Source organism: Apteryx mantelli, chromosome 9 (genome assembly GCF_036417845.1).
Source record: "Apteryx mantelli isolate bAptMan1 chromosome 9, bAptMan1.hap1, whole genome shotgun sequence".
Taxonomy (NCBI): domain Eukaryota; kingdom Metazoa; phylum Chordata; class Aves; order Apterygiformes; family Apterygidae; genus Apteryx; species Apteryx mantelli.
The window spans coordinates 26,724,739-27,013,096 of record NC_089986.1 but is presented as its reverse complement, the minus strand read 5'-3'; the positions used below and the strand labels follow the sequence as shown (position 1 = coordinate 27,013,096).

Here is a 288,358-nt window from a genome sequence, read left to right as displayed (position 1 = left end):
CGAATAAAATCATACATTTGGTCTGGTTTAGAGTGTGTGCCTCACACTTCATAAATATCAATACAAACACACCCAAGCAAATCCTCTTGCTGATTGTGAATTCTGGCTGACCATATATCTGGAAATAAAGGTTTTCAACATAAAGCAGTGATGAATATAGCTTTCTGACTTGTCAGTGGGAACAGTTTTGGCAGTTGCATATCTATTTGCCTGGGTTAGGGACAGCACTTTGGGTGAGAAAGGGCATCTACGAAGGTGGCAGGGAGATACCTGGACTATACTGAAGCACGTACTAGATTTTTGTCATCGTGTGTGTGTGAAAGGCTACATAGGAGCGTAGGCCCAAAAATCCACGGAGGTATTGATGCTGTTGACTAAGTGTGTGCTTGTGTCCGTACATAAACCACTTATAGGTCACCTTCATCAGAAAGGAAACCCCGAAAACTTTACATATGATATGTATATATATATATAAAAGCTGAAGGTTATGACTCAAAACTTAGGAAATGTGCTAAGTGCTGTGTAAGTCTTTGTGTAAGTAGCAGACCTGACCTCTTGACTTGCCTCTCCTGCCTGGTTGATGCTTGTGCGCTGGGCAGCGCGAGCGCTGGCTGAAGCGTCCCCGCCGCTGAGGCGTTTTGCATGACGTTTCACGTACTCTAAGCGCAGGCTGCAGCCTCTGCATCTGCCCGACCTGTTGGTTGTGTGACTGCACGCGAGTCGGATCAGCTTGCTCATCTGGCAGAAACTGTAGTTTTGATCCCGATGAGTTACTTTTCCGTGTGCTCAGTGAGCTGGATCCACGCACTGCGCGGTTGCGCAGCCTGGTGCAAGGGAGGCTGCCAAGGCATGTGGCAGGGCTGGGAGAGAAGGGAGCCTGGGATGACTCTTTTCAGCAAGAGCCCACAGCTAGATTAGATTTAATGTGATTTGAAGCTGGAGCCTCAAAAGGGAATATTGCTCAGGCGTCTAATTAAGCGTGAAGTCATGTGGCAGCCCTTTCCCTCATTAACAAGGCCTCTCTATCCGATTCCCCATTCTCAAATTACAGAAACAACATTGTATTGAGATCTTTACTCGTCTGTGAAATGTGGTCGTTGGCCAGTGGTTCATAATGTATTATTTCATGTGCAGGTGCATGTGCAGACACAGAGGCCATTGCACTGGAAAGCAGGCTATCAAACCGGGGTTGTTTTGTTTGCTTCTTTCTCCTTGCAAGCAAGATACTAAATATAATTGCTGGATGAGATGGAGAAGTAGGTCAGAAAAGATAATAGAAATAATAGGAAAGGTGCATCCACTTTAGGACGGAGGAGTAAACATTTGGACTTCTGGTGTTTGCTTGTATCAGAGAAAACTGTTAAAAGGCTTGAGGTTTATCCAGCATAAGAACAAGTGCATTGGTCTATAATATGCACTAGCAAGTTCCTGTAACTTCAAGCACAGGAGTAATCACCGCTGAAGTTAATGACGCTGCTTTTAAAGTTACGCACTTGAGTTTAGGTACCTTGCTGAATCAGAGCCCATTGCATCAACTTCTCTTAACAACTCTTGCCTGGATATGGCCACAGAAGGTTTTTACAGGGCTCCAAGCTAATCTAATAAAACCTTTCTTTTCTCCCATCCCCAAAGTGCCTTAATAACTTCAAGCTTCCCTTGTACATCGTTGTATGCTTTTGTCAGCTCTATTGGCCCTTAAGCTTGAAAATGTTTTCCATCCCTATAAAGCATGAGGGAAGATGGGAAGGGAATTGGGTCCAGAGGATAATTTCCCTCTTTTGTAGTTTTTGGTGCATCTCAAATTGCAGTATCACCTACAAGTGAACTAAAATGGCAGGCCTATAAAAATATCAAAAATGGTAAAATATAGATATATCCATAAATCTGTTTAAGCAGAATCAGTGATGGATGAGTGTGTTTAAATTTTAGAATCGTATTTCTACTAACTCTTAGGAAGGGGAATCCCATAATTTACTGGAGAAACTCATTTGTGTGAATTATTGTCTTCTTTATCATTTAAGGAATATTTCATCTTCTGAAGATGATCTCCAGCCACTGTAACCTGTATTTGGCTTTTGGCTATATTTCTTTTTATCTTCCATAATGTGTATGATCTTGTGCGGTTCAGTCCTGCAAGTTGGAGTTGCGGTTTCTACATTTTGGATTTGTTTGTCCAGGTTCACTATATAAGTAAATACATGCAGCAGTATGACCAGCTTCAGTTTTCTCCCTCCTTCCTTGGGATCATCACTGATTTGCTGTGCTAGCATTATCTGTGGCTCCTGAGCAACCGTGTGTGCGTCCTACTGGCAAAGGAGACGAGCCGGCAGTGCCTCAGGCACACGTAACGTGCTGAAACGGAAGCCGTTCCGTGCGCCTAGGTGTCCAGCACGGCTTGGTCTGGTGGGCAACCGTTGGGCCAGGAGACAGGGTGACCGCTGAAGCCCAGCCCGGGCACACGCGGTCGTCTTGGGCGTGCTGCTGTACTCTGCTGTGACTTATAACCGCAGGCTCGCTTACTGTTTGAATACTGCTTTGGTCCTGTGCAGTGCTGAGGATTACTGTGCTGCATAATCCCTGTAATTCTGTTATTCTGTGAGTGAATCGATGCGGATAAAATTGGAAGCATCTTTTATCCAGACCCAGAGCCAAAGGAGAACTAAAATTGTGTATCTGTAGGTAGTGAAAGAAACTGAAGTGAATCACAGAAAACTTTATTTTTTTGATGAATGATCCAAAATATATCAAAGCCTATGGGAGTCTTTCTTATTTCGTGCCATGGGCTTTGAACTGGAGCAGTAGACACAGGTAAAGCTGCCAAAATGAAATAAGAATCACTATGATAGTTCTTCCACTTCTCAAACATGGTGTTCAGTAAGTGCCAGAGCTCTTTAAATCTTCTTGCTATTTTTAAGTGTGACAGTCTCCGTGACTTGTTTTACCCTGCTGACAGCGGGGGTGGACACATGAAAGGAAAAATGTGGTTCTCACGCAACGAGTAATGCCGTCCTCTGAGCTAGGCTTAACCTGCAGGTCTGACTCGGCTAACGTTTCACCTCCATCGTACAACATTGACCCATCGATAGGTTTCAGCTCCACTGAAATCTGAGGGGCAAGAAGATCTGTCCAGAAAGTTCTCGCTTTGGTTCTTCCCCGGCCCTCCGTTCCCCCCAAAACACACCTCTTCGAAGCTTCTCGGGAACATTTGTGTCTGATGAGGAGCGGAGCCATTGGAGAGGGGTTAGTGGGCAGAGCAAGGATATTTAAAATGGATGATAGATGAACATCATTATAGGACTATTATCATCACACAATGTGTAGCTTAAATATCCTAAGGATAGGCATGGTTTCACTCATAAAGAAATGACTATGCAAATAAAGGGCATTAGTAAGGGAGCGATTATGGTAATGTCCCGGTGCCGAGCCTGGGAGCCAGGCACAGGTGGAGCTGAGGTCCCTGGAAACCTGAGCATGCTGCGACCAAGTCTCGCGTTTTGTCCTTGATATGAACGGTACTGGGTCTTCTTGCAGGTCTGATTTCTAATTGCTCGTTAAGTACTGTGGCTGAGATTTTCTTATTGCTTAAAAGAGTGCCACAGGGTCATTTAAAAATCTCATCATCAAATGTATACCTTTGTGTGGAGAGCATATACTGGTGATTTTCTGGGTGCTTAGATCAGTGTCCTGGCTGTCCTGGTGGGAAATGGTGCAAAGCGGGGGTGTGAGGCAGCAAGTGAAATGCACTCCCTCTTTGCTCATGTCTGACTGAAGTCTACAGGATACTTTTTAGAAAGGATGAGCAACTCCTTGGGATACATCTGTGGGAAGCTTCAAGAGACAACAAGTGTAAGTGCAGGGCCACATCTGAATAGTAAATATGTGATTTCTAATGTAGTTGCATGGCTTCTAGCTTAGCAACAGCCCTCGATGCCCCTGACTAGCAACGCAATATTTTGCTTCTTAGTAAATACCTTTTGAACTGATGAATTCAAAAAACACTCCAGACGACATTTAAAATTTAGATCCAAGTGACTGAGCAGTGAATAATGAATCTTGCCCTGTAGATGGATGACATGTTACTTTGCAATTCTCGCTCTCTCAGTCATTGTCAGCTACAGCATTTCTCTCTTCCACTTGATTTCCCTCCTCCCTTCCCTCCCTCACCCCCAGTATAAGCAAGGTCTCTTCAGAAGTGCTTTATTTTGAAGAGCATGTGCAGAGGGAAACTTTCAAACCAATCAGACTTAACCACAGATCCATTTATTTTCCCCCTTCTGTTCAATCCTTACCTTAAGGTTGGTTATTTATAATGCCCATCTTTAAACCGGGACTTTCTCCACATATCCACCCATCTTCATCTGCACGTCTGCCAGCAGGGGCCGTGGGGCTGGCCATCTCCTGACCCAGTGCTTGTGTCTGCCCGCTCTCATTCAGACCACAAAGCCCCTCATTTCAACAAAATCCAGGGACGTTCTCTGGCTTCACCAGCTCTTTACGCAGTGGCTGGTCCCCGTAGGCTGCGGAGATGTCCCCCTGCCCTTGCAGGGGCCACTGCTTTAACCCTCCGCCTCAGTGCAGTGGGAAGCAGTGGGGGGAAGCAGTAGCAATGGATGGATATTTTGTTCTGTACTGTACTGAGAAAGGTAAATGTATGCTGTCAGCTTTGCTATTTGCAAACCCTTCCGTCATGCAAGAGGTCAAGGTAAAAAGGGGATTGCTTTTAATATATGTTAATTGAGGTGCTGAAAGTTGCTCCTCCCTAACTCCTGTGCATGTAGAACAGCAGCGCAGTGCTACGCTAGAAGATGGAAATTGTCTTTCCAGTTATGGGAAGCAGCAGCAGCAAAGTAGCACTGACCTCACCGAACCTCACCCCATCCTCCCCCTGCAAACCTCTGCAAAGAAGTGGTCTATGCAGAATGACCTGGAAAGCAATAAGGCTTCTCCTTGTGAGCAGGGAGAATTGGATGGGTTAGACCTTGCTTCCCATGTCCAGGGACTCAGCATGATCACACCTAGGAGCTGGGCTTTGAGCACAGGCAGGGAAGGGAGCAATTTCCCCTGGGTATCATATAGCTGACCCAACATAGGATAGGAAGGGGCAGCCGGAGCAGGACCTGCACTGGACGGGAAAAGTCTCAGTGGAGATGGGGAGGGGGAAGCGTTGGGAGTTGCCATGTGATTGTCCCCCCCCCCCCCCCGAAACTGTTTTTTCAAAGAGGAAAACTTGCAGAACTTACCTGAGAATTATAAGTCAGCAAATGGCTTAGTGGTAGGCACTGGATCTCTAATGAGCTGTGGATTTGACTCAGCCTAATGTATTGATTAAGGTAATATTTTCTGAATCTTGTTCTTAACACTTATATACCCTTGATTAAATTAAACAAACAAAAAAAAAACTGCTGAAGTTGTGTGTTTAGGGCTTCAGATAACTACAGGTTTGTCCTAGTCAACTTGCTTTACAATCAAAGCAGGTAAAAATATGTAGCAGGGTGCATTTTGCAGTTAGCTCTATGAGACAAGCCAACCTGGTGAGCTGGAAGTGGGCAGGATGCCAGGGACTTGAACTGTACTCAGGTTACATTCAAATAAATCAATATGCTGTGCACACACCACCGAGCATTGTATCACATTATTGAAAAGAGGTTTATGAACATGGCATGCAGAACAGGTAGCTCTTCTATGGCATGAACGTCACAGGCTGCAATGTTCACGTGTAAAAGGGGTGGCTGCGTAGTGCCGATGCCTCTCAAGCCGCTGGGGCATGGTGTGGGGATCGCTGCGGCGGGTTCCTTTCTTAGATTCTTTGCAGAAATATCGCTCTTCAGTGTTAACCTCAAGTAAGTTGGACCTGGCCTACTAGAAAGACTTTATGAAGTCTGAAAACAGACACTGTAGCTGGTATGCAGATATCTCTGAGAAGATCTGCATTGCCAGGGAGAAAATAGAGTGAAAAAGCTAAAAATCTTGGGGAACAAAGGCATTGAGGATGTCTTAAAGAGCATCCCTTCTTGAGAAGAGGCCAAATGCAAGAGACAGTTGTATTCAACAGCTATTGGCCAAGGCCTCAGAAGCAGAAATAAATAAATGGGCAGCGAAGGGTGCACAGGCTGTGCTGCAGAGCGTGGTCGTGCCGGCAGCGTAGGCAGAGCCCACAGCCCAGCGTGCCTGTGCCTGGGTCGCTACTCAAGCCGCTCCGCACCATCACGCTTTCCTCTGTAGGTCTCTTTCTGATTCTAGGCAGGCTGAAAATGCTCCAAGAAACACTCGCCTAGGGGTAGGATAGTATTTTTACTTCTGATTCTCTCTAAAATACAGAAAAGGCAAAGGAGGAAAGGCAGACATTAACCAAAGATCATTTTCAGGATAAGGATTTAGCTCTTACGACTACGGTTCTTTTCAATGAATTGGCTCTTTCTATTTGCAGCTCTCTCTTCTTCCCTCAAAGATGTTTCTTCTCTGGCTCCAAAGCCACCCCTAACTCCTTACCTTACATCTCAAAGGAAAAAAAATAAATAAATCAGTGTCTGGATATGCTCAAAACAGGTGATGTCCTGTAAAAGACATTGTATGTCATTGGAATAAAAGCTAAGAATTGACCTTTTTATTTGAGAGAGTGATTAGAGAGCATGACCCTTAGTTCAGCGTGGCACTTCAGAGTTTACTTAATATAAGCAATTCTCTAACAGCTTTGGTGGCTTACTCACAGTCTGTGCTAAGTCAGGACCTAAAATTCAGAACTGTATAAGGTTTTGAAATATTAGATAATTTATTTTACAAAACTTCTTTTCTTTTCACTTGGAAAGTGTTCCCAAAAAAGTACATATTTTATTGCAATATCAAATGTCCTGGAAATGTGATTAATAAAGAGCTTGCAGGAATTCAATTAGGAGGCAAGAAATTACCTGTATTGATTTACTTTATGTATATGCAAAAATTTTTATAGTGACACGAGCTACTTCCAAAAAAAAAAAACCCTCTTCTCCCTTCTCCTTTCCCCACAATTCCTGGCCACAGGTGAAACGTGAATTCCCACCAGATGCTATGGAGGCCATCCGAACTTTGCGTTGCGTGCACGGTAACGGGGTGTGGGGCTGTAGGAAGACAGAAGGGCTCCCTGATAAAAGCCAGCGTATTGCAAACCATGGCTAGGAGCCAGGAATTCTCTATTCATTGAGCTATCAGTGACACTGGAGTTATTAAAACTGGTTTTGATGCATATTCTGTTGCTGGCAGGTGTATAACGGAGTAGTACAGCTTTTAATCCATGTGAATAGTGGACACTGCCATCTTTCCTGAAATCCTTTAAAAGAAAAACTGTGACTGTAAGAGGAGGTTTGCTGTTATGACTTCCCTTCCCCTGGAGTGTACATGCATTTTGGGTTATGCTGTGAATAACATAGTGCGAATGGTTGAAAAGGTGCTGAGCAGTTTGGATCTATACCTTGGCAGACCCATGTTGGACAAACTCGCAAACTTCTCCTCTTCTCAGGAAATGCAGTTGACACTGCTGATCCCAGCCCAGCGCCAGGGACTGCTGCAAGCAAAGGAAAATGCTTGCTGGGCTTTTTTGCTTAACTGATCCTGCGGATGATTTTCTACTTCACTTATTTCATAGCAGAGCTTGGAGTGTCTGAGCTTGGACAAAATACACAGGACTGGTTTGGACATGCCTGAATTTCTGCTGAGTACATGTCTGCATGCAAACCTGGGTGCCGATTTAGACTTAATGTGGCAAATGTAATGGAGGGTGTAAATCTTCATCTTGCTTCTCATCCAAACCATAGCAACTAGATAATCTGGTTCATCCTATAGCTCATGCTAAAATGAGCCATACATATATAGGGGCCATTACTGAATTTTCTGACAAGGGAAGTAAGCCAAATAGCTTTGCTCTCTCATCATTCCCACAAAGGCAGCCACTGGGTCCCAGCAGGGATGTTAGCATCAACCAATCTGTGTTTTGAGTGAGACACCAGGAAGCGGAGTTTTCTAGGCCAGTATTTCAGGAAAACATATGGCAGCGTCTGCTGCGGATCAGAAAGGCAATGGTGTAATCAAACACTGTGTCAAGACTTTCCCATCGCACAGACTTGGAGGCATCCAGTTTTCCCCGCACCAGTGGATTGTAGTGCAAAGTTATTTTGCATTTTCTGCTTAGCCTTAACAGAAACATTCTGCAGCTAACCCAAGCAGGATTTGAACTCCCTATCTTCAGCATTCAAATCTTGGGACTAACAAAACCCAAGTCCATTAGCCAGCCTCAGAATCAGATACTGGAGCTTCTTATACAAGGAAACCGCTAGAGGCAGTCTTCTGCTGTAAGCTTATTTTAATTTCAATGTTGTAAAAACATGTATCATGATAGATAAAGGAATGATGATGGGATAAATACTGTTGTTTCTGACATCGTGTTTGAATGATGAATGGGCTGACACTTCAGAGCAAATCGGGGGGAAAGGAGCACTTACCGCTGGTGTAGCCGTACTGTCTGAACTTACACAGCAACTGATTTTGGTCGGCCTCTCTGAACTTTGACATTTCTGCCTTGTTGCTACTGAACCGTCCACGCTGAGCTTCTTTGTAATTATGAGTGTAAGTGGGCCTTTAGACTTGTGGAATAAGTCAAAAATATGTTAATTGCCTTATTCTGTAATATAGTTGTGTTCTGCCAGAAATTCAGACCTCTTTTTAACAGGATAACTATCTTATGAGCATCTCTTGATTACACTCTTTTGCTAAAAAAAGCACTTTTGCAACTAGTGTCAATTGCTAGCTTTCTAGACAGAGAGTTTTCTGACTTCTTGGAGATCCGTAGTGATTTGGGCACCAGGTGCTCCGCAGAGTTTCAGGACGGTCTGACATTAAACTGGGTGGAGAAGGAAATCGGCTCTCGCAGCAGTAATCCTGCACGCGCTCTGCCTGCCACACACCCTGCACTTGATTTGCACATAGGGCCTGGCTTACAGTCCAGCAGTCTAGGGAAGTGTCCTAATTTACTCAGGCAGATTTATGGTAAGACTCTAAAACTGGTGAAGTATCTGAGAGCTAAGTTCAGGAAAGCATTTCAGCATGTGCTTAAGCTGATTCCTACTCATGACTGCAGGGCAGCAGGAACTCTGCTTTTAAGCGTCTACTGCAGTGTTATCTACCGTAGCAATTCTGTCAGCCAGGGCCAGGAATAGAGCCTCTTTCCCTTCATTGTGGAATGGTGGTTTCACACTGACTTTGTTACCCAAGGAAATTATTTTCTTCCTTAAATTTCAGATGTTGTTCGGGTTTTTTTTCCACTCTGTAACCAAAGCACCAGTGCTAAATTCCCAGCGCTGTGTCAGCTGTAGGTGGGATTCTAAGCAAGGGTTGCCAAGGCCTATAAATATTAAGTACAGATATTCAGACAGTCAGATGTTGCATGGGGGTTGTCTTCATTAAAATACTGTATTAGCGGCTTCCATTATGTTGCTCTCCCGCGGGGAAAGCATTCTGGATCAGAAGAGACCTGCCATTTCACACATGCTCCAGCTGTTCCCTTCACCCACCACAGTCAAGCCTAGTATTTTCTTATTTTTAATGAGTTGCGTGTGTGGAAAGTTAAAAAAAAATAAAAGAAAGAAAGGAAAAAAGAAATGCAGAGGGAGATTGTTAGATTGTTTCCAGCACTGAGAAGCTGGATGAGTTCACAGAATGGCCCAAGAAAGTTTTTCATGGCCTTGTGAAATGAGTAGCTGGAAGGCTGCTGGCTCCTTCCCCGGCTGCTCACTGTGAAGGACGGACAACAGGGCAGTCACTTCTGTCCGTGATGCCTTCATTTCTGAGAACACGGACAATTTCTGCCCCATTTTCTAGCTGTCTTTTCTTCTGCTGCTTTCTGGACTCGTTAGTCTTTGGTTTGGGGTTTGGGTATACCATCCTTAAGGGATGTTTCCCGTCTCCTTCCATCTCATCTTAAAATTCCTTGTGGGTGAAGGTGCCGACTGATGGCCCCAGGTTGCCTGGTCGTGGCCTTGATACACATCGCAGTTGAGCAAGCCAGAATCTCATCACACAAACCTGACACTGCGGTATATTCATTATCCAGGGAGGAAAAGCCGCGCGTAGTAGGGCCAAAGCAGCAGCGCAAACAGTGTCTCTTCTTAAGGCCTGCTAGAAAGCGAGTACACTCCTCATGGCAGTATAGACGCTGCGTGCGTGCGCCGTACCTGCCTTTGGCCACGCTGACGCTCTGCTATCCGCGCTCCCTGGCACACTGGTGCCGGAAGCTCTGTGATTTCCCACCGTACATCTTCCACCAACATTATGCCCCCTTCAGCCAGCAGAGCCCTCCCACGATAGGTGTAGATCGATGAGAGGCTGTCCTGGCAGGGGGGCTAATTTGTGTGTGTCGTACTGATGTCCAAAAGCTCCTGTCTGGTGGTGTTTGGGTCCCCTTGGCCCATGCCACAGCTGAGGTAGGGGCTTAGAGATACAGACTCCTGCTCTGTTTTGAACGCCTACTCCATCTTACAAAGACCTTACGTAAAGGTGTCTGCAAACCTGAATACCGAGCTGTTCCTTATTCTTCCCATCCCTTGCAACTGCGGCGAGTTGCACAGCAGTTTGCAGAAAGCTTGTTGACAAAACACAACCCCTCGCTGACCTGTGCACAGGGATATGCCAATGCTGGGCACGCAACCAGCAGAGCGTGTAAGCTTCTGTTTCTCTCTTTCTTTGAACCATCCTTCTGCTTCAAACGATCTTCAGAGAAAATGATTCAACAACTCCATATCAAAGTCCTACAACCAGTGGTCATGAATAACTGCAGAATAAACAAGTCCTGTCTTGTAGCAGAGCTCGGGGAGGGAGCAGTGCGGTTGCTCTCACGTTGCCTGCCACACTCTTAAAATGGAGTAAAGCCTGGGAAAGCAGCACTGAGCTGATACAGCTCAAGCAGTGTAGCATTTTAAGGTCCTTACCCTCTTGCTATGCCGGACCAGCCATTACAACACCAGTCGCTGCTGCACTGCTTCAACCTTGCTGCGAGAGAGTAGTCCAGCCCCTGCAGTATCATTTGGAAAGAAGGATGGGTTAAAGCCCTGGAGGTTTGATAGCTGACCACCGGTGCTTAAAATCTGAGAACTGTGTACAGTCTGGAGGCCTTTATAGCTGTGCTGAATTACCACTGGCCTCGCGCGTTGCCAGAAAGCTTTATGTGTCTCTGGAACCCATTTGTTTTCATTTACTGCACAAAGCAAAACAGACCCTGGCTTACAGGCAGCTCCTCCGTGCCGGGGCTGTAATTCTGTTGCACTGATAAATGTCATCGTTACTGACACAACACCAGCAGCCTGGGCAACTTCTCCTCCGTGGTGGCAGAGCGTAGGTGCTTGGGTCATACGGAAAGGGATATTTAGATCTGGCTTGGAAGAGGGCTTAGTGGTGGTACGCACAGGGAGGGTGCTTGTGGCAGGCCTTGGAGGACATAGGTAAGAGGTGGCAGAGAGGCCTCCTGTGACTTGCAGCCAGCTTTCAGGGCAGCGTCTGTCTTTGTGTTTGAATATTCAGTTTGAAGGACAATTCTGTAACCTGAAGAAAGAAACTTTGTGATTGGTGTCTATACAACCAGGCACAGAGAGAAAGGTGAGCAAACGAGCACTTAACAGAACTCTAAAGTAGATATTCATAGGGACCACTTCCCTTTAGCAGCCCAGTGCTATCCTGGCATAATATTCAGGTGTTACAGCTAGCAATTTGCTGTGATGCTCAGCATCACTGGTACCCCTAGCTAAGAAGCTCAGTCTTACATGTCAAACTGCACTGTAAAGCTAAGATAGAGGGATATTATGCCCATTTTACAGACAGGAAGACTTAAACTAAGGAGAGCTTATATAACCGTCCTCATGGAAGCTTAAAAAGAAAAAAAATGTAAGCAGAGGGATTGTTAACCTGTCCCAGTGTGCACTGGATGAGTACAACCTCTTAATGAGGATGGTCTGTATTTAAATTTTGTCCATTAGAGAAGATCATTCCCAACAACCAGAATGGTCCCTAATGTGCTGAAAAGAGCTTCTGGAGCAAGGGAGACCTACTGGCAATGGAGGAGGATCAGGATCCATGGGACTTGATGGGATACACCCACAAGTGCTGGGGGAACTGGTTGATGTCATTGCAAGGCCACTCAATTATCTTTGAAAGATCATGGTGATCAGGAGAGGTGCCTAAGGGCTGGAATAAAGCAGATGTCAACCCTATCTTCAAAAAGGGCAAGAAGGAGGATCTGGGGGGCTACAGGCTGGTCAACCTCACCTTGATCCCTGAGAAAGTGATAGAGCAAATAGTCCTACTGCTACTACTTCCAGACATATGAAGAACATTTTTATGGTAAGGGTGGTTGAACAGTGGAATAGGTTGCCCAGGGAAGCTGTGGAGTCTTCATCCTTGGAGCAATTCAAAACCCAACTGTACATGGTCCTGAGCAACTTGCTCTGGTTGACTCTGCTTTGGGCAGGGGGTTGGACTAGATGATCTCCAGGCCCCTGACAACTTCATCCATCCTGTGATTCTGTGCAAAGGCAGTGATTCAGTGGAGACACAGTAGTTAGAGCACTATCTTTAACATAACAACATGACTCAGTGCTCTGCTGTTATTCCAAGAAAGCCTGTCAACTATGTAACTTCCAAATCTGCAGTTCCTGACTTGTGAGATCAGCCATGGAAGTAGGCTCTCATTTCCTGAAATGATAGAGCTCAACAGATAAGGGCAGGGCAAGAGCTTGCTCAATCTGTTAGTTATATAACCACATAAATATAACAGTCACTTTTCTTAGCATCAGGTACTTACTCTGTAATTGGTATCACTCAATGTAAAGCACTGTTCTCCATTTCCCTTCTCAGTTCTAATGGTTGATGTAATTGCAGTTTTGGAAACCTTGGTAGCATGCTAATGCAGTCACTTCTGTACTGAGTTAAGTACTTATCACTATTCACGATATAATACTGTAAGACTTGCATGATCGCAAAAATGAGACCAAACTGTGGAAACAGGCAAGTTGTTTGGTGGTATCATGAAAGGAACAAGTGCTAAGACAGTCCCTAAGAAAGAAACCCACAGGGTCAAAACCTTTTTGTACATGAATTCATATTCTATTTAAGGTACAGAAATTGCTTCAGTAATAACCCAACTACATGAATTTTCATATGGGAGGGGTAATGAAATATCCCACTATAAACTGAAACACTGCAGGTATGAGAGGCAGAAAAGTTATTAAATGTATTCTATAACTTGGAAATTCACAACCACTGTAAGGTGCATGCATTAGCTTTTGGAGCCAGCACTTCAGCTACCGTTGCAGAGGTTGTGAGGATTTCCCTGAACATGTTTGCCTGTGTAATAACTGCCTCAGACACAAACCCCACCAAGATATGGGGCTGCTCCTGCCTCTGCTGCGTTCAGGGTGGAGAATGAGCTACTTCATATTAATAGTGACCTGATTAATACTGACCCTGCCAGAGAATTAAAATTGCGCCCTCCACTGTAGTCCTGGCTGAAGTGCCTGTCTGGTTGCTTTCTTCATCCACTTCAACAAGATATTGCCACTTGCAGTGTTTCCCATATGTGCCAGCCACATCCTATATATTTAGTCTTGGCAGGGCACTCACTGTGTAGCTTTGAATATAAATGAAATGATCACAAACTCAGTCTGAAGCTGTGTTCAGATAGCTTGCACCTGACACACTGAGGACAAATACTTAATTAAAGGAACATGATAGAAAAAAGATTGGATGTAGGATGGGATGGGATGTAGGAATGAAGGTTTTCATTCAAACTTGCCTCAGGAGTTGATCAGACTCAAATGTTTTTATCCTTTTTTCCACCTGTTTTTTATTTTGTATCCTGTGAGAAGCCCTGCCATGGGCCTGGCTTCCCACTGCACAGAAGTGATCAGGATTGATGATGAGGTGGAGGCAGGAGGCAGGACAGCAGGCACTGAACTGATACCCAGTGGTTCAGCACTTGATGCTGAAGTTACCCCCTTAAGCTGCAAGGCAAAAAGATTGCGGGATAATGAGGAAGTCAGCTTAGCTAGTAGGAGTGAGGGGTCATCTCTGAAACACCGGTGTGTCTGAGTAACACTTTCAGAAGAGCACGTCAGAAAAATAGGAGAAATACCCATAAAAGCTCATCTTTGTCCATTTTGTACAGCAAACTGACGTTTCTGTTCCTGGTGTGGGGAAAGAGGAGAGAAAGTGCTGTACTTTTGCTGTAAATGGTCAGCAGAAAAGTGAAAACTTCCACTTGGAAATGAAGGATAGGTCCCCATGAGAGCTGTCCTTGGAATCTTTTCCACAGAAAAGAATGGGGATTAGCTTTGGCATGAATACTGACTCAGTTTTAGTAAGCAGAGTATATTTGCATCTGCAGTGAGATCTCAACTAAAATGCACTTGCATCTGCTTATACCAGTGGTGTAGTTAGCCCAACAAATGTCAGCGCTTCCCCTTCAGTTAAGTGAAGGATTAGGATGTCTCCATTCCCTGGAATTGCCCCGCTACGTCTCATTAACTCAGGGTTACTGGGATTTGAACCAAGCCATAAGCTCACCTCCCAGCCCACAGCGCCATACTGCCTTGAACAGAAACAATCAGACCCTGCTCTGTGAGCTTCTCCTTTTCCCCATGCGGCACTAAAATATAGTACAGTGTGCTGCAACATCTGTAGGTGATTCCATGCACGAAGGAGTATATTGATGCCTGTGCACAACACGAGATTGGGGTCACTTCTGCAGCATTTGGTAATACTTCTGCTGAAAGGAGAAGCAGACTGTTTTGTTTATGGCGCAGGCGTTTCCTCTACTTGCACTGGAACTCTGAGCGCCCTCACCGGCTGCAAACCCAGGGTGTGAGCTGCCACGTGAATTCATTAGGGTTCTGCTCATTTCCACCCGTTCAGAATTGGGCCCATTTTCTTGCACCATGTACAGACAAATCCAGCACGTTTGGAGGTCCCCTCCCAAGAAATGAGTGATATGTTCCTGGGAGCTTTGTGTTCTTACAGAAACGCTGGCCTGTCTGAAGACATAAGCACTTAAAGATGCCTGTGTGTGCATACCATTCAAGTCAGTGGCGTTATTTCCATGCCTGAAGTGAAAGAACAGTTATTCTGCACCAAAAATGTTTGTTCTACTAAACTGACATATGTCTATCCAAGGAAGCAGTTGTGGTTTGCATGGTTGAATTTATCCGAGGCTTTTCCGTGCCACTTCCCTAAGAAAAACACATCCTAGCCTGACTGATCATAGGGGCAACAACAGCAATTAGTTCCACTGATAGCTTATCCGAATAGCTGCCAGAGGTATTGATCAGGGAAAAAGCTGTTTGGAATAGTGACATCTGAAACTATTGGTTTTAAAACAGCCAGAAATATAGCTATTGATTGACTGAAGGGGATTTTTCTGGCCTTTAAGAGTACAATTTTGCTTTCTTAACTCAGCAGGAGACTCTGCTGTGGACCTTGAGAACAATTTTTAAAGAAAGTTTTAAGAAACAAAAAATTGCAGCAGGGGTGATGGGAACCTTTGGAGAAAATTATGGACAAGTATAGGAAGCCAGAGTTATTTTCCTGATTATTTCTCAACCATCCCAATCTGAGACCTGAAAACATTACCCAGACTTGTTGGGAAAGATATAAAAGGCAGAATCTGTTGTTCAGAATCTGTCTGGGAAGTCTGTATGTGCGTCTCTTCCCTGGGAATAGGAAAGCAAGATACTTTTCTGGGACTGAGAGACAGCTAGTCAAATTTGCAAACTGAGGAACACGGAAATTAAAAATGGTTTGTGGGGTTGAGCACACCATTGAGAAGCAGAGCTTGGATTTGTTCCAGGATTAGGCAGACAGTCCTCTGCCAGCTGGAGGACTTTTACTATATTTTTCTCCAGACCTCAGATTATCTGCCTTAATTCATGCCCAAATCCTTCCCTGCACAGAGGGATGGCACATGGCATTGTGCTGAACCTCCACATCAGGAGAAATTTCAGACAGCGAAATGGTTCACCTTAAGCTTTCCAGAGTAGTTAAAGAACAAATGTCTCTCTTTTTCGCCCTTCTTTGTCAGGCAGTCATTGCAAAAACAAATTTCAAGTACAGTCTGTAAAGACTTGTGATCCAGGCATTGAATGCATGTATTGAGAGTCCGTCTGCCATCGTGCATGGTCTGATATGCATGACACAGTTGCGTCTCCATCTGCTGAACTAGGCATTTGTTTCAAAGACGGCAACAAAACCTACATGTTGATGATGCTCATATTGGTGTGAATTGAAGATAGACAGCTCCTAAATTGATCCATCCCGTCTTTATAGCTAGAATGAACTTGAAACATGGAAATTGAAATTTAGCATTTCCTGTAAAGATCTTTGTCCGCAAGGAATGGTGTTTCTTTCCCCCTCCCTTGCCTATGTTGGAGGGACGCCCAGCCTGTCTGACGCCCCGTTTGCCTCTTTGCAGGTCAGGAGGTGGCTGTGTGCCGCGGTCCTTCCTATCGCGCCCACGTCCGGGGGGCTGGATTTGGGAGCGTGGGCAAGGCAGCAGAGCTGATCCTGCCTTGTGTGAGGGAAGGATGAAATCCTGCCAGCCCTCACGTCCCATAATAGGTGTGTAAAGAAACATGATGCTGTTCTTGAACCAGCAGCCCTTACACGCTGTATTCTAGGCTGTTTCTTATTTAAACCCTGTTATTGTTCTTTATGAACGTGTCAAAGGCCTCTGAAAGCTTCAGCGGAGCCTGATATCGCAGTATGCTCTGCACATACACTGCGTGGAGCAGTTACTGCTTTTCGTGAACTCATCTGTTTCTTTGGTGGTAGCATCTCTGTTTTGGGAATGAGAGGAGTGAGACGTGACGATACGAAGCAGCTCTTCCAACATTGCACAAATTGTCTGTGACAGAACTGGGAAAACTGACCCCGAACTGTGGCGTCCCAGCCCAGCCGCCCTCCTTGGAGAGCAGGCCGGGAAAACCCAGATCCCAGCCAAGCGCGTTGCCAGCTGTCGTTCGCCTTGCGGTCGCGGCCGGCGGCAGCTGTCAGGCTGTGGAGCCAGTCCCTTTGCCACGCGCCCCAGCACTCCTGCTCGGGGGCTGAGGGTTTTGTGGCAGCTGCCCAAGGGCTGGACGCGTTGGTTAGAGCCAAACCGAGTTCAGGTGTTAACCAAAATACCTCCTCTGCTCCCAGCAAAGGAAAAATCTTGCAACTTTATCATAAACAGCTCTTTGGCTGGAGCAGCTAGGAATCTGAGCGTGGAAGTTTGGCATGGAAACAGCCTGTCATTAGAATCGTGTCCCCGAGCGCTCCCAGCAAAGCTGGCTGCGATCAGCAGCAGCCTTGGAAAGTACCGCTTGCAGCGTTGCGGCCCCCGTTCCCGCAGATTTTTCCCTGCCCGTGAGGACCAACGTGACCGCTGTCCCCGACGATCCCACAGTGCGTCGGAGCCGCTGCGAGGGCTGCGGCCCCACCGGGATGCTCAGAGGCCGGGAAGGAATCGCCGTTGCTTCCCCGCAGGCCCGGGCAGCCAGCGAGGGGAGCAGCGGGCGGCGGAAGGGTCGCCGAGGGCAGGGGCACGGCCGCGTTTTGATACTCCGGGCTTCAAACGGGCCGAGGTGCTCCGCAGGGAGCGGCGCGGGGCCGCGGGCGGGCCGCCCGGCGGGGGCTGCCCTGCGCGCCCGGGGCCGCCGAGGAGCCGCGGCGGGGAGCGGCCGCGCCGCCGCCGCCGCCGTGGCCGGTGCCGCGCCGCCATCTAGCGGGCGGCGGCGGCGGCGCGGGCTGCCCGCCGCGGGGGGGGGGCGGCCGTTGGGTTCAAACGGGGCGTGCGCGCGGGCCGTTACCGCCGCGCGGGGGGGCGGCCGTTGGGTTCAAACGGGCGTGCGCGCGGGCCGTTACCGCCGCGCGGGGGGGGCGGCCGTTGGGTTCAAACGGGGCGTGCGCGCGGGCCGTTACCGCCGCGCGGGGGGGCGGCCGTTCGGTTCAAACGGGCGTGCGCGCGGGCCGTTACCGCCGCGCGCTCCGGGGATGCCCGCGTCGTCCCCACGCAGGGCACGGTCCTGCGGGCCGTTAAACGCCCTCCGCCACCGACTCCAGCGGGAACCAGAGGTGGTTTGGTGTGTCCCAGTGACACGGGGCAGCTGGGGAGGAGTGTGGCGCCTGCGAGCCTCCAGCTGCGGCTGTGAGGCAAAGGGGAGCATGAGGAGGCCTGGACTTGCAGGGCAGGCGTGTGAAAAGTCACTGCTTAGTATGCACAGAGCTGAGGTAGATGGGGAAGAAAAAAGAGAGTTTGATTACAGCCAGTGCTGTTGCCTGTCAGGAAAACTGGAATTTGCCATCACGGCTGTGAGTGCCCTGAAGATGCTGGTTTATTTAGCGCAAGAGGCAGGTCACTGGCGGGTTGCATGGCCCTGTGCTCAGGGGAGCATCGCAAACTGGGTAAGTTTGTCTTGGCCCCTGCCAACTCCTGCTAGCTGAAAGCTTCAGGTGCTTATCTGTGATAATTTGGTCAGGCTCTGTTCTTAACCTTTCTTTATCTGTCACATCTAAAACCTAATTTCTTATTTTCCAAAATACGTATTTAACTTTGGTACCTAACGTATCTGGAGTATAAGGCAGTATCAATGTTATGACCATCATATTCACTCAGATTAAGCCCAGTATTTTCAGCCTCAGATTTTCATGACCTGTGCCTCAAAATCTTCATCAGAGCATAAGCTTTAAATTATTAATAGAGAGATGCTTTGGAGATTTTATTTGCCCCGTAAGTCTGGAGCCTTTTAGAAATGCCTTAAAAACTCTGAAAGCTAGTGACATAACCTGTGGTAATCACATGACTCCCCAGACTAGCGCACTAATGCAAGTCCGTTGTTACAAGCTCTGATTTATAATTAGTCAATGCTCACAACATAGTGGGGGAAACTATTTACAAAAACAGAAGGAAGAGTGAATGCTCCACACTCATTTCAATACACTGTACTGGAACTGCAACATGAGAGAGGGACAAGTAAAGGTACTTTCAGGAATACAACCCAAGTTAATTACTGTGGCTGCATTTAATGAGTGCAAACAGGACAGGGGATGCAGTAGGAGAGGCAAAGCCTGACCCAATGTTAATGCCAGTCCAGGACCTTGGCACTGCCAGGAGGTTTGGAGCTGTTAAGCCTTGCACAGCGAATGTACTTCTGTAACCCGTTCTGGTACAGAAGTTTTAGTAAAGCTGGGCTCTCTGTGGCAGTGTTAAGCATAATGTTCTGCTCAGCCTAGTAAATATATCATATAGAACCTATGACTGGCAAAATAAGCATAGCCATCATGGCGTGCTGGGATAGAAAAGCGAAGTGTATTCCTATGTTAACTGACTGGTTGAAATTGCATTTTTGTTTTCATTCCTCCCCCAGATTAGTGACCAAGAAACCCATTGCCTCTCGGGCGGTAAAAGCAAAATGTGCATAAAGCAAGGCTAGTGTTTCACAAAACACTCTGTGGTCCTTTGACAAATGGTTTAATTCCCAGCAAATTCTCAGTAAACATTTAAGATAGTCTGCCCTTAGAAGGTGGAGCTAGTTGTGGTCATTTAGTGCCTTTGTCTAAACAAACTTATTGATTTTAGCTGACTGCACTGAAGCAGTTCATAAACAGAAAATACCAATACAGCAACCAGTAACATTTTGCCCAGAGCAACATCTGTGCTCCAAGCTGCTTATTTTAATACTAGACAGTACAAATCTGATGATTTAATAATACAGTGTCAAATGGTAAATCTGGATCAGCATTACATGTATTCAAGATTAAGCATTTCTGAGTCTAAACCTTCAACGCCATTAAAAAAAGAAATAGGCCTTAACTCTAATCTTGGATGTAGCAGTGTTAAGTTCAGAGTTACTTTACTGATTTTATGGAAGTTACTTCACCTTTTCCAAATAGTAACTGAGATGATTGATTTATGTCAGCCTGAGCTCTAACCCCAACAGCTTGCAGTTTTACTTTACTTTTACTTTAGTTCATTTTGCTATCAAATAGTCACTCTTGTAATTGCTTAGGAAAGACTGGAGGTGCACAGAATTCATCATTGCACTGTTTACCAACCACTCTGCAAAGGAAACATTTTTCTTGTAAGCTGACTAAATGTTTAAAAACATACACCCATCTACAGACTACCTAAATGAGAAATATTGAAAAAAGACTAGGAAACATTTCAAGACAGAACATTTGCACTTAAATATGAATTTTATTGCTAAAGATATTTTGCTATAAATTAATAATAAGAACATATAGCAAAAGCAGCAGTTTGGATAGGGAGTGCATGAGAAGTACCCAGAACATGAAGTATCTAGAAACAAAAGCATTTATTGCATGCTACCCTCCATGATTTATGCATTGTATCTAATGTCTACTTAGGCATATCATGAGGAGGAAGAGACACAGGCAGACATTTGAGGAACATAGCTGTGAATTCTTTCTCCTTTGTTCAACTTGCTTTGCTGGTTCAATCAACTATTGAGTCTCCACTCAAGAAAAAAAAATGAAGCCTGTTTTGCATGATATTGAGGGCAGTTCCATCTAGGCACAGCTCAGAACGTGCTTCAGCACTAGAAAAGGAAGCATCTTTGCCAGAAGTCAGTGCAGTTGCTCTGTCCACAAACACTTCCCACCCCCAGCTCCCGAGTTCATAAGCCTCTACCCACTCACTGGAATAGGCTCGCTCCCCAGCCCTTCCCCCTCCACCCCACCTTTAAGCAGCAGAAGTTAGCAGCTATGTTTTCAAATGTAACTAAGAATTTGGGAGGAGGCCCTGGTTGACCCCTTTAGCATAGTCTGGCTTACTAGAAGGTGAAGCATTTCCACCCTACTCTCTGGAAGCCTAGCTTTGTCCAGCTGTCCATAAGAGAGAACCCAGAAGTAACTAGTCACATGTGAATGCATAGACTCATGAACTCTGCAAGCGCTGCCATTTAACAATGAATGGACTGTAGCTGCTATGGAACAGATTTTGTCATCCTTAACTGATAGCGTACACTGCAAAAAGCAGTGTAATAGTTGTGGAGTTCCAGTAGCTTTAGGGAGCTCAAGTATTGGACCTGAGGTTATAAAATCACGTGTTTTGGGTGCTGTATAAGTGTAACTGGAATCCCAGCACCATGAATAGCACCATTTGGAAGCAAACATCTGTTTAGGACTATACATTCAATCAGCTTTGAAATGATCTTGCCAAACCTGCTATCAGTCTCTTTAAGCAGTATCAAGAACTCTGCCTCTTCCCATCACTAGGACATCAACTATCTGTAAGTCAGGCAAGCCCTGACATCCACTCTGGCCCTGCTCCTTCAGCTGACACCAGCATCCACAAAACTGCAGATACAACAAGTGCTGGTCTGGACAGACAAGGGCTATTGAGTCATTACTATGTATCCAGGTGGACATTATTATTAGATATGGCCAAATCACCACTCTTCCTGAGGAACAAGAAGCAGGACAGTGTCTTCAGGAAGTACGTCTCTAAGCTTTAGCTACCAGTGAGTTCGAGCGGTTATCCTCATGCTGCTGCTTTCTGCAGCAAGACATCTCCACTTTTATTTCTGCACTGAGATCAGGAAGGCGAGGAGCACCTGCAATATGAAAACTACCATTTTGATTTTGTGCAGTTTTGTACATGTACTCTGGCTGCTAAATGGCTATGCTACTAGGATAAAAAAGTAGCTGATGATTTTTGTAAAAAGCAGCCTATTGTATCAAGAACAAATTGGAATCTTCAGCTTCACTTTATTTTTTTCCCCTGAGAAATATACTACTTGGTAAGGTTATCTTTTTAAATGGGGACTTACTCCAATTTGAACTTTCAGAAAGGATCATTTCTTGCTTTGAATTAATCCTAGGATTAATGTTCTGTGATCAACAGTCTTTATCTTTTATACTTTCCTTTCATAAATTCAGGATCCAGATGTACTTATTTCCTGAAAGCACAAGACACATGCTCCCCTGCTGTGATCAACAGCTCTTGTAAACTCTGAACTTATGATAAATTATTAGCTGAGTCATTTTGTGCTATTCTTTCACCATCATTACGAAATTCAATGGAAGTTAGAATGATGTTCAATTGTTTTTTCCCCCCACCCTTACAAGCTAAGTATCACATAAGGAGAAGAGATGGAGGCATTCTGCATAACTAGTTAAGAGTGCAAAGCTCAAACTACTCTAAACAGCAGTGTAGACCTATAATCAGCTTTCAAGGTTATCTCAAGGCTTGAAAAGATTAGAAGTGTTCGTTCACTTAAGTTCCAGTCACCAACTCTTCTGACCTCAAGGGTACCAAGCCTCTTAAGAGAACTTTGGTAGTGCATGCCAATTCCTTTTCACTGGACTCTCAATAGGAGACTTTATGTCCTCTTTTGAACCTCCAACAAACAGAGTAAGTCCTTTTAGTACATATCATTAGCAGAACATGTGCAGCTTCTATTCATCTGTGGAAGGACCTACATGCACATAGGTAAACAGCTCCAATCCAAAGTTTCTTGAAAGAAGCTCGCATTCCCTGGATTAGGCCCACAGTTAGTAATGCAGCCAAGATAACATCTGTCTGTTTCCTTTTGATGGTTTCAGTTTGTTCAAGTTGGTCCTAAGAGTCATGAAAACTTAGCACTTCCCCTGGTTGCTATCCAGACTGTTGTCAGAGACCTGTATTGCTTAAATACGTAGGGCCTAGCCAAGGCAGCTTTAGGATGAAATGAAAAAGCTTGCTGGAGGTTTGGTCTAAATTTACATGGGTGCCAGCTCTCACCTATTTTCATCTTTTCTGACATACTGTAAACCCTCCAAACCTTGAAGAAATTAATCTTCTAAATGAAACTTAAAAAGAAGAAGGCCTTAAATTAAAACACTATGATTACAGGAAGCTGAAAGTGGAAGTATAAAAATAAGTCCTCTTACTATAAAGAACACAACTTAGGCACCCTGTCTCTTCTACCTAATTATGAAAGCACGTGCATTTCTTTCCTCTGCCAAGCACAGCTCAGCGTGGATTATAACAGGACAATGTAACAGGCCACAGAACAGTACCACTCCAGCTTAGAATCTGTAGCGCAGCAGCCACTGTGTAAGGAACCAGACACAGGAGCAAAGCCAGCCAGGTTCCTCGGAGTGTTTTTCTTAACAAATCATGAGAGGAAGAGAGACCTGTTGAAAGTGAGGGGGAAGTGCGCAGTAACAAAGCACAGTCTCAGCTGTGCTCAAATCTACTTGCAGACATGAACCTGGTGTAGGAAACCTTGCAGGCTGAGAAGTAGACAATATCCCAGCCGTGGCAAGGCAGCTGATCTTAAAGTGCCTGTGTGCAAGGTCTGCTCATGCTGTTTCTCTCTCTCCCCTCTTACTATTACTGCCTGCAAAGGGGCTCTGCCAGGCCCAGCAGGGCAAAGGTTGTTCAAGTTAGTTCTCCCCGCAGACTCTGCAGAGTGACAGCAATAATAAGCAGACACACTAGACAACGACCTCTTCCTCAGCAGAGCAGCTGGTACAGTGTCTGTGGAGACAGCGTCTTCTCTACAGACATGGAAGACAACTTATGAAGCTAAAGTTTCTTTACTTCTGCCTGACCAGAGAAGAGTGATACAGGATAAAGAGGGAGCAAGCATTTGTCTTCCTTGCCACTGGTCATTCACATTATCTGGGAGAATGAAAGAACTGAGGAGGAGTGCTGTCTCTTCTTAGCAGTTGGCTTATACATTCTCAAAGTCTAATCTGCCTAGATGGTGTGAGAGATACGTAATGGACTCCATCTAAAAAAGTACACTACCATCTGCAGGCAAGTTTAAAAACAAAAAATTCTCAAGTGTGGCAGTCCACCTAATGTCAAGGAGTTTCTGTTGAGGCTATGTGTCTGTCTGAGGAATGCTCAGAAGGCAATAGTACATATATTCTAATGCAAGGCTCCTATAAACCTTATATTTGGACAAAAAAAAAAAAATCTTTCTGAAGTGTTTATAAACATAAAGCTGTTCATAAACCTAGTGACTCCTACCATATTATGTTGGTGCTAATATTGATCCTTATTGGTACAAATCCTTAAAACTCCAAACATCAGAACAGAGTTCAAGAGCAGCACATGCCATCTTTAACAACTTCAACTAAATGGTGCCTTTAAACTCTCCTTAGGACAGTTAAGAATCAGTTATTAAGATGTCACTACTGAAAAATAACTATTGCATTTCTTAAATTTTAACAGTAAACAACATTGCCAATATATTATTGCACACAGAATTAAATAAAGATTTTTGGAACTACAACGATAAGAAACTGAGGAATCTAGAAAACCCAGAATAATGAGCCCAGGGCCATTCCAGTTGCTGCTCCAGCAAGCATGCCCAGTGCAAGATCTCCATCGCTGTCACGGTAACGTTCTCGAATGATGACATGGTTTGCAGGGGGCTGGCCATAAGGTCCTAGGTAATAAGAGATTGTTGAGAGGAGGAGAAGAAAAATGTAGATTTTAATACCATGCATTGGGATTTCAAAACATGCCCATTCCTTCACCCTCTTCCTTCCCTTGAGCACTAAGATGATGTCTGCTGCAAAGGCAGAATACATCTCTGCTTTGGATCCAGCCTCCACATTTTTAGAATAATTCCAGAGCCCAGGCAACACTTCTAGCCTCATAAGAGGTTAATATCTCGGAGTAAAGCTCATTGCAAATGTAAACCTGAACACTGCTTTGCACTTATAGCAGCAAAGAACCTATGAATTTCTTGTATCATTCCATCAAACACTTGGTGGATTTAATGAAAGAGGCGGGTCTAAAAATTGATTCAACCTTGAAGTTAAGGCAAATAGTGTAGTTCCAAAAAAACATCTTCGGCAGCTCTTAAGCCAGCAGTTTGGCAGAAATTGTGTATCAGTTACACACACTACACTTCCTCCTTACTACCTCAGTTCAGCCTTCACATCCTGGCCTGATCTGCTGTGTGGTGACAGCTGCCAAATTTCTTTTCAGATAAAGAATGGCCCAGTAGTAAGGAGTTAACCTAAGACTTAGGAAACCACCAAATTGACCCCTGCTGTGCAACAGAGTTGTACAGGCTCTGCATGTCACTTTTTGTGACTTTGCCCCTATCTGCAAAGCAGACATAATCACACTGCTTTCCCTTCCAGACATTTCAGGAAGATTAACTATTTTGGAAGATACTGCTGTGCTTTTTGTAATAGATACTGAAGTAAGGGGATGGCAAAGCTTCTCACTCTCAAAGCTGCAGGACTAGGCATTCAGAAACTGCAGCTGATAGCACTGGGAACCTCATCAGAAAGATTATGTAAAATTCAAAGAACGAGCAAGGAGGCTAAAAATACAAGGGTTATGTTAGTTGCTAGAGATGAACTTGACTCTGTAAGGTTTAGCTGCAGTAACCCTAGTGAAGGGAAACACTGAAGCTTGGTTGCTATCACCAACCCATAACTAGTATCTTAACACACTGAACTTGCAAACACTTTTCAGAAGAGTTACTGTTTCATGCTGCATTTGTTATCATACAGGTTTCAGAGACTTGGTTTCCAAGGCCTGCATGTAGTTTTCAAAACCAGCTCCTGGGTCTTCCAACAAGCCACTGCTTTTCAGCTGCTGAGAACCAACAGAACTCACCTTCCTCTGTGCTCGTTCATTTGTACGTGATCCATATCTTAGGACCTCACTACCTTAGTCGAGGAAAGCTTTAAAAGCTTTAGGTTGATGCCCCTCCCCTTTCACAAAAAAACTGGAAAAGGCTAATAAAATGATATGACAAATCTCAAATGAAAAAAAAGAACACCCCCCCCCCGCCCTGTGAAAGAAACAGGGATTCTTGTTTGCAGAGCCAGGTCATAAACACTTAACTAGTAAGTTAAATCCTCTGATGTGTATTACCTTTACTACTCTAAAGCCCTGATTCTATAGGACTGGGGCTCTTTACGCAAAGCTAATCCTAAATTAGGATGACTAAGCTAAAAGCACACCCTAAAATTTTAGTCTCCTTCCTCTTTCATTGGGATTTAGAGTTACACTGCTCTAAACAAAGCAACAGGAGATTTCAGAGAGATGAATGTACTGCCTCATAGCAATCCCAAGATCCAGAAGAGGAACTAGTTTCAACCATGCTTTGGGAGTGGATTTACCTTTGGAACTCTTGCCTTCATTTTTAGGGTCATAGCTGAACATCACTGTTGAAATAATTAAGGTAAATGTATAGAGAGACAGAGGAACCAAAAGCTCCACCAATGCTTGATTTGGAGTACTGAGCCAATCTTGCTGTAGCTCTCCTATCTTTCCTTAGAAAGCATGCTGACTATTGAATTAAAGAGTTCCATGTGCTTCAGAAAGAGTTATAAAGTAAAGCAATTTAAATAAGTTGGGATCATGCTGGGAACGTTAGATCATTTAATACAAATTTCATTGCACTGCCTGTGTTGTGAAAGGGTGATGGGACTTTGGTTCCAGTTACAAGTCAGGCTTCTTTCTATCGCACTGTCATGCAGGCATGGTGGGTGATAAAGGAACTTGAAAGTGGATGTCTTAGTCTATATGCTACATCTGAACCAAGCCTCAAGCGTCAATGACTAGGCCTTCTCTAACATGAAAAGGATGATGATTAACAGAATTAAAGCCAGAAAGACTGACTCAAATACATTCTACATGCAGGTGGAGGATATGGTTGATACTAATTACCTGGGTAGGGATATTGATGGGGAACAGCATAGGCTTGTCCATTGGAGGCATAGAAGACTTGAGGACCAGTGGGGGGATACCCACCATTGTACTGATCATAGCTGTAGCCATAAACCTGGTGAATTAAAATAGTCCATTACAGAAGGTTTCTTTGCCATGTATCTGATTATGCATTTTGTTTAATTCTCCCTCATTTATACTGCAGTTAAAAGTTCACTAAAATATGTAGTCTGTACTGATCCAGTCCACCCTCTGGAAAGGATTTGGAATGGCTGCTTGAGAAAAAAGTACTCCTGAGCATCATCTGCTCTCCACCCTCCAGCAATATATACTCGTTCAGCCCACATCCCAACCCCACTGCTGCTTCTTTTTTCTCCGTTGCAGAACAACTGCACATCTGGGAACTAGAGTTACTGGGTTGCAAAATCCTTATGCATGTTAAAAATGACAGCTCCAGTCATTAAATCCTATTTTTAAAACTCCAGATTTTGTATCCTTCTGGTGGTCACACAATGTGAAAGCATGGTCACACCTCCCTATGTCAAAGGCTGTACGGCCAAGATTTTTCAAGATTAATCAAATGAGTTTTCCTTCCCTGCCTCTAAGAGGCTCTATTTTCCAAGTTCACTGAGCAGCCATCCTCTGTCTTCATACACCTCTCAGCCAAATCTGCCCCATCCTTTTCAAAGGAAATGCATCTCAAATGGTAGTGACCGATTGCTAGTGCCTTATTCCCAACCTCCTTTTGTACAAACCTTAAAGCGAGGCGTAACCATGAAACACAACACTTCAGAGTACAGTTTGGGTGCTGGATGCCATTAAGAATGGCTGCTTCTGCTACGTCACTTATTTTAATGCTTGCTGACTGCAGCTCTTACCTCAGGTGACGGTGTAGCATATGCTGTATAGGGAGGAGGGGCTGAGGAAATGGCTGTCTCATCGTACATCACTTCAGATCCCACGTAGCCCTAAACATCATGGAGAGAGAGCAGTTATTACCTTCTACAAACAGCCAGTTAGCATAGTACAAAGATTAAAACTTAATGACCCAATGAAAGAGTAATATGTAGGGATGCCACATGTCCAGAAAGTAGCGAGTACCTTATACAGTGCTGCAACAAGACACTGTCTGGAGAGTAGGCCCACAAGAATGCAAATGCCTGATCAGCCGCAGGAAGGAGCCATCCAATTTCTTGTGTGTATGCGTGTGCATGTGTGCATATGCATGCACGCACACAGACTCCTCCCCCATTTCATGTTCCCAGTTTTAGAAGTTACCCTCTTGTTCATCCTCAGTTTTCAAATAAAGAAGTCTTCACAACTAAGCTCAACTACTTCCTGGCACCCTAGAGTGGTGTCATGAAGTTCTGCAACCCTATGAGCAGACTTCCACATCAAGCAAGCAAATGTGATAGCCTGCAGTGGCACCTGAACATTTTAGCAGGGCGGTGTTGCACTTAGCCACTTCTCACTTTCTGTCTATAAAGAAACAGGAAGAAAAAAAAAAAGCAATATGAGAGGTTTAAATCTAGGAGGGTTGGGGAGTTTGGGGGGATGGGGAGAGGGTTACGGAATTACTTTGCAAATGCCACCTATAATTCTGGCCCTTTCTGAAGGCAGCCATGAGGCAAAGGTGATAACTTACTTAAATCCATCTACAAGCAGCTCTCAAAAGATGATTAAGATTTGCTACAGTAGCCTTGTATCCCTGCCCCTAATATCAGAAATCAACAGTAGTGCTGTTATTCAGTGCCATATCCCAAGAAAGAAACAACTTCCTTTGTTGAATTTACAACTGAACTTTTTGATAGCTCGATAGAGGATGTTCCTCTAAGCTCTAATAACTGGGCAGCAGAAAGACTTCTGAGGTCATACTTTGGCTACATCTCAGGTCACACTTGTGGTGGAGACTGTAAGGATAGTTTGAAATACACTGTTGAAAGCACTATATGAAGAGGCAGGTATTTTCACTACATGACAGAAAGTCCTACAAATGCTCACATGTCAGCAGCAGTAAATGCAGTCGGTTCTGCTGCAGGGAAATCCACAGGCATATGACAAAAGCCTGCAAACGCCTGTAACTGGTACAGTTCTCAAAGCCAGGGTGATCACCCTGCTATTCCAGGAAAGTTACAAGGCACAGCAGGATGCTCAGTATTTCTGAAAGCTGTATCAGACACCTACAGATGGACTCAAAACCAGTTACCTAGGAACTTAGCCTGGGTCTTATTGGGGAGCTTTAATAGCATTGGAAAGTGCTAATTCAAGATACTTACTGTGCAGATAGCTACTTGCCCTACTTTCAGTAGTAGGGGTCTGCCGTGGCTGTCAAAGGTAGTGCACTGGCAAGTTTTGAATGGCATCTAGTAGGGCTGGCAGCTGAGAGCCACAGGCATGAAAAACAGCAGCTCCTGACTCCTGAAACCAGGAGTCACCATCTTACACATAAGCAAGATACAGCCCCTAAAACTAGAGCAGATAGACCACGAGTGTTGTGTCCTTCTCTTCTCATTTAACAATTCCTTCTCTTCTTATTTAACATCATGAAACAGCATAGAAGTGCTGCACTCAGAGGCAATTGTATCCAGACAAGAATAGTTTTGCTGTGGCAAGTATTTGCTTTGGGCATCTACAGATATAAGTTACATCATTGACAAGTGCATCGGTACAGTGGCATTGTTAGTGTGACCCATCAAAAACTGAAATAAGATTCTAAAAAAACCAGCATTTCCCAGTGAAGCTGAAACATCTCAGGCTGGTTCTTTCTAGCCATTGAAGGAAATCTAGTGCTGAAAAGCACTCTGGAAGGCAGCCTGGAGGAAAAACAAATTTAACAGTACCCCAACAGTAAGTGAATGGATGGAGCTTCCCGAAGATTCAGTTCTCTTGTGAACTTCCAGGCTCAGAGCAAGCGAGCACAGATTTTTTACCATTCCTGACCTCTTCACTAATCCCAGTTAGCATGCTCATGCAGAAGTAATATAGTCCTTCTTGGCATGCCTGCTCTCCCCTCCAAGCACCTCTTTCTCCTCTCCTAGTCCCTGCCAAGAGGCAAGCCACAGTGTAATGGATCTACAGTAACAAACAGCCTCCTGTTTAGGCCAAAAGAATCACGTACTTGTACTGAGCTTCCTTTAGCTTTGCCCTCGGTAGGCAATAAATACTAGAAGGAGTGGAGAGTGCATTTCAACTGGTTGCATAGGATTTTCTTTTTCCCGCAGCCTCAGTGCTCACTTCCCCTACAATCAGTTTCCCAGTCATTCACTGGACCTGACTGCAGGGATGACGTGCTTGTAATCCAGAGGATCATTCTTCTCCCCACATACAGGCTGCTGCCACAAAATCCTCCTTTTATTGTCATGCTTATGGCCCTGTTTTATTCCAGCAGAGAAGGATGGAACATGACCTGAAAGGTAAACTGCTGGGCCACAGATAACACTGACAGGCTGTTTTCCTATCAGTATGAAGTCTGGATAGTACACTTACCGTGTTTGTTCTGGCATCCTGGAGAGCCATTTTCCATGCCCTGCAAGAAACATTGTTTAGTGGAGAAGTCATAAAAATTAATGCCACTTTTTCTTTTTAGGAGTCTGCAAAAAGCAAGGTTAGTAACTAGAGGTACTGCAGAAGCAGAGTTTAAGACACTGCATCTATCAAAGCCTAATGACACACTAAAATGAATGTACCAAAGGATTATGCCAAAGACTGAAAAATAATTATTTCCCTTGCAGGGGTGAGAAGGAATGAGGAAGAACAAGAGAAGGAACACAAGCAGTTTTGAAGGTCCTCACTGCAAGCACAACAGCCAGGTAATATGTAGCCACACTTAGAATAAGGTAATAGGAAGAGATGCACCAGCAGTTATATCTCCTGCCTTGAGGAGTTGCATCTGTGTTGAATAGAGTGCAGGTCTCGATGCTATTGCAGTTTGAATGACAGGTACATATACTTCACACAGGTACTCCTATGCCATATGGCTGGGAGCATGCACGGTGCACCACACCTACTGGGGAAACATTGGTGATAGATCTTATCCAACTACATGCAGCCAAGCTCAGTTGAAGGTTCACAATAATGGAGTGTTCTTCCTTTCACTACTGATTGGGATATCCTTGGGCTATGCAGAATTATGTATTACTTGAAGAATGGGAGGAAAAAATTCTATTTAGCATGTCTTGCATTTATCATATTTAATCAGTTTTCAGTGACTCCCTTGCAGTTAGTTTAGAAGAACTACACCTACATGAGCTAGACAAGCCCTTGTAAGGGAGCAATGTTTTTTGTCACTGAAAGCCTGCTGAACAAAGCTGCCTTTTAGTTTTTTGAAATTTTTCTTGAAATGTGTCTTTGAAAGTCCAAATGAAGGCAAAGAACTGGGGAGAGGGAGAAAGGAAAAGGTGAAAGAGGAAGAGGTAGCAAAATAATATTCTTTGGCAGACTTACAGGCAGTCATCTGCACTCTCTGCACAGAGGTTGACTGTCTTCCCATCACGGCAAACAATCTGCAGTAAACAGTCTCTCTGCTTCCCCTCTGGAGGCTGGAAATCTGAGCCAGAAAAAGATGAATTGGAAAATATCCATAACCAGAATATCATGATCCCACTTACAAGAAGGGAGATGGTTTGTGCAGAACTCTGGACAAAATAAACTAGGGCCAATTATAGCTGCTTTTACATGGCACCAGAACAAATTACAAAAGGAAATAACCCATGCTCTCTCTAGCATGTCCTGAAAGGAACTAGCTCTGAACATCATTCTTTAAAAATGCAGGTGACTTACAGCAGAACCAAAACATACTTAGCAGTAAGTACTCTCTAACACTTGTGTCCTTTACTAATCCAGCATCAAGTGGAAGACTAACTGATGCTAGAAGTGAACTTAATGCTTGAGAAAAACCTGCTGAGGTTTCCCATCTCCAGTCCTGCCTCTAACTCCAGCAAACTCTAATTACACCAGTAATGCTCTATAATCAGACACATGGCAGGCTACTGCCAACATCCCCCTTCTCACACCCATGCCTGCCACTTGCATTTATGGTACAATGTCCTTCCTCTGAGTTTTAAAAGGAAGTATCAAACCCTAAGCTGATCTATCACATAGTGATACCATGCCACAGACATCTTTAAGGGGATTTAATGTTTCTTTTTTTTTTTTTTTTTTAATGAAATAGAAGTTTCTGGGCATGTTTACTTCTGCAGTAGTGTTGTAAATGGTATGCTGGGCAGGCATTGAAGTTGAAAAGAAGCTCTGAACACAGAATTCCTGAACTATTACCTCGACATTCATTCCCCACTCTGAGGTTGATGCAATGGATTCGCATGTGGATTTTATCTTCTATATCATGGCGATTCTGATCATCATAGAATATTAAACGGCCATCAGACCATAGGTCAAACCAGTTCTTCTTCCAGCGCCGTAAAATAGTACCTTAAAAATCAGACAGTTAATTTTGGTGGCATAGATAGGGAAGTATTTGTATTAGTATTAGTAAAAATAAAACCAACAAATCCTTCCCAGTTGACACTGAGGACAAAGGCATTCTGAGGTTCCAACCACTCATTCCTAATAAATTTCGTGCTAAGTCTCTGCTTCAGAACATTATAGAATTGGGTTCAGCATCTTATCTAGCATTCAGAGTCACAACTGAATTTATTTTAAGTGCATAACCTGGTGCTTTAGTTCTAACTTGCTGCAAGAACAAGCAGAAAGCATGACTAATTGAAAACATTAAGATAAGGTATCAGGTAAAGTTTCCAAGTCTCCACCTGTATAGCACTAATTACAGACCAGCATCTGAAGCTGACACCATGCTCAGACACCTTAGATGTGGTATATCCTGTGTTCCCACTGGTATAACCCAAAAGGTCACATGGAAATGATGTCATAACAGGTCATTTTGTGAAGTATCCTAAAATTAAAAAAGGAAAAAAAATCCCACAGACCTAGAGACTTTTTAAAGAAAGACCTGAGAATTACTGATTTGCTGTGATGTTTTTTGAAGAAGTGAGACACAGTGGGGAGAAAAGTAGGTAAAAGGCCCATGACTTACTTTGCCGGAGCAGCCATCCACTCTTCACAAATGCCATTGCTGCTTAATCTAGTGGAGGAAAGAGGAAGGGGGGCAGGGGAACAGTCTTCAGTATAGCACAATAGCACAACAATACATTAGAAAGAGGCATCTCAAGATCTAATATCATGATGCACCCAGCTAGCATTGCAGAGAGACAACAGAGATCCTCAAGGTAGACCTCAGCTGAAGATTCTCTGTAAGGCACAACTATTATTCTGAAACTTAACAACTGGAGCAAAGCGCATGATATGTATGACATTACAGAACCACTCTGCATCTAGCAATGCAACATGACTATCAGAGACCACTTTTGAGTTAAACTGGAGAAAGCGTAAGTTTACAACTACCTCTCTCCCACCATGGGGATAAGACAGACTGGTGTGACAGCTTCCTGATTCACCACCAGTTGCTTTCACAGTTGTTCTCTTGACGTAGGTGTGCTTCCTCTATTCTGCAGTCTCAAGTTACCAAGCCCCCTCACTTCCTCCCTCCCTCCCTTTTTCTGAACTTCCTCTTTTTTTTTTTTATTTACTGACTCAAAGTCCAGCCAAAAAAAAAGCTGAATCAGTTTAACAGGAAGAAGGATGTTTTTATGACTTGTATTTCTTCCAAATTGTCACTGGCACCCTTCAAGATGCATGTAAATAGGTAAAAGTTAAGCCTATAAAGTGAGATTCTCATTTCTCCTTAGGTTTTAAATGAAGCTTGAAATGGCAGGCAAGGACCCACATTAAATCCAAGTTACCACACATGACATTCAGTCATTCTGGTTTATTAGCATGGTAAAGAAAAGAGATCAAACATAGCATATATTGGTGGAAGGGCTTTTATTTTATAGCTTAATGGTGTTCTGACTATTGTTCTAAGATGGATTAATAAAAACACAAACTATCTGGATGCAATTTAACTAGAAAAGCAGAAATGTAAGTGTTTTTTAAGCTTCCCTCGAGAAGGCTGGCTTTTTTAGAAATTGTTTGTGAAGCCTGTAAGCCAATATAAGCCATAAGAATGGTGTGAAAAGTGCTATAGTAGATTTGATAGACAGATGAGGTCCTCTCAGGTAAGGAATGTGATGAAAGCTGGGAAGAAGAAAGGAAGGGGAGAGAGTTTTGTTTTCTTCCAGTGAAATATAGTTAGTAAGTATCCACTTGTTCTCTGATAGAAATATATACATTGTCTATTGGATATTGCTTATAGCTGCGTCCTCTTCACAGTAATGGCCAATTACTTTAGCATAAAACTAGAGACTGTATCCAGCAGCCCTGGTGCGATGGTGAGAAGTACATCTAAGTAGAGCTTAAACTCCAAGATTTATTTAAAAATAAACCTCTTACTCTGGGCTTTTGTACCGTCTTGCTGGGGAAAACTATTTAGCTGACAGCCCATTGGAAGGGACTGCTGAACTCCTATCCTACTTTAATCCTGGTCAGTGTTGCCACAGCATCTCAGCACCCCCAAATGCATCACACGTACTTATCCCCAGTGCTCTGAGGTATGAGCAAGCTGTCATCGTCGTTCTACAGAGGGAAGGCTTCCGAAACAGAAACTAATCACTCATCCAGAGTGACAAAGCAATAGCCAAAGGACCTGCGCCTCATTCTCCCACCCCCCCAGTAGATGCTCCTCTCCTTTGGACTCCCCTTTACAAGGAAATACTCTTCTGGTACTTCTGCAGGAACAGTTCTCTCCAACAGTGCCTTCCTGTCTCCTCACAAATGTGCAATACTGAAAATTTCCAGAAGCCTTTTCATAATATAAGAGCTAACAAAGAGCTTGCATGAACTTCAGCTTAGTCACAAGTGCTAGACTGGGAAGTGAAGAGTTTGTTGCTGCCTTTAAACCTACTCAGTTACACAACAGCATAATTAGACTTAACGGAAACAGACGTATAAAGGGGAAGAAAGGAAGAAGAAAACATTTTTCCTGATGAATTAAGTTTGCTTGAGATACAGAATGCCTCACAGCTATCGAGGGCTACAACAGCAAAAGCGTTTTCAGCAGCTGTACAGTACCTTGCATATAATCTCAGATGCAAGAACTGCATTTTCCCAACACAGAATTTAAGTGCCCCAAACTTTCACTCTGGTTACAGAGAGCAAAGAATTACACAGAACAATCTCAGTCAGCACCTAAGTAGGAGGTGCAAAACCAGATATTCTTTTCTGGTCTTCTTTAAACAAAAGCATTCACTTCAAGTCCAGTACAGTATTTACAATCAACACACATGTTTAAATGAGTATTTCCAGAGCTAGACAATAGCCTGGCAAGATCAGTTCCAACTGAGTAGTATTTGCTTGATAAACTAGCTCACTGCAACCAACATGGAAGAATGGGATTTAAAAATAGATAAATCAATTTCTTTTATTACCAGCCTCAATAAAAGTTCATTGGTGACTGAAACCTAAAAGCAGTAACACAAGTTGAAAGTAAACATAGCAAAGGGATGGGACTATTCCTTCCTGCTCCCTAGAACAATAATTTTCCTTTTTAGCACAGAATATAATCTGGAATATCCAGTAGTTTTTTTCAGTTCACTTATTCTCAAACCTGGATGGCTGGTAACAAAACCAATCTTCAAAGCAAAACAATCTTCAGTGCTTCCACTTACAATTTGTAATTACTAGAGCAATTTTAATTAATGCAGTCACACTAGCAATAGACCTGATTCTGCAATACATGTGGATGGAAGGGGTTCACCCACACATACCTAACCCCTGAAGTGAGGCCCAGGCATCCAGCTGTGTCCACACACACCTCCTTTAATCCTCAGACTTAGCTACAGAACTACACAAAGCCTCGGGCTGAGCTGAGTGCTCAGATTTAACCCTATTTGCCTCCCTCCCTTTAAAGCTAAAGGAGCTTTCTATTTTTAGGACTTTCTGACCTTGCGACTAGCTGTACGTAAGCCTTTTTTCCCCCTGAAGCTGTGTTTATTTTAGCGCATGCCTCCTTCTACCGAGAGAGCTGGGGCTCGGTTCGAAACCTGTTCGCGCTTGGGGAAGCTGCGCGTTCAGGAACGGCGGCTGGGAGAAGCAGCGCCCCGCCGCCTGCCTCCCGCGGGGCCAGCTCCCCCGCCGGTGCCCGCGCCGGCCCTCACGGCCGCGGCCGTCCAGCCCGGCTGCGCTCCGCGGCTCAGCCAGAAGCGGTTTTCCAGCGGGAGCCCGCCGCGGCCGCCGCCCCTGCGCCACCCCCACCCGCGGCGGGGCCGGGCCGAGCCAAGCCGAGCCGAGCGGCGCCGAGCGCTCCCGCGGCCCGGTCCGCTGCCGCCTGCCCGGGCTGCTGCCGCCTGCCCGGGCTCTCCCCGCGCAGGGCCCCGCCGGCCGGCCCGCTGCCGCTGCCGCCGCCGCACCTACCTGCCGCCGCCGCACCTACCTGCCGCCGCCGGCCCCGCTCCGCCACCGGGCCGCGGGCAGCGCCGTCCCCGCCCTGACGTCAGCCCGCCGCGCCGCGCCGCCCGCAGCCGCCTGCGGCCCGGCCCCGGCGCCGCTCGCCGCGGGGTGCCCCGCCGGGCCGGGCCCGGGCCCGGGGCCGGGGCGGAAGCCGTGCGGGCGGCGGCGCGTTTCCCCGGGGCGCCGCGGGTGTGGTGCGAAGCTGCATGTCCGCGCTGTGGTTTGTCCCCGAGGGAGGCGGGAGGCACGGACAGGGATCCCGTTTGTCTTACCTTCTTCTTTCGCCAGGCCACGCGGTTCGTATTTTACCCAGCTGCACTGCGCCCATCAAACTAAGGCATTCCGACTTCGTTTTTCTTTCTTCCTTCCTACTTGTAATGATTACAAAAGGAGCAACTTCTGATACGCCGTGGAATTGTGCTAAAGAATGATAGCCATTTTCTTCAAGCAGGTTTTTAAGGGCAGAAGTGGCCAGCTAATCTGTGACTTCTTACGTGAAACAAGGCCAGAAACGGTCTCAGTGATTCTTGCGTGACAAATCCAAACTCCACTTGGGCTGGTGCTTTCCACACGCAGCAGGATCTGAACTAATGGAGAATGCACTGCATCACCAGTCATCTTCCCAATTCAAATAGTCTTTTCCATTGATAAAGTTGCATTTTAAAATGAGAAAAAATGCTTACCCAGATGTAATATTTCTCCTGGATGGTGAAATTTCTTATTAAAACTTTCCCCCACATCATCCTGCTAAGATGCAAGGGAGCTCTACTCCTGTCCTCATAGTAAGAAGTAAAAAAAACAAAAAAAGCATCATTAATTGGTTGACTTTAGCCAATCTACAAAGATTTTTTTTTCTTTTAAGATTGAACCGTATGGAAATAGTGTTTGTCATAGTTACAATTTCACTTCATCCGTCAACAAGCTTCTGCAGTTTCTCCTTGCTGTCTACTATCTCTTCCTGAACACAGCCACAAGTCTAATTAGAAATTACTTGGAAAGCCTGTGATAGTGCTGTTCATGGCTGCCAGCTATCCCATATTTTGACACATCTTTGAAGTACCATAAAAGTTGCGAAGGTAGAATAGCAGGGAAAAAGAGAGATCTATCTGTAAACAGAACTGCAGATTTCAGAAGCAACCAATAAATGGGATTTGGGTAAAGCAAATTCTTCAGCAAAGTCATTAAGTCTTCCTATTTATGTAGGAGTCTTTTCTTTGAGGCTAAAACAGTTTGCTCTTGGTTGTTGAAAAAGTAGTTTCAGGAACCTGGAAGTATTTGGTTAGAGAAGAAAGATGAGACAATTTTTGACTGGGAGGGGGCTACATGTTTCTTCTGAAAAGGAAGATACTCCTCTTGAGCATTTAGGAACTTCAGCAGATCCTATCCTTAATGAGCTGTCACTGTGGGACCACTGCCTTTTCAACAGGTCTTCGAAGTGTTGGTTGCCTGGGTTCATATCAAATTTTAATTTTCAGTTTGGGTTTAAAACCATTTTAAAATTCTTTGAGAAGCTGTCCTGGTGTTTCCTGAATGAGTGACCTCCATAGGTCAAGAAGAACATCAAGACTTTATTTAGTGATTGTCTGGGACCCCAAGGACTGTGTCCTCTACTGTATTGACCTTGGAAACCCAGTTATGGCTGTGAACCCAGAGTCAAGGCAGTTGTCCTGGAGTTTCTGGGCCGCCCAGGTCCCCGGCCGTGGGACAGTCCTCTTGAAGGGTGTTCATCAGAGGCACAGATCCAGGAAACACCAGGTCTTCAGTCTGTCAGAAAGCCAGGCATAAGCTGGAAATCCATTCAAACATCTATTAGGCTTATCATCTCATTAAAACCTGAAAGGTTTTGAATTAAATGTGTTGGGTTGAGCATTTGCTGCTGAAACTCTCATCAGGAAGTTTCTAACTAGGTATACTTTACAGCTGAAGGCCTGAGTCTCTTTACACTGAGAAAAAAAGCCAGAATATTTAGCTGAATGCTATTACAGATGTGGATTGTCTATAAATTTGGTAAAAAGGAGTGTTTGCAGTATACCAGTGAAGTGTAGAAATGAAGGTATTTGTTGAAATTTTAAGGCTTTTCATAACTTCAGTTTACCTACTGACATTCAAAGCATGGTGTAAGAATTATCCTGCACTTATAACTTTAAAAACGTTTAGGAAGTTTTAAAGTTACCAAAACTCATATTTTTTACTCCCATTCTTGTCCTAAATCAAAGAAAACTAGGCTGTAGTTCAACTTATCAGTTGAAGTTAAAACATACCAGTTTAACTTCAATTGGGAAGTTAAATTTTTTAATGCCTAAGAAACTGCTATTTGTAAAAATGTATCTGGAAAAAGTGAGCCATATGGTGACTTCTAATTCTTTGGCAGTTAGCTCTTTGCATAATGCAGCTGAGTTTCTCTCTTAAATACATTCTAAATTTTGACTGCCACCAACATAATTGTTTAAACTTCTGCAGTCTTTTGAGGGTCTTTGTAGATTCTATGTTGCTGAAATATATACTTCAATTTTCTTACTTTTGTTTGTAAAAATGTAATTCAACTCTAAACCAAGCAGAGTACACATTCTCATTAAGAATGAACAAATGGTTTTAAACAAAATGCATGCCAGTATTATTAGAATGCTATTATTGATGCTGCTAATACTAAATAAGGTGCTCACCCAGGCTGCAAAATCATATTAAGAATCAGCATTGCTTGCAAGTTAATGAAACAAAAAGTATTAAAGGCAAGCAAAATATTAAGAATCCAATGAAACAACCCCGTTTGCAACAGGAAGATCAGGAGAACTGCTGCTAGAAAACACCTGAATAAGGAATTAAAAGAGCTGAGACTCCAAGTTTTTTATTATTGTTTTCATTATTTTTTCAAAGCTTAAATATGAAGGTTGTGGGCAACTTGAATGTAGTTAGGCATTAGGTGAGAAGAGCAGAGCACAGGATAGGTCCAAAAATAAAGAAGTGCAAAACCAAGGCTTGATTAAATGTTCATAAAACTATCCAACTGTCCAATAGTTTGTACATCACCTATAAGGTTTCCCTGATGGGAGGGAGGTGGAAAAAAACACATTTCTGGTTTTCTAGAAGTGTTTTTAGTTTCTTGTGTTCTCTCAGCCATGTACAAAATATTCCCAAACAGAAAGATAAATCATAGGCTTGGAAAAAAAATCTTTGCCCAGACTGTCTTAACATGCTTCCTTGTCTCCACTGGAAAGCTTATCTTAGCTACTACTATTCCCTTGGGTAACTGACCTGCAACCAGGATAAAAATTCCTTGGCACCTGGCCATTTTATGTGCAAAAATAAATCTATGTGATCAGCTTTTGTCACATTTTATGTGGATCCAAACAAAGCAAAAAGCAGTCACCTGTGCTCAGGAGGCTGCCTGGCCAGCGCAGCAGTAATTCAGACAGTGGTAGGAGTGTTTAATTAGCAACCGAGGGAGTTCTCATGATGTCATGCGGAGGTCCCAACCAGGACTGCGGTATGCAGGCAGTACAAGACAGCCTTCTCTCTGAAGAACTAAAATCCAGACAGGTCTCCTAGCAGAAATGTTCTTGTTTTACATGTGAGGAACTGAAGGGCCCGGATTTTAAAATCTCTTTGGGTGTTGTTCCACTCAAAATTGCAAAATATAACATATAATTGCAAAACATAGCATATCTATATAATGTATCTGGAAAACAAAATGAAGCATGTTTGCAGACTGCGCTAGTGTTCAGCAACATTCAGCTGCTGTTCTTTAGCTGAATGTAGCTAGTAGTGAGAAGGAGGCAGTGCAGGCTGTGGGATGTGCTGGCAGGCAAGCTGCCAGGGATCATGGAGGTGTATTATGATTGCAGGCATACAGGAAGGGCTGTGCCACCTGTCTTTCCAGTTCTTGTTACCCCAAGGGCTGGATTTTGCTAGTAGTGATGCAAGCAACAATCTGCTGTGTAGATATAGCAGATTTGCATTTTCAGAGCAATTCCAGAACTGAGAGACCTGTATTTCAGGGTAATCTGTGGGGCTTAGGCTTCAGCGTTGAGAAAAGCCTGAATTGCTTTTGAAAATGGGTCTTGCCTTTAGCAGAACAATGCCTGATTATCTCTAGCATACTGACAGCAAGACCGAGAGGCTTGCCCAGGTGCTTGAAAAGGCTGTGGCAGAGCTGGAGGATGCTCCTTCTTGACCTATAACTGAAACCATCCTTCCTCTCACTTGCCTCCCTCTGGAGCATGCTTTGTGGAGCACTCCAGACAGCTTAGTATGCTTCGTCAATAAAATGATTCCCTCAGATACTTCCTCCAGAGGAAACGATAGGGAGAGTTATATGTAAATAAAATGCTGTCTGCAGCCTCTAGGTGCAAGGGCAGTGTGGCCCTCCAGGCAGCAGGCTGTGGACTGCATCCACAACAACAGGCAAGCAAAAAGTCTAGCCAAAAGCTGAGGAACTTTCTGGGTGACACTCAGGGATTTCATTGTCAGTCTCTATTGTTTGCGTTTAATTAAAAACAAACTGGCAGGAGAACAATCACGTGCTTATCAGACACACCGGCAGGTCACACCACGAGAAAGCCATTTCACTGTTAGTGATGGGCCTCTTTTTGGCAGGCTTGTTTGGCAGGAGCAGAGTTTTGGATTTCACTTTTATTTGTAGGCAGTTTTGAAAAGCAAAGGATTATCAGGGATGGGCTAGGTCCTTTGCAACTTGCAGAAAAGCTCCTGTCTCATCACAGCCATTCTGAAGAAGAAGCGAAAAAACAACTTGTGCAACACATCCCTGTTCCCCAGCAACCATGCTTGGGCCTCATAGACAGCTAGTGTCAGTGGGAGTATTTCCACTGACTTACCTGGGCTCTGGCTCTCACCTCCTTTACCTTGTTTGGGCGCACTGTTCCATTGGCATTTAGAGATGGTGCCACATGTACGAAGGAGAGGATTTACACTGAGGCTCACAGCCTGAAGAAGGACGTGGCAGGGGAAGAGGGAGAGATTGAAAGAATAGTCGTATTCCATTTTCATAGACGGGACAGAAGCACAGGGACAGTAAAACTTACAGGCAGTCACTCAGAAAATCTGTGCAAATGCAGGGAATTGGATCTAGACCTCCTGGTGCCATGCTACAATATATCAGTGTTCCCTCCTCAGTCTGCCTTTGCCCAATGGCCACCGTCACGGGAGCTCCTATCTATATTCCCACTGCCCATTTGCTCTGTCATTATATATATTGAGCCTACCCTTTTAAACCGAGCCCGTCTCACAGTAGGAATCATCATAACTTCAGAGGGGTTTGCATTAGGCCCCATATTTTCCCCTTCTCTTTCAACAGCTAGATGTTAAAGTACCTTGTCAAAAAGTGGACAATGGCTTCAGTTTGTTTCTTGGGAGCTATCCTGCTATGTAATAACTATGCTGAAATGTATAGGAAGTGTTTATGTTTGACTTCTGCTTTTTATAGGGACAAACTCCAATGTCTGCATCTCTTAGAAGCCTCTGCATGCTTTTTGATTAAGCAGCAGGATTTCTGGCTGAGGGTAGAGCTTCTTGACTTAACTGTTTTATTTCTGCAGCTAAGCTCCGCCAAACAATCCTGAGGTGTTCTGGTTTTCTCTGAGGTGAAAATAGAAAATCTGACAGCTACTTTCCAGAAACAGCCCTGAAAGAGGGCCAGCACATCACACACACCCAAACCCAGGTATTCCGAACTCTTTGCTAAGAAATGGTTCTGCCAAGCTGTCTGTCCCCACTGGGATTCTCTGGCCCAGTTGCAGCGCTAGGGCCAGCACGTAGGGTAGTACTATTTGCTGCTGCTAAGACAAGCCAGAAGCAAATTGTCTGCCACCAGAAGAGGGAGGGGGCCATGTGGAAGTATGCCTTACATCTCCTCATCTACCCCTTTGTATATAGCTCTCCTGAATGATCATTCTCATTCATTTCTCCTCCCTTTCAAACATCTTCCCCACCACCTGTGGGACTGATATTTATTTTATCTTGCACATACTGTTATACACCTCCTGGCATCTTTTCTCACAAGGCCCACTTTAACTTGTCCAGTTTTACTCCAGTGAAACTACTGTGTCCAAATTTGTTCCTCATTTACCACAGGGCCACAGAGGCCCATTTTCAGTGTGACTGAGTAGGACATCGGACACAGACACTGAAGCAGAAACATTTTTGGCCTTGTAGGCCTTAAGAGGAAGAAGAGAGAATTCAGCACCTCGCATTAGCATTCAGCTTGCAGAGTTATTAGAAAGAGGTGGGCACGTCAGGAAATATGTAGAGGAAAATCCACTCTGTCCAAGCAAAAGTCTAGATTGTATGTCTGGTTGAAATTGTCCAGATATGAATTTGGCATACAGAGTGGCTTCCTTCCAGCCTGCACCTGGGTTTCCTTCATGTAGAAACTAGGCTGCAAAGAATGGAAGTGTAAGTCTAGGTTGAGCTAAGAAGCTTCCCTTCCCTCCCATGATAGCGCAACGGTGCTATAGGGTCTGGCAGCCTAAACCTGCCTAAGATAATCATAGTGGCTTTGGGTCAGAGCAGAAATGTTATCCCATTTTATTTCCTTACTGTGTCAGGTCTGGAAATGTTTGCAGGTTGCTATAAAATGCCAGAACAATGAAGGTTGTAAAGGTTTTTATTTGAAGCACTGAAAGTATTTCCCCTATGTTAGTATGTTAGGCCAGCACTGGAAGAGACAGCCCTTAATTAGGATGTAGAGAAAAATATTACAGAAATGTCAATTTATGTAGTAATTGACAAATCTAGAGAGGATAAAGCTATCCATATTGTACGTTCTTTGCACACACAAAAGCTTAAAAGACAGTTCCTGAACAATTTCTATGTGCCTTGCAGAAAGCATTCACCAGAAGCCAGTGATGGGAACAATCAAACTCCAGGCATGGAGCCAATATGCAACTGATTTTTAGTGTGTGTGTGGATCAATTGCTAAAAACCTTGTTTATATGCAAAAGGCTTCTAAGCAAATGCTAAAAGCTCTGTACATTACTTGAAAAGCAAATGTCCGTAATCTAACCACAGCCAGAAATGGAAAGTCCTGTTGTTATCCTGGTAATGACAGAGGCTTGGGCATCTCTGTGCGCTAGAGGCTGTATGTACACCGAGAAGGAGACTGCCCTTGCTCCAGTAATTTATCATTTAAAAGACATGGTACAAAAAGGGTTAATACAACCCATGTCTGAAACCCACTCACCAGATAAGGTGCTGTTTACTTATTTTGAACAGGTTGATAAGTTGGCTCCAAAGCAGAAAGCTGTTTTTCAAGATCATTCGAGCAAGAAAAGCAGATAGAGTGATTTCAGGAATTATGATTTCACTGCGGTTTTATTGCCAGCTATGCCTGTATTTCAAGGTGAACCGTCTGGTCTGCAACTCTGGAATAGCATTTAGTAAACATCCATATTTGCAAAGAAATCAGTTCAGCCAAAGACATAAGAATTAAGGCAATTTTTGCCAATGTGCTTTGTTCAAGTAAATGTCACTCGAATCTGGAAAAGCTACAAAAATTTCAGAAAAATGTAAGATCTGTAGGACATGAATTCCTCCTGCTGTGTCTTGTATATTACTGTACACAATGGGTTTTCATCTCGGCCAGGCCCCCGTAATATAAATAAAAGAAAAAATATTTGCAGAATAGGCACATAGGAAGATTAAGGCATATAAAGAGAGACCATATTCCCTCAGAATTAGCACAGTTTCAGATCTAATAGTTAGGATTGTGTGTTTAACAAGTGATTTACTTCAAGCACTGACTTCCCTGGAACTATTCATATCATTAAGCATCTTTGCTGAATCAGACCATTAGGCTTGTTCAGTAACAGAAAGTATCCCCAGCTCATGTTCAGCAAGGACTGGCTCCTGTAGACTGGCATTTGACATCCCCTTGAAGACTTGGAGCAGGCAAAGGATCTCCAGATAGAAAACTCAAGTATCCATTCATTCATGTTCTCTCCACAGCATTTACAATGAACTATCAGCATACCATCTATACGTCTGCTCTAACATTCTGGAGTTCTAAGGTATTTGAATCTAACCAGATCAAGCTTTAAAATGTGAAGATTCTCCCTCTAAATAAAAGTCCTGGCATGACAGAACCTGAAAACTCTTAAGTCAGTTTTGAGATTCGTTCTTGGATTGGAGAGAAAGAAATTTAGCTGGTGGTTTTGATGCAATGGCATAGGAAGTAATTCTTAAAATTGGCTGCCTTTGTTGACTGGTCCTTCTCTTTCAAAATTTTCTGTTCAAATTGGGACAACATTATGGAAAATATGCTGTAGAGGTAATGGAAAGTGTGCTGCATAAAGTAATAGTAGTAGTAGTAGTAGTAGTAGTAGTAGTAGTAGTAGTAGTGTGCTGCATAAAATGTAACGAACTAAATGTATGGAAGTTCAGATTAGCTGATCTGTTGTGGACTTCTGGCTTCAAACTCAATGATTCTATAAAGTTAATTGCTAATCTGTAGAGATTTGATTTCTAAAAAGTCCCTTCACCATGCCCTTTTCTCTGCCAACCACTGAGCCACTGTAGTATGATAATTCCACTGCTGAAAAATGAAGCCAGCCAAGTTATAATGTATAATAGGGTTTCATGGAAGCTTCTCCAGGCTGTCCCTGTTTGTATAGCTAGAGGCCCAGGTTTGCCAATATATTAGGTGCCTAAAGAAGCAGTGAGGAATCAATTTTATAAATAACCTGAGGAGGTGCAGCATCTTGCTTCTTAATTCTCTGAGGCACTTTTCAAATACTTCTGTGGTACCAATTCATCCCATCAAACTTCAGCCACTCAATTTAGGCAGTAGGACAGTGATGTAGTTGCTTTAGACTTTTGTCTGCAATCTCTGGAAGAGAGAAAGGCAGCTCCAGACAGTACTTCCATTCACCTCAGATTTCAGTCACTCTCCAAAGGTGCTGTTGTCTCTTCACTGAATAAACAGAAACCCTAGAGTGATCCTGCTCCTAATTTAGGTGTGTCAGGGGCCTACAGCTAAATGGAAAGGATTGGGATCTAGGTTTCTTGCTGCATCTTGACGTGTTTTGAAAATGTGGTCCAAGATGACTTTTTTCTTGAGAAACACACAGAATGGGGATTCACTTGTTCACTTTGACTCAAAGAGAGTATTGGCTTCAACTTACCTAAATAATGGCTCTAAAACTCCCGCGATTATATAGCTCACCTCAGGTGATTACACTGCATAGGAGTAGTCATTTCTGCAAAGCTTGCATAAGGATCTATTAGCTCTTTCTGTGTGGAAGAGGGAACGGATAAGAACTACACATAGTACTCTCATTAATATTGCATTCCCCTGCAGATGGAGTAGCATTTTACACAATTCATAGCACTAAGCTCCGCCCCATACCCAAATAATGCCTGTCCCATTAAAAAGAATATTAAAAATGCTGGAAGGCATTAATATTTATATTACCCTTAAAATGCACATGGGCAGGTGACAGCAAGTTCTCTTTCTTTGAGTCTGGTGTGCTTTCCTTTTGCTGAGTTGAATTCCCCGTGCTTTGAATTCATGAGCAGCTGATGACAGAAGGAGCTGTAAATTAGGTGACCGACAGCAAAGCCCTTTCTTTACAAGACAGTAACAAGCATCCTCAACAATGTACTTAGGAACTTGTCAATTTTCATTTATACTTCATTCATGGGGCATGTGTGGGAATAAAACACATCATCTCCACATGTAATGCAACCATAACAGAAATACAGCACAGACCTCAGGTTTTGCAAATGGATTTTTTCCAGTTTACCTCCATGCACTTGCCCTAATCTAAATTTGGCCTGACCCCCTGGGGGCCCTTTACTCTCACACAAAATGGAGGCAAAAATGATGCCAAGTCGAGATAGGAACCCCATTCTGTGCTTGTGCCAAAAACCTGCCAACTAGGGAAGAGCAGGATATCTGTTTCCTAGTGTCACACTCATATCATGAAGCTGAAAAAAAAAATCAGCACTGTTGGAATCATCTCTGCCAAGCTCAGCTGAGAAGACTGGCAAGGAGTAAGGTACACATTGCAGAGATGGAGACAGTGGCCTCATTATTTTCATGTCAGTGATACACTGAGTGCCCTCAGTTTACCAGGGAATAAACCCAGCTTTCAAGGGGACTGGGAGAGCTGAAGAGAGTACTGTTTTGATTTACATCTTCCAGTGTTCTTGTCACGTGTGTAAGTGCTATGAAAGCACAATGTACATGGAAGGTGCTTATTGCAGCCTGGGATATGTTACTGATTTCTTTAAAAACTCAGTTTCATAGAAAGAATAGATCCAGTGTAACAAAGCCCATCATGACTCACTTGCATAGAGAAATGTTCTCACTCTAGGAGATGTCATTATGGTGAGATACAGTTGTTATGAGCCAGCAGTACTTCAAAAATGCCTGATACTGCCTATCAAAATAGAACACTTGTGGAAATACAGCCCTGAGAAGATATGCAGTCTACCAATATGTGCTGATAAGTAACTTGCCTTTATTTGCCCTGGACGTGTTTGAAAGTCATTGTTTAGAGGGATGTCTGTTATTATTCTGTTTCTGTATTTTGGGACACTAAAATCTGCACCCACTTTAAACTTTGCTTTGTCTGGGCTGCCGCCCAGCAGGTACGGAGTGGCTGTGTCTATAACATCAGGGTAGTTTGCATTCACTCTTCATCCCACACCCCTTGGTTGTCCACAGTGTCTGTATGTCCGTTCGTCCCCTGGCTCTAGCCTGGAGGGAGCTGGCTGGCTCTCAGGGCACGCAGACGAGGGCACAGGCAGTGTGGCTGCAGCTGGCTTCAGTCATGTGGCTCCATGAACAGGAGCTGAATTGAAGCATGAACCACAGCAGCTGTAGCCACTACGTCCCTCATGAGGACCTCACTTCTGAGGGTTTTGTGCTGGTTTGTTCTTTATCTTTGCTATTGAAAGCTTCTGCATCAACAGGGAAAAAACCTATGACACTGGGCTTGTGCAGGGGAAATTCTGTGCAACTGATCAAACCTGTACTATGAGGTTGTGTACCAAGAGACTGTTTAGTTTGGATGTATCTTGCATCTTCTGGATACTTATAGAAAGTATCTTATAGCAGTGTACTTATAGCAGTGAGCTCATGATACTCACGATTATTTATTTGTTCTTCATTTTTCTTTTTCCCAAAAGAATTTAAATTTAATAGAGATGTTTTATATCTGTGTCCTTTGTTTCCTGTAAGGTATGGGTTACATGAGGGAAGAAGGACTTTAGAAACAGTAACAGACATAATCCAGTTTGGAAGAGGTTTATATGGTCATTAAGAAACAGACCAGTTCATTCTGCATTTTCATCATGCAGTTTGCCTGTGACCCATGGGCTTAGCTAGGAGCACAAAATACTATAGTTTCAACTACAAGCAGTGTCCCTATGCTCAAATGCAGGGACTTCAAAATGCAAGAAAATACACAAAGCTGTGAACGGCAGATTGTCTGCATTCCTGTTTATTACTTAGTTTCATAGGATTTATTGCCTTCAATTTCTTAGTAGACTGCTTAGGAGAGTTTAATGAACATTGTCAGCCACATTTCCATCGATATGTGGTGCTATTGAGTTGTCTTTATTTGCATTATGGCACTGCTCATCAAAAGAAATTGAAGTCTTGTATGATGAAGTTGATATTTTATTCGTAACATTCTATTCGTGACTGATATCTTCTTAAACTGATGGGATGAAAAGAAAGTGAAGTAAGTTCATCTAAAGTTTAGCACCCAACCTTTTAACTTTAAGAAGATGACTTTTGGGGAAGAGATCAGCCTTTAATCAATGTAGACTACCTGTGCTAAAAGATAAAATTTTATTAGAGACAGGTGGCTTTGAATACCCACCATTAAACACTGACAAAGCAATTACAGTGTAGCAAAGAAAGAGTCACCTAGTCTAGAATCAAATTTATGGAAGTCAGGTACTACTTTCATACCAAGACCAGGTTACAAAATTCAGATCGTTCAAAAAAAAAGAAACTAGCATGAAAAAGACATGGACTCAAAGTCAAGGTCCCCCCAGAAAACAGCACCTGCTGATACACACACACACTGTGTCAAGCTATGCATGCTATGTCAGTACCCAGCATCTGCTGGATTACATCATTTTGCAAAAGTTTGCAAGAACAGGCGGAGTGTGCATTGCCTGGGAAAAAAAAGTAAAAAATGAGTGATAATGGCATTACATAGTCTAGGGGTTTAGAAAGGCATATAAACTTTGTCTGATTATACAAGCCGCCCTACAGACTTGACACATCAGTTATTCACATGAAGCCCCTGGAAAAGCAGTAGTGTTCTTATCTTATCTTGAGAATACAACATATTTTACTTGGTAGAATAACCTGTATGCTTAGTGCTCCTTAGATGCATAGCTGTAGGAAGAGCTTCTGCTTGAGATTTTTAACATATCTGCTAGCTAATTTGGAAATTGAAATGTAAAATCTAGGACACTGTGAAGATTCGTGCCAGCCTCTTTAAAAATCCAGGTGCATGCATTAGTGAATGAATTACACTTATCCATAGATGTAGCTTGGTCAACTGTGACAGATGCTGGGGTGATGTTATGTTTAATTTATTAAGTCATCCAAGTATAATTCAGTGCAAGTTAATAACTCAATTTTGAAATAATCTTAGTTTTATATGGTACCTTAACATCACGTATGAGAGAGCACAGTTGAAATACTGCTTATATCAAGATAAGCAATGCAGCATTTTTTATTTCATTAATGACTTGTAGATCAGTCTAAGTGAAGTGTCATTCTTTGCATGTTCACTAAACGGAGCCACGAAGCAAAGCGGCGTATCATAAATGAAGACATCAGCTGAGAAGTGTCTTCCTGTGGGGAAGGCCAATGAAACATGAACAATTTTTTAAAATGTAGCCTAACTCCATCACAAAAAAATGTTCTTTGGACTTGAACAAGTATTTATTATATCGGGGAGCTAACTGCAATAGGATTTGGCAATTTGTAACATCAGAATAATGAAAAACAACCTATATTGAATGGAGCCTCACTACATAGTACTTCTTTGGATATTACTCAACACTGATCAGCCTTTTTTAAGAGAAAAGAAAAAAGTGGTATGCAGGGATGGGGAATACGCTTGCCTGTTAAGGTTGTATCCAAATCAGGTAGCAGGTGAATGGTAATTAAAAATGAGGAGGAGGCCACCAATTTGGTGGGTCAGGCTTTGCACTGAAAAGTGAGTGTATTAATATAGTCCAAACTAGATATGGCTAACCTCCATTTCCCTGTGCTCACTCACATCTTCATGGCTGCGATCAGCCTTGTGGCTAATGGCTAATAAACAATTAAGTAAGTGGCTCTCATGGGTGGGATTTTGTCTATTATAAGGGCTGTAACAGTTCAGCCTGTGCGTGCCAGGAGGCCTGGCAGTTGAGGACACTAAAGAAAGTTTCAGGTGCAGGCATGATAGAGAGTGAACACAAGGAAGAACTATTTTCATCATTTTTAGTGAACATCCAGTTCTTCTAATGAAGTTGTGGGAGCAGTACTTAAAGAAACCAGTTCTCTGCAGGTCCTCATTAACATCACGTAAGTGTCAGCACTTGGCTGCATTACTGGAACTTTCCAAGGAGACTATACTGATAGGTGGAGAGAAATCCCTGGTGAGCATTACCATGGAGAAAGTGCAAAAAGCACTGGATGCCCACTTTTTCTTTAAAATGTCATGGAAATGTCTGGCAGATAATTATCATTTGCTTTTCTGGAATAACTCTTTAAGACTTTCATTTCTACCATTATAAGCACTTGGACTAGGAACTGTCAAGCTGAGTTTATTAATTTTAGTGGATGTTTCTGCTTTAAAGTGCTTCAGATGCATATTTCAGTGAGACAGGTATCTATCAGAGCAGAAGTGTGTAAAGCATTATTATCTGAAAGTGTCTCAATGCAGTGTCTCACTGTTGCTAATTTTAATAATTTGGAAGCACTTTAACAACACTGTGAAAAGTGACTAAGCTGAAGGGCATTCAGCTGTCAAATAGTACAGCTTTTGGGAAAAAAAAATACCAAGTTCAAGAGTTTTGCAAATGGTATTTCTTTCTGTATAGCAATAACAACACTTCTTCCCAATAAAATGGTAATGGAGACATTAGGTAAGAATTGCAGCTGATACAAATTGGACTGTGTGTGTCTATTTGAACTGAATTACTGGCTTCTTAGCTGGCATATATAAAAAAAGGAACAAATTTATTGTATGGAAGAAAACAGTAATATCAAAGAAATTTAAACACTCATTCTAAAGATTCAATGTACATGTATATGCATGTGCTTGTGTGTACACACACAAAATCAACACTGGATGAAAGAAGTAGAAGTCACTGTTTCAGCACAGCAGACAAGTGTGGTAACAGTCTGCAGAAAATATCTGGCGGATAAAAACTGAGAAACTTCAAAAATGTTTTGAAATTTCAATAATAATTTACATTCTGCATGTTTCAGGAAGGAAATACTTTATTTTAATTTTTAATAGAAGTTGATTCCCTTGCCTTCCTTTTTCATGTTATGCTTAAAACCAGCTTAGTGAATGAAAGATGGAGGTGAATGAAGGATAGCAAAGTTTTTACAATTTTTAAATGAGAGAATATATAGCAAAGTATGTTCAGTTTGAGAATTGCTTTTTGGGGATGGGGTACAGAAACTGGACTGTGTACCGTTTCAAAAAGTAATTTCATCATTTTCCATATTTCTTTTTACGTATTCTCTAATTGTTAGAGTAATATGGCTTTCTAAAGTGTTCTTAAACATTTCAATCCTCCCCCTGTGGTGGGTGGAACAGCCCCCTCTGCCCTTCTAAGGGCCAGCCGGAAAAGCCTTGCACTGAGCGGCCCCGAGGTCAATGGGAACCTTCCCAGCAGGTTCTGCACAGTCTGAGCCACACTTGGGCGCCTTGGGCTCAAACCCTCCCGTGATCCCCACGTAAACAACTCATGCCCGGGGATGTGTGACGGGAGAGGGCCTGCAGCCCTCGGGCTGCTGCCCGTTGGACACAGGACTTGGTGTGACAAGTGCAGCCAGTGGTCAGCTCGCAGCCCCAGAGACAAGGAGTGAGGTAGCGGTCAAACAGGAGCAACTTTTACCGCGTTCGAACTCAGGCTAGAACCGGGATTTTAGTCACCCCTTCAGTGGTGTTTCTGTCCTGCGGTCAGGAGACCACTCCCTGACTGATCGCCTGGCTTTGGCACATTGAACAGGCCAGCTCCTTTAGTGCAGACGTACCTGGTGAGCACTCGGGGTCCAGCGCCACGTCGCCAGGTGTAGCACACATGCCTGCACCAGACACTTGGGTGGCTACGAGCATCTGTCTCAGAGGGCTTCTTTCAGCCCAGGAGACAGACCGATGGGGCCATCTGTGTAGTCTTCTGATTTCCAGCCTTCAGTGCTTGCTGCAGTGTCACTGGGTGCATGTTTTATTTCAGAATAACTAGTCCTGTTTATGCTGCCAACTGATTCACATTTAAAATAGACTTAAAATTTTCCAGGGCCAGTGGTCATCTCCCTGCCTCTTTTGTGGTTCTCAGGAACCTTGTTTTTATGGAAATGAGTCATATCCTTAGAGCATGCTTCACTTCATTATATTGTTAAAGCAGAAACACAGATAAGAAAAAAAATGTACTTGGGGAGAATTACCAGGCCTTATGCTTAGATGTGACACAAAATAACTTGAAGCAGGCTCAAAAGAGATAAACATTTACCAGTTACCATTTCAGTAAATAGCATAGGAAAAACAATAAATTATACTGAGCTATGATTCTTAACAACATATGTATCTGTTATCCTGTCCTTATCTTCATTTGGTTGGAGTTTTGAAATTTTGCACAGTAACTCAGCTATATGCTAAAACATACTGTGTATTCTGGAAGAGGGCAATTAGTCTGCTTACTGCAGGAATGTGAGATTTTGCTTTCCTCCCAATCAGGGCTGTTTCAAGATGAAGCTAAACTGGCTTTTTAGTCTCCCATCCCGAGTTTCCATGGTAACAGCATGTAATCAACATATTTGTAAATAGCAACTATCCATTCAGCTTCACACAATATTCAGCCACTTCAGGCATTTGTGCCACAGTTTTAACAACCTTGAAATGTCCAGTATGGTTTTCTTACATTTTTACTGTCAGCGCATACAATTATTTGGTGATATTTCTGTTTATTAAATCTTCAGTGATATAGTAGCTCTGTAGTGTGCATGTGTGTGCATGTGTGAGTGTGTGTGTGTGTATACAGGCAGACACCCACACCACATCATATATACATGATGAAAGCTGCTTGGCACATTCCATTATAAAACCTTATTTTTCAGCTTCTTATAACTTTGCCAAGTTGAGGCCATTCAGGTTGAAATTTTCCATGCCAGAGATCTCTGTTGTGGTAATAATTGGAAGTTTCAGCTAAATTTTTTTAGCTGTGGCCAAGAAGAGTACTATTTTGCTTTCACGGAGAAGATTCTTACAGCTGTTTCACTGGCAAGCCCTAGAACATTCATGTTTTAGAGTGTGTGGAAGTTGCCTTGCTGTCACAGACATGGGTTTTTTTGCTGTCCTACTACAAAGTAACTAAAATGTGGCCAAGTTTTAACCCTCTGAAAAATTTCAGCTCACATATACTCAGTCCTGCCTTGCCAAATTCATAGCTTGCATTTTCTAAAGCTTCCATCTCTACAAAGACAGTCTAGTCCCTGAGAACTCCTGTATGCTGGGCGGCTGCATGTGCACCCTCCCAAGTGCCTGAGCATGCATCAACCCACTGCTCCAGGGCTCAACAGCACTTCGTCTCCAGTTGCTTTTGCTTTGGTCCAGTGTAGACTGGGGACACGAGGTGAAAGCATAAGGAGGGAGGGAGAGAGAGAGAGAGAAGGACCCTCCTGTGAGACTTGCACATATGGTTAACATCAAACAGGTATTTAAAGGCATTGCAGAGTAAGGATGCCCTGCATGTTTTAACAAAGCCATTTCCCAGACTGCCAGATTGCACACTGTGCAAAATTAGTCTCCTTCCATTTCCATCTTATCCACCTCACATCCCAGAACACCACTTCATGTGGAACAAATCAGGAGTATTGCTTGTAGTTTTGACCTCAGTAAGTGGACAATATTGGAATCTTGTCAGTTGTTTTCCATTAGGAAAAACTGAGAATAGACGAAGGTAGTACTTTGATGTAGCCCTTTGGATTTGCAAAGAATATACAAAGGCCCATTTTCTTGGGCACAGGAAGAACTGAGCAAAGACAGTTTCTTTACTCATAGTGTCTAGTCTCTTTGCCTTAGCAGTGGCCAGACAAATTCTTTCTGGCAGTGATCCTAATGCCATTTCTGATGCCTCTTTAGCTTTCTGTTGCTCCTCTGTCAAATCCTCTGGTGTTTTTATTATGCTTGACATACCCACACAATGCTATCAAACAGTATCAGCCTGCCTACTGCTGCACTTGCATGCAGCTGTCAGTGAAATCCCTTCACCCACACCGCTTGGATTGCTGAGCACCATTGTATGCAGTCTCTATGCTGGGTGGGGGCTCTCACAGTTTCCATATAGAAATATATCAGTTTCTTACATTTATCTTGAATAAAGGGCAACTGTTTATACCCATGAATTCCAGAATATTCCAGAATATTCCTCTCACACAACAGAAAATAAATCGTAAGTTAAAAAAAAAAGATAATCCCTGCACATATACCAAAGTTAAACAATTACATTGTATGAAAATAAATGCACTATTAACAAGAATTGCCAGCATCAGATGTTTAAAACATACTTAAAGCATGGCAATACCAGAAAAGAATTTGTGTCTTCTCTTTTCCTCCTTTGGGATTCCATGTAATAATCCTAATTTTTGCAGGCACACACTTGAAATGGAGCAAACATTATTTGGTCAAGTTTTGCACTAGTACTGTTACATTGTTTTCAGTAGGCTGGAACAGGGTCAACCAGAGCCCACATCTGTCTGCAAAAGACTGGAGACTCAGGCTCTTAGCTTTTTGCTGCTTGATTTAAGTCATTCTGAGTTGTAGTAGTTGGAGAAATCAACAGATTCAGGAATTGATGACATTCTAATAAGACCAAATACACTCTTTCATTTTGATAATGAACAAATGGAAAAGGATGTGATAAATTAATACTTTTTTAAATTAAAACTCTTTTGTTTTGTTTATTTAACATATCAAAATAACATTATTTTTCTTTCCACAGCACTGAATTAAACCTACTCCTCTTTCTCGTGCAAAACATTGACATCAAATAAATAGCGACAGGTGAGTGACAGGGAATACTAATTGGCTTCCTTTTCTAAGTGTTATCCTTCTCACTCTTGTTTCTGGCAAATATAGGAAAAAATTTAATATATTATTCCATAACACTCTTGGGAGTTGTAAATATTCTACTGATACGGGTTTGAATGACCTTAAACATTTACTTATAGCAGTTTACTTGACTTGAAGTTTGAGTGGGGGGGAGTTGTAACTGGTTCTATGCAGAATTTTTATTGTTAAATTCTAAGGAAGGAATTTCTCAGTTTTATTTGTAGAGTCATGTAGACTTATAGCACTATAAAAACAGAGCAGGTGTTCACTCTGCCAGAACCACTGCTAATAGCCTATATGTCTGGGAAGTATCTCTCCTCTGCTTTTGAAATTAAAGGGGATTCTTACAGTGCTTTCAGCAATATTCAGCAAAAGTGTAGCTGATGGTTTGCATCGTTAAAAAATGTCACAACAGGAAAGCACATTTACAAAGCCCCACTAAATGTCACAATCCAGTGGTCCATGTTTTGTGTTCTTATTAATAGAAACATAGGAAATAAGACCTAGTTTTCATATTATTTGCTCCACCTTTGAGCAATTATATACTTAGTCTACAAAAAGTGTCCAAATGTTCATTGATAAGTAGGACACAGTGGGTGAAAATCTGCCTCCGTTTAGTGGAAAAGAAATCTAACTAGCAGATGAAGAATTTCAACTAATGGCTTTATATTCATCTGTGTAATAACAGAGTAGAGTTGAGCTGATGTATGTGGCCCTGATATTTACATACATTTCAAATTCTGTTTTAATTTCATGTCTGTAATTGTGTAATTCCTAGCTTTCAAATGCTTGTTTTGGATCATTATGAAGGTCTTACCGTGTTTTCTATTGCATACTTACAGACCCAGCTATGATGGAAATAGTATTTAGTCTGGCTATTTAATTATGTATATTTATTATTTTTATCATTTTATGCTTTGGAATTAAGAATCCACTTGAATGCCTTTAAAAAGACATGTAAATTATGGAGAAGGAAGAGCTGAGGCATAGCATACTTTCCTTATGTTAGCTATGCATAAAGTAGGCATTCACTGAGTGAAAATACTTCTGATACTCATAAAACAGAATCAAAAGCAATGGATCTGCTGGATAATAAATCCTTCATGTCTTAATTTGAGTTAAATCTATGCTACAGCTGGTGTCCACATGCAATATTTTTCTCAGAGGCTTTGTGTACCTGGTGAAGATACCTGTGGTGCCTTGTCAGTGTAGAAAAGCATGTGTAAAACATTTGTCTCATACATATATCCTCAAGGAACTAAATGCATATATAAAAAGGGACTGTCATCCACTACTAAGAAAGGGAAAGATTCAGGGCAAATGGCACTGTGAGATATTTTCATCTTTGATGTGTCAGCAGGGTTCTGGCAGATGCCCTCAGAAAATCACAATACGTTTGCACATTTCTTCATCCACATACCACTCTGAGTTGTGTTTGGCACCTGAAGTGTTTGATCAAAAAATACATTTTTGAATACTTTTAATAATAGAGTTTTAAGGCCTACAGAGATGGCATTTTAGTCTTGTAGAAAAACAAAAGGAAAAAAGCTAAGGAGAAGAAGCATGAGAAGAGGTTCTGAACGGTGAAGAAAGGGGTAGGGATGGAAGCTGAAAGTGGGAAATGCTCATGAATAATTTTATAGCATTTACCAGTCTTACAGGAGGCAGTCAAAACTGCCAAAAATCTATTTTTCAAACAAGATACCGCCTGGGGTATTTTTTCCTTGCAGAGTAAATTTGAGACTCTGCTGAACAATATACACAAGTTACTAAAAGTAACATGACTCTCCACACATCTCCTCCAAAATGCATGTGCTAGGAAGCTTTGTTTCCTTCAGGATCTGTATTCCTGGTCTGTGATACACAGATAGAACAATTCAAAAACACCAACCCCTCCAAACTGTATTACTGAGATGACAGTAAATAACTGTCCATCTGTTTATACACAAAGCTGGAATATAGTTATCCAGAAACAATTAAGAGCTGTCATACCATTGCAATAGCCCCTAATTGCCACTGGGTGGTGGCTATCCAAGGCAGTTACACTCTTCTCCAGGTCAAGTTTGTAGATGTTGCGGAGGCACAAGGTTTCCAGACAGCTCGGGCAATGCCAGGTAGGACAGGTGACAGCAAGGAGAATTCGTAGCAGTGCAGGATAACTTGAGGGGGGGGATGTATTTTTTTCAAATACATGGAATATTCCACGAAACACGATGGTGATTTTTGGAGCAAATATTAGCTCTCTGTAGTTAGTACCTTCACTTCTTCCCCTGTCTGGCCTTTATAATCACTTCCTCGTAATTACAAACGGAGTAATCTCCAACAGATGTATTGAAGTGGGTGAGGCTACATCCTCTCAGGCAATTTGTTTGTACAGCATTGGTGTGGTTACAGCTGCGTCACCTCTCCTCCCCCGCCTGGGTCTCTCTCCCCTGCCCCAAACAAGTCACACTGCAAAGAAGAGTACGGCACTGTAGTGCTGGAAACAACATTTCCAAGCCACCATTCTATTCGTTCCTGTCTAGATATTAATGGTAACATTCTTTTTGTAATGTAGCTAGCCAATGCAATGCCTGCCCATTTCTTGTCACACCCCTCCGCGAATGACCAGCACGGCTGCTAAATGTCAGCTCGCACTTCTGCGGAGCGCGCTGCGGTAAGAGGGGGGCACCGAGGATAACTGGGAGCAGCAGGCTGTCCTACCTGTCCGAAATGGCAGCAAGCTGCCAGTCAGGCTGCTTTTACTGCTGAACCCGTGACGCTGTGCGAGGGGAGCAGCATTACTAGCTTTTAAAAAGTACCGGAATCTTCTTGTAATGTTTTCCCGCCCGCATTTCTACGTCTGCGAGCGTTGTGCTGCCGCAGCGGGCTGCGCGCCCCGCCCCGCCCTGCCGTCACGTGCCGCGGGGCCGCCCCCCGCCTTCCGGCCACGTGACGGCCGCTTCCGCCCCTTCCCGCCAGCGCCCCCCCGCGCGGAAGTGACGCGCGGCCGCTGGGTTGCTGCGCAGTTGTTCGGTGCGGCCGGGCGCGGAGGTGCCGGAGCCGCCAGGCGGTCACTGCCCCCCCGTCCCCTCCGCGCAGGCAGCGCCGCCCGGCCCCGCCCGCCCGCCCGCCCGCCGCCACCGGCGCCCCCCCTCCCGCCGCGAGCCAGCCAGCCAGCGACGGCCGGGGCCGCCACCACGAAGCGCCGCAGCCCGGTGAGTGCGAGGCGCCGCGGCGGGCCGCGCCGTGCCGCGGATGGCGCCGCCTTCTGGGGCCGCTCCCGCCCCGCCGCGCCGGGCCCGTTATGTAAGGGAGGCCGCTGCGGCCTGCGCCGCCGCCCGCCCCCCGGCGGCGGCCCCGAGCGGCGGCGCCGGCCTGGCTGGGCCCGGGCCTGGGCCGGGGCCGGGCCCGGCCCCGCCGCCGCGCTCGGGCGCTGCTGGGGGCCTTCCCCGCTGGCGGGGCAGCGAGTAACCTTCAGCGCGGCGCGGGCCGCAGCGCTGCCCAACAGGTGTCCCGGGCGGCCCTTACCGGCGGCGGGCGCGCCGAGCCGGGCTGGCCGCCGACCGCCCCCCGCGCGGCGCCCTGCGGCTCCTCCGCCTGGGAAAAGTTCCCGTAGCGGAGTAACACTGGGCTGATGCAGTGCTGGCGGGCGGCGGGCATCCTTAGCGCTCCGGGAGCGATGTAGGCTGAGCGCTGCGCGGCTCGGAACGGCGTAAAATTTCAGCTCTGTGTCGGGAGGCGGCCAGTCGGTTGGATTTGCAAATAAACAATGGCAGTAAGTTCGAGCGCATGCTAAAGATTGGGTATAGCTTGCAGGTTGTATTTGCCCTGTCACCTTTGTATCTGCGAGCTGAGGGAAGAAATAACATTTTAGCCCAGTCTACAGCCTGTAGAAAGATTTGTGAGATTAAAAAAAAAAATCGTTCCTAGAATACTGTTCTAGAATATCTGGAACCTAGTCATAAACACTGATCTGCCAGATGATGAAATCTATGCTCCAAGAACTGTAAAAAGTTAGATTTTAAGTGGTGGTGTATCACTTCAAGTGTGCGAAGAGCTGAATTTAATTTGTTCTTTAAGTGTTCGGTAGTAGTATGCTACCTAATTTGACTAGACTTTCTGTCTGCTTGAGTATGATTTCATTGCAGGATGTGTAATTGTTAGTGTCATAAAACTTCAATGCACATATAACGCATGCTTCCCAACCAGTACTTTTTGTGGTAGTAATTATTCACTTCAACTTTCAGGTTAAAAAGTGGTGGGTGGGGGGTAAAACACTTCTTGAGATTCTATCTCTATTCAGAACTTGTAACAGTTTCATCTGATTTCCAAAAGGAATGTGGTATAAACTGAAAATGAACTTAATGAAAATGCTTTGTAGGGTAATAATTTACCAAGAAGCAGAAATGCAGATTTAAGCTAAATGTTGTGAATATAATTCCTTCATGTCCCAAAACTTTATTCTTCCAGTTTTATTTTCTTCTACTTCTCATAGACAGTTGATACACTTGCACAAAATTGGTATTACACAGACTTTTTGTAAGACTCATACCTTGAAGAACTAACAATTTTGCTATACTATTGCATTTCTCTGAAATAAAAATAATTATATACCAGATCTCAAAGTTATGCAGAAAGTGCAAAGATTGGAGCTGACAACTTTTATCCCATTATGCAATGGCAATAACAGGAATTGTAGGCATTTTGCCTACAAATGTAGGGAGAGAAGTGCTGGGCCACCTGTTAATAATCTTTTCATATCCTTTTCAGGGTGGGGAAGAGGGTACTTAGTAATGTTGCTGCTTTTTGAAAAGTAGAAGAATGCTGCTAATGTGCAAATGAAGTTGGTTCACCAGCAGGATCTTGGTATCCACTGTCAATTTTTGGTAAAGGTTTCTTTTTAAGAATGACGTATGGAACTAATTCGGTAATTACTTTAATATGCAATCATATTGTGTGTGTCTTGACTGATACTGGGCACAAAAAGCGTTGGTGTTAATGTAAGAGTATTTCAGTTCTCTTATTCAGTCTTAAAATCTGAAACCACTAATAGAATAGACTTACAAATGAGAATTCTATTGACTGAAAAGGATTAAAAGTCTCTTAATAGCTCTATTCCTTTGTAGTCTTTAAAAAAAAAAAAAAAGTGTGCACATGCACACAAAAACATCCACAAAAGGGGGATTGCAGGTGTCTCATTCTTTCTCTTTCATGGAAAGATCAGCTCTATTCCTTTGTAGTCTTTTAAAAAAAAAAAAAAAAAGTGTGCCCATGCACACACAAATATCCACAAAAGGGGGTTGCAGGTGTCTCATTCTTTCTCTTTCATGGAAAGGACACCTTGTAATGCAAGCAGGGGAAGAAAACTTGCACGCGAATGACTTTTCCAGCTTTGTCTTTTACTTTATATATGAACTTGGGCACAGTTGTTCATCATCCTTTTCCAGGCTGTGGTTCTACAACCTAAATCTGTACTACCGCTATCCAGTCCTGCTCTCTTCCTTGTGTTGGAACTGGTGCTCTCTTAGCCATTTGGTGATGTGTTTCAGCTCTCTTAAGTTAGTAGGGGAAAAAAAGAAGCCACAGCAACTCCCTTTGCCCAGTAAACAAAACAAAAGGCAACAAAACCCAACAAAAGGCAGAATTCTGCCAACCTACTTAGCTGACCTGGCTTATTTTAAGGGTTTAGAGTGCCTCTGCTGTCCCAAAGCAGGGAATGGGGTTGCATGTTACAAGGGGAAAGTATGGCAGTACTGTGTAAGCATTGATTCAAGCTGGCTTGAATCATGGACCACCTCAAACCCATGCTCTGTTATGAGCAGAGGATAATATTTACCTCCTAGTGGAATTCAGTGGCTTGTTTTGAGGTCTTGAAAGAATGGAAGGAATGAAGTCCACGCTACCTGCAAGTATTGAATGCAGTGTGGGAAGTCCTGTTTTAGACTTTATGAAGTCTTGAATTCTGCCGGTATGAGCCACCTTATTTAAAGTAATTGTGACAAAAGTGCACGTTCTTTAGCCCAGGATTTGCATCAAAACTTATATTTCGGAGGCTGAAGTCTTGACAAAATCCTGATGCAACTGAGTCTTTAATCAGTGTCAGTTATTTGAACAGCAGAAATGTTTTGAACTATATTCTTGTTTAGCAGTGGAACTGACTTTTTGAGATTATAAACTACTGGGTTTTTAGGTGTTGCATTTTACCTCTATTAAGGTTTGACTGGAAAGCAAATGGGTAAAATGCAAAACATTAGAATGGTAATTAACTTTGTGCCTGTTAAGGAATCGTATTTAAGTGGCAAGTGGGTCCTTTGTATGGTTTCATAGCGAACAGCCTTCTAAAACTGTTCCAAGATGGATTGGTGTTAAATGCTTTAATGTTTTAGAATGAGTCTTCTCAAGTTCTGAGAATGAAAACATTAGTGGACTACAGTATGTCTGCTTTTGGCAAAACACTTATTGAGGGGATGTTCTTACCCAACTCCTGTGATAGAATTTTGTAATAAAACGAGCACAAAGTGGCGTTCAGTAGGTCTTGTTTTTTTACAGTGTTGGCATTGGTCTGTAGTCTTTTTGGTATGTATCTGTGTAAAATAATTTTAGAAAATAAAAGCTTCCAGAAATATGTTCAGCTATATGAAGAGTGTACCAAATTGAGATTGCTAGAGCTTTAGCATTAGCAGCAGTTGGCCTTTGTGCTCAGCTTCCCAAAACATGAGTTTAAGAGGAGGAGGATTGTCATAATATCTATCCCAAGATGAGATTTGGCAAGCCTGAGCAAAACCAAATTTGATAATTTGGCCCTAGCAAGAATGGAATATGAAGCATTTACACTTTCCAAATGTTCTTGAATAGTCTTTAATCAGAACATCCTAAGCAAGTATGATTACCTGTACTTCAGCTGAAAGAATATTTAGTTGACTTTGTGTAATTTCTATACAGATGATGCACAGTAGATATTTATTTACATATGCATTAACATGAGAATGCTTTGGAGGGCATGCCACTAAAAAGGTTGAAAACTATGCTGCTTTGGGTTCAGTTTGTACTAGTTCCCCTAGTGTTTGATGTGGACTTCAAGCATTACAGAAAAGTGGACTGCAAGGTTCCATATTTCAATATAACAGATGCCCTTCCAAGTAAAATTATGGTAACGATGGGATCATTGCAACCACTGGGTAATGCTATATAATTATACTTGGACATGTTGGGTCCTTCACAGAAGATCTGAAAATAATTATTTTTAATTAGTGTTGGGTCTGAAGCTTTGTCTGCATTAGGAAAACTTGCAAGCACTTTTTTTTTTTTAACTGGTGGATCTCAACTTGTATTTCAGTAGTGAAAGCTAGAGTGTAGAAGCAGTAGTAGTAAAAGCACGGTCCTGTCTGACTGAAGTTGTGCTTATTCGTAAATATATATGGTGTGGCTATGCTGATTCAAGTGAATGCTTGTGAGTTTCATGTGTAGATGCCTCTGAAGTGGAAATTGGCCCTGGTTTTTCCAGTAAAAGAGAGCTTGCAAAGCTCCTAAAGCCATAGTTTTATTCCCTTACCTAAGTGGAATTCCTTTCTCTTAACCTACGCTTCTTAACCTACACATGCATCTCCCAGAATGCGTGCCCGTATGTTCTTCTGCAGTCATTGACTGCTAATACTTCTGATAGTTTGTCTTGATATTTTCTCGGATAGTCACAGAATGCCCTTGCTGTTTCTCTAGTCATTGTCCCCCCCCCTCTTTTTTTTCTTCCTTTTTGTTGCCATTCAAAATGATGGCAGGGTTACAGGATCTTCTTTCCTCCTAATTAATGCAGAGACTGCGAGGAGGATCAGTGTATTTGTAGTGATATAGGGATGGTGAGCGAGGCTGTTTAGATTTGAATGAAAAGATATAGCCATCTCCCATAAGACTTTTATTTCACGATTTGGGTGTGCCAATACTGAATTGAAGCTTGGATCTCTCATGAGTCTTGTAAGCTTAGAGGCAAAATATGACAAAGCCAACACTGAAATAGGGGCAAAGATGGGAATGAAAAAGGAATGCAGTGGAAATCGTAAGAGGACAGACTGAAAGTTTTCAAGTAAATGAAGGTTCTCATTTAGAAAGGAGGATATGCAAAGTATGAAGAAAAAAACAAAAAAAACCCTGCTATGGTGAAATATTAGACTGGCATAATATGCCAACTGATTAAGGCACAGATGTAATACTCTAAATTCCACTGTGCTTCATTGGCAAGTAATGCTTTATACTTAAAGAAGACTGGTTTGTTGTGGAGTATTTCTAAAGAGTTTTGTGTTGAACTGCTTTTTCCATGTTGGTTAGGTAATTAAAGCATGCTGCTTTGGGGAACTTTCTTGATGCTAGGCAATGTAATGACAATTAACATGTTTTTAATGGATTTTATTGTCCTGCGATGCAATCAAGTATGAAGCCGAAAAAAAAATAAAAGCAATACTATTTAAGTTATTTTATAGTATTTCTAGGTTTAAAAAACCCCCCAAAATCTAGTAAATGGTTGAATCTTGTAATTCTTGTACTTTTTTTTTTTTTTTTTTTTTTGGTGAAACCTGGTAATAAACTTTCTGAAAGCATTTATCTCCGGAATTCTTCATGTTGCACAAATGTTTCTTTTGTTTCTGTTGTGGCGTATTAGATACTGCTAAAAATTTTGCAACAGAGCTGTTTTTAATATTACTCATTTTAACAAGCAAACTGCTGCTTACTGGTTGTGCTTTATGCACTCACTTAACTGAGGTTTATTGGGGAAGATATACTGATAAACTTAACTCAGATTCCTGTCAGAGCATATTCAGTGACTAAACTAGTGCAGGCATAATTATGAAGTTTATTTTGCATCATAAACTTTGTATTTACAAAATTTTAGTAAAACTGTGGTGTAAGCTGCTTAGCACTCTGTTTCTTTAAGTAAGATTGTGCATCTCAAGATATAGAAGTGACTCAAATATCAGATATTAGTGGTTAATTAGAAAGTCTGGTTTGATAGCACGCCCCCCTGTCTTGCCATTAGAGGCTATTTCTAGTGAAAAGTTGGCACTTGTAGCGGAAAGAGAAGAGGTAGATCTGTAAACATATATAGAATATCAGAAGACTGAAGATAGAGGGATTAAGACTTTTTTTTGGTAAACTGTTAGAAAAGTAATTGTGAACAGTACTCTGGCATGTGGTGGCCTTGCTTGTGACTGTTGTGCAGTGATTTCTATTCTGTAACTAAGCTTGCTAGAAAAACTTGAGAAAGCATCTTCAATGCCCTCTTGCTTACCTTGGTGTTTATATACAAGATCTGCTTTTAGCAGTAGAGGTTCAGTTTTATTCCTGCCAATGATGCTAATTATAGGTGCCTTTTTGCGATGTGAATACATAATTCAGAAATGACTGGACGCAGCTGCCAACTTGTCATATGCTCCTGAGAAGTTAACAGCAGTAAATTACTTAGTTAGCTTTCTAATACAGACCTTTTTCCACTTATTTCCGTAATACTTGAACTGTTGATGGTGGAGGAATTTAGTGCTGGTAAAGGCCTGGAATCTCAGGTTTGTAATGCCAGTCATAGTAGAACATAAGTATTTACATCTTTTGGCTAGATGATTAAAGCAAGAAATGGGACGAAACCCAGCCTGGTAGGAGGTGCACGCAGATGGAGAATCTAGGAGTGTGAACTGCTGCAGTGGATTAGTGAATTTGTGTTCTGTGGGAGCAGCTAGGGATGGAAAAACCTTGAAAGCATGCTCCACAACAGGGAATATTTCCTACTTGAGAGATTCTCTATCTGATTGAGGATTAGTGATACTTTGAAACTTAATTCTGTGATGACTCTGTGTTGCTTTGTAGCTATTGTTTAGATGTTGGTATGAGTAGCAGAATTGCATTATACTCTTTCCTTCATTTCTGGTTCCACGTTGCTGCTGAGAATTCAAGCTTTCCCTATACTTGAGTAATTTTTTTTTCTCTCCCCAATTTAGTTACTGAAATCATGAATCCTGTGTATAGCCCTGGATCTTCTGGGGTTCCCTATGCAAACGCCAAAGGAATTGGTTATCCAGGTAAGTAACTCAGGTTTTTCAATGAACACCATTTACTTTGATCTCTATTGTAATCAAGAAGAAATGGTCACATAATAATGGCTTCACATGTGGTAGTCTTTTGAGTGAGATTTCAAGAGTCATGTAAGTTGTTCTGACTGTTCTTTAATAACTCTTCCAAAGTAACCTATCTCAGGAGCTCTAATAATTTTGTCCTGCAAGAAAAGGAGTCAATCTATTTCTGTCGCTAGTTGCCTGGCACTGTTAACATTTCTCCTCTCGTTTTTGTTCATCAGACACTGTCTTTTGACTACCTATCAAAGTTGAGACCAAGAGAATGGCAAATAAAACTTTTAAAATGAGAGAAGTAAGTGAAACCAAATGAGAAACACAGAGACCAAGAAAAGCAAATTTCTCACTTTTTTTTTTCCCCTCACCTCTAAGTGCTCAATGTGAGCAGGCTTGGTTTCTGATATTGCCCTAGTTAAAAAGTTCGATAAGCCAATAATTAGACCTGGACAGGACTTTCCAAGGAGAAGGCTGAAGTGAAGGACTGTGTGTCTCTCGGAGGCACTTCAGACAACAATGTCTTGATAAAGTGTTTATTTCTGCTGTGTGGGGGATGAGTGAATTATTCCATCCTGGGAGACACTGGAGGGTCTTTCAACTCAGACTTTACATATCATAACCAATTAAATATGCATTGCTTTTCCAGGGAGACTGTTTTGTCATTTAGTTGATGTCTGTGTTGGGAACTAGAATTCATTCCATACTGTTACTGTTTATATTCTTTGTATCTATACTATATTTTCCTACTGGTATTTATAGTTTATAGATTTGTGTTCCAGATTAGGTAGGGTACTTTCCTCCCCTCCTTTTCCATATTACTGTTTCTTCTCCTAAAGTCTGGTGAATCAGTGAATTTTCTTTAATGTGATTTGATCTTCTGTGAACCCTTTTAATTTTAAATTTTGCTTTTCAGGTACTTCATTTTTTCCCTCACCTAATGTATCTTTCTTAACCTTCTACAGTATTTATAAGGGGAAGACACAAAGTATGTTGCAACAATTTTAATGCTATTGATTGACTGAAATGGTGCAGCAATATACTGCAAAGCTGATGCTGTGTATCCATCAGTCCTGAAGGATGGTTTTATTCTTCTCTATAACTAAATTAATTATATGGACTACAATAATAGTACATTAAGTCAAGCTGTGGTAGTTTACTAATTATCAGTATCAGTTACAGTACATTTATTTCTATATTCATAGTAGATCAATTTTCAAGGCTTTCTTTTGCTTTAGATCAAGATTATTGTGAATTATTTAAATACTACTTTGCATTTTCATCTCTTCATTTTTCTAAATACAGATTTGTGCTAACAGCAAAAGCTTCATTTGGGCATGTAACCATTTACAAACTGCCCTAAAACTGTTACCACTAATGAAAGTGGTACTTTTATTTACTTAGGAAGATAAACTATTGTAGATCTGTAGATAGCTGTTTAAACAATATTACAATCTAAGGACTTCTAATCTTTTACTCTACTGTTATATATAGTATATATATTGCTAGTCTTCATTTGGCTGTAAGTTCTTATAACTAAAATATATAGAAATTAAGTAAAGGTGTTATAAAAGTGCCTTAAATGTCTTGCCTCAAAGTGATCATTCAAAATATTTCATTACAAAATTAAGTCATTTATACAAATATGACTTAAAGTCAACTTAGTCAGTTACTTCTATAGTGATGCAAATAATTTACTGAGCTGTTTAATTCTGGCTTAAAGACCATGAAATAAATACAAAACGTTCTATAAAGTTGAAAGTAGACTTGCATTTTTAGTGTTTTTTTTGTTGTTAATTGCTGTATGACTAAGTCTCCTTTCTTTGCTTTTCCTGATGTAAAAACTACTGTTTCTCCATTCAGAATCATTGACTTCACATGGGTTGCTTGGTAGTAGAAAGTAATGAACCTATTGCTAGGAGGAATGTATTATTTAAAGGCACTGTGTTTCTGAAGCTGTTCCATATTCAATAGCTGTTTATATTCCATTACACCTATTTGAGGCTGTTGGATGGGGTTTACAATAGTAAGGAATCAATCTGCAAATGCTCGCACAAGGATGAAAGTTCTGTGTAGAAGTTAAACTGCTGCTTGCAGTAGTTAAATTTTTCCCAAATAACTTGTTCCTTGAGCAGCTCAGTGAGAGTGCTCTGCTGTGGAGCTAAACCAGTAAAGTGAGAATAGAGAACGGAAAAGCTGTACAACCTAAACAGTGTTGCAGATGTGTAGTCAGTTTGAGCAAGGTGTAAAGCCATACTACAGCTTTTCACTAGCAGCTTGTGAATTTAGAAAGTTAACAGCTATTTAGATCCTGAAAAGTTGTTCAGACTTGGTTGTGTTCTTCTTGTGCTTTTCTTTTATGCTTGTCTTTTATGCTTTTCTTAGTCTTATCCACATTTGAAACCTAATACATAGTAATATGAAGTGCATGTAACTTGATATGCTTACAGAGTGCTTTACAAACCTAAGTAAACATATAGGCCTGAGCTAAGGAACTTATATTGTTAAGAGTAATTGCTAAGGACTTGGGATTTATATGAAAATAGGAACGCTTCAAATTTGAATAACAGTTTAAAGCTCGTAGCTTTAAGTATGATGCTGATTACATGAATAGTCATCGCCTTTTATGTGAAGAAGTTGACATCTTTATATGTTGACAACAAAATGTGGTAATAACACTTAGAAAGACATTACTCCAAACTGTAAAAAATGAGTAATGTAAACAAGTTACTGAAAAATTAATTCATGATTCCTTCAGCAATTTCAGTTATTACAATCTAATAAACTTTGTCTCTTTCAGCTAACTGGTTTTTTTTTTTTTTTGCTAATGATATTTTTACCTTATACTTGAGACCAGTGTTTCACAATGTTAGCTTAGCCATAGTGGGTTTTGTATTCTGGTGTAGAAAGTTTTAACTACCATTTTGCTGCTGCCTCCGTGAATCACATACTGTTGAGTGTCACAATACGTGGCTGAAACTGGTGAGCTTGTCTGATGTATAAGCATGATAACAAATCTGTGCCGAATGAAACAAGTATTTTGGAGTGCTTGAGGTTGCTTTGTACTCTCTACTTGTGATCTCTCTTACCTGGGAAGTCAGGGTCACTGAGACTTTTAGGGATTTCATTATTTCTGTGAAAAAGGCTTTTTTTCTTCAAATTAATATTTTATGTACATCAGTTCTTCAAACTCATGGGGTTTTGGGTTGCACAAAAATTTGCTGTCCAACTACCATAAGAGTTATTTGACCAACTTTGAGATTTGCTGAAACAGAAGGGAATTTAAAGGGAGAATGGTATTTCTGACTCTATAGTTGTCCCCTTCAGCTAGCATGTAGCTTCAGCTGGCTTGGTAGAAGAGAGCAGCATAGTATTTTGGTTTAGACAATGTGATCAAAGACCAGCTGTTAGTTCATTTCAATTGAAAAGATGTGCAGTGAGAATCTTTGAGAGTAAAGCTTAGCTAGACTGTGCAGTTAGTCTAGAAAATAACTTTGACTTATTCTGTCTTCTAGCTGGCTTCCCAATGGGCTATGCAGCGGCTGCTCCTGCCTATTCCCCTAATATGTATCCTGGAGCAAATCCTACCTTCCAAGCAGGTATGTGTAATGTGTATGTCTAAGCAATAACCTGAAGTTCAGAAATTATTAGAACCAAGACTGAGGAAGAACTACTGGGGCTTACAGTAACACTTGTACTGTGGGATAAGTTTTACAGTACTCTGAATGTGACTCGAATCATCTGATAAATTTTAAATGAATATAATTGTATTTAAAGATATGTTCTACTGTTCTCACCCTTAGAGAAGGGAAAAGCTGAGTTCTTCTAGCTGTTGTTTCTGTATTTCAGACTTTAAAGCTTGCGCTGTACACTTTCCTTCACTGCTTTCTTCTTGACTTTGCTTGCTTTGCATCCTACCAGTTATTTCCAGGTTTCTGACTTTTTTTTTTTCCATTTGTCTGCCTGGCGGGTTTCTTAAATCCATTCTTTTGTTGTTTTCTTAGATCATACTTCTTTCCAAATTCAGCTTGCTGCTCGCTTTCTTCCTTCAGAATTGTCTCACACAAATTGATTGTCTGAAAAGCCTGGTTGCTGGGCAAAACTGTCCTGTCCATAGCGGGTTGTGTGAAAGAATCTAGGTAACTGCGCTTGCATGCTTCTCAAATAAGAGAAAGGGAATGTGATATGCCTAGAAAGGAAGGTCAAAGAATAGACATAAGAGAAACCAAAGCACTCATGCTTTTATGTAATTTCATTTTCACTAATATGATGTTGATGTACTAATGCTTGAAACAAAACAGAAACTGGTAACTATTCATGTTTCATTTCCACTTAGGCTAGGAATATATATCTGGTAGAAAAGTATTCCTTGAGGGGTCATTACCTACTGAGGAATTCGTTACATTGCCTTGTTAATGTACATCTGGGCCATCTTCAGGAACTCTTTTGCTTGCATATATTATGCCAATTTTTCCGAGAATATGTACACACATGAAAATTTGGCCTTGAATGCCTTTGTGTAGTTTATGGGGATAGGAAAGGATGGTATTTCATATTGAGAAAATACGTCGTGGGAGCCTGCTGGCAGGATTGAAGTTCAATGTTTCTGAAGTATGGCGTTTCGTTAACTGCCAGGAGACTCCTGTTAGTCATGAAGTTTTCATATCCCTTGCAGTTGTACCTCCAAGTCCTGGATACCTAATTTTAAGCTGAATGATAACATAAGCATTGTATTCCAAAAGGAAAAACAGGCTTTTTTTACTGACTGTATGACAAGTAAGGAGGACTGAGCATAGTAGTGCTTAGAAGCATGCTTTTTTGCAAAGCTTTGAGGTCCTGTATCTGTCTTGATTTCTTAGAAAGGTATGGCAGCAGTTACTGAGGCAAGGGAGAGTTAAGACATCTCAAACTTTTGTCTGCAGAATCTTTAAAAGTATGTGGCTGTACAGCTCTCCTTGGATCTGTATATTTTAGTTGGTATAACCTGGGTCTTGTCTTCAATTTACTGCTTATAAGCGTAGCAAGTACAGAGCTGGTTTTGGCTTATCTTCGGTCTTGAATTTATAAGGTAGAGCAAAAATCTACCCTTTGGAAAAGGTATGGCCTCTGTGCAGTTACCAAAACTAAGGGGTACTTGCTTGCATGCACACTGGATCGTTTAAGAACAGTTTCCAGAGTGAACTGAAGTTCAAGGGCAAGCTGTTCTGATCAGGGATATAACTGTTGGCATGAGAATCAAGAACCCCATGAGGGGTTTTTATTATCAGCTTGCATAACTATTAGGCCCTTCAGTCTCACAGTTGAGATCACCTTAGTGAGGGTATCCATGCTCCGTTGTATGTATCATCAGTGCCGTCTTATGATTAGTTGCAGTTTGCAGATCCTGTTGCAGTTCTTGCTTTCAAGTGGGGCTGAACATAAGGGGAGGAGGAAGTTGGAGCCACTTCTGAATCTTCAGCTGTCCACAGAAACCTAGGACGAACTCTGAACTACTGCTGGTCAGCAGATCCTGGCTTGAGAGCTACTGTTCAAGTAGACTTGGGGTCTTGGAAATATTCCCTATGAAAATAAGGTGCATGTAATTTACCAAATCATGTTGGTGATTGATGGTTTTTATCCAGTTAGTTGTTTGGTTTTTGTTTTTTTTCCTCATGTCAGTTAGATTGTAATAGAAGGCTATTTTTATTATTAGTTTGCACTGAATCATGTTTTAATATTAGTTTGCATTGATTAATGTTGGAATATATCTCATGCTGCATAAGAATGAAGACAGGGTAAGAAATATTTCACATGCATGAAAAAGGAATAAAGATATATAGAATCCTTGTTCATTGTCTTCAGATGTCCTTAATTTTTCATAAAGCTAATATCATTAGAGGTTTTTTTGCTGTTGAATGGAAAACAAGCTTTTATTTCAGAACTAAGAGTAGCTTTAGTTTTTAGCTATACTTAAAACTTGAAATTCAAAATGTCCAGATCTTTCTAATGAAGACTGGTAACTGCTTGAAGTGCTTTATCCCAACAGCTGGGATTTTAACTTCTAGTGGAAAATGTTCACTAGTATTTTTCTGATATAGCTGCTTCTGTGTATAATTAAAGCTCTTGTAAAGTTGCATCACACAGTAATATTTGAATGTGCCATGACATTGCTGTTTGGAACAGGTATCTTTTTACAGGTATTTTAAATTTGTATATGTTCGAATAACCATACGGTTTACTTTTAAAACTTTCTGTCACTGAAAGGGAGGGAAAAATGAAGTGGGAAGACAGAAGGCTTCTAGTACAGATATACCTCTTCACAATAATCAAAGTTAAATTGCCTGTGCAGCTATATTAGTTGATGGGGTTTTAGAATGAGAGGGGGCTTCACTGGAAGCACAGTTGTAGTTCAGTGCTAATGCTATGTGTCCAGCATTTTGAAACTTAATGTTTTTCAACACAAGTATCTCCCCATGCTGGAAATAAAGGTTATTTCCCCAGCATGCCCTATTCTTCAACTTATGTAGGATTTCTACAAAGAACAATAGAGTTTGGATTAGTGCTGTGGTAGCCTGTTTCAGTGTCTCTAAAGGTTGTAAATGTTATTAAAAATAACATAATAAACTTATCTTCTTAGTTAACATGATAATTTTCTGCATGAAGAGTGGAGTGAAACTGTAAAGAAATGCATACTCCTGCAAAAAGAATAAAGGTGATCTGTCATCACACTATCCTCACAAACATTTTTCTCTGCCCTATCACAGAAATATCGGTGTTGTAAATGCTATATGGTTTCATATCTCTTCTCAGTATTGAAGTCAGCACATTCTAGATTCGGATGGTTTTTAAAGTCAGCTTAATCTCTATTCCTGTAGTCTCAAATTTTCTGCTATAGTTACCAAGTATTTTTAGTTTTCTTCTTTACTTGTGTTGTCTTGGCACTAGTTAGTAGTGTTCCAGCTAAATAGAAGTCTTATCACATTCTAAATATATGAACTTTAGATTTGACTGGATCTTAAAGCTGAGGGAATCCTCATACATATACTTCACCATGTTAAATTAATTCTTAAATTCTCCTCTTTCTCTGCAGACCATGTAACATGTATTTATTACCCATATAGACCCTATGCTTAGCTGTTAAAGCAGCTGTCAATGTCTTCTATTGCTTAAGTGAGATTTTTTTCTTAGCACAGAACTGAACTCCTGGAGTAGCTGCTTTTGACAAAGGTGTTACAAGCCGGGAGCAGAGTAGCAAAAGCAGTGATTTATCTTATCTGGACAGCGAGGTCTGCTTCTGGCATGGTGATGTAGTTCAGTGTAGTACTGGTCTCTCAAGCAGAGTTTTTACTAAATTGTAGTGCAGCACATGAAACTGAAATGTACCATCAGAAGATTCCTTTCTACTTTGAACATACGACTAATGATGACTTTCACAAGTAACAAACATTCTTAAAACCTGCATTTTTTTTCTAACCATTAAATGAGTATATTTAACTTTCATTAAATATGTTTAACTTGCATACAAGGATGACAGTTACCAATTCCTTGTGAGTTAAAGTAATGCTTAAAAACATCCTCTTGAGTTTGGGCTACATAAATAAATTTCCATCCCTACCATGCAGCAGACTGAACTGGTTCAGTAACTTTAAGGGAAATCTATGTACAAAATTGCATGGAGCTCTAGGGTTTTGTAGGATGGCTGCTATTACCAATGTCCTTTTTTTTTTTTTTAATTTTTATTTTTTAAGGGAAAATTGCCAGACTTCTGGACTTAACTTCTGTAACACCCACTGGTGGCTGCTCCAAAGTTGGACGGTGACTACTTTGCATCAGTTTCATGAGATCTCTCAGCTGAGGCAGGGATAGAGGTTTACTTGCTGTGGATGCTGTGACTTAGTGTGGTGGGCCCGCATGAGACACGAGATCATTTCAGCATAGCGCAGGCTTGGGCTTTGACCTTTTCTCAGAACAGGTCAGAGCTGTTCTCTGCTGCCCTCAGTTTCATTGCCAGTGGATACTGCTGATACCATTTTTGTATTCCCACTCTGGCCATTAAGCCATGGTATCATCTTCAAGGGTAGTGTCCAACATACTGTGGCAGCGATGGTGCTTTTCACAGGTCTCCTCCATACCTCTTCATTCCCCTGTGCCGTTGTCCTGAGGCTGTGTCTGATGAGGGCTGGAGGAATTATGGAAGAACTTTGTCTTCAGGCAACGTCTGAGCCCGCAGCTGCTACTTACTCTTGTAAAAATTGAGCAGTTCCCAACATATACGAGACAGACTGACTCTAGGGGCTTTGTAATGGGAATGAAAAAGAATTGTTTCTGATGGCATCTGTCATCTTATCATGGTGTATAAAAACAATTCTTAAGTAATCGTGAAGAACACGTCAACATATGAAATATGCAAAAGTGAGATACAGGGGTATGCAAGTGCCTTTGAAGTCTAATTTGCATTTGCAGATGAACTACGGTGTTTAAGTTTTAAAGGTATAATCTTTAATATTTCTTTTAGTTCAGAAGGTGTCAGCAAGCATGAATAAAGGTAACTTGAAGTGGAGGTTGCACATAGTGTCTGTCTGTTCTCTGAAAAGCCATCTTGAGCTTTTACATGATTCTGACTGTGAAATAAAGTTATTCTTGTGCTCTATCATCTTCTACAGAAGGTAAATGCAGGTTACTTCCCTATTATTATGTTCTGTAATTATAATTTCAGGTATGTTGAGAACTGGGCTGACATTAACCCGTGCCAAATCCTTCTGTGTAGGAGTGCTGTCTAAGAGACTGGATCCGAGTATTTAATGATAACAAAATCCAAATCAGCTTTTTTATTCCATACCATTAATTAAAAAAAAAAAAGTGCAAAAATACAGTAACTTTTCATTCTTAACTTGACAGGCAGTCAGGTATTACAGACGGACTGTTACCGGTGTTACATAAAAGACCTAAGTTGTGTATGGGCCTTGAGGGTAGCCTGCTAAGTATTCACATTAAGCAGGAAGATTAAGAAACTTAGAAATTAAGAAAATTGTTACCCTAACTTTATTAAGTAATGTACTGACACTTATTTTTCATATTTTTAATGCAGACTTACCTTTGTTTCAGGTTATACACCAGGCACCCCATATAAAGTATCTTGTTCACCCACTAGTGGTGCAGTGCCACCATATTCTTCATCACCGAATCCCTATCAGACTGCTGTGTATCCAGTTCGAAGTGCCTATCCACAGCAGAATCCGTATGCCCAGGTAAATAAACAAACCCCACCCAAACCTTTCTTCTGTTTGGATAGCATTTTGTTTTCAGTGTAATAACTATTTGAACTATTAGTCTTATCACCTTTATTTCTTCATGAGAATTCTTAATACAGTACTTCCTAGTTTGTTTGCCCACATTTACATTTGCTGTCTCACATGACAGTTACTCTGTACTCATTGAGGAGTGTTTGCTCTTTAAGGAGATAGTAGATTCAGCAGTTTTTAAAATGAGCACTGGAAGCTGTAACTACTGCGTTCTGATTTTGTTTTGTCAAAAATTGTTGTAAGCTTACTCTGAAGCCTCTGTTAAGATTCAGGGACCTACCAACTCTCATACTAGCCAAACTGATGAAAATTATTAATAAAGAGTAGAATTAATAGACACTTCAGTAAACATGGCGTTTGGGGGGAAAAGTCAGCCCCCTTTTGTACAGAGGATATTTGACCTGGCATATACACTAATTGAATGGAATTAATGAGCATGTTGCAAGGTTGATCCAGTCTGCCTAGTGCATTTGGATTTGTCAAAACCTTTGGTTCTCTAACCAAAAGCAACTGAATAAAAAAAGTTGTGAAAGAATAACAGAGAAGTTCTGTCATGTATTAATATATGAAAAGATAGGAAACAAAGAGAATGAATGAAGAATGAGCCCTTACTGTTGAAGGTGCAGTCTGCTGTGGAGTTCCACAGAGGTCTCTGCTATTGAGGGTTATCCTAAAAGCCTTAAAAGGGGGCTAGATGACACAAAGTTTGCCAGTGAAACAGAACTGCTCAGAACAGTTGAGTGTTCTGACTTTTGTTCTGTAAATACACTGCAATTTTAGAATAGTACTTTAATTTTATGATGCATTCATGAAAGAAGATACCATCTGTTTATTTTCCCACCAGATATACTTAATCATTTAATATACTTTTCTTCCCTAACAGCAAGGCACTTATTACACACAGCCTTTATATGCAGCACCACCCCACGTAATTCATCACACCACAGTTGTGCAGCCTAATGGCATGCCAGCAACTATGTATCCTGCTCCAATTCCACCACCAAGAGGAAATGGTGTGACTATGGGGATGGTGGCTGGGACTACTATGGCAATGTCAGCAGGTACGTGAACTTGCATCCCTTAAGTTTTCTTGGTGAAGTTCTTCATTCAGTTTGAGGCAGAACACAGCTGTATTATAAAAATATAATGTTGGAGATGTGCCAGGCAGAATGAAAATAATTTAGATTGGAAAGGACTTCTCCAGGTCATTCTCAAAGCGTGCCTAGCTAGATGAGTTGCTCACTTGTCCAGTGATATTTCAATTATCTCCAAGGATGGAGATTCCACAGCCTCTTTGGACAACCTTTTCCAATATTTGACCACCCTTATGGTAAAATAGTTGTTCTTTATATCTGTATGGAATGTCGCATGTTTTTTTGTATCCTTTGCTTCTTGTTCTGTCAGTGTCTGACTTCATCTTCTCTATAACTTTCCAGTACACTGTTGAAGACAGCAACCTCTTAAGGCAGGTCTCTCAGCCTCCTCCCGTATCGCTAACTGGAATTCTTTGTATGTTGAGATAAAAGGTTTTATGTACTTGCAGTGGCTGCAGGTCCTCTGTGACCAGACTAGGCAATGGTTAGGGATGTCAGCTTCCTAATGACACTCTCTTTTAGTTATAATGTTTGGTGAAAATGTCATTTAATCAAGATCTAGTCTCATCGATAAGTATTTGCTGAGAGGGTGGCATGCTTTTACCTAGTGGATGTTAACTTGCTAAGAAATGTCCACACTTCATTCAAAAACAAATACCCAGCCACGCCTTAATTCAGTAGTTTAAAAAATGAGGGTCGTGAGCTTGTTTTCAGATTCTGGTTTGTATCTTGTCAAATTTATCACTTAATTTGAAGAATCCCAAATCTAGTGAAGTAATGTGTCACAAACTGAACTAGCATTAGAGTTTATTTCAGTTCCATGTTTCAATTTTCATGGGAAAGTCGCTCACAAGTGTTTGTAAGCATTCATACAAAGCACTGTAGAATAAGGCTGTTAAGATCCTGTCATCTTAGCCTGTTTCTTTCTGTGGCCCCTTAGTTTCTAAAAAACCTATTGGCACGAGTGCAGACAGGAACTATTTTTATTCCGATTTATCAGTCGGTTATCTTTACCATCAAATATTCTTATGGCGTGTAAAGCCTGCTGTAGAAAAGAGTTTTTCAGTGTATAATGTGCTTATGTTGCAGGGTTTCTGCTAAAGCTATTTTTAAGTAATGAGTATTTTTGTGTGCATTGGACTAAACATCAAAATGATCATCTTGCAAAAATGTTTGAAGGAAGGTTTGGGCTGGAGTGCAAAACGATACTAGTATTTTTAAATCGGAAGATGAACAAGCTGTAATTTTTTCTTAAATCAACTCTTGCATGTTTTCTAGTACTAGAATTTGTGAAAATACATACTGAAAAAATGTTCTCTTTGTCCTAGGTACTTTGTTGACAACTCATTCCCCAACTCCAGTAGCCCCTCATCCAGTTACTATGCCCACATATCGGGCTCCAGGAACACCAACCTATAGTTATGTGCCCCCACAGTGGTGATCATCCTGGCAGTGTAAGTTACTGGCTTAGAATGAAAGCAGTTAAATTATTTTTATAAATGACATCACTGCAGGTTCTTTCAGGGAGATTTTTTCAGAAGGTAAGTGTCTGGGGTATTTATACAGCATTTTAATTGAGTAAGAATATGCAAAAAATGCTGCTCGAGTAATAGCTGTTCTCTGCAAAGGAGAGAAGCCTACTGGGACTTCTTCAGTGATCTGTGTCTTCAGAAATTACTGTGATTTTTTGTTGTTCATGATTGTGTGTGGAATACAAATGGATTAGTCTCAAGTTTGCCTCGCTAAAATCCATCTGGGACTGCAGGGTTAACTTAGTATTTTGGGTTCATTGGTGATCGTTGAATTCAGCAGTACTGTGATCCCTGGATGAAGCAACATGTATAGCTTGGTAGTTTATCTATTTTGGATTGGCTAAATGCGTAGGCAAAATGAGCGTTTTGCCCTGCTCTGAGGGTGAATCTTTCTCAGAAGTTGCTGAAACAGATTAGCAATTGCAAGTTAAGTTCATGCATTTGCCCTGTTTGCAGCTAGCATGGCAAGATCATTTTTAGCATGGAGCATAATTTAGATCATGGATTTGTTTGGAGAAAAGGAGTATAATTCTGAAATTTGCCATAAACGTGGATTTTTGAGGGTGTTTTCCCCTCTTCCTCACCTCCCTTAGGTCAGTAGTATGTGTCAAATTGACATGCAGCCTAATGTTCTTGGGATTCTGACTAGTGCTCCTGTTTTGTGGGTTTTGTGTGGGTTGTTTTTTTGTTTTTTTTATAAATTGGGAGCAGTTTCATTGAAATTAAGTACTTAAGTACAGACCAACTCAACTAGAAATGTTCACTTTTGGTCCATTTAGTTTGTGATAAAGTTAACTTTGTTTTAACTTACTTTGGATTTTTGTTTCAGTGATTAGGAGCCCAGAGTTCTCCGTTTTGGGTGGTTGTTTGCCCTTTGAGCCAGTTGTGTAATGTCTGTTTCTTGCTTTGCTGCGATGCTACATATCAGTCTGCAGGTCTGAAATGTTTCGCACACAAAGCTCTAAGAATGTCATATTACAGGAGTATAAAAAGTGAGAATTTTGCCATGATTCAGCTCATGACTGCTGATAATTAAATTGGGCATAAAACACCTTTTTAATATTACAACTCCTACTTAGACAAAACTGCTAGTGCCAGTAGAAAACTGGAAAAAAGATGACAGATGAAAACTAATGTATTGAATTTTTACCGAATTCTTTCTCCTCAACCTATAGAATTAGTGGCTAGTGATTTCAGTTAACTAGATGAGTGCTAGGGTAGCACTAGATGACACCTTTTAACCTCTGTTGTGTATGCCTATCGCTGTGGAGCATGCTGTGTTAGAATACTTTACCACGCTCAAATACTGTTTTCCACATAATTCAACTTTTTTCCTGTGTGTGCTTTTTTTTCTCCTCCCTCCTCTCCCACCCTCCATGTAGGTTTGAAGATGGGAGATATGCAATCAAGAAATTGAGGTTTAAAAGTTGGTGCTGAAGCCCTCATGCCTCCAACCAGGACTTTTCTTCTGAATGCTTTCAACACTTGGCTAAACACTACTAATTCCTGATCACTGAAGATTTTCCAGTGCTGCATATCTTACATCTTGGAACTCCAGCAGTTAGTCTTAAAGCAAATCCTGTTTTGTGGACTGTCTTGCAATTTTTTAGCTAATTATAATGATAAAAAGGGAGTATAAATTTATTCTGATCCATATCTAGTTGAATGCATGTTAAAACACAAAAACAAAGCTTGCTCAATCTACCTGCAGTGACTGATGCAAAAACCATCATATGCAAATCCAAAGGAACCGAGAAGTATTTTACAACTTGTATCACTAATGCACTGTTGTAATGTATGCAGGGTCTTAAAAGGTAGAATCATGAAAGTGAGTTTCTTTATAGAATACCGTAATATACATTAGTTAAGTGCTTCAACCTTTTTGGGGTTGATGGAGTTGCCAGTTTAGAAGGGGCACTTTTTTTTATTTAAGTGATGTATTCTGTTCAAATTCAGCTAACACAAATTGGAGTGACTGGAAAACGAGTCAGACAAGCTGTAGAAATCCCGCACACAATTAGTTTTCTTTATACCTTATCATTTTTGTTTTATGGATTCAGTGTTATACAGATGTTCTTAAAGATCAGAATGAAATGACAAAGGTAATGCTGTGTGCCAGTAAATAAAGCAAACTTCCTTGAGGCAAATACTTGCTGTTAGGAGTAGGAGGAGGTAACATCACCTGCATAATGAATTATACGTCCTGGGGAGATACATATCCAGTACTATCTTTCATATGATGCAAGATCTGTCAAAGTGAGACTGCCACACAGACTGATAGAAGAACATTTGCATTTAGTTCTCAGTTCAGGAAATCCATGCTGTTTTTCCTAAAGAATATCATAGTTGAAAATGTGTGTGCAGTTGACCCAGCTTGCTTTCCTCAAATTTAAGAAATGCTAGAGTTTTCCACCACAAACAGGAGGAGTTCAGCTGCATCTTATCCTGAGGAAAGCTTGTGTGCCTGATGAGTATGTTAAAGGGGAACAAACCATTTTAACACAATTTTCTTATTAGCTTCTCGCAGTATGGGCTAGGGATATGCTCTAGGAGGGCTGCCAGAATGTGGAGTTGGGGAGTTTTCCTGAAAACATTTGTAACTGTAGTAGGAGCCATTCGTCGGTTACAGCTTTTTGGTGTATTCTTTAGGATTTTTTTTTTCCTTCCTAAATTGCACTTGGAAGCATGTAAAATAAGACTGACTGCAAATTAGCATTTCATTGCAATGAGTCATTTCTGATATTCTTTCTTGCAACTTCAATTTTTAAAAAAGTACCTCAAAGCAAATGCTGTGGGGATAAAGGGCTAGCCTTAGAACCCATTTGTATACCAAAATCGTTATGGGGAAGATTTTAAATTTTTAAATTTGAATATTGCACATAAAATCAAGGTTTTTCTTAAACCTGCATGATTTATGATTCCAGAAAAATGCAATTTTGTTCTTTTGGATACATTCTACCTGCAATAAATATGCAGTAGGTGGTTATAAAATGTTGTTCCCTTTTAAACGTTTACATGGAGGTATATCAGGCTGTAGTGTTCTTGTAGGTTAACTTCCATTCAGAAGTGTTTTTTTTAAGTTGTATATCTAGTTGTGCTTTGATTTGGGGTGTTCTGCTCCTGTACAGATTTGGCAGCTACTTCAGGGTAGCATCAGTGCTGATTTAATGCCGCCATTCCAGTACTCTGCCCCGGTGGGAGGCTTACGTACCCGATAACCCATTGGCGGTTAGAGCCTTCAGTAACTATTTTTTACCTTAAGCACTCTCCATATTTTTTTTTTACTTCCATGTGTGGTCTTTTTTTTTGTTTGTTTAATAAAGTTTAGGATTATTTTGCATGGATCACTGTCAGTGGATGGCCCCCTTATTTCTAATGCCTTGAACATAACTATGGTGTTGACAATAAGTACTTTAAACCTTACTCATGAGCACTTACTGCAACTTAGGGATTTCCATATGTTTTTATATGGAGCAGAAAATTACCCCAGACAAACCATTTGAATCTGTACTGCTTTGTTCAAGTCTGTTTAACGATTCCATTTGTGTAGTAGGTTTGCAGCTTTGATTAGTCAGGTGCGCCAGAGAGTACAGTGAACATTAATACAGGCTGTTTGTCCAGTTTCGCTAGTGTAGAGTTGAGATTTTTGTTGTCTTAGTATGATTTTAATAAAAAGAGTTGAGGTGTGAAACAGTGCTTTATTGAGGAGAAGCTCTAAAGAACAAGCTCTGAGCTTTGCTGTCTCCTGTCTCGTCACCCAATAAACAAAAGCTTTGAAAACCATAGGAGAGAACTTTCATGAATGCTGCATTAGATTCATAGTTAAGGAATGAATATGGTGTCCTACATCTTTGCTCTAACTTCAGATTCCTAAATGTTGTCTTGGAATTGGTCTCTGTATAGTATTCCATACCATTTAGGCAGTCTCACTTACTTGAGCACTTTTTTCTAAGTTGCATTATGGGATTCATCCACGAGGGGGAAACTGTACCTTTTTTAAAAGGTATCACACCTCCCAGTTCTGACGCTGATCTGCTGGGAGGGTGGAGCCATGTCTCCAGGAGTTTGGTATGGGAAGTAACCAAAAGCACAGTGCAAGGGGACGGGGGGAATATGTGTGTATATATAACTATCTTAATGGTATTTTGTTGCAAATAGTAGAAAGCATGGATATAAAACTGGCGGGGGAAATTGTACATCATTAAATAGGCGTTTACACAGTGGGGGTCTTATGAAACATTCTCTCCTGCTTTTTATATAACATTCCCTATTTAGAATTCCTTTATAAATAAATACACAGTATGTGTTTGCACTAGAGCTCCTCAGAAAATGAAAAGAGCTGGTGCAGTAGAAACATTTCAGATCAAGCCTCTCTTTTTTAAAAAAAAGAAAAAAAAAACTTTAATGGCAGCTTTATATGATAGATTTAAAAAAAAAAACAAAAAAAAACAAAGTACTACTTTAAACCTGGAGCTGAAGATAACTGTTGCAGCAATAACAAAGAGAAGTCCAAGATAGAATTTTTTTTTTTGATTCAAATTTCAAGTGTTGAGTTTAGATAAAGTATTTTTAAGACTGAGGTATTCCCTATGTCTGTAACAACTGATGAAAATGTCGTTTAAACAAAGCAGCAGCAAAATAAAAATAACTAACAATTGGCACCAAAACCACGTAGCCCTAGTTAGTGGTGTAGTGGCTATTAATCAAACAATAGGGAGGAGAACAGAGAACCTACTACTATATCTTGCCAATGCTTATTGTAACCAAACATCTCCAGTTTGAAGTTTCTAGGAGACGCGCAGGAATATGCTGTTCATGAAAGCTTCTTTTGAGTGTACTATGCAAGTTAAATGCTTAGATGCAGTGGTAGATTACAAAAATTCCTTCATTTTAGTTGAAGTCCTTCCTTGTATCATTTTATCCACTGGGAAAAAAAAAAAAAGTACCACCATGTCTTAGTGTTATCGGAGTGTAGTTCATGGTACAGACTTGTATACCAGGGTACTTAACATTAACTACTCTTCATGGAGCGTTTTGGCTTTGCTTCTGCTTGAGCAATAGGCCACTTAAGGTATCCGAGCAAGAAATGGTCAGAATTGACTTGGAATCACTCCCCAGTGCTTAAGCACAGTATTTGTATAACATTCATTTGGGTCTAGAACATGTTTTTGCTTGGATAGATAAGCACAGCGATCTGATGCCACCACTAATTCTAGGCTTTAACTGATACCAGAGAATAGGAAATACCGTGTATGTGAAATCTCCTATTTTAGAAACATGAACAGTAGTGATGCTTCAACTGAAACTTGTGGGAAAAGAGGACAGATGCTGTGGTGGTTGAATTGTAATTTGCAGTTGCCCGGGATGTGGTTTGTGCAGTAGTCGTAGGAAATAGGCATGAGCCGTGTCCGGTTTTCTCCAGCAGGCGTCACTGGCCGAGCTTAGCGTTTGCAGGGGGTCGAAAGCAATTATTAATCCTCATCTTGAAATGTTTGCGAACACCTGTTAAAAAGACATAAAGAATTAAGCTCATTCAGATTGTTCTTATTAAAGTGTCAGCTTTCTAATCCTGTATTTTACCGACTCTTAAGCTTCCTGTAGAGACCCTCAGATTTGAGGAGGTAGAATGCCAATTAAAAGGAACAACTGCAGCAAAGTTAGGGTTGTGTTTGGCTGTCAAGCCTCGCAAAGAATTAAGTTTGCTCTGAGATCTCCGAGTTAGCGAGGACTTTGTCAGCAATCTATATTCACCTCAGTGGGGGTGTATTAAGAGAAAGTAAGGTGTGTTTTGCAGAGGGAAGAGAAGAAAGAGGAACGGTGCTTATCTGGGGACAAGGAAACCTTTTCTTTTGTGTGTTGAATATAACACTTAAACATCTGAATTCCAGAGGTAGTAAGGGTCCATTTGTGATAGAAAATATTCTAAACAATTTATGGGCTCTGAAGTTTCAACATCGAGAAAGTGAACATGACTTTTCTAAACTGTTGTGACTTTTGGGCACTTAGCAGGCAAACTGGGAAAGCTTTTTTAGCTGGCTGCTGTACAGACTTGTTTTAATTAGAATGGATTTGTTAGTGGGTTTTTTTTCTTGTTGTAATGCTATTATTGGCTGCCCTCATGTCTAAGATTTGAAAAAGTGAGTGCATGCAATGGAAGTACAAGAGGCCCCAGTAATAGTTCTCCATGTTTGTTATGAAATAGACACAGGTTTCCTTTTTATGACTTTTTTTAAAACTGTCTTACAAACAGTTATATTGGTACTTTTTTTAAGTTTAGGTCAATGTTGTCTTCCAGAATAAGTTTTAAAGCATCACTCACTCCTGCATTGAACTATCGCATCAACACAAAGAGTGGAGATTCCATTCTGAGCCAGTTCAATTGTGAAAATTCATACTTTTTTATTTTTTATGCAATTCAATGAGTAGATGAGCTCAGATTTAAATTCTTAAAAGCACGTTTATTGTAACAAGAATTGTTATGTATTAATACTTCAGTTTTCAATAAAGATTGACTTGTGTTGCTTATTGTGTTTTTTCTACTGTCTTTGGTGGCACAATCCATTTTGAAAAGGTTCTGACTTGCTGGCCAGCAATATGGTATGGTGAAACTCCCTTTAAACTAATGTAATCTGGGGACTGATTGGAGCAGAGCAAAACATTCAAATCAGTTAAGTACTGCAGATTTGACTTTTCTCAATAAGCTTTCTTAATGGCTAACAAAACACAGTAATAAGTGCTTCCCCAGAGGGAGGGAGTAAGCTGCCCTTTCTGAGAGTCTGGTAAAGATGGTGCAATTTGGCCTCATTCCCTTTTGAGGCACTATGTGGATTTTGTATGTGTGGGTTTTTTTTGTTTGGCTGTTTGGTTTTTTTTAATTTGAAGTTTCTGGAGAACAGAATAGCTTAAGATAAAGGGAACAGATGTAAATTTTCACAATTCCTTAGCATTTACTTGATACCAAACTACTGCTGTCTGCAAGATGACAAGCCTTGAGCAGAAAGTTGTTTTAAGTTGGTGCCTTGGGTGTTTCGTAGAAGGAAAAGGGTGAGTAGGTGTGATGTGTGGGCAGTCATCCTATTTCTTTAAAGGGTGGGTGACTGTAAGTGACATTATTGTTAAGATGGCAGTATGCACATTATTTTGGGGGCTATACTGCTTGAACTAACCAGCTATTTTCATTTATTGTAGGTCTCCAAAATTAACTTACCTGGTAACATTCCTGTGAGAGCAACGCATGTGGAAGAGGAAGGTATTATGTCAGTAACTGCATCAAACTGCAAAAGTAGCATTTGGTTTTTGAGTTATTGCAACAGAATTTTTTGTGTGTATTCAGTGAAGTAGTTCAGCTTCTTAGCTCATGGCTGGGCACTTAGAATCACAGAGGGAGATTTCTTAGTGTATGTTCCCTCAAGCTAATTGCTCGCTGGTTACCCTGGGTTTACTTAAATTTTACAGGCAGATATTTCTTGCAGATCATTGGGGTTGCTGAAAATGGATAATCCCTAAGCAATGAGTTTCTGGAATCTGGGAGGATATAAAGGAGAAGTACTGTTCTCGGACATGTTGTTGCTGATCGTTCTTGGGTGAGAGGGATCTCGGTATAGCCATTCCTGTGGCTTGTTGTTGCAGAGATTTCTTTTATACTAATCCTCCTGACACACATGATGGTGCTGAACTTGTAAGGTGGCTTTTTTGTTCTGCTTTTAATAAGACCACGGAACTACCAAAACCCCTATTGCACTTTGGTGCTGTGGTGATATAGGTCGTGCCAGTTGTGGTTTCCTTTTTCCCCTCCCCATTCTCATTTTGTAGAGACACTGTGGTGCAAATTACTCTCCCACTTGCTGGTGGGCGACTGTCGGTTGTTCGCTATGAAGGGTAGTTATGCTGACAAGAGTTTTCCTCGTGCTGGAGGCAGCTTTGAACACTTTGGTTAGCAGCTAGGGATCCTTTCATAAAGGCAACCACTCGGCAAGTGATTATCAGAAATCGGGCAAAAGGTTTTTTGAGTTTCAAGTTTGCCTGTAGCTAATTAGAGACACACAAAATCTGTTTTTTCTAATAGATGCTGTATAGAGTCTAAACTTCATGGCTTGCTGATTCTGTGCTCATGTGCAGATCGCTGCAAGTTACAGAAATGGTTTGGTTGGCGGGCTTCACTGCAGTCAGGGGTGGTTACAGGTGATTAGTTACCTGAGAGTTTTCCTTTGTAGGAAGTGTCAGTTGTAATGCTGGGTGTAGAAGGTGTTGCTGTTTTACATGGGTAGAGTGTCTGACTTGTGGGGGGGAGGCTTACTATCTCCTGGATTTTATTTCAAAATCCAGCAGGCTGTTATCTATTTGGTCTTAGTCATCCAGAAGAAAATTGGATCCATGTGACTATTAAAAAAAATTTAGGCAGCAATAAGTGGTCTCTGATAGCTACAGGAAGCTGCACCATGTGTCACGGTGGGAATGGCTAGCTTGTGGGGGAGATGCTCATCCTCACAGGCTTTACGTAAGCTGTAGTTACAAACCTTGGTGGGCTAAAAGATGTTTCAAACACAAACTTGTCTGAGGACACTTGGCACTGAGCAGCCCATCTTTCAGCTTAAATTAGTGCAGTCAGCCCTTCATTTTGTTTGGGCTCTCTTAATCTGTTTTGTAGTGTTTCACAATAGCTTGTTGCTTTCTGGACAAGAAAACTTACGTGGAGAAATTGATGCTTTGGAAAAAGAGGAGGGGAGGAAATCACCTTTCTGCAGTCTCACTTTTACCAGCCTTATTGTAAGAATTGTGATCAGTGTTACTTTCCTGTGCAGCCTCATAGGTTTCAAAGTGGCAACTGCTCTGGGAGCTAAGAATAAACATGAATAAATACAAATGACTGTGAAAGGGTCGTCTTTGCTAAGGTGTTTTCTTGAGCAAGATGTGGAAGGATTCCAGAACTATTGAACAGTACTTTAGTGTTTCTGTTTAGTAACTTATTTCTGTTAGTAACTTCATATCTTCTTGATACAGTTCTTAGTAACTTCATAGTAATTTGATCATTTAGGGTGAATTTTATATAGTATGTTGGTGGAGACAGGTACAAGGAATAGATGTTAGAGCTGCTAATGTTATGGTAGGAGACTTAGCTATGAAGAGGCACAAAGGCATTTTGTCAGCGCTGATGCATCACGGCTGTTACAGTCCTTGCCGAGACTCGGGCAAGACCTTAACTTCAGCAGTAGGGTAGCTGAGGTCACACGCTCTATCCCCCTTCAGTGCACAAATGCTAACGTTGCTGAAGCTGGGCTTAAAGCTTTTCTGGATGGTGTGGTTGGGATGGCAAGCGTATTGTTTCAGGTTGCTGGAGGTGGAAGGACTGTTATCAAGCCTAACTAATGGATGCGCAGGTGCTAAGGTAGAGTGCTTTTTTCTAGGAAAAGAGGGAAGAAGCAGTTGTGGAAAGGTAAAAGGGACTGTTAAGCATGCAGTCTAGTTACATAGCTACATTTGATTATGGCAGATAAAAAGGCTTATTTTGTATCCTGAGTAGTTACCTTTTAATGGGAAGAGTACAGAATTAGACAGGAGAAAAGTTGATAGCTTGTTTATTTCCCATCTCACAAGTGTATATGTAAACAGTCGTTCACACACAAAGGTATACAAGTCTGGGTTAAGTATGACACGTATCTATCTGCACAGGCTGTAAAACAGGGAGCTGCTTTGGTAGCAAAGTTGTGCAAAAGAAAAGCCCACTATGAGGAGAGGAGGAGTGGAGTCACTGCAGGGAGGAAGATGACAGGAGAGTTATGCAAGGAGAACAAGCAGCCTGTATTTTTTCCTAATAGCACCAGCCTTGCCAAAGCCATGGGATTTTAATAATGTAGCTTCTTGTTGAGGGAACAGATGGGAGACGAGGTGATAAATAAAATGTGGTGTGAGGAGTTAATCCCAAGCAAGCAAGCTGTGTTTGCTGCATGGCCAGGAAGGGGAGAGCCCTTTGGCTTCTCATGACCCTGAAGCTATGCAGCTGTGAATAGAGGCATGTGAAATCCAGGTTGCTGTTTTGAAAAGTGCTCTTGAACATGCAGTAGGCCATCCTCCTACCTTTCACCCCGACCTCTGGGTAGCACTTGTAGCGAAAAAGTGCAGGGGTGCATTCTGGCTTCTGCCATGTTATATTTTTGTCTACCTTTTTGCACTAGCTTCGTTCTGAAAAAGGTTGCCTTGATTTGTCTCTGCTGCTTTGAAGATTGATTCCCTCCCCTGCACTGTCAAACTAAATGAACAAAACTGCATCTTCAGTGGGTTCAAATCATCTGAAAACACTTCAAGATTTTTCAGTTAAGATCTGTCTGTCACCGAAGCCCTCACTCTTTAACCCATTACTTACCTGAGGACCTGATCCTACAGCTTTGCTCAGAGCGGTAGCTCTGGGGCAGGGACTTTCACACTGGTAGGCTGGGACAGGGCATCGTAACTGAGACCTTATGACCATACCTGCGTGGCACTGCTCCCCATCCATGGCTGTGGCACTTCCTGCTGACTTGAGTAGCAGCAGCTACAGGCTGAGGCTCCAGCAGTTAATAGAAGTATAAACAGTTCTGTTCTTAAAACTTCAGGAATTATTGCAGTGCTATTTTCCGTTGTCAAAACAGGTATTGCAATGCCATAACCCTTGTAGCAAGTATGTGGCTAAACCTGACATAAGAATTCAAGACAGTTGTAATAATAGCAGTAAAATAAGAAATTAGGACTTGCTGGAATCTGTACTGTCTTGTAGGTGCTGACAAAGTCAGTTCTTAAGCAATCTGTGTAGCAAGTGATGTAATTTAAAATACTGATACTTAGAAGCAAGTTGAGAGATGCATTTATCTCTGCTGTTAAATGACCATATGCGTCCAGTAAAGTAAATCCAGAGGAGACCTGATATTTTGACTTACATTGCAAAAGATAAAAGAAATGAAAGCATTAAGAAAAGCTAACTTCTGTCATTCTGGCATCTGAAGAAATGGGGTGGCATTTTCAGTCTGGAGTTGAGATTTTTTTTCAGTGTCTGTTGCTCTTAGATGCCTCAATTTTTAGTTGTCCCAATTTATGATGCGGAGGCCTGGCTTTCTGATATTTTCAGGAAGCTGTTTGGACATCTGGATGCAGGTGCTCTCTACATCACAGGCTTCTAGATGACAGATGGCAAAATGTGAGTTTTGCTGAGCGGTGTCCTGGACAGCAGGAGCTACTGGCAGTTTATAGCAGCGAGGCGATGGACGCGGCCCGGCAGGCACAGCAGTCTGCCCTGCCCTGCACCCATCCTTCTGCGGGTGAAGGACAAAACAGAAAAGACCTTAAAGGCTGCATCATGGAAATCTTTAGCTCCATGGGAATTGTTCTTTTTGATGCTTTGATTTAGTTCAAAGTCTTGTTTGCTTTGTTTTCTTTTTTGTTTAGCTCAAAATTGAGTTAGTACTGCTTTTGATGCCATCAAAACTTGAAGTATAGGTATTTTTCCAGGGTATTACCCACCTTTTCCAGTTCAGATGTTTCAGACTAGTAATACAAAACAGAAATGAAGGGGGGGGGGGTTGTTTGATTTGGTTTGGGTTTTTGTCAGTTGAAATGAGCAGAAATTAAGACTCTTTGGCAGCCACAGGTTCTCTTTATTTGACTGCCGGCTACAGCAACTCAATCTTTAACTGGTTCACATGCTTTAAATCCTGTGCCTTACTTGCCCAAGTGAAATCTGGACAAATTTCACTCATTGAGAAATGTGACTGTTCTTCACAAGATTTTTCCTAAACTGATATAACTACAGGAGAGGAGAAGAAGGAAAAAGGAGAAAAGAAAAAAGAAAAAAAAAAAAAAAACCCAAATGCCCACCCTGGGTCAGATCCTTTGGCGTCTTTATGTAACTTCATGCTGAAGTATTTTTTGAACAGTTTTAGGTAGCTTCTGCCCTGACATCCTGGATGAGCGGCTGCTGCTCAGGCTCATGTCAGGAGCTTCAGTTTGTTTTGTGTGAAAGCGCGGTGTTGTGGCCATGTAAAACATTCACCTCTGAAGGAGGCAAGGAAGGTGCTGGCGTCTTGCGCGGCTGCTTCGTCGTGCTGAATTCAGGCGTGGCCTTTCCTTGGGAAGCCGATGTCACCGGTTTGGCGTTTTCAGCTCAGTAACCCTGGCAGAAGGTACGCTTCCCCTGTTGCTCTTATGCCAGAAAAACCCCTCTGTTAAGAGTTTAGATGATGCCCTGGTGAATCTACATAATGCATATGAATATAAATGCTTTCTGTCAGACACATGCTTTCACCCTGATCATTGCAAATGGCAGTAAAATGTGAGTAACTCCATTCAAAACCCAGATGCCAGGGTAAAGGGGAGGGAAATGCAGTGTCGGTGAGGCTGTTATCACTTTCTGGCATATATACGTTTTACTGTTTAATCACTGATTGAGGAGATAAGATGACTTGAGTGTTTAATTATTTAAAAGATCAATGACAGTTAGTTACACATAAACTGATATATACAGAGTCTGTTTGGGAAATACTAGGTCTTGTGGTTAGTGAATCTGGAATTGCTACTGAGTAGAAATTAAAGGATGAAATTCCTTGGTGAAAGGGTATCCAGACATACAAGCTGCTGTATTGTTATGTTGGTGCATGGTAGATACCGTGAGCAAAGGGAGTTGGTCTTACCTGGTTTATCAATGATGTCACTGCTGCAACTCCACCTACTGTGTTACAAAGTTTCCACCTCTTTCAGTGTGATCAGGTTTATACCTGACTTCAGGCTTGCATAGGGAATCGGATCCTAGCTCCAAATTTTTTTCAACACTAGGAGCCTAACTAAAGACACTTTTCAAAAAATATTACCCATTGGCATTTGAGTAGGGAGCATATTTCTCTCTACCAGAAATAAATAACTTCTTTCAACTGGGTTTGGCAATTATAAAGCTGTCTGTAGCCAGTTCTCTTTATAAATCATTTGTGTGCACTGATCAGATCTGAAATGAATTCTGGAAGAGACAGTGACTAAGCTGATAACTAACTTACTTAAACAAGTGAATGCACATTTACTCTTAAAACTACTGCTACAAAGATAATAGTAGCCAATACTTCGTATACATGTTGGGGCACAGAAGGCTTGTTTCTGCCCCAAAGCTGTGGATTTAAGGATGCTGGTTTCTGTGCTGCTGTAACCCGATTTAGTTCAGTAGACTAGCTCAGGGTTTGTACTGGTTTGAGTTCAGCGTAGATATAAAGCTGAGGGTCTGTATAAAGTAAATATAAATTAAAAATATCAGTGGTTGCAACAAGGGAAATTTCAGTTAGTTAGATGTAAGAAAATATTTTTCACAAAGGGACTGGTGAGGTACTGGAACAGGGGGCCAGAGAGGTTGGGGCAGCTCCATCCTTGGACGTATGCAGATGATGTCAGGACCAGCCGATGAGCAACCTGATGGAGCATCAGCATTGGCCTTGCTTGGGGTGGAATTGGACTAGATGCCTTTCAAGGCCTCTTCCAACCTAAATTTGTCCGCTTGAATTGAGCATTCCTCCCCCATTTACTACAATACTCATAAGCTCAGAAAATTCCTCATTTCCCATGCCAACATTTTTCTTCCTGGCCAATCAAAAAAAAAAAAACCCCACATGGGGGGGGGAGTGCAGACACTTAGGGTAAACACACACATTAATGGTGCTATCTGTCAAGCAGGTGCTCACTACAGCGAGGGCACTACCATGCTATGACTGCTGTGCGGTTGCTTCAAGGTCAGAAAGGGGTGTTGGCCTGGTTAAAAGTGACCAAGCGGGAGCGCAGCATGGTGCCTTTCCAAGCTGCTGGTCAGGGGGGCCCATACCTGAACTCTGCTGAGCTGTCCCAGGCAAAACCGCTGCTGCTTGTTTCGGGTTGAGAGCCCCAACTGTGCGAGGCCTACCTGTGAGCTAGTAAAGGTAGGCAGCGGCTGCTCCATGCTGGATTGGGGACGAGGGGCTTGGCCAGGCTCATTTAGGGTGCATGGTTTGTAAGGGCAAGAGGTGAAGCCAGCGGATGACTGAGCACTCTAAGGCTGAGCCTACTGAAGGAATGCGCAAATGAGATGATTTTGAGAATTTTTTTTTTTTTAAAGTTGGTTGGTTTGAAAAAAACCCTGCTTGTTTTTTGCAGCATTTGAAGGATGTTCCTGTAAGCATCCCAGTGTGGCTTCCCAACTGCTGCATGCAATTACAGATGATGCATTTGGAAAAGAAAAAACTTATAGCGCAGACATGACTGACTGTGCTGATTCAGGTCACTGCGGGGCAGTCAGAAGGCTCTGCTTTGGGTTAGGTAAGCCTCTTCTCCTCTGCTGCTTGGGGTGAAATGGGGGCAGGTATCATTTGTGCAGCTCTGTAGGACTGTCCTGGGTGGTGATGGTGCAGCTGTTTGCCTTGCCTATGAGAAAATCGAGGAGCTGTGCTGGTCCCCAAGGCCAGGGGCTGGCAGGCAGTAGGCTGTGGGGGCGAGCAGGCCCCTGGAGGAGCTGCTTTGTCAGTTGAGCATTTGTGTCTCTTCTTGGCGCTGGCTCTTCCTCTTTCATTTCACATGGCTCACAGTGGGCTGAAGCACCCCCTGCACCTTGTTCAGTGTTTTCTAGAAATCCTCGCCATTTAAGGAACCAGCATAGATGTGGTCAGTTTGTTTTTTGTTTTTTGTTTGTTTTTTTCCCCTCCTTCCTTTATTTTTAATAGAGAGCAAGTTAGTGTAGCATAAGTCCCTGACAGGTATCAGTACTAGCAATAATTTGGGGGTGGGGGGAAGGAGGTGCAATGCTAGCCTTGATCAGTGTTTTGAGCGAGGGGCACATCTCCAGTGCCTGGTCGGCTCTGAGCAGCCTGCCATCCAAAGGATGAGTGTGCTGAGAGCGTAACCTTCTAGCATGGCCTCCGCTCATTAGTGGTCACTTGAAGCTGCAAGAGCAAAATCTCTACTGTGACTTTGAGGAGGAACAACAGTTGACACAGATAGACAGGTCAGACACAAACACAGGTGAGAGTCACTTTTACAAGTTTCTTTATGAAATTAAATGTAGCCCCTGGTCTGGGGGGGAGATATAGTGCAAGAATGACTTTGTACATGCTACTGAATTCGGATATCCCTGGATGACCAGACTTTGGTCAACTACAGCATCAACACAGACTGGATCTTTGAGCGCTGCAGGTGGTTAGTGCTCGGCCGCAATAGCCTCATGTTGGAATGAGTGGGCAGCTTCCTTCCAGTGCCATAGGGTGTCTCCTAAGCTAGGGAATTCAGTCAGTATGGCTTCTAACTCTCTCACTATGGTAAGGCAAATCTTTCTTTTTGCTAACCGAGATTTAAATGAATTCTTTTGGCCATAGTTTTGAAATCTGGCTACCTAAAGTGAGGCTCTTAATGCCAGATTTCAGCTTTTCATAAATGGCCTTAAGTTTGTTTTACAGATGTCAAAAACCTGTAATAATACCCCTTGAACTGAGGGGCTGTAGGAGTTGGCATGACAATCAAGCTGTTTGTTGCTGAACTGCAGACCCTGACTTCTGGGAACTAGGTTTGCAAATATTGACCTTTTTGTTTAAAAAATCAAACAAAAGAAAAACAGACAAAACAGGCATCAAGTTAACAACATCTGACAAGACCAATTACAGACTTACAAAATACACAGTTCTGGTTTTTTACCATAAATAAACACATTACAAACAATGAGCATTTTCATTGGCCAGGAAACATGGCAGAATGATGGACAGAAGAGAATCTAAGGAATTGAGTACGGTATTAATTTAGGCACATTTTTCTCTAACTTACATAAGTCAAACCTCACTAGGGAGATTCTTGAACTTTACTCATGCTGTAGGTTGATTGGCACCATTAACATACTATTTAGTTCATCTGTGTGCTGAACTAAAGGAAGGAAAAAGGTCACAGTGCAGTACTCACTGTTGTCTTGTCTGAGTGCCAGCAAGGGCTAACTGACTGGTTAGGAGTGTAGGATCACGTCCTTGACAAGAAACGTGGGAAAGGGGGGGTGGGAGGAGAACAAAAGGGTCTATCCCCACCCCTGAAGGTGTATTGTGTCAGCAACACCAAACCGTTGTTCTGAACATGTCAGTGGACACTGAGCTGGTAGCTGTATCAGCTGCCACCCTTCTCTGGCAGCTGCCAGACAGCAGTCATGGTCACAGCTGGAAGGAATGATTCAAAATACAACTGACAAGCAAAATTGTTGCAGCTGAAACACTTCAGGCTCCTGTGATCTCTTCCTGGAAGTTTGCCTCTCGGGCGCTGTGCAAGGCTGGCTTGATTGGACTGACACAAACATGTGTGCACGTGCACACCCACACACACAGACCATGTCCCACCTCAGAGCCAGCGCGTTCAGTCAGGTCTGCAAAATAAATAGGGAAGGAAGGAGCACGTGGGCCATCCTCTGCAAACAAAGGAGGGGAAGAATTTGGGCTCCATCTCCCAGGACTGACGGATAAAGTGCTTTCGCAGAAGGGATTCAGGCACAAACACGGGGCTGCCCTTATTTCCGGAAGGGCGTCAGCCTGCTGATGTTCTGCCAGAAGTTCGAGGGCTTGCGCTTGGGCTCTGCCAGCATGAAGACTTGCTGCTGAGGGAGAGTGGTAGGCAGGGTGGGATGCTTCTGACGCATCAGAAAGTCGTAATACGGCCGGGTGACAGCTGCGATGACAAGGAGATGGGGAAGTACATTAGTTTAGCACAGTTCCCTGCCCCACACCCTGCCTAGTCCCTGTTAAAATTGCAGGGGAGTTAATCTTATAGAGCCAGTGTGCTGAACTGGGGGTGTCTCAGTATTATCTGTAGGTTCAGCATTGCTTTTGAGGAGTAGCACTGATGCTGTGGAAGTCCTAGAAATGTCAAGCTTACCTGACAAGTGATTCTGTCAACATGACACCAGAGCAAAACAGCTGTAGCTCATTACCAGTGCCAAAACTAACAAACAGGTGACTTTGGGGGGGGGGGGGAAGAGCCAAAATGCATGCATCTCCACCTGTTATGACCTACTGCACTGGCAAAAGCATTTGGCCAGGGCCACTTGATTTGATCAGGGCCACATTTTTTTTGGGGGGGGGGGGGGGAGGGGCAGCTCCTTCTGCACTGCCCAGCCCCTGGGCTCTGCTCCAGCAGGACGATCCGGCCTCCTGCCCATCTCCCCTGCTGTTTGTGGTGACACCTCAGGTCTGACTTGTTTTCAGATTTAGCCAAGCTTTCTTACTGGAGACTATTAGCCAGGTGAAATGGTTGCCTTTCTGTGGGTCCAGGTGAAAGCAAGTGATGTCTCCTGTGTGTCACAAAATGGGGTAATAGGAATCTTTAGGTTACACTGCTGCAAGCATGAGGCATGGGAACCTTCCTTTCTCTTGCTGCCACTAAATCTCCCTCATTGCTCACAAAATTGTTTTAAGAGCACTGTAGATGAGCACACTATCTGCACATGAGCTTTTGCCAAAATTGTAATTATTCCCCTAGTGTCTCCAACAGGCCAAGCAGAGCACAACTGCACAGGCAGGAATAGTCCCTGCTGTAGTGGCCTTTATAACCCTCTTTCTTTGCATCACGTGGGTCACTAAAACTTACTCTTTTCATTCCCTCACATAGGGAATGACAGATTGCTTGGAGAGCCCAGCTTCTAGGGTGATGCATGAACTAGTCTTTGAATAGAAGCTGCTGCTTGTATTTAGCCACAGTTTCTGGCAGAGCACTCAATGATTAGGTGCAAAGCAGCTCTCCTGTAGTTAGGAAATTGTTTCCTGACTCTGGCTTTCTGAAGCTGCCAGGAACTGTAGTGCAAATTGTTTCACGTGAGCGCACCATCTGGCCTTTCTAAGAGTTTGTTAATGCCATTTGATTGAAACTAGTCCCATATATTAAAATGAGGCTTATTCTGAGAAAAGGCACATGCAGATCCTGAAGATCGATCGTTAGTCTCTAGCACTGATCAGTTAAATTCACTTCACCAGCAGCTTGTTCTGCACATCAGTGAAGCGGAGTTTTAGCAAGCAAAAAAAAAAAAAATCATTAAAAACTGAACTAGAAGACTAGGTAAAATAGCATCATCTCTACGCCTTGCCGATGTGCTAAAAAAAAAAGACATTGCACTCTTACCTTTTTTTCTGCCTCCTGGATAAAATAATTCTTTCTTTATGACACTGTTTCCAGTCTTAATGCTGTGACTCCTTAAGTCAATCTAAATTTGATGTATAGGAGATGGCTTTACCAGCCACATCTCCCATCAAGAGCGGTATTTACCAACTGGAGCTACTACAACTTTATGACTTACTTATAGTTACCAGATTTTCTTTGCACTGTTTAGTTCTGGAGTCTTAGCTGGAAAAGATACGGGTCTAGAAGACACCAAGGGGGAAGATGTCTGCATGACAAAGAATGTTTGCCAGCTATTAGAAAGAGTAAGTGACTAAAATTTTAAATAAGGAAAATTAAGGTTTGGAAAATTCTAAAAAACTGCAGAGAGATTAAAAATTCAAATGATTGCATATTGGGTATATCTTAGATCCTGAATATGAATCTGTAGATGGCCTTCAGTCTCACTGATGGAGCGTGCTGATAAGCATAAGATGGTTTATGCTTGCTGCTCTCTATCTTTGACCAGATTATTTTAACTTTCTAGAGGTCTGCATGCTGGGAATGATTACTTCAGTTGAAGTAGCTCATCTGTTTCACTACCCTCTCTACCTCTTTTCATTTTTATCTGACCATGAAAACCAGGAATGAAGCTCTTAACACTGCAAGCAGCAGTCGCTCACCAAATTAAGGCTTAGAGAAAAACAACAAAGCCCTGAAGGGAAGCTGGAGTAGTTCAGCCACCGGTCATGCAGAACAGAAAACTCCATTTCCACCCCCCGCCCTGTGGTCTAGCAGCCGAGATACGTGCAGGATTGACTCACCCTTAGGCTTCCCAGTATGGTGCTGCTTGCTGGCATTCAGCATTGCCTGCTTTTTCTGCACCTCTGTGATTGAAAAACCTTGAAGATAAAATAGAGTCAGTCAGCAGCAGGTCACCGTTTTGTACCTCATGGGAGCACAGGGGCAGGGACAGCAGGGGAAACACGTGGGCTGGAACATGCCAGGGACGGGAGGCACAAGCCTGAATGACTCCTGGAGCTGCGAAGGGGCACGTACTGCTCCCCCCAGCCTGCGCTGCCTGCTGCGGCACAGCTCTCCCCACCTCTCACACAAGGTTTCCTGCCCCCGCCCCATGCTTCAGCCAGCCCAGACCCACCGTGGTTCAAATCATCTGATCACGTGTCCGAATTAAGCAGTATTTAGACAAAAGAATGAAAGCCTTCTCTTGCAGCGAGAACCCTTGACTGAACCTGTTTTGTACAGATACTGCCAAGTTGAGCTCTTGCCCTGTATTTCAAAATAATTCAAGCTGTATGTAATGTATCGACTACTTTGTCAGCCCTGCCTGAATTCATTAAAGACGCATCAAGCTCCCGGAAGCCATACTGCAGGGGCTGCTCCCTGTGGTTTGTGGTTTGGGGGATTTTTTCTTTCACCAGTGGCACAAGAAGTAAAAAGAGAAGCTTCATTCAGAACATGCAAGTGTGCAGCCCAGAGATGGCCCGGAGTATACACTGTCTTTCCTTTTACGTCTACGCTTTGGCTGGTATCTAAAAGAAGTGCTGCATTGTTCTTTCCGTACCAGTCTCCTGGTCAAGCTGAACCTGTCTCCTTTCACTCTCAAATGCCTTCAGCCAGCGCTGTTTCTGCTCAGGCTTTTTTGCACAGAATAAGTGGACTTCCTCAGTGTCTCGGCAGTGCAGCTTAAATGCATTTTTCACACTGATGTTGAAGTCCTTGTCCTTCCCATCCTCTACATCCAGTATTTCCATATCATCCATGTTGATCCGACTTTTATAATACAAGATGTCCCGGCGCAGAAGATCCTGTAAGAGAGACCACATAGTCATACTGATTTTGCTGTTTCCTGTCCTCTCCCTTCCTTAGACACTCCTTTTCTTCTTTGATATGATGGCATTTTTAATCTTCTTAGTGGTCATTAAGGTCCTGTAAGAAAAATTGATACAGGATTTGAATCTGTGGAATTGCAGAGTTTTAAACTTCTTTTTGATAGTGTTGGCAGTGAGGGGACTTGCACATTTTTGTCTGCTGGGTCAGGATAGGTGGCCGTCTACAGTTACTGGCCATCAGCCACACTGAAGATCTCCGGCAATATGAAGGAAAGTTTGTCTTGGACTCGCTCCTAGATCTTCATTCAGGTCTATTATCTTGCACCAGACTTAAACCAGTATCAGAAAGCAGAATTTGAATCCTACAGTCCACATTAGAAAGCTAAAAAATTCTAGTTTGCTTTTGTTTTTCTTGTTGCCAATGAAAAGTACATTTGATAGCAGTGATAAAACAGTGAGGGTTTCATATCTTAATTTATCTGGAGTCAGAGAGAGAGAGAGAGAGAGAGAGAGAGAGAGAGAGGGGCAGGCTCTATATGCCACAGATATGCCAAAAAACCCAAACACTGGCATGTTCAATTCTGAAATTCCTGTGGAAGAGACTTGTCTCTTGTCCTGCTAAGGAGCTTTAAGAGCTGTGATTCCTCTCACTAGTTAAATAGGATACCTGCACTGTAGGTATGAAACACAGCACAGGCTGTACTTACAGACTTCTACCTGTGTGTTTAATATGTTCTTATTGACGATATAGACCCACAGCTCTTACATTAAAGCTGCAATTGCCTTCTAAATATGATCATATTAATCTGCTGTAAAGTGCAGTTGAAAAAAAAAATAGTATTTAAAAAGAAGTGGTTGACAATGCTGATGCTTGACTTGCATAACATAAACCCATACACTAAGCCTAGAGGCAGCGCACTGCTTTCCTCTCTTGCTATAAGAATTTGGCCACCAGTTAATTCCTGTAGCTCATTTCTGTGGTTGGGCACGCAGAACAGCACAATGTCAGGGAGAACACTGCAGCAAATGCACATAAAGCTCTGTCAGCCAGAAGCCCATGATACCAGTATATATTAAAGAAATAGACATGTATAGAACAAACAAAACTGAACTGAGGGATGTGAGTTGACTTGAGTTCATTAGCCTTGTAATAAACAGAAATTATGCCTGGCTATTCAGCTTACCTTCTTGCAGCAGACAAGCTGGTGATCGAAGAGGAAGAACATCCTCTGTTGGCTCTTGGCTTGAGGATGGGAGATTTTGGTTAATTCCCCAGAATAGATGAGTTCTGAGCTTCTGACTAGGACATCTTCACCCTGAGAGCAGCACAAAGAAGAGGTTGGTCTGTGCCATCCCGGAACAAGGGAGAAGAAGAAATCAGCATGTAGCCTCATAGGAGAGCCTCAGTTTGGCCTTCTGCTGGTGAATCGCTCCTCTAGGAATGAGAGGGAGCCTCTGTGATGCAGGACAGTCCTTGTCACATCAGTGGGGACACTTGGTACCCAGGTACCCAGGGTACCCAGGGAATATGAACTGAATTTTGCTGGAACAACAGGATATCAAATGAAAAAGCTCTTCTCCAAGGAGTATGTTCAGGGCAGCTGATCCTTAAGCTCCATCCCTGACATTAAAGGAGCAACACAAGCAGACAGCTGAGAATTGAGCCTGACATCCTTGGGGAGGGAGAGGTCTGGTTTTATTGAGTCTAGGATGTAAAAAATGTGTTTTGTTTGTTTATCTGTTATTTTTTATGTTGATTCTACAAGGAAGCTTGGCTTCCATTGTAGCTATATCAGAGCCTGCATTTTTGCAAAAATAACATGCCCTAAGCACTAAGGGATAGTTCTGCCCATCCTGACAGTTTGAAATCACTCAGATGAAATGGGGGACAGGAGGAAACGGATAGAATTGCAGCAGCCTGCATGCCAGTTTCATTCTACAAGGAAACAAAAATCCCAGGAAACATGCAAGAGGCAGCTGGTGGGTTATGCTAGATCTTTTAGATAATACTAGAAGATCACGGCTGTTTAAAGTAAATAAACCAAATGTGGAGGGGCAGCAAAACTGAGGTAGGGACAGTAATCTATATAAAGTAATTGCTGTAGGCAAAAGTTGTCGTGGGTGAGAGAAGGGAACCACGATATATTGAATTCATGGGGAAAGCCAGTCTCTCTTACCTCCCAGTCTTCTATTGAACTCTGCCACTGAGCAATTTTGTCAATGTTCTCCAGCCGCCGCTTTCTCTCGTTGATGAGCCGAGCAACGTTCTTCATGGCATTTAAGGCAGCTTCAACATCTTTAAAATCCCTAGGGTACAGTAGAGTTGTTAGGCATGACTAGAAGACAAGCGCTTACTGTATGTACCTACACGCCAAAGGAGCACGGTCTAGGGCTGGACAGCAGAAAACATGAGTTCCACATGCAGTTGTAGCCCTGAGACTGCGAGGTAAATGTTTTTGAGGGCAGCTTTCAGGAGAACCAGGCTGTTTGTGAGGTACATAAAAGCAGTAGTCAGATTATGGCCTTGTGGCAAGTCCAGGCCCAATTTGTGAAAGGGAAGGGGGCAAGCAATCAAATTTGGCCACAGAGATGTAAAATACTAGCTGCTAGAAGAATCTACGTTCTACAGGGCTCTTCAGGCCTTGTTTACTCAAAATAATAAAATATATTAATAATGCCACTCTGTTTCATGCAGGAACTGGTTCTGTCACACAGGGGTAGAAGTTCAGAATTAAGTGGCTTGCTTTCAGATAGTAGCTGTTAGTTTATCTGGGAGGATAGGACAGAAGCCAGCCCATCCCTCCCACACACCATCTGTTGCCACCAGCTACTTCTCCCAGAGTTGCTCAGCGTAGCTGTGAAAAGAACTGTACTGCAGCAACTTGTCTCTAGTGCAATTTTCAAAACAGCTATTGTACTGCATTAAGCAGCTTTTTGTTAAGTGGTTAGCTTCAGAACAACATGCTTACAGATTTAGTAAGACACGCTTAAAACAGTTCTGAGAAATATCAGTGCTGAAATTAGGAAGGTAAAAATTCAGCTTAAATCACAATGGACCAATACCAATGCTTTCCTCTGATACAAATTTTTTGTATTTTATTTCTGTAGCTAATTATTTCAGATGCTTTAGTTAATTGAGCCAATTGAGCTTCACCCTGAAATGGAGCAATAGGTTTCAGGCTTTTGATCGGGTCCTAAAGCATCACACATTTGTGTGTGCCTTGAATGCTGTAGGCCAAGATTTCCCCCTGGAGAAGCACTAGGCAAAAATTCTTGACTGCCTCGAACCTTGGTGGGCGATGGCTTAGCGACATGAACATTTTGGGTATATTCAGCCAGTGCTTTCAGAGACAAAGATTTCAGCACCGCAAACATAGGAGACAGTTAACACCAAATGTCTGTTTGTGCTGGTATCACAGATGTTAAAATATAGAAAACGCTTGTTAGAGAAGGTGGGACTTTCCAGCTCCAGGTCTGTAAAACAGGCAGGAAAACCCACTGCTGCTGTAATGGAAAATGATGTATTTGATAAAAAAATACTTTTTATTTCTGGTTTCTAGGAGGTAACACAGAAGACTGGCAACTCAGTCAACCACTCTTGGCAAGCTGTCCTCAATGTACGAGTCTGCATTAGTTCATTTCCATGAGACCAGTCTCACACTCCCCCACCCCACTGGCCTACCTGTGTTGGGGGTTGGTGTATTTGAGCAGTTCAGCCAGTTGCAATGGATATTTGCAGATTTTCTGCACAGGAGTTAGCAGAAACCCATCCAGAGAGATGTCGATCATCTTCTGCAGCAGGCGGCAGGCTTCAAAGAAGTAGACATACTTGTTAACTTTGGTGAGTCGGGACAGCTCCATGCAGGCATTGGGGTGGTTGTTGCAGTATTCAGAGTATATCTGAAACTCTGTTTGCTGCAAGGGAAAATCAAAAGCGATTTAGTGTTCATGTTCTTTTGGGTGATGGCCTGGCTCTGAAACTACTGTACGTGCTCCTGTATCACATCTGGCTGTTTGGCAATTTGCATCCTCCCCCTGACACTCTGAAGCCAGAACACTTAAAGCTGGAGTTATGGTGGGGTGGGGTTTATTAGAAGGCATGCGCAGCTTATCTGACAGACTTAAGACATTCCCATATATTCTGGCCCATGTTCAGCTGAATGTTTCAAAAGAACAAATCAGCAGTTGAATATACAGACCTGCAAAAAATGTAGGAGTAAACTCAGGCCCAGCTTAAGGGTGCTCCATTTTGGAGGCCCCGAGCCCAACACTGTTTGCAGCCCCAGACAAGGAACTTGTCCTTCTGAAGAGCAACTGTGCAGTGGGTAACGGTGGGCCTGGTGGGGTTCACTGTGTGTGCAGTGTAGTCACTCCGTGGGCACACAGAGCATTTGCCCAGTCTTTGCACTGCAGGTCTGATGTGCCTGCAGCTGCCACTTTCTGGATGCCCAACTGCCTCTGCATCCAAGAAAGTGTCCTGCTGACATGAAAGGAGAAATAGTGTCCCATATACCGCTTATATGATAAAATACCATTTCCTGTATAATATAGAAAGTTCTGCCTTTTACAGGATGCCCAGTGGACGGTTCTTTGGCCCATATGGCTTACAGTTGAAGGTGTCACAATTCCCTAAAGCAGTATTGTCCAGCAGGGAATACAGAGCTCAGAGGCTGACGCACTTTGGAAATGTTCTCTCTACAACCACAAGAGCTAGAGAGTGTTTGGTTGTTTTTTTGTGTGCGTGTGTTTTTTATGGGTGCGGGAGAGGGGACTGATTTTTTTTTGGTTTGATTGGTTAGGTTTTTTAACCCACAGCTTCGATTCTGTCAGAACACCCTCCAAACCCTCTGGCCTAATCAGCTACCCCTTTTCCATTAGGTAAGTCAAATTCACTTACATATTCCAAGAAGCATGAGCCAACCTCACTCAAATGTGGGTGGTCTTTATTGAATTTCTTTTCCAGTGCTTTAACAAATTTCTTTTGGCACCTGTAGATATCTTCAATATTCCCAAAGATTGTCTTCAGCTGTTCTTCTGTAAACATGTCAGCTCTTTTGCGGCACTGCTTAATGTAACCCTAGGAGGGAAGCAGATTGGAAAGCGCACTGGGCACTTGCTCTTAGGCCTTTGGATATCAACAGAAAACCTACAGGCTGCAGTCAGTTTTACACCAGGTTCCTGTACCCCTTGCTGTGTAAGTGCATGCTTTAGTTATTTTTTCCTCTAATACCACCCAGTATGGTAGAAATAGAAATCAAGCCACAGTGACATCACTGCCTTAAATTACACTATAACCCACACTTGAAGGAGTCTCTGAGCTGTTCTCTATCCTGTTCGTAACATCTTTATCTGCCTGCAGGCTACTGGGTGTTCTGACACCAGCACTGATCCACTGATAGTTTTAAACAGAAAAATCCAGCTGCAGATCTGGTGTGGATGCTGGTATCAGGAAATGCCTGGCTGACTCAAGGAAGGAGGAGGGCACAAAGGACATGGAGCGGGGGGAGGTTCCTGGACACTGCAGGAGGAAAGGCTTGTTTGATAAGTGCGCAGTGCCTTGTCCCAGCTGGCTCCCCTGGGAAGCACGATTTTTCTGTGTCTTTTCAGTGAAGGACTGTATCCTTGCAAAACTGTTCTATCAATTACCATCATTTACCCCTGTACATCATGACAGCGTGTCTCTTCTGGAAGAGGTGTCAGAATACTCAGCATATTTGGAAATGAAAGACCTAATTGCCTGAACATCCCCCAGTTGTTTTGATCTGAGCATATGACTTGCCTGAAGGCTGGGATCGCTGATTATGTCACTTCAGATCATATATTAAAGAGGACAGCAATGTTAGACATTACTCTTCTCTGGCTTGGGAAATTCAATTAATTCCATTTAATCAGAGCCCAACTGGGTACTCCAAATAAAGGGGCATTTGGGATACTGCTGTAATGACTTGTCCCCTGTTTTCTGAGCATGCAACATCATTTAGCAGAGCAGATTCTGATGAAATTACCATCTTGTTTTCAGAGGAGGGGAAAAGTTACCATCCTAGGAACCTTATCTCCATGTGCAGAAACAGGACATACTCTTGTTTCCTTTAAAGATACACTGGCTTCCCCCTTTATTCTGTTACCTCACAGATGTCCTTCAGATGCTTGATGTAGTCTCTCTCTGTGCTTATGATCTCATTGATGACATTGGTTCTCATTTGATCTTTGGTGGTCTGCCCCATCCCAAAGCGTCGTGTGCCACTGCTGGAGTCGTCCTCTTTGCCACCCTCTACCTTTAGAGGATAGTCTTCCATAGGTTCATCCTGGTTTACTCGAAGCTGTGCCAAACACACAAGGATGTCCACCATTGGTATTGCTAACCATGACTTTCCACCCCAAAGAAAGGAAGTTTGGGAGAGATGACTGAATGGCAGACAAAGATTGAGCTGGAATAAGGAGCGAAGAGGAATGCTACATACATATTACCTGTAGACATATCTCCCATGGGGGAAAGCTAAGGTCAGATAGTTAGTTTTGGGAGGGTATTGTCAAGCTGCATGATGACTGCTCCCAAGATGTGACATGGGTGGTTTTGAGCAGGCATCTCCTGTGGACAGAAGTCACAGGAATGATATGAAGTCTTCTAGGACAAATATATACAAAATTAGGACAGGAAGTGGTTTATCAAGTGAAATTTGCTTGAGTGTTTGTGTAGGGGCTCATAGGGCAGAAGAGGGGAACCAGTAAATAGCTGCTTTTTTATTGCTTTATGGTTATTATCATATTATAAATAACAGATGGCATCTCAGTAGCTGCTCTCCCAAGATTATTTAAAGAGAACTTATTTTTAATATAAAAGTAAATACAGTTGCCAGTGGGCATATAATGTGGTAAAGAATGTCATTACATCTCAGGGCTGTGTGTGTAACTTGTGATTCCTTTAGAGCATCCATGAGATGGCAGCACAGCACGAGCAGAGGAAAAACTGCCAGCGTTTGGTGGACAAGCTACACTACAGGGTCTACGTTGTCAGCAGTACCGAACCGCCTTTAGTTAATGCCGGGCAATTATCAGTGCATTTCACTTACAAGCTTTCTTTTATGTGGTAGCATTGTAACAGCATATTAAAGAGCTCTCAGAATGCCTATGGGAATATTTTGTACACAACTAGAATCATCAATCTCAGCACAGAGAAGAAATGAAAAAAACAGAAGTGGGAAAAATATTATGTCAGTTCTGTCGTATCACTTTCCAAGCATGCATAAATATAAGCAATTTTATTACAATAACACAGAGCTACTTTAAACTTTTCATATAGTTTCCTCTAGGCAGAATTCCTTGCCTCTTTTTATATTTATATATATATTTTTTATATTATATAGATAGATAGATATAGATATACACCCCTTGTCCACATACGTGTAGATTACATTTACTCACTGTTTACAGCTGGTGAAACCCTGAAGATGTGGAATCCTTGTTTTCCTTCACTGTTAGCAGAACAACATTGGCCGATCTTTAGCTCAGACCTTTGCCCGAAACTGATTCTGTGTAATTAAGAGACCTGCAGATTTATCCTCGCCCCCAAACTTACAGGCCTTCCCAGCAATAAGCTTGAGATCCAGTGATAACTAGCAGGAGATCTTCACACAGATACTTAAATAAGTGCTGTAATTACTCTGCTAAAAGAACCTGTTATTCTGCATCCCTAACGGCTAGCACTAACTAGTCTTATTTCCTCTGAAACATTATCTCATCACAGGCTTTTGCCAACCAGGACAACAGTTCAACATATCAGTAAATGAAAGAAAAAAAAGGCCTGTGTTTTGACTATGAAAAAAAAAACAGTTCTGCCCCTGCCAGCGCTGAGAGTTTAGTCCTAGTGATCTTACATGCAAAAGCATCCACTGTTTGGAACAGTTATTGAGCTGAGACTGTCTCCTGCAAGCTATAGCAAAACATTTCAAAACTTTTATAGCAGTCTGCCCCACTTCTCTAAGGACTTTTGCTACAGCCACCATATCACCTCCTTTCATCCTTCACCTGGTTTTGGGTCACTTGTGATCTGAGGTGACCTGGATAAGAAGCTAAGGGGTTGACAGTCTCTTTGCTCTTAGACACCTAATTGCCTCTGCAGTACTGAAGAGTCTGTCCTTAAGTGGTGAAAGCAGAGTCAGGCATCCACACCAACAGTTACAGCCCAAAGAAAGGAAAAAAGCCTTTCTCCTCACAGAAAGAAAGGTAATGCACAGCAGTCACCCAGACTCTTGCTTTACCCAAGGCTTGCACAGAGAATTCAGATGCGTTTTAGACTGCTCTGTCAGAAACGAATCTGACCTCTGCAGTGTACGCCTTTGGCCTGTCTGGTCATCACAAGCTATTTCTGCATGGGACTGTAGCCAACACCAGGAGAGAACTTTGGCCCCAAAACAGATCAAAATCAGGTGTTTCTTGTCCCTACTGGAGCAGGTGTCCCACATGACCTCCAAGATACCGTTGCTTTCTTGTGGTTTTCCCCTCCATTTTCAAGTGCCTGAAATGAAGTGCTCTGTTGTAGCCCACCAGCCTTACGCTTTTAAATCTCCAGGACTAGGGGAGGGCATGTGCAGGGGGCAGGTGGTTGCATACTTTGGGACATGGCATACCATTGGAGCTAGTACCAGATGGATAAAGCTAAATTTGGTGCCGTGCTCATCCATACTGTTGGAAGTGGACCCTAGAGTGAGGACCTCTGCCAGCTGTGTCTGGGGTTCCTCTGGGAGAGTAATAGTTGCTCACTCCTGAAGGGGAGGCAGTTTACCTGGATGCAAACTAGCCAATATACACATGGATAAGCAGGAGCCCAGGGCTCTGCTGCAAACTAGAGAGCAGCCAAACAGGCACAGCAGTTCCTCAGTCCGTGCAGCTCATTTTAGCTCCAGAGTCTGGAACTGGGCTGCACTTGCCATGATTTACTGGTGGGGAGAACTGCCCACACACATGGCAGCTCAGCACAGAGGGCTCGGTGTACAGTAGCCATGTGTTTAGGAATGCTAACAAACACGTGCTGAACCAGCTACCTCTAGGTGTAAAAGTACTGAGCAGTCATTACATAATACAAAACCTTGGGTGGGGGGAAAAACAAAACAAAACAAAACATCTGCTGCTAGTAGAGAGGTGTGAAGAAACACTGAGGTCTTACCCGTACAAAGCTGGCTGGAAACCAGCCTTCGCTGTCCAGAATCCTCCCCCACCACCACTCCTTGTTGGTAGCATCCATTACTTCAATGACATCGCCGGCCTTGAATCCCAGCTCCTGGTCATCCATCGTGACGTGGTCCCAAAGGGCTTCTGCATATACCACGCTGCCATCACTGATGAGCTGTGGACAGAGCAAGTCAAACTGTCAGCAACCCATCCTGGGAGCCATGCTGTCAGCAGCATTGGCATCATCTCAGCTGAGCCAAACGAGTTGCCCACTGCTTACTCCTTGCAAGCAAAGAGAAAAGGAGCTGGTGCTAGTCTAGCGATTGCTTTGACCAACCTAGCTCTCAGTAGCATTTCTTCAGCATCACTTGGGCACAATACATTTATACAATAAAAAGGTAACTTTGAGGCCACGGAAACTCTTACTGGTGACTTTGCCTTAGCCAGCAAACTAGGCTCAGTGGTGCGTTGTTGGTGGAGGCTGCTCTTACGGAGCCTGGCTTTGGAAAGCTTTGAAAGCCAACCATGAATTTCAGTGTTTCTAGAGACATACTTCAGAGCAGAAAGTATTCTGAGGCTTCGGACCTGGTCTAGGATGGATGGAGTTTTAAGTCTTTAAGGTGGTTAAACTTAGCACTTAAGCTGCTTAAAATAAATCTCCTGGAGTGTTTAAGTAATTATGCTAAGGGCCAATTGTTATTTACAATATATATCAAAGATGGCCTACTCTAAGGAAAAAAGGAGCCCTGGCAATTAAAAAAAAAAAAAAGCCTAGAGACTGTGTGTGGGCTCTTTAACACAGTGATGATTGCATCCATACATGCAGAGTGCCATCCTCAACTGTTCACAACTTAGCCACCTTCTGGTTAAGTAACACTTAAGAACTGTTGTTGCAGTGGAGTATTTTATTTGTAACCTGGCCCTGCTGGTCACTACCGCAGGACTGCCTGATGCCCACAGGTTTATCATGTCAGAGTCTCCTCTGACTTTCAGCCACTAGCGAGGACACACGCTGACTCTGCGGAGCCTGAGCACAACTGCGGCTAGCTGTCTGAACACCTAGCATTTCAGGTCTTTCCTCCCTGAGAGGGCAGAGAGTATCTTGTAGTCCTGCTGAAAGGACATCTGGAGTAGCCCTAGCCAAGCTGCTATAAGCTAATGAGTGGCTGTGAATTCCTCTTTTCTCTAGCAAAATGGTGCAATGATAGATTCTGGGAAGATGATGTAAGTGTAGTCTGTGAGGCATTAGGGAGGAAGAGAAAACCTGTACAAAACACACCATCCTTGGTAATAACCTGCATCGTTGTGGCAGTATCACCACAGCCATAATCCACTTATCATCCATTCTGGGCGCTTCAGTTTGCTTGTTGTCACACAGTCATTTACTGACTCATACAATCACTGGGGTTGGAAGGCCCCTCTGGAGATCATTTGGTCCAACCCCCCCTGCTCGAGCAGGGTCACCTACAGCAGCTTACCCAGGACAGTGTCCAGTCGGGTTTTGAACATCTCCAAGGTCAGAGACTCCACAACCTCTCTGAGCAACCTGTTCAACCACCCTCACAGTGAAGAAGTGTTTTCTTATGTTCAAATGGATTTTCCTGTGTTTCAGTTTGTGCCCATTGCTTCTCATTCTGTCACCAGGCATCGAGGAGAGTCTGGCTTTATCTTCTTTACACCCTCCCATCAGATATTTATACACATTGATAAGCTCCCCCCAAGCCTTCTCTTCTCGAGGCTAAACTGTCCCAGCTCTCTCAGCCTCTGCTTGTATGAGAGCCGCTCCAGTCTCTTAATCATCTTTGTGGCCCTTTGCTGGACTTGCTCCAGTAATCATGTGTCTGTCTTGTAGCGGGGAGCCCAGGATTGGACACAGCACTGCTCTGGCTTAGTTCTCACCCCCCAAAACAATATGCATGTTGTAAAAGAAAGTCAGGATAATCATGCATACAGTAAAACATAAAATTAAGCAGAGGCATTTGAAAAAAAAATTCTAATAGTCTGTCTTTGGACAGCAAATGGATAGCAAATACCCTTCAACTGAAAGAGACATAGCTTAATGCAGTGTATCTGTTTCGACAAAAAAAGCCATCAGGATGACTGGGAAGAAGAGGAGATGAGCGGTTCCCACTTATCTACAGGGCCAGCATGCTGGTGCTCCCTGCTCTGCCTTCTTTCAGTGCCCCTCTGCTGCACCACCGCAGCACGTGGGTGCTTCCTTGCTGCAAGTTTCTACTCTTCACAAAGGCAAACAGTCGCTAAGGTGACAGAGAACTTCTGGGACATGCCATCATACAGCCAGCAGCACGACAGGAAAATAATGCGAGTCTTAAATGGTGTCTCACTAGTATAAACTACTCCAGCAAGGACAGGCTTTGATCACATGGAAAGTAGAGCAGTAGTTCTGTTAGTCTCAGAAAACCAGACTTCAGTTACAGGTGACAACAGCTGAGCTGTTGTTGGTGGAGGATATCAGCTGCTCTCAGAAAAAAGCTCTGCTTTTTCATTAAGCAACCTGCCTGTGCACAACACACCCCTTTGGCTCAGCTGTTCAGGGTCAGTGAGTACTGACCATGCAGACTGAGCTGAGCCCAACTCCTCCCTTGTGCAGGAAGAGGCGAGAAGCAGCAACGGGGTGATGGGGTGGTTGGAGCTACCATGTCCAGCCACCTCCGCGGAGCAGAGCTGGCTAGTGCTGGTCTTGGCAGACGGGGGGAGAGTCGCCCCACGGTGCAGGAAGCCGACAGCCAGGTTGCCCAGGAGCAGCTGCTAAACCACGCTGAACTGGGTTAAGTATCCCTGGGGTGATGAGCTGGCTTTTGTTCAAGAAACTGGCATACACCAATTAATGTATTTTTGGAGAGAGAGGCATTCAGAGGGCTTCTCAACATACAATTATGACCAGCACATAAAGAATATGGCACTTTTTGAGATAAAATACCTTTGCTGAGTACTTAAGTATGCCATGCTGAATCAGTGCTCTAAGCATGATGTGGCAGCTGCTGTATGTGCCAGGACAGTGACCAGACAGAGCTGAACACATTCCTCTGGAGCAGTCTGATGATCACACGTGCAGAGCACGGACAACATGAAGTCATTAACACCTTACAGTACCAAGCTGTCAGATCTCAACATCTTGACAAGAAGCCAAGAGCCCAAGCCCAACCTAGTATTAGCAGCATTTGGGGGCTGATACATCCAGCTCACAAGGGGACAAAGCCACATGCTTCTCACCAGAGTTAATGAAAACTGTGTGACTAACTAGTGAAACCACAGCTGTTATTTTAATGCACTAACATTAGCATCTTGAAGTTTGTATATTCAAGAAACAGCCATATAAGTTATATCCATATAAGTTGCCAAATGCAGAAAGTCATGGCTGACCTATCAGCAGACTGGCCAAATACCCACAGGCAAGCAGACAAGCCACCGCCCCAGATGGTTCTCAAAGGACTGACTGAAAAGACACCTGAAATACAGGCCAAGATATGTTTAACCAACACTGAACACCATGTTTGTAGGAAGGAAGGATCAACAAGAGGGATTAAAGCAAGAAATAAAGAGGAAAAAATACTTTATTTTTGCTTTGAACTGTCTCACTGACTTGAGTACAGCAGTATTTGATACCTCCACGACTGCAGGCTGACAGGCTCTGCTCTGCTCCGTCTCCCTGCGCTGCCTGAATCCAACCAAGGTCATGTGGTGAGGGTGAGAGGGGGAGACAGCGAAACACTGAAAGGTATTTAATAACCAGAATATTCCCTGCCCAATTTTCTGTTAAGTCCCTCAGTCTGCACCTTACCTTATTTTTTTCAAATGTGTCCAGTTCAATTCCTGGACTCATATAGAAATACCAGACATACTCAGTTTAACAGTCCCTCTCCCAGAGTGAAGGGCGGCCGTGAGTCACGGCTCAGGTTTGACAGCGCTGACCCTTCCACGGCACCAAACGGGCTACGTGACGGCACGGCACTGCAGAGTGCTTCCAGCTGCGGCAGAGCTCGCCACAGCTTCCTCCCTGAGGAGCTCACTCTCACCGGGGAAAAAAAGGGCTAGGGCTCTCCCTTCCTACCCCAGGAAGGGAAAAAAGCACACCAGGAGAAAAAAGGTTTTCTGTACAATGTGTTAGAGCACTGCACAGTCAGCCAGCTGTACTGGGAGAGCTGCTGATCTTCCAGAGAAGCACACATTAAAGGGAATACTCATCATTTCCAACTATGGCATCTCCTAGGCTCAAAATGGCTCATGTTATCCACAATTTTTGATCTTTATAATTAAAGCAAGCTTTGAAAACAACCATTAATTTCCATAGGAAATAACATTTATGTTCTGGTTTTGTAACATCATGGACAACTTGATACATGTTCTTGAAGAGCCGTAGTCTCCTGCCTAAGCCAGTCTTTGGAAGGGGAACATGAGAAAACAGAAGATGCAAACCCAGCCACCCCTACAGCTGCTCCTGCTGCTTCAGCACTGAAAACAAACAAAAGTTAAATGCTTCTCTTTGTTCATAGCAAGATTTAAGTTTGTAGGCATTGCTGTCTGCAACCCAGATGCAGTATTAATATTGACTCTCTCTGAAACTCAATTTTGACTACAGCAGTTGCTCTAATACTGTATTAGCATTTTTATGCATCTATAGCTGCTTTCCTTACTGCCTGTGCAGCTACAACCTTCCTGCTCACGTGCGGACAAGGCAGATGTGAAGGGAAGGAGCCAGGGAAGAAGTGCTTATGAAGATTGCTCAGGCATCGCAGAGGGGCCAGAGAGGGGACGGATGGATGGATGGGGGAGCCGTGGCTTTACTGCCCCAAGCACTGCCCTGCACAGGCTGAACAAATACTGCCAGAGGGGAGAAACAGCCAGGGCCTGTCGCAAATAGCTGCCCCAAATTCAGTCCATTACGCATAGGCAGACAGATCTGGCTTGCCGAGGTCCTGAGCTGCACGCTTGTTTGCATGCTAACAACCCCGTCCCCGCTCGTCTGAGGCTGGACACTTTGACGTAATTACCTCCTCTGTCCTGCTCTTGTTCTGACAGGAGCTCCAGGCAACATTAACAGAGATAAAAGATCTAGACAACTTACAGAAGGAGGGAGGAAGACTGCTTCAGGAAATATTTTTCTTTCAGCTGCTCAGTTCTACTTGAATAAAATTTGAATAGCTTTCTCTTGCGAATGCTAAGCACACTTTATCAGTGAGAACTAAAAATTAACCCAGGTGCATCAGATGATACTGGGAACCGAACAGTTCAGGGATAAAGTGCAAATAAAATGGAATCTACTTTTCTACTCTGTGACTCTAAAATAGATACTTTCAATGAAGAATAGCTGAACTCAAGTACTTCCTGGCAAATTAAAACGGCTTCTGAAAAGCCTGCGTTCATTAGTATCGGCGCACTCCCTGTGCCAGCTCAGAGCCTGCGGGCTACAGCCCGAAAGCCAGCGGGGCCAGCATGTCCTGCACTGAAATCCTGCAGGAAGCCCCACCAGAGCTCCAGTTCCTTCTCCTGCCAGTTTTCTTCCAGAGCTTCTCTTTGGTCTTTTCTAATGCAAAGGGCAGTAGAAGAGTTAAAGAAAAATGTTACTTCTGATCTTGCCCCAAAGTAGTGTTTCATTAAAATACAACATGTTTATTTTGTCAGAATATGGGCAGAAGCCAGCTAACCCATGCCTTGAACTGAACCCCATGAGATAGTTCTCAAATCACCCTGACAGCTCGCTCTTTCTTTCTCCCCAAACTTTTAGCTTCATTGTTTAATAATGGATGACAGAGATAAAAAGTATCTCATAGGGCTTCAGTCATCTGAACAGCCTGCATGTAGTCTAAACTCATTATCTTGATTGTCTTTATGGAGACTCTCTCCTTTGTGAGGAGAGACAAGCTCCCGGGGAAGGGTTCATCGTAGGCATCTGTCTTAGCACGCTGCGCAAGCCAAGCCCCCTCGGGGCTCCTGTCTCCCTCCGCTGCCGGAGAGGAGTTGTGGGCCAGCTAAGGCTTGTCGTCTGCATGCCAGAACCACTGTCACAGCCCCACCACCATAGCCGAGGCTTAATTGCTCCTTGCTGCTGCTTCATCTGCATGTTCAGGGTAACGCAAGCCCTCCTTGCCACAGCACTGTACCAAAGACACACGCGCCCTCGTCTGGATGGTGGGCTGCCTCCTTCGCTTCAGAAGTTCAGACCTGCACACCATGACCCAAATCAATCCATGCCCTCATCATTAGTTGCCCTTTTGCCTGCTGTGCCAGTGGCATATTTTATCACCACGGATTTTAGAGCATAGATTATGGATAGTGGAAGCCTCTCAGGCATTTACCAAACACTGCAGATCTCCATTCAAAATATTTTCATTTGACAGTGATTCTCCTTGTAAATATCCTGGGATGTCAGTCAGCCAAGATCTTAAGCCAGTTAAGCATGCTTTCCTGATATCATATAGTGCTGGTTTTTTAATATATGCCTGTAGTAAAGCTCCTCACAAAAGTACATTACATCTGGCATAGTTGCCTCCATTGACCAAACATTTAAAATTTGTCATCAGATTCATTTGGTAAGAGCTATTTCCCACAAAACCATGCTGACTGGCATTTATCATATTATTGCCTTCCACTTACATTATCTGAGTCCTGATTCCCCCTCAGAAGTGGTTTAAACAGATGGGAAAGGGAGGGTCTCCCTGCCCCAAGCAAGGAGACGCTTTGAAGCCACACTCTTTATCAAGTGCTATAGAAGGACTCTTGTAAAAAGCAGAGGCGGCAGAGCTGTGCGATATGCTACTTCCACCTGCATATGAAGAGTAAACCATGAGAGTGCATACCATGTGCATGGACATTTGGGTCCAGATAAATTTGATTTTTCAAAGTCCAGAGTGATGCAAGCAGTTCCCAGTTCCTCACCTAGGATACGGCAGCTGACTATTTCAATGCAAAACAAATCTTCTAAAATTGTTTTAAGCCATGTTACTTCGTGCTGAGATAAGCTAGGAGAGCTCTTATGACAGTGTGGCGATAGTTACCTGCAGCTAAGGAGGACGACTACTCAAGCTTCTGCATCTAGATCCTGTCGATGCCCTTAGTACCCCAAACATCACCCTCCCATGACCTGTATGTCAAAAGAGTCTGCTAATTTGAGAACTAACATCCTTAAGCTTTGGGATGAGGAAAAAATAGCAGCTGAGCAACTTCTCATACTTGATATTATTCTGCAAAAGTTTATCTTTGTATCACATAGTTAACTATTCACTAATTACAGCAGTTGCTGGTAGTGATTACAGTAAGTAAAGTTGTAAAATAGCTTCCATTTTAACCTTTCATACAAGTTTCCAGGGGATATTTATTTAAGTTTACATTCTCCTGTTTGTCTGTCTTATCAGCTCAAAGCCTTACATTCTGATATAACTGAAATATATTTTCAAACAAGAAGATACAATGCTGATTGACATGGTGACAAAATGGCAAACGAAACTCCATAGTGATAAGTGTAACACAACACAGTATCTAAAAACAACTGGCTCTAAATGAGCTGCTCTCCCCAGGAATGCAGAGAGATTTAGGAAAATGTCAGCTTGGTGCTCATCAGGGTCAAAAAGTCAGAATGTCAGGAATGACTTGGAAAGAAAGAGGGAAGAGAAGAACTAGAAAAGGCACAAAGAAGAGCAACACGAATCAAAAGTATGGAACAGCTTCCAGGCCAGTACAGGCTGAGCAGACTTTGAAACTGGAATAGAGAAGGTTAGTTGGAGGGTGACCACAAGATGAGGGCCTATAAAATCACAACCGCCACTGGCTGTTCACTGGTTCTCATAATGGAAGGCCATGGGCACCCAGTGAAATCCCCAGGCACCAAGTCTAACGCAAAAACAGTACTTTCTCCTGTGGTGCGTAATTAAGCTGTGCCACAGGATGCCATGGAGCCAAACATGTAGATGGGTTCAAAAACAGATTGGACAACTGTATATCCTTCAAGGCCATTTAAACACACCATATCTGGATACAACTGCTAGGCCCATCATGCATCTTAAACACTAATTGCTGGAAAGACACACAAGGGAAAGAACCAAGCCACCTTTACACACTTTCCTAAGCAGTTACCCCAAGTGACAGCTAGAAGAGTTATTTGCTGGTCCTGCAGAATTGTTTTTATGATATGAAGGAAGTAAAAAATACAAAACAAATTTATTATTTTCTATTTTGACTATCCATATTGCCCACAAATACCTCTTGCAAATGGTGAGCCCTGAACATGTAAACTTGACATGGACAGGCATGTTCCCTGAGGAACAGCAACACTTGCTCAGCTGGAAAATTAGCGATTGCTAACACAGTAATTACAAGGACGTAAGAACACCCTTGGGGCAGGGCTGTCATCTTCTTGGCAAGGACTTCTCCCGCAAAGGTAAGTGCAGCACTTCCACACAGCCCTGTCAGATCCCATACACTGCATGTCCTGGACACACAGCATTCGGCAAGGGCATGGAGGAAGGTCCCACCTGGCGTAGCTATTCGTCCCTAACACCTGGAAGTCCAGCCCTGGCTGCACTGTCACACATCTGGAAATGCCTGCTTTTCCCTGCTCCCCCAAAAAATTTGCAGGGGTGGGAGGGAAAGAAAGTGCATCCAGGGAAAGGAGGCTGTCCAGGCATCTTGTGTGATGCATACAGGGATAAGGAGTCCTTGAGTGCAGGCTACACAAGGGGAGATGTGCCACATCCTCACTCAAAATGCTCAGAAAGGCCTGGACAATTAAGAGCTCAAAGGTCCTAAAAACCTCTCAAGCTCACAAAGCTAGAGAACTTAAGTTATTCTAAAGCTCTAAATCAGCTTAAACAGCTTAAACTCCTCTAAGGCCTTAAAGTGTTTTAAGCATTTTAAACCCATCTAAAGCCTTAAAGTGGCTTAAACAGCTTAAAAAGCTAAGGCTTAAAAGTGGTTTAAGTATCTTCGACTTTTGGCTAACCTACTTCTCATACCTATCCCAGTTGCATGGCACCTGTCAGCTCCAGATTAAGGTAGATCCAAGCTCCACAGTCTCAGTGACCTCATACAGCTCACATCTCTCAGAGAGTCTTGTGTTTTAAACCACCTTGTAGCTATTCTGGAGCCCTTCTCCAGCCCTTCTCTTCTGGGAGCCGCTGTCAGTATAGGCCCAAGATTGTATCACGGAATAGCTCTGGCTGCATCGAAAGGAGGCAGTGAATACGTAATTCCTAGCTGATTTGGAACAAGGTTTTGTAGACTGGCACCAGAACAGCACTTGGAAATCAGACAGATACTTGTCTCCTATTTTCCTTGGTTTGAAAGACTGGAAAAAGAGTGAGGCCTGGGTTTGAACAAGTCTTTGTCCTGAGACTCGCACAGATCTACAAGGTTTCTAATTTCTAGCTCCAGTTTGGCTGTGGAAAAAATACTGTGAGACTAACTCTCCTCTCTAGCTCACCAACAGTTTTGAAGACTACATTTACTGCAGAACATGAAGCATACCTGGTTAATGCAGTTTTTACTTTTTCTGGTGCCCTAATTTTAACTGTACAACCTTGGACTGGTAATGGCCCAGGATGCTTCTGTTTGGTTGTTCTTACATGTCAGAGTGATTCCTGTTGCATCTTTTTCACAGTACTGTTTTGCAGCCACCCAAATAGAAACTATTTTCTTTAGAAAATTTTGTTGACCTGACTGTGAACTTTGCCACTTCTGCTACAAACTTTCCTCAGTCTCCTCTTACCACTTGCTGCAGGACCACTTTTCCTTTTGTCCATCCCCACCAGCCCACATTGCACCTCACAGTATTTCCCACCCTTTCCCCTCTTTGCAGGAAAGTTCCTGATTCTACTCTGTCTCCCATAACTTAATTTTGAGATTTTGCCTTCCCATCTGCCTTTTGCTTTCTCTTTCACCATTCCTGCTTTGGACATGTGGGTAGCGGTGGTCCTCTTTGGTTGTGCACCTGCAGAACAGGCCGTGCCAACTTCCCCATCTAATTCCTGCCCTTTGCAGCAGGAGATCTTAGGACAACACAACAGAAGCAGCTCAGCTGCAACTGATCCAAAGTGGGGATTTAGTGAACATAAATGCTCGCTAAAATCAGTGAAGTTCCCAGTGCTCTCAGCTGTCTCATGACTGTTGCTATTCCCTTCCCTGCAAAGATACAGCAAGTTACAGAATCAGTTGTAGCTTGAAGGCAAATTAATCTACATTTGTTTTACAAATAAGGTTAAAGAAAACATTTTAAAGTAGATACAAACTGTGTTGCTAGCAAGCCACTCTGAATCACCAAAAGGTCAGCATCTCTTTGGGCTCGCAGTGGGCAGCAAGCCAGAAACACAGCGCTCGTCTTTCTTTTTCATGTGTGTGCATGATTAATTTTAATGGAAGATACTGTACAGAACATCTAAAATATTTTTATTGCTCCTATCTCCTATGAAAACATCTCCCTTTGATTAACAGCCCTGTGCCAAAGCCTGCACAACATTGGTAGGTGCTGGCAGACATGCCGGGCCAACAGAAATTGTTTAGCAATTTCCAGGACCTGGCTCTCAAAGATCATCTCCCTGCCCCAAAAAACAGTGCAAAATTTATTATCTGCTTCCTTTCTTTACCTTCTCCTGGGAGAGAAACCCTGCAGGATTTTGGTGACCCAAAACTTAGATAAGAAGCTTTTTTTTTTTCTTTTCAATGATCTCTCTCCTAGTGCACACACAGTTTGAGATCTTTTCTTCACTAAACTAAGGATCACTGTCATTTTCTTTGAAAATGTGGCACAGGAAAATCTGAGTATCAGCAGCCGCTAAAGAAAAGAACACAAAAACCTTGATACTGCCTCACTGTCAGGCAAAGGAGGATGCCTAGTCTGTTTTTGCTTAGTGTCTCTTGAAATAAAAATGAGTAATTTCTTTTGCTGTTCTACTGGAGGTCCCTCAAGCTAATTATATTCTCCCTGTTAGACCTATGCTAAGGAAATGCTTTTAAAAACAAAAAATCCAAGCCTTTTATATTGTAAATGTCCCATGCTAGCTCAAGAAGATTCATTCAAGAAGCAGCAGTTTCCCTGGATCTTCTGAGACCCTCAAGTACTTGTGCTTTTGAGTATTTCCAGTTTCTTCATTTGTCTCAAGCTCAACTTGGCATTTGGAGGAAGAGAGCCTGAAGAAAGCTAAAGCCTCAAACCAGAGCCTCCTTCTTGCTTCCAGTCACACTGCAAACCAACCCACTGGCTACAAGCATCTTCCATTTCTCCTGCAGAACATGGCTTCCCTAGACTAAATACAAAGGTATCGACACATTTCCCATCCCTCACAGGATCTCAGTTTAGTCTGCCTGACTCCCTGCACAACCCTCTCACAGTGAACATGAGCTTTTCAATACAAGAAACAAGTAGTTCTGCAAAAGCAGTTCAAGGCAAAGCCATGTTCTGGTGGACCACGCAGTACTCTGGTACTGCAGTCCCTGGTTCTCCTCTCAGCCTTGCCACATGACTCCTGTGGGTCCAAAGACAAGTCACTTTTCCATGCGCTTCCATTTCCATTGGTGCTTAGGGTGGAAGTTTTCTCACTATATAATTACACCGTGCTTCGTATAACAGGTCCTGACACCTTGGGGCTACCAGTGTGAATTAGGGTTACTAAAAATACTAAGTCACAACTTCTTAGCAGCCCTTCGTTTCTTAATCTCCTGGTGTAATTATTTCGTTTGGTGAGGTGAGGAAATCTGAGCTAGGCTGCTCATGAGAGATCCTGGCATAGCTCTTTAGATTCACATGTGATATCTGTACAGGGTGTTTGTATTTCCACACAAAGTTAGCCACAACTCTGCGGACACCCAACATGCCACACATTTCTGGCAAGACTGAACAAGAACATGATTCAAAACGACCAACGGCAGTCAAAACCAGCCCTACTGTGCTGTTCTGAGCCATATTATCACAAAGGCTGTAGACACTGGGCCTGTAAATAACACGCACATATTACCCCCTGCGCAGCGCTCAGTACACACCAATATGCAAACCAGCATACAGTTTAGTAAAAGACAACGTACTAATTCCATTCTTGTCTTGAGATCCTGAATGGCTGCAACACCAAACACGATCGTGATTTTTAACTGCTGATATTGTGACTGTTTGCTCCCTGCCCCGTCACCTTGGCCCTGCCCAGCCAGCCCTGCCGGGGCAGGAGCTGCTGCAGCAAGGAGGGAGCGGGGCTGAAGGCAGCTCTGCTCCTGCAGCTCTACCCCAGCCGGGGACAGCTCCGCTTGCTCCGCTACCATGTGACACAAGGTGCAGGGCCTGCCACTAGTTCAGTGATCTCCGGAGAGAAGAGTGTGCTGGAAGGGACGGTGCCAGGGTCAGAGGCCCCAGACCCTGAGGCAAGGGAGGAAAAGATGGGGGTCTTCGCACCCTTATGCTGCAGTGCGATACATGGGACGAGAGCCCTAGAACAGGGCCTTGGTTCAGAGAGGCCAGACCAGCTGGTCAGCAGCAAGAGAGAACGAACGCCCAAATTCCCCTCTCCCCACCAGTCTTTCACTTCCCATTGACTCCTCTGCTGAAAGGTTCAACAGCACCCTCATACTTTGGGAGCCTTTTTTTCTTTTAGCATTGCTACCATAGCACTCTCAAGCAGGGCTGCCTGTCGCCCCATCAGCTACTGCAAACGCAGAAACTTGCCCTTGTGCAACAGGACAGAGACCACCACCCTGGGCCTTCAGCAGGTTCATCCCACCACTTTGAGTCCCATTTCAACCACTGCCAAACACAGACACAGTGTGGGTGCACAGACAAAGCGTATTATACATGAGAACCACTTTCACATCAGGAGTAATCCCAGCCAAAGAACAGATACAAAGATTCAAATAAGATGTCATTTTATTCCAGAGTTTCCAGCACGTTCTATAGTTAACATGCCTGGTGACAAGGTATAAATAACATACTCCCTCTCTTAAAATTTTTTCTTTAACCTGTGTAATGGGACTTCTTTTGTTTCTTTTTTTTTATCAAAATACTGGCAGCATTAATTAAAAATAATTGTTGATTGTATCATCCTAAATGGTTACTGTGCTTCTTATCTGGCCAGCTCATGCCTTAGATTCCAAGAATAAATCACAAAGACAGCAGATATCAAACATCAACACAGAAATAAGTTTAGCCTGGGAGAACAAATTAAGAAAAAGATACAATCTAAAGCACAGAGCTCCCTTTGGAAATGATGCCTCAGCCTCACTCCTGTTCATAGATGCTCTTTGTACTTGCGAGCCACAAAATAAAGCGATAAGTAGAGCAGGCTCTGCAAGCCCTTGCCTGTTAAATGTTTCGGTGAACTTGCCCCACACAGGGACAACACAAAGCGCCCTGCGCAGGGCCCAGGGAGGCAGGACCCTGCCGCATCCCTGCACACTACTTTGCCGTGCCCCTGCCATACCCCCCGGCATTGCAGGGGAAGCAACACGGCCGCAGCTCCTGCTCCACACCTACTGACCAGGGGAGAGGACCCCGGCACCCACGGAAGGACCCGGCTTGACGTTACCTCCTGCACAGCACGAGCAGGGAGCGTGGCTGGCACCAGGCAGCAGAAGTGCTTTGCAGAGGAGCAGCAACTGTGTTGTTCTCCCATCCCTAGGCATGCTGCTCCCTCCTCGGGGCCCTGGTCCAAAGGCTGGGGCGCAGCCTGACTTTCCGATGACTACGGGGAAGGCAACCACAGTCCCCCTACAGAGTCCCTATCTCTTGTGTCAATAAGCACACTGAGAGCAAAGAAAAAGCCAACTTTGTTCATTCAAATGTCAGAGCACTCCCCTTGCCCAGCCGGCCTTCTGTCACCACCTACAGTTCCTGCACATGATTCAGGGATCCTTCACCAGCTTTATTTTTCCTCGGCTCTATCGGCCATCACAGCTTCTTCAGCCAAGATCTGAGGCAGGCTTGAATGAGTCACAACCATTCTCAGCCTGATTCATGCTCATATGTCAACTGCTATATCCCAGCTGAGGGTGTGCATGGCTGCAGGTGAAGAGGAAGGAAGAAACCCTGGGCTCCCCCTAACAAAACTGCACCCAGAATTAGCACTTCAGAATTAGACAGCTATCAAACATCTAGATAAGCTGTTGAAAGAGAAAACAGAAATTCATTTAACATCAAATATTATGAGGAAAAGTGCTAACTTTTACTTAAAAGGGCAACACCTGTGGCAGGCAGCGTTATAACACGTACCTCCGAGTACTCCGGAATCTCGCAGTTGTCGTGTAACAATTTTTAAGTGCAAGAACAGACATACTTTTCTGTTCCCAATTATTCGGTCACCAATTATCTGGTGAAATTGTCCCGTGTAGGATAAATGCAAACTGCCCCATACTGGGTATGGGGAGGCAATTTCACCAGGGGTTACACTACCTTTCTCTACAAGGTATTTGTCTACCTGTTGTTCTTCTCAGTCCTGGACCCTCCACTGCCCTTGGACAAAGCTGCTCTCTGCTTTACTGCTGTCTAACGGCAGGCAGGACTTTTCATGCTGGGGAAGTCTGGGATCCTGTGGGTCAGCACTTGCTGCATTTCCCAAGGAGGAGAGCTGTCCTGCAGGAAGCAACATGGCAGCTGTATACCTCAGAGGCATTAACTGCCCAAACTCGCATCACTCTTGGGACATTTGGTTTTCTCTCTAGTAATGGTAGCAAACATTTTGGGGCACTAAATCAGCTGCCAGCAAGGCACCCATCCACATCCCGTTACATGCTTTGGCTGCTTCTGCACAACTTTGACGTGCCAAAGGAGCAAAGGCAGGCGGCTCTGGCTCCCACAGCCATCAGCTGCTGTGGCTGGACAGGACAGAGCAAAAGGACCTTTCTGGAAGTACAGACACTGTAGCAGGTATGGCATAGATTTGGTAAGAGTGGGCCAGAGAGAAAGAAGGGAAGGAGGGTGTTGCAGCACACTTCCAGCACCCCAACGGCTCACGCATTGCCGGACCTGGATCCGAGCACCATGCTGATGCCGCTCCCTCCCTGCCCTCGCGCAGACGCAGGTAGGGAGGGGAGACCGCGGCTCGGCATGGCTGCCCGCAACAGGGCTGTGACTGTCCTGGGATCCCGCCAATGGCGGGTTTGGTATTCGAGCCGTCCCAAACTCAGTGGAGCCCCTTTCCCAGCAGCAGGAACTCCCCTAAATGACTAGCAGCTACATGAACTACTTCATCGCCATGAGACCAACTTCAGCTACTTAATCTATTTTGCAGGGTATTATATAAAAAGAAGCTCCTGGGAAACTTCCCTGCAGCACCTCCCTTGGCGGAGGGTAACCAGCAGATACAACCTCCAGTTAGGTGACAAAAACCATCCAAGAGGAATTTTGATTACACAGCGTTGGGCTAGATGAGCAGCGCCTGAGCTGCTTGTGAATCTGGCTGACAAAGAGGATCAGTCTTGGCTTGCCAAGGTTTGTGGTCAGTTTACCAGCTGCCTCGTATGACTTACACGTGTAGAGCCAAATGCTCAGGTTATGAATGGAGTCGACCTACTGGATACCCTCCAGAGCTACATACATCTGCGCAGGCCACGTGAATAACCGCGCTTCTCATCCATTTAATCAGATGTGCTCTGCACTGTATCAAGTTACCAAACAGGGGAGGGAGCAATAACTGACAGTTCAAACACAGCACAGGGGTTGCCACGATGCTGAGGCCTGTTTCTGCTCCCACTGCAGTTGACAGCAAAATGCTCCCCGACTCCAGGAGGAGCGAGAACTTCCGAACACTCAAACGCTTTCAGAGCCTGCTCAAACCTTGGGCACAAGCTGCCCTCACAAGCAGCTGCCAGAAGCCTTCTTGGTCCCTAACGATCAGCAACCCAAAGCCATGCTTTTTTCCCCCCATCTGTCATTTGAAGCCTGAGCTATGCTTTCACATCTAGACAGAATCTGTGCTTTCCAAAAGCCAATCTTTTTCCACTGTATGCCATAAAGTTCTGATTCAGACAGGAATCAAGAGCACAGGAAAAGTTTAGATGGGGGCAAGGGGGGATGCGACAGGGGTGGGGGAGATGCAGATTTCTTTGAAAGCCATAGTGTTCTTTTTCTTTAAACAGTACCTTCAGAAAACAAGGTATACTGGATGCTTCCAGTAGCTGTGGTTATCACAGTGTCAAGCTAATAGAGTTAATAGTCTACCTTGAGATTTTTAGTAATTGAAAACTGTCCACATACATCAGAGATTCCCAGAGAAGTGCAGAGAGCTGGGGCTTGCTGATGCCCCACACCCAGCACTACAAGAGACTCCTCTCAGCAAAATCACGTTCCATACTCAGACGAAACAAAAAGGAACTCCACAAGTACAAATGTGGTTTTATAGAACATTAACATATCACACACAGTTACATATATAACTGGTACAGAGAACATCACTCATGAGATGACACAGACATCACCACCATCCGGCCTTTCTCAACCGCAGATCAAACTCCAGGAGACATAGACATTCAGGTCTGAACAGACTGCAGCAACTTCAACCATTAGGGCCAGAAAATGTACTGTCCTTGTGAAAGTTGTATTTAAATTACAGATTACCTAACAGACAAAATGAAGGAGCCTGCCGAATTATAAGAGCTGGGATATTTTGTACAGTCTCCAGCACAAATGTGAGCTGTGTCAACGAGAACAGAGCGCTGTGACTTCCTTTCCAGTCTGTCTTCCTCCAGGAATCATTCTCCATCGATGCTACTGAGTAGAGAGTTGCTTCACTGAGGTACCAACGCCCAAGCCTGGACGCGTGACGTAAAGGACTGCCGCTAAAACATTGTCAGGGTGAACAGGCCCGGACCAAGCACGCTGCTTTGCTGCCCTTCCCTCCCACTGGGTCTACAAGAGTGCTCCTTGAGTCGCTTCCCATCCAAGCACGGCTACTGCTGGCCAGCTAGGAACACGTGGCCAGCAAGCAGTTTCCTGTGCAGTGATTCTGCCAGCCATTTTAATATACATGCCCGTGACAGATAAGCACTGAGAGATAAGAAAGGAAATGGGATAAAAGCCAAAGAAACACTCCTTCCACACTGCTGCAGCATTTATTCAGCACAAATTCCTGATACACTCTAATGATCTATCAGCTCGGCTAATTGGACGTTACTCGCACGCCACCGCACAGCACAGTGCTCGCAGCCCTCATGATCACAGCTGCAGAGCAACGGCGGCGTGACCGGGTTCAGCCCCTTACAGCAGGTGTACACACATAGCAGGTCCGTGTGCGAGGGCTCAGTACATGGCTGTCACTTTGCAAACAAAGCAGCAGCGCTTCGGACTCCTCCGGGGCGGAGAAGTGCTACATATAGGCACAGTATCGTCATCGCTAGGAATCGGGGCTCCTCAGTGCCACGGCGAGCAGTCATGATTAAGCAGGTTGGCTCCATTACCTCTTTCCCTTTCTCTGGTTTAACGGCGATCCAAACCGCAAGGCACAGGTGATGACAAGAGGGGAGCGAGGGGGCCAGGGTGGGGAAGGGGGTGACGATTAAAAAACAAACGCGGGATGCTCTGAGACACACGGTTACCGGGACGGCAGACAGGCAGACCAGAGGCAGACAACGACATGCTGACCTGCTGATTGTCGCCCAGTCCTGGAAAGCCCCGCGCACCACTGCTGCCGCCACACAACTACCAGCCGTCCTCCGTCAGTGGAACGCCAGCAGGAACATCAGCACCACGTTGACGATGATGAGGAAGAGCAGGATGACAAAGACCACTACCCGCTGGGTCTCCGGGGTCATGTTGCAGCGGAGGAACGTGTGAAGCGCGCTCCATTTGTGCCTGCTTCGGTCAGGGCCCTTTGCCATGGCTTCAGCCCCCAGGAAAAAATAAATATATAGATACAAGCTGCTTAAGCGATGGCTGCACGGCCCACAGCAGGGCAGGGACGGGGCGGAGGTCTGAACAAAAGCCGTTTCGCAGCTCTCAGGAGGAGTCCAAGCGGGGCGACGCAGCCATTGCCGGTCTCGCGCAGCACGTGTGCGAGACGCCCCCTGCGCAGCCCCTTATCTCAGGGGGCGCGCAGCAGCGCAGCCCTGCCTTGCCCCATCGCCGCCGCCGAAGGAACCGCCGCCGCGGCCCTAGCCGGGAGGAGGAGGACCCGAGCCCCTTGCTGCGGCAAGGCTGAGCGCCGGAGCGCTGCGACCGACCGGCGGCGGGATGGCGGCGGGATGGCTTCCCGGCCAGGCGTGCAGCGATTTGCTCGGCGCCGTCTCCAGGATACCTGCAGGCCCTAGCAACGAGGCAGCGCCGAGCCAAGCCGAACCAACGGGGCCGGCGGAGGGGGAGGCCTGGAGGACGCTCCGCACTGGATTAGGCGGCTGCTTTTTCAAATCCTTCCACCGCGCCAAGCTAAGAGCGTGCCAGCGTTAGAGCCAAGTCCTGCCAGGAGGCACATCCCTCTCCCGGCGGGGCTGGGAGGACGCGGTGACAGGGCAGGGGCAAGGCAAGGGCAGCACCAGGCTTCCCTTGCAGCTGCCTCTGCAACCAGCTGCTCTGCTTGGAGAGGGAGGAGGGCGCGAGACGCAGCCCTCGTGCTGGGATCCAGGAGAGCAGGGTCCTTTTCTCGACCGCACCATCCCTTTCCCGGCCAGCCTCTTAGGGCCAGACCATCTGAAGGACGTGGCCACCCACATCAGTGCCTCGGTGGCACTGAGCCACCTAAACTCAGATCCCTGCAGCTGGAGAACCTCCAGGCAGCTCTGCAGCGCCCTAAACACACGTACAGGAGCTTAACATTTTGCTGCTGGACTGTGAAGTTCACCAGGCGGCTCTGGCTACACTCCCAGACACCCCAGTCTAAGCGTAGCCACCACCTGTGCCTGGCAGGGAACTGGATGAAGCGGCATTCCTCCCTGGCAAGGTCAGCGACGGGGCTCCCAGCCAGGCTCTTTGACTACCACCCTTTCCTTTCCTCCAGCTAGCAGAGGGCAGTCCAGCTTCTACTCCACAGCCACAGTAAGAGCACCCCGCGGGCAGCGGAGGGCCTGGGCTTCAGGCCCTTCCTTGAGGGAGGTAATCCCAGGTCTTCAGGCTCCCACTGTGACCCTGAGAAAACAAATGCAGTCCCTGAACATAGGGCTAGATGGTATGGTAGCTAGTGCACGCAGCTAAGTGCAAGAAGAATGACTCTGCACTTCACCCAAGAGCTTCAGACATGGAAAAAACTATATATACACAGGTATGATCCTAGGAGCAGGAGCCACAGCTCCCACCTTAAACATACTAGCTGCTAATCGCTGAGGGAAGCTCCCTGGGAAGGGGGATGAGGGAGCAGCAGCAGGATCACGCAGGGGTGAACACATCCAGCTTGCCCTCACAATTAAGATAACACATCAACTATCTTTTTTTCAGGTGTTAGCACATCAATTTGTTTCTTGGATCTGAACAGCTCCTACATGTATCTTGGCACAGAGCAGGTGAGTGACTTAAAAAGGAAAAAGGTTTAAGAGTTATGATCTGGCTGGGTACTCCTCTTTCATTTTGCTTTCTCCTAAACTGTGTTAACCTCAGCAGGGGGTATATAGAAACTGTTAAACAATCAAATAGTTTCCTCTGTCTCATTATGTTTCTGTAACATTTAAAGTATCTGTCTTTTCCAGGCATCATAAAACCAAGTCTAGAATTATTTCAATTCAGTGATTTCTGAACTCAAAAATTCTGCAAGTCTCCTTGTTTCCAGTCTAAATACAGAATAAGGGGAATAACATGCAAGATGAGGGCTCTTGCTCTCAGTGCAATCTCAGGACCTAGCATGCAATTCTCTGCTTTGTCTTTTAAAAGCATTCATTCCCTCAAAGGCCCAGGCTGGGTCCACAGTACATAAAGATCCATCTGATGCTATCAGAGGTGTAGTGCTGGTCTCTGCAGCTGGGCTTTCCTGATGCACACCAGTACGAGACACCACTGACGCAAGGCACCTTCCTGGAACAGGGGCATCTGCCACTTGAAGGACAGGTGACCACAAAGAACTTCCCCTGAGTGAGGTTTGTCTCCAAGAGCTAAAACATGGATTTCTTCTCCTAAGAGAGGTTCCACAAATTGATACAGGCTGCAGAGTTTTAAAAACACCAGCAACTCTAAAGAGCCATCTCTGAGTCCGTACTGACTGAGGCTAGGGGTCAGTTTATGTCGCTTCACAAAGCTGGTGGTTATTCTGGATAAGATTAAGGTCATGCCTGAAGTTTAGGGGCAGCAGCGAAAAACAGAGGCAGGGATCACATCAGCTCCTTCACTCGCTGAGGCCAAACCTGTTACGCAGAGCTGTAGCTCAGCTGTCTGGTTACACGTGTTCCTGCTACTGCACAACGAGGCAGTGGCATGGGTAAGAACCGAGTGAGAGGTGGCGCTGGTTTTGACAGCCGCTCATGTCTTTTTCATCTCCAGACCGCGTTAACTTGCAAGATGCTCTGCACAATCACATGTACCCTTGCCAAAGCTACATATGGTCACCACCTGATCAGCGGTACTTCCCATATGGAGCAAACCACTGGGACCCACAGGCTGCTTCAAGTCCAGAGCTGACTCTTACCATTGCACTGTTGTACTGTTCACCTTTTGGGCACTCTGCAGATCGTCTGTTTTTGCAGGCGTTTCATCAACAGACTGAACTTGGGCATAAGACACTGAACAGTATTTGGTGAGTGTGGGGGGGATCTTTAGGAGAAGCTAATCATAGTGAATGGGAAGCATGATCACGCATGTTTCACTGAAATCTGCACAGCAACTACTGCTTCCTCTACACACTTGGTTACACTGAAGAGGAACAGATAAACTCCAGTGACCCACCGAGACTCATACTGGCGAGTCAGGCTGAAAGGGAGCCTGAGGCACCTCCAGAGAGCTGGCAGAGTACTGTCGGTGCCACAGGATACCAGGCAATTTTAAGAACCATGAAGCTGTAATTCCCCTGTAATCTCCTGAAATCTTTGCAGCTTGTGAACACATTTCAGTATTTGAAGGTGGAAAATTTGACTATCTGTAAAAGCATCTTGAATGGGGAAGTAGTTTCTGTCTTGGACACTGCTCTGAGATTTCTTGGAAGAAGAAGTTCAGGGGAAAGCATGATAACAAGATGAAAATCCATAAGAAATGATGCAGAACAGTAAGGGGGAGGTGCCTTTGCACCCAACTTTGTTGCAGCTGAAACACCCTAAGTCAAAGCCATGTCCCTTTACTTTTCTGATGTGCAGACAGCAGGCCACATGCCCTCCTGCACTCGTGTGCCTGGGCACATATAATGTGTTTACCTTGTGTACCTCTTAGAGCATTACAATTTAAGGTTAAGCCACCCAGTCACCTTTTTGACCCCACAGAGAATAAGCTGGCATGAGTAGTAACCGGTCTCGACACGCACAGAAACGGCAGTCTGACACTAGCTGTGACCCAGCTTTTGTTCCCACCCCCACGCAATGCGTCTCCTCGCACAGTCCTTTCCAGAAGACTGTGCATGGGGGAGTTATTTCCAAGGTAACTCAAACTGTTTGTAGCGGTGGGGGGGCTCCTGTTCCCGCCACACACAGCTAAATACCACGCGGCATTTTTCTATTGCACAAATAAAACCTCATTCTTACTCCTCACCGCTCAGACATGCTTCTGTGGTAGGTGGCATCAGTGACATGAAATAACTGAAGGTTTTATCTTGTGGCTTGTAGTAGTGAGGGATTTAGTTTGCATAATGATCGCTGAGGGAACATATTTCAAGTGAGTATTGTGCAATCTTCGTTGGAATCTCATTTGAAATTGTAACAATTTACTTTCAGTCCTTCCTCTAAGAGCTATCCTCAGTGAGCTGGGGAACAGCAATACACCACGGGACTAACGCCGCCACTCAAAACGGTGAGGGCTGCAAACACAGAGCAGCCTCAAAGACCCGATCGCACACAAAACCATACTCTACTCACAGAAGTTAGTCAATGACTAAGACTTCAGAGAGTAAATTATTCAAGAAACCCCAGTCTAATGTTAAATAAAGCAGAAACAGAAAGACACCCGTTTCTTCACTTTTAATCTAAATGATACTAGTGTGCAGCAAGTGGGTCTTAAGTTTTTAAGGATTGTTTTAGGTTTCCTCCTTACAAGGCCCAAAGTATACAGACAAATCCACTTGTCTGCCATATGAAAACAGTGCTTCAATATTGCAGCAACTGAACTGGGAACTGAAAAGCATCTGTACATAAATATGAAAAATTAATAACTGTAATAAACAGCACAGGTGCTTCAGCAGAGCAGGCAAATAAGTAACTGAGGAGGAGACTAATACTGAAGTTATATCCAGTGCGCCGAGAAGGCAAAGAGCACGTGTTACAAACTGCAGCCTCCCGAGGCAGGCGGTGCAGCGAGGAGCAGCCGTGATGTTGGTACCTTTTCCCTTTCTCAGAAGGGACTGGGCTGAGAAGAGGTTGAATAAGATGATGCTGTACTTGATCTGAATGAATCTTTCCCTCCACTAGTCCTTGGTGCAAAGTTCAGCAGGCAATAGGACATGCTAAAAGAGGCCACCGTGGCTCAGATCTGCTTTGGGTATAAATTGGCAGAGGTCTGTAAGAATCATGAGGACACCACACTGATCACAGATGGAAAATAAAGCTTTCCTTGCCTACTGCAAAGCTTTACTTACCTGGGGGTAAGCTAGTTAAACATGCCAGAGTAAATCTCCCAGATTTTCTATACTTAACATAGCACAGACAGGGATGTGCTTGCTACAAGCACAAGACACACGATCCGATTCAACTCCTCTTACAGCCAAGGATGCCTTGGTACTGTGGGCGCAAATAAACTGCTCTCAAAACCGTTAGGAAAAAAAACGCAGTTACTGGGTAAAGTATCAACATCATCTCTCCAGTTACATTAAAAATAAAAAAAAAAGTGTCAAAGTAACAAAAACAAGAGAAGAAATGCTAGAATCAAGAATGCTCTTGTAGCTCTCGCCCAGCCTCTCCGCAGTGCCTGGATTAGGGTCATCTAACACACACACATACTTTTGCCACAGCAGCCCTGCCTCGTTCTCTGCAGAGGATAAAAGCACTGACAAAACAGGCACCCAGATCAATATTGCATTTGCTTGCACTGTTCAATGCAGTTTTACACATCATGCAAACCCAGCGCTGAATACAAATATTAATTTCTTCACGAGTTTTGCTATGACATTCCTAAACAGAGTATCTTCGGAGGTAACACTGCTCTCTTTTCACGCTGATGAAAGCATAGACGCAAACATGAACTCCCCTGTCCCTCTCTAGTCGCCATCGGTGGCCGTTCAGATGCTGCATATACAGAACTGTGGAGGAAGAGAGCATGTTCGGCACAGGCAGAAACCTTACACAGCTCAACAGCCAAGCTAACTAATTTCACCTTAGTTTATACAACTGGAGTTTTTTCCCTTTAACCTTTTTTTGGAAAGAAAAGTGCCAAATTATTACTGCCTTTTTCATAACATAGAGCTATTAGAGCTTCTTAGGGAAGAAGTTGCTATTCTTATTAATATTTTTTAAATAGGGTGATGAAAAGACTTTCCCCTAATAACACTGGGGTTATTAAATTGTTTCAAACTGCACCTTTCACAAAAGCAATCAGGCTTGAGTGGATGCTCAGTGGACAAATCTATACTCACAGTTCAGCAACAGAAAACGAGGACTGCGAATAAGATTGTGAGGAGGTAAGCACTGGTACCTGCCATGCGATCTGCCAAAAATAGGTTTCCTTATTGCAAAATATCCCACTATCACACTTTGTCCAGCATCCAAAATAAGCAACTATCAACGCTGTTACGTGTTGAATTAACCCTCAGTAATGACTGTAGCTAGCAGCTCCCAAATGGATGTAATGCACTGTTGAGCCATGGCCTAAAACATCAGAACAGAACAAGCAGAGCTTCTTAAACTGCATATGACATTTCTAAAATGGAAAGCAGTTTGTTAAAAGGTCCACCATATGCTCTGAAGTTTACAGCGTGTAACACTGCAAGGCCCACTGCATTACTAGCACAAAATCACTTCCACTGCACATTTCTCTAGCTAGTACTGCATGGTTTAAGACTGTATACCTTTTCCAGCCACTCCTCCTTCAGACAGGTTACTCACGTAATAGTCCCCAAATATTACAAGTTGTCCTCTTGCTAGAGCACTAAGATCCAAGAGATTAATTATCAGTGGAAAGAAAACCGGTCTGAGAGTCTCTTAATGTAACGTACAGATGAAGACATGGCCACATTGGTACGCTGACAGAGAACCAGCCACTCGGATGGGCCATCCCCAACAACAACAACAACGAGAATCTGCTTAGAAAATGGTCTTTCGCTTTCAGACTCTGCTGAATCTAGAAAAATCTTCAGAGCTCTTCTAAAGCAAATTTTATCTGCAACAACAACAACAACAACCCACTGAACACATTCGAAGCATCTGGGAATCGTTGTCATGGCCTAGAGCTTTGGCGTCAGAGGAAGCGTGTTGCTCCCGTGAGCCCCACACCGACAGAGCCGCGCGCGGGGGTCCACAAGACACATCCCACGCACCTCCACGAGCTGAGCCGAGGGAGCTTCCAGGCATCTCTCACACAAGATAACACACTTCCAGCGTGGGCTGGGATAGTGCTAGGCAAGCATTTGGGTTTGACTGAAGGTGGAAAATTCTCTCTCAAGACTGACTGATAAGTCACAGGCAAGCGTACAGGGCAGAAACGGCCTGGGAAACGAAACAAAGTATTTTATGATAGATGCCAGAGAGCAGGGCAACAAATGCAGAGAAGCAAAGAACAGGACGGTGCAGCCCATGCAACAGCCTAGGAAAATGGATCTTTTCAGTGCAAAATAGGATAAAAGTGGAACAAAGGATGTTATATTAATGACCCTCTGGAATAAAGACAGTCTGAACAGGATATTCAGTAAAATGGATGGATAGGAAAGGAAATGCCACACCTTAGAGACCTGGCAAGATTAAGAGCTTGAATGCGGTAGCCTAGAGAGGGGTCAGAAGGGAAGACAACACTGGTTACGGACCAGGGAACAGGCAGGATGGCAATGACACCCTTAGTGACCAAGGGAGGGGTTCAGAAGGCGCTAAAGAGGATTTTAGTACTCTTATCTCAGCTACCCTGTCTTTGAGCTGACAGCTTGACAGCCATGGAGAACTCAGAAAGACAAGGGAAGGTCTTCATCTGGGCTGGAGCAGAGAAGTGGGGAGAAAAAGTAGACAAGGGCACAGAAATACTCTGCCAAGAGTCAGGGAAAGGAGACAGGGAAGCAGGAGTGGGAAGAGTTGTGGGACCTGAAGCAGGTGAGCTCAGAGGAAGCAGCAACGGAGCTAGTGAAAACAGAGGATGGAGACGAGAGGAAGGGAGCAAATAATGGTGTAATGTGAGTGGCAACATGAATGTGGTGACTGTTATGGGGAGGCGAAAATGGATAAGACAGCTGGAAAACACTGAAAGGTAATACTTTTAAGGAGTTCTTGAAAGAGGTGGCTGGGGACGGTGAAAACAGAGACAAGCTTTGTTTTTTGGAAACTTCTAGCCTATTAGGCTCCTTCCTTTCTGACCATACAAGAGTTTCCAAGCAAGCCATGTCGATTTTGGCTGTCTGACACGTTCTATTGACCCCACACACTATAAATTGTGAGCATAGGGTTCATTTATCTGTCTTAAAAAAGAAAATGCATTTGGTTGCAGTGCAGTGTTATGACGCTGCCACCACACACTTCTCCCAGTGCTCACTTCTTACTGAATATAACAGTCTTACCCTTCTGTTTTGGATGCGGAAATAAGGGAAACTGCTTACAACAAACAGCACTGTAAAGTTCTTCCAAGCTGGCATGTAATTATGTTTATTTTACAATCCTCCTTAATCGTCTTCTGATAGAATTAAAAGAGCTGGGGGATGAGGGTGGGAGGAAGGACACAATGTCCAAGGAGTATGAGAATGAGAAAAGCTGTGAGACTAAAGACATACATGAACTGTGTATAAGCAACAGGCTAGACATTTTTATGAAGGAAATGATACACAGCAAAAAAGATAGAGAAATTTTTACAGGGACATGTATGGGGCCAAGTGGCCGCCTGAGTCCAGCTTTTCCTGATGCCTCTGTTCCAGCCAGCAGGGCAGGAAAAAGGCAGCAGAACAACATACCCTGAAGAGCAAGTCTTGACAGGCTGTTCTCCAAGAGAACATTGCCACATTGCCTAAGGAAATAACAACAAAGGAAAACTCAGAAGCAAACTTGGTTAGTTGCTTTCAAACTGATCAACAAGGCAAGGAGGGGAAATCAATGCTCCCAACTCTGCTGCTCGACAGTAAACCAACAAGCTGCTCCCTCTGTTTTACCACCAAAGCGTCCATTAGGGATGGAGAAACGTGAAGAACCAGGACATTCAGTACATACGGGAAGCTCAAGCAACCTGCTTCCTTTTGACAACAGCTATTGACATGAAGACTCGCCAACAGCAAGAAGACAGATTAACCAGAAGCAGGATCCTCTAAAAAGAGTAAAGAAAAAGCTAGCTGGAAGTAGAATGAAAAAAAAAAAACCCAAACCAAAAACCCTCAAACAACATTTTTCCAGGTTGCTCTTTGCTACAACCACACTTGCCCCCCAAAACAAAACCTCAAGAAGGAAGCTGACTTGATGCTCAGCTGCTGTAAAGCAGCACAGCCCTACTCCAGTCCAGATCACACTTCACAAGGCCAATAACTAATAAAGGCCATGCAAATCTGCTTCACAACTGCGCGCCGTGTGGAGGCTTGCCGGCCAGTCCCATACTGCTGGAGACAAAGGCAGTTATGTCCCTCTGCCCACCAAGCGCACAGGCGTTTGAGCGTGGGCGTACCAGGGTTAATGCAAGTAACATTTCCTCATTCTGCTGCAAGCAGCAGGCGGATGACTGACCTGCAAGAGACCAGTGGCACCCTTGGGGCACACCAAGGGCACCCAGCAAGGTCAGCCCCAAGCGCCTGGAGGGAGGAGCAATCTCTCCAGGAGCCGCAGGAAACAGCGGGGTTGGCACTTCAGGAACGTGGTTGTTTGCTGGTCACTGATCACTCTTCCCTCAACAGCTCCCACAGTTTTGCTGCTTTCGTCCAAGCAGTTAAACAAAACTGCAAGGAACATGCTACTGCCTTCACTGCATTAAAGCATAGCTGGATTTGCTGCCCTTGTTTCCCATCTCCAGCTAAGTCTGCCCCCAATTTAGTCAGCAAGTGCAGGACAAGGGCCTTCGGTCATAGGACAGAGCTGAAGCTGACAGGGAAGATCTTTCAAGGGATTAACAGTGCTCTCTGAAGGGCCAGAGGAGTCGGGAGGGATTTTACTTTTCCATCACAGGGTTCAAACTTGTTCTGGAGATTAGGAGAAAAACTTTGCAAACAGGAGCTTCTCTAAGTCAGGATTTGGAGAGGGGAGAACGAATCCAAGAAATCTTCTGGTATCAAAGCCACGCTGAAAGAAACCTGAGGCAGAAAGCGTGGTATAAAACCAGTTTGCTCCAGATACATTTGCTCCCTTCTCTCCACGCCAACACTTAAATCTGGAATAAGCTCTACACCAACCTTTACCCAGCATTCCTACTCTGTCAGATTACTCCTTTATCCCTCTCTCCCAGAGAATTGTTGTACTCCAACATCCACTTTGTTATTGTGCTGTTATCCATTGGAGGTGTTTCTTGAACTAGCGAACCGGGAGGTGGACATCCCAAACGATTTTTAAAATAAAGACATAGGCAGAGCAAAGTGTAACAGCAAGACTTTGCAAAACAGGCTTGCCTTTGCACACCAGCACAATTTCAAGCAGAGATAACACTGTAGTTTAACTTAGGTTACACATCTGAGGCTAAATCTTAGAAGGGGTGCAAATATTGCAGTGTTTCCAATGCTTTCCCCCCCATGGAACAGCAGTGGAGAGGCAGGTACCCAAACCAAGGATCCCCAAAAGCCAGAAAGCTGAAAAGGGAACTCCCCAGCACAGCTAGTGAGACACACCAAGGACAGGGCACGTTCCTACTTTGTATCAGAGACCAGGTTTGAAAGTAAGGCTCTCACTTTACACACTAATGGTGAAATGACTCATCTTCACCTGCTCACACATAGCCTTGGCCGTTGTTGCACAAGGCCTGACCAAGCACACGCGCACCACAGTCAGGTCCTGCAGGCAACACTGGCTGAGGGGCAGCAGATTAAAAAGCCTACAGTTAGGTACAAGTGAGAGCCCTGAGCAGCTAGGGACCATCAGGACTTCACAAGGTTAGTGCCTGCCTGCCTGCCTGCCCTGAAGTGCAGCAGAGCACGAATTTGAAGATCTCGGTGATGCCAAGGTGAATGGCTCTCAGGCGCTAGGAGTGACAGGCAGAAAGCCAAGGGCTTCCGCGAATGTAACCCTTAGCCCTGCAGGCTACTGTAGTATCTTGCTACTGGTATGGATTAAAAGAGCTCTTTGTAGTGGGATGCTAAAACACTGGAAGCTGGTTGCAGCCTCAATCATAAAGAGACAACCACCTCTTTCCCAACTCGTTAGCATCAGTAGTCAAATTATGTTTTAAGTGGTGGCAAGGAATAGTCAGGGCTGTATGAATCCATGGATACACTGGATAACATATAGGCAGACTTTGAGGTGCTTTGGCACAAGTAACTTCAGGAATTAAAATGTTGTTGTTGTTTTTTCTCCAAAGGGAAAATTTTTTGTGGAGCCAAGTCTCTCTCTACACCCCAGGAGCTAGGAACACATTTAATGCTAGCAAACAACAGATGTTATTAAGTCTCCTAATACTCACAGCTATCATTATCAAAAGCTGTTAGAGTCTTTACAATTTAACAGCTGACAGGGCTGATGTAAAAACTCCAAAGCCATCATGCTGCTTGCAGTATTTCCTCTGAGCGATATTTTAGGTCTGTTTTACAGCCGCAGATCAAAGTTGGGCAGTACTTTCCACTCTTTAAACATGCCATAGTGTGTTGGAGGATGGGGGAAGACACACAAAGAGGCAAAACACACAGGCTACCCCTTCTGCTCTGCTCCTTCAAGAAGCAATAAGCCCACTGAGAAACCGTCCCCACAAACTAGTCATTCCCTGTTGAATGTGCAAGGTGCTATCTACTGTAACATCTTAGCATCTTTTTGGAGTTCAAACCCATGAGAGAACCCTACGTGCTGTTATTGCCCCAAGAACTAAACTAAGCCTGATTTTTTGTTTGTTTGTTTCTAATGAGTAACAGGTTAATAGGGCAATTTAGAAAAAGCTTTACAGAGAGAGGTCCAGCAAAAAAATTATGTACAGTAGAAGTCCTTTTGTTCCAGATGAACTCCTGCCGGCAGCCTTTGCGTAGGCTCCTACTCAGCTACATACCCAGGCAACAGGGCCTGCTAAGGGCTCACTGCATGACTGGAAATGTCAAAGTGTACCCGATGGTTCCTGCCTTTCCAAAAAAAACCCTAAAATCCACCTGCAAGTCGCTCTTTCCTCAGATGAGGATAATCCAGAATCAGTACTTAGTAAACTCCACTGGCTTCCATCACCCTCTCCTCACCTCCAGGAGGAGGAGGAAGCTACTAGGGGGAGGATCTTACCGCCCAGAGGACTGCCAAGTCCTCGTGCTGATGAGCGGGATGCCAGAGTGGCCCTGAACAGCCTGCAACTGCCCATGGCAGAAAGTGGAAGTGAGGCTCTGGCAGTCCTTGGGACCACTTCACTCCTCATTCTGATGGCTGATGAGACACACGGAGGCAAGGATCCAATTCAGTAGTATATTTCATAATTGCTATGGAATATTTGAATATACTGATGTGCTTTAAATTCGTTGCAAAAAGCCCTCTGAAACAACATTAGGAATTTTCAGAGCTGAGAATGGTAAAAACTGAACCCAGCAGACAGCAAGAGATGTTACAATTCTGACTGCATACTCTGAACGTTCACATGTGAGCCATACACAAAGTAATGCAAACACTTGGAGCCAAAAACTCAGATCCTGTAAAGATTTACATTCATCAGGGTAAACACTATTTCTTGTCCTTGCCAGCACTGAGCTTTACACAGTATTCCACAAATAAATCATAATTGCTGCTTCTGGACCACAGCTGTCAGTCTTGGTTGCAGAAATATGCAAGATGCAAAATGGGGAATTAACCCCTTGGGGGGGGGAAGGTATTTGTTAATTGGTTTCTATTTGCTTTGGTATCAGTTGCAAGAGCAATATACTCACATTAAGACATAAAAGGGGTAATAAATCACCTCTCCCAGATTATATGTGAATGTTATATATTGCTTCCATATGATCAATTTTCTAATTCTGTTTTCTGTCTGGAAACCTGTTATGACCGTAGCTTTCTCAACCCCTTTTGCACTCTTTAAAAAAGAATGGATTGATAACATTTTGCTGCAAAATGTCATGCAAATAATGGTATATTTTAAAACCTTTTCTTTTGAAATTCTTCCTCAAATAGTGCACAAGAGACTTCTATTAATCGCAATGCAGACAGATAATGTGAAAATGCTATGAACAATGTTATTCATGGTTGACAAAGTTAAAATCTTCTATTCCGATTTAATCTGCATTACCATTTAACATTTTATGACTTTTTTAATGGAACCCATTACAATTTACGTCTGATTTGTTGAAAATTGAACGTGGCCTGGATGAACATTGGGTGACACCGAAACAAGTTCCCAAAGAGTGATCAAAGAGTTTAGCATAAGAATAATGCTTTAGTGACTCAACAACTACAGTTACACAGTGCTCAGACAAGAAAGGACGGACTGTTACCACGTTTGCCACCTTTGGTAAATGGGACACACATTGTTTGCACCACTTCACGAACATTTTTCTGTATGAATTATTTTGTAAAATTGGAAACATGTATATTGGACCTATTAGCTTGATTGCATCCTGTCAGTGAGCACTGGTAAACACAAACATTTGTAACATATTACAGTATTGTCATTTTTAAACAGAAGGAAATTATGTTACATGTATTAGATAAAATCCTTGCCTGCTGAAGCAAATGAGTCCTGCGTTTCATCAGGGACAAGACTTCCACATATTGAATTCCAAACTTATCAAATGTAGAGCCATAAGTAATAAAGAAAAAAGTAGGTAGTCTTGCCATTTCTTAGAAAAGGTCACTGTCAAAGATTTAATGCTTTGTTTTCATGTGATGGGGACGATACTGTTCATCTAGGCCTAGAAGAGACTAAATGCTCCACAAGTGCTGAGTTGCTATAGTACTTTTTTCCAAAACATAGAGCCATATGGACCCTCTGCACATCAGATCTGAACAAACGCTTTGTAAACATCAGGTATTTCCAAGCAAACAGGCCTAAACCCACTCGCCCAGGCCAGTTACTTGATAAGCAGCACAGTCTTCCTCATTATCACCACCATCCTTGGACAGCTGGGCAGGTTGACTTTTTGTACGCTTAATTTGCCATGGTCTCAACTTCAGCCTACATGCACTGCACTGCTTGCAGCTATGTCTGTTCCTATACATAATATTTCCATACTGGAAGGACTCAACCACAACGCATTTGCAGTATAGATTTTCTCTTGCCACATTTTGCCTAATTATACTGTGGAAGGAAAATGATACAAGGATAGGGTCTATTACCTGGAACAACTGCAAAGTAAACCACACGAAATACAGTCCAAACACAAAAATCTCTTTTCCTCGAGCATCAGGAATGCATCTGAAAATGTCAAACAGACGCCCCAAGAAAATTACTTCCCCTGCCTCTTTTCTCATCCCAAGCTCTTATTATTACTTTTTGATTGATTTTTCTTGGCTCTTAAACATTCTCATGCTGATCTTCCTAGGTGGGCTCTATAAAACATTCCCAGCCTTCTTTTATCCCTCTAGTATTTTTGCCAATAAATTATTCCGGTTTTATGAAAGGTTTCTTTTTTATTCCATAGCCATTTTCTCTTGATCCAAAATGAACTGATTTTTTTTTTTAATGCAACATTTGGTCTGCCAAATGCTTTAAAAATGTATTTCAACCTTCTTTGTTTATCTGAAAGCTTTTTCTTTCAAGAAGGCTAGGAATAACGCAGTTACCATAGTTTCCTTACCCATGACCAATAAAATGCAAGTGGGAAGGCAATAAAACAAGAACAAGACTACTCACAAAATTTGACTAAATGATTGGACCTTCACCTCATATTGCTCCTAGGACTACTACTGCAAATACACAAGACTAATCAACACCCAGATTTTGGTCCATCAGTGAAGCTCAAGATAAGCCTGATTCCCACCTATTTGAGATATTTCAATTCAAAAACTTAAGATGTCTTACATTTAAAATCTCTACTTTGGAGATTTAGTATTTCACTGTACTCCTTCGTTCCTTCCAGGAAGCGATTGCGTAGGAAAGCACTTTGCTAATGCTCAGTGAAGCTAAGTGATGGATTAATTACCCATAGGAACCCGTTGACAAAGTAAACAATGTACTGCCTCTTGTTACAATTTTGCAGGCCCCTGAATTCGCAAGCATCTATGAAACAAGCCCAAAATAATCTTTTTTCTTCCAGTTGACTGGACAAAGCCCAGGTATGCTTCAAAGATGATACAAATTACACCTGTTCTGGACACATCCATTTGCTTTCCTGATTAAAAGTTATATGATGGAATTTTACTTAAATAAAATGAATTGTTAAAAAAAGAAAAAAATATATTGTCCTCAATAATCAATAATGATGAAAAACAGCATGCACAATGGATGTACAGACCCATTGCCAAGTTAAATATTTTTTTTCCTCATTTTAAAACATTATAAAGATTTCCTTTAAAGAAAAAAAACCTCAAAATATTTTACCTTTTCCTTAAAAAAAAATATAAAAAAACAAACAGTGGATGTTCTGTTTGATGAGCCACACTGAAAAGAATTGCCAGGGCAGGCACCCGGGTGGGAGGACGGCAGAGCTCTCCTCCCACGCGCTCCCTGCACGCCACAGAATTGACTTCTGTGTGGCCCAGGCCCCTTGCACGAACACAGCTCCGGTACCAGGTGCCTGTGGCAGAACGCAATTCAAGACCCGGAGTACCTACTTAAGCCTAATTCTCTTTCAGCGCAACATGCTCAGTGTTTTTGTTTGTTTGTTTGTTTTGTTTTGTTAAGAAAAGCTGTTACCCTCACTACCAGCTTTCTGTGCCTGTTTTCAGACCCCAGAAGCGCGGTGCCTGGTGTATCCGAGGAACAGGCACAAAGCCTCGGTCAACAGCTCCAGTGAGAGCTGAGTCCCGCGAAAGCATAATGTGTCTTTTGTCAGTGCCTCCTCCTCCTCCTCTTGTGAAGGTCACGTAAAGGTAACAGAGTGCAGGGCAGGGAGAAAGAGGGTGTGTGTATGTACGTGTGTGAGAGACCGCTCATATGGCAAACGTGCGCCGCTCTTCCATTGAAAAGTTTATTAATTCACCCCAAGAAAAAAGCATTCTGTGCATAACAGGATGCCAGTTCTAATGCATTAGACAAAGCCATTGTGTTTTTCCAGAAAAATCATCTTAAATCTTGTTAATATGTTGCTCATCACATCAGTTAAATTAAGAAGTACGTTTTTAACTGCTGATTTCAAATTAATCGATTTCAGAACTGTAAAAGAAAATAGCTAAAAGCACTGACTATAAAGACATATCTTTCACATCCCTAGAGTGGATTTACTAGGGAAAGAGGAAGGGGCAATCAGACCAAGGCTACATTCAACTACGCACCTTCGTACTCAGCAAAGCAGCACACAGATCAGGTTTTAACCCCGCACGCAGCACAGCACATTTCAAGTCTCCCACCAGCCCTGACCAGGCTGCTCATGAATAGCTCTGAACTTCCTCTCCAAACACACGTGCAAGAGAGGGGAGTGACCTGGAGGCTTAGGGCCTGTGGCGCTTGCCACATCGCATCACTGGCCCCTACGCTCAGGGCAGCATTGCAGCGGAAGGCCCAGGCCCCACCATTACCCCGTCGCGAGTGATGCCCACAGTAAACGACAGCTGAAGCCCATCACTCTGCCTTTAGCAATTTGGTCCTGGCCCTCTCCTATGGCTCTAAGCAAGCAGCAGCATCCTTCCTTGTCCTGCCCATCAAAAAACGGCCAACACAATACCTCATTGATGGCGAGCTGCTCTCCGCCTCCCCCGGGGTGGCCGTAGCGGTGGTTGGAGCTCCGGAAGTCCTCGTACAGGTCCTCCTCGCTTCCCACGTCGTCCGTGAGAGTCGTCTTATCCAGTGCCCCATCAGCGATCACTGCAACAAGAACACCACAGTCGGTATAGGCTGCAAGATCCTCAGCAGAATTGCATCAGTTATGAGAGCCTGGTGGGATGAGGGACTTGATAACACAGTACAGAGGGGAAAAAATGAGGAAACTGTATAGGCACCTTCAGAAAACTACATCGGCAACATTTTTCAGAGTTTTTTGTTTGCTCATTATTTGTTACCATAAATGATTGCATCTTTTTCTAAACAGGAAATTTAAATTTAAAAAAAATTCAACAACTGCTCTATATTCCAAAGAAAAGATCAAGTAAGAACAGGAAAACAGACTCTGGCAAAAGGCACAAGGCAGGGACAACACAGACATGATTTTGTTATAACATTGCCACGTTGACAGAAAACACGACAAGGTAACAAGTTCATGTCCACCAATTTAAAACCCAGGGATTATGATCTACCAAAATCCCATCAGACCAGGGAAGCTCTCAGCTTTTGGAAAAACCATTCGCCTACCTCTTTTTCCACACGTTTAGTATACTATTTCATTTAAGAGCGCTTTTTGTTGCCTAAAAGGGTGTTTGCTACAGAAGTATCCATTATTGCCACAGGAGGGCCATTCTGCCCAGCACAGCACTGAATAACCCCCAGGTAATTGAGGTCTAGCAGTCTGCAGCTAGAACAAGCACTGAAGTCTCAAGGCGTAAGCATAAGCCTGAGAAAAATTAAAAGTGGCATTTATACTCCTCGCACACAAGAAAATGGCACTTCATCTGCTTCATAGGCAGGAAGTTTTTCCTAAGGTCTCCTCAAGGTATTAGCAAATACGCTTCTGTTGCATGTTGACCAATCATTCATTCTTCCCATACTTTTATACGCTACTGAGCATAAACTTTCTGTTCTCAAAATCTGTGAAAAATGCTAATGACTAAAGAAAACATTCACTGACATATTTATTGAGATTAGCAACCGCTAAGACAACAGTTTCCATGACAAAGAGGTGGGCTTCACAGCAGATAACTATGCATGAAATAAAATGAGCTAACACGATGCAGACAAACACGATGCCGGGAACAGCAGCTGATGCAACTATTTGAGTTTAATGCACTCGACATGGCTGCAGCACTAAAACTGAATGAAGTGAAAATACAGGTATCAGCATTTCTGGGGACATTCTCACTGTCAAAGTTACACGTGATGTCATATTCAGAACTTGCATAATCAAATGCACAACAGGTGAAATAAAAGCTCTGAGCTTGACATTGCACAGCAAGGATGGGAAAAGCGCTGGCCACAGCCTGGGGATACACAAGCCCATTCCTGAGCCCTCATTTTATTCCTCAACACAAGTGCATCTTATGAGCCTAATCTTGCCGATGTACCAAGAAAAAGTGCATAGGGGCTTTGTTAGGTTATTACCTAAAAGCAAAGCTCCCTAATGATGCAAAATGAAGTCCCATCACAGCCCCATACAGCAAGACCTGCAGTGACAGTCCTTGTCAGTGCTTTCCTTATATGCAATATTTTGTTAAGGCTGCATCACTTGATTACTTCAGATAACAAGGTGATGTAAAATCTCACTGTAGCAGTTATTAGTACAATGCAGTTACTTGACATCAAAATCACTGGAGTGTGAGCCAGTTTTGAACTAAATATTTGAACATTTATGCTTTGAATTCAATAAATACATGCAAGATGGCAAAGATGTACTGCTTATCTAAACCTGAAACTCCATTCAATATTAATGGCAGTTCAGGACATGAGGCAAACATGAGCTTATGATTAAAGCAGGATTTTCTGTGGAAGCGTGTAACTGCCCAGGCAGTCAACACTAAGGAACATTTGACAAGGACTCAAGTATCCCCATAGACAAGGACTCAAGTATCCCCATAGCTTTGTCAGGACACATCAGATCATTATAAAGGAGATGTTCTCTACTGAATACATACCGGTAGTACACATTGTATAAAAAGCAGTTCTGAGGCTAAGACCTGAATGTTGCATGTAAAACACAAAAATAGCTGGTGTGCCACTGATACTATCATTTTATGCAGAGTTACCATGGTTTGCACCAAAATCCTTTTAAAGGAGCATTAAAACATCACTTTTTGCTCATACACAGTCTAAGAAACAAGTCTGTTATTAATGAACAACTTTCAATGTATTAGTGTAACAACAAAAACAAATTAGAAATGATTTTCAAGAACATAAATGTTCTTTCAGCAGGGAGTAGGCAGTCACTTAATTCAAAACTTTCTTTGCACTCCTTTGATCTCGTTGTTTTCCCTTATATTATGCACAGCTTCATTGCTTTTGTCTTATGCAACTTTTTCTGCTATTTTCATTATTAAAGTAATTTTCAGCTTGAAAAACCATCAGTGACATCTTTAAAGCTTTTGTTCCCCCCCCACACACACATTTTTCTAGTTGTTCTCTGATCTGTGCTTAGATGAAAAAGCAAAAGCTCCAGGGAGATATTTATCTGTATTACTTAAAATGCTCTATACCTCTGCTAAGTGCCCTAAAAGCTGTGTTTGCTTTTACTAGAGACCTGTTTTTCTTCTCTGATCTTACCAAGCTCATCAATTTTTCTGCAGTCTCAAGAACTGCTACTGCATCTTGGATTAGTTTTCCCAGCTTAAAAAAAAAAAAAAAAACACAAAAAAGCGTCATCATGGATATATTTCACCAAAAAATGCAATTCGTAATCATGCAGAAATTCTCAGTCCTTGAGTAAGAATGGCCCAAGACAGCTTTCTTCCTTGTTTTCCCCAAATCACTAGTGTTCCAGGGAAAAGTAAAACTAAGGAACGATAAGAATTTGCTCTGAAGCAGCTTACATGAGAGACACGATTACAAATAAATAAAACAGCAGTCTGAAATGGTGACCCAATGCACTAGAAAACCATCAAGGAAGTAGGAGAATGAAGGCTTTTAATGTAGGTAATGATTCAACATCCACAGCATAAACTAGGTCAAGTAGAAAAGAAGCAAGCGCTACACACAAAATCTTTTAAGACAAGAGAGCAGAGATTGCTGAAACAGTAAATCAGCTGCTTTACCACTTCCCCAACTGCACAGTGCTAGTTGGAAAGGCAAACATTAAGCTGCACAGCCAGCCGAGGTGGCCTGAATGTTCCGTTCCCCCTCCCCAACAAATGCTCATTTCCGTTTAACACTGAAATCCACTGATATGGTCACAGCTGGCCTTTCCGCATCTCTCCAAAACCACTAATCTAACCTGTCCTTGGCAATCAGAGAACAGCAAAGCACGAACCTTCTGTCAAAAATAACACCAAGCCTCCAACTACATCCAATTAGCTTAAGCAGATTCCTCCATATTTCGTATGGCTGTCCTGACAAATTCCACTACATATGACAACAAATCCCATGCACAAGGAAATATCTTAAGGATGTGGAGCAGCAAAAGCAAAAACAATGCAATAAATTGCACAGAAACAGCAATCGGCACAGAGGGGCTGAGCTCCACTGCCTGAACAGACAGCACTGAGACAGGTTACACGGCAAACAGTCAAAAAACAAAACAAAAAGGCAGAGTTTTATAAAAATAACACTTGTTCAAAATGGTCCAGAGGAATAAGGAATATGGTTCACCCACATGCCTTCCTGCAGGCTTTGGGCCACAGGCCTATGAAGCCAGCAGTGGGCAGGGCCAGGGGACCTGCTGCTCTGCTTGCGTTCCCACCTCGCTGAAGTGGAACATGTAAGGGTTGGCTCCATGTGCTCCGAGGTGTACTGCTCCACATGGATACAGAGCTCTCCACCTCATTAGCAAGCCGTTGGAGCAGTTATTTGTGTGAAACCACGGCTTGGCTCTGCGAGGCACTCTGCCGGCAGTGAGACGCAGGCAATTCCTAGAACGCTTCCAGTACAGACCGTGGCCATACAGCTCATAGCTACTGTCCGACTAGTGCCCACCACCTGCGTCCTGCTTATGGGCAAGTCCATCCAGCCCCTGCAGGATCTGAAATGCCTCTTCCTCTCAAGAGCAACCAGGCAGCTGCCTGTATGCCAGGGTGTTTGGTCCTGTGAGCCACCACCAAGCCCACCTGACTCTGGAGAACACCACCACCAGACCACACTGGGACAGCCCTGATCTAAATAACCAGCAGAAGCATTGGGAGGGGAGAAGGGGAAATGAGAGAATTCGTGTGTTCCTCATCTTACAGGTAGGGAACCAGAAGCAGCTGGGATTAGATCATCTACTGAAGGCTAGAGAGTGCAAATGAAGAATGACTATAATCCAGATTCTTAACTACAGCTTACAATGTTCGCTATGCCTGTTCCTTTCCCCTCTCAAAGGAAAGAACTACTTTATACATTGAGTGCTAGGAAATAGTGAACATGAGTTGTTGTTGGTTGAAAAAAATTCTACCACCCCCACAAAAAAAAATATATATATATATGTTTATTTATTCATGCCCCACCCCACCCTCTCACTGGAGAAACACAGGATACGTTTCTGGAAGAGTTTCCTTGGAGCAGCTGGGCGCTGCAGCCCAGACTCCAGCACACCCTCGTAACTGCCATCTCTCAAAGGTCTAAATCTTGGCTAGTGTAAACCACTGTAGTTCCCTGCTGGTGAGGGATTCTAGCCATGGGCCTGGGTCAAAAGCCTGACCGGCGACCCATGACTAATGGAAAACGGGCTAAAAGCAGCTTCCCTGAAATTTGGGGTATCCCTTTGCACTCGACATACAGACTACAGCTTTTAGGGGCAAAGCTGGGACAGAAACGAGTGATGATTACATACTGTTTTGAAGGCCAAAAGCATCCACAATTTATTAGAAGCACATAACAGTAATGACGACAAGAATATGACTTCTGTGTATTGGAAGTACATCTTTTTCAAGTGTGCTTGTTCAGTACCACATCCACACATTCAATTTGCCTCTGTGTAGCATTTACATTTAAAATAATGCACTGAAATAACAGTAGGAGGCTGATTTACACTCACAGAGCAAATTAATTCAGAGCTAACGACATCGTTCCCTCTGCCTCGCTGCACAGAGATTGCTGTGGTTATGCACAGCGCCCAGAGGAAAGAGCATTGCAGCCAGGGAAGGGGCAGTCCAAGAGGCTAAACAAGAGGGATGCGCTGAGCCAGGGGACCAAACCCAGGACACACAGCCCAGGTTAGCGGCACCCCTACACCCTCCTCTTCCTCTGAACTGCTACACCTTGGTCTCCCTTAGAAATAGCTGCCATGGCAGTGCTGCAGCCTCCATCAGTTCTGCTCTGAATTATGTGCTTCATTTATCAGCAGCTTGATATACTGAGGTCCCTATGCAGCTGCCAGAGTAAAACCCATCAGAGTGATGTCATCCCATTTCTGCTCCATCAGGGCCATTCCCCAGCTCTTTACGGTGCTGATGGACCCTCTCACATCTCTTGGCTTATGGCTGTGGGCCGGTTTAACAGGAAGAGGGAAGTCGGGGCAGGGGGGCATCGGGAGGGGGATTAAAGACATGGGAAGAACCACCAGTTAATGTTAGCTTCATGAGGCAAAACCCAAGACTGTGGGCCTGCAAAGCAAAGCCTCTCAGAGCTAAGATCTTTGTGAGGACATTTCTGAGCAGGTAATGAAAGTGTGTTCAGTGAATCTTTGAGGGAAAAAAGAACAGAGGATGGGGAGGAGAGGTAGAAAATATTTAAGTGGAGAAAACAAGCTTATTCTTCCCTTCCCCCCCCCCATAATTTTAAAGACAAATTAAGAACAGAAAGGATTCAACATATCAAAATGAAATGAGCATTTCAGTATTAACACCGCTAATGGAATTGCTGTTGTGAATGAAAGCAGTTAGCTGAAGCACAGAGCAAATCCACACTTGAAAACAAAAAGGATGCAGTTCCTCAATGAAAAGCAGAGCGCAAGTCCTCTGCGGGTCTGCTGGGTGCATCACCAAGGGTAACATTCATCAGCAATAATGTACCGAGCCACCCACTCAGGTTTCAAGAGTTTTTAAATCCCAATTAGAATCTAAACGACTTGCAGCGAGGCTTAAGGGAGTTCTCAGCTCTCTCGGGTAGCAGAGACAGTTATGGGGAAGAGAGACGCGGGTTACGAATGGCTCTGCAGCACTGACTCCCCGGTCATCACTTGCCCAGTTCAGTTTTCAGTTTTGTCCCTGTGGACACCTATCAAAGACAGCTGTCCCCAGTCCCTTCCCTGTTTGTTGATTTTTATTACAAGCGGGAAAGGAGAGGGGGAATGGTTTAACCAGATTTGAGGAAGAGTGGAAATGACAGGGAAAACAGGAAATAACATTTATGTTCTTTCTTTGATCCAAAGCGTGGTCCTCTGTTGGTAAGCACCTCTGTTGTGCCGTATACGAACTCCTAACTCTCTGACCATGTTGCAGTCACAGCTACTGGCTTGTAAAGAAGCAGGCATGTCCTCCTCCTCAAAGTATTTGTTGTTTATTTGCTCAAGTCTCATTATTCACCCATACCCACCTGTTCGCTCTCATTTTTCAGATGGCAATCTTTGGAAATGCTATTTACTCTACATCTGGACTGTGTTGTACACAGTGGGGCTAATTCTAGGGCCTTTAAGCCCTACTCACAATCTAAACATGAAATCAACTGTATCAAAACTAGCAGACAAATCTCCTCCTTCCAGTACCCAGGCATTATGCAGTATGGTATCCTTGGTAGGATGCACAGCCTGGAATATCTGATGTGTTGTTTAGCCTCCCATCAACAGGTCTTATTCATGGAGGTAGCTACTATTTGGGCCTGGGGGAAAAAAATAAAGTAGATGAAGCCATCATCCTGATTTTTCAAAGGTTCCTCTGTGGAAGGCTAAAACGTTCACATGTCTTGTTTCTAACAGGTAACAAATACAAACATTGACATTCTAAATTCATATTGAAATTTTAACTGTTTACTTAACTCTGTCTTAAAGTAAAATCAAAACCAGACCAAACTCCGCTCCCTTGGCAAGGGGAGAAGTTGCCCCTCCAAATACTGACAGGCTGCTAGTTATGGAACAATATATTTGACACTGTCTAGTAGAGAACGATCAGAGTTAACTCGCATCAGCAGGAACTTCACATGAGCTTTCAGCTCATCTGCAAAGATGAAAATACCATGTCCGTGTCTAACCATCCATTCTTACCCAAACAGTAACAACAACTGAGGAAATTAAAGCAAATGAGCCAGGAAATTAGAACAATAGTTATTTACAGTGGACAACACCTACTTAAGCAAACATAAGAAGCAAAAGCAACATCAAAGAGTGTTAGTGCAGCTGACAAGCCTGATAAACATGAATTTGAAAGGCCTTTGCAAATAAGATTTTGGACATTTTATTTATCTATCTGTAGGAAAGCCTCTGGTCCTGCTTTTCAAACACTTAATAGGCACATCCCATAAGTAGGAGGATCAGCAGTCCAGCAAAATGAGACACACTGTTTCCTTAAAGATTATTCCCATAGACTCTCCTACGTGATCTCAACACGTTCCACTACTTTGGTGCACTGTTACATGTGGCATCATTCCTACAGATCGCTTTTGGGCTTCTCTCATCTTTTGCTTGCATGAACACATGAAACTTGTCTGTGGGAACATACAAAGGAGCCACACCACCTTAACTAATACGAGTCTTACTGTTCTGCCATTACTTAATCTGAGTTCATCTGAATCAAAGCACTGGTTCAAAATGAAACAGTCAAACTCTTTGTGGGCTCTGTTTTTTTTTCCCCTGCAGAAAAGAATCAAAAAAGCCTCAAACAATTTGGGCATAACCAGTGCTTATAGTCATTACCAGTCATTAAACGGAGACTTTAAATAGCAAACGTCCCCCATGCCCTTGCAGGAAGTGTTCTTCATCCTACCTCTGCTGCTACTCTCCGGGGATTTATTGGAGCTTTCCTAATGCAGGTGCCGTTATCTCCCAAACCTCACACAGCCCCTGTCAGTTTGAGTTATACTGATCCAGCTGTGCTGTTTGCTTCACCTCTAAAATGACTCCCTAACTATCATACATTCTCATACTGCTTGATTTCTTGTACCTGTTACTTTATTAAACAAAGGAAAGAATGTAAACGTGCTGTAGGAAACTTCCATTGATTTATATTTCCAGAGTTCCTGTGCTTTTATTGCGTCTTTACATGCAAGTACATCCTCAGAAGACCGAGGGCTTGGAAGCCAAGTCCTTGCAAAAGATTTTGTTACCAAAAGCACACAGCTTTCTTCAGTTTCAAGTCACAGGTGGAAACAAGAAAATTTCACTATACATTAAGCCTTACATACTGGCCTGGAAAAGACCCCTATAAAGAATGGTCAGGATCATTTTTATGAAAAATTCTCACTAGGAAGTAAAACAATTTACGTCACAGGCACCAGTGGGCTTTCAAATATTGCATCCACTCATGACAACTTCCTTATACTATTTTTGTGACTATCAAACTCAAAGCACGCACGTGCACACACACACACAAAAGGACACTGGTTTGGTTTTGCTTTTTCCCCCCAGAATTGTAAATAATGGACTAACCCATGTTATAAATTTAATGTTAAAGAACGAACTTGGTAATAGTTTAAAATGTTTGAAAATGCAGCTACCTTTGGTTGAGACAAAACTATTTAACACTGGAGCCTAAAATTAGGCCCCTAAGCCTGCAGTTAACTAACAGATAGGATGACTAACCCGGAGGCACTGGGTGCATACCATTTCCAGCAAAGTCAGCACAAAGAGCCACTGCTGGGCACTTCTGAAAAGCAAGCTGTTTATATAAATGTCTGAAGATGGATTTAGGAGGCTAACTTTGGATGCTTAAATTTGAAAAATGTGACCTTTGTTTTTTCCCAGAATTCTGCACAATGCTATAAATCTAGTCTTTATCTTGGTGAAGCTATCCAGGCTGACAAGTGGCTTATATCAATGACCTTGTACCACAGAAGTAATTAAAAATGAATGCCACGAGAAGACTTTCAATTGCTCCTGCACGTTTATCAAGTATGAGTCTCAAGAGGCCGCAGGACTGTTTCATTGACATTCCTTTGAATGACCAGTGTTTATGCAATGGCAACAGATCTTCTGGTCTCATTCTGGGGCAACAATCTTCTCATTAAAAAAATACTGATCAAATGGCTTTACCTTTAGGAAATCTCATTAAAAAAAAATACTGATCGAACTGCTTTACCTTTAGGAAATCCCTCTGTTTCTGTTTATATTTTAATCTCAGTTCTACGAAAATCCCTGAGATCAAGCTAGCAAATATTTCTGCAGAGAAATGAGGAAATCAAGGATTAATGTAATTTAACTCTAACTGCCCATGATGGTAAAGGGGTCCTGTTTTCTGTTGGTATACATGCTTTGATCTCGCACCACCACACAAACAGGGGAGGCAAAAACGTGTTCTGTGTAAGCTGGGATGATCCTCCTTTGGAGTCATACGCAACAGATTTGGGACAGCAGCTCTGAATGAGCTGCAGGAGAGGTGTTGCACGTGGCCAAGGGTAATTCAGCCTTTACACACCGAGTGGACAGAGGCACAAGAGCGTCTCCATGGGAAGACCACTGCAGAACAGGAGTGTCTCACCTTAGCCCAGTTTAGAGGGGCCTCACAGACAGATACAAGGTGGAAATTTCATACTCAGTCACTGGCTATTTACACTCCGGGAGAGCAAAGTTGCTGTCGTAACCCAAGACCGACTGATTTTAATATCCAATACTGATGTGTCATCTATGTTGAAGACCAGCCCTACAGAGAGACAGGAGCAGCAGCGCGGAGCACCGAGGTGATCTGGATGAGAGGACAGGGCAGCCCCTCGCCCTCCTCCTGCGGCTGGCAGGGGGCTTCAGACCAGCTCCAGCACATCCCCTGCTGCTCAGCCCTCACTGCCCCTCTCTCCAGGCCTCCAGACCCTCCTTGCAGTGATATACATGCAAGCAAGAGACTCTGCACTGAAATAAATCCAAAGTGCACATGGACAGCAATATTCTTATGAAATATTTAAGAACTCAAGGATGGCCCCAACATCCTTATACATTTGATACTGTTCACTAGAGTAGGAACAGAGTCACCCAGTGCAAAGAATTTGCTCCCTGAGAATCCTAAGATGCAGAATATGATACATAATTGTAGATCAAATTAAAAGAATTATGCTTGAGCTGCTGAACTTTGATTGATACATCTCAATAAAATTTGAAGAATCATGAAAGAAACAGACTTCACATTCAATAATTTTACATTTCCCAGGAAATGGGTATGAGAAGGTGCTTTATTAAGAATGTTTTCACAACAATGTTTTCCAAGGAAAATATTACTCCTCAGGGAATACATAAAGTATTACATTCAAAACTGTTATTAATCATCTCTAAAAGGAGAAAGCATTCTGGCAAGGTCACATTGGTCAGGGTGCCTCTAATAGTTAAATTCATTATTTAGGATGTTTACTGCAGGCTTCAACAAAGAAATAAGAATAGCAAAATTGGTAAGTTCAGCATTTTGGCAAAATCATGAGCCTGAGATGCCAAGTGTGTATTTTGAACTATGAATTCAAAATGACACATTGCCACCAACAGATCATTAGACACAGCAATACAGAATATTTGGGAAGCTTTGGAGACCGATTTAAAAGCTAACCCTCCTCCCCAGCTGGAGATGGTAAAATTATGTGGCAAAAGCATTTAACAACAGCAAAGTAATATCAATACTAAGTAATCAAAGATCATTGCTGATCAGCAATGATCAAACTAAACAGGGTCTCTTAAAAAAGTAGGAGAAGATGAAGCCTTTTCAGAATTCACATTAGTCAAAAGAAGAACAGGCTTCCTTTAGATAATACATATAACACACAAATGCAGCTCTGCCTAAATGCCAGAAATGGAATATGTTTCTAGAGAGAGATGGCTGAAGCAGTCAAAATAATCTTTAAGTTTGAAATTAATGGTGTAACTTTGAAAAAATAAAAAGATACTAAAACAAGGATAGTGCCTTCCAGAGCAACTATGTTCACGCGTTCTAGCACGCAGCATTGGTCAACCAGCCTGCAGCTCTTCATCAGTTATTTGAACTTATGAAACAAACATAATAATCCTTTCACTTGAAGGCAAAGATGACAAATTAGACCTTTCCTGTGATTAGCCGAAAAGTGAAACATTTAATTCCACAGAGGGCGAGGGGGGAACAGACCCAACCCCCACCCCATCTAGTTTTCAAAAGGTGCTCATTTTGTAAAATATACCTTTACCCTCAAATATGCTGAAAGATGTGCTGTGATTCACTAGCTACACAACAGTTTGTTCCTTCAGTTTCCAAATTCACTGCTTCTCAGAACTAAAGCAAAGAGTGAAGGAATTCTTCCAGTAACATGTTGCCAATTTAGAAGCAAAATTCAAATTAGCCTTATTTTCCAAAGGTCTTGTACCTTGTGTGTGCTCGCTCAAGAAGATAAAAGCAAGTGTTCAGTTTCTCCTTTCCCCAGCCATTTAAACAAGATGACTTCTGTTCCTTTGCAGCATGTTTTTTGCATTTTTAACATATATCAAATTGAGAAGACAAAACTATTGAAGGTAAAAGTTTACATTAGGCCAACGACAGCTCAGGCCCTAAACAGAACTGAAATATACCCTTTTAGCAGCAATTATTCAGTGTGTGCATATGTGAAAACTAAACAGAACCAGTTGAAAATAGTACATTGCTTAATTAAGAGGTTGTAGCAATACAGGATTCACCCATCCTTTGCCTGGAGTTTTACTCTGGTAACTAATGCAACAGTGTAGAACGTCTCAAAATCACTGAGCCATACACTCTACATTAAAATCAAATACAGCATATAGGCAATGACGACATGAAAAAAAGCAGTTTCAACTTTTTCCCCAGTATGAGCAGCTCCATCTTGGATCTTACAAGTTTTAGTACTTTGTCCTCTGTAAATGCACCCAAGGTTGGGAGAGATGCTCCAATAAAAAAAGCAGCATTTGGCCAAGAGGAGAGAATCTAGAAATAAGTCAAGGAAGATCAGATTTACTCATCTTGAGCCTGGAAGAGAGAGAAGACAGGCACCAATGTCCCTCTAAAGCATCCTGCATGCAAGCGCTGATGGCCATACCCTTCCAGCCATTCCTGCGCAGAAGGCCAGCAGAAGCAGAGGCATGGCTGGATACATTACCTCCTAGGCCTGTTCTTACAGCTTTTGTCTTGGAAGTCTGTTGCTGCTGTTAATGCTGAATTTAAGACCATCCGGTCTGAATGTCAATACTATTACATTACGGTCTCACCCATACTTCACGTTCCTTTGAGGAAGCTTTTTGTGTACTCTGAGAATGAACTACCTACAACATACTGCATTCCCACTGCCTCCCGCTAGAGGAGGAGGTTTGGTGAAGCGGTCATGGCAGCAGCCAGGAAGCGATTTACAAGGCTAGGAACTTCACTCAACTTAAACCATACAGTTGATACTAAATATTGCCACATGTCAATAGATAGCACTTTTTACATAAAATAGGAACTACATTTATAGTTCTGGAGAGCACACACAAATCTTAGAATAATTAATGCTGGGGTCTAGAGTTCACAGTCCTAATTTCACGTTAGAGGCCACCAGCTAAGCAATATGAAGTAGATGCAGCTTTGTTTACCCATGAAAGTTGTACTATTTTTGAATAAACCAGGATAATTAAATCCTCAGCAAACAAGTGTAGATACCACTCTACAGGTACCTGCACGCTTACACAAGTGGAACTTACCGCTGTGTAGCAAACTACAGCCATACTATGGGCTTTTCAGTGTACTTTCATTAGTGCTAAAAATCAGAACTGCACACCAAGCAAAACACTGCATAGGCCAAACCTTTGAAACATATGCTGTAGTCCTGACCTCAGTCTGAGATGGGACAACAACATAAGCACACCCTCCTCTCACATAGGCTACCCAAAAGGAAAAGAAGGAGAGGAAAAAGAACCCCCCCCCCCAAACCAGATACCATTTAGCTGGCTGTTTCAGGAAGGAAGGAAGAGGTTCACAAAAGCTGTAGGTGTCCAAATGGGAAAAATGGTCCTGCAAGAAGTCCTACATGGAACTAGCAGAGAAAGAACTGAACAAGTGCAGGAAGGGCCCTACCTTCTTCCTGCATCACCAAACTCCACAGTGCATGTCGACTCTTCCCCCCTCCCCCCATGTCAACGATAACAAGAGCTAAGCACATTACCCCTGTATGCTGAATATATCCAAACTGGGGTATTTCTGTCTGGAAGTGTTTGTTACTACTTTTACAGATGATACTTACGGATTCATTGCCCATTTTTTCTTGGCTGGAAAGAAATTCACATCAGTTTTTAAGCTTCCCACTCCCATTTCTTTTAAATACCCTTCTTCTAAGCTTCTTCTTGATGCTACATCTCACAAGCGAGACAGAGTACAGTGTTAATAGAATGGAGAAAGAAAAAGCCAACAACAGATCTTGAGCTGAAATATTGATGCACGTCATTGAGGTCATCAGAGCCACTGTACTTTACACCCTCGGAGCACCTGCAGTTCAAAGTGTTGCCAGACAGAGCAGACACAGTCTTGATACAGGCACATTTCTGGTTAAAGTAGAAGGAAAACTTTAAGCAGATGTGGCAAATTCAGTGTTTGAATCTAAGCTAAGGGCAGAAACAAAGAACATTCTCCCAATTTTCTATTCCTTACTAGTTTTATGTATAAAAAGACATCAGTAAAAATTAAAGGCTTCATTTCCACATAGCATAAAGCAAGATCTTGACTCAACTGCCTAAGCATTGATATTTGAAAGTCTTCTCGGATCTCTGAGGCAGACTAGCAGATGGGATTAGCAGATACACCACAGGACCTTGGAGAAACCCATGCCCTTCTTCAGCAGTAGCAAGATGTTATAGGCCGTCTCTGATGGTACCAAACATTGTTGTTTTGGCTACTGAATCAAGCCACAGAAGTACAGCTTTACTTTCACACATCGCAATTTGCTCCTTTGAGCAAAACAACGGAATTTCTCCAGCTCAGCTCGTCAGGGCTGGTGGTCTTAATACCTTCTTTCCATTTTCAAATGAAGTTCTAAGAAGGGGCGGGAGAGAATCAGTATTTACAAATAAGTGATTTTCCCCAAAGAGAGAAATCTGCCACACAGCACAACATGGTTGAGGTATATTAAAATTTTTTATGCAATGAAAGGACTACTTGTAAGTATCTGTGTATTTTAAGTTGGCTGATGACATAGCCTGCAACAAGTGTAAACACAAAATCTGTCTGTTTGAATTATATTTCTGTGAGGTCAAGCTGCTGGCTAATTTTCATATTCAGTGTGGATGGTTTAGTGCAGTAGCATCTTCCTCTAAGTTAGGGCACGGCTGTTGTCCCAGTCCTGTAGGTATAAATAATTATTTTTTTATTTTCAACTTTGGTGGTATTCCCCTGCACCAGAAGCCCAACTGCACGATTCCCGAGTGACAGGCTATGCAATCCAGGATTATTAAATCAAAGGACAGCACTGAAGTATCAGTAAAGGAAAGAGTCCCCCAGGAGACTACTGTCAAAAGAAATAAATTCCTCTCTCCAACAGGAAAAATAACCCCCTAAAACAAATTCCCAGAAGGCTTCCATCCAGCCTGGAAAGCCATCTATCCTTGCTTTGACAGCGACCAATGCTCTCAGCACCTAAAACATTTGTTTTATTGGACATCAAGTACAGTGTGGATAAAGAGGGACCTGCCTCATGATTCAGAGACCAATGGGGGAAAAAATACAGCAGGGCAGGTCTGACGTGGCGCTCTCTAACATTCACTTAACTTCCCCAGATTTGCCCCAGGAGAGATTACTGTGGATACTGGTCCACTGCTTCTCAGTTTCTGCAAAATCCAGAGTTCAGGGACATAAAGAGCGAGAACGCTGCTGCTACAATCTAAAGGAGCTCTGGTGATTAAACAGCGAGCGAGGCAGGTAGGACGTACTGGGGAGCATGGAAGTTTATCGTGTTGTAATATTCATGAAAAAATTTAGGATGCATCATAAGTACACAAGGGCATGTGGGTGCTTCAGTGACAGATATTCCATGCACACGCATTTGGGTATTTATCATAGTGCATTCAAAGCGTATGGCTAAACTGCAGCACACAAAATCAGCCTGACTTTGGAGGCGATACCGCAGTGCAGCACCTCCCTGACAGCCTAGCAAAGCAAATGACTAACAGATCTCAGCCCTTGCACTTGCTGGAGGTAGCCAGGACTGCTAGCAACATTAGTCCCGTACAGGGCAACGGCACACAAATGCAAAGAGGACACACTCTAGGCCATTCAGCTATGCACCTTCTGCTAACAAACTAGCCCAAAGTGAACTGGCAAATCATTATAAATTATCTTTTTGTTCACATCAATCAGCCGTGTTGACCCTTCTTTCTCCCAGTTCTGCTGTGCTCGGAATGAAACCCAAGGAAGGGGGAAAGCTGGACACATCAGCCCGCTGCCACCTCCCCACACACTCCTGCCTCACCTATCATTTTGTGCAGAGCTCTAAACTGCACCGCATTAGACAGTGGCTCCTTCACAGAGGCTGCTGTGCAGCAGAATTTGATCCATTATACATGATGTACATAAATCTCTTTACAACCCTGTTTCCTTGCACCTTGATTGATTACATTTCTGTCTGCCTCCTTCCTTTCAAATGCAAATGCAAAGGAGAGGCTCTAAAATCGGGGGTTTTCTTCTCTCGAGTCCCTTTCTGAACTCAGCAGGTGCAGCTCTACTGAAGGCAGGAAACTCTGCCATTTCTAGACTATATTCCTAGCGTCTGCTTATCTTCCTGTTGGAAACCTAGCAGATGTCATCAAAGTGTATTAGAACTTGAACAGTCCCCTTGCCTCCGATAGCCCTTTGCTGCAAATACAGTCTGTGCTCGCTTGAACTGGAAATTGTTGTTCTGGTGAATAATTGCTCTGGCCATAGCACTGTCTCCAGTCAATTCCAGCACACATTTTCTGCGCTGTATGAGTTCTCATTACTAACCACACAGTAACCTTAGAAGTTGGAGCTCATTCTTTTCACCAAACTGCACAGATGCCCAGTTGCATAATCTCAAAAATGTCAACAGCGAAGCAATCAAAGCAGGCACAACTGCGCTTGGTGCTTGTCTTGGTCTCAATACAGCATGGCATTTCCAGTCTGACAGAGGTTAAAAATCTCTCTCAGTGGTGAAAGAGAAGTGCTCTCCATGTACACATACCTCTTTCAGAGGTGAGGAGGTTGAAAATAGATGGGAGGGACCAAAAAAAAAAAAAAAAGGAGAGAGAAATTCACAGCCAAACAAGATATTAGCAGAGAGGTTATGAGAAATAGTCTGATGCTGCTGCTCCCCCGAACACATACACCCACCGTAATTAGCACTCCCGCTCCAAAACCACACAACTGCCTCATCTGATGTTAGCTCCCCCTGATTTTGGGTGAAGGTAAAGATAGGTGGACATGATGATGTAGGCTCAATATGTGAATTTTTTACTTGTACCCCTCGTTTGTTCATCACATTTGGCAGCAGTTGGGATCAAAAGCACAAGTTATTGCTTAGGCAGTGGGTTTGAGCAGTGACAGCTGAAATCCAGGAACGTTGGCAGTCAAATAGTATGTTCCTATATCATTACAGCTGCAATGACTCTACCACTGGATCTATAACGTCACCTTTTGACCAACTGCAGTGTAAACCAGCCTTTTAGGAGGCAGAGAGATTTGTTATCAGGATGTTAATCTTTTGGGCAATGGATTCTGGGACTGGTAACAAAGTTTAGGGGTTGACAAAGAAATCATTAGTTTTCTTTTCAGTTCCGAACTGATAACAGCTGCAGAACTGGCCTGGAAACTGCGAGGAGAAGGCTTCTGAGCTCGCCAGTGACAGTGCTGCAGTGTGGCTGTGTACAAAATACATTTAATTCTCCTGGCCCTAGCTACTGCTAGAACATGAGAATGGCCGAACAGTGGAATCGGTCAGTCCTGAGTGAATGCCAAGTTAGGACTATGTGAGGAAGGCTTCTTGACTTCATTATTATTATCCTATCCCTTTCCTGCAATGGAAATAGCGAGAAGCCCATCTCACCACAATCAATGCTACTTCCTCACCTGAATGTCCATCTTGTTCCTTAGAATAATCACAACAAATCTCCTTATTGAAAATAAATGGAAATACACTGCAGGAAGAAGAGAAACTTACTGTGGATTTTCTACGCTTGTATCTAATTCAGCCTCGTTTCAGTAGCTTCATAGGCACAAAACCCCCACACCTTCAGCACCCCTGACAGCTGGAATTAGTTACCTGCAAATAAGGGTCTAGAAAAGAACAAAGTTCTCACATTAAAATTCCTGACATTTCCCCAATACAGAAGACAACAAAACCCAAAGTTATACAAGGTGCAAAGAGAATCAAAGACAACACTACACCCAAGCCCCTGTAAAAGGAGTTAGCCTAAGAGCAGAAAGCATGCAGAACTGCTCAGTGGACTCACAGATGACCACCTTTTCTCACTAGAAAGCAAACAGTAGCAACTTCTTCTAACATTAGCAAGTAGAGGGAAGGAAGGGTGCAAGCTGCACTATTTCTTGAGAATATCTATCCAAAAAGGATCCTCATCTGTTTTTCTGATTATGTTATACATCAGCCTCAGTGACTGAGGCTCTGTCATTGCCAAAGTCATGTAAACTCTTGCTTTCCCTGATGTGATGTTGAAAAAGCTGAATAAAGTCAAGCACATTACTGAATAAAAGGGCAGGCAGACAGGGAGTCCTGAGCATCACAGTGTTATTTTACTTCAAAAAAATCACTAAAATTACATGGTTTACCTTTTCTACACTAAGACATTTCTACAAACAAAAATCTTTTCTGCTTTTAAGGAAAGAACTTTAAAATTTGTACTGAGCCTACAGCCGTTTCCATCCATGATCCTCTCTTCTTAACACCCTCATAATTCAAGTTCTTTTTTCCTTGCTAGAGGAAAAGGATTCATCTCCCCCACATACTGGCAGGGCAGAATGTTTTCTGAATACATCATCAGTGCAGTGCAACTACAAGATAAACACATCAGGGTATCCCACTCACTCTTCTACTGCAGTTATTCAATTTCTTAAGGGGAAAAAAAACTAAAACTACACGTGCTATATGATATCTGAACTCAGGCAATTCTAAAATCCCTCCTAATCCACCTGTTTTTCTCCTAGGATCAATGCTAAACACCCCAGGAAGAGAGGATCTTTGACCAAATTAACACTCGCCTTATTCTTGCATCATCACTGAGTGATGCCAGACAGAAGACACCTTGCTTGTTTTCCTGCCCTCATTCCAGGGAGGGCAGCACTCTCCCCCAACCCCATCGCTACAATTAGTGTGCTGTAGCAGGGACTGCTTTCTTCTTGCTGTCACTCAACCCAATATAACCACTATCCACCTCCACTGTAGTGGGAGCAGAGAACATGATCTGGGCCTTGGAAACAACATATGAGGCCAGGTAAACTTGTGCCAAAAACCAATCTGAAATAACCCAAGAACTGGGACAAGCATCTTCAGTCTCTGACTAATGGATGGCATTTATCCAGTGGTAAGTAACCAGCGAACTTTGGCTTGCGAGAACAACTTGTAAATTGTATTCCCAGGCCCCGCAGACAGCTTACAGTGGTTCCAATTAGAAGGGTGTTGAGAGCCTGCTCTCTTGGTCCGGAGTTTGATTTACATTTACTTCAATCCTTCCCCAGTTATAACCCTGCTGTAAGATGACCAACTCTGCAGCTGCATGCCGGGACGTAGAGATAATGCTCAACAACATAGAAATGGCCCTAGAGATCACAGGAGAGTCTGGAACCCTCACTGGCAGTGTGTGTGCAGGTGCGTGTGTATATATATTTCTTAAGCAATTGTTGACCCATGTTAGAGAGCGAATGGGGTCAGGAAGGCAAGAAAATGCAGACCCAGCACTGTTGCTGTTGTGTTTGCGCTCAGAGCACAAAACAACTCACCAAAAATTGCCTGTGCAGTTCACTGCTCAGCAGCGCCCTACTGCTGAAAACTTTCCCTGATAACATTTGGAATCTGAATTCTGTCTCCCATGCAGGAATTGATGATGTCAGTAAGAAGGCTAAATGCTATCATAGCTAAACTAGTTATGAGTAATATTTTTTGTTCATTTTTGAACAGAACTGAGACCTCCCATAGAAAAGTTCTGCAAGACTGTGTACTGAGCCTTCGGAAAACCCAAACTCTGTCTAGTCCTCCCTCCCTCCCTCATTCAGTCGTTTTGAACTAGCTGTGGGGCCATCCAGACATCCTACTGGGCTCTAAAATATTCACAACTCAAATGTCTATGCAACATGTCACTGAAAGTGGAAAGGGGGCAGAGGGCTGTAAAGTCATCTTTATCCTTTACAATTACAAAAAATGCTTTTAAATACATAATTAATAGCAGGAGACATCTTGAAACTGTATCTGTGTTCTAACTATGTAGAAAGGATTTAATTGGACTTCTTCTAGAGTAAAGAATTTTGGAATGCAACTAAAGCTATTTATTATACAATAATAAAAACAAAAAGATCAATCAAGGCAATTACTTAAATCACACCTCAAAGCATAGATGGTTGTCCAATGTATATTCTGACCCTGCCCACAGAAGACAGGACTGGAAGGGACCTGACAAAGTCATTTTGCCCATCTGTCTGCTCCAAAGCGGAAATCAACCATCACAGCAGCTTCTGAGAAAGGCTTGCCCAACCTGCTCTTCAAGACCTTCGCTGCCTGGGACCTCACAGTCTCTGGAAGCAATCTTTTTCCAGTGCTTTGCCTAGCGTCCAACCTGTATCATCCTTGCTACAGATTTTTCGCCCTCCACTGTGGATATGAGGACCAAATTATTCCCTTCACCTTTGCAACAGCTTTTCATGTCTTTGAAGATTCATGTCTTTCCTCATTCTCCTTTACTGCACTCCCTTAAGTTGTCCAACCTTTTCCTGTAGGACATGCTCCCCAGATCACTCTTGCTACTTTCCTCTGGATCCTCTCCAAATGGTCCCACAGCCTGCTTAACTGTGGTGCCCAAAGGCATGCACTGTATATCCTTTAAACAATTACACATGCACTTAACCTGTCAGCCCACAGGTTATATTGTGTTTCACACTTAAAACCAAGCATATTTCAATAATAAGGTTATGAGTTCAAGTCAGCTTTATTTTAAATTATAGCAAAGATTGATTTAGAGCAATTTAGACTGGGCTCGTCAGAAAGGATACAGTCTTCAAGAACTTAGTCAACAAATTTACTTAAATCGAGGGTACCAGGTTTCTGGGCACCAGTAGGCATTGCTCTCTGTATGAGAGCTCAGCTCTATTCACTGGGAAAGGTGCCACAGTCACACACCTGCTCTATAAACCCAGAGCAAAGTGTTCTAACACAATCATGCTCTATAACTGGGAAGTCTTCTTACTCACTGTGCCTCGCTTGATTTGCACTGAAAACAGAGCATAGCCTCTAGTACCCACTTTGGCCTGAATTTGCAAGCATTTCTTCTGAGAGCTCTGCTGAACCTGGATCCCTCTCTTTTTCTTTTATTTATTGCAGCTCAGTCAGCTCCTGGAAAGGAGCCCGACAGTTCTTGTTGTGTGCAGCTCAATGGCCTTCAGGAGACACTTGCTGCTAAGCATTTTGATTATCAAAGAACTGAACCTCTCAGTGAATAAGCACAAAGCAAGGACCCTGTCTTGCAGAGTCACACAGCTTGATGATCTGCTCTTCCTAATCCCAAAGGGCACCCAGAGTATTCCCTTCCCTCCCTTTCAACCCAGTTAGCTCAACTATAAATGTGATTGTACTGATAAACATCCACAGCAAGAGATCAATCGCCCAAATTAACTGCTGCCACCAAACCAACACATAATACTTTCGCTAGCAAAGCACAGCCCATGCTATGTGACATTTTGCTTTTAATTGCAGCTGGTCAAAATTCCCTCTCTTGCTAAAACATGGGCCCTGTCAAATACTGGCTTGGAAGCACTAGTGCACTGGGTTAAAAAGCTGCGATTTGACTCCTGCTACAGCAGAGGCTTAGGTCAGGACCAGCAGCCCAAGCAGTCAGCAGGCCTTAGCTGCACTCAGACCAAGGGCTTGCTGCAAACAGTGACTCTCTCAGCCCCCCAAAGGAAGAGGACATGGGAAACGGTGGGTCAGGACAATCTGATGCAGTGCAGCAGGATCAAGTACTCATCGGAGGCACAGCACGGAGGGAGGAATGCTTAGGGCAGGAATTCATGCTGAGCAGAGTACTCCCCCACTGCCTTTTCTCCAGCCAAGGGGGACACAGAGCAGTTCAGCCAGAGTGAACAGAAGAAATCTCTCATAACCTGCAGCTCTCACTGGATTTTGGAAGATTTTGACCAGCCAGGTTTGTGCTGAGTGATATTCAATTATGCAAATGATAACAGGAGAGCTGCACTGCTGTCCTGCTCCAATTAGCTCGTGGCTGCTAACTAGCTGATTGTCTTGAGAACAGTAGTTTGCAGTTGGAGCATGACTTCTAGTCCTTCTGCACTAAGCACCGTTAAAGAAATTGCTCTGGCTGAGTTGCAGCTTGCACTTTACTCCTTCCATAAATCTGCCTGCTGACTTTGCTCTGATGTAGCAATATGCCTATGTGCCAGCACTGAGACTGGAGAACCCAAGGACCAGAAGCCACTCTTCAACACAAGCCACTTAGCCAATGTTGACAGTCACATTTTTGATTTCAGGAGCAGCTAAGAGTTCAGTTAGGCTCTCACCGAAGTTTCACTGCATCAGTTTCTGCTCTCCTCCATCCCAGGACAGGCAGTGCACCAGGGCAGGGAACACAATAGCTTTTTGGGTTGCAGCACATCTGCTACATTGGGGCCAGCAGAAAAGTGAGGCTATGCCAGCATCAGGAATGGAGCTCTTAATTAAAGGTAGTGTCTTGGCTTACAGCGTGTGCATCAGGAAGCACAAGGTGAAAGGTTTCCAAAGATTTTAAAGCTTGAATTAAAAACTCTAAGGAGCAACACCCAAGTTAGCCCACAATGACCTAGCTCTAGGGGGACCACGGATACATCAGTTCACTGTTTCAGCCAGGTAAATTAGCCATGCTGTTAATCGTTATCTCTGGCACAACTTGCACTGCCACAGTGGTACAGCTAGCAAGATCTGAAGTACACAGACATATCTGCTCATGCAGAACTACCTTGGAAATCTTTAACAGTGCTATGCTTTGACAGGTGGAAGCTAACTTGCAAGCTTTTTATCCACAGACCTTTCCAGGAAAAAAATAAAACAAAAAATATCCTGACTTCCATTTAAAGTTCTGGTAAAACAGGGCACACAGGAAACTAAAGATTTAGTGTCAAAGGCCAAACTCTGAATCCTTTCCTCACTACAGCTGCGTAGACCACCAACACGTTGCTAGTGGATAGTGGCTCAGCAGTCCGAGTAAGTGGACTCCAATTCATACGGTGTCCTCAGCACAGTTTGAGCAGGATCCATGAACTGCCTCCCAGCCCCAGGTACCGGAAATTTCACATCAGCTGTCCCATTATCTTTTGGCCTGTGTCTGGAACTAGAGAATACAGCTTTATGCTCATTTTCAGTATAGCTTTGTAGTCATGCACACGGGGGAGGAAGCCTGGGTTGTGAGCCTGAAGGATGCGGTAGTTTACACTTCTCTGACCTTGCTTAAGCAAGCACTGTTTTGAGAGCACTCTGAGTTAGTACTGGCAAAGGGTACTCAAGCTTCAGACCAATTTTCAAAGTAATTGAGAAAAACATTCCTCTGCTTGCTTAGATGATTTAAGCCATGACAATCTTGCTCTCTTCCACAGACTCTTTAGCGGAGAGACAAGACAAGTGAGCAGCAGTACAAGAACTCAGACACTTTCTAGAGTTGTCGTGTTTTAATGCACATGCATAAAATCCAAGCAGAGCAGAGCTTTCTGCAATATAATCCCAAAGCTGCTTACAGAGTTTACAAATCAAAACAAAGTTATTGCTGTGCTTGTTTGGTTACCATGAATGCACAGTAACCTCTCAGATGCCAGTGTCACAGAATGCAAGTTTACCTTGACGTATGAAATGCTTTAAAGGATACAGAGAGATGCTGTCATTAAAACAAAGCCCCACAAAAATCACATCTCAGTCACTGTCTATAATCTCCTCTTGGAAACTGTGTGGCTACCCATCTGTTCCAATTACTTTTTTCAGTGTGAGGCGCTCAGTACAAGTTTATTCCAAACCCCACTGTAACAGGAGCCTTTGAACAGCTCCTTGTGTCACTAGAGTGCAGAGACTTCAGAACAGACCACAATCCCATTCTGATGGCATTTTAAGGAGACACAGAGGAACTGTTAGGTGGGAGTGCAAAAGGAGGTGAACCATGATATGAGGCTGAAGGTTGGAAATGGAGACAAAGCAATTTGCCCATAACAGTGTTGAAACTGAGGCAAGATCTCCAAATTCTTACTTCTGCAAGTTTTGCTGCACTACTAACTCGTGTATATTGTCACCTGCAATCAAACTGCTTGTAGACAGGAAAACATTTTAGTTTCTGCCATGCCCCTACCCCAACCAAGTAAAATAGCTCCTGGAGCTCTTCTGTTGGGAGAAAGACTCACAATAACACGGCTTTTGTAAATAGGCCTGAAAGCTGACTTGTTTTTGTAATCATCTTACACAGTGACCATCAACCATGACAGCATCCTTACAGATTATAATGTCCTGAGACATGCAGATAGGAAAGATTTGCCTAAGGCTACTCTTCTACTGTTTGTCAAAATATTAATAAAAATAACTAGCAATAAAGTCAAGCTCTTGTTTATCAAATAAAAGAAAAGGCGGCTTTACAAGAAATCTGGCCAGAAGGATTACATTTTTATTGGTTTGATTGTCGTCTCATCAAGTCAGCAGCAGGACTCATGTACAGGTTACACAGTTCAACTGTTCAGAGAAAACTTGCCTTCCTAAGGCAGTTTTGCCTCTAAGATCTGTTTTTACAGCCTCTGCTGGAATGACACTCTGGAATGGCAGACTCTACTGCCACTGCAATACAATATCTGCAATTTAGTAAAATTTGCTATTTTAGCTGCACTTTCTCAAGCTCCAGAAAGAAGTCCAGATGGGAGAATGGCCATGTGCTGCTTGCCTGAAATAAAAAGTGCAAAGCCCTTGAACTTCAGCTTTGAAAGAAGGAAGCAAAGGCTGAGGCTTGCAGCTTTTAGTGGCCCTTCCATTGCTGTGCATACTTGCTTTCTCATAAGGTAGAAGCAAAAGTCCAGGATGCCTGCCTCTTCCACTACACACACAGAAAATGGGTCTGACACTAGAGCTAACAAGCTGGGTCACATACCCAGCAGTAATTACAACGGAGAAACAAAAGAGCAGGGAAAAAGACAATTCCCAGGATCAACTGGTGGGATGCCAGCACCACACATTCATGCTTCAAAGTACCTGCAGAATCAGCTCTTTGCACCTCAGCCTACATGTTCTCCTTTCAACCCACACCCATACCAGGGTATTCCTCTGACTTTGCTTGGAAATACGATCACCTTGCCAACAGCCACGTTCAGGATATGCATCGCAAGCTTCGTAATGCAGGCAAGCATGCTGTTTCACTAGCAGCAGGCCAGGATGTTATTGTTCTCATGGATTCATGCTGGGAAGACCCCACTCCCCTCCCCCTCCCAACCAAACCTAGGAAAACTTCTTTAAGAATCTCACAGTTCCCAGCTGCCAAATACCTCCATCCTAGATACCTTTGCTTGTTCATCACAGATGCCGAACATGCATCAGGCTTTCACAAATTGCAACACAGCAGTATGCTTAGCTACACCTTGCCTGTGTTGGAACTCAAAATGTTTTCAACACACCTGAGTTTAAACTGACCCCATTCCCCATTATTTAGACTACTTTGCATGAACCAGAAAAACAAAACAGAGTAAAGAAATTAATTCCGAAGAAGCCTTTTCTAGCCTTACTGTAGATGAACGCATCAAAAGACTCAAGACATTTGTATTAGGAATAACAGAAAAGTGTGAGGTTTTACTTTAAAGATTTCGTTATCATCATTCAAAAGATATTTTAAAACAGTCTGAACCTATGACTCTTCTTTAGGGAAAAAAATTCTTATAGAATCTGATTTTAAAGCTGCCTCGCTCTAGAGGTGCAAAGATCTGGGCTCATAATGGAAGATCCCAAGAAAATTTAGCAAAAGATCCTTCCTGTAGCTATCCTTGCTAGATAAAACTTAAACCTTATACCTGTAATGAATATGTATCTTCATCACACACGTGATTTTATTAAGAGGCACCACCCTGTCTTTACTACTTAAAGGATGAGTGTTTCACCTATAAACTGAGGGTCCACAAAAAAACCTTAGGAAGATAAATAAGTAAGGCCCTCGGTCTGGAGCTTTCTGCCAACTGCCTTCCTAAGTAAAGACAATTCTTGGCCTGAGCTTTCTGTTTTGCTGATACTGTGTCCAATTTCTGTACACCAGCTGTAAAGACATTTCTCACAGAGTTGCAAGGGGATAACAACAGAGACATGTCTCCTTTAAAGTATATATACAATAAAAAAATCCAAAGCAAAGGAGTTCAAACTCTATTACATTTATAAAGCCTATAATATTTCTCTTTCCAGAAGAGAAATCTGGCAAGAGATGTCAAGGACAACAAGAAGGGCTTCTTCAAATACATCAGTAGCAAGAGGAAGACTAGGGAAAATGTGGGCCCTTTGCTGAATGGGGTGGGTGCCCTGGTGACGAAGGATGCAGAGAAGGCAGAGTTACTGAATGCCTTCTTTGCTTCAGTCTTTACTGCTCAGGCCAGCCCTCAGGAACCCCAGATCCTGGAGGCAAGAGAGAAAGTCTGGAGAGAGGAAGACTTTCCCTTGGTGGAGGAGGATCGGGTTAGAGATCATTTAAGCAAACTTGACACCCACAAATCCATGGGCCCTGATGGGATGCACCCATGAGTGCTGAGGGAGCTGGCGGACGTTATTGTTAAGCCACTCTCCATCATCTTTGAAAGGTCATGGAGAACAGGAGAGGTGCCTGAGGACTGGAAGAAAGCCAATGTCACCCCAGTCTTCAAAAAGGGCAAGAAGGAGGACCCAGGGAACTACAGGCCAGTCAGCCTCACCTGCATCCCTGGAAAGGTGATGGGGCAGCTCATGCTGGAGGCCATCTCCAAGCATGTGGAGGACAAGAAAGTGATCAGGAGTAGTCAGCATGGATTCACAAAGGGGAAATCATGCCTAACCAATCCGATAGCCTTCTATGATGGAATGACTGGCTGGGTAGATGAGGGGAGAGCAGTGGATGTTGTCTACCTTGACTTCACAGCAAGGCTTTTGACACTGTCTCCCATAACATCCTCATAGACAAGCTCAGGAAGTGTGGGCTGGATGAGTGGACAGTGAGGTGGATTGAGAACTGGCTGAATGGCAGAGCTCAGAGGGTTGTGATCAGTGGCACAGAGTCTAGTTGGTGGCCTGTAGCTAGCGGTGTCCCCCAGCGGCCAATACTGGGTCCAGTCTTGTTCAACTTCTTCATCAATGACCTGGATGAAGGGACAGAGTGCACCCTCAGCAAGTTTGCCGACGATACAAAACTGGGAGGAGTGGCTGATACGCCAGAGGGCTGTGCTGCCATTCAGAGAGACCTGGACAGGCTGGAGAGATGGGCAGAGAGGAACCTCATGAAGTTCAACAAAGGCAAGTGCAGGGTCCTGCACCTGGGGAGGAATAACCCCCTGCACCAGTACAGGTTGGGGGTTGACCTGCTGGAAAGCAGCTCTGCCGAGAAGGACCTGGGAGTGCCGGTGGACACCAGGTTAACCATGAGGCAGCAATGTGCCCTTGTGGCCAAGAAGGCCAATGGTATCCTGGGCTGCATCAGGAAGAGTGTCGCCAGCAGGTCGAGGGAGGTGATTCTCCCCCTCTACTCAGCCCTGGTGAGGCCCCATCTGGAGTACTGCGTCCAGTTCTGGGCTCCCCAGTACAAGAGGGATGTGGCACTACTGGAGCAAGTGCAGCGAAGGGCTATGAAGATGATTAGGGGACTGGAGCATCTCTCTTATGAGGAAAGGCTGAGAGAGCTGGGCCTGTTTAGCCTGCAGAAGAGAAGGCTGAGAGGAGATCTTATCAATGTGTACAAGTATCTGAAGGGAGGGTGTCGAGAGGACGGAGCCAGACTCTTTTCAGTGGTGCCCAGCGACAGGACACAAGGCAACGGGCACAAACTGAAACACAGACGCTTCCATCTGAACATGAGGAAATACTTCTTCACTGTGAGGGTGACAGAGCACTGGAACAGGTTGCCCAGAGAGGTTGTGGAGTCTCCTTCTCTGGAGATATTCAAAACCCACCTGGACACGATCCTGTGCAACGTGCTCTAGGTGACCCTGCTTGAGCAGGGGGGTTGGACTAGATGATCTCCAGAGGTCCCTTCCAACCTCAACCATTCTGTGATTCTGTGATTTATGTCACTGGTAATGTCATGTTATCTTGGCAGATTTAAAAGAACTCCTTTAAATTTCAGCTAAATGTGAAATACGGCTAAAAGCTAGAGTTGATTAGTAAACTACAAGTCATAGTTTGTGTCTCATCCAGAAAGAAATCTGTCCGCAGAGCCTATCAGTTATTCTGTAACCAGGTTGGTACAGGATATGAATGTAAGTATATCAGCCACTGAGCAGCACAGCCTCCTATTCCTGCTAATGGGGATTTCTTACTTAAGCCATACTACATTAAGGAATTATATTCTCTTTATCAAATCTAAGCAAAAATTATACCCAAGCTTCCAAGGAAATCACCTAAACATGATGACTGGCACAAGTCAAAGGTTTTAAACATCTTGAGCGAGAATTGCTGCCTTTGAATCAACTCTCTAGACAAAGTTAGTTCCATGCTGACCTCACCCCAAGGAAACCAAAGACACTTTAGGAAGGCTGGAATTCAGTTCTCTGCCTGCACAGCTTAAGTTAACACACAGTCTCTTCCATCATCAAATCTGCTCAGGCTCGTAAACAAAACAAATCTCAAGGAATGCAAAGAATTAGACGGGGCCATTAACACAGGGCCTAGAAGCTCCAAATCTTCAATTTGCCATTAGCTATAACTGTCAGAAAAGCATGCAAGGTGGAGGCTGCCAGACACTATAACCCAGACAGTTTATTTGTTCACAGTGCTTCTGGAAGAAATCTGCCCTTATTACGCAAATGCAACAGTAAGAGCTTCTTCAGTGCAGAAGGACCACTAAGTGATGGCAGTGTTAATTATTGCTTCACCATGATGCCTACAAATCCTGGGACTCTTCTGTTTAGAAACACCTGGCTTGGGAGTTACCTGAGGATTCTCCTTGCTCCATGATCACAAAAGGTAACAAAGGAAGGAAAACTCCCATATGGAGGGTTTCTATTTAAGAAGTACATACCCTGTGGGGAAAAATCCCATGAGTCAGAAGAAGCTGAGGTTCTTTCCAACTGCTGGCATACAATTCCTGAAGCATAAAAGTATCCTTGTTTGAGAAAGTAACTTTTAATGCCAAGCCCCAGGTCAGCTGGCACAGAGAAGGCCCCCTGTGACAAGCAGAGCAATAGGGGCCTCTCAGAAGAGAGAGGTCTACAGAACATGTGTGTGTGTGTGTGTGTGTGTGCGCGCACATGTGCATGGGGAACTATTTAACTGGAAGGACAACCCTGGCACAAGGACAAATGGGTACAAAATCGCCATAAAGAAATTCAGCCTGGGAAGACATTTAGGTTGCAGAAGGTTTATAACTCTGAGCCTCAAGGCCCTGAAACGGCCTTCCAAACAGCACTGGTGGGGCCAGAGCAATCTAGCTGGTTTGGAGACAGAGGTGGAAAGTAACTTATGAAGGTATCACACAACAGAGTTGCCTGCAATAGAAAGGAACTATTCACAGCCAAGCCTACAAGTCAGTGACTCAGCAAGACCCTGATGGTTCTGTATTTTCTTTTTAAATAAACTAAAGATGACCAATTAAGGATTAATTACAATTGAAAAAAACAGTGATGGTCAATAGTTCCTGTGAAGAAGCATGTGAATACTAGCTTTTCCTAAAGTTTGGAGGAATAACGAAGCATCCAAGTCTGACACCTGCACCTAACACTACTGGCCGTAAGGGGACTGGCTCTGGTCTGCATGTGACATAAAATAGTTCCATACACCCCTCAGGATGCCAACGCCACGTGCACAGGAGAGCTGCAGGGGAGCCAGGCACACAGGCAGAAGAGTCCAAGAACACTATTAAGCATTCAGGGCTCAGCTGTACCCTGCGTTACCTTTCTGACTGTGTGCAGGACATTCAAATCCCTGCCTTGGCACCCTCAAAGCAGCAACACAAAAAAATCTCTTATCGTTAAGGTGCTATTGGACAGCATACAGAAAAGATTCATGAAATTGTAAGGGAATTTTGATACTTTAATATGCCAGAGTATGGCTCTGGCTTCTTTAAAATCAGTATTTTTAACTACTTCGACACACTGCTAACTCAATAAAATGTTACAATTGCGTAAGTCTTGTAAGGAAACGTACTTTAGAGTTTAATAGAGATGAAAGAAATAAGATCCTACTGTAATTTTATTTCTCTAGACTAAATTGAATTCAAAATCCCTTTCTACGATCTCTTCACCCATCCAAGAACAAGTTATAGGAAGGGATATAACTCTTGCTTGTACAGCTCTATCCTTTAAAATGCCTCAGGGTGCAATATTTCTGGCTGACTGAGGGCTGTAAGACTGGGATCTTTATCATCTATTCAGGCAAGTTTGTTAGGCACTGCCAGTACTATAAAATTTGTTCAAGATGGTTCTGCTGCAACCATTTGGTGCTTTGATTCAAATCAAGCAGCTCTTTCTTGCTTCCTTCAGAAGACATTGATCAGTTCCACTCTTCTTCCACCTTGCAAAAGATGTGGGCAGGAGGGGAAAGAGCTCCAATTTTCTGTTCATTTCTCTCAATCCTTTTCCCATTGTCCTGTCCCTCACACTAGGCTTTACCAACTCTCCCCAAAGACTACTGGTTGAGGACCTTTTTTTTTTTTTTCCTTGTAGGTAATTTTTGACTATGACTCCTAGCTGAAGAAGATCAGAGCCTCCTCCAGTGAGCAGAGAAGCAAGCGGAGAAAGAGACTTTTCTGAACTACGGAACAGGCATGGCTTGCTGGCTTGCTTGCCATCTCTTCAAGCTCTGGGTGGGAGGTACTGGCAAACACAAGCGTGCTTGGGCTGCTGCAGGACTCCCACTTGCAGACTAAAGCAATGCTATGCAGGCATAGAAACAAAGAAGTTTAATTATTGGAGCTGTGCAATTGAAACAAGGATGGGAGCTTGAGAGCATGGCTGATAAGCAGCTAGATAACAGACAAATGAACAGACTGTCTGTAGTCTGTCAAAGGGCTAACCAAGGTCTGTATTAAAAATGCCCAACATTTTATGTGCAGGCTGAAAAGTGTCCAAATATGGTATTCAAAAGTACACAACACAAACAGGACACAGTTACAGCTAATGCCTGGAGCGTCACATATACATGAAGTAGCCAGTTCAGAAGTGCACAGCAGAAGGCGACAGCTTATAGGAAGAAATATAAAGAAACAGTAGATGAGGAACTGACAACATTATTATTTATATATATATATATAATTTAAATAGAAAGCCAAAGCTTAGATTTAGGCTGCTGCACTACGCATCATTTGGCTAAGAGCACACAGTGGTATCCTTCCATCCACCATGCTGGCTTGAATAAGAAAAGTGTATTATGTTGAGCTTTGGTGCTGCATAGGGCTAAATAAGCCAGGATCCCCAGATCTGGGAGCAATCAACCGCAGCCAGTACCAGCACCAGCCAGAGACACCACTCCACCGTTCCAACAACAGAAGTGAGCAGGAACGCCAGACATCTAAAGACGCAACCGTCATAGATTTAATGTCTAGTTTAATGGCACCTTTCTCCCCCACACTGCTGTGAAAGTAGTAGTCAATGAGACTACAGAATTATGGGGAAAAAAAATTCTTAACTTCTAATCAGAATTTTCCTTGTTGCAATTGAACTTGCAAACTTATACCAGTCCTGCTGGGAGATAGAGATGAAGACTTCTTTCTACTACATCAATAGATACTTCATCATATATGATAAACAGCCCAGCCCTGGTGCCAGGGCAAGAATCTCTCTGAGCAGCTTTAGATCACACCTGGGAAGGAGCTTCTTGCTTTTCTCCCTGTCTCAGGGTAGTCATTGCCTATTTGCAAGAATCATACTGCTATGCTCATGAATGGTCTTACAATGTGGAACAAGGCTGTTGAGAAGATACTCCGCAATATACGCTTCCTATGCATGAGAAGTTCGGAGTAAAGAGGTCTGGGGGGCTAGAATCCTTTCTGCGGGACAGAGCATCCGTGACAGCTTCTTGATAAAGACTGGACTTGAAACACTGACCTATTTTTCAATGGAGTTGAAACTTCCCTATTTTAATAAGGGTGAGCATCAACTCAATTCTCTACAGGAGATAATGGAAGACAAAACAATGTTTTGCCTGAAAAGACTTGAAACCTGCTTGAAAAAAAGATCACTAAGCCGTTCCTCTATTAGGTATGTTATAATCCTGATTAATCAGTCCTCCTTTGCAGGGACTTTTTTTTTTTTGTCTCAAATTTGCAGTAAAGTTCACTTCTTTCTAGGCTTCAAATTTAAATGTATTAAACCACAAACCGTATGTTGAATTTTCTTCAGCTGGCTCGTTCTTTATCCATATGTGCGTGTGCATGCAACACTGGCTAACCTTGTGATATCAGTATAATAAACTCACTAAAGGTACACATTTCTCTAAATGCAACTACACAGTCTTCTTGTGCTAAATCTTTTTAAGACCTTTTCGTTTAACAGAAGATTTTAATACACACTATTTTTAATTCACACTACATCTAGTTTCAATAGCACACTGTAGGCCTTTTCACATCACAGGATGTCTCCCAACAGAAATGCACAAATCAAAATGTTGAGACCAAGACTTTTTATACTATAAAGAATTCCAGTGTTTAATCAGCTGTTTATAACAACCTCACTTGTGTATTTCTGTCTGGCAAGGAAAGATACCAAGAGGTGTCTCAGAAGCTGAAAAACAAACAAGAAAACCCAACAACAACAAAAAAACCAACAACTGTTTTCCCTAACTAAAAGAAAAATATTACAAGGGAACTCAAGGTATCTGGGACCGAAGAGATTGACTTAAATTTATCCTTAATTTTTAACAAAATCCAGCATACATACTTCTAGTACAGTAACGGTAAACATGATGCAAATGTAAGGGTGAATACTAACGACAAGAGGGTAGGCCACAAATAGCCAAGAATCCTTTTATGATAATCAAATTCCAGATCCCTCTGATGTCCTTTAAACTGTGATTTTGACTAAGAGGTTACATGCATTCAGTTCCCCTGGTTATTCTTCGGCTGTAAAATTCTCCCCGTAAAGCTTGCTAGATGGATCTCAGAGGTCCTAGAGGAATACGTTTCAAATCAAAACAAGAGAACATCAAAAGTCAAAGTCAATAACTGAAGAGCATAGCTGGCAAAAAATGTAACGTCCTTGCACTTTCCATCTAAGGGGGCTTTGAAATGCACCACTTAGAAGGTAGGAAACTACAGTTAGCTCATTGCTTACTACGGCATTTAATTTGTTTTCTCACTTCTTCAAATCGGCTTTCCAGCAGTACTCAGCACAAGAAGGGTGTATCAGCCACATACCACAGATAAGGAAAGCCTTACGCTAGTCCTCCTTTCAACAAAATTAACATCTCTCTTCTGAGTCAACCAAACGCTTTCATACAAAGTATAGACTGAAAAGGCCATACGCAAGCCGCAGCCCCCTATGCATCAGCCAGCCATCAGTAGCTTCACTCAGATGACACAAAACTGCACATCTGCCACTATCTTCTCATCCAGCATCCTTTTGTCATCAGGAGTCCCAACTCCAAAGCAAAATGACAGAACAAAACACCACTTCCATCCTCATATTACTTTGGCTAATATCAGAAAACAAATCAGATGATACAATGATGTAAACCATCACCTCTCCAGCAAGGTCAGAAAAATCATGCAGGATGGGGAGACAGTTTGTAAGGCATCCACAGCATAATAAGTTTCACAAGAGAAGAATATCAGCGTTCAGCAGCTTTACAGACCTGGGATGGCATTTACAATAATAGAAATGCTACCACTGGTAACTTTTGTCCTTGCCTTCAGTTTCCCCACTACGGCCAACACCACCTTCAGGACAGAATTGAATCACAGAGTTGACTGATTAAAAGCCCTCAAACCAAGTCAAAAAGGCACTGTCAGGCTGAACTCTCGCCTTGAGAAAGGATGTTACAAACAATTCTAAAACTAAAAGAAAAGCAGCTGAAGATTCACTGTAACAGACAGGTAGTCAAATGAAGCATGGCAGGCCATCCCTAGAGGAAGGGAAACCAGCAGCCTGGCTGGCTTTTCTTCCTAACATCCCCAGGATATATGACTATCTCGGCAGAGAATAGAAAAGGGTATGATACTTGCTCTCTATCACTGCAGCCCAATTTAATTAGCAGTCTGCTAAAGAGCTAAGTTTTATAATTAATAGTGATGCAAGGAGGCCAACAGCACAACAGAAAAAAAAAATTCTAAGCATTTTCCAGAACAGGCTGACTAATCCACTTTTGGGATCATTTTAATGAGCATTTCCAATGAACATTTTTGGCTCCCATTCAGTTTCCAAAAATATGGGAGGCAGCAAGGAAAATACTTGGTATTCACTTCTGCCTGCTAACCAGCATGCTCCTTCAGTTTGTTTGCCAACCTGCTATCAGACTAAGTATTTTATTTGCACAAAATGTTCACGCCAATTACAGATGAACCAGTAACTTGTTCCCTCTGGGCATCTCCGATATCTAGGGGAAATAAATCTGGTTCACAAATGATTCACAGTGTTGAGAATTCATCTCCCCACTAGCCATTGCATTGATATCAACTTACAGGAGATGCTATGTAGGGTACTATCCTATTCTTGCCAAAATTAATGGATTTTGGATTGGATCCATAATTCAGAAAGCAAGGTATGCCAGTATCAAAACAGTAAACCAAGGTCTAACTCATATGGTGTAAAAATTCTTGATTAGTCAGGAAGAAATGTAATCTAGCTGCCCAATGCCAGACCACATCTAGTTTCTCTTTTCAGATGAAGAATTTCAGGGTGAAGTATCTGTGACTTGTTAGAAGTATGAAGCCTGAATTTAGCAGAGTCTGGCACAGGGGGTGTCTTCACATCATGATTTGTCTCTCTTGACCATGCCCACTAACACCTCAAAAAAAAAAAAAAAAAAAAAAAAAAAGAGAGAGAGAGGAGATTCCTCTTCTATCTTGTTTTAAGAGTTCAAGTAGATACAGTGAAGAAGTTCTCAAGAGTCTCGATACTCACAGCTGTTTTCATGAAGCAAGACTTTCCACTGTCTTGTAGGGTTTCAAATCATCTCTGTTTTAAACGCTTTTTTAAAGGGCTGGTAAAAAGTTTTCAGATTTATGTCAGGAGACTTGCTAGTTTCCTAAAACAGAACAACCAGCTCCGAGGCATCGCAAAACAGAAGAGGGATACTTTTTTTCCCCTCCTGCCCCTACCCCTGTGGTCTGCTGCCCTATAGTCCTTGAATGAGATTCTGGATCGTATTCTGCTGGAGTAGCACACAGAAATGTCTCCAAGCCAGAATAGGCAATGATGCAGAACTACTTCTAATTGCTAGATATTCATACACATGCATCACCTGGTAAAGGTGATCAGCATGGACTAGCAATTCACACTCAAAGTGGAAGAAGTTTCCCCAGTTAATGGTGCTGCAGGCAAAGGTGTAGGAGAACAGCCAAAAGGATACTTATTTGAAGAAGTTTAAACTAACTTTTAACCTCAAAGGTAGCCCAAAACTGTATTTGCGTACTAAGCCCAACGAAGCAGGGCTACAGAATCATGGCCAATACGTGGGAATGAGCTAGTGACGTTGGTCTATTCTCCAGTTGAAAGAAGGCGTTGGTTTTGACTTCAAGCCCTTACCACCTTTTAGCTTGCACAGACAACAGGGCATTTCACATTCTCATCCTTACACTTACTAAAGTGCTGTAGTGGGTCAGATACCAATTTTGGAAAAGTCGATTTCTCTGAAGCAGAGAAGAGACAACAGTGCTAACAATGTCACAAGCAGCCATTTGCATAAGCATGACTTTTCTAACACTGCTACAAAATGGAAAAGCTGTTCTTTTCCAGGAAAACAAAACAAAAAGCCAGCCTGGTTCAAAACTCTCCTTCCAAGCAGTTCCCCTTAGACTTCCCTTTTCTGCAGTACTAATTAGCATGCTCAGCCTAAAGGTTTGCCCCAAAGGGAAGCTCATACTCTACAAATCCCTGTAGCATCTGACGGGCAAACCAGGGATGCGCAGTCAGCTTCTGGAACCACATTATTAGTGATGTGTGCAGGATAAACCCTTGATATACTGACTTAGTCCGACTCTGCTGGGGATGCAGAGAAGGAAATAGATATACATCCTTTACCAAGAGCAGCACTAAATCCACCTGTTCAGAATCCAGCCTCCAACTGGAATTCTTCCTAGTGTTTCTCACAACTGTGAGCAAAGGTGCTTATACCACTAGAATGAAGATTTTGCTGAAGGATGGGCAACAGATCTGAGCTTGGTTTTGCAGAATAGGCCCTCTGGAAAACTATCTGCACTACTTCAATAGTCACTAAAAAATCCAGTACTAGAAGCTCACACGTATCTGTACAGGCCTGTAAGTCATTCCCCAGCAATCTCTCTTCCAAGACAAACCACAGTGATTTTAGTCCCAGTGTTTTTAAGAACTCTGTTACAGCTAAGAGTCACTACTGGTTTGAATTGCCCAGGACAGCCAACCTGAAATCTCTGTTTTGCGAGACCACTCTCACTCTGTTTTATTTACCACTGACAATGCATTGCATGCATCAGGTTCTCTCTCTGCGTAGCAAGGAGGATTTGCAGGGAAGAACACTGTCCTTGCTCTACCAGAGGTTAAGATGTTAACAGCCAACACTTGATGAAGTAGTATGTCTGTGAAACTAGTTTAAATTATTCCAGCTTACAAAAATTCCCAGCGAATAACAGCCTAATGCAATTTGACTAGATCTGCGGTGTCAGAAGCATACATTACTTCTGACTGAAAACAGTAAGAGTGCTCATAGGCAAGGGACAGCAGCTAAAACAACACGCATCATTTTAATGGTAAATCAAAGTCAGTGATGCCAATTGATCAAAAAACAAAAAAGCCTTCAGTCTCTAAGACAGAAACAAGTCATTAGAAAACAATATAAAGATTCTAAAAATTCTATTTTTAAAATCAAGAAATAAGTTTATATTTAAGGAAATAAAACTCTTGAACTATCTTACCGCTGAATTTCCCAGTCTGTCTTGTCTTTTTGCTCAAAAGAAGGACACAAGCATCATGTAACAGGATGTCTATACATCTTTCTAGGCTGTGCTCTGTGAAACAGAGCTGTCATCTCTGCATTTTATAGCACTTGGCAGTAAATCCACATTCTTTGCACATCACAGACTTTCCCTAAGGCCACCAAGAATCTTGGATGGGGACAGCAGAGGGTTAAGTCCTCCAGTCATAAACCCAGCCGTACTCATGCTTTCTGTGGATGAGAGATGCAGCTCCCATGATAGGCACGTACACTAAACATGTACAACATATGATAACAGTTTTGCATACCTACAGTATCAGGGGACCCTCACTGTTTAAATAAGATTTTTTGACCCATTTTTCCCCGTGAAATCATGACCTACATTCCATGTATAATTTCCACAGAGTAATAAAAATACCTCAACCACCTTGATATAAGTCTTCTTGAGGTCTAATTCTGTCCCTTACAGTGTCACCTCATCTGGTAAATCTAAAAGAAAACATGCTAAGCAGCAACATAAATTTATAGTGTACTTGTTGACGAGCTTGGGGCAGAGGGAACAGAGGCTGCCTAGGTTTAGGCATGCAGTATTGAACTCAGGAGTTGAGAATGACAAAAATTCACGGTATTTAACTCATACTGGTGAATACTTTCCCTATTTTCTTAGTTTCCCCAAATGCACTTCTGTCAAGAAACTCTCTAGAACAAGAAGCTGCCATTCAGAATACAATGAAAAAAAATTCTGGCTGTAGATTGACATTGTAGGTTGCAAAGATGAAAGAGAAGAGCCCAAGGCATACATTCTAAAAAATAAAATAACTGAAGAGGTAAACTATAATTTCAAGGAAAATATTATTTTCAAAGGCTGTCCCCAGATTTAATAGCACTATTAAATAATACGCTTAGTAAGCAAAAACTGATCAGATATGTACTTTTCTTCACTACATCTGAAATATGCCAGTGAATTGGTCTTAGCAAATGAGCTCAAACATGATCAACTAACCAATTTTCCATTTAAAAAAAAAAAAGAAAAAAAAAGTTGTACTGATGGCACAAAGCAACATAATTAAGCATTTGCAGAATTCTCAGAAAATAAGATATGGCTGTAAATACCATATTTTTCCTCCCTTCTGTTGTTTCACATGCACACACACAAACATAGTGGAAAAGGGGTCACAACATGGCTCTATCATCATCTTCTTCCCTCTCGTCATTCAAAGAGATTAGGTATGACTCTTGAAGGCTTCAGGAATTAGTGCAGGAACTGGAATGAGAATCTGGCTCACAATGATTGGTTGTTTTCTCTTTCTGGATTTTTTTTTTTTTTTTTTTTAATATCTGTAGACCTGCTAGAATGTCTGTTTCAGAAAATGAGCCATTTTGCAGCTACACTATACAGAGAAAGGACAAATAAATACCTGTTGGAAATTGTTCAAGACCCTGTGGCTCCTAATTCTACATCAGAAGTAGTATTCTAGCTGGGTAATAACAATACCAGAAAACAGAGAATATCCTGCTCATATGGTATTGCGAATACTGCTTCCATTCTACATATATTACCTGGAATATGGGAAATGATTTTGGTAGTTTCAGGTCATTCACAGGTATAGCTCATCTTTTCTTCCTGCTCTAGTGACCCTGAGATCAGTTTGAAATGTACCCTCTTACTCGCAAGCTCCCCAGAAGACTTTTTCCCAGCACTAATCCAGAAATAGCAAATAGTTTCTAGGTGGCCAGAGAATGAACAGGGCATGCGAAGACAACTGTGGGAATTTAAGACAGAGCTTGTTTCTGGCTATTAGACAGTGAAAGAAGCTGAGAAGCCAAAAAGAGGTCAGCTAAAAAAAGAGGTATTCCTCACTCTATTGTGCAAACTAAATTTATTCATGCAGAAAAATCTCTAGAAAAAAAAGAAAAAACTTTACTAGCAGGGCTGCTGCTATTGCCTACACCCAGCTCCTCTGGGTACAAACTCTGAATACTGGGAATTTCATTCTGCTACACAATAAAACCCCTGAATAGTCTGTGCCACTGAATAATCTGTTCTCCTTCAGCAAACACGCATCCTATGAAGTACTTCATTCTCTCACTCTTTTTTAAAAAGAATAGTCATGCCTTCCTCTTTCATCAGGTTTCTTTCTTTCTCTTTCAGAAATCAAAACCTAATTATCTGAAAATGAAAGAGGATGAAGAGGATGAAATTTTCTGGATGAAAAGAAAAAAGATGAGACATGAGCGAAACAAAGCCAACAAGCTTCTTCCTAGCTGTGGACGCAGAAAAGGAACACAGAACATTGAGAAGCAAAGGGAATTCATTCATGTTCCTGCTGTGATCACTTCATTTCAAGGTTAGGAAGGGCATGTCCCCAAACAGTACCTTTAGCTCTAACAGGAAGTAAGCACTTGAGAAACATGAGTAGGCTAGCAAGCTCTACAAACAGATGATGAAAACTTTAAAGAGGAGGTGGAGCAAAGACAGAGGCCTTCTGAGCTATCTACAGAAGCTCACAGCGCTTGTGTCCTACTCAGGAAGGAGCCTCTTGGGATGAATTGATAAGTCCATGTCTATGCCAGAGCCTGACAGCAAAAAACATCTATCTGTGGTTTGATGATGTGGACACTTGCTCCTGAGGATATGCCTAAAATAGTGAGCATGCTTTGCATAACATGGCTAAATAAAGTTTTCAAATCTACCTGAGAAGCTGACCCAACTTAGTTCATCCATAAACACTACCTGACCTAACTCTCTGTCCCTACAGTATGGTTGCTCCTCCTGAGAGGAAGGGTTGCACCTTCACATCTAGATCATTTAAAGCCTTGAGATGTATTTTTAAATTAAGAGTGGAAGAATGATTTCAAAGTAGGAATCATTCCTACTAAATGAGCATGTTTGATCAGACCTATTTTAAATAAGAGGTAATATTCCTCTTTCTTGTTAATTTTATAGAACTAGCATACCCATGGGAAGGTGATATGTTGCTGATCCATGCTTATTAAAGCCCGAGAAATCTACTATCTTCAATTGATGATCACATTCCAAGTCCTTATGGGAGCACCAGACTTTAGCACTTTCTTTTTTTAATCATTCTTTGAAACTTTGCTATGAAACCAGAGTTACAAGCATTGAAATTACCCCAAACTTAATTTTGGTCAGGTTTCCATAAATTTTGGTCACTGGACACGTTATAATGCTCTGACATGTCAGAATTTTTACAGATACATTCTTCAATTGCAAAATCCAATCAACTAAGACAGTATACTAACCTAAAATCAACTATAGCAGTTCCTTCTCCTTCAAGGTAGCTGTTACAGTCAGGAATAAAAAACAAATGACTGGTCACTGACCCAAGTTAGAGAGACATCGTCCTTTGTCCTGAAACAGGGCACTCCAGGGTATCTGAGGCATACAGACAGAGACCATCACGTAAAATATAAACAGCAAAATCTTGTCTTTTTATTGAAAGACATTTCAGTTTGAAACTCAACCTTCAACTTATTTCGATGGTGTGTTCAGCACAAGTCAGATCTAATCGCACATTTCACAGTTCCCAGTGAAGTCAACCAGATGCGAGCAGGACAGAACTCGGAACAATTTTTGTGCAATCCAAGCAATCCTACCAAATAACCAAAGCAAAAGCACAGGAGAAGTTTACACAGCTTGTCCAATTTCTAAATTTAAGATGACTCCCTCTGTAATGCACAAACCAGGTCTTGAATTTCTCATGTTCTTGTGCCCTTATTCCTCACAGGTCACAGTATAAATAACAGCATGCAACAAAATGCTATTTTGTGCTTTCATAGCCAACAGTTTCTTCCAAGGAGTGGGGAAAACAGAAATGGAATGTGTCACCTTGGGCTACATTTTTTTTTTAATATAGTAATAAAAATTTCTTCAAAATAAGAATCATGGATTTATAATACACCTCCTGAAGTCTTTGAACAATGCATTTGGTGTGTATTATTTCCCTGCAAAACTTCATTTAGTTCAGGCTTTGAGCTGGCTGATCTTTTACTTCATTAAAAGTTACTTCCTCCCAAATGTTTTGCATAAAGATTCTCAGGCTTCTCATTTTTTGGTATCAAACAGTATATTAGCTTCCCAGGTGCCAAGGAGATTCACTCTTTTTTCTGCAACTGTTGCAGCCAGAGCTCTAGAGCTCCATTTGCCATAACATCTGGACAAAAGAGCTGAATAGTTTCCTTCTGTAACTGAAGACTGGAGTGATAAGATTTCTCACTGCGTTTCCTCCTTCCATAAGTTATGACTGTCCCTCAATCAACCCCTTGGATTTTTTTTTATTGTTAGTATAAGCAAATTCCATAGCACTAAGGAAGATAAGATGACTAAACTCAGAAACATAAATTAGCCTCAGAAAATGAACAAATGAGCAGATAGGTCTTCATTTCTAAAGACAACATTAATAAAATAGAAAAAAAAGCTGTCAGATTGGCTTAGGAGGCTAACGCTGCTTTCAGCTTTTTTTCAGCTTTGGTATAGGTTTAGGAATGAGAGCCCTTTGCTGTATTCCATTTCAAGTGTCAAGCTAAGAACTTAGAGATGCTCTAAAATTAATTCATTGGGTAAGAGGCATATTATTAAATATTCCTGTTCATCTGAAAACAAAACTGCACAAAATCATTCAAGAGTTCAGGTGACATCTGTGAAAAAAAAAGAGGAAAATATTGTTGTTCTTGGCCAGGCAAAAATCCCATTTGCAAATGCCCATTTAAGAATGACAGAGTGTACCCTTTACAGGGACTTTCTTGCTCTCCTTCTCTCTCATCCCTCAGCTAGGCCTGGGCAGCCCTTCAGATCAAATAAGATTACAAATACAAACAGATGTTTCTTTGTCACCCAAAAAACTTACACTCTGATGAGTATACTGAAGTAGCAGGCAAGTCATTGCAAACATTCTTAGTCAAAGATGAAATAACTTTCACCCCAAACATGGGTTTCGCTAAGTAATTACAGTCATAATTCTGTTCGTGGCAAGCATCACCAGAGAGGTTACACAAACTGAGATGGTTTTATGTATCCCACCAACCAAGGTCATGCGACACAACCAGTAAGGGACAGAACCTTCTTCCAGCATGGGCTGAACCTGACACAGAGATCCAACACTACCCTACTGAGGGCATCTAAACTGTGCTGCTTATAGTTCTCCAGCTAGCGCAGAACTTCTGGAAGCCTGTACATGTTGGGGGGGGGGGGGAATTGTCTTCCATGTCTTTCAGCACTGATGACCAAGACTTCAGCTTTAGCAGGTACAGTAAATAATACTCTAAATCACAGATTAGAGTACTGAAGTACAGGGAAATTAGAGCCCAGATTCATTCAACCTAATTCCACTCAAGCTGCTGTGCTTAGAGTTTCTAAACCAGCTAGCCCAAGGTCTTCAGGAATGGCCAGCAGCTAGGAAATACCAGAGGATTTTCCATGGTATATGGTCCTTCCGATCTAGCTTCAGTGCATGCGAGACATCCAATAGCTCATGGCTCCAGGGGCTGAAGTATGTTCTTCCTCTGGCAACTGTTGCAACAAGAAAAGCTAACAAGTAACTACTTCCTTGGTTTGTAGGGCCTAACTGAAAACATTTGGGGAAATGCCATTTAACACAACATTAGAAGGGTTCACTGTTCAGGTAAAGAAAAGCTCCAGAACAAGGAGCAACAGACAATAGTTTTCACTCCCTCTCAGTCTCATCTGCTGCTAAAGAGAGAATGCACAAAATTTCAGAAGTCCAGCACAGGAGCATGAGACACATAGGCAGAAGGGAGAGCTGGGTCATCAATCTATTTCCTGCTATTGCTAACAAACCTCCAGTAATCCCATCCCTAAATGGATGCTTCATTTAAAAAAAATAAAAAAATCAGTTGCGCTCTTTGTCAGACATAGAAAAATGTTGTCAACAGAAATGAAAATACAGTCCTGCTCAGAAACTTACAGCTTTGCATACTAGCTTCTGTACTTATTGCCACATCGAGTGTGAAAATATATCTGAAATGGACACCAGCCGCTCCTTGAATTCCTTTCTGCATGAGCAACGCCGGAGGTCAAACACCTCTGCCCATGTGTCTGCAGGAGGGGATACCACCAGCTATGCCAGCCTGACAGTGAGCATATCCACTCTTAACCTGTGGCACAACATATTCCCCAGAAAGGTCTGCTGATGGAGAGATACTCCAACTCCAAACTTTCTCACAAAACCCATGCCATATTGTACAGATCTCATACTTGTCTTGTTTTCTCCCTGCTTTATCCAGTGTCCCAAGCAACAACTGCCACAAAGCATCGGGGCAAGATTGTTTTATGTCGTGAACTACTGTTAATTGCATACAACCTGACCACCAGGTCTATGCATCACAAAATTCCTCAGTGCATGCAGATCAAAACAGTTGTAGGTACAGTCTCTCTAATTAATAGAGTGCTTTTCTCTCTAGCACTAAGTGCTCTAATTGCAATTTTTTGTTTGCCTTTTTTTTTCTTCTCTCTCCCAGTTAAGAGCTTCCCCTACCACTTACCATTTAACTCATGCCTGTTTGCATCATAAGAACAGTGAGAAGTTGCTCACTGTAAACCACTGGTATTTCCTGCTGATGCCACAGAAAGTCTTCACATCTGTGCCCTCAAATGCAGCTAATTCACTTCTCTGATACATGGCCCTAATTACTCGTTCACTGAGCAAGTCACCCATTTCAAATGCATTTCCTTGAAGGCCAGTAATAGGAGATCCATACATCAAGGAATTGAATGGATTTTACTTCATGTGATTTTCAGACTATACAAGAGCAAAGCCATTAAAATTACAGATTCAAAGTGGGATGTTAAAGACCAGCATGTATACAGTTCTGTGCAGAATTTTAGTACATGGAAAAGAGAGTGAATATGGCTAGAAGACAACCCCAACTTGTCTCATGTATCACAGCTGCTTATATATAAACCATAGTCAGCTGCTGAAGTAGGGAAACTAATCAGCCATAAGAAGAGCTAATCACAGAATCACCTTCCAGAGCATGAGAGTTCCAGAAGGAGAATGAGATACTTGATGTGAAAAACACTATTTTAGATACAATTTTAAGAGCTGAGCAGACCAAGGTTTAGTGAGTCAGAGCTAACTTCTCAGGCAAATTAGCTTTTAATTTTCCATGTCACTTTGTATTAAGCAACTGTTTCAGAAACTCTTTCCTTAAGACAGCAGGTTCTCACTTGCATCAGCGCACATACTCCCCCTTCTTGCAGGAGCTGCTTTCAGTTCACAGCAAAACAAGCAGAATAAAATCCACTGGAAAGCCTCAAGTTTAACTCTAGGCACACTAAGATTTACTAATGGAAAAGTAAAGGCTAATTGAAGTTGGCTAGCAATAGAGCACTGGAACAACTTTCAGCATACAACACTTCTATACTGACAAAGGTCTGGTGCTCTCCTGTCCTAGAGAGCAAAGCTCAATTCTGCCCTTTCGATAGTTTAGCTGTAACCGAAACCAAAGAGGTTATGCACATTTGACAGTAGAGGATCAAACCTAGTGTTCTCTGCAGCTGGAAGGCCAGTGGCACAGTGGAAAAGGTAAGCCGAGTCAGACTCCTGCAGCAAAGTCATAGCTTTATCACAGGATAATCCATAAACATGCCTCCAACAGCGGAAGGTGGTTAGGCAGTAGGGATAAATCTCTAGGTCACTGGAGAATGGAGAGAACATAACTCCATATCAGAGCTTTCACAGAGCTCAAGCAAAATATAAGGGTCTCTTCCCACACACCCTTAACTAATCAAACCCAAATGACAGGTTGTATTAGGAGCACATGAGATTGCTTGACCACTGGTGAACACCAATAACAGAGAAATTTGGGAGGGAAGGAGTCGGAACTGAAGCTGGCCATGTATTGATGACAACAGGATACAAAGGTGGATCCACAGTAATTGTATGAATGTGTGAATCCACAGCAGGCAGACTGGTGGTGAGTGACTGTGTGAGCAGAGGAGGGAGGAGCACAAGTAAGGAAGCAGACCCTACGCTTAGTGTGTGCAAGTACACCACACTGCCAGAGATTCAGGACAGTTTATTTCACAAAAAACTAAGTCATCACCTTTCTGAAAACATCAAAGGTGATATTATAACAACAGGATCCCCCTGAGGAACTGAGCTTCAGTATTTCCATTACAGTCTGCTCCACGTTTAACTTCTCAGTCAGAAGTTCCTAATCAGCCACCAAATCCCATTCCCTCACTGATACCAGAAAAGTCACAGAACATACCAATTAATGACTCAAAAGCCAAGAAAACAAAACAAACACACACACACAAGTACAACTCCTAGCTGTTTTAAGTATAACTAGTTTCATATGCAAATCTGTTTTTATACTGCTTCTCCTGAATAGGCCTCCCAACCCTTAAATTCTGGCTGTTGAAAGTGCTTTTGAGCAACTCCAACAAGATGCCTACTGCAACTGCAGCCACTAGACACACACGGAGCAGACTGGATTCACCAGCTAACAGAGGACTGTCTGAACTGGTGAGAGTTGCAACGCGTAACCAAACAGTTGGCTGGGCTAACTAGCTTACACATCAAATGCCTCACGCTGCTAAATAACGGAGTTGGACTTTCTGAACCAGCCAAGTTGGCATCCTACAATAGGAGCATGACATTTTTGCATTTGGTATTTTCTGCTTCTGCACTATATCAAATTTTCCACTGCAGTGTCAGGAGAGATTTCTATCTGCTCCCACTGAAAGAAGCCAGATAAGAGCGAACAGCAGTTCTATACTTTTGTTATCTTTATAAAAATGTTAGTTTGCAAACTACCTCCATTTTCTACCAAGGCCAATGTACAGCTCAAGAAAATATATACCCAAGTTCCCAGTGATTTCTTCATCTATTCCACTGGGCTACCAATGCAGTGAGTACACTTAGGACAAATACATTACCATTGCAAGATACACAAAGGAGCAGCACTTCCAAGTGGCAGCTAGCGAGGTGGATTGCAAGCAGGCAATCGGTCCTGCTTGCCTAGGTGAGGGGTTTGTTTCTTCATCTGGTAAGTTAGGAGTGCGTGCATAAGACACTTTGCTTTGGATTGTCTCCAAAAAAATGGAATATTTATATAAATCTCTCTTTTTAAAGGAGAATATTTCTTCTTACAGTCTTCCCTGATTTCTAACATGAAAAACTGCCTGGGAACTTGTTCTGATTAGACATCATTTCATATTTTGTTCGTTCCGTTATTCAACTATAACCACATCCTGCAGACAAAGGCCATCCAAGGCTCTCGTCAGCTGTGCTTTGGGCAGCAATGTACATGTGCTAGCTCTAATAAAGAGAACTTTCTTCCCAGAAAGGGGGAGAAATTAAACTGCACTTTACCTAATACTCCCTGAACTATATGGTGAAAGTGTTGAGCAGCTTTCAATTCACTTGCCATGACAATTAAGGTCCAAGTTTAGAGAATATCTTGCAGTATTTGGCTTTATCAAAGATAAACAGGAGGTTCCAGATTGCAGTTGATACTTCTTTTCTGAACACCATTAGTATGGATTCCGTAACTCTAATCTGTGACCAGTTTGTGATAGGACCACAGTACCCCAAATGAAGCAGAAGCTTTCTCAGACAGAACAGTTGACACAGATCTAAATTTTATACTGGAGTTTGGAATTTGCAAGAGTAAAAGAAACATCTTAATTAGATTGAAAAAAAAAAAAACCCTTTAGATTTGATTTCCCTTCATGAAGATACATATACACACAAAAAACGCAGTGCATGTGCCAGGAAATAGACTATTTGCATCAAAACCTTAAGCAAAACAATAAAGGCTTTTTTTTTTGCTTGTATTTTTAAATCAAATATGCTCTTCTGACTTAGGAAGGAAGCAAAAGGATAACTAATTTGAAAACTGAAGTTTTGGGCAATTTTAATTACTAATACCTTGTACTCCTCTAATAATAATGTATTGCTCAGGTATGAGAGAGCAGAAGTTCCACTTGCTGGAAAATTAATTAAGGAATAAACATTCCTGAAATCTGCAAAGGTAAAATCCATTAGAGCACTAAAAGGTGGTTGGAAGTACAGCAGAGGTGGATTCTGTACCAGTCCTGCCCCTTCCTTCTCATGGAGGGGATTTGGAGTGCGTGGAACAACTGTCATGCAGGGATAGGGATTACCTTGACTTGCATTCTGTCAGATCTGCAGGGGCCAGTGTGGTAAGTCCAGATTTCTGACACAGAACCAGAAAAGGCAGTCCTTATCTGCTGTCTGACAACGATTATTTGTGGAGTTTGTATTTGGCATATGATGGATACATACTTGACTGCATTAGAATCAGAGCATGGCTTTTACTAAGCATGTATTTGTACATTCAATAGAGAAAACCAAACATCTGATTAGAAGTACTGAAATACACAGTACGAGAACCCACTCCCACCACGTTCAAGATGCACAGGAAGGGGGAGGAACTCCTCCCACAGATCCAGGCACTAGAGGAAAGACCCCCACAGAGCTCAGTTCTCAGACACAGGATGCAGCTTCTCTCACTGCTTCTGAAGTCTCTTATCTTCTGATTCTCCTTCTTGGCATGAAGCTGAGAAGCTCCTTGTATCAACAGGCTGTGAAAATACCCTGATGTGAGGCAAACAGATCCAACATTCCTGTGTTCCTTCCCCTTCTCACAGCTGACCTCCTGTCTTGGAGGAGCACAGGGTGACCTGGCAGCAGCGGCAAGCACACTAGGCATGAAATCTGACTGCCAGGATTACTACTATATACTCTCTAAATTCACCTTCATTAAATCTTCAAATATTACTCTTTCCCCATGTGTTAAGAGGGAAATAGGGGCCACAGCTCCTGAAGCTTCCAGTTGCAATGTTCAAATGGGGTGCACAAAGGACGAGATAAGAGGGTCCTTCATTCACAGCATGGACTTTGTAAGAGCATGCAAGATCTCATCTAAACTAGAAATATGCAGCAAAAAGGACCGAGCAGATGTGTTACTGCTCTGCAGTAGTGCTAATCTGTAGTATAGTAGCTACAAGGAGGTAGCTACTATTACTGTGGGTCCTATCTTTCTCAGTAATGCCCTGTGTTAAATTTCAAATGTTGGGTATCATTTTACATAATTTTTTCAACACTGGCTCGTAACAACTAATCCAACAGCTATATGCCTTCCAACTGGAACTGAGAGGCTGAAGAATGAATATTCTGGATGCTTAGAACAGGCCTCCTCCTTTCTCACTCATCATCTTTCTGATCCTTCTGTACAGAACAAAGCTGTTCTGCTGTGTCAATATAACCATTTCCATGACAACAGCCTAGGATGTGCCAAATATAGACATTTGACTTCAACAAACAGAGAAGAAAGATGAATGACTAGAGGGGGCTTTCTGCTGCATTGGATTTAAACCCAGTTCCTTCCATGCGAGCATGGGAAAACTCTAAGAGAAGAGTTAACAGCGGCCCTTTGAGATACTAGTGCTCAGTTGTGCATCACCTCATTTCTGCCAGTGGTCACCCACCCTCTCTCCTGCTGCAGACAAGAGAACCAAATGTGTAGCTTCATCCTAACTTCTCCAGTGCAGACTCAAACAGGTGAGCACGAACCACTGATGAAGGAGGGTTTAAATCTAGTTTCCCCACTCTCATATTGTAAGAGTTGAGACTTATACACTTGTTTCATTTCACCAGCTCTGCTTTGAAGGCAGCAAACTAGCAGAAGCAAAGAATAGACAACTGAGAATAAATAACTTCTTGAGTCACACCAGTAAGGACTTGCCGGAGTTCTCCATCTCAAACCAAGTGAGGAACCACCCAGTTGGGCTGGCTCACAGTAGAGCTTCCTGCAGAGCACTGAAAAGAGCCTCACCCATTGACAAAAGCCAGTTAAAGTGCAGGGCCCAACCTGAGGAACCCCTCACCAGCTGCTGCCTTAGCATAATAAACTACACATTGTTAGACAAACACGAGCACTTTGCTCTTCATGCTGTACTGTAGGCACCTACACAGTAAATACCATTCTAACACAACTAGAGCCCTGTGATGTGTGAATTGATTGGGCTTTTAAAATTGATCTTTTTAACATTGTGAATGGGTACATACAGCTACTGTTAAACTCTGACAATCCACTACGAAACCTGTAATCACGTGGCTCTGATGGCACGTGGCACAGAGCCAGGAAATTCCAACCTAAATCAGAGTCAGAGCACTAACTATGGTCCTTGTAGGGTTCTTGGAGCTATGTATTTGGTCTATGGCCCAGCTCTGTTTTCCTTTTGATTATCTTACAAACAGTGCTTAGCAACCCACACAAGCTTGCCCCTTGTATTTGGGCTTTGTAGGAAAGAAAAACAAAGCAGGAATAAAGCTAATGTGCCTGCCTGCCATGGGGGAGAGCAAGCAAAGCTAGTATTTATGAGAAACCCTTTCTCCCAGCAATCAAATCTGCTTCCAAAGTCTCTTCAGAGAATTTCCCAAAGCCATGCTACCTCAGGTGCTTAGACAGGAAGCAAGCAGTCTGGATCAGTGTTTGAAAAAGAAAGCCCTATTTAAATGCTCTCTTGGTAAGGCTTTAAACTGTGTAACAACAATTGCTAGATCGATTGCGTTAGGCCCTTTGCACGCTGCAGGCTGCATGACAAGGGGCCCATTCACAGCCGAGGGACGCCGTGTTTGGACTGGTTATCCAGGGAACTTATGAGTGAGTGCTCATTCCGACAAGCAGCCTGGCCTCCACCGTCGGTTTGGGAGATTAGTAACTACAGCACTGCAGCAGTGGAACAATAGGCTGTTGTGTCTAATATGGTAGATCCCTTCTATGCCATGATTTGTTACTTATTGAGTGCTATAAATAGAGAGGCTCAGTGGGTTTCAGTGTATATAGCACCACATACAAGACTTGATCTGGCTATCTAAGAGCATACAGCCTCAGTGCTTGCTGGAGATACTTCAGACAGGTCTTCACACTTGCATAAACTATTTGCGGAACCAGATCCCTTTCAAATGCACACCAAGTCTGGCCTGGCATATGCCCGAGACTATGGTTCAGCTAAGATCCTGCCTTACTCTCTCAAAAAGAAGAAACAGGCACAGCACTGACCAGGCGTTTACTCTCCCAGACCCCACTGGCATGCTTAGCAAGTACAGAAGCGTGCAACAAGAGGCCACAAAAAACAAACCAAAAGCCCCCACACATCAAGCAATTCAAAGCCTACAAAAGAAATCAAATGCTACTTCAGAGCCTTAGGCACCAAACAGTGTCTGCACAGGCACATGTAACCAATGAACCATTAGCTACAAAATCTGCTGCAATTAAGCGCTTCCAACCTGTCTTGTCTGCACAAAGCTTTCTCTCCAGCTACTCTCACATGATCAACTCACTGCCATAGGAAGCAGCTGCAAGGCCTGCAGTGATCCAAATAGTCAGCAATCCCTGGCCCTCAGGACCAAGGCAAAATAATATTCTCAAGGCAGAAAAGGTTTGCTTTTGGTCTGTGTTTTCAGACGCTTCCATCTACCCACCTCCTTGGCCAAAGCAAGCACCTGCCAGGTAAAACCTCAGATGCGACACCACTCACTCTGCTGTCCACAAGGAGAAGGATGATCATTAAGGTGGTTAGGACTCAACAAACCAGCATATTCAAGTCAGCTAGGAGTCAGCTGACAATCAATACAAATAAGACTGCATGGAAAATATGGACACACTGCAGCAGGCTCACCAAAGGGCCGCAAAGATGTTTGAGGGATTGGAGCATAAGACTTATGAGGAGAGGCTGAGAGAGGTGGGACTGTACAGCCTGGAAAAGAGAAGGCTCAGGGGCATCTCATCCGTGTTTATAAATATCTGACGGGAAGAGTGAAGAAGACAGAGCCAGACTCTTCTCAGTGGTGCCCAGTGAAAGGACAAGAGGCAAAGACAAACTGAAATACCGAAAATTCTGTTTAAACATAAGAAAACACTTTTTAGAGTGAGCGTGGTCAAACACTGGAACAGGTTGCCCAGAGAGGTTGTGGAGTCTCCTTCTCTGGAGATATTCAAAACCCGCCTGGACGTGATCCTGTGCAATGTGCTCTAGGTGACCCTGCTTGAGCAAGGGGGTTGGACTAGATGATCTCCAGAGGCCCAACAACTTCATCCATCCTGTGATTCTATAGAAAAAGAAAACCAAAACCAAACAAGTAAGAAAAACCCCAACAACAACGAAAGAAAAAAAGAAAGCCCATAGCACCCACACAGACAGTCCCTGGTCTAGAAGTTCAAGCAAAACTGGAACTTTCTACAGGAGGCAAAGTTTCCACAAGCAGCCCACTGCAGAGGATGCTTCAGCTCTCCAGGACTCTGCTAACAAGAGCGTGATTAAAGACAGGCAATACCAGTCAGATCAGTCAGCCTCCTTGCCAAGTGCAATCTGAAAAGCAGGAGAAAAAAAGCTTCCATGCACCACTGCCACCTGATCAGGAAAGAGCCAAGGATCAACACTCCTCCCAGCACAGCGAACCTGCATGCCACACAATTTGAGGTGCCAATGAAAAGTTTTATCATATGCAAAGGCTGGGAAGCAAATGGAACAAGTTACCTCTGACTTTATCTGCATACAGTCTGCACCAGGTAACCCAGCCAAGACCCATGAGGAAACTGCTGAACTGTCCTTCTTTGCTCAGCACAGTAGAGGAAACAAGTCACTTTCAGCTGCAAAATTAAAGCACTGGTGCCACTGTACATCAGTGAATACCCTCATAGAAGTGTAAAACATAAGAATAGCTGACAAGTCCTACAACAAGTGGACAGAATGACCTTCCTCTTCCCTGTATAGACATTGTGTTCCCATAAAGAACAGAGGTCATCCTCATCTTTTGTTTTTATTGCAACTGGAAAATCTTTGCAATCGAGATGCCTTTCTCAAAAATTAAAACTGAGAAAAGGAGAGGCAGTGCCTGAATGGAAGGCAGAATGCCAGGCTGCAGTCCCCATCTTTATTTAGGAAAACTTGCATTTGGCCATGCAATCTCTCAGGAATTGATCCAGCACTGCTTATACTCATTTACATTCATCATTCCAGAGACATCAAGAATGATTTACATGAGTCAAAACTACTGAGTGTGGCCATTTTTATTCAGTGGATTTTTAAATAATTCTGTTCAAGTGTCAGTGCCAAGTTTTACAACAAGCTTGAAAAGTTGTGACATTTCTTCATTTTATCCTCAGAAGTATATTGTTTTTCCCATCAGAAAGCTAGATTCTCCAGATCAGAGCAGTTATCTAGAACAGATCACACAGGTGCGCTGCCTAAAAGATGCATAAGTTGTCCTGCATACAATCACCTTGGAGACTTCCTGCAATGGCTTACACAAGATGGTCAAGTGGTGCTTGGGGCCTACTAGAAGTCACAGCTGCCCTGAGGATGCACCAAGGTGAGCCAGGAAGAGCAGCATGAACACAGCTTTATACCACCAACTGTGACCATAAAGGCATAGAAAGGTGGAGCAAACCCGCAGAATTTAGACAACAGAGAGCGCTGACATTAAGTCAGCATGAAACAGAAGTGCCAGTCCCTAGATTTACAGTGGCATAAAGAATGTCATGAAGCTCAGCATGGGGCCCAGAAACAGCATTATCTTGCTCTCTGGAGTTGACAGATCCCACCCAATCAACAAGTTTCAGCACAGACAGTTTCTACATATTTTTAATTTATTTAGGTTTTTAACTGATAAGAATGCCACATTTAAAATTGTTATAAATCCACTGTTTTCAGGATATTAGTAATGCTGCGTGCTCATAATAAACTCTCTTAAAAGGTTTATTGTCAAAGTTTCTTTCAGGCATGCAGGGTCGGTTTTTGCCTTGGGCAGCATATACCACCCGTGACCTCAAGCTGACACGCAGCTCCATTCAGAGTCTGCAAGGGGAGAATGCCCTCCTGCACCAGTCGAGTCAGCAGGAGGTGAGCCAACAGGGGAGCAATTCACTGCTTTAAACAAAAGCTCTAGGATTCATGGTATTATTCTCTTTTCCGTGTCTCTCTATCTTCAGAAACTGAGACACTTTGAATATATTTATACAGCAAAATCTACATTAACAATCTTCCCTGCTATAGGATTACAACCCAGGCCTGGAACTCAATGTACCTTACTCTTGGACCATACTCCTACCTTCAGCAACCTGCTGTAATTTTCTATTGCAAATACATTACAATGGAAAATGAGGACATGTCCTGAACTGCAGAGGTATTTTTTTAGATGAACTCTGAATTGACCACACTCTCCCTTTTAAAAAGGATGAAATAATTACGTATAGACAAGCTTTTCTCCATTGAAACTTGTCTATGCCTTTATTTTTCTACAGGAAATTTTTCTGCAAGGAAGAACCTCAGTGATAGCTCCAAGAACACAGAGCCATGTCCAATTAGTACATCTGCACCATTTCTATTTTTCCTTTTTGTCTTAAAGCAATCTAACGAACTGCAGTTTCCAAATGCCACGTATTGCTTTCTGCATGTGCATTTGAATATAATCTTGGTTCACACTTAGCTGTGGGCTTTTAAAACCTGGCACGGAAAAATTTCATTGGCAGAGAGAGACCATTAATAGCTTAATACAATCCTTCCATCCTATCCATTAAACCAGACCATTCAGTGTTAATACAAGGCCTCCTAGTGCAGCTTCTTTTTGCCTACCTTTGTAAGACAGACTTCAGTAGGAGAGAGGCTAATTCAAAATCACCTCATGGAAACTATTTCCACTACCCAAAAGGGAAATTCCTGCTATTTCACTCCCACTTTGAAATACATCTCTGCCAGCTGTTACAAAAACATGGCCAGCCTTATCTTTATTTTTCCTCAACATGAAATATTACTGTGATGCTATAATGTTTCCTGGTAAAAATCAACAGAGCATCTTTCTAATCTTCCCAAAATAAGGACTTCTTTTTCAAATTATTTTATAAATACCCACATATAATTTGTCTTCTAATATAACTAGATGGTACCAAATACCTTAATAGTACATTTGAAATGGATTTGAGATGATTATTTAGACCTTTATTAGATTCCTTAAGAATGGGCTTGAAAGAAACCATATCTTTATTCATCAGCAGAGAAGCAAATTTAGAGTCCAAATCTAGAAATCCTTGTTCTCCAGAAACCTCACAGGAGATTTGGACAATAAGCATGTGGATTATTCCAAGCTTAACCACTGAACAATTGCATACACACACAAATATGAGAGAAAAAGAAGATTCAAAAGAGTAAGGACAAGAAGGACATTCAAAACATCTGATAGGGATTTCCTTTCTGTGCATATTTCATATTCTTTGACAGTGTAACAGGAGCACGTTCAAGTGTCACTTTTCAGTCTGCATCATGCTGGAAGGTCACAAAATTCAGAAGTCTGCAGGCATGTAGGGCTGATGCACCAGAGCTTGCACAAGTGCTCTTTGGAATACAGCACAACTTGCAAATGGCTCACTTAAGCTAGCAAAGCAATCACCTACTCTTTGATTGCACTCCATGGCAAACATAATGTTACTTGAGCTCTTATGGACCAACAGTATAGTCCAGGGAATCTCCTGCTCCTTGATTAGGAGGGACCAAACGTAACAGCAAAGCTCTATAGGGGTATAGGCAAATATACCCTCAGGTATATTTATACTGACAGCTGCCAACACTTACACATTCACACAATGTGGTCCAAGGCATTTAACCAGGAGCAAGCTATGGCCACATCAACTTACGCCCAAGCTAATGTCTTGTTTCCATGCGCACACATTCCACTTATATCAGCAGCTTGGTCTGAATGGCACAGCTACCTAAGGCGCTCAGTACACACACTTACAAAGACAGCTCACCTTCAGACTTCTGGCTTGCTCAGAAGAGCAGTATCCTGTGCACAGTCCTGTGTGCCTGGCCTGTCCCCGGCACTTCTAGACAAGCTACTGAACGAGTTAGTTGGTTTAACAAGCCTCAGACTATGAAGGATTTTGAGAAGAAGCAGGATTCCAGCTAAACAGATAATTGCTGACCCTCAGAAGGTGGCTATATTTCTCTAATTCTTCAAACATAATTATCATGATTAGATTTCAGATGGACTGAAGAAAAGACCTTAATGGAGAATAAGCTTAGCTGCAGACAAGTTTAGTAAGTTAAAGAGTATGTCCCTATGGCAAAGTAAAGACAGTTGTTACCTACACTTGTTTAATCTAACTGCTAAGTAATAACACTGAAGCTTCATCATGAGTAGGTGACAACTATATACCTTCTTCATGGCCACTGGGCACATACACTATTTGTCAGCACACATTATAACCCATTTCTTCACTGCTTTTGTTACCCATATGAGGTAGATCCACATCACACACATGAACAGGCACATGCAAAAGTTATTTCCTCCCTCTGCACATCTACCCAAAGGTATGAGAAAGAGGGGTCAGGCACGCTTCATGGTATGACCTCTTTCCCCCTTCCACTTTCTACAGTTTGTAGCATGCAAGTTCCCTCCTGCAAGAGCTGTGCTGCTGGGCACTGCCAATCATGTGGTTTAAGGCTGTTTCACTTGCATCTGGAAAAATACAGCAGCTGAAGCACAGTACACCTGAAAGAAAGTGCTGGTCTTAAAGGTTACCTTAAAGGTAACTGGACCTTTGAGGAAATATAGATTTAGAAGATGTCATATTCCCCAGAAAGAGGAATATTACTCATGGTCCAGATGATCTTCATGGGAGTTATTTTGAAAGCAACAAAAAAAAAAAGTGAAGGTGGTGTACCTGCAGAGGGTGTACTCCTGGGAAAGTGTCGCAGGCAGTGTGCCCCAAGATTTACCCCTTCCCTCTGCAAACATAGCATCAGCAAAAACGTGAAGTCTGTCTCTCAGTAGGCACAGGTGGTATCTGTATCTCACTGGTGCACGATGGAATAAGCATTTATTCCTTTTAAAACAAACAAAAAAAACTCAAGAGAAAGTCAGCTAACCCCCTCCCACCAAATATATTAAAACATAATTAAAATTACAATACAGCTGAAGTTACGGAAACTGGTTCTGTGGCACACAGAGGTACAGAAACATTATTAACATCTTCTACCTGCAGTAACACTATTTTCTATTCCTTTTTATGAAAAAGCACAAGGCTAGAATACTTTGCACTGAAAAATACATTTCTGTAAGTGTACTAAATATGTTAGGTAGCCAAGTTTACACACATTTAGTATTTACTGAGGTTGCATTCACTGCAATGAACTCAAGCATAATATAGATGCCCTCACTACTTGACTTTGATGCCAAGTTGCAGTTCAGCAACACTCAGCACACTATTTGGAAAAACTATTTTCAAACAATAAATCTTTACTTAATCTTTCTATCAGCTGATGAGTTCAGCCAAGGGATGTTAATCTTGCAATTCTTTCCCAAAAGTTCAGAATTTTCCTCAGGTTTTACCTACCATATCAGTCACCATTATAAATGAGTCTTCACAGAGAGAAAAATTAAAGTTAGTTTAGCCTGGCTTGTTTTATCCATTTTATTTATTTATTTATTTTTAAATCTTTGATTGGTTGTTCAGAAAATGAGCAGGAGTTATTCTGGCAGTTAACATGGAATATGCAGGGAAAAAAAGAAAAGAAAAATGCGTAGGGCACGTGATACAATGCAGTCACATCCAGTTGAAACCTCACAGTTTGCCAAGCCAAGAGTGAAATGTAACATCAACATGCTCTAGCATATGCTTTGAGGCACTAACTATTTTTTTTGCCTTTGGAAGCATTCTGAAACACTTTGAACCTTAAATCAATCTCCTGTTGTGTGACCTCTTTAACTCCTGCTGACTACGTGACCCTGGAGAAAGAAGGGTCAATGAAATTATGCACTGCAGTCCATGAACACAGCTGCAGACATCGGTACTGAAAAGAAAGAGCTAGGGGAAAAGGAAAAAAAAAGAAAAAAGAGCTCAAAAGAAATCTCTCAGACCAAACAAGAAATCTTTTGCTACAGCTCTGTTACTGGCTCCCCCATCAGCCACAATAATGAGATGAACGAGTTGAAAACGTCAAAAGTAATATTCCAGGTCTGGTTTTTTTAGAGCTCTGAATGAAAAAAAAATAATAATAACAACTTCCCACCCACACTCCAGGTTTACTCATTTGTTTAAAGGCCATATTCCCAAGGCTAGCAGATAAACATATTTGTGTATCAGGTGCCAAAAACCGCACACACACACGTACCAAAGCATAGTCTGTGCAATTAAATTGCTACATATGCACAAATACACAGAAGATCTTTTGGGGAAACTACGGCAACCCCAAACCCACAAAGTCATGATTCCCCCTTTGTCCCTACCTTTCTTTGCTCTTTCAGTTCTTCCCAACTTGAAAAAGCAAAAGAATAAACAGAACTATTCATGAGGTCAGGACTGGGCCAGCCACAAAGGAGCTGGAAAAGCAAAGAGACTTATCCACAAGCTTCAATCTGGAAATACTCTAAAGGAAATAAATTTTTCAGCGGAGCTGTACAGCAGTGATGAATGGGAGGTAGGCAGCATGAGCCAGGGATACAAAGAGTGTGCTGGGATACGAAAGCTTGCCTAGGAAACGAGGCTTATGGTGCCCACAGTGCCACTGAATTGCTTGCTGGAACGCTGTCACAACTGACCTTTAATTTGGATGCCTCACGTCCTTTTGTCCAACTGAGATACTTAAGGCCAGATTTTCAGAACTGCTGAGCAACCCCAGCTCCCACTGATTTTCCCACTGAAGTACTGCATAGGCAGAACATTTGGAAATTGCTCAAGTATTTAAAAAGAGGTATCTAAACAGCTAAACTACGTCCAAACTATATGTACCTCTTCTTCCTATCCTAAACCAAACTTTGAAAGCCTGACAGGCCCACTGCGAGTGTTATTAATGCTTATGAAGTCCTCCAGCATTCTCAGACGGAGAGCTTGGTAGAATTGCAAAGCATTCCCTCTTTAAGTGTTTATATTTAGCCTCAGGGAGAAGGGCCTCCTCATGTAACAATGTATATTGACATTTAGATCAAAAATGCCATGGACTGACTTTAAAAATAGGAGAATATTTCATTTTTTACAAGTCTGATCCATGCTTTTTGCATAATTTTTTTTCAAATGCCACGCACAGAAGTTTGTGCTTTAACAGTGGATCTTTTCTCTTTTAATTCTTTACCATATTTAACTTCCCCTCTCAATCAACACACTACAAGAAAGACTACTTCAAAACAAAAGACATCATATTTCACTACTGATTGCAAAACAAGATTTTTAACTGAAGAGAGCTTTTCCCACTTGTGCATCTGGGAAACACTACCTGCCTTTTCAACATAGGAGATATCAGTTTGTATTTCTGAAATCACATGCTCTCAAACACATACATGTGTAAACATACAGACATGCAGATCTGTCTTTTGACTCTTTTAATCTAAATTATGTAAAGGACAAACTCAATGTGCTACATTTCCAATTGTCCTAAAAATCTCGCTCCTCCCTTTCACCTCCTAGCTATTTGATCACCTAAATCTGGCTTCTTTCCAATCTCTTCTGAAGTCCCAGACAGCAACAGACTCAGTATCAAGATCCCTATAGACAAGTTTACATTCACACTGGGAGAGAAGGGAGCAGAAAAAAAAAATAGTAAAGAAAGAAAAACACCTGTCCCCCAAGTGCACTTACCCAACCGCAGGGCCACCATGCAGAATCCCTTATTAATAAAACCAACACAAAGAAAGAGACTGACTCATCTTCCAGCCCTTTTAAGTGCACCATAGGCAGTTCATCATGTTTACACACAGTTTGTACTCATTTTTCCCCGATTTCCTGATGTGATGCATGCCAAGATGTTAGAGACTCCCTGTTCACCAATTAAGGTGAGGTTAAACCTTGCTGGGACATCATGGGACCATGCAATCCAGTTACTGCTACTCCCAGGTACTGCCAGCTGCAATTGCAGCTGTCCCCTCTCCCCCCTTTAAGTGATGTATTAAATTTTACCATTCAAAAAATGTTATTTAGCACCTGCTTTAAAGAAGTTCTCATTTCTCCCAATCTTCAGTCTGTCTCCATACTGCTTCCTGCTAAATGCATGCAGCACCCTCAAAATGACATCGTACTCCCCAGCCTTTGGAACAAGAACATTGTGGAGATTAAAGCGTGTTAAAAAATAAAAGAGAGACTTAGCTTCAAAGTTTGCCCTTGCTATCAACCTTACATCATTTGCACCACTGTACATCATTTATATCATCCGATCTGATTAATCCCAACAGCACCTCCAAGGAAGACAGCTGAGAGCAAATTCTCTAAGACAAAGACGGCCAAACTACTTCTACTGACCAGTACGTGACTCCTGAGCAGCATGAAAAAGGTTCCTGTGCCAGGGCTACTTTATGTCAGCAGCAGAGCTATCCTGGGGATTATTTGCATCCCCAGTCACAGGAGAACCTGAGCCACAGATGCTATTCAGATGCAGCCTAGATCTTTCCCCAAAACAGAGGGCCGATGGCCTGGTCTCACCCAGAGCTTTTTTCCTGCCCTTGGGCTCTCCAGGAGGTAAAGCTGGGGTTTTGTGTCTCTCGGCCACCTCAAAGAGCTGGTGCGCAGGTTGAAAGTCAGGAAGGCTGGCAACCCCTGCTGTAGTACCTCCCTGTAGGGTAGTGCAGTTGTTCTCATTTCAGCAAAGAACTCCAAACCAGCAATGGAGATTTTTATTAAACAGCCCAGACTCTATAGTAGTAGATGGTATTATAACACCTTTCATTAATTAGTAGTATACGCAGTTAAACTGGACTACACAGAATTAAACCTAAAATTCCTAGCAAGCCTTGCCTCTAGCTGGTAGCACCGAGTATTTTTACTAGAGAAATGGCAGTCACCGGTGGCCTTGAAGGTACTTGTCTGAATTTGCCTAAGAGAGGAACTAATTTGTTGCAGCTCTGCTAAAAATCTCTCTAGACAGCAATAATCAAGCAAGAAACTGAACAGCGCAGCAATCGCTAGCCATTAAAATCAGTGCCAGGCTCCTTCGCTACTATCAGTCAGGAACGAGAAGGCTTCTTTCCCATGCTTGCAGTTCAAACAGCCAAGCCCTAAATAGGCACAACAGTGATTAAAAACTAGAATTACAGATCCAGGCAGGGTGAGCTAGAACAGATTCAGGCTGTGTAAACATGCCTCCAAAATCTCTGGAGCACGAAGAATTAAACCTAGGCAGTAAAACAGAAACCCAACTTGAACAGTTGGCTCAGGGAACTGCCTTTCCCTCTTTCAGCACACAGCAGTGCAAACCCACCTAGCCCCCTTCTGTTGCACAGCACCTCTCTTGGACATTTTCTAAAGGCAGCAACACTCCCCACTAGCATTTACACAGACAAATACCGGCTCTGGGGATGGGCTCTGTATGTTTAGGCTGAAATGGGAAAGGTTGTTCCAAAAAGAAAGGACAGCTTTAGTCAGGTAGGAGCCAAAAAGTGCTTTTTCCAAAGCCATTAAGAACCCATTTCTTACCTTCTGACCCAAGAAGTATTTTAAGAATCTGTGTCATTTTGTTTCTACTGGAAGTCTGCAGGGGGGACAGCTAGTAAGCACAGAAGTCTTTTTGGTTATTTCTTGCTAAGAGACTGTACTTTCCACTTCCAAATGATACAGTCCTTCCAGAAGGTGTGATCTGATTTCTCAAGGTCAGTGCAATATCACAGAGCAAAAACAACAACAAAAGTCCCTTACCTGTGGCAGAGTGAAGACTCTCTAAGCTCCAGTATCTGGACAAGACGCCTCTCATCCCACCACCACCACACACCACCCCGCTGCTGTCTGAATCCGAACCTGGCGAGAGCCCGGAGCTTCCACTGCTACTGCAATTTTCTCCACTATGTGCCCCGCTGGACTCACTGGGGCACTGCTGGGTCCTCATGCAGGCAGGTGAGAGGGAGAGCCAGGGGCTCTGCTGTGCTGGGGGAGGAAATGGGCTGAGCGCGCGGCGGCTGCTCTCAGGGCAGTGGTACCTGGTACTGCTGTCTAAGGGCTGAGCTGGATTCCTATCCTCTTCTCCGCTTGTCTTGATGCATCCTGACATCATAGGGGTCCACTAAGGAGGCTCCCTCTGTGGCAGCTCAACTGCTCTCAGCTGCAGCTTCTAGCAGCTGATTTTTATTAAAGCTGATCTCAAGGCACTAAAAAACCAAGGGTGGGGCAGAGAGCTTTCCTCCTGGTTTAGCAAAACTGTCAAATTAAAAATAAGTAAGTGGGAATAGTAGAATTTCATGCATTTTAAAAATGCCCAAGTGAGAGAGACCTTGTGTTATCTGCTTCCCCTGAGAACTCAGAAAGGACTTAACATATAAACTAATCATGTTTAGAACTGGCTGCGGCTGCCGCTATTAAAAAACTATTTTTGTAAGTACTCAGAAAAAGAATTCAAAATGAAATCAAAGCCAGAGAAGCACAGATTGAGATTCAGGGAAGCTGCAGCTGGGAGCTTCAAAAAATCATTTAACATCCACTCCCAAACTGTAGACCTGGGATGGTCCCTTTTTCAGTGTGTGATCATTTATAAGAGACTTCAGTCCCAAGTCAAACAGCATCGCTGACTACTTTTTAACTAGAAGGTTTTATATTCTCATTACCTGCCATGTGCTGCAGCACGTCCCTATAAAAAGTATTCCGAAAGAAAGCTAGTTTCCCGAGAATGGAGAAATAGCTGTGCTGTTTAACAACAGCTCTGACGCACCACAGAGGTTTTATGATAAAGGACACTTCCCAGCTGCCACTCTGCTAAAAGTACATAAACGCCTGCCTTACAATGACATCTGTCATTGTAAGATGACAGTGCCAAACACTATCAAAAATAATTTATTAGTAGCCACATGGCTTGTAGTATAGCAGAAAATATACAGAACTCCTTACGCTAGTCACCAGAAAAGGTGTTGCGATTAAAAGATGAGAACTCAGTTAACAATGTCAAGCTAAAACGCTCCCTACATCTTACCATTTGGCTACTGAAACAGCACATCTGAGCGCACCATAGGCTGCTTCAGCGTGGGACTGTCCAGGTCACCTCAAAGGCAGCCAAGAGATACTCAGCACCTAGTGAGGGGGTTTGAGGGCAGCAAACAAGGAGCTCAGCCCCACCAGCACAGCTGGGACAGCGACAGTCACCCATAGCTGGGACGCAAGTACAGGAGCACGCTGGGAAACATCAGCTGCTCCTACCACTCACAAAGCAAATGTTTGTCTAGGCACTTAAACCCAAAACAAGGAGCCTAATTTCACACAGGAATTGAAAACACTTGTTTTACCATTTCTGTCTAAGTTAACACTGTCCAAAGTAAATAAAGCCACATTATCAGATAAACATCACATCCTCCTCGGACAGAAAGATCCCTTTGATTTTGCCTCACTGTCTGTGCAACAATAGGGGGATATTTTACATCAGCAAGACTTCTGTTTTAGGGAGGATTGCTCAAAAGAGAAATCCTTTGCCTCCATCACTGCAGGTTATTATAAAGCACCCAACAATGTTGAGTCAGTTTTTGAGTCTTTGATTGTTTCAGTTTTTCTCTACAAGAAGGCACTCTGCAGTAATAGTAAAAATAACACTCCTTCAGTTGCCCATCACAAAAATTTCCTTCAATTATCTTCTGAATGTAGCTACTTAAACCAAAAAATGTTCCTCTCCATCTCCCAGTACAGAAATGGAGATGTGTCCTTGATTTGACTGCATTAGAACCACTCTTCTGCATTGATCCGGTCCTTTTAGGGCCTCTTACAACTGCTTGCATGAAAGCACAGATTTGAGAGAAACCCTGATTGATCATAATAACAAGGGATAATAAACGGAGCTGAATGCAACTATTCTGTGGATAGAGCGCACAGCTGGTGAGAGAAGGAAGAGACAGCACAGCTCTTCAGACACCAGAGGTGCTGAGAAGAGGCTACAGTCCAGCCCCAGTTAGCCCACCCTTGCTCCTTGAACTCCATGATTGCTCTATGACAAGCAGGTAAACTCCACTTACCTGCATCCCCCTGTGACTGAGCTACTAAACCAGACAGTATTAAAGAGGCTCTGTAGCAACTGTCCTTGCCTCGGAGATCTCTGCCCCTAACCTGCTTAAGTTGCTCCATCTGTTCCCTGCTAACCCTCCCACTCTCTGGACTGAACGCTTTTTGCGACCATTGAAATATGTTTATCCAGTTCCAGAGACAACAGTGCTGTGATCCTAGCTGAAGGTGCCACTGAGGTACCCGTATTGTGTGCATGCGCTAGATGGGTCTCGTTCCATTGCATTAGAAAACACCAAATATACTACAAAGCCAGGCTATGGAAGCCACAGTCTTAAATCAGAGTTCAAAACTGCAACTCATCATTGAGGGGCTCCAGCTCAGTACACATTTTGTAGCCTTTTTTTTTTAAAATTCACACTGATTTTCTTCACCGACTATTGAGAAAGAACATGCTTACTGTCAGAGCTGCTGTCACAGCAACTGTCTCCAATTACAGATTAGGGACCTCACTGAGCAGCCTATACTCAAAAAGCTAGTCCCAGCCTTGGACAGCTTCATCCTACATGTCTGCTAGATTTTCTAGTCTCTGCTGGGTTCTCCTATAGTCTCTTACCTTTGAACAGTGATTGCCAGAGTTGTTTAGGATTCTCTAGGATCATCTTCTTTATTTTTTACCCCAAGAAAAGTTTTTATTTATATACCTAAATCTTTCACCTCAGTAGCTAATACACATGATCCCAATCAACTGGCTATGACAAATTTTCAGGAACTTGGCCATCACTTGGCCCAGCTTTTAATGTTGGATGAAAATCTTTGGTGAGCACATGTTATCAGAGACCTCACCGAGAACAAACATTTGTGGCTGTGATTAAGCAGAATAAAGACTGACATAGCAGGTCTAATCTTCCTGTGATTTAGAGACAGAGGGAAAAATACATTAGACAACACGATTAGCTTCTAGACAGTTAAATGCAATAGTACTTCCATAGGTTAATAAGGATGGAATTGACATTTCATGCTACAGCTGCAGCTTCAGCCAATACACTTCTAAGGACTCACACACCACTTTTTTTCTGTGTCCCTTCAAGAACTAAAATGGGAATAAATAGCTCTGCTTGTTATTTTGCTGAACTACAGGACTGCTAAATATTTATAAGACATAATGAAATCCTGTTATTAAGCTAATATTTTCCCTCTTGAATAGATTTGTCCAGTGGCTGTCAAACATCTTCACATCAACTGTTGCCAAGTGCAAGCTTAACAGCCCATCTATAGCTGGGAAAACAGGATGAAAGTTGGCCACATGATATTGAGTAAACAAACAGTCCCTTTGCCTCTGAAAAAATACTTTCCACCCTACCAATCAGGGCAGAGGATAACTCAGAAATTATTAAGTTGTCAGTTTTCCAGGCTAACTACAAAATCTCAGACTTTGAGAACTTGGCTTGCCTATTCCTATTGCTCATACAAGATTGCCAGGGCCCCCAATATATTCATCAGCATAGGTCAGTCAAAATGAATTCATGCCTCTTTGGTTGCCATAATCCACGCTGACATTACAGTGGAACTCCTGTAGATATCTGAGGGCAGGCACATTAAAGATTTTTGACTGTTTCAATCTGATAGATACAGGTAAAATAGCTGAAAAGATTCAGTCTACTTTTAAATAATAGAGATTTAAAAACTGTTCTAGTACAGCTGTATGAGACAAACCTGATCTTGTATTAAACTAGTTATGAGCATCTCTCTCTATGAGGAGGTGACAAACCTTGAAGGTTGAGGGTCATATGTGTGACCCTATCCAAATATTTTAGATTCTCTCACAGTAGAATGGGGGAAACAGTTGGGAGAAGTAACAGGGGCAGTAACAAGGAGGGAAACAGAAGTTTCCAGTTGAGAAGCAGGGACTTCCAGAAGGGACTTTACCTCCCACTCTCAAACGCTTACCTGTTTCTGTCTGTCACTGTTTCACCCTGTGATTCTTTCCTGCTGAAAGGTCCCTATAGAGAGGCTCAGAGATGGCAGCATCTTCCCAAAGAGTTCCATCTGCTCTGGACCTGTGGACTAGTAGCTCCTTTCCCCAGAACTGCCCATCTCCTAGCTTCAGTCCAGCCTAAGCCACATCCTCACAGCTGCATCCACTGTCCATCAAACAGCTCCCCAGCAACATTCCCAATTTTAGGCAATGTCCTCACTTTTCAAATAAACAGACATCAGACTCAGGAGGGAGATGGGGAAGGAGGGGAGAAGCAGGATCTCAAACACACTCATCCACCACTTTAACCTAAAGCCTCACTATCCTTCCCTTGCTCTCTTCCAGTAAGTATTGAACATTTCCCTGTCACCCCCTTCCCAGTGAGTCCTAGGTTGAATGGGCTCTCAAGACCTTCAGAGGTTGCCAAGAATTAGAAAAGCATTCCTGTATTTCAGGAAGTGGCTTATTTCCTGGACTGGTCTTTCACATTAGTTCATCATATTCAAACGTTGTTAAGTCAGACAGTAAGGAGCAAATACCCACTGCAAGCTACAAATGAAGATATGGGCATGACCAAACAACAAAAGGGGAAAGACACTCTCTATTCCCTAACACTACCTGCCAAAAAGTGTGGTGCAGCCTGCAACACCTTTCCAAACTGTTCAAACATTCCTGAAAACTGTAATAACTTCTTTGCTAACCTCTGGGGGGCTTAGCCTCTCTACTTCTCTGGAGGAGGCTCAAGACTCGTTCAAGCTTCCCTGAATAAGAGAAGACAGTACCACCTCAACTGCTCTTTATTTCACAGGTGTTAGAGCCATCTACTGGTTCCTTACAGTTTCTCAAGTGGCCTCTGTGGGCTGCACAGGTAACAGGAAGGCAGTCTACAGAACTGTTTCAGAGACAAAAAGCATCACAGTGTGCCCGACCCTTCCTGCTGGAATATTCAAGACAACAGGTTTGAGCCTGTCCCATTTCTCAAAGAGTGACATAATGGCAGAGAGAATAGTGCCTCAGTGCTGTAAGTGCCAGGACTGGTTGGAGGAAGCCTTACATTAATGACCACAGCAGTTACAACATTAAAAATCAAGCCCTTCTCCTAGCACTTGTGGCACATTGGGAATGGGTGGCCTCTCACCTACTAAAATAGCAAGTTTACGCCCAGCTAAGCTCTTGTCCCCTGGTAATGGGTAGATGCATGACAACATCTCATAACCATGAATGACAACTCTTGAGCTGTGATCATGGCAACCATCTTTTACACCTGGAGAACTGAACGGGGCTCTGAAACAGCTCCATCCCCCACAGCCTCTGAAGTGTTCCCTGCACCAAGTGACCCATAAGCAGATTTTGGGCATGAGAATTTTACCTACACTTTCAGTATGGCAATATACAGCACAACTTTATATTGCACAGTACTTTCATATCCAGTGTCCTTGATGACTATAACAAATGCTAGAAACATTAATACAAGTAATTGGAGCTTAATCATTAAGAATCTTAAAATTAAATGGATTCACCATTTTATTTTAAATAACCTACAGCTCTGTCAAAAGCAACAGATACCACAACAAAGCTGTGCAAGAATCAAAGAGGGCACACTGCTGCACTATTGCTGCCTCAAGGACACTCCCAATCCTGAAATTGAGCCAGCAGCTTATAGCATTGCCTCCACAACCTGTATTTTTCTTCCCAGCTATATCATACCACAGGAAGTACACATGTGCACAGCCTTAACACCCCTAGAGTGCTTCAGATGAAGCCCAGCAGCAGTAGCTCATCAGAGATGGCAGTAGAAGAAGTATTACAGCTCTTCCTCTGTTCATCAGTTCTCTTCCCCACCAGCATGTTTTTTTGGTGGTAGGAAAAGGGGTTTGCTGCAGCATTTTTGTTTTGCTGCACTTCCACAGGAATTCCTGAGGTCTAGGCTTAGGTCATGGTATGAAACACTCACTTGTACTCACTTCAGGAATATTGTGTGAATCTCATAGATGATTCGGGTTTCACGCCCCAATTCTAGATGGCTTCAAAACATCCAGGGCACTACCAACTGGTCAATCTACATTTACTTCCTCTCTCTCTCTCTCTCCCCAAAATTCACTCACAGACACACTCCTCAGTTAAATGCCCCCAGCTGGGAACTATCATGACATTTGTATCAGCTGTGACTCAGAATTTATTTCTATGACAGTGGTGCTTAGGGATTTCAGCTGATGTCAGAGATGCACAGACAACTTGACAATGACGGGTTTCCGATTGGGATTGCCAAGGCATAAAGCTGCAGCCTTTTTAATTCAGCTGGTCCCAAGCGTTGGGGCAATACCAGATGCTTGTGACAGGCAAGTAATCAAAGCCCTCAGTGCTGACAGAGCAGAGGCAGAGCTCCTGACACCACAGTAAATAGCATCTTATTTCCAGATGAAACCTCAAGACTCCATGCACAAGTTGTACAAAGTGCCAGAAAGCAAAACCATTCTGCTTGACAAAACATGATGACCATTAGACTCTTATATAATTAGCACAAGGTTATGTCCTCTTAATTAAGTAATTCCAGCGGCATTTAATCAATGGTACAGGGAGACTTTCAGAAGCAGAAATGGCAGCTTGGCACCCAACTGTGGTTGGCTTTTGCTGGCTACATTCCTAACCACTAAACAACTCCTCTGAAGTCTGCTTCCCTTATCCCACCCTGATGTACTATAATAGAGATATCTGCAGGGTTTGGGCAGGCAATGTCAGATGGAAAATTTAAAAACTTGGCAAAGATAAGTCTCACTGTTTAATAATCTGCGGGAATTGCATTTTAATTTTGAAGACGTGTCAGTCTTTGGAAATGAAACAGACGCCATACTTCACGCATATTCCTCATGAAAATATCGCGTAAAATACAGCACGTATTTTTTCATTAAGATGATTTATTTTAAAGTACAGGGAACTTCTATCCCTAGAGACTCGCTTAGCTGTGTTAGTGCCTAATTAGCAACTTAGAGGAACCCTACCAAACCTACTGTAGCCTCCTCTAGCAAACACAAGGCAGGGAGTCCATTTTGGCTGCAGAAATCAAATTCAAGAGCATGATGTATATGACATTATCTTGAGCAAACTGGAGTTCTCATAAGACAACAAAATGTTTCTACACCAAGCACACTATCATTGCCATTAGTGATCTTTTCATACCAATTGCAGTAGTTAACAAGTTGCATCTATGCTTTAGACCCAAACTATTGATTAACACTATAACAAGGTTACATGCTATAAGTGTAGTTGTGAGGCTTTTAATTGAGTGTTTTAAGACTGATTTAGTGAAAAATGCAGGCTGCCCTTCTATAGCACATCAAAGCAAACCCAAACAAATTGCAAGGCTTCCCTTGCTGAGAAAACACACAGAGAGGATTAAATTCAGTTAGACACTTTGCAAAGGTCATCTTTTTCAAGTCAATGTCACACGGTTCTCTGATACAGGAGAGCTTTGCAGCTATGTGGAGATGGAGCCTAAATGTTCATGGGGAGAGCACAGCAGCACTTTGTGAATCCAAACCAGCCCCCTCCGCCCCCCCAGGCAGAAGTCCTTCAGTGTCTCCTTTGAGCAGCACAACTTGCTTAGGAAGAGTGATGCACCTGATCACTGCCTCTGAGCAGCACCCTGGTCCTTCACTCAGGGACAGGACAAATTAGAACCTGAAAAGCACATGGCAGAATTAATGCCAAAGCAGAGTTCTACTCAGACATCTTTCATGTATGGATGCAGCATGCAACAGAAATAGGCTAGAGTGCTTATTATGCAGTTTCCATACTGAATGAACCAGAGGTTAATTCTCTCACAACACATTTCAAAGTAAGCAGTGTACACACCAGGAAAAGAAGTGCGCTGTTTCCAACCGACGCAGTCTAAGCCTGTTGGAGTGCTCTGGGAAAATGGATGCAGCTTAAGTGGCAGAATGTCAAAGGCAACAGCAGAAGTAATGAATGGACTCATTCCAGCCTGAAACAAGAGAGGGAAAACAAAGACAAGTCTTAGATACCCCACAGTACAAAATATTGCATCCATCATGGAACACCTGTTTCCACCTCTGATGCTTGCTGATGTAAGTAGTACATTAGTAAACATCTGCACACATGGATGATTATGGCTAGAGAAGTTAAAAAACATAGTGAGAAGGCAAGGAAAGCTGCAAGGGGATAAGAACTGTAGGATAACCAAGCACTGGTTCAGATACTACCTCATTTTAAACACATACCTACTTTCACAGAACGTTACTCTCCTTCCTATGAAGCATACCTTGGGGCGGGGGGAAGCAAACCACCATCACAAGTCATCCTGTCAGCTACAGAACTAATTAAGACTTGTTTCCTACAACTTATGTCTCACATTTGCTCTTCTGGTATTTAAAGAGTAATGCTTTGCCCTTCAGAGATTTATTGGTAACCGTCTCCAGCTGCATAATATTCAGCTAACACTACATCTTTCCTTCAGTTAATGACACAGATAGGAAGTCTCTCTCCTTTACCTGGCTGACTGGTTTCATGAAACTTACAGAACTTTATGAAACTTTGAAACTTCTATACCATTGCCAGATCTCATTGAATTAACAACTTGTGCTGGCTAAAGGGGGAAAAGGCACGGATACATGCATACACACAGAGCACGATCTCATCTGAGCGACATCATGAGCGACACAGGTTGTAATCAAAGACACTTCCCCCCCCTTTTCTCTTTTCCCCCCTCCATCCCTCCTATGGCTGGCATCCACAGAAAACACCTGTGACTGGGAGATGAACTGGAAGGCAGCAGGTCAGTAAGCACTGGTCCCACAGGCATAGCCATTCTTCATCTCTGTCACTACTGACCCTTTCTTTTGCTACTGTGACATTGCATTATGTCCCCAGCTTTCACTGAAGCAAGAGTTTGGGATACTGGGGTCCAGTAGTTTATCTAGGATCCTTCCCTCTCCCTACCAGCCCATACCGTGTCCTGAAGTCCGCTTCACACTACCATTGCAAGTATCTGGCTGAGCAGCCCTCCTGTCAAAGCCTTCTTTTTATAAGACAGCTATTAGCCAAAACATCCTTCCAAAAGGAAACAGCAAACCAAGCACATCGAACAGCCACACACTGTCCAAGCAGTTGAGGATGCTGCTGCTCTGTGCCTAGTTTGCTTTATTCTTCCTGGACTTACTTTCCTGAAACAAGGAGAACACAGTCAGTATTTTGGCACAGATCACTATCTCCAGAGTGACAGCATGAACCCTGGTCAAGTTAACTTGAGCAGCACCTGTTTATTTTAAAAATCCCAACAGAGCCCAGGTGGCAGCATACGCTCTTCCAGAGACAAGCTCAAGCAAACCAGGCAACATACTGAACTACAGCTCTGAAAGCGCCATCGGTAAAGTCCAGGTTATTTACATGAGAGGTGATAGAAGGCGTTATTGTTACGTTTAAGACTAGGAAGCAGGATGCTGCCTCAAGGCCATTACAATAAAAGCTGCAGGCTTCATTTTTATTACTGCCCAGAACAGCATAAGAGGAGGTTTCAGGTACAGTCATTATTTGACTTCTATACTAGGGGAGCCAGGACTGTACAATCCCAAGCAGGGAAAGGAAGCATTTTCAGAGATCTTAATAGTATGTGGGCAGGGTTTCTCCCTCCCCACAAGGGAAGGTAGGGGAAAGGAAGGAGCAGAGTGTAGTAAAGACCCTCTCTTCGACATTTTCTTCCATGAGTTCAAGGGGATTATTTCTAGGCTCATATGCACAGAGTACTCCCCACTGAAGAGTTCAGTCCTTGGGAGAGGCATTTACCCCTGTTGTGTGTCTGTGGCTTGTTAGGTGCACAACAGAGGGAGATTTATCTTATGCAATCCCCCCTCCAAAGTGCACTCATTACTCTCTTGAAGCACCTCTGATGTGCCCATGGTGCTCGTAACCATGCTAGCACATTGCAAAACTTAATTTTCTCTTATTTTCGATGAGGTAGAATCAGGTGTCAATGAGCAGTATCCAGGACAATAAGCTGAAGATCTATTTTTCACTGCTTCTCATTTCTCTTTCATAATAAGAGACAGAGCTTTTTCTGTACCAGCCCCCTCTGAGTATATTCCCCTGACGGGCCTTTTAGGAATCTCTCTAATTTGGCAGCGCAGAAACCGTGCTCTGACAAATGCACACAGAAGCCACGGCTGTGCCTCTACTACTGTGCACTGCATAGGCATCAAGCTTAACAGTCGGGTTTTAACTTTCTGTCGAAATAGCAAATAGAAGGATGGGAGCAGACAGGCAGTTAGAAGATATCACTAAAACATTTCTTCCAAAACTAGTTCCCAAAACAGAGCCCATGACCATTACAGCATTATACGTATCAGTGGTTTGGAGCACTGACTCTGCTCCAGCTGGGGCATTTATACTGCATTTAAAAAAAAGTAGAAGCACCCCAGCACCACACCGTGAAACCCTCCATGATGTGACGGGCAGAGCCTATGGCCAAGCAAAAGAAAATTGATTCACCCGCAGTCACGTGAGTTTCTCTTATTCCACTTCAGGGGATGTAATGTTCAAAGGCTTGTCATGACCAGTTAAATGTTAACACTTTAAGGTACAAGATCAGAAGATGCTCAGCTTGTTACTGGTAGCATTTCATTATAAGGGACAGCTGGGTCAAGCTTTGAGTTCGACTCTAGGGATTTACACAGACTGCTCCCATTTAAAGCGGATCAGCAGCTTACTGGACCTGAGCAAAACAAAGACCAGTATTCAGTGTTGTTCAGGACTGGTATTGCAGTGGTTATTCTTTAGTTCAAAGGTAGTTTCTTGACTGCTTAGGTCCATCTCCCTCTGAATGCCAACTGCCAGCCTTCAAAATAGTCTGATATTACCTCTATACATATTTGCATACATTAATCTGAATGATAGAATAAAAGCAAAAATTGGCACTGAAGGCTGAGGATTTGTTTTCTGTTCCTCCCTAGTCTGCCCTATTTAGCTGCTTCCACAATATTGCAGCATTACATCACCTTGTATACTGACCTGATCTTGACTTAACACAATATGACTTGTCATAACTGAAGCCACACATCCCAAGGCAGCCATGTGTCAGAAAACATCAGACTTGCCATTTCAGATCTCCAAAGCCCCCTACAGTTGCCTAGTTTCAGTCACAAAACCACAACAGACAATAAATGCCTTACAAAGCTTCTTTTGTGATAACTTATTTCTCTTTATAAAAAGGGACTTGGGCGTCCTTCTAAAACTGCCCCCAACACTGCAGCTTGTGACAGCACTCTCACCACATCTGGGGGTATGAATAAAGAAAACCATTGTATTAATTTCAAATATAGCCTAAGCCAGCACTAATACAGTAATAGAGCATTGGAAAGACAGAATAAAACACAATAGGAAAGAGAAACAACATGATGATTATTATAACTAAACAATACAGGCCAAGGAATGCAGTTATATGGGCATATAGGAAATAGGCCTTGAATCCCAACAGTTCTCTCAGTAAGCATACTCCCTTGGCCTGCACACAAAGACAAAAACTGTCAATACCTTACTTAACACACTTGGCTCAAAAAAACAGGTAAATAGAAACAGTAAAAAACAAACCTATCTGCATGCTGCTGAATACCTTCTACTCACCTCAACTACCCAAAAGCTAATACACCAGAAAGGCGTCCCACAGGTGGGTGATGTTAAGCGAAGGTACCTCAGGGGGAGCAGGGGCAGCTGCTACCCATTACACAGCTGATCACAGTTTAAAGTTAAGTCAGTACCATAAAATAAGGGTGGGAATGTTTAAAGGAGAAGCTGTTTTCTGGCAGTATCAAAAGTCTATCAACAAAACAGATAGCATTTGAGCTAATGGCTCTAGGGAAAGCCACTGAGGTAACTGGTTGCTCTTCCTAGAAGCACTAATGGTCTCAGGGCTGGCCAACATACCCTGCAGCATGGGCTACATTTCCATCACTATCCATGTTTGTCAAGCAATTGTAAGAAATATTTTTAGCACATTTTACTTAGGCTCAGTGAAAAACAGAAGCCAGTATGCCAGGGGCACATTTTCCCTAGCTTGTGTCATGTTCTTACACCACTAATCATTCTCTCAGGACTCTGAAGAAGGTAGAAAAATAACACAATTTTTTTTAATGTTAGCATACACTTAGTGCCTCAGGAGGATTATTCATTGTCTTGGACACATAGGTAATAGTGGGGCTGAGCATCCTCACTGAACTGAGGACAGGCAACACATGACAGAGTCATGACCAACATTCATCCAATCCTCAGCTGGCTACGTTCTGAAGAGGCAGAGAAACACAAAACAGGGCAGATTTTAGCCCCTCCTCTTGAGGAGGACAGTTCTTCAGAAACCCTTTTCCCGGAATTGGCCTGGCTTTCTGTCCCAGGTGTCCATCGCCTTTTGACGTGAGGCACTCGCAGGCAGACAGTTAGGAGGCAGCAGACTTTCTCCCCATGAGCCCTAGCAGACAAGTTTAGCTTTGCCTGGTGAATGGTTTCTGCCTTGCCATCAGCAGAACTATTTACACACCTAAGCTCAAGCATGTGCTGAAGTGCTGGTAGGATCAGAGCCTCAGCTTTCTCAGACACTGTCTGAGAGCAACCAGAAGGCAAGAACAGCCAGAAACAGGCAACAAGCACAAGAGAGAGAAAGGGAAACAAATGAAGAGACCAAAAGAGAAAGCCCTGACGAAAGGTCTTATTTGAAAATCTACTACTTGATTTCAAACTTGCTCAAAAGCTTCTTCCATATCACTAGCAGAAGTTGCACAGAGTTTTCCCTCTACCTCATATCCTTTTCCCCCAGAAGTTTGGTGTTTTATGTGTAAGAGCTAAATTTGGCTCCTGGATGCAGATTCATGGCTCTCCCCGAAGGGAACAGACCTTTGCTCTGGATCCAATAGTAGTGGATGCCATTAGTGTGAGTTACAGCAGCCACAAAGTTTGTCATAAGCAATCATAACCCTGATCTTAAAGTCTCCCATGGTGTAGAGGAGATTACTAATAGTTAAATCTCCAACGGCAATTTCTCTCAAGCACTTCATAGAGGAATTGCTAGAAGTCTTTCCTCAGTAAGAAGAATGGAGCTGGCCTCAGATATAAGGGAAATCTAATTTAGAGGTCACTTTTCAAAGTGATACAGCAATGCTACAGGGCACTGAATGAGACTTCATCAGTTTAATTTATACTGATATAAAACACCTTTGATTTGCTCCTTGTCCTCCCTATCTTTCAGCCCTCAGAGCAATCCAATGTAATCACATCCTGTTGTTCAACATGGCATAGTGCAGGAACTGCTCACTTACAGTGACTAAAACAACCACCACCTTTCAAGATAATACCTGTACGGGTGAGTTTAGTGTTACAGAATCAGTCTCCACAGACTACCAGGCCCAAAGAGAAGCAGAGAGAACTGGTACAAGACACAGTGCAAGAAAAGGAATATGACGACAGCAGAAAGGAGCAGCTGGAGCACAGAGAGGAAGACAGTGCCAGAGAATGAGGAGGATGGTGGTTTCTTACTTTTAACTGGTCTTCTGGGAGGTGCTGCAATTGAATTCCTTTCTCTGGCTGTGTCTCCTTCTCTAGCTTCCTTTTTTGGTTCCTCTCCATCCAAACATCATCGAAGCTGAAGCACTTATAGAGGGGTTTAGGTCTCTTCCTTCTCCTCTCTGGAATCTCCTTGGCTTTTTCATCTGGAGCAAGCAAGGAAAGCCTCCGGGCTTTGCTCTCAAGGGTTGAGAGAGGGCGTGGGGATGGTGGAACCTGGGGGGGCCTCCTTTTGTGATGGGGAACCCATTTCTCACTTGGCCTCTTTTCAGGTGGTGTTTGACATTGCTGGTTAGACTCCTGTTTTACAAGCAACAGGTGAAGACACAAGGTTTGTTGACTGGAAATTTTGTTTGCTTTAAATCAGGTTGAAAAGGGGATGGCATAGCTCAGTTGTCTAGTCTCAGAACTGTTCAGAAGAAAAAGCCTTCCCATGAGGGCTGGAAGGCTGAAGCCAGCCTGTCCGACCCTCCTGAGGCTTAGGGGTACTCCATCCTGAAGCAGCAGCTCTGCTGTCCTTCGAGACAGTGTAATATACGTTCCCTCTGCGCAGGACCATGCCCTTTTCACCCTCATTCTAGATGGCTTATTACAATAACATTACAACTAGGATTTAGGTCACTCTGTCTGTATAGCATTGTTTACAAAGACAGACAGTGTCTTTGAAAATGGAATAATGCCCAGTCTTGTCGGTCTGTGCTTTTCCCACTGTACTTCAGCTACAGAAAGTGAAAATGCTTCCTAGATGCCTGCAGGTCTGACATATTAAACCCAGTGCTTTGCACTTCACTCTCATTTTCTTTTAATATGTATAGCTGCACAAAAATACATCTTTTATACTAGAAAAAAATAAAATCAAGTGTGTCCCGAGGAACTGAACTACTAATCCAGGTAGCATCAGTGGTAAAGTCAGTAAAATTTAAGGTGGGAGATAACTGTATTGAGAAATGAATGATCTCAAGAATCTCTTTTTGGGCCAAGAAAATTTTTGTCCTGACAATAGTTTCCCTCCAGCCTCTCACAGTTCATCTGAAGAACCGAGACACAACAATCCTTAAACAGTTACAGGCATTTCCTATCTACTCTGAATTAACCAACAGTCATGTCCCAGACCAATTCTTCCTTGCCACTGGGCAGCCTAGAACCCTGCACACCTGCTGTGCCCTGTGTGCAAAGGAGAGTGCATCCTGCTGTGCCTAACCCCATCGTGTCAGGGAAGAGCATGGAGGCAAGGAGGAGAAGCTACACGGACTCCAAATACAGGCTATATTAGGACAGTTTGCTCTTGCCTGCTGGATAACACAATTGCCTAAGTAAAATTGTGTCACAAACAATTGGATTAATTAAATTAACAGGCCTCTGTGAGGCCCACGCAATGCAAAACCCTGCCACATCGGCAAACTGGTAACTGTGTAGAACTGTTCCATCTTGCTGTTATCAGCATAAAATTTTTGTTCTGGGTGTAAGCTGGAGAATGTTAACCATTAGCAGGTGATGAGAGAGGGGCTGTTCTGCATTTCACCGTGCTGTGAAGTATTACCAGCGCGGTAGCCAGAGGTGTCAGGGACGAGTCCTGCTGGGTGCACACACACTCCATGTTCCCCAGCCCAGAAGTACTGCCAGCAGCACCCTTTGAGGACACGAGCTATCCTGATGCACCAAACTGCGGGGATGCAGTAAAGGGTATGACCTTTTCAGTCCTGCTCTTGCACAGAGCCATGTGCACCCAAATTTACAGTTTCAAAACTGAAGGGGAAGAAGGGCAGGAACAGACATCCATATGGAGGCAAAGGTTCACAGAGAAAATCTGGCTGATGCTGTGGTGAGGGATCATTCTCCTGCTGCTCACTGCTGTGGGCAGTTTGCTGTGTGAGGCTCCCCAGTGTGTGGTAGCCAGATGTGAGCGCTTGCGTACTGAAGCCTTGTACAGTCACTGACTAAATTCTCAACTAACCCCAGTGAACAGAGCACTACGCTTCTGTTTTGTAATAATCTTGGGACTATGGAGCAGGGGTGTGCATATTGATATGTCTTGATATGCACTGATATGCATATGGATGTATTGCTGTGTCTCCTCCCCGCAGCACATAGGACAAACCATTTAATGCTGAAGTGTATGAAAGATTCAGTTAAAGCTCAGTAAAAGGTCAAGCCCTTTCCGCCATTTAAAGAATGAAAAATGGACTCTGAAGTCAAACTCAGTGCAGTGTAAGGTATTGGGAAGAGAAACTGGTAAACTAAGTATTTACTTAAGGTGAAATTCAGATAGTATTTGTTAACTGTGTATTGGGCTTGCTTCAAGAAAGTCTTTGTTGTGAAGAAGAGCAATTTGGGAAAGATTCCCACTGGACCATTCTGAGGGCATAGAAGCTTTTGGTTCTTAGACTGGAATAAAAACTGGCCCTTTTTTGAAGATACTTTATCCCTTTTCTCCTTTCCTGATCACTTTCCCATCTCTGCCCATTTTTCTTATGAGGCAGTCTGTTGAGCGAAGGCTCTCTGAAAGCTGATAGATTTCTAGGCCTGGTGTACAGGGTAGGGCACAGGCCAACCTCAAGTCTCAGAGACTCATCAGGAACACTGTGAAGCAAAATCTCCTGACCTCCAGGAGGAGATATGATGCTGCATCTTAGAGAAATCCCAGTGCATCCTAAACACTACACATAAAATGGTGTCTGTTTAGCAGGAATAGATGCCAACTGGCTGCATAGGTGTTGAAATTTGGAGATTTCAGTACTGTAACTCTACAAAGGACGAAAGAACTAGGGTGAGTGATATAGAGAAAGGGCAGACCTAACCCCCCTGTGCCACCCAAAGATGCTATACTAAATTCAAAAAATGCTAGCTGACAAACTCTCTCAGGAAGTGAGTGGCAACAGGGAATGAGAATGGCAGCTGATGCATTGAAGTTTGGTGCACCACTATAGCATGAAAAATATTGAGACCACTGGCAAAATACCTGGTTGGGGGCTAGGAGAATATATGTATATCTCCCCAGTGGAGTGCATGAAGGGATTTGAGCTCAAAGAACTCCACAGTTATGCATTTTTCTAGCATTCCATCAAGTCATGCCCTCTACCAATGTGGAACATAAAATAATTTTTCTTTTAATCCACTGTTAAACTTAATTTTATGACCTTTTGGGTTAGCAACATACGTAAGGAAGACCATCCTTAATATTTAGATGATAGTTAAATCTATATTGGAAAGACTTAAGACTGCAAGTGTACTTTGTTCAATGCCTCTGCTGTATTTTCAGAAGTACCTGATAAAAACAGCTTTACTTATCAAAAGCCACTGGCTACAGAATTGGGTACAGTTCTACTTCATTTCACAATGTCAAATAAACCTACCTTGGGAATAAACAAAAGTCTTATCTCCTTTAATAGATTAGATTTGTGTCCTGAAAGCTGGGACAGTTGCATTAATTTCTAGGCTCTAGCTGCATTTAACCAACTTCAGATATCGTATTCTGCAGCCCCCAGAAGAATCAGTAAAATTCAACCGGTTTTATATGGCTTAGATACTATCTAAATTTTTCATCGTTTTCCTTATATTACTTAATTTATCAATTTAAATAATTATTTATTTGCTTCTAATGGTTGCATTCTAGGATGTGGGTTTGCCTATTCACGGCTTTACACATGCCTCTTCTCTCCATTCTTTTCTAGATACTCTTTTGGGTATCTAGGTATTTGGGCATTTACAGGTCAGTGATTTTATTCATCTGCTGAGAGGCTTCATCTGTTGACAGTGTGTTAAGAGTACCTTGTATAATCCAAGTATCTTGCATTTTCCTAGGTTGCTGTAACACTGCAGGTCTCTTGTTTGGAATGTGGTGTTCAGTAATGAAGTTTGTACATTAAGTTGATGCCCATGAAGACAAAAGATTCGCTCAAGTAAAGCAGGGGACAGAAAGCATAAAGCAAATTCTCTTCCACCTTTCACCCACAGCTATTCCAGTACTACAGCCCTCACTTCTGATGTTGCCACCCATGTGCTTCTTTAGATTCCACACAGCATTAGCTAAAAAAAAGAAATCTTTCACTGGAAGTATGTGAGGAGAGGTTAAGGGAACTTGGCTTGTTCAAGCTGATGAAAAGGACACTAAAAGCAATGTAACAGCAGTCTGCAACAATTTGAAGAGTAGTTACATAGATGATGGATCCAAACTCTTCTAGCAGTGCCAGACAATATAACAAGGGACAATGGGCAGAAATTGTAGTTTGGATAATTCTGGTTGGGCATTACAAAAAAATTTTTCCTCAGGAACACCTTGCCCAGAGAGGTGGTAGAATCGCCAGCCCTGGACGTTTACAAGACTTCATTAGACAAAGCCATGGCTTTGTCTATACAGTGTTGCCACTAGTTCTGCCTGAAGAAGGAAACTGGACTAGATGACCTCCTGAGGTTCTTTCCAACCAACATTTCTTTGTTTCTATACAGAGCACTAAATAAGGAAGGAGTAGGGGTAGGCTAAGACCATTTGGGGGGGGTGTATCTTAAACCTTGAATATAAACTGGCATATGAAGGCAAAAGGCAGCATTTCTAACCAGCAAAAGCTGTGCAAGGGTCCATTTGAGTTTAACACAACCAGCCCTTAGCTGCAGAATTGATCAAGGAATTTTAGATTCATGAGCTCTCTGAAAAATGTCTGCTTGGGGTAGTGCACCAGATAGAAAATCTCACATCTTCTCTCAATTGCCACTTTTAAAAATCTGTTCAACGAAACTGTCCTGCCCATTTCTTAATGTCAAAACTCATCAGCAATATTGAAAAAGCAGTGTGAGAAGCCTCAGTTCACTGAGGCCAATCTCAATCACTCTCTGGTGGTTTGCGCTTGGCCACAGAGATTCCTGAGCTCCCAGCCACTAACAACTTGGGAAATCCTCTCTGGTATAAAGAGCCACCTGACAGAGGAAGTCTCCATTTTTAATGGCCTGAATCAATTGAGAAGCCTTTACTGAATATATACTCTGTGAAATCCAGTCTATCACAAGTAAGCTAATTGGTTACCCAGATTAGAGTACACTACAACATCAAAAGAGAATCCAGACAGAGTCCATGGGTTTTTTTCTGTTTGCAGTAGAAAAAGTGGAACAGGACTCTAGTGGCAATCAATGGACAGCTATGGTGACTGTAAAATGCTTGTGTATTTTGAAAGACAGCTGCTCACTGTCTAAAAAAAGGATTTTATTTCTAAAAAGTGGCTGCTAGCAATGGGAACTGATGTTGCCTTTCACTCTCAGAAACTTATTTACTACACAGTCACGAGGCTCAATCCTGCCTTGTCTTAGAGGTGTAAGATCCAGCTAAAGACTCGGCTTTAAGAAAGGGCAGTGTCTGCCTGTGCAGTCTGTCTGAGGCATATTATGCATTAGCACTGTTGTGATGACTCCACTTGTATAGATTTTTGTGGTAAATCCTCCCTTAAAGTGAGCATCAATTCATATTCTCTGAGAACAGGAACAGAAATCAAAGATTAACTAGTGCATCCTATCTTAGACAAAGAGGCACCTTTATGCACCAATCTAACCAGTGTGTTCACTCATCTATTAACAGAGTTTCACTGGAATTCCTTAACCACGTTAAGAGAAAAGACTCCACAAACCAAACCACCAACTGATCATTCCCAGACAACAACTCACCTCATCTCTGAGTATGTCACTAATGGAAGAGGCTGTGTTTAAGCTGATCTGGGATTGACTGCTTATCCCACTGTCATCCTTCTGGTATTCATTGTCCAAGGAGTGTACAGAAAGTAAAAGACTACCTCTGGGTTTCAGTGTCTTTGGTCTCTCAGGAGCTTCCAAATTGCTGTCAATTGCAGCGCTGTTCCCAAGAGAGATCATTGAAGTGGCACATATTCTTCCAGGATAACGGAAGCTCTTGCATTGAGAAATGGATCGTGGACTCTGTGGTTTAGGACTCATGGGCCTACATGGCATATCTTTACCTTCATAAGTTGAGAGCTGGGGACATGATGGACTTGACTGACTAAAAGGCATCTGCAAGTCACTGGGACTAAATGGAGATTTCATCCAGTATTCCTCCAGAGAAGTATTTAAATTGTTGCCCAGGGCCTCCTGTTGTTCATCATAGTCTGAACTCTGTGAGTATTTCATGCCCAAGTCATGGGACTGTATTTGTTTCCTCCACATATCTGCAGGTGAAGAGACATCAACAGGCTCTACAGAGGGGTCAGAATAGTTGGCATCTGTCAAGGAGCCATTAGCTGTTCCTGTTTTCAAAAATGCTTGTCCATTGGAGATATCCTGTCTCTCTGCTGATGTTGTTCTCATCACATGGTCCCTACTTGTGTTAAGACTCTCCTGTGTGGGTGATAAGCTTGCCAAGACAGGCCTTTTTAGTCCATCTGCCTCCTTGCTTTTTAGAAAAGCTTTCCAGGTGCTCTGGCGAAGTTTGGCTTTCTCCTTTTCATATTTCAGTGATACTCTCGAGCTTTGCTCAGTGTTTTCTTTTTCTGGAGATTTGGATTCAAATAAGCTTGAAAGGGATTTGTGTGCCAAGGCCAGCCTTGTCCTGAACTTCTTGCCCTCAGGGTTTTTGTTTCTTTTGTATTCATTTTCAGGGAAGGATTTTCGAATTCGTGGGTATTCCAAAGGTTCACTGTCATTGTTTACAGATGAAGCCGAAACTTGTCCATCTGCATATTTGACAGCTGCCAGTGTGGGAGAAGTAGAATTTGTATCTATATCTTCCATCAGTAACCGACCAGAGCCAGAAGCCTTCCTCAGGCTCATTCTGTTGAATAGTCCTGCAGGTCTCTCATAGAATAAATCATCATCATCAGAATACTCAGAGGCATAGCTTTCCTTCCTGTGGAAACCAAAACCAGACGAATAACTTTTAAAAGACTGTAAACTTTCAGCGTCTTCATCCTCTTTCCCAGCATCCAGTTCTTCTGTTTTTGCCTTGCTACCAAAGAAGCTGCTGCTTCCTTGATTTTCTGCTGTGGCAGGCTTTGTTTTCCTGAAAGATGTCATTTTTGAGAAAACCAAAAACCTGGGAGATTTCCCGGTATTCCCATTCTTTGTTGGTTTTTGCACAGCTTTATGGAGACTGCTGTTACTTCCCAGGATGTGGTAGGAGCTCTCATCCATCTCCTCACTGTTAGTGCTGCAGGTACTTATATTATCTAGACCTAGCCTGCAGGCATTATGGGTCTCCCTTTTCACAGAATAGTTAAAGACTTCAGACACATCCAGATTCAGTGCACTGTCTTTGCTAGAGCTGGCTGTGTCTTCCACAGCACACCCCTCTTTTCTTTCTCTAGTAGAAGGATCTTCACAAATATTTATTTGTTCCATTGAACGATTACAGCCTTTGGTTCCTTGCTTGCCTATTCCTTGTTCAGAGGTGATGCTGGGCCCTTGAAGGTCATCATCAGCACCATCTCCCTGACACAGATGATTGCTTACACTGTCCTTTTCCAGTGTTACTGCAGTGGTCGTATATTTGTCTTCCTCTCTAGCTTGATGTACTTTGAACTCCTCTTCCTTGGTCACCTGGTCATCTCTTGTTTCAGCCCATGACTTTTTCAACTGTTCTGTCTCTAACTCAAAATCCATCTTTGTTCTGTGGGGGTCTACCTCAGAAGTTGTAACGGCAGTTCTGCTATGTGATTTCAAGAGTGCTTCATCACATTTATCTGCCCTGTCTTCTGCAACAAGTATATCATTGCCCAAGGGTACAGTAACACTCCTAGATTCCATCTCTCCACTTGTTACTGTGGAATTACTACAGCTGAAACCTAAGGATGAAACTAAATCTGTTTTCTCTAATTGCTGTTGTGAAACTTTTGATTTTTCTTCAGCTGTATCCCAAGCAGGGAGTACCTCTGCACTACTAGGAAAGGGGTGGATGGACAGAATTTGTTCTTCACAGCTATAGCATTCACCCAGAACTCTTTCTGGATCATCATGAGCTTTGCTGACAATATGAGGAGACACCAAATCCTTGCTCACTAGGTCTCTCAGTGTTCCAGTTACTGGTTCAGTAGAAAGGTCATCATTCAGTGTCTTGGACTGTAATCCTTTCTGCTCTACAGATATTATAATCAAGGCAGGCTTTAACTCTGGAAGATTCATTAAATGCCTTCCCTGGCATATATAATCTGATCTGGGAGTCATTTCAAGAGCAAAGACACTATCCTCATCCTTTCTTTGAAAAGTAGGATGTTCATTTGTTACTGGCTCAGAGTGACTCCTTAAGGCACCAGTTTTGCAACTCCTATTTTGCTGCATTGAATCTTTGTGCTCCGTCCTAGTGTTACCGCCACCTGGTTGCAATGTAGTTTCCAGGACTTTCCAACCAAAGCCAACGTTAGAAGGATCCTCTAACCCTCTTTTCCCTACCATGACTTCCATACCTGACAATTCAGAATCAAGGCCACCGTCCTCCAAAGTGTTCTGCTGTGTTCTACCAGTGGAAACATAGTTCACAGAACAATCCCAGTCTCTGTTTTCTACAATATCAGGAAAACCTACAAGACAGGCTGCTGGGTTCTTAGTATCACCAATGCCAGATTCAACATTAATATCACAAGGGAATCTGTGTGCTTCCAAATCCTTCTCAGATTTGTACTGATCATTTTTTATTAGTTCTTCAGCATTTATGATCACTGGCTCACAAGCCATGGCAGCTGAAGTCTCTTTTTGTTTTGGATTACACTCACAAGCATCTATCTGTGCTGAAGATAAGCTATCAGCACACGTACCTGCTGCTTCTGGGCTAAGGCCACATGTCTCTGATTTAGAGTGCAAAATAAAATCAACATATTGGCAGGAACCTGCTGGTCGAGAAAGTTGAACCCCATTTAAGTCTGTGCTAGTATTAAGAAGGGATCTTTTTATGTCAGATTTGCCATCTACTTTTATTGCTTTTTCAGGGCTGACAGCTACCCTTCCTAAGTTTTTCCAAGTGTATTCAAAATCCAGCCCTTGAAGATGTATTTTGGAACATGACCATCTAAATTTGTCTGTCAGATGATAACAGTTCCCCACATACTCTCTCTTGCCTTGAGCACTTATATTTTCAGGTACACTATGCCATGTTTTACTTTCTGCAATCTCTGACCTCGTGAGTGGTGGCTGAGATTTTGATTTGAGGCGGCTCTGGTAAAAGAATGAATCTGATGTCAACTTGGCCTCTGTACTTCCTTGTTTTATCCTTTTATCTGTGATTTCCTCACTGTTAACTGAGTTCCCCCTACTGCATTTTATACTGGACATAGGATCTAGTTCACAGTTATAATCAGACTCCTCATTGTAACTTTCATGGTAAGTTCCATTTGTTTCAAAATGAATATTAGGCAAACTACAGCTTGGTGCTGCATCTGACTGGAAAGAAAGTTTCTGTATCTCAGGAAAAATCAAACAACTTTCTGAGTTTGCTTTGAAACAAGCAATACTTAATACTGCTGGCTGTTTCTTCTGTCTTGTAACAGCATCTTCAGTAGGTATTGAGTTGGTATAGGATTGCACTTTACTGCTTTCAAGCTCTGCTTTAGTTTGCAATCCTTCTACTACCAAGTTTCTGTCTGTCTTTGATACAATGCCCCATTGACTCACTTGGTTCTCTGTGCTGGAAATATCACTAGTTAATGTTTGCTCTTCATCCCCCACTTCTTCACCTTCTGACTTTGCCGTTTGTATGCAAAATTCATTTTTCCTTGGTGCTACTTTTATTTTGGAAGACACTTCTAACTGCACCTGCTGGCTAAATTCTGGTTGCCTTGAGCACTTAAGTTCATAAAGCGTTGTTTCTGCCTTTGCTTTAGGAAGACTACAGCACAGATCTTTTTTTTCAGCAGAAAGACAGTTTGAATCCAAGCAAGTTTCTCCAGTTACATCACTGGCAACAGATTCTGTGTCTGATGCACTCTCATAAGGCTCAGTTTTCACATCTGACAAAGATTCACTCTGATGTGATAGAGTCTCAAAATAATCTTCATCTGTTTCTTGGCTGGATCCACGTATCTCCAGCTCTATTGTGCTTGGGGTGGAAGAGCTCAGATCATCTTCAAACTCTCCTTCAGTGACGTAGTTTTCAACTGGCTCTGGGGTCTATGAATAGAGAGAAAAGAATTAGTTAACAATGAACACACAACACGATAGTATGAATTATTAGAAAAGTGACTTAAGAACACAGTGCATTTACTATACACTGATGACTTTGGAAGTTATACTTGCCATTTTAGTTATTGATGTCTTCCTATTTCTATTTTTTAATTTTTGTTTCTAAATGCTTCTTAACTAAAGCTTTTTTATTTTTATTTATGCAGAGGCCCAAATGTGACTTTTGGGCACATCTTTCAAAGCCCAGTCCCAAGACGCATTTCACATTCAGATAAGTCAGATGGAAGTTGTTCTTTGTCAGTAGCTTTAAAAATTCTCATGAATCCATCTTCAGATCCAGAGAGGAGGTTTACACTGTAAACCAGAGATGTAATTGTTACTGTCCAAATTATACAAATGCAGCATAAATACATGCAGAACTGTTCTGCTTTTAGATAACTGGATAGTACTCATATCAAAGCCTAAAGCAAAGGTGAAAGAATTTTTTTATCTCATTTTGGAGAAGGTTTATATCAGGAGCACTACACGTATCAGTTACCAGAGCACATGCACATCAGTGGCTGAGAGGAGAAAGATCAAAACCACATATTTAATATTAGGAAATGTCTTTGTACCAAATAGCTACATTCGGAGAGTCTCAGTCTTTTTCTCTTTAACCATCAGAATGAAGTCTGGATATTTCTCAAGTCAAAAGTAGAAAATGAAATCACAACATGTCTTGCTGAGGTAAAAATAGTACTTGCTGTCTGTCGGCTTCAGGTATGGCTATAGTCAGAAGTTCTACAAATGTAACCAATATAGATATTTAGCTGACTGCAACCTCAGTCTATTAACATCCACAATGAAGGACTATATAAATGGTAGCCTTTTGACTCTAATGCTGGACACCTATCTCACCAGGTTTTGATAACGCCATCACCTGAATGATCAGCACATTTCAAAATCTGAAAGTTGAGATAACAAACAGTGAAAGACGTTTCTAAAAGAAATGCAAACGAATGGCAGCAGTCAAATTAGAACACAAGAGCCCTTGGCCTTAGTCACGTGTCACATCCATCAGAGAGTTCTGTCACAGAGGAGTCTGTCCTTCTACTGGAAGCCAAATTTCAAATCACAACAAAGCATACATCACAGAGTTTCTAATTCCAGACTCCAAAACACAGAGGGTAAATTGGAAGAGGGAAGGCACTAGGAAAACAAGGTTATTTTCACAAGGCAGCTGTGGTAAGCCAAGGAAACAGAGGAAGATGAATAGATTTGAAACAAGTAAAAAGTTGGAGAGAGATGGGAGGTCTGTCTCAGTTCTGAAAGTATTTCGTAAGATCATTTTTACCATTCTCTCTTGTACTTATCTAATTTTCAACCCTTGAGACATCTCTGAGGAGGCTCAGAATAAAAAGATTGGTATTTTCTCTTGACAAAAGAATGAAAATAAAAACTGAATGAGGGAAGGAGGTTCAGTGCTTCAAACCAAGTCCAAAAATCACTTTCACACAATTAAGTCCAACCAAATTGCAATGTAACTGCAACACAAGTCACGTAGCCAGCAGAACGTGTCCTTTACTGTGTGCAATCAGTGATACATGTAATTGAGCTCCTTCAATAATGTCAAATCCCACTATCACCAGGACAGAAATGACCAGCATTAAGGCAGCAGAGACTAGCATTTCACATAATGATCGAACGGTGCGAACTGTGTAGCAGTTGGCTTACGCAGCAATGAGTAGAGGAGCAGCTGTTCAGCAGTAACAGCACTGCCTCTTCAACAGTGTTCTGAACACAAATTTACAGATGGCAATAAACTAAGATAAAAACTGCTCAGGCAAGTAGGAACTAAGCAATGAAGATGCCCAACTGTCCCCAAGGATAATTATGAAATAAATTACAAAAAGATCAGGGCAGAGACCTCATACAGTCCATCTATCCTTCCAAACAAAGCTATGCTAGACTGAAAAAACAACCCAAAATTCATTATTTGGTGTTTATGGCTATTATTCAAAATTATGCAAATAAAGCAAAAGTAGAAGCCCCAACATTGCCTTCAAACCTTGGGAAATGAGGAAACAAGTTCTAGGTGTAAAGGGCACCAACCAACAACGTCAGCCATCATTCCCGGCACAGGCCTGGGACTGAACATGTGCCCCCCAGCGCTGCTAATGGGAAGAGCAAGAGTCAGTATTTTGACTAGAGGATGCCTTTTGGGGCCTACACTACCAGATGTACCCTGGCATGGAGTTGCCCTGAGGAGGAAGAGGCCCTAGAGGCCTCAGTTCCTGCTATGTCTGTCAAAGCTCTCCGCCTAACAGACAAGAGAGGCCCAGAGCTGACTTCTAGTAAGGCTGGAATTCATCAGCCCGCTTAGCTTCCCATGGCGGCAAGGAAAGAAGTCATAACGGGGCAAGTAAAATGCTGGATGTGCCATTCTTATCTTCTTCTACGGGACTTTGACTTCTCAGTGCTTCTGGGAGTCCAGTCATTTGCTCCCATCATCTGTCATATGTGTTTTATTTTCCTTTTAGTTGGTGAAGTGTGTATTCTGTTAGGATTTGTGGGATTACTTCTCTTCGTGTTTTTGTGTTTTTTTTCTATAAAAATAGAGTCCAAAGGACTCATACTCGGAGCAGAAGAGGGAAGTTTACAATGGGCAGGTCCTTTGATGTAGCCCTGTCCTCCCAACAATTATAGGAAACCAATTTTCAGTCATAGACTCTTCTCAGTGGTGCCCAGTGACAGGAAGAGAGGCAATGGGCACAAACTGAAACACAGGAAATTCCACTTGAACATAAGAAAACAGGTTTTTACTGTGGGGGTGGTTGAGCAGTGGAACAGGTTGCCCACAGAAGCTGTGAAGTCTCCATCCTCAGAGATATTCAAGACCTGACTGGACATAGTCCTGGGCAACCTGCTCTAGGTGACCCTGCTTGAGCAGGAGGGTTGGACCAGACAATCTCCAGAGGGGCCTTCCAACCCCAACACTTCTGTGATTCAGCAAGATGTGAGAGCTTGTTATTGTTCCCAAACGGAGCAGTTACTTTCTGCTGAGAAAGATCTCAAAGCCAGTTCTGCTGACTTGTAAGAATTTGCACTAAACTAAGTAGTGGGATGAGGAAACAACACACAGGGGTCTCTGCATAAGTAAGTGTTTTGCTCTAGATGTTTTTAGTGCCTTGACTGGAAAGCCTCCAAATGGTTAAGCAGTTCCAAAATCCAAAATCACTAGGGCTATGTGAGCAAATGCATAATACTTTGGCAACTGCCATCACTCAAGGTGGTAGTACTAGATGAAGGCAAGAGAGAGAAGAGGTTGGAATCAATAGCAAAACAATGCACAAAGCTAGTGAAATAGCTAAATATTGTAACAGCAGCTGCCAAAACCTCAGTGCATTTCCCCCTCCTGCCAGCTGGAGTCACAGCCTTCTGTTTATGTTCCATGACTGCTTCAACATTACAGCCCAACAACCTGGCCCCAGAGGTAAATCAGGACCCCACCATGATTTTGTCTAAAGCCACTTGGTAAGTGCAGGATTGCATCAGCAGCAAATGCCACAAGCAAGTGGCCTGCTGCACTCTAAAGGAGGCACCATGCAGCTTCTTTGATTCCTTTCAGCAAACCAGTTCCAAACATGAAAACATTTTATAGCCCAAAGCCAAAACATTATTTCCCTCCCTGACATTAATACTCCTATTACCACATACAGCCTAGCAGAAATGTTGGCCAAGATAAAACAAGGTGCATAATCTGGGTGCCATCTAGAGGTTGGGATGACAATGCCTGGTCGGAAACAGCTTGCATAGAGAAATATATGCTCCCTTTAACAAATACAAGCTGCATTCCAGTCCCTTACTCTGCTGCAGGACAAGTGTTTCACTAACAAATTCCTTAGTGCTGCTTTCACACCAGTAAAACAAGGACTGCCCAGCAGATGAGGTGGCAAGCCGGTGAAGAGGCATAAAGATTTACTGTGCTACGCAGAGGATAAATGTGCAAGAACTTCCTTGGTACAATGTGATTGCACAAAACTGAAAAGTTCATGGCTCCCAGTATTTTGCATTTGTGGTTTATTTCTTCCCTTAAGTTTTGTAAACTGCTATTTGCATCAGAAATACAATGCAGATATTTATTATCAATGCAATATGTAAGAAAATATTTGTTAAGTTTATTCACATAGATACATTCAAAAGCAACAGTTTGTTTGCACTAGAAGAAATCCTAGATTTCAGCAAAAGCACTATGTAGGTCACTCCTGAAATGTAAAGTATTAAACTGCACCAATAATTAATACTGTTACTGTTCTGAAACATAAAAAGATCATTTGTTTTAGTCAATAAAGCAATTAATCATGTCAAATAAAACTTGGAATGCAAAAACTAAAATTCAAACTCAAACAACTTCCCCACTATTTGAAACTATCTGTATCCATTGCATTGCAATACTCCCTCTGCTGGCTACTTAAAACAGAATATTTTGCTTCATTATACTTTTCACTTCAACAGATGGAAGGCATGCATTGTTAGATTTCTGATTTTTTTTTTAATGAAAGCAGTAATATCTTTTTGTTTGCTTTATAATACCAAGTCAATTCTCATTCTCCCTCTCTCACTTGCTCTCTCGCACTCTCGCTCTCTCCTCTAATCACTGACAATAAAACGAGGGAAGTCCAAGCATGCAACAGCAATGACGTTGGGGGTCAAGAGCAACGTGATGAGCTACACAGCTTATCTGCCTTATGCAAAATCTAATCATTTACCTTATTTTTAGAACCATATGTTTTCTTTGTTTAATCAGACCGTTATCATTCAGACTGTTAACTGAAAGAATACTTTGAAAGAAAGGGCATGTGTGAAGCCTGGGAGGTGCAAGGCAGTGACTGATGCGGAGTCCTGCGTGCCATGACCTCCTCCTACCGTCACTGGAAATATCACCACAGATTGCCCAGTACACTCAGCCACTGCATCGCCCTCTTGATTATGTTGTTTTCCCTTTGAACTAATATTTCTGTGGTCATGTTGCAATATTGTTACACCAAACACCCTTCCTCTGGCACATCATACTCCTGGGTTCTTAGACGCTTCAAAGCCCACGACCCACTTGTGCTAAGCGCTGGATAAACATGGTGAGAGTCTCTGCCCTAAAGTGGTTGTAGTCTAATTATGTAAGATAAAGGAAAGAAACAGGGAGAGGGAGGAAGTACTATCATCCTTTTACAGATTTGGAGTAAATGACTTTCTCAAGTCATACTGGGACATCTGCAGCAAAGCAGGAATTGAACCATCTCCGTTTCTGCTCATTATTTTTATTTTTTCATTTCTCAGTTATGCCTAATACACCTCTGGAGGCTGAGGCCTCCTCACACAGGAGAAAAGTACAAGGAAAACCAGACATGACTAAAAGGTATGTGTATATATCAGCCAGGGCCAACAGAAAGGAAATGCATCAAACCCGCTTGCAGACTGTTTTTTATTGCATTTTAAGGAGGAATGGCCTCAAGGAGAAGGCAGAAGTGAGATGGGCATCAAGGGGAAAAAGATAAGTGAGAAGGAAAAACAGATGTGGAGGGAAAGTGGAGAATTTTATTTTGGCTCTGTTGGGATGAGTTTAGTATCCTCAGTGGGACACTGTTAAAATGCATCTCTACCATGAGATATGAATAAAAATAGCATTATTGCCTTTCATATATCTCAGTCTGACTTGCCATTACTAACTGCATGTTCTTGATAGCTTTAAGTAATATCCTTGCTAACAAAATCACCCTGGCCTTTGATGGTCAGACTAGGGTTTCTTCCTCCTTTTCTTGTCAGTGCCCTTCATCTCCAGGTTAACTCCTGGTCCATATCACTCCATATGCACAAAATGTGTGAGGACTTCCCTCCCCCACTTGCCCCTACTGACCTTTAGTAGCTGCCTCTTGCACAGTTGCCCTGGAGGCTAATCTGGTCTCTGGACTCTTGCTGATGTTATAGAAACAGAAACTCATCTTACAGGGTTTGCAGACAAAGACAACTCTTAAAAGCAGATTGCATCAGATCTGGAGTCAGTGGTCAAAAAAGCAACAGGGGAAGGATGATTTTCGGACATGGGACTAAGACAAGCTCTCTCTTGCTCATGAGCTCAGGAAGTGAATTCAAGCTCCTTGGTACAGCACAACTTTGCATCCTCACACCTTATCTGAGTTTAGCCTAACTGGGTGACAAGACATATTCCAGCGCCAACAATCAGCTCGCTTTCTTCATCCTCTTCCCACAGTACGTGGTTGAGAAATCTTCTTGATGAGCTTTTAAAAGCAGGAGAGATCAAATTACATGCAAATACATATAAAATAGCAAGCTTTTATAAAAACTTAATTTGTGACAGTGTTGCAGGGCATAGATTCAGCTGCATGAAGTTGTGCGATTTGCTCACTGTTTTGCTCACTGTTTGCACTTCCTTTCCCACAGGACAGAACACAGAAGCACTTTTTGCAGGTAGTTTAACTCCTTGACTGTGGCAAAGAGAACCATATCAGCTTTTAGTCTGATCCATACCTGCAAAAAGTGTGATCAGGGCGCACTGTTCCTACTCAAGCTCAAACCCCAACTCCTTTCTATGTCCACATAGCACACTGTGTGGAAGAGCAAGGCTTTGATGTTGAGTGCTTGCCAGGGTTTCAGGCCTGGACCAAGGCTGAAGCGTACTACACACTGTTATACGTGAGCGCAAGCCATTCCAAAGCACTTTCTGGGGTTCAGGAGCTGACTCAGGTACCTTCATTGCTGTAGCTACTCAGTACCCAGCTTAATGCCTTACTTCTTAGACCCTGGGTAACTGACTTCATCTACGTTCCTGCTCTGTAAAATGAGGGTAACATCTCCCTACCTCAGAGCTGCATTGTCCGTGTAAGTTTAAGTGGCACATGGGAATGAAACCTCTTGAGTCATGAGATGAATTAAGGTCACATAAGCCCTGCCTTGTATTTCAAGACCTACGAGCATTATATGAATCTGTGACCGAAATGCCTCCTTCCCACAACAACCTGTGAGATGGCTGCCCATTCTCAGGAACCTTTTATCCTAGTGATGACTTCATTTGATGTCACTTGACTTGATTTAAATTATTTATACTAACTCACTACATGGGTGAGTTAGTATAACTATCACCTGTGCTCTTGCCACAAGTCTCCTGCCTCATAAATGGCTTCCAGGGATTTTGTGACATTCCCAACAGTATGCATGGCTAAAACAATAGATGCAGTAGTTACTGTGGCATGGGGAAGTTCAGTTTGGCATGGGAAAGGCCTCAGCTGGAGTTCTTCAAGAAAGTTTGATGTGTATCCCACTTAGATATGGATCAACTGGCAATAGTCAAAAGAGGAGCAACAAGAATGATCTAGAATGAAAAAGCTATGGGGAAAGATTGAAGGAACAGTTTGTAGTCTAGAGAGAGAGTATGATGTGACAACAGTCTTTACACGGAAGGCTGCTACAAGGTAGTAATCTCTGCAAATATATGATGGATAAGACAAGACTTAATGGGTTTAAATTGAAGTAGGGGAGATTCAACTTAGATGAAAGCAAAAAAAACCCAACAGCATGGATAATGAAAAACTGTGACAGATTGCCTGGGGGATAGCACTGAATCTCCATCACTTTACATCTTTAAGTACAGATTAGATATACATCTGACAGGAATGACACAGGTAAAGCTGATCTCCAGTTGAAGGACAGATGAGAAGGCCTCTTTTGGCTCCTTGTACCCTCTAATTCAATAATTATTAACTCATAGACGATCATTCAATTATTTTACTGTGATACACAGCTCAGAGGGATACACCACTGTAACATTGAGGTGATGCAGAAGAGAAGTCACAAGTAAAGAATTCGCACAGGAATACTGAACCTAGGAGCAATGAGGCATCAAAACCAATCCCCTTCAACTGCAGGCAACCACATATGAGATGCAGAGTTCAGAAAGGCCTAAAGAATGTCCACTTGAGAGATCAGAGGTATAGAAAACATGAATTATAAGGAAAGACTGAAAGAACTGACATTGTTTAGCCTATAAAAGACCTCACACTGCAAAATGGCACGTATCACCCAGTCGTTAAGATTTAAGGTTTTTAGTTCAAGCATCAAAGCTGCAATATGGCAAAGCAAACTGCAGGAGGGACAGAAGATACTGTCAATGTCCTATGGCCTTTGGTACAGGGGAACTCTATCTAGGCTGGTTTGTGACTGTGCCCTCATTTTATGGGAAAACGGATGATATGGTGAAGGATTCTTCCACTGGCAGAGAACATTACAAAACCCTAACTAAGACCAGAAATTATATCTGTGTGGTTCTTCAGATGGGGGAGCTGCTCCTTGGTCTGTCATACTTATTTAATATTAAGGGAGATTCTAGTCCTTAAGAAATGCAGGCAAAGCCTTCATTTTGGCTTCCCTAGACTTCAGCAATGAAGCAGGTTTTTTTCTTTTAAATAGAAGTAATAGAAACTGCTGCTCAAAGAAGGTGTTGTTTTCAAGAGCGTGTCACTCGTTACTTCAGTACTGAAAACTAGACTTTGGCTTAGATAGCAGTCCTCTGTGGAAGAGGTGAGGGAAGTGCAATAACTCATCACACCCAGTTCCTCCAACTTCACAAGGTACAGAAAGGAGGAAAAGGTCTTGCAGAAGAAAATCCAGCACAGCAGAACTGCGAGCAGACAGTAGGAGTGGGGGTGGTTAGACCAGGTCATTCCTTCCTCAGCTGTTCCCAGGCTCGAAAAATACCCTGTGTATCTACCTAGCTATTAGCTAATATCCACTCCGTGCGGTAGGGAATACAGAGCCTGAGGTGAGCAAGATCCTATTTGCTTGATCCATACCATGATTCCTTAGCTGCCTAGATTTGAATAAGCAGAGAAATTTGGAAGCTTATCAGTTCAACCACAGAGAAGAGATGTTTAAGTGAAGTCCAGCTTTCAGCACTGAAGAATCAGGAATACAATAGCTATAGCCTCCTACCTGGTGATTTTGCTTGCCACAGCACTGAGTCAGAAGTATGACCAGGCCAAAAAAAATCTTTGTCTCACTTGATACCATCTTAAGGTAACTTAAAGAAAAATGGCACACAGAACCGCATGAACATCCAAAAAGTTGTAAACTTTAGCTGAGAAAACAGACATCAACTTCTTTCTTAACCACAAAGATCAAGTGACATTTAAAAGGAAATAAAAGCATGCAAATCATACACTTTCACGTCTTTGAAGATCCTGCTGGCATTACTCCAGGTCAGAGTAATTCTCAGTACAGTTTATTACTCTTTAGCCAGCCTTTTCACTCGCTTCAATGCTGAATATGCAAAGAGCAGCAAATATTTTTAACTTCAATGATTTTTTTCATTGCCTGACAGGAATAGCACTAATAACAGGCATAATAACATTATCGTGGCATTAGAGGTATGATACTCAATTGTTCAGGCCAGGCTAAATATTTAATTATACTTACAGTAGCTCAATCACAAATAATTGCCTTGGGAAAGTTCTTTAGACAGGGCAGCTGGGAGGGAACACAGCTTTCCTGTTCAGCTCATAGCACAGAATTCAGCAATGACAGATCAGGCAGCACAGGGAGAAACTTTTTAAAACCACACGCAAACTCCATTTCCTGTTAGGCTTTCAGGGTGACAACATTTCAACTTGCTTATGTGCAGCCCACTGACAATTGTCTTGTTCGAAAAGTGCCTGATTCCGCAGATACTGTGTTTCGGGGTCTCTTATTTTACTATCATTTCTGCTAACTATTTTCCTGTCATCAGATCTGACTCCAACAAGTTTCCTTTAGAAGTGTTATTCCTATTTCCATTCTCCCCAGCAATGTTACTGGTGTTACACAAATGGCTAGTTCTACTTATCTGCCAGATAGGAATCAGGTAGAGGGTGGCTTGTCAGAATCAGAGAAGACATTGCTGAAATCATATTTTCTTTAATGGAAAAAGGAAAAAATTTGTCCATTGACCTGTAATCTCCTTCTATGTTGCTACTTTTTGTGATCTTTATTTACAGATATCTATATAAATCCCCTGACCTCTGCTTCTTCACACAACCATTGTTTAGCAAAGTACAATAGTTAGCTAGGAAGATACTCTTGGGGTAGCAGACAGCCTCCTTTGGTACCAAATTCAAGACTCCATTAATAATATTAATTCTCTGCCAATTCTTTTACTAGAAGCCTCCAGCCAACATAACACTACACCAGAAACTGTGCAGAGACACTGCTTTCACAGCTGGAAAACGGCTATTACGACCTCCCTAAAACCCTTCATGCAAGATTTAAGTTCTTCAAAAGGCAAAAAGCAAAAGTAATAATACCTAATGTCACACAGCCAATAACCTCATTCCATAGGAGAAAGGGTTTTTTTTAGTGTTCAAGTACTGATGTATAACCTGGAGTACTGTAACAGTCTAGACTTAGGATCTGTATAAGCAGCAGACCCCCAGGTTACACAGTCTGGTCCCAGGTGCTCATACTTAGTTTTCTGTCACTGTTTTCCAGGCACTTGGCAGACAACAGCCTACCTGGAAGTTCCTGACTCGCCTGTGCTTCGTATTTGGAGTGGCAGGACACCTCAGTTGCCTGCCCCAGTGCTGCCTCCTCATAACTGGGATAGATGATCCTGGACTGTGATAAGATGGGATGAATTCATTTTGCTTCTCTTCGTGATATTTTGTTGTGAGGGCTGAGAATTTCTTCTGTCCCCAGCAGTACCATGGTTTACAGCAGTTACCATCTCTTATCTTCCAGGTTTTGTTACTGCTGCTCTTGCTCTCCCACTGCTCTGTCAGTGCTGAACTAATCCTGGGGTGCATTTTCTGCAACACTCTCTCCATCTGCGATCCCAGCTCCACTGCCCTGTCTAGAGTCAAGGTGTCAAGTTCCATCAGAAGCTTCTGCCGAATTCACCAGTCTGCTCCTTTGCCAATTAGCTGATCCAGGATCAGCTCCTCCTGCCAACAGCCAAAAGCACAGGCTGATGTCAGTTCTTGCAGTGCCAAGGCAAAGGTCATGAACGTTTCACCTGGCAGCTGCGCCCGCTGCCTGAATTGAAACCTCTGTAATACCACACTCTGCCTGGGCTTAATGTGCCCTGAAAGTTTCTTCATCGTTTCTTCATAGGAGGCAGCTGACACCAGAGTTGTAAAAATCCTCTGATCTTTCACATCCAAAGATTGGAGAACTGTCCTTAGGGAGTCTTTGGGTTTCACTAATCTGTTATATCAGCCAAATCTCACAAATAGCCACTGACACCAAGGGCCTGGGAGATTTCTTAGTTCCAGCAGTTTGTAGGAAATAAACCTGCAGCAAGATGCAGCTGCACCTCCCCAGTCTTCACTGCCACTATTGTAGACATCCACAGCTATTCCCACTATCTCTGAGCAACGGCATAGAGACACACATCACAACTGCTTTGCCTCTTGTCACAAGGAAGCTATTCCTTGTCACCCAAAGACTCCTGCTTTCCAGCCCAGGTTGTCCAGCTGGGCAGGAAATACAGCGCTCCTCCCATGCAGACAGTGAGGGCGGTGGCAGGTGAGCATGAGAAGAGAAAATCAAATGGACTTGGGAAAGGAACACAAAGATGAAATGGCAAGACTATCTCCCCTCCCAGGAAGCTTTTGTTGCACACCCCAAAAACATAAACTTAGGCTTGTCAAATGTTTAACTGGAATAAAAAAAAAAATCCAGGTTTAATTGTTCTAAATGTATTGCTCACAACCATTAACAGTGCAGCCTTGATCAGCAAAACAATCCCCACATACCACTAACACAAATTTAGAAAGCAAGCAGGGCTAGAATGGCAATAAGGTGGTGCTTAAAGTCAAGGCTGCCCTATATTTGCCTTTCCAGATGCTGGCTTTCAGCTCTTTATTTTCTGATGTCTAAAACACATCCCAAGAATGGCATTGTCCTGTGTCACAGCCTATTAATGCATTCAAAAGTGGCACTATTTCACTAGCAGTTAGCAAAGACCAGTCTCACATGCACATAAACCCAGCAAAACTGTACAAAGATCTTTATATGGACAGTTTTTCTTCTCAGGGTTCAAGTCTGTGGCTGGCTCCAGTTTTCAGCTGTTTTTCAGAGACCACGCACCAGGCACCACTGGAAATGCAGCAACTTACAAGTGGGTGTTGTGGAAAACATGATGAGAAAGAATGAGCAAATGTCTTGCTTGCCCTGCACATTTCCAAATGTGTATCACACTAAGGTACAATTTTAGCCCTTTTTCATATTTTGGTAGGTGTCTGCCATATCCTGGCCAAATAGGTCACTTGGAGGAAGCCAGAGGGGTCTGGCCAGAGGAAGCCAGAGGGGTCACATCCCATCCCAGTATTCAGATAATTCAGGGATGGTTCAGCAGTCCCCCTATACAGTCCTAGATAATCGCAGTTTTGAGACACCCTTTCTCAATAAGCTGCTATAGTAGCCAACTCCACTAGCTCAGAAGAACTGATCTTTTTTTTAATAATAGTAACACAAAACTTTTTATTTGACTAAAAAAAAATCCATGAAGCAAACTAGGAGAAAATTTCTGTTCTCTGCTGTCATGTAGATGACACAGAGTAGAATGCAAACTGCTATTTAGACTCTACAGGTTAGAGAATCTGCATTTTTCCAGGAAGGCAGAGGTCTTTTAGTTTTCTTTGGCATCCCCTACTTTGCAGCTTTGTATTCTGTATAAATAGATACGCCTAAACTGGTATTAGATGCTATTAATTTAGGAACAAAAATTAATGTCTGAGTATTTTATTCCTACTCTCTACCAGTATAACTGCCTAGACAAAATATTACACACTTGGGAATCAAGTCACAGGATGCATTTTAATCACTTCCTTCTATCATTAGGGGGAATTATGTAAAGAAAGTCATTACGAATCAAGAAGAATGTCAAGAAAGGACATGAGTGAGATGGAAATCGCTAACTTCAAAATAAGCAATGAAAAAATTTTCCACATAGACAGGACCATTTCCTTGGGCAGTTTAAATTGGAAAAGCTACACGGAAGTTTACAGTTTGTTTGCTTGTATATAAAAGGGAGCTCTGGCCCATCGTTTGGTGTTCTGAAGATGGTTGAAATTTGGCTTGTTTTCACAGACTGCTTCCCAAGCTTCAATTCACTAAATTCAGAAGTTCATGCATCTATCTGCATCTGCCCACTGCCTTACCATATCTCTTTCATAGGACATCCTAGCTGTTTCACTGAAGGCTTGGTCACACAACAAGCTTGGTAGTGATAGAACAGTGAATTACTCAACAGTCTTCACATTTTTTCAAAGGCTTGAACTCTAAGAGGTTTAAAATGTATTGTACCAACAATTTACTAAAGAAGGATTTAGGTTAAAATAAATCTAGAGAGTCTCAGCCCCATTTCAGCAATAATATTTACTGTATAGAAATTAGTGACTAAAACTTTGATTATTTTTATAAAAGAACCCTAAATTTTACTCCACAGGTATCATTTTTCTGCTGCTTGAAATTCTTGGTATCCACTGTTTTTTAGAAGATTGCCAATTTATTTATGGGGGCAGCTGACTTGAAAGTGGTAAGCTAAATGAAAAAAGGAGGCGAAGATAGACACAAAATGTAAAATACCAGAGTGCCTGGAACAAGGCTGCTTTCCTCAGAATGCTGCCAGAGTACAGACGGGTGGTGGACACCAGACATAAAACACAGAAAATGGCTGGAAAAGGGCAGGAAAATTCTCCCCAGTAAATGCAAAGCACAAATCTCTAGTACTATACCCATCTTCCTCTCCCTGGAAGGGCACAGAAGACAATCAGGAAAGATGCAGGGGACTACTCTTCTGTAGCACAACAGCTTAGGAAGGCTACTTAGGCTAGAACTAACCTGGGCAGTGCATTGGTCTAATACACTAGAATTGAATCATTAAATGATTAAATTGTACACTAGGTTTAAATTACACATCAGTAGTGTATGTGCTGGTTTACTTCCTTACTTCCACTTCCTAAATAATGGATCTCTAACTAAAAAGAGAATGTGGTCAAAAGCTTGCAAACAAAACTGACACAGAAAGAGTTGGGCTATAATTAACATAGACAAAACCAATGATAGTAGTCATTTCGTTCAGTGCACAGATCAGCAAAAAAGAATAAATGTAATCACAGAGGGTTTTGTCTGAATTCCTGTGAGGAAGAACTCCTAATAGTTCTTTATTAGAGCTGGACAAAACTATCAGTGAAATACACTGATAATATCTGCTAATTACAGTAGATTGTGAAGTTTTGGCAGCATAGCTAGTTTATAAAGTATTTAGCTTAAGTGGAAACTGCTATTCACGCACATTTGAGGAAGACAAAGACATGTTTCCCTTCCTGAAAGAGTGGATGACCTAGAAGAATAATTGTGTTGAAGAGATAGGGAGAGCAAGGACTCTGAATCCTAATGTTCCAAATCTGCTCCTGGACTGAATCAGACATCCTTTAACTCAACAAGCACCTTCACATCATGCTTCATGACATCCCTAGTTCAGCAGTCCTCTTATCACATGGAGAAGGGGAGCTCAGAGGCATGAAGTGCTTTGGTCCTGACAATAAATGAGACAAAGCAAGTAGTAAGGGCTTCAGTGCCTCAATCCCCTTTCCTCAGCAGCTCATTAACTCTAGATCCCCCCACTCTACTTTTGGAAATGACCATACTGCAGGTGGTCAAAAGCTATCACCACTCCAGCTCTTGCTAACAACTAACCCTATTTAAAGACAAATAGACACCTCTGACTAAAAAGACCCTGAGCTACAAACTGTGAGCAGCTGGCAGAATGCTACGGAGAAGCCTCACTATATGCTTGCCATATATTTATACTTTTCCCTGGACACCTCCTTTTGACCACTGACAGAAACATGGTATTGGACTAAATGGATCAGACCAGAAATCCATCTGGTCACTGCGGCCATTTTTAAGTCCTTATTTCACAGAGAACAAAACAAGTTCAAAGAGGATGATGCCAAAAAGGAGACCTTCTTCATGGAATTTCAAAATGGATTTTTAAACATGGTGACCTCTGGCTCTTGATGCCTCCTTTCGAAAACTTGCCTGTACAAAACAGCATCCAAAGCCTTCTGCTATGGTGTACAGAAAATCAAATGGAGCAATCAGTTTGGGTTAAGTGTAAAAACATTGCAGAATGAACTTGTGTATTGTAATCAAAACTGTACCAACTCTTCAAATCAAGAAGTCTTAACCTTGATGATGTACTGTGTCAAACACATGCCACCTGAACTGTGGCTAACATGGCCACAAATAATTGGACTTACTGGAGATGTCCAGAAAGACTGTCTTGCACACACACAGTGTGTCCTGCTCTTTACCCATGTCTAAGTGACCCTTTACAAGATCATTGTCTGAAATCAGTCATTTGCCAAAAACAATTAGTTTGGCCATCTCTATCTACTCTCTTTACTCAGGGCTAGAGAAGCTGCTCTTGAGTAGTAGTTTGCTCCCAACCACCCGCTTTTCCGGATGCCACAGGGGAAACCCACCACCTGATAGAGGAGGACCAGAAAGCCTTCCTGGAAACACAATGGCCATAGCAGGCAGCTGCTGAGACAGTTGGGAGTGGACTATAGGCCAGATTAATTGACTTGGCAGGCCAGATACACTTTCCAACTGTAGGTTAACCACCCCCGATTTAAGCAGCCAATGCTTTATTTTGTTCTTTGGCCTTATGAAACATTTCCAAATGAAAGCATTTATGTTGATTAGTTACAGGGGGCTAATATTTTCTCATGAAGCCACCCAAAATACCTAGTATAGCTTTTCATTACTACTTAACTGTTAGAAAGGTTGCTCCTTTTCAAGGTTTTAATTACATTCTTGAGAGTTCTGCATTCAAATTCTTCAGAAATGTCAGGATCATTGCTGAAGAAAAGCAGAGTGCCTCACCTGCTATCTAGCTTATGAGAGAACAGATATGCATGTGTGCATATATGTTGTTTAGAGACAGGAGTTCAGTGAAGAGAAACAGTTCACCAAACAGGAGGAAGAGACACTTCCATTAACCACAAACACAGTGACAGCCCTGGTGATTTACAGGGGAAGAGAAGAGAGGGTGAGAACATGCATCCAGCCAAACTCCAGAGAGCACCTTTTGGAACACCATCCTTCTAAGAGTTATGCCTATAAGGCAGGCAAGATATGCCTATAAGGGCATAGTCACTGACTGTGAATGTTCTCCTACATGTCACAGAGCACCAAGGAAAGCACTGGGTGTGCTCAGTGTTCACCTGCGCGGGCTGGATGCCACTGTTACAGGAAATTGTTGATCCTGCTGATACAAGTGATAATATCTCCCACAATTCACATATCATTGCCAACAACTCTGTCAGTGTTAGGAGTAACACTGAGAGTGTAATCAAATGGCATTAGCATTCAGGGCACTTAACTAGCTCTACTCGTTAGCAATGCAACATTGACAAAGAATAAAGAGCCGGTTGCATCCTATGCTTCTATTTACTCTGGTTCCACCGTTAAGACATGATTAAGTTGCATCATGTCCCATCTTGACAAGAACCCTGGTGGGACAGAAATAGTCAAATAAACTATGGGTAAGATTAAAACTGATGCACAAATACCATTCTGAAGCATCACCTAGAACTTCCTGTCTACACATCGCACCACAAGACAAACCCGAACTGGCAGATCAGATGTTCCTGCTCTTCTATTATGCTCAAGCTCTGCTGACTTGGGAATATAAACAACCCTATTATGGGGCAAAGAAGAAAAACCGTACCCTGAATTGTAAATGTGTTTTAGTCAATGTCTTCCTTCTTTTGTAGTCATAACTTTGCTCAGCACTGCTGTGAACAGAAGTTTTCAATACTAATTATAGTTGTCTTGCATAAGAGGCATTTTCTCTGTCATTGCTCACACACCTTCCAGAGATTGCCTGTGTTACTCTTCAGAGGAGTGGCTGCATAACTGCTTACGTATCAGGAGACATCTCATTGGAACTACAAATACCAGAAGCATACAAAAGTGCATTTCTTGTAATATTTTTCTATCAGTGACTAAAATCAAGAACACAGATATTTCTTTTCCCTCTCTGTAAAGAAGGCATCCTGATGTTATAAGTTTGTGAAGGAAAATTGAGGAACAAAAAAGAAGATTTCAAATTCTGTAGTGTCTGGCCATATAAAACCAGACCCATGAGCATTACATGAACAGGCAAAGACAAGCTATAGAGATTGCCTCTGGAAGTCCTATTGGCTGAAAACCATACACTAGCTTGTAGATCTACAGGACTTTGTGGCTATGGAAACGTCTGCATAGATACGTTTATCCCTGCACACTTCACTAATAAATCTGCATCTCTTTTTAAATTGATGTCATGTCTCTTCATCATCCTCTTTATTTCATCTGCCTTCCCCATGTCAGTAAATTCATTTTGGGAGGCGGATTTAAATGCCATTTGGAGTTTGTCACAGATTGCATCCTCAGTGGTGGTAAACCGCACATTTCTACAGGCTGGCTTTTGTGTTAGCAGCATTTCTCCAGTTCTACCCCAGTAGTCGCTGGTTTATTACAGAGCCTCAGTGCTATGGAAGTCTGTTCTCCAGCCAGTTGGCTGTGAAGCATGCTCCTCACTGTGACAGCTACTGAAGGACATTCAGATCTTGATGGCTTGGCAATATAACAGAAATAATTCTGAACACATTTCTTGTCCTTTCATCTTCTGCAGGACAGAACTGAGGCACTGAAGTTTCTGAGGCATCGACCATCTTACCTTCTCCATTAACTACTAAATATCTAGAGGGGCCAGTATGTGGGCTTCACAATGGCTAAAATCTGTTATTTTAAAAGAAATGTCTCTACAACTCTGCACTCAGTGTTGGTAGTCTCAAGGAAGACAGACTCAGGATCAAATGCAAGCACATCTAGCTAGCACTCTCATATATGTTTCAGAGCAATGGAGAACAAGGTCCTGCTATCCTGTCAGTTTTTGTTCCAGAGCACAATGCAAGAGTAGTATTTGCAAGATCGTTGCCTTTATGCTCCAGTCTCAATCTACATTGTTAATGTTATGTACCTCTGCTCAAAACAGGCATTAAAAAGATCATCTAACTGCAAAAACAAGTCAGGTTTTCACATGACTTGTAATAGCACAGAGGCTTCCCAGTCAAGAAGTCTCTGACAGTAATAATTGAGAATTGGATCTCCCATGAGGTCAAATTCCCCCTCCAGTGGTCATTAACTGAAGGAATTACCACCCTGCTGTTTATTGTGGCTTCCATTAACTTTCCAGAAGGCTCAGAACTGGGCTGTCTATGAGTTTACACCTGGATCTGTACTTAAGACAAACTCCTTCTATCACTGCAACTTCAAGGTCACTTACACTTAGTGAGTACAGAACAAAGAGTTCTGTACAGCCAGAAGTTTGTTTTTGTATTGACTGCTTTCAAAGCTTGATAAAAATCTCCTTTCTATTCGTGGAAAGCAGAAAAATGCATGAGGCTTCTCTTGGATGCCATACCAAAATTATTACAAATATTTCCCCATTCCAGATTTAAACCTTCAGAAACAGAGTCACAGATTTTTAAAGATGCTCATTTCAAGGTTCTCAACAACTGTATTTATCTTTCCAAAGTAGTTAATTCTCTCAGAGGTGCTGCAATCTCTGTGGTGAAAGAATTATGCAATACCTACCATATACAGGCTACTATCAAGGTTTCCCTCATTTTAAGTAGTTAATTGGCCCAAAACAGGTCTCTGGGGTGTGTAATTCCTCTAACCATGACAGGGACTAAGTTAGCAATGGCTGCTTTTTCCATTCATTCCTTGAGAAGTCTTGAAAAACAACTTGTGACCAGCCATGTCAGGGTTAATCATCAACAGAGTAGCTGGGAGGACCTGAGACAGCCTCAATACAGATCTGCCTGCACGTTTTCCTTGAAGAAGGCAGATACCCAAGTGGCTTGGAACCTTGAAACCTCAGTGCTTTGGAATATAAACCTAAACAACCAACTATTTAAAGCAGAGAAAACTCAGATCAGCCAGATAAAATGAAGAAAAACAAAGGGGTTGTAAATGGAGTTTCCCATGCCCAGTGCCCTTGAAGGCCAAGTCCTTTCTTTAGGGCTTCTTTTCAGTCCAGCTACCTACAACAGCTGTCAGGGTTATAGCAAACCCACCTAAAGACTTTTCTAGGAACTATTGCGGATTTTCTGTCATTTCTTAGGTACAGTGCTGCATCTGCTGGTTGCTGTTCCCAGCAGTCTCCCAGTTCCTGCCATGATGCAGACTCTGTACTGGTTGTATGTCTCACTGTCTCTGCATTCACCATCCTTCCCTCCAGGAGCTCACCCCAGCTGTACACAAGCAGTTAATCTCCTGCTGTCTACCTGTCCCAAAATATTCATCCAAGGCAAACAATATGTAGAGCTTCTCTCTGCTGCTCAGCACAGTCTTTTAAAGGAAGAGAGGAGGACATGCAGTACACTGCAAACAAACAAATGGATAAACCAGCTGTCAGAGAGCCCTTTTCAGTCACTTAACAAAGGCTGTTTTGCAACTGTGAGTTCACATGGTAACAGCAGCTTGGCTGAATCTAGCTGACATGGACATCGGAGAAAGTGAAGTAACATTTCACAGCACAGCACTATGACAACTGACCTCCCCACTACATGCAAGGAAGGAGGCAGCACAGACAGAAATCATAATCTGAGATAAGAACTTGACTCTGCTGCATGGCCTCCTGAGCTCAGCAATCCACTTCTCAATCCAGGATAGAATTTAAAGACATCAGGAAACAAAAAACTACTCCTCTTTTCCAGATTTGTCTTTTACCATGGAACTATCTGCAGGCTTAGACGGAGCATTTACAGAAAGAGTCCCCAAAACAGGACTCCATTTCAGCTGGCAAAAATGTTTCCAGGCATAGAAAGAACATGCTGGAGTAGGGATGCTGCCTCTGCTGTAGCGCTATCCCTGCTACATCCAAGAAGTGCAGGCGTATCTGAAACTACCTGGTAAGGGAAGGAGAAAGGTCACAGGAGCAGCAGGAGAAATCTTGTGCTACTTCCTGACCTTCAAAGCCTGTCTTCCTGAAAAAAAAAAGGGGGGGGGATTTTGACAAAAGGAGAGGATATCTGGATTAAACAAAAAAGAAAGATGCCTGGGGTCCTGTGGAACAGGGAGTTAGTATCCACAGATATTCAGTAAATTAGAGACTAGGTGGTAAAAGAATTTTTTCACAGGTTTCCCATGATGACAATCGCCTCGCTTTGCTAGAAAGCCTAAACTTTGCATTTCAGAGCAGTGCACAGAAAGAAAGGTTCTGACATCTTTTTACTGAGTTTAAGGAGATATCACAAATTTTGCAAAGCAGCTTCATTTGCCTTCTCAGCACAAATGCCAGGCATGCACATGAACGAAGATCATAATGCTAACATCCAACAGTATTGTCACAGGTCCCATGGGATCAACTGAAAGGGACTTTTTCAAATCATACCTCATTGAGCATCAATGCTAAGCAAGGGGGACAAACTCTAGTGAAACAACCTCCAGCACAATCAAACATACTATTAAAGCTTCCACTACAAAACTACACATCAGTAGTGGTGTATACACTTTCAGAAATATAGAAAATGAGTTTATAAAGAAATTTATGTTTGTATAAAGTTAATAAGTGCAGGTTTGAGAAAGACCGGTATTGCATTTGTATCTTAGTAAGCGCTAAGAGCTGCAATAGCACCTGCCAAGCTCATAGTGACCAACTCTCCAGTTTATCTACTGCATAGATTCCACCAGTTTCAAGACTAAATATGTGGGGCCAGATCCTAGTAGGTTATATTGCCATGAAGACCTGTATCTGTTCAGTGGTTCATTCCTTTAATGGAGTTACTCAGTATGGAATCGCTTATCAAGCAAAGGTGGCATGAACACCCCCTCACATGGAATCTGGCTTTCCCTTGTCCCTTAATAGAGTAAGCAACTAATGGATCAGGCCAAGGGAGTCTAACAGCTCACGCCAGTAACTGCTGCTAAGGAAGAGTTTTATTAATCCAATTCCTACCTACCTCTGTAGATATAGAAGATTATTGTTCCAGTTCTTCAGTGACTGTTGGACCCAGTGTGCCAAGCGATCATTAAACACCTCTCTGAGACAGTACGGTATGCTTGATGCAAATGACTGCCCTAACAAAACATTACTCCTCTCACCAGCTGTGTTTCATTGAGCTATCACAAGAAACATGCTGCTCACTGGAAAGGTTCTCTGATGAGGCAGACAGATTGTGGCTCCAACAGTCTTACCTAGAAGCTTTCAAAAAATCCTATTCATTACTCATCAGGCACTTCACGGTTTCTTAAGTGACTACTTCTTACAAAAAGTATGATTCAGCAGTACAAGGGATAGCTGAAAGACCTCCTGGGTTAGGAGAAGCCCCTCCTTTTAACTCTTTAAAAAGAAAGAAGAACAGAACCATGAGGTAATTGATTAGGGTCTCTTTTTATTACTGAATCATGCACAATTTTGTGGCAATGTCAAATTGTAATGAATATGGTGTTAGGAACAGGACCACTCACTTTCAGGTGAGGCCAGTGTTCTGATTTGTTATTGTACACTGGAATTTGCACAAAGTCTGCAGCACTGGACTTGCTCCAAATGAAGCCCTGCACTCTGAAATGAGATGCACATTTTTCCCATGTCCTAATAGCCACTTCTACCCCTGCCCTCTCTTGCTTTTATTAGTCACTGGGAATAGATGGCTTCTTTCCCAGGCAGAATGCTCTGGCTGCTTTGCTTGCTCAACTGTGTGTATCAAGTTGAGATAAACAATGTTCTGATTTAACCTCTCCTCTGGGACACAAGACAATCCAAAGAACTGGAGTTCAGCTGGACTTTGCCAGATTTCCAGCATTACCTTGGCTCGCTTCATGTTATGCCATAATGCTTTTGTTTGTAACATGAACACAGTGTGAGTCTGAATCCACTGGTATTCATTGTCATTTGTCATAACAGGATAAAAGACAGAGAATTTCTTCAAAGACCTAGATATTGCTGGATGTGCTTCCAGTATTTCTTGAGGTATTAATAAGTGTATCTTTGTCGCCTCTTTTCACTGTACATATATATATATTGTTCTCCCCTATCACTTTGAGTATTGAAAAAGCTGAGAAAAAAATCTGACCAGGAAGCCATGGTAGTGCCACGCTCATAGTAGCTGGAAGGATAAGACTGTAACATTGAAATACTAAAGGATAAGGCTTAAACAGTCAAAGGCTAAAAGCTTCACATAGAGGCAAACATCTAAGATGTGGTATCAATGTGCTGGTATTTTGATGAATGAAATTGTTTGGAGTAAAACTGAAGTTCTGCCTCTGTTTTTTTTTACATGTGGTAAAGTATAAATAGAAAGACTTCACCTTTCCACCTTAACGGCGTTCCATTATAGAAAAGCAGAGATACAGAATTCAATGTTGCATTCACACCCTACAGTCCAATATTTTATTTCAGATTCTTTCAGGAGAAAAACTGCAGGGTCAAAAATATAAAAAAAGAAGGAAAGGAAAAAAAATCCGATAGCCATGCAATATTCTCCAGGTTACAGTGACAGAGGGAGCAGTTACAACTACAAAAGAAGATGGTATCAAGATTTACACACCTGACCACAGTTAGCCACTAGTGTAGGACCACTTCTGATATCAGCATGATCAAGTATTCAGCTCCCACACCAAGTTTAATATATATGTGCAGAATTTGTGCTGTTAACTTTATTTGCTATGTGTAAAATAGGTGTGGAGAACTAAGATGCAACTAAAGGCTTGAAAGCGTTAATTTTCTACAAATGTTGGATTTTTGAACAAAGCCTTCAGTAAGGCCCCTTGCTCTAAGGCTCTTGCTAGAGCTCCCAGAAGATAATGAGACGTGTGGAATGCTTCCTGCAACATTTAATTTCAAAGCCCTAGTGGCAGAAGTTTCACATAACTGAAATTTATGGTTTGGGGTTTTTTTGACATTCAAGAAAAGAATTCCTAACTGTGCACCAAGCCAACTGTTGGAGAGATGAAAAGCATTTCATGTAATGCACCAAATCTGAGTACACTCCTTTTATCCCCAATACACAGGTCACAAGCCAAAGGCAATCATCAGGCTTGGAAAAGGCTGATGACCTCTGGGTACATGAAAAAACAGGCCACATGGAGACCTGTGTCTGCAAAGCGACCAATACCTTCCCCTCCCATCCTCATGACAAATTACACCATTGTGCAACAGTGATGAGCCAAGGGAACAAGCCTCACTCTTTCTACACCCAGATAAGAGGACCTACTTAATTTCTTCAGCTGGGGCAAGACCAGAAAGTGTTCCAGAACATCTCTGTTTCTTGAGTATTGAGAAGCCTAAAGTCAGGGGTGTGTTTTGCAGAAAAACCTAGTGGGTCCACTGGTAAGCACCTAAATGCCTGCTGCTGCTGCTGGACAGGAAGGGGAAACAATTACACCCTCACACTACGTGAGCTGAAGTTACCTTTCTCAAGCCCTTGTGAAAGCTCCACCAAATCAAGTACTGGGAGACAGCACTGAGCTTTAAACTGTGACTCCTTGGGAAAAAGTCCTTGAGAATCAAAAGTGTGAAAATCTTCCCACCCATATGAGTAATAGCTATTATTTCTTGTGAGTAATAGCTATTATTCCTTGTGTCTCTTACAAAAAAAAAAAAAAAAAAACAACAAAAAACCAAGCCTGGCACCGTGTTACACAGATAGACTAAAAACATGTACTGACTTTGCATTTAGTTGTGTCATACAATTTTTAAGCCATAATACAAACACAGGAAAAGTTTGGATACTACTCCGCAATAACAGGGAACACTACCAAATCAATTAGTGCTCTCATAATAATTAATCAGTACAGCTCACTGGATGGAAGTACGTCTTACTTATGGAACATTTGGATAATAATCCAACATACATTACCATACTGAATCCATAACACTAACCAAACAAAACACAAACTATATAGATCTTGCTACACTATGCATTTAGACATAAATACTTTTATAAATTTATTTAAAAACAACATATATATTTGCTTAAGAATGGGTTTTCAGGAATATTAAGTTATAGGCATTACGTGGTTGCCCCTCAATCTCTCCCAAAGAATTTATCCCAAGGTGAATGCTAACATTTAAATCCCCATCAGAATAGGAAACAGAGAAATACTTTCTCCTTTTACAAAAGACACTTGATGAGTCTTTCTTAGCTATCCTTGAATTTTTTGTACAAAGTTCTCGTGCATCAGCCTTTTCCGGATGAAGTTCATGATGCAGAATACAGCTTCCTATTTTGATAGCATCACCAAACAAAGAATGTTGATTGCATTTATTACATCTTGGTTTCTCATTTCCTAGAATAGTGATTTACTCTCACTGCATAAGCTAGCTGCAGAATACCATTTTTTTTAAGGACCTTCAGACACAATACCAAGTTCTCGGAAACATGTTTCAAGAAATATAGAATAGAGTCTAATTCTTAACACAGACATGGAAGACTCGCATTTTATCAGAGTCTGGGAAACAATACTACTCTTAAAATTGCTCTTATCTTTTTATTACCACAGCTTCAAGAAAGGTACGAATTAGCATAGCTCCTCTGAAGATCCAAAGCAGGAGCGAGCCCTGCCCATCACCTGTAAGCAGTTTTATTCACATTGCACATGCAAACCTGTTTGTTTCTTCAAATCTACTACTTTATCTTAAACTACAGCCGCTAGTGACAGGTTGGTCCTGAAAAGCTTTTGAGAACTGCATTGTTATTCAGGTCTCTCCATTTAGCCAGAATAATCAACTTTATCAAAACACCAGGAAAGAAAACCAGATGTGTATATTGACTGTTTTGTGCACAGGATATACACAAAAGCATGGTTTCCACGAACTCTTTTCCCAAAGTCTCTACCTCCAAATTACTCATGCAAATAGCTCTGAATCACATGAACCACCCTTTAGGAGTTTCAGTAAAAAATTACAGAGCCACTGGATCAGGGATTCATCACAGGAGGACTTGAGATTAATGGAAGATTTGATTCTAAGAGAGAAAATCCCACAAATGTACCTAGCAACTACCATAAGACACATGCAGGAGGTTCCCCCCCAGTAATCTTTGACCTCGTGCAAGATTTGCTGGGTGAGGTTTTACAGTGAGCAGTTACATAAGCAGCACTAGGAAATTAAGGAAGTCTTTCAGAAAGGAAAAACAGCAGCTCAAAAGCAACCAGAGAGAAAGGAAATCAACTTTTTACTCTCCAAATTGAGATTTATTATGAAGGACTATCTTTAGCCTAAACCTAAAAACAGTGGTGAATAAGAGGGAAGTGACTAGACCCAGACTCATCACTCAGCACCACAGAAAAGCTGACATGCTCTGAACTCACCCCTAATTTACATTGCAGCAACCTGTCACCATGCTCACACCCTTAGTGACTGCACACGGGATCTTCCCACTCTCCATCCCTAAGGGGGAATAGTCCCTGCCAGGGACTATTCACTGCCCTGGAGAACCTTATGCACCAACTAGATTTAGATCAACCCAATTCAACACGTAAGGCTAATATTCACATACAGCTTGATTTACCCATGTCTAATAAATATACAAGTCCTCAAGAAATAGGAAGGTAACCTACTACATTTAAAGTAGCAGTTTCCACAGAAAACCTGTCTCCAAATGGGACTTTTGCAAGTTCTCCAGGCTAGCGAAAACAACGGCACGGTCCTCGCCACACCTAACAGGACTACTTTGCTATTTTCACTTGGCCGCCTCTGGGTTTAGAACTGGGAACCGACCCAAAGCAGGGCACTGCTGGCTGCTGGCTGCAAGCCACCCTGCAACACTCATCCTCTGGCCCATGTGGGATGTTCTGTTCCCTCTGAACAGTGCAATTGTGGTTTTAGTTTTGGGCTGGGTACAAGCCCCAGCCTTCACACACAGTCTGCATGTCTCCCCTACTATTTGCACTACGAAGCTCTAAGGAGTAAAGTTCTTCAGGCCTTTTCTCTGAGGCCTTTTCAATGTTAATTTTGCTCTGAATGCAGCTAATAACAGCACTTCTTTTTTGATCAGAGTAAGGCTCCTCTAATGAAGCAATGATATAAAATCAAGGTAGTGAAATAAGAGCAGCTTTGAGACTGGGCAACTGACCACATGCCACTTGCTTTTGCTCCATATTTTCAAAATTTTGTGTGGACTACGATGTAGTGAGTTGCAGGCTATCACATCTCCTATCGCCCCACATCTCACAAAAGAATGGGCATACTGGATCAGACTAAAGGTCTATCTAGGCCAGTATCTTACCTCCAACAGTCAATAGGAGATTTTGTAAAGAAGAGACCAAGAACAGGACAAGCTCATGGTGACATTCCCTAAGTACACTCTTTCAGATCCATCCTTAAATACGGTGGTCAATGCCACAGCACTAGTAACGGGGTCTCCTGTTTGGATTTCTGCTTTAACAAGTATCATCTCCTGCCATTGACAGCAGAGTGATATATGCCAGCACAGTGGGAAACATATTAAAAAATCTCATTTCCTCTAGCTGGAAAAGAAAAGCAGATTTTTTGTCTGCTTTTTCCAAGTATATCATTTGATCCAACAAAAGTACTCCCTCTCCATACAAACTCCCCATCCCATATCCTCAGATCCAAAGAAATACTCTGCTTTTTAAGAGTTTTCCTGTGGTAATTTTATTATTTCCTATGTGATGCCATCAAAGGATGAAATACAGCTTCATTCTCATTGCAGAGCTTCCTGTGTACAGTGGACCTACAGCAATGACAAACGGTTTCTTTTTGTGACTTTTAACATCCATATATTCCTAATTTTGCCTGAAGGGTCCATCCTTGGTGCGAGTAGAGACAGATATTCCATAGAAAAGATAACCTTTAATCACATGATCACTGAGGATCACAATGCATTTGCACAATGGAGCAAAAAAGAGGAAATGTCAGGTGCATAATTCCAGTACTGCAAATTTATGATTCTGCAACTTAAACAATGAAACAAATGGAAAACAAGTAACAGTTGAGCAGTACTCAGAGGCTTGGTCATTACCAAGCCCTACTATTCTGCACAAAAAGATCTTTTCTGCCAGTATCAGCCTCTAAATATTAGATATGTACGCACAAACATTGGACTAGAGTCTTAGAAACCTCTAAAGTTTGAGGTTATATGCCAACACAATGACAGCTTGTCATTTCTGCAATTAATAACTGCCAGAATGGTTTTTGCAATGCTGCTGTTTACATGACTTCTTTATGCAAAGCCAAACTTGTAAAAGTTAGGTTTTCCTAGGTGGAAACCTAAGTCCTTAGTCCTTACACTGGCGAGGTCTCAAAATTCACAGAGATACAGCTTTGCTGGTGAAAAGAACAAAGTGTAATCCCAGTCACAAGCACGGTTTGTTTAAAAATAATAATAATGAATTGTCCATAGTCATCTACTGAGGGAACAAACAGAACTTTGTAAAGCCACTTGAATTTGAAATATATGGTCAGTCTGTAAAGTATAAAATGAATGGTATTTGTCAAAGTTGAGAAATTAAAATGCAAGATGAGTGCAGCAAGAAAGAAAAATGAATTCCCTTTGCATGCAACTGTTTGATCTGCTGTACCACCCTCTCAGCAGGGCACTATGGAGTTCAGGCTGGGCCTGAGTCCTCATTTCACTTGGGGAGGAGGACAAGGGACAAGAGTTCCTGTCTCACTGCAGACAGGCTTAAGGATAGATGAGAATGCCCAAGGAGGATATGCTGAACCATCATGAGAGAGAACAAAGAAAGAAACATTGTCAACAAAAGGGGCAAAGACTGGGGGTGGGATCTATCAGCCTTCGCACTGAGAACCCCTCATTCATCCCAACTCTCTTCAGCTTCAGTGTAAACTTCCACTGCATCACCCGGCCACTGCAGAAACCGGCTCCTGAAAGCACCATGACAGAACGGGTGACAGAGAAAAAGTCCTTTAGCTAAGAACAAGCAGCTTGTACTTTAGAAAGCAAAAAATATATAAAGGGGCTGGGAGCAGAAAGCAATAAGAGAGTAAGACAGTTAATGGTTTCCCATTATGCCTCTCAAATTTTAATTCTTGAAATTTGGAATGTGCTATTTGGCTGGTAGGAAAGACCAGGAAAAAGGGACACCCTCTCTTCTTAAAGATCTATTGAAAGAGAGTCCTGCTTTTTCCCCCTTAGTTTTTCTTTACTTACTCAAGTTCTGGGGGTTTGCCTCCTTGAAAACAATATTCAAGGATGTTATGTACTTCAGAAGATAACACATTAGCTTTTCCTTTCTTAAGAGCTGGATTCAAAGCCCAAGTCCATCACAAAGAAAAACAAGTGTGGACATTTCATCCTGTTCACTAGTAGCCATCAAAAAAGCAACCCAAAACTGCACTGAGGCAGAAGTTCTGCCCAGACAAGTCCCAAAACTGGAAGAGCAAGTGTGGGTGTTTTGAAAATGTTTCAGTCCTGAGCAGTGTGTGGGCGGTTGCTGCCAGCACCTGAGCACGATGCATGCAGCACAGTCTGCTACTATTAAGTGTTCTGCTTATGATTAAAAGCAAAATGCAGTGTAAGAAAGGAAACTGAATGAAGGGAGGGGAGAACTAAACCGCTTATGCTGCCACTTTGTGGTGTGAAACAGCATTTACTGCTCAATGCGTCAATCCAATTTACACAGCCTCCAAACTTCTATACTGCAGCCTGAGTCCTGACACCCTATTCAGAAACAAAAAAAAAGGGAAGAATTGGTGAGGAACGAAGGTGGAAACTTCATCACATATGAAGAGGCACAAACCCTGAACTGTAATGCAAACAGTAAATGCCAGCTCATCGAGTTCTCTAAGAATGTATTCAACGTGGCAGTACTAGAGAATAGTTAAGGGCAGTTTTACTTTTTTGGCAAAAGCACACTAGCAAGGAATTACAGATTTCTCCTTGTTTTCCTCCTTTACTATGTTTTTGATAGCACCAAGTATACTATGAGCACTTACTGAGGAAAATATATATTTAATTACAGTGTTGTTAACACCAGACAAAGTTATTAGACAGCACTAATGAAAGGCACTGACTTCTGCTACAAAATATACAGAACTCAGCTTTGCTTATCTTCCCATATTCGGTGGGAGAATCCCCAGAGATTTCATTCAAAAGACTGACCATTAGCAACCAACGCCCAGACAGTTTCCACAAACAACTACTGTACTACGTATACATTTCATTAGTATGTACTGGTCACAACTTATCTTTAGAAACTACTCCTTATTTGCAAACGAGAATCTTAAAAACAAGTCAGATTTACAACTCAGGGACGGGAAGAACACAGTTTTCCTTTCTGGCATTATTTTTAATTTTTGCACAAGAAAGCAGCTACAAACAAGTGTTTGATCACTGACTGCTGATGTTTCTGTACAAGCGCTTTCAGTGACTGCGGCTGGCGGCAGCAGCCCGATGCAGGGAGTCCCAGTGATCGGCAGGTGGAGCCCGGCCATAAAGCTCTCCTGCTCAGGAGATTGTTCTCTTCCATCTGCAAAACCTGATGTTCTTGTAGTTGATTTATGATAAACAGAGATTGGGAACCAGCTTATTTTGACACGCTAACACTATACTTATTTGTTGAGAACTGTGTATTACAGAAAGCAAACCCATTCTCGATTTTAAACCCATCTACACTCATAACCTTTTCAAAATTCCTTTCCCGGATGATCTGAGGGAAACCAGAGAAATGTGTGTGCAGCCCAGTTTCCATGGCTCCCCACTTGGGTGTAGCTAGCCAAAGACATACTGGAAATTCATGTTCAACTATTTTGCAAGGACTCCAGCCCAGTAATTTAGACATAAGAGGTTCAGACTGCTTGGATAAGCAATTCCCAGCATCTGGATGTATATTTGGAATTTATAGAACAGGAATCTAAACCTTTGGAGAATCTTTCAGGCTTAATATCATGCATACTGCATTTTCCTCCTGAGAGCCTTCCTCATTCCCACCTGATTTTTACAATGAAAAATGAAAAGGAAGCAAACAATTAATATGAAAAGGACTTGTAACTCTCAGGCACAGCTTCGAACAAGCCAGACCTTAACACCTGACAGCCTCCTGTTAGCTGAGAGTACCTGCAGAGAGTCTGTTAGTCCTTCTATTTTTAACACTGTCTGTCCAGAAAGTTTGCAAAACTGCTTAAAGGAGAGTAAGCAGTGTCTGGAGCATGGAGATCAATACAGAGGAGTCCAATTCTATTTCTGCTTTTAAATTATTGGGGCTCATCAGGAGTTTGAGGTTGCTGGCTCCTTGTTTTCCACCACCACTGCACAGCTGAGTACACTGACTCTACGCTTGTCTGCCAGAGAGAAGACAGCTCTTGCTCAGGGGCCTCATCCATCATGCTGGAGGTAAGAAAAAGAATTGCATCCCAAAGTGCAAAGAAGCTGAGCAGCTGAACAAGAGTTTCAGTTAGATCAGGCAGGTCTCCTGGGTGCAGTCAGTGAGCATCTGTCTACCAGAGAACCCAGATGTGCCCAAGCTGGGGGACTCTACCAAAGCTGCAGCACTGGAAAGCTCTGGCTAAGCATTCCGATGCTTGGGAAAGCACAAGAGCCAATCTTACCTTAGCCTACCCCAGCTTGTTTCAGGTGAAGCTAAGCCTCAACCTCCAGAGTAAAAGTCTGCTTCCTGAGGCTATTAAGGGCAATTCAACCTGGTAGTTCCTCCCTTTGCAAGGGAAAGAACAAGCTTTCTAAATCAAGTCCTCCACCCACACAGATAGAGCAGATCTCCAGGGCATGAGAAGATATTCAGAAGGAAAAGGGAGCCTTCCAGCACATCAAACATTCAGGCCTTTCTTTACCCTCCTCACTTCACAACTTCCTTTTAGCCTTGCAGCTACTCCAGGCTCTCTGGACCTAGCCTGACCAGTCCATCCCTAAATGTCCCTACTTTCTTTATTCCTGGGCTGTCTCATACTAGGCGATCTCAGGTTTCTTTTTTGCTCTCCTTCTGCAGAGAAGCACATCACCTTTCAGTCCGTGCTCAGCTGCCATTCCTTGGAACAAGAGTTTCCTTTCCAACTAGTAATCTCCCAGCTTTCTTCACACTGAGGAGGAGCGTCAACTTTTCACTGCACTTCAGCAAGCCCAGGAGGCTCTTACATATGTTAAGGCTCCTGGCCTGCAAGGAAGCCAGGTACTTGAACTTCCTCTTTCCCATCTTTTGTCTCATCTATTTAGACCTAGCTTTTGTCAGTGTTAGTATTGTACCAACCAGTAGTACAAACACATACCCGTATGCAGCAACAGAAGCACAAACTCACATGAAAGCCTTGGCTATAAGAAATTGTTTTCGAGAAGCCCCCACTAGATTTCAGAGGGCAGAGACAGAAGCATAGTTCCCCAACTGCACAGGCAAGTAGGATTTTTCGTCTAAGCACAGAAAGGTTCATACTGGAAGTGTGGGATGGGATCAGCCCAGTGGGGAAAGGGAATGGTCACCCGGAATGGCAAAATTCTCTTAGCTCTGGTGATCAAGGACATCACATGGAGAAAGTCAATAACCTGATAATGTTTCACAGATCTGCTGACAAATCTGCAAAGCTTATGAGAGAGGACTGCAATATTTTCCAAGCCTGGAAAAGAGGACTGAACAAGAGGTCCATAGTGGAGCTTGTCACTATGGACCTGTCTACCCCATATGGTGTTGACACCAGGTTAGGAAGCCCCAAGCAAGCTAGTGTATCTGCACAGCAACAGTGTAATATGGAGAGGCTAACTCAGGCCCCAAGAACCTATGTTAGTTCGAAGCTGCACCATGCTAATTAGAGCTGCCTCCTATGAGAGGTGATGAGCTTGTACTGGCTTTAGCAGTTAGCTTGTCCAGAGCGGCCACCGCACAGCTTTACTTCCGTGGCACAGCTATATTCTCAAGTCCCACTGCTCTCAAAATGGAAGATCCTGATGCATATTATTTCATCTTGGGGGACAGAGAGATGCCTAAGGAAGTCAGGGAGCCGGACTTCCTTGGTCAGAGCTGATAGAGGGGTTGGTTGTCTACTTTTTTCCTTAGATATGCTATCTGTTTTAATGAAAGATAATAAACATCTCTCCAAACCTTGATTCAAGAGTTTAAAGGTGGGGTTTTCCATCATATTAGAAGGCATAGGAAGGGGCTTGGCATGAAGTAAACACCTTTGGACTGATCTGTACAAGACACAAATGGTGTGGCAGAACTTCACTTGCTCAAACATTCAGGTCAAGGTACAGTGCATTGAGCTTGAACCTGAAATTCGACACAAGACAATCCTGTAAACCACAAGGTAAATCAAAATACAGCATGTAAAAACATGCATCATTATGCAACACTATCCCAGAACACACTTTCTCCATATGTCTGATACATTCAGTTATTTTGTGGGTCTCCCAATAGAAACACTCCTGAGGAGTCCCCATAGTCCTTGCTCTCCAGAAATTTATCAGCAGAATGAACATTTTTCTCTATGATTAGAGAAAAATCCCAAACAAAAATACATTCAAAGCCAAATGCAGCTTTGCTCTCTTCTTGCACTAGGTCTGCTGTGGCAGACCTTTGTGGCTGCAGATGGCAGGAGTAAGTCACAAAGTAATCGAAACACTTCTCTGTAGCCAAAACCAGTGCAGTACCATGTCCACCACTTCAGCTTCTTTTGTCAATCACAGCTTTTGTTGCACAGGTAATCAAAAGTTCAAACACAATTCTCAAGTCCTGTTCTCAGAGATGGGCTCACAAGCCCTTCTAAAATCATTGCTTCCTCTTTTCCAATGAAGGCAGTGTAAAAGAACCTCTGAACTCAAACCAGAGCTGCTGAAGACTGGGCTTTCTTTCCCTTGCTGCTCCCCTGGATCACCTCCATACTATTCTTTTTCTCCTTTCACAGCTTCTCTAAGCTTCGAGACCAAACCTAGAATTTTAGCTTACGGCTAAACTTTCATAGCATCTGTTTCAAATCAGCTGCTTGATCACCACTATGGTGATAATTATCTACTTGATTAAGCATGTCTGGACTGATGCCATTGGGATGCTGTTCCATAAGGATTTCAGGCAGGATTTATTTCTGCCTGTTGTGTCGACTGGCAGAAATGGACATACCCATGAAGTTTATCAGCCTGTGGCTTTGCTATGCAGAAATGCCCTGAGGACCACAAGTTTCTTGTGATGTACAGCTCTGCCAGCTTGTTACTATTGTACCTGTCTGGCTGTATCTATTTTTACCACATCTGCCAAAGTAGAAAGGCAGTAGCTGCCTGTTTTGCCTGTTGTGTATTTAAAAGAACAGGCTGCACAAAAAAACCCCCATAGGATTATATATGGATTCTAGTCTGTCCTTCTTTGAAAGGATGGATACTTCCACTACCCTATAAATACTTCAGTTTTTCTGCATACTTGTTAAATACCATTTCATTAGGAGTCTGCTTCTTTTAAAGGCATGAACCACTACATTTCAACTGCTGCAGACTGTAGATGACTCCAGTACACCCTGGCAACTTTCATCAATCAAAGGGACCTTGAAGTAGCCTATTGAAGCAACAACGAGATTCACTCCCTGTCCAATATTTACTGCTATGATTACACTGAAATAGCTAATTTTTTTTGAGACTGATTAATTAACCATCAGCTAAAACCCCATTATACTGGGACATAGGCCCACCCTTACACCCCCCTCACTTCATGTATCAGCCCAGAACAGACATATGGATCATTCCAAAACTGCAGTGGCTACACTGAGAACACCTTGCTGTGAAACTCCCATTTTCCTATTCTAAAAGACCTCCAGCTCTACTCCTGGCAACAAGAATGGAGCAAGAAAGAGGGCTGCAAAAGGATAAAACTAACAGACCAGTTCCACCTAAAATGCAGCCAGCTGATACACTCATACATGTGATATCAGCTCCTACTGATTGTTTCCCTTTGGCAGACAGTCTGCTACCGTCTGGTTTTTGACTGTAAACTCCAAATGGTTCAGAGGAGTAACCCAAAGATTAACTAATAGAAACGTCACGTTATTTCACTCTTGTCTCCAACTTCAAATTGTAGAAGAGAAGGGACTTCAGATACAACCCTCTTATGAGTGCTTCCTGTTAGCTAACTTGGCACCAAACTTTCTAGGGAAGTTAATGCACATCACACAGCTGGGTGCAGACAGTTGTGCATTTGATCCACCTACGCTGCGAGTCAGGACATACTAGTTTAGGTTCAGTTATCATGATAACATAGCCGTGAGGATCCTCTGATGGAAATGGGTGACATGCCTCCAGCTCAGAGAGCCAGCAAAGCAAACACGAGACTCTCTGTACAACCCTGAAAAGAATACTCAGGACATCCAAACTGCAATATCGAAATCCAGCATGTGTGCTGTCTCCTCTGTGGATCTGTCTCTAAATTATTTGGATTAGGAACCATCAGTTTAATACACTGTTCCTAGGGGAAGTAACTGAGGCTCAGAAAGTCAGAGCAAACCCAACACATTTTTTCAAGAGAACAAAAGGCACTGATAGAAAGCTGCATCTTCTCATTTCTGACAATTGCCTGGACATAAAACAAATACAACTACTTCATTTCAAGTAGAATCCTTTTAGTAGTCCCACTACATTTTAATCCAGAGGGGCTTCACATAGATGAAAATACTGCATTGGCATCTCATGCAGGGATATGCTTAATCATAAACAGATGCAAAAGATGTCTCTGAAATAAATTTGTGCTCTGCTATGCAGAGACATGAAGAAGAAGAAGTTCTGAAAACGAGTCACCTAAAGAACATGGTTGCCTATCGAACAATCCAGTTTATGAAACATTTGCAAGCAGAGTCTTCTTCATACTCTCCAGAGACAATAAGGAGATTCACCATCCTCTCCTGCTCAAAATGTGGCAGAGTAGCTCACATTTATACAATTTACAATCACTGCAGTGACCATCAACAGCCAAAACTGGCACAGTTGCTCCTATCTGAGCCTAAAAAAAGCTGGCTGAAGCAGCAAGTACTGACCTATGATTCAGCAAGAACAGATAAGGCAGACTCTTTCCAAGGTCCTCCTCGGCAGGAGTCAGCGCAGAGGCAGAGGAGTTCACTGTTGTAAAGGCAGGCCCAGCCTCCTTTCCCCCTTGGGAGTTACCAAGGAGACAGAGTTGTTCAAGGAGGGTGAACTCATTCAGTTCATGTTTGCAAGCATAAATTGAAAACCCCAAAAGAGCAAAGTACCAACGTCGCAGTTTACTTCTCTGTCAGGGTGACTTCTGCCTCAGGAAACCACAGACACCAAGAAGCGTGATAACAAAGCAGTATAACATACACATATAATCCAACACAGGGAAACACACAGTTCTGTCTCATTTTGAAGTTAAATGTAATTTTCAAATTCTTCCCATAGACTCTTACAGTTTTGAAGTTTTTCCTTCCAGTGTCTGGGGCCTTTTTCTCCAATAACATGGTAAAAATAACTCCCCTGGCATCACCTTAAATTTACAATGTACAGGTTGATGCACCATTTCTGCTCCCACCATTTGGGAAACAGTGCTATACTTAGCCTTCACTGCTGCAGCACACAGCAAACCAGACAGAAAACCAGATTAATACTAAAGAAATAGTATAGTCTGCTCATGGGGAAGCTGCCAGTGCTCATGAGTGACTCAAGACAAGCCCTGTACATTTAGGAATAATTATAAAATAATGTTGCATTTCTGTATCAAAGGCTGGGAATGAATAAGAGCAAGATCTGAAAAGGTTCAGTTATTTCCAAGGCGGAATTCTGGCTTCAACAGGCTTTAGTATCCTGGTTTACAAGAATACAGCCTTGTGTTCTGTTCCCCTTACTCTGGGGGCAAAAAAGATCCCTATTGATATAGAAGTAGAAGTCTAGAACTCAAACAATTTTTCCTTATTAAAAGCCTTATTTAGGAGAATGACTGTAATAAGATGAATATTGTTCTCAGAGAGCAAAGGTTATTCTACTGCCATAATTAAAAGTTTCTTTCAGAAAAAGCATTGAGACAGAGAAAATTTGCTGTCATGTCAAACTTCCACAGATATTACTTGTTGAAAATCTGCAAAACCTCTTGTGATTTTAAACATGATAAAAACATATTTAAACATGATAAAAGCATCATTTAGATTTAGCAATGCTGTGCAAGTGTTGATAATAAGAAGAGGTTTTACTCCAAAGCACCTTTTGGTCAATAGCCCCTGCTGCTCCCTCACCAAAGGACATGGTCTACTCCAAATAGTTCTGCCTCTCATTTCTCACTGTTCCCAGGGGAGGAAGGTGCTACCTGAGGACTCAGCTTACCTGAGGACTCAGCTTACCTGAGGACTTGTTTTGAACCACAAGGTAATTCTGAACAGCGAGATGGTATCTGAGGTGCAGGATGTATACAAGGCAATAATCCATGCTGATACTGAATGTTCAGTGTTTTTGAGATTTTCTATTGTGTTATGGGTTAATGCCATAATTTCTGATGTTTATCTAATTTCTAGACTGTTCATAAATTCAAGCTGAGAATGAACTGAGCACTGAAATATAGTCTATTAACCCCTTACTGTTGAAAATACAGCCTCTTTTGAAAATTGTATGTAAAATGCCTGAGCATGCCAGCAGAAATTGTTCCTTCTTAATACATTCTGGCCAAGTTTCATACCATCATATTCATCTCTCCAGAAAGTGACTTGTGCCTACATATGCTTTATTTACTCCAACCCAGTGTTAGCCCCTCACGCCCAACTGTGTGTTCATCCTTGTTAGAGAAGTTGATCCGACTGAAACAAGACCCCTGTACACAGAGGCAGCATACATTCCATTTCAACAGGCTAAAACCTCTCGAAGGAGAGGAAGTTTTTTCTCATCATAAGAAAAGGCAGACAAATATTTTCACCCATGTAGGAAATGAGGAAAAGTCTCTTTTTCCAGATAATCTGATGCAAAACTTCTAACCCCGTAAAATTTTTAGTACAAAATACTGGGGATAATCTCTTTAGTCCAGTAGTGAAAGTAATCTTGTCCAGCAAAAACACTTCATCCATGTTATATTTTCCTGGGAAGTCAGTTGCATTTACATTAGTATCTGCATTTGCACAGAGATCCCAGTTCACACAGTTCGTTGGACGAAGCAGCGGTGTCATTTCCTTTGAAGTATAAAACTCCAGGAGTTAACAAGATGGGGGGAGTTTGTTCTTAGCACTGCATTGATGTGTCAAAGTGGGAACAGAAAATATGAGAGGGAGGAACAGGAGGAGAACAGTCGCACCTACTGTCAGGCGAAAGCAGATTTCCTGTATTTCAAGTGACACCTTACAAACTGTCGGCCCAGCTCCAGTGCCAGAAACCCAGAACAAATATGATTCATTGACACAGACTCATATGCCATAAATTGCAGCACAGTACCTCAAATGTGGTTTAACCTACCCAAGGGGTTAAATTCTGTCTAGGATAGTTCTGTTCTGCGCTAACATCTAATTCTTCTTGTAAGGCATGCAAATATTCAAGATTTTATCAGACTAGTTAGGAATTTTAGAGATGTTGTTCAGGCAACCAGAGCACAAGGAACCAGGCAAACTTTGCGTTATAGCTCATCCAAGTAGCAGCCGGGTAGTGAAAGTGCCTTTAAATTCTTATTGCCTTGCCTGACAGAAGTTGGTACAGAGTTGGGTGTAAAGTAGCCCAGCTCTGTGGCTAGTATAATTTTAGCTGGCCCATGTGCCCATGATGCTGATGGGCAGCTGTTCTTCATGGCATCCTCCCTGCTGGCTCAGAGACATCTAAGATGATAGCCTCCTGGAAACGAATTGGCCCCCTCTTCTGCAACTGATATGGGGAACAAAGCCCAGAGCCAGAACAATTCCTGAAGGAGAGCTTCTCAACTGTTGGCCCTCTAGAGCACATGTAGACCTGTAGAAATGCAACCCAGGCTAATCCTCAATTTCTCACTTGTTTACTCTAAATACCAATGCAAGAAAAAGCCAGCTAAATTTGATCTGTTGAAAAGCAGATGCTGAGAATTTGGCAAGAGTCAGACCTTTCTGCTACAGTTATATGACATGATTTTCCACAGATTTATGACAATCTGATTCTCTATTCCGTTTCAGGCTGGCTTTAACATTATTGCCATTTGGCCCACGTGGATCGCATGCTGCCTCCCACTCAGGACAGTTATGGACATCACTGAATTTTCAGTGTACAAATGCACATGTCCTCCTAAATGTGGGTGGTCTTGGCTCATTTCTCAGCTTTCAAGAGTATGGTCCTCATTCCCAGGGCACCGAAAGCACTTGGCACAGTTCATGCAAATGGGATGCAGCACTGAATAGCTACAGAGAGACCTCATAGAAAATTGTTTTGTCAGTCAAGCCTTGCTTATTGCATTCAAGTCTAGTGAGGGAACCTGCTGTACTGAAGAAAGGATAAAAGACATCTGTTCAAGAGATATTTTTTTATATCTTATAGAGACTGGCTTTTTACCAGAGGGTTTATGATAGGCAAAGTGGAGCTCAATCCATTGAGAGCACATCAGAAAGCTTCTGGTATCTGATGGCTAGCTGAAAGACCCACCCACACTAACAGGCCTGTACTAAACGTCAGCAGTAAAAACGATTTCACTTGCGGGATTTCTTTGCACAATAAGAAGGTACAAAAGCCAAGGCAAAACAGGGCATTTTGCTGAAGTGCAATTCTTAAGTGGTCAGTAGAGTGCTACAACTCTTATGCAGCTTTAAACCATTAATACGGGGAGAATTTTCTCAGAGGTTGACATGGGACTGAAGTAACCTCAATGACTGTCAAGCAGTACGTCACTCTGATTCAAAAAGGAAATGCGGTACAGATGGAAAGGAAGCTTAACAAGAAAACTTAACATAGGATTGTCATTTTTATTTTTTCTGGTTTTGGTGCAGAAAGACAAGAAATACATGGATGTAAACCTTATATACTCAGGTTATAGAAGGACACCATCTTTGATTTCATCTACAGTTCCTTTCATTTCAGCAAACGAAATGATTTTCAGGGTGGTCAGATACCCAAGTAAAATCAAATGTATACCATATCATCAGATTTTCCCTAGTTTGCCCTTAAACCAAAATAATTGGGCTGCAGTTCCGTCAAGCATCACCTAAGTGTGGTTGAGGCATACAGTAGAAGTTGCCCAAGTGCAGCAGGATTTTTTTTATTAAAAAATCCATAAGAATCAATGACAGTTTTTATGCCTCTGTCTCTCCTTTTTGCATGTATAGAAAATAACAGCATTATTAGCAACTCCACAGTTACGAAAAGGTTAAGTATGAAAACAAGCATTTGTTCCTTAGTACAGAAATTTATCTGGCAGGTCAAAAGACACCTTGTTTTGGAATTTTCAGTGGTATCTCTTTTTTAATGCATTCATTTAAATACCTTTGTTTCAACAGGGTGTAGCCATCTGTAGACCTAGCTTGTGCTTGGGCTGATTGTAAAAAGTTAGCGAAAGCTAAGAAGCGTGGTTTCCTCCTATGTCCTCAAAACCAAAAGTGGCTAAGAAACTCTCATCTAGTAAAAACGGGTCAACAAATGAGCCAGCAGACTAGGAAAATAAAAGCTATCTAAAAGGTCTTCACCCATAACGGCCTTCCAAGTCTAGCTAATAAATCAGAACAGATTGCCTGTAGCACCTGTTTGACAAACCCCAGTCTCCAAAAACAGATCTAGAGATTATCTACATCACAAAACAAGATGTACTTGAGTCTTATGCTCCATAAGAAAAGCTAATCTTTATTAATTAGTTGTCATGGAAACTCCCAGCCTTGGGAAAGCTATGAATGGCACACCAAGATCAAATACAAATTGCTTTCAGTAAATGCCTTCATCATGATTTGGATAAACAGACAGTAAGCAAAGCAGAAGTTGGCCTATTTCAGGAAGTGTTGCAGAGAAACAAATGCCGCAGCGATTCAGAAAGAAATAATAAAACAAAGTCATTAGAAAAAGTTTAAGATACTCCAAATAATAACTATTCCAGTTCTCTCAGGCTTTCTGGCAAAGACCTCTGACATTAGCTATTGGTGCCTGAATAATAAACAACTGAAAAAATCAAACCAGCAATAGTAAGTGAGAAATGACACTCCAGAAACAGGGTGTGAAGGCACATTTCTTACCACTTGTTGGAAGACACACTTAACAGAGAGGGGCCAGGTGCAATGGTAGAAGGATAAGTATCTTGGCAAGGGTCTTAAATTATCTCTTCACAGAAAAGAGGATGTCTGGGAGTACATTATTCAAGCTGACTTTGGCTTCCTTCCCTCTTTTCAGAACCTTCTGTGTAGAGGATACTTTTCCAATTCACACCCAAGAGAAAAGAAGATACACAAGACTGATTTCACCCAGCAGTGAGACACAGCTACCCCATCGGTAGAACAAAACTGAACAAAACAGAGCTACAGCAAAGAGACTGCTGTATCCAGCTGAACCTGCCGAGCAGGCAGAATGCAATGGGCAGAGCTGAACTCTCGCCAGCAGGATGAAAAAAAGCTGAGGAAGCAGCTTATTTCTACGTGGGACTGTTTTGTCTGTTTTCTGTCGTATTTGGAGACTGAGTGAGGGAAGGAGGAGAAGAGGGAGAGGCACAAGATTTTGTAAGCTTCTGGCTGATTCTTGAAACATCATGGTTTGCTATGCCGGGAGAAAAAAGAACACCAATGCTATGCCGGGAGAAAAATTCAGAAACGAAAAAAAAAAAAAAGGGGGGGGGGGGAGTATGTTATGAACATAACTGCACATCTCTGCAGTATCAGTCCTCTGTTCTGGTACCACAACACCACAACACTGGCTTTTCCACTTACAGATGGAATTTGGAAAGTCCTTTGAACTTTCTTTTGTTGAAAAGGTGGATAATGGCAGTGTAGAATGTATATATTGTATATACAGATATTATTATATGTATATTATTACAGTGGTGTAGAATTTGATGTGAGTTTTTAAAGTAATTGTTACATATGATTTCCATTTTCATTCAGGAAGCATATGATATTAACTGTAGGATTATTAAATTTTCTCTTCTGGATGAGAAAGCTATTTCATTTTATATGTAAATAGAGGACAATTAGATAGTTTTGATTTTTTGAAGATGACCAAAAATGGATTAAGGTAGCATTTACATGTCTCCTCAAATAAATCAGCTAGCTGTTCCCTCCATTAAAATAAAATAAAATAAAATAAAATAAAATAACCCCCACACACAGCTGACTTGGGAGATGTTCATTTCAAAATTCAGGCATAGTTTTGTTGCAACACTTGCAGACAGGAGCCAAAGCAGAAGTTGCCAAGCTGCTAAGAGTACAGGCACGGCAGCAAAGGCTCCACGCAGGCTCAGTGCTTGCTTGCTTCCCAGAAGCCAAAGCAGACTGTGCTGTGACACCAGTCCCCATGTTGTCCCACGTTACTTTACTGCCAGCAACAAAACTAGCTGAGGTGTTACTGCATTACCTGCAATTCCTGCATAGACATTCCCTCAGAAGAAATAATTGTCTTCATCTGAATTGGTTGGAAATATTTAAAGCTAACTGTTTTGAAACAGGATGATAATCTCATGAGCTGCGAAAGATCTTTAACATTAAGTGATATTGTCAGAGTCAATCTCCAGGTCAGTATGGACTTGTTTAGCTGAGATCCAGAATCAACTAAAATGTATTAGCATTGATGGGGAGGGTTTGCACAGGTGTATATAGAGTTGAATGAGCTTACACAGAAAGAGAAGTTTAAAGTTACTGTCATATACATTTACACAAACTGCAGTCACCTACCAGAACTGCAATACAGACAAACCTTATTTGATAAAAGATGTTATAATCAATAGCAATATGGTATCTGGTACCAGCTGAAAGCCTGTACTAACCATGAGTACTCTAGAATAACTTTGTGCTTGATGAAAGAATAGTATGGACTCAGACACCTTTTTTAGCCATTTGGCCATGAGTACTTCAGCCTGCTTGTGCTTTCAAGGACATTCCAGTTCTCTTCACTGGTTGAGAGTTACCTATGCACTGAATGTCAGCATAAGACCTACCTACCCAGAGCAACCAATGTATTAGGCAAGCTCTGAGCTAAACCTACAGAGGGGACAGTTTCAATTAAAGACAGAGGGATCACATTTATTAGACAATGTTAAGGCTGACTTTCAAAAGATATGATCCTCCTTACATTTGGTTCAAAATACCCCAGTCATGGTTTACCTGCCCATCATTTTTTACCCTTTTTATCACAGAGATCCTAAGACTTTCATATCATGGAACATAATTCCCACAAAGAATGTGTAAACTATGTCCCCAAAACCATTTAATGGCATACATTTGCCTTTTAAATGTCAAAGTAAAAACTGGAATAAACTTAAGCTAGAATTTGACATAGTAGACAAGAATTCAATCCTTATGTAAACGGAAGCTTCTCTCCATTAAAAGGGACATTCTGTGAACTGAAAGGCTTTTTTCCCTGCCCAGAACTGCAGAAATACCAATTTTAAACCCATCTCAATTTGTTAATTTTTGAATGCCCAGCTGACAATGCATCAAACTGCTGTTGCTGAGTCTGTTTTTCAAAGAGCGGTCACTAAAACCTTAGATTCTTCACACAACTAGCTATTTGCTCCTTAAATTATTACATATGACCTCTTTGGTAAGCCCCGTGAATACACAGGGCTTGGTGTTCAGCTGGTATAAACAGATTTGTTGAAGCTAGGCTTAAAACTAGAAGCTCAGATTCTAAGCTTGATCACAAAGTTGTTTATTCAAAATTTTAGATCCCAAACAGTAGGGAGAGCTAGGGTCTGCAGATAAGGCTTATCCCAATCCCTCCGTGACCACATTACCCTGTTTTTGAAAAGAGAGTTTGTTAGTAACAGAGAAGCAAAAAGCCTGTGAGGCCTCACCAAAAGAGGAAAGAAACCTGTCTGTTTTTTTCAGACAGGTCATGTGTATAGTCAGGTTGCATTTCACTCAAAACATAAATGCTGTTTTCAGTTTGCCACTGCAGACATGCAAGCACTGTGTGAACGTCTGTGGCAAGCCTACCATGGTAGATTTCCAAGAGTAACACGCTCCTAAAGAGCCCCTGCCTATTTAGCATCATTGTAGAAAACTGGCTCAGTGAAGAAGGAGTCATCCATTGCTGGAGCAAGTGTTGCCTGAATTTCCATCTTTAATCTTGGCACAATCTGTTTTCTCAAGAGCACATCAGTATTTCACCTTTATTTTTATGTGTGTGATCTGACAGCTGCTGTTTCAGCTGTGAAGCGTTTCAGCTATTTGTTTGAAATGCCTCCATAGGCTCCAGCCCCAGATGGTTGAGGTGTGTGGAACAAGGCTGTCCTATTCCAGGAGTGCTTGTGTGTTGCAAAAAACTCTTTATTATTTAATCTTCTTGCATTTTGCATAAAACCACAAAAACATTGTAAAGGAAAATTAATTTCATGCAAATTCTTGTCTTGTCTCATGGGATTTTTATGCAGGCAATAATTCTTGTGGGGTCCAAAAGTTGAGCCTAAGGCTATCTATGGGTTCTGGTAATTTTTAACTTTGTGGTGTGGTTAATCATACCGATTTTCATTCTTCATTTATAGATTGTGTGCAGGGTGAAATCCTTTTCTTAAGGAACACTGTTTAAGTGGTACTAGATTGCAATCATGTTAATTGAAACTCTGTTTATCTAAGTAATTATATGCTCATCTATTTGACCTCAGTAATGTTACTGGAAGTTTCTCAGCAGCAAGTCCTATTCTTGCTGTGCAGGATTCCATCTCTGAAGGCAAAAGAAAATCGTGACTCTCAAGCAGCTTGACTTCTTTGCAGCACAGCCAGCAAAGTGACAATTCTTGTTATTCGGCAATCTGTTGACTAGGTACCAATGGCCACTTTGCAGGAAATCTTGATCTCAACATGAGCTTTGACTATGCAAAAGCTGATTGAGGGCTTCAGGATTTTTCTCATATTCTTGCCTGTAAATGCACTTTCACCCTTGGATGTCACCTTTCACATGAATTCTCCTGATGGGTCAAGATCTCTAAGATATAAGTTACTACTTTTATTGGAATGCCTATAGCCTACAAACAATATATGCTGCCACATTTTGGGGCTCAATTTATAAACAATCCTAGTGGCCAAGGAGTTACAGTGATTGAATCTAATGTAAGATCACTTAGTACCTCCTCTCAAGCAAAGGTCTGAAAGAATGGATATATTTTCAATTTGCCTATAAATGGATGTATTGTAATTGTGTCTGTTGCTGTAACTGTATTTCAGTCCATACCCTTTGCCATGTAAGTCATGGATCTGTGTTGCCTGAAAAGTGGCAGGCATTACAATATATTGAGATAAGTATTAATCACAAATGCCAATGATTTGGACACAGAATTTGCTTCCACTTTCCTAGTCTGATAATAGCACTCCCATACTGAAGACCAAGACAACTTAACTCCTGCAGCAACATTTCAGATGGAGAATGTGCTATGTGTGTGTTTACTTCCCCACTGCTGTGCACGCATATAGGCAGGTTAATCAGGAACTACCTGGCTGCCATTAAACCCAATTTCCATTACTGTCACAGACCCATTAAAAGACAGAATCTCTGAGGAGTTAATTATTCAGATACTTTGCATGGCAAGCAGTTCTACCTTTGTATCTTCTTAAACCTCCTGTAGGTAAAATGTCTTCCTTCCTTCACACAGAAATAGTGGGAGATCATCTGACACTTGTCTTCCCTACTAGAATATTTTCACTGACACAATCGCTATTAATGATCCAAACCTCATTTCATTTTTGAGTTTATATTTTTTTCAGGCTAATTCTTTAATCTTCCGGTCTGTGAACTAAAGTAAGGAATCCTTACTTTAATCTCACCAGTTTACTTGCTTTTCATACAGAAATGGATAGTTCCTGTTCTCTGATCTTCTGGTATCATGTCTCTCAGGTACTGCAGCATTTTTCCTCGTGAATATTGCCCACTGACATGCACTATGCAATACTTTTTTGTTTAAAAAGCTACCCTCTCAATCCTGATGATTTGCTCCACACTTTGAGGCTTAATTCAGTATCAGGAAACAACTTTGTGGTCTTTGGACGGAAGCCATTACAGGAATAAAATATATATATAACTTTTTGCTCTTCTTTATTGTCCAAATTTAGGAAATTTGACTCTGGCCATCATACTCCTTGTCTCAGTGGAAAACTTATTTCAACCAAAGCATCGTACTTTTTGTGGAGAAAATGCAGAGCTTGTGGCTACCTGAGCTGAAAAGTATTAATCTACAGCTACTTCAGTTCCCCTGAAATCAAGATCTTCACGTAGAAGTTTTATATGTGAGCTTAAGCTCCTGAGTTAGCTGTGTTTTTAAAACCATGTTCTGTGTTTTATGAAAGTGGGTAAGATATACCTACTTGGTATATCTTGTAAGATATATACTCAGTCAAAATTTTGTTACATTTTTGCAAGAACAAATGTTCACAGCTCTGACTACAGTACTCATTCTACATGTATATTTAATTAAGGGCTTCTTACAGCTTTATGTGTAATCATACAAATTTGCTGTTTTGCATATTAAATGAGGCATTAGCAACCCTCTTTAAGTTTTTAATGAAGAGGTGTGTATTCTGGTATTACCTGCAGAGTTGTTACTCAGGTACTATGAGTTGCTATAGACGTTATTGTAAGATCTAAGCTGACACTTAGAATTGTCATTTTAGCTCCAGCTCATGTATTGGCTTGGTTTAATTTATGCTGCAAGAAGCTCATTAGCTAAACACAGACAGTCTTCTTAAGCCAGCCTTGCAAGAAAGCAGTTCCCACCCAGCACTGAGATGGTGAGTTTGACTGTCATTTATAATTTTTGTTGTTATTTAGAAAGCTGGAGCATTAATACACAGATAATCCAATTGTACCGGATGACCTTGATAGCTAGAAGATTGAAACCTGAGACTCCATGCACTCACTGAGTGCCAAAGGCCAATACACTGTTAAGACATTCACACCGTATCTGCTTGCCTAACAGTTGAACATGCTTAAAGATCACATTAGTAGGCCACATCATCTAGATTAGATGATGAACATCTGATAAACATAATTTTAAAACAGCTGCACATAACAGTCATTCCTTAGTTTTAGGCAAAACCTGTGGTAAAATCCACAGCCATTATTCAGGAAATATGGTATATTCAAGACATGGCACCATGTAACAGCAATGGTACAGTTGCCTGCAACAGAACTCATCCTTCTGCAGACAACAAAGTATATTTTCATGGAGACAGTACTCTGAGTTTTCCAAGTAAATCTGCGCTCAGTAGGGTCCCTGCCATTATGCGAGTATCTGGTACAGGTCTACCTGAAGTCAGAATTTTTTTTACAAATCTCTGCATAAATTTTATGTAAGTAAGAAAGGTGGAGGACTTTCAAGGTATTTAAAATAGAACTTTGAAATTATGAGTGGTCCTTTTACTGAATGAATTTGAGTTACACAACAGATTTTATGACCTAGGGAAGTCACTACCCTTGCATGAAAGAAGGTTGCTGCAGTCTGCCTAGCACTCGGCTACTACCCAAAGCCTTGCCTCATTCAGAACTGCTGTTCAAGCATCATGATCAAGCGGTCAAATGCTCAGAGGTTCAATAGACAGACACCCTCATTCTGAAAGCATGGACTACATTGCCACATAATGTTATTACAGAGATCATTAATGAAGAGAGCAGCGAAGGAGATCAGTTCTGCGTGTATGGTGTGTCTCTACTAGGGTACTGCACACTGGAACGGAAAAGAGGGCTGACTTTCAGAGCAGAAGAGCTAGACGTTGTTTTAGTGCCAATTTTACAGGTACCTTACAGGTGCCAAGACAGACACTAACAAAGATTAGCCAGCTAAGGGACTGATGGTCATTAAAACAAAAACAAAAACAACTAAAACACAAAGTTTAGGGAGAAACCATTGCAACAAATACACCATCCTGAATCTCTAGTGAAACAGATGCAAGACTTAAAATTACTACAAATGCAATGTTTCATTTCTTAAACCAGAACAAAGATCCTTCAGAGAAACACATATATTGTGGACAAACTCTTCAGTCTGATTCACATAAATCCTGGGGTAAAGATCTTGACATGTTGTTCAAAGAGAGAACCCACAAAGTAGGGTTTAGATCCAAAGTCTAAGCTGGACAGGCTGCAAAAACTAACCAAGCATAAGACACTTGCATTTCTGAGCAGAATCAAATGAAAGTTGTGGTTGATGAGACAGAGAAATGTATGACACTTTGAACACTGAAGCTGACATGAATTTAGGATGATCTACAGCTGAGCAAGACTGCTTCTTCAGGATCACTAGGTGCTCTGTTCAGATATTCCAATTTTAATGAAATGCTTTACTTTAATAGCAAACCTGCTGTGTACAGGTGGAACACTGAGAATTTATATGGGCGACATGAACAGGAGCTCCAATCTCAAAACAAATTTAAGTTTCTCTGGAAAATGATCATCTAGCTGTGTGCTATTCCCATACAGCCTTTTTATCCTTTCTAAACACCCTGGGAAAAGCTTTAATTGTGACGTCTTGGTTTCAAGGAATCAACAAGTACATGATGCTCCTTAGGTTCTTCCAATAGGACAGACCACAGACGTAGTGCCTGTACACAGATCAAGGGTCACTAACAGTATTGTCTCCACTCACCTGGTGGAACTGCCCAAAATACTGTGTATGAGAAAACATCACGATGCTGCCATAACCTTGCCATTTGTCTCTGATTTTGCCGAGTACAAATGCTAGCAATGCTCTGACAGCTTCTATGACAGTAGCAGCAGAGCTCCTAAAACCCTGTCTGTGCCTAGCGTCTGCAACAGCCATTGCCCAGGCGTACAGTGGCCTTTTAAAGTGGCCAGGAATTGTTTAGCTGGTATTAGTGGCCTGGAGCTTTGGTTCAGAGAGAACAATAGATGTACTATTTTAGAGGCATTAAAGGTATTAGTGGCAAATCTGCATCGGTGCCTTGCTTACAGCTGTACCAGTGGTATTAGACAGGAATTGAAAATAACTGCAACAGGCTGTTTGTTTTGAAATGCTCCATGCCGTAAGTGAAAATATAATTCTTGTTATGGCCATCATTATAAAAGACAGCAGCATCAATCGGTATTTTTTAGTTTTGAAGTTAAAACAACACAGTAAAATATATCTGTAAACTTAAGTATAGCACTGCACAAAAACTGACCAATTATGCATTATCTCAGCCATTTATATGATTTTTTCATGTCATAAGGAGTTTCACTTTGATTTCTGTACCTTTTCTGTGAAAACTAAATATTTTCACACTGAGTAGTGTGAACAGACATGTAGAATATTTTAATTAGAGAATTATTCAAATTAGCGAGAAAAACCTGCAGTTAAAACCAATGCAGTTATGCATCTGTAATAACCTCAATATATCTTTCCATTACTCTTGGCAGAATCAAAGATAAAGATATTAAGAATCCATATTAGCATATGGATTCTTATGGGAGACAAAAATCTTGATTGGCCAAGATATAACAGAATGTCTCTGCCCAGACCTCTCCACAAGAGCAGATGTGCATGCAGTGCTGTGTCTGCTTCCAGCAGGCAGTGAAAGGAACTGTGATACCAGGCAGACGGTTATGCACGGCAAACTCCCACCTGCATTTACCTGTTGTGGGTCTAATGCAAACACAAGCTCTGCATGCTGTTTTAACAATGTGTGGGTGCCTTATCTGTTGTAAAACAAGGCTGCAACAATTTAAGCATCCTGGGACAGTGAAATTACAGTAGAATGGGACTGGTCACTATTTCTGTTTACACAGTGTCCTCTACCTTTGAGATGCAGTTTGCAATTATTTCACATGCAGAAGGGGCAAGAGAGAAAAATTAATATGGGGGGTTGGGCTAATAGGCAACTATGGTGCCACATCAATATTCTAACTCATTCCAAATCTTCAGCTCTCCTGAAGCACAACCATGCTAGAAAGCTGCCCAGACAAGCCACTTGAGGAGCGCTCCCACTGTCTGAGAGCCAAAATAGCTAGTTCTGTGCTCCAAAACTCTTCCAGCCAGAAACAGATGAGGGCAGCATGGGGTCCAAAGCTTCCTGCCTTGGATGTGGGGATCTTTGGAGCTAAAATCCTATTGAGAAACATGGTTAAGACCTCCAAGCTACATTTCAAGTTATTTGGGTCATTTTATGCAAAAATGTCAGAGTGCAGTGTGGTGCACAGCAGCTGTAAAATACAGCTCTACACATACTGTGTTTTGGCCAACTTTCAAATAAGAGCTCTGTAGTCCAAAAAAATTTCATAGGAAAAAAATGAAGGAACCATAAGTAAAATAGCCTTAATTTTACCTCCATTTCAGACAAGGCCTGAGAGACACAACTGACTCTTAGATTTAAGTCAATAAACTGGAAATGAAACTTGTAGATATAAACTGACCCTTGCAAATCACTCAAAGTGGAACCAATAGGGATGGCACAAAGCTCTTAACTGAAATGATCATCTTCAAAGGGGGTCTAGTGATCAGCATAATACAGATGACAGCTACTAGTTTTACTCAGACTCATTTTTTCAAGTATGAATGCCTGAACACTAATGTAGATGACTGATTCTTATGTAAAAAAATACCCTTTTAAGTACTGAGAAGTATGCACTGCCCCATCTTACTGTAAGCTATTTACACACACTTTAGCAGGATGTTTTTTACTAAAATTTTTCAAAGTCAAGGCTTGCCATGTGACAAAACAGCAACACAAGTATGATGAGTCAATCGCCATATCCCAGTAACGGAGGAAAGCCTTCCTGTCATTTCATCCTGATGGGAGTTATTTTTCCTGTCCCTCACTTTTACCTCCCAAGAATGCAGTGCTTGGAGTAATAAAATAATTCAGAAAAAGCTAGGTAGACATTTTCAACCCAAATGTAGGCACACAACCACCTGAAGGAAGACTGCCGAGAACAAGGCCTTGCCTTCCACTTAAAACTCTTGCTGGTTTTCTATGAACCATCACATGGCTGCAGGTGCTAATTGTAGCTTCATGCTTTAGATCAAAATTAAACCTTTCCTCATGTGTTTCAAACAGCAATTGGTTTCCACACAACAACTCTGTGTTGTGATTCACTGCTGACTTTGCACTATTACTGCAATTCTGCAGCATACTTTGCCTCATAGTAGTTTGACATGAAAATGTGTGACAGTGCAATGGAAAGCTGGACTTCAGCTGACTACAATTATTCTATTCCTTAAGTATTTTCCTTTTAAGCTTTAAATTCTAACATTTTAGATGACTGAATAATCAACTATTTGCTAACCTGATTAAACTTTCGTTTCCTTTGACCCACACTTCTCCAAAGCAACTGCACATTTCAGAGTGCACACTTCTGCTGAAACCTGCAATGCATACTCCAGCTGCAATGCTGGGCTGCTATCACTCTGGTCAGGGTGAAAGCCACAGCTAGTACTCAAATCTTATAAACAAGTAACCAAATCTAGCAGAAGACAGTAGCAGCACCTCACTCAAAACTCTAGAGCTTACTAGATTCACAGAAAATGAAACTGCCCCCAGAGAGTTACATACCCATCACTGAAGCTTACATTTTTGGTCTGGTTATTTTAATAATATGAAACCTAAAGTTACTTATTTGCAACAATTTATAATTAATTTTGTATCTAAAATATTTTCAGTGATGCTTGTGTTCAGTTGCTCAATTTGGCATGTTTAAAATGCAACAAACACTTCAGGAAAACATAATAAAAATGAATTATAATTTATTATTGCCTCATAAAATGCATCTGTTATTGCCAGTAACTCCCTATTTATGGATGTGGCTTACACCATAAATTTTACAGTTTTCATTATATAAGAATCTCTCAACTTAAAGCCACAATAAGTGTTTCTCATTTTATTGTAGCAGAAAATAACCACTTTCTACAAATCAAATGTTAACACAGCAAAGCAAATTGCAAAACTGCTGAGTGCACTTACTTACTTAGCATCAGTTCTCAAGAAAACAACTTTCTACACTGCTGTACATAGACTTCAAATCTAACTTTCTTTCTTGTCAAAAAAAAGGTCCAAACCAAACAAACCCCCTCACTTAGGAAAAGTTTGAAATTACTTACCTTGAAGAAGCTCCGAAGAAAATACATTATGCTTAGCATTTTGGAAGGTCTGAAATGAGGAATTGTTCAATCTTTCGAACATCCGAGGCCTGGGTGAATTCCTACACTCCTGCTGTGTCTTTAGTTACATGCTTTCTTGTTGCTATTTTGGACGGTCTTAGTACAAGAGAAGCATATGAGCCATGCCAGGAGCTTATGCTAAGGAGTTGCATAACAATTAGGGCTTATCTGTGCTGTGCTGTACAGTACAGCAATGCAAACAGGTTTGTTCACAGTTTACTAGTCCCAGAACGCTTCTACTAGGCATGCCCAGAATGATGCCATTGTATTTGCTAAAGAAACTAAAGCTATTTGAGTGCTTCCAAAAGAACTGGAACTACAAAGGACAGCACATGTTCCCTTACAACCGCCCCAGCTTTTGCTTTTGCCAACTGCAAGATCAATCAGTGAGTATTAAGCTTGCTACAGCATTTAAAAGGGAAGGCTCCCACAGTAGAGCTTTCTAGTTACAATCTTTAAAGGTGAGGACAAATTGCAGAACAAGTCTTTTGAAATGGAGAATAGTAAAAGCAGCTTCACTCTCTTCTTCTTTCTCACTTAACATTCATGTTCCTTGAGGATTATCTGTGCTTCAGTAACATTCAGCAATACAGTGATGCAATTTATGCCACGTAGTAAAGAATCTATCAACATTTTGTAGCTAAAACAGAATTACAGGTAGTCCACTCACAGTGGCTTTAGGATTAAAGACAGCAACAACAGAGTGTAAACAAGGTCTCTGAGAGAGGGCACTCTACCTGACAGCAACTGTCAGGCACAGACAAACACTGGATGCTTGCATTTATTTTTTAGTCAACTGTAGCAGATATTTGATAACTGTACCATTCAAAATTTTTACACCAGGAAGAGGTGTTTTATGGAGGAGCTTCAGAGTGGCTTCTGATGCTCCATGCTGCTGGCCATAGGGGCAAGAATTAGGCTGAACAGACAGATGTGCAGTGCATGCACACAGCAAGGTGGGAGAAGGCAGACAATCCCACACCGTTTCAAGATCCCCAAAACTAACACCAGCTCTAACATGAAACATATCCTTTGACCCACTGTGCAACAGGGGATCTCCGTGACATCACCCACCATTAAGTACCTCTACCGTTTTCCTAGGATTTGCAATACTGCAAACTCCTCTATAGCTTCCAGCAGCTATTATTTTTATTAGTTTAAGTAGAAATATTATTATTTTGGTAGCACATGCAAATAAGACATTTACACATAAATCAAATACTTTAGAATAGTAAGCTGTATTTTACCACTTAGACAATTTCTTGCCATTGTGGGAACAGTGTAAGTTAAGCGTACACAGTCACAAGAAAAGGCACATCTAACTCGTTAGAAACCAGGCCAATCATTTCCAAGTTGCAACAGAAGGCTGCAAATGCAGTGGTTTGATTTGCAGATTTTGCACCTATTGCCAAATGACAATATGGCTTTAAAGAAGTTCTGTCCTGCGAGGTCTTATGATTTCATGGGTAAAATGAGTGTTTTCCCTTAAATTGTAGTTCTAAAAGACATACATATGTCAGTAATATATATATACATAGCAATCTGTTTAGATAAACATTTAGCCCACAGACTTGGAGGAATACTGCAGACACAAATTCTGAAAAGTCTCGAAAACCAACAACAATTAAGAAGTCACTATTATTTAAAAAACTAGAAGGGAAACAGGCCTGGCTCACAGGTTTTCAATGATTTGATCTGGTAACTTCTGAAGTTACTGTCATTTTTTTATACACTATTTATTAAAGAAATTGCAAGCAGACTTATCTTTCCTGCATGCCACTCGTGTTTATTGATTCAATTGGCTCTGTGTTTACAAGGTTCAGGCTGAAGCATTCTTTGGCAAAGTCCTGACGTCAGACTGTCTGCATTGAAGAAGGAAATGCCCACAAAACTAGTCCAAATCTGCGATGCCTTGGTTTTTTTTTTTTTTACAAATACATAGGAAAATAAGGTCATAGGCGCATATGAAGAATTAAAGATTTTAAACAAGAACCAACCCAAGGCTGTGAAGATCCAGTTTTTTGCTCCATGATTTTTATCTACAAGTGCCTCCACTACATACAGAATTGCCTGTGTTGCAAACAACATACTAGAAACATGTCAGTGCCACTGTTCTAGAGGTTTGCCCCAAGAACTTGGCTCCCTTTTCAGTTCCTTATCTTCTTAAAATTAACTTTAAAATTCAAGACAAACACTGCTCACAACTCACCCTATTCTTCCATGCTTTACTTGTTCACAGGTAGGAAGTAAGGACTTGTGACAGGTTCGATTTTAACCTTCACACCAAGTTCCATTTTTGCAAATCAGCTGAGTTCTGTTCCTCAGAGCCTGTGACATTTCTTGGACTGGTGTACTTCATTCTGCTCCACCAAACAGGATGTTCAGGTTGCATAATATTCCATTAATCCTGTCATTCTTTAAAGACAACTACTATCTTAAGAAATCTGCTGTATCTTAAGAAATCTGCTGTCCTTCAGAGAAATTGCAAGAAACTTACTAGCAAATCAGACCTTTGTGAATCTGCATCTCAACATACCACTATAGAGCTTTATTAATCTCTTTACCTTCCTGAGATCTCAACATACCACTATAGAGCTTTATTAATCTCTTTACCTTCCTGAGAAACACAGGTGCACTATTTCTACAAAAAGACATAGCAGCGTTATAGAAAATCTCCTATCAGAGCCCTGAGGGCACAAGTAGGCCTTAATGGCCTCACCTGAGGGCCTCTACCCACACCCACCTGCCCATGGGCCAGGAGCTACATTTAAGCTCAGCCCTAGGCCTTCAGTACCAGCCTGAGCTATGTTACAGGAGTCCTGGCCTCCTGTTTGGCTGTAGTCCTGGCCATGGACCCTGTTGATCCAGACCCAGGTTTGAACCTGGGCCTACTTTGTCACCATGGACACAGAAAAGACAGAAGTCAGAAAAATCTGAAATCTGATCCTGACTCTAACCTGTGGATGGACCTCCTGGTTTGACCTCAGATGTGCCTTATCACTGTGAGCTTGCCTGGTGATCTCAACTCTTGGTTGAACCTGGCCATGATCTCTGGGTCTGCCCTCCTTGCTTCACCCAGGTACTGTGGGACCAGGCCCTGGCTGATGAGGCCCTGGCCCTGCCAGCTGTTATCCCTCCTGGCTCACCATCCCTTAGGGAGCAATCAGCCCTCCCTGCTCCCTGACATCTGCAACCTGAAATAAATTGTGTTATGATGTGTGCAAAAGGCTAAAAGATCTCCCTTCCCCCTTTATTCTACATCTATTGAATAAGTCACTGACAGTAACTTTGATTTGTAAATCTATAAAAAAATTTCTGATGTCTAAAACTTTCCATTTTCTAGATCATCAGTCTACTGCCAATAGACTGTTTTTTCTCAGTTACCTTTCACAGTTCTTCCCCTTCCCATTAGAAGCAAACTATGGGCTCCCAGGTTCACTACTACAGAGTTCAGGTTCTCCTTTTCTCCACTGTTTACTGAGTGAGGAGATTATCCCTTAACATACAGGGCAATTTTGCTTGCAAAATTGTGGTGATCATTTTTTATATTGTATGTTTCTGAGGTTTCATTTGATCTATGGAGATTTATTCTCTTGGGTACCTGCATGCAGCACTTAATCCCCAAGTGCCCGTGGCCAGCCACTGTTCATACTTTTCCTACTGATACACTGTCATACATAAATCTGCATGCCTTTTCTGCTTTTTAAGGAACAGCAGCTGAAAATCATGAGTGAACCATAAAACAAAATCTATTTTGCCATTTGCCACCTCAGTCAGAAATTACTGCTTAAATTGACACTGAGCAAAACCTGAGGAAGATGTGGACACTAACCTAGTGATGCTGCCTTTAGCGCATCAGGCAATATGAGGTGCCTGAACCAAACACATCTGTCTAACATTAGGCACCAAAATCGTGCAGGGCATCAAGGCTGGGATTTTCAAAAGTCAAGTAAATGGCACTGAAACCCCAGCACTGTATCCATGGAAATCTCTTCTTCCCATCATTTTGACTACTGGACGTCATGTACCATTCACTAGGGTTAGTTCAATATAACTGGGTATTAAGTAGATTCTATCACGATGGTTTCCAGACCAACTAAATGGTAGAAATATACTGATATCATTCCAGCTTTATGGCTGCAAAGTTTAAATAAGAAAAGTCTTGTGTGCATATAGCTTAGCACAAAAGTGAGGATGGCGACACCAGCCTTCTTGCCTTTTCTGAGAGCATCCCGTGCTTGCATAAGATTCCTCCAAGAAGCAATTCCTGTGCTTCCAGGAAGGGGACAATGTTTCAGGATGGTGATTAGCTAAGTAATAACAATTCATGCCCCACCTTGTCTTCCCCTCAGAGTAAAAAGCCTAGAGATTTCATTGTTTTCAGGCCAGTAAAGGCGTAAATGACCCCTATTAAAAAAGGCATTTAACATTGCTTAGTGGAACCATACTTTATATTCCCAAGCTCTCATATTTTAAAAATGCTGCAGCTGGAAACAAAAAGCTCCAGCAATGGAGACTTTCAGCATGTCAAAGGACGTGCTGCAGGCAGCCATCACTAATTGCCTGGGCAAGTTGACTTAAGTGACCAAACAGGTCTTCTCATCTAGTTTCTGAATGATCAAGTCAGACACTTTCATCTCCTGTGTAGTTGCTTATTTGCCCTTAGGCTGTTCATTTGATTCCCATTATCATAAAAATGTACCTCTTGATGCAGCCTTAACATGTTGGTTCAAGTATTCTTCGAATCGTTCTGAATTTCTCTCCTCTAATCAAAGCATTTAAGTTTACTATCTTTATGGAGGGTCAGAGATTCCGGGAAACAGAAATTTGGGGGGCTGAGACAGTTATTTCTGTGCTTTACCACAGCCTCAGCTCTCAGCAGGGTAAACACTTGTGCAACTAAGCCAGAAATCTCCATGAACCAACACTGGCCACCACTGCCCAGCCAAATCCTACTACTTCCACACATCAGCAAACAGCAAGTAAGTTAGCACTTCTTAGGCTATGTTTTAAAGGACAGTGTAAGAGCTAGTTATAATTATTAGCCTCTAAAGAAAAAGAATAAAGAAAACACCTAAGCCGCAAAAGCCATAGGTCTAACCCTGAGATGAAGCTACAAATTTGGTCAGTAATGGTACCAGCATTGATTTCTGTCACCACATGCACAGAAGGTGCTAGGACCACCACAGGGAGAAGGAATGTCACTGCTGTCACTATATGCTTAGTCCCATACCCACAGGCAGATGAAGGCATTTTTGCTCCAGTCTGGCACCTCCCTTCAATGTGGTGCCCATTTTGTGACACGCTCTCACAGCAGCCTTGCTGTCAATCTGAACATAGCATTGCAGGGTGAATTCAGAGCTGGTTAGATCTTCAAAATACTCTTCTAGAGAGGTGTAGGCAATGTGAAACCAAATGCCCAGTAACCCAGTCCAGCAGGGAGCTATCACTGTGGTTTTAGAAATCTCATTCATGTTTGTTTAAAATATCCCCTGCTGTAAAGAGCAACAAAACCACTGGGTAATAGTTGCCTTTGACCATAATAATGCCAGCGAAACAAATACCAAACAATTTCTAGAAAGCATTTTCTGTGTGCAGAACAGTCCAGAGCGGTAATAGTGAAGTCCCAAAGTACAGTTCTGCCCTCAAAGATGCTAAGTACAATCAACAAACAAACAAGAACTTGAATGCAGTGCAAGAATAGGCTTCTGCAAGTTTTTCCTTTGCCTGGGAAGGGAAGTCCTGCTGGTATTAAGCTAGTTAGAAGCAGCATGACCGGCCTCTCCACCTAGCATTCCCCACAACCTCCAGGGCAGGCAGAAGACAGTGGGCTGGTATCACAAGCAAACCAGGGGGAGATGACAAAAATGACAGGATCTAACAAAGTAGATTTCTGCTATTTTTATTGTAAAAGTTATTCATTAATTTATGACAATTGCCTAACAATTATAGCCATTATTTCAGATTCAAGTCTGCCTTTAAAACCTCCTCTGCCTGGCTTGGAATTAGTGGTGCAAATGAGAATCCAACCCATCTCTTTCAATGTACCCTGGGCTAGGCGCAAAATCCACTTTATTTTCTTTGCATCAGCCCCAGATGCACAGAAGGTGCTGGTACCTGCAGTAAGGAGAGATGCACTGATGCCAGAAGAAGGACTAAAGCTATAGCGTCAAGCCATCAGGTACAGGGATAGAAAGATATAAACCCGCAACAGGTATCATCAGTCTGATGGGAAACTGAAAATTAAAAGAGCTAATATCAAGGTTATTAAAAGACCATTTTCTGATCAGAGTCCTTGTCTAGTGTGTGATACCACTCTGAGGTCCGGACTCTCTTGGAATCACCACCAACAGGCCTCTGGGGAGTTTTCGTAAGAGATTACTCTTTAATTAGGTGATAGCTTCTGGTTAGGACAAGGATACTATTTCAGGGGCTCATGACATTCACATTTCTAATCCAGGAGGTTTAATATGTGCTGTAGAAGCAGAGTACTTTACAGAGAGGTTTGTCTGGAGCAAAAGCTCCCTGGAAACCATTCCAGGAATAGACAGTACACACACAACAGAAATTCCCACAAACTACTGACTCCTTCTGCGATGAGATCTCACAGCAGATCACTGGGGAGCAAGAAAGTCTAGAGCTTCCTTCCCAGAGCAGGTGACATCACGAGGTTAGTTATTTGAGATAGAGCTAGTTCTTCAGTCAAGCACTACTTTGAAAATTGAAAAAAAAACAAGGTACTTGTACTCTTGGTACAATTATCCCTCTGATTAAGGTATAAATGCTGTTCTTGTCTTCTTTCAACCATGGTGGTGTTAGCAATGCTCCCACTAGTTGCAGAAATAATTAGACTGTGTATACATGTCATAGACAAAGTATGCCATTGCTGTCCTATATTGGTACACTTTACAATGGAAAATATTACATGCAGATCAAGCCTTCTAGCCTGTAAGCACACAGTCCAACACAATACACTGTTGTGTGTACAGGAATAAGAAACGCATTCCTCTACATTTCTAATACAAAATTATGATTGTTTTCCTTTTTCCTGCCTGCTTGGTCTGGTAGCACTTCTTCCAGGAAATCATAGCATGCTTTTTCTATACTATCTTCCACATCTATTTACTGTGTCTGCACTCTTGCATGTTTTTCATGCAGTGCTGTATTGTCTACCTGATTTCCTGGTTTTTCCATTTTTCACTTCTCCATGTTAGATTTGGCTCTTTTGAGTAGGGCATTTTTTTCACATCTGTCTGTGAATTCTTGTTTTTCAATCAGCAATTAGTTTGTTCTATGTGAGAGAACTCATCAGTTTGTTCTCTTGACAGAGAATCCAAGTGGGATTTGTTCAAGGCCTGCACTTTCCACCTTTCTACAGAACTGGCTTGAAGTCTATGTGGAGGCCAAGCACATCCCATTTCTCAGCTGCGGATTCGTTGGTTGGTATAGGTACTTGCCCACTACTGGTAACCCCAGTTGTTGTTCAATGTCTACCAATAGCTCTTTTCCTGGAAATTTCCCAGACACAAATAGTCCAATAAAGATGATAAAGTATCAGATTAAAATAAGAATGTGTCTCTCTTCTAGCATGGCAAGAGTTAAAGCTACATATTACTAGCATTAATTCCTCTTGGCAACTTACTACCAGTTGTTATCCAAGCCATGACCTGGGACTTGAGCCATACTGTAGATGCCAAATAGTAACATCTTCATGGGCAGTTGTCAAAAGCCCCCAAAATCACATTAATTGGAGATAGTAACTTATTTTGGAATTAAGCAGTAGAACAGTCTCAAGCAACCCTCACTAGTTCATGTGACAGGACTGCAATGTGCCCTATTCAGTGAAAACAGCTGAGACAGTAGAAAGGAAGATTAAAACTGGAACGGCAGAAGCCGCTACAAGCTTGAACAGCTGGGTACAGGAAGAAGGGAGTTCAAGGTTCAGAGTACCAGCCCAGTTCGCTCCTGTAGTCTCCATTTCTTGAGTACTGCATTCAAGAACAAATTAACAGATTTATGAAACAGAAACAAAGCTCTGTTAGTGAGGGAATTAAGCTGAACAAATGCAGTTACAGCTGAAGAACTGATACTGCACTAGACCATCCATGGGGATCTCTGGCTCAGGCACCAAAACCTCAGGCTATTTATCTTTGAGCTGTTCCAAGTCACTGTCATGTATTTACTATGTGTTCCAAGCATTAACCATGGGAGTACTGACTCTGCAGCTGGAGTCTATTAAACCAATAGCTAAGAATTCAGCCTTTACCACAGATCAGCACCAAAAGACTTCAAACATATTTCTTAATGAGGAACACAACTGGTACTGGAGATGCATCTTAACTGCTGATTTTCTGCCCACTGTGCCCTTTGTCACTTCTGTATCCACTGGAGTGATATGGTTGAGGACTAGAGAACTTCATGTAGCACTTGGAGCATGAACAAGCAATACCCATGTGGAAAAGAGAGACTAACTGCAACCATATCAGTGCTGCTAATCTTTCATCCCACCAGGAATTTTACTCTTCCTCTACTTCCTATCTGGGACATATCTATGTTAGATGAATCTTAGAAAACTGAGCACATCTGTTAAAAAGATGACACATCAAACACTCAGGCCTCTACTCACCCTTTATAATACTAGCCTGCTTTATATGAGAGCAGAGTTGCACTTCTGAGATTATACTGATGCTGCATTAGCAATAAAGGTGAGACTACATGCTCTGCAGCACAGCCTGTGCAAGTCCACTTGGGAAATCAGGCCACTGCACTGTCATGACTATAATTCATTCCAGGTAGGGTAAAGCTACCACACATAGGCAACCTCTGCTGTAGCTGCAGTGCATACAGACCCTTAGAATGACCTCTGCAAAAGGCACAGCATGCGGACACGCGACCTGGTTCTACAGGGCTCTAGTTCTCAAAGCGGCTAAGAGAAGCCAGAGTATGTACAAATCAAGAGAGGCTGAGAGTTGTTGCTGTGTGACAGCTAGCCCTATCAAAGGAGCAGACACACAAATACTCGCTAACTTCTGTCCAGGTGCAAAGACCATTAGCTTCATCCCAATACAATAAGAAGCAAAATACAGCTTCGTTCTAGTTACCTTCCTGATTCTAAGATTCAACCTTTCTCTGCTCTGGACAACAGTAAGAAACAGAAATGCTTTCCCAAGTGCAAATCAAGGTTCTTAATCCCAGTTCTAATGGCTGGGCTTTAGGAACTAATGAGGAGTCACGAAAAGTCTTCAGCTCTCCATACCTTAGAAGGCTCAACATGTGCTGCTTTCCAGAGGTGGCAAGAGTCACTGGTAGTCACTCCCTCCTCATGGAGGCTACGTTCTCTGACAACATGCAAGGCTTTATCAGCACTCGCAGTGAGTTCAGCAAACGCATGCTTCCTGCCCCCTGCTAGACCCAAGAATGAATATGGAGAGATGCACACCGACCATGTAATGTTTCCAGTTACATTATAAACTACAAGGTAACAGAAGCACCTCTGCATGTTCATGGATAGAATTTGGACAAACAGACTCACCTGAAAACGGAAACGTTTACTGTTGTTCAGATTGCAGAGCAGTATGTTCATCACAGTGCCAAAACTGCCATACAGTCCCAAACTACTAAGCTGCATACTGTAGTTGCCTTGGAACATTTGTCATACCATGTCTACATAGTCAGCTTTTGCAGTGTAAGAATTTTGCCAACATAGTCTTCTTATTGATTGTCACTTGCATTTTACTCAGATTATAAGGTCTTGACATTGTATTCTTAATTCTACCTGCTGAAAAGTCCAACAGATATTTGCACTTGTTAAATGCTAAACACAAAGAAACAGACATTACTGACCAGCAACTGGCATTCACCACCCTTCTGGTTATTTGCATTGTTGAGTTTTATGTAGATGATTTCACATTTCTGGAGATAATGTTAAGTTTGGCTGAACATAAAAAATGGATGTGCTTCATAGGAAATCATGTGCCTCTTCACATGTGTTCACCATGAGATCTCTTTAGATTCATGGATCTGAGATATTTGAGATAGTAACTTTTCATGTTCACCATGGGTCAAGTTCTACCTCCCAGTCACTGCCCAAATATCCAGGCTTGTCATACTGACTTTAAGAGAAGGATAAAATCTTGCCCAAAGGAGCTGCAATTGTCAGAAGAGAAAATGCTCACTAATGGATGTATACAGATATAAACTTGGCTACTAAAACTTTCAGTTCCCCCACCACTCCCCCAAAATGTAAAGCTTTTAAAACTTTCCTCACAACCTTGAGTAGAGATAATTCTTAGACCTAGAGGGCCAGAAATATTGGTCTTTCTTCTAGATACTACAGGATGCCAACTGTTTGCTCCCTCTTTAATGTCAAGGTGGAATGAGACATAATTTATGTTCACTGTTAGGTTCTGCTGTAACCTTGTTCAGCCACCAGTCCCAAAGAACCCCCATACTCAGATGTCCCCACCCTCAGCCAGCTGACTAACAATCTGCTGAAGTTAAGCTTCTCTTAGGTACATTTTGAAGATGAAGGGTAGCAAAGGAAAGTTACTAGATCCCACTAAAAAAATGGGATGAAGACAGGCCAGATCCATTCCTACTAAATGGAACACTCCACCAGCCTTGCTTCTCCATGCCACCACTCCCCACAAGCACAATGAATATCTGTCTTTTGCAAAAGAAAAGCAAGAAGTAAAGCCAGTTCAATTTTAATCCTATCAATGTCCTTCAACAAACTGCAGCCAATAGCATGCGTAGCAAGAGGAGCCAGCATTTTGTTTAAAATAACAAGGAGAATTGAAAAGGGATGCCATTTCAAGTAACTACCTTTCCTGTTCTTTGAGGCAAGAAGTTCCAGGTAAGTGGAGTCCAGGTGGATTCCAGCATGGGGCGGAGGGGGGGGGGATGGGGGACAAAAAAAAGTATGATTTGCTAAGTACCAATTAATTATTCTCACTGAGACTCACTTAACCCAGAACTTAAGCAGCACTGTATCTTCTCCAGGGATAACTGAGGGTAAAAGACTGGAACAATAAAGACTAAAAAATGAATTCCATTTCCCCATCTATAAAAGCCTTCATTTTTGGCTTCCAAAAAGAACTGCAATAATTGAATTGTAATTTTGAGACCTTCTTATAGCAATTTTTCATGACAAGAAAAAAGAAAAATCTAAGAAATGCTGACAGTGAGTTCAAAAAAAATAGTTAAGACATGCCTCTAGAGAGGAAAACTGGATCTGGATGATCTAAGCAATGGAGAAAGTCAGAGATGCAAAACACTATACACTTAAATGAACTCATAAATGCCAGGCTACTTTGTGAGCCCAAATTGGGAGATGAGACCCTCTGGTTAAACACCTTAAACAGCAGCGGTTTGTTAGAAAAAGCTGAAGATCTGGAAATCCAAGTTCTAAAAATCAGCCAACTTTGGATGATTGTATTTTATTTTTGCCAAACACTACTATTACTTAAGTGTTTTAGAACCCTTTGACAGCTTAAGGCACAAAGAGAAGAAATTCAAGCACTGCTACAAAGAACAGTTTAGAAATATTTTTAGAGCCAAATCTTTACTGTGTGTGTATAAGACAATGTGCATATTTGGGTCCGCATTTGCCTGTGTACTAACACTGTGCTGTGTACTTGCAAGTTCAAGTTTGCACACACCTGTCTATAAGCACTACATCTGCTTTGATTATTACTTATGCTCCCTTCCACTGCACCAGACCTGTCTTGCAAAAGTAACCTGGACAAAACTCCTTCCAAGGAGCAATATGAGGAGGAAAGATGGAGATAAGGGAGAATGCAGTCCCAAATGGTGCAGTTCAGGCAAGAAATGGAAACGTTTCGAACTGGGAAGAAGTCACTGGGAGAGAACACTGCGTCCCAATCTTTATGTTGTTTGTGCATGCCTGGCATTAGTAATCGAACTGAAAGCCAGCTTGATTGTATACAATTTAGCAGTAAATCAGGGCAGGACACAAAGTTTTCTTCTGAATCATTAAGGGTTAGCTATTAGCTTAATGGCCTGCCAGATGCTCCCTTTGGCTGTCTATAAAACCATTTCTTTCCTACAAAGTAAGATATAGTCAAAAAAAAGGTTCCAAGAAAATACCCAAGTGCGTACAGAAGATACCGAATTAGAAGACCTGGTTTTCTCAGGCTGTCAGCTATATACCAAGCCATGCTGGAAACACCACTCCACTGACTTACAGGGTATGTCATTCCTTGTGCCCTTTGAGTCCTTGCTGTTTAATCACTGGGCTCCACATGTACTAAAGCTCAAGTGAGTCACCAAAATCAAGAAAAACAAGATTAAGCCTGTCATCTCGCATCTGCCCCATGCACAGAAAACCAGTTGAACAGCTTCAGGACAGTGAAACCCATAGACTGTCATGAAAGGAAGCCAATTTCCTTTTTATCATCTTCTCAATTTGCCATCTTTCCTTCAATGTAAATTAATTTTAATAGTATTTACTTGCTTTTTCCTCACCTATGCTATGTACTATTTTTAAGGAAAATCTCATTATAAGGATCCCAACAATCTTTTCTAAAAATAGAAGTTCACTTGCATTTACATTTCCTAGGACAGGGCTGATAAATCAGGAAAGGAGTATGCTGCTTCATGTTTTGACAACGCTAGGCCAACTGTTAAAGTAATATTTAAAACTCTTCTACCACCAGCTGCCCATTTTTTGAACTACTGTATGGTATGAAACAACGGTTTTCATATATTTAACCCAGCTCATTCAGGATGAAATGAATTCTAGATACTTCCATTTCGAACTGGGAAAACTGACTCTGGTTTGCAAACTGACCAAGGTCATATGTGCATCTAGAAAAACAGCTGTGTCATCTAATTGTCTCATTAAATTAATTATCAATTATCTAATCCTTTTCCTCAAGTAAACAAATCCATTTTTAGTTGTCTCCTGTGGACAACTTTTTTAGTCCTAAATCTGCTAATTTGTTTGAAAATTTCAAGTATCTCCACTTAGATGATGTCTCCATGTAAGTAACTCAATACCCCTATTTTCTTATGAAGGCAACGTTAGAGGAGCAGTAAAGCTGACTGTATTATATATTTCTACACTGTACTCATTTTTCTGCCAGCAACCACAGCACAGCTTTTCATATGGCCTCTTATTCTCCTACTAGTAGTTCCAACCACACAGAAGACTGAGTCTGCCTCTGGTTTTACTCCATGCAAGCCTTATCTCAAGTAATAGTACTTGCACTTTCAGTTCTAGGGACTCCCAATTTCATAGGTAATAGCCACTTGATCAACCATTAGGAAAATCAGGATTTAAAAACAATCTAATTTCCTCCGCAACCTTTTCTGTATTACATCAGTCTACATG

At 42.4% G+C, this 288,358-nt stretch overlaps 3 protein-coding genes and 2 long non-coding RNA genes across 8 annotated transcripts; 3 read left to right on the top strand and 2 right to left on the bottom strand.

Moving 5' to 3' along the window:
* Window positions 1-19,672: 19,672 nt before the first annotated feature.
* On the bottom strand, window positions 19,673-36,450 carry PLEKHB2 (pleckstrin homology domain containing B2). Of its 2 annotated transcripts, none has more exons than XM_067301978.1 (8): window positions 36,427-36,450; window positions 32,745-32,792; window positions 31,970-32,122; window positions 31,139-31,241; window positions 30,182-30,221; window positions 27,574-27,663; window positions 26,696-26,810; window positions 19,673-24,446 (listed from the first exon to the last, which is right to left on the bottom strand). In XM_067301978.1, exons 2-8 carry the CDS (start codon window positions 32,779-32,781, stop codon window positions 24,310-24,312), a joined length of 675 nt encoding a protein of 224 aa, XP_067158079.1. In that variant the 5' UTR covers window positions 32,782-32,792; window positions 36,427-36,450; the 3' UTR covers window positions 19,673-24,309. The 2 variants fall into 2 exon arrangements, with proteins under 2 accessions (XP_067158079.1, XP_067158078.1); XM_067301977.1 differs by lacking the exon at window positions 36,427-36,450 and adding an exon at window positions 36,138-36,207.
* A 21,153-nt stretch (window positions 36,451-57,603) lies between these two features.
* On the top strand, window positions 57,604-82,985 carry FAM168B (family with sequence similarity 168 member B). 2 transcript variants are annotated; one of them, XM_067301975.1, is made up of 7 exons: window positions 57,604-57,665; window positions 64,428-64,508; window positions 68,069-68,152; window positions 73,638-73,780; window positions 74,718-74,895; window positions 76,257-76,382; window positions 77,843-82,985. In XM_067301975.1, the coding sequence occupies exons 2-6, from the start codon at window positions 64,439-64,441 to the stop codon at window positions 76,367-76,369; spliced, it is 588 nt and encodes a 195-aa protein (XP_067158076.1). In that variant the 5' UTR covers window positions 57,604-57,665; window positions 64,428-64,438; the 3' UTR covers window positions 76,370-76,382; window positions 77,843-82,985. The 2 variants fall into 2 exon arrangements, with proteins under 2 accessions (XP_067158076.1, XP_067158077.1); XM_067301976.1 differs by lacking the exons at window positions 57,604-57,665; window positions 64,428-64,508 and adding an exon at window positions 64,784-64,854.
* Window positions 82,986-92,878: 9,893 nt separating this feature from the next.
* On the bottom strand, window positions 92,879-220,214 carry ARHGEF4 (Rho guanine nucleotide exchange factor 4). Of its 2 annotated transcripts, XM_013942996.2 has the most exons (13): window positions 219,355-220,214; window positions 213,679-214,005; window positions 208,000-208,129; window positions 139,624-139,763; window positions 105,561-105,740; window positions 102,523-102,717; window positions 101,295-101,474; window positions 100,080-100,312; window positions 98,575-98,704; window positions 97,582-97,713; window positions 96,130-96,373; window positions 95,369-95,446; window positions 92,879-93,122 (listed from the first exon to the last, which is right to left on the bottom strand). In XM_013942996.2, the coding sequence occupies exons 1-13, from the start codon at window positions 220,006-220,008 to the stop codon at window positions 92,965-92,967; spliced, it is 2,781 nt and encodes a 926-aa protein (XP_013798450.2). In that variant the 5' UTR covers window positions 220,009-220,214; the 3' UTR covers window positions 92,879-92,964. The 2 variants fall into 2 exon arrangements, with proteins under 2 accessions (XP_013798450.2, XP_067158075.1); XM_067301974.1 differs by lacking the exons at window positions 92,879-93,122; window positions 95,369-95,446 and having other exon boundaries at window positions 96,293-96,494.
* On the top strand, window positions 100,200-101,423 carry LOC136992625 (uncharacterized). Its single transcript, XR_010885047.1, has 3 exons — window positions 100,200-100,238; window positions 101,197-101,275; window positions 101,392-101,423. It is a non-coding gene; the product is annotated as an uncharacterized lncRNA (long non-coding RNA).
* On the top strand, window positions 101,457-102,239 carry LOC136992626 (uncharacterized). The gene is made up of 2 exons (XR_010885048.1): window positions 101,457-101,591; window positions 101,757-102,239. It is a non-coding gene; the product is annotated as an uncharacterized lncRNA (long non-coding RNA).
* Window positions 220,215-288,358: the final 68,144 nt, after the last annotated feature.

Excerpts from the sequence above, each read along its gene's own strand:
- PLEKHB2 (XM_067301978.1), bottom strand. The coding sequence starts at position 32,781 with ATGGCATTTGTGAAGAGTGGATGGCTGCTCCGGCAAA. Across the intron at positions 31,242-31,969 it reads AGTGGGGAATGAATGTCGAG|ATTTCCAGCCTCCAGAGGGG; the intron begins GTAATAGTTCAG and ends TTTCTGGCTCAG. Across the intron at positions 24,447-26,695 it reads CCATCAATATCCCTACCCAG|GACCTTATGGCCAGCCCCCT; the intron begins GTAATTAGTATC and ends CTTATTACCTAG.
- FAM168B (XM_067301975.1), top strand. The coding sequence starts at position 64,439 with ATGAATCCTGTGTATAGCCCTGGATCTTCTGGGGTTCCCTATGCAAAC. Across the intron at positions 73,781-74,717 it reads AGCAGAATCCGTATGCCCAG|CAAGGCACTTATTACACACA; the intron begins GTAAATAAACAA and ends CTTCCCTAACAG. Across the intron at positions 74,896-76,256 it reads TACTATGGCAATGTCAGCAG|GTACTTTGTTGACAACTCAT; the intron begins GTACGTGAACTT and ends TCTTTGTCCTAG.
- ARHGEF4 (XM_013942996.2), bottom strand. The coding sequence starts at position 220,008 with ATGAGAACAACATCAGCAGAGAGACAGGATATCTCCAATGGACAAGCA. Across the intron at positions 139,764-207,999 it reads ACAGCGCACTTCTTTTCCTG|TGATCGCTGATGGGGCACTG; the intron begins GTGTGTACACTG and ends TTCTTGTTGCAG. Across the intron at positions 97,714-98,574 it reads GTTCAATAGAAGACTGGGAG|GGTGAAGATGTCCTAGTCAG; the intron begins GTAAGAGAGACT and ends TGCTGCTCTCAG.